Raw genomic sequence first — 288358 nt, 5'->3', positions numbered from 1 at the left:
TGATTCCAAATGACAGTTCTTTCTTGAGCTTTGCAAGGTGTTTCTTAACTCACTTATAGAACCTGGAGAACCTTGTAGGTTTCAGTAGAACTTTTCTAAGTGACAGAAGCTTAAGAACAAGAAAAAGCAGTAAAAAAGATTGACTTAAGCAAAGGTCATTTATATTCAAAGGGTAGGTTATTTTTCTTAAGTGAAAGAGAGTGAGAAGACAAGAAAACAGGCTACAATGGGCAGTTGCATACCAAAAAAATTCAAGATGAGCTAGAAAACATGCTCAGAGAAGTAGGGGCTCAGAAGTTCTTTTGTTGAGCACTCCTGGTCAGCAGACAAAGAAGGCAGAAGTGATTGACAGAAGATCATCTGGCGCAGTTTGCTCACTGAGAAGCATTCAGAGAAATGAACTGATGAGTTACTCTGCCTGAGCACTGCCGCTATCCTGATAGGATTGACCATGGCACGAATGATAAAGACTCTAAAAAACAGAACCTGTTAAGAAAGAAGAGACAAACATTGGCAGGACTGTGTGTCCAAGACTACTTCCATTGTTCATAAAGAACAAAATCAGGTAAAGCACACATAGAGGCATCATATTGTAAAATGATTTGAGTTGGAAGGGACTTCAGTTCCAACCACCAATGGATAAGGAATATTGCAGGTAGAAAATTGGGCATCAGGAAGAAAGTATATTGCAGTTATTGAGAGCAGTGCTTAGGCAGCACAGTCCAAAAAAAAGAGGACAGTATTTATCCCATAGAAGAAACAACTGAAGGTAGTATGTAGAGGTGTATATTATTGGGGCAGTTCTCCCCTCAGTTAGTAATTAATTTGTTATCTACTTTTAAAAATAATTTAAAATACTGAAATGCATTGAAGGTGAAGTACATTCCTACTTTAATAGTAATTCAATTCTATGATAATTTAAATGTTTCTTTACACTTTCCTACCTAACTGAAACTTCTGAGTGCTCGTACTCCAACAGCATGTCCTGTTACAGAAAGCTGTGTTTACTAAAGATCAGAATGGCTTTTCTCAACACTCAGGTTTTTAAAGAAGTGAAATTAATACACACATTAGTAACAAAACATCTGTGGAGCTCTGCAGGAATCCTATCAAGAAGGAAGCAAGCAGTATGAGTAGAAAGAACCAGCTGGTTAATCAGGAGAGAAGGCAGCTTGTTGAAGAAGCTGTCATCCTTGAATCTTCAATGGTGGGTCATTTTGTCCTCAGCAGGGACTCCTTGCCTGAAGTATCATTTTTACTCTCTCTGCTCAATCAGTATTACAGCTTTGGTTCTAAATGCAGTGAAAGACTTGGCTATGGTTTAAATTATTCCCGGATGGTTTATTTAAAAATATCAAATAAATGTAATAGCAATAAAATCTTGATGTAAATGATACAATCAATTTTAAACTCTGGATATAAAAACTTTATTCTTAAACTGTTGACATTATCTACATGTAGTCAATTTCTGCAGGTTCCAGCAGTTTTTTTCAGCACATTTGGTGGTGGTATTTTTTTCTGAGTAATTCTCAAGTAATAAGTTCCTTACTTAGAGCAATTCAAAGTGTGAAATACAAGATTTCGTCTCTTGTAGACAAACTGGTCTGTATGGTCATTGCATAGTTTGATGCATATTCAAGTGATATTTCCACTTACTCCCTGGAATTATGTTATAATCATACGGAATATTTTTATGAATCTGTTTATTTCACAGGTTGGTACTTTGGAAAGTCTAAGAAAATATTCTGTTTTTTTCATTGCTGTTTCCATCAGCAGTTTGCATGGGAGGGAAAAAAAGTGGGTTTTTTTCTAGTTAATAGGTATTATTTTTCTAGCTTGTGATAGTTTCCATATTGGAGCCAATATTAATTTATAAAACTGTGACCAAATAGTAGGAAAACATGTTTAACAGACCTGTATTTGGAAATCATCTCATTTTTCAGCATTTAAATTTATTATTTGTATTATAATACCCAAAGAAAGAGGTCGAGATTGAAATTCTCAGGTAGCGAAGACAGAAAAGGAAATTCTGAGCACCATGTTCTTAACATTTAATCCAAGGGAAAAGGCAGTAAAGCAGTTGTCTCTCACTTACGGTAGGCAGGCAACATATTACTCTGCAGATCTTTTGACATTGTTCAAGTCGCAAGGAGTAAGTTAAAACCAGGGCTAACAGGATTAGAGCCAAGTATTATTTACCTGTACTGGTTTGAAGCTCATTGCATTAAGGTGGATTGGGAGAACATTATAACAAGTGGCTCTGTAGAGCAAATGACTATGAAAGAAAAGAATGTCAGTAACAGGGTTAAAGAGAATTTGTATACAGTAGGCAAACATAATTTGGAAAATTTTATCACTGGGGCACATACAATGGATAATAAAGCTTCAATGGGAAAGATGGTTCCCTTGAAAATTGAATCCAGATTTTCTGACTGAGGCAGAGGAGGGATAGTGTCAGAAATAGTGGAGGAGCTGTAAAGAAAGGTCTCTGGATCATAAGGTAAGTTGCATTTCTTCAGTACTTCTGCTTCCTTAAACATACAATTAGATGAAAAAGGCAGTGGGGTTCTTAGGTACCTCCTCCTTACAAAATCACCGTGGGTTTCCTCTGTAGACTGGCTCCCTATGGTGCTCATATTTGACTTCAATAAATAATACAATGAAAAAAGGTTGTTTTAATAGAAAATGGGCTTTGGATTGTCACAGCCAGGTTGGAAGAGTGAAGGTAAGGCAGACATTGTTAGACCTGAGAGGCGCCAGGAACTTAAGCATAAAAGACCTATGCCCAGAAATACTCACAAAAGGACTCCAGGCCTGAATCATTCATCACACTGTTGCCTCTGGTGTGCAAGTAAGATACAGCATTTGAAATGTAGAAAATATTTAATGAGACAATAGATGAATTGTGAGAGTTGCAAGGCAGTACTGCTGAAAGGCTCACAGTACTTAAAAGTAGTTCAGATACAATCTAGCTTGGTAATTCAGGAAACTGCACTCCTTAGCACTTCTCTGAAATAATTTACAGAAAATCCACAGCTTCTCTTTACTCACAGTATACACCTAAATAATGAGGTAGCTGGGAACTTCATATATGGAGATCTTGGAGATTTATGAGAGAAATGTGTATGAATGCTTAAACTCATTTGTATGGCTCCAATAAATACATGAAAAAACACTGCACTTCTTGGTGTGTCCAAACAACAGAGAAATGTAAATTGCAGAGAAATTGTGATTTGAAGACCCAGCCTTGTGTGCCTGACATGCTTTTGTCTCTAATTCAGGAGGGTTAGTATATAATATTGTTAAGTCTTTCAGTCTGGAAGAAAAAATATGGGGAATTATGAAAATCACTCTAGTGCACAGACTATGACAGAAATAAGTTACTTATACACATGGTATATCTCATTGTATCCTCATCCTCTCTGAGAAAATGGTTGTTATATGGCAATACATAAAAGGCCATTTATTATGTCTCCACATGTAGGCATTTGGTAAATTGTTCCTGTATATGGAAACCTCACCTAATTGGAAACTAAAAGTTTTTGGAAACAAGTATTTAAAAGTCCTCAAATGGCTAATTTTGTTTATTTGTAAACAGAAAGTACTCTTTTTATATTTCAATACGGTAAACAATTGCTTATGTTTTGCTTATGTTAAGGTTAAGTTGATGCTTAACTGTAAAGTTAAGTTTTACCCAGACTTAACGTATAATAGAATAGTAGAATGATTAGGTTGGAAAAGACCTTTGAGATGATCAAGCCCAACCACACTTGTCTACTACTAAACCACATCCCCAAGCACCTCATCTGCCCACCTTTTAAATACCTTCACGAATGGTGACTCAATCCCTTCCCTGGGAAGCCTCTGCCAGTGCTTGATAACCCTTTCTGTGAAGTTTTTCCTAATGTCCAATCTAAACTTCCCCTGACACAATTTAAGGCATTTAAGGCCATTCCCACTTGTCCTATCACCTCTCGCCTGGGAGAAGAGACCAACATCCACCTCTCTGCAACTTCCTTTTAGGTAGTTGTAGAGAGCAACAAGGTTTCCCCTCAGCCTCCTCTTCTCCAGGCTAAACAACCCCAGTTCCCTCAGCCCCTCCTCATAAGACTTGTTCTCCAGCCCCTTCACCAGCTTCATGAATGCTTTTAAGTCCTATGTTAGACAACACATTATTTGGAAAGTCAAGAAGAGAAGGAACCTAGAAGTTCTCATTCTCAGTGGTATATCCCATATGTTAAATATGTCTTGCTGTATTTCATTTACTTGTTATATATGGTGTTTTCTCTTCACTAATCTCTACTTCTACCTGCATAAAATAGATTAAATGAAAATATCCTTCCCAGGAGTTAACTTGCGTTCTTCCAAAGTCAATGTGAGGACCATACATATTTAGTAGTAAAAATAATGATCTCTAAGAACGTTTACATAGTCAAAAAATCTAAGTTAGTTTTAAGCCACCTTCTTCATTTGCATGAAAAGCCATGGCATCAGAGATCTGAGCAGAGTTTAATTTATCCTGGCTCTGATTCAAATTTTGGGGCTTGTCCTCCTGAGCTAACCAGTTGAAAACCAACTAAATGGCAATCTCTGCTGGCTCTGCAGTGCATTCACTACTCCTCATTGTTTAAGAAATAGAAGTGATTGCTTAATACTCTGATTTACCACTTAGGACAGATACTGAATTATCTAGGGAAATATAGGGCAATTAAAATCTTTGATCTGTATTTTTGCATATTTTGGATAGATATGGTGGATTAATGAAAAGTTTAAATCAGATAGGTACGCTATATTCAAATTGTGAATCTATTTTAAGAGGTAGTGCTTATGTGAGAGTCTTCCTATACAAAAAGAAGAAATACTACAGCCAAATTTTGTATTTATTGGTTTTAGTGTTTTTATCGCAGGAACTACAAGATGTCACCATATGTAAATTGTTCTGGGGGTAGTTGGGGAAAAGCGTAAGTGACTGATTAAGATATACAGCTATTTATAAATTAAAAGGCTAGGCTGTATTTGCATGCAAATACTTTTCTGATAAGTGAATTAATAAACACGAAACTTCAAGAGAGAACTTATATTAAACATTAGTCCTTTAAAGTTATTCATTTACTCTACTCAGATTTACAGTTAAAATATTGCTGTCAGAGGTAAAGTACCATTTATCTCATCCAGTTTCCTATGAAAATACACTTAGGTGATTTGGGGAGTCTTCAATTACCTAATTGTGTAAGAGAATAATTTGTATCTCACAGTCAGTAACTTGTGATGCTGATTACTCAATTTTCAGTGAAAGATCAGACAATCTACCTGAGGCATTACATACTTTGAAATATCTATATATATTTTACTATGAATGTTAAATGAATAGTGACCTGTGAAATAAAGATCAATATGCTGTGACATTGTATTTTCATAATCACCGAGATGAATATATCATTTTCTTCAGCCAGATAAAAATGAAAATTTAAAAGCCATTCTTGCTTTCAGATTACTTTTGGCAAAGTTCCAAAAATCCATAACTTTTTAAAAAACAATAGCATTTCTTCAGATTGCAACAGCTAACTACTTACCAGTTTATTTGCTATTTATTTATCACCCAACATATCTTGCTAATCACTGCTGAAAGATTGCTCAGAAAGTGATTCTTGATTCAGGGTCATTCAGCAGTTTTCAGGGTGTTGAAAAAAACACCATATAAAGTTGAGGACCATTTTTCAAGAGTGGCTTCCAAACATGTACGTGTAGTGATTCAGAACATCAAAGATGTGATTTATGTCCATATCTCAGATATTTTGGGTGAAATCCTTGCCTCCTGAAAATTAATGGTGAAACTCCCATTAACTTCAACTTAGCCAGACTGTCTTCCTTAACCTCTAAAATGCTCATGAAGTGATCTTCCAGAATTAATTTCTGAAAATACATCATAATATTAAAAAAATGCTATTTGATTATTATACATTTTCTCAAATATTTCAACCTGTGCTTTTTGTTTTAATGAATGCATTTACATGCAAATAAAGCAAGTAAGTCATAATAATAATTGTTAAAAATGCTTTAATAATCAATCTCTAAAAGCAGATCCCTTTTATGTAACCTTTGATACATATAGTCACCAAGAAGGGTACTTAAATTATAAGGACTATCAAATGACTTGCAGGTTTGAAACAAATAAGAGGCGGTACTTAATCACAGAGCAGATGTTCATGGGCTTCACATGGGTTCAAAAAGCTGTAAGATGATCAAACAAAATAATATTATCACAGACTTGCTACCACAGTTGCTGATGGGCTTGGCCTTGGCCAGTGATGGGTCCGTCTTGGAGCCAGTTAATATTGGTTTTATCAGACATAGTGGGAGCTTCTAGCAGCTTCTGACAGATGCCATCCGTGTAGTCTCTTTCCCATAGGGGAAGTATAAGATATAATCTGTTGTTTTCTACAAAGCTATCTTCCTTTTTCTCTCTTATCCAGTATATGGGAGATGTTCTTGCCTGTTCTAACTTTATAGACATCCATCCAAACTGTGCTGTAGTGAGATAAACATTTCTTATTAAGTTTATTTTATCTGTTTTAATATTAATAGTAATAGATAATAGTGATTTCTTTATGGATACCATCTCAGATCATGTGGTCCACTCTATTGCTTCATTTCTGTTTACCAGCCACTTGTTAAGTGGTTTGGATTAGAGATTTCTTTTAAAACTGTTCAGAAGAAATCCCTTCCTCAAGTAAGCTTGATACTTAATATTGCTGTGAATAGACAACAAAGGACAACTAATAATGATCTGTAAGAGGGAGAGAGTATCACTAATAGTTTTGAGCCAAGAGAGTCTCCAATTTCTTCTGTTTTAGTGAGGCATTCCAGAACACAATTTACATGTGAAGTGTCTGTAAAGTGATGTCTATGTTTTCTGTTCCCATTACATATATGCACCTCTCTAGGCACACGTAAAGTGAAATCTTTCTCTTTTTTACTTCCAAGACAGCATATCAATAATGGGAGAAAGCTGGAGACACTGAATTTATCAGCAGATATATGTGATTCTCTATGTAAGAACTAGATATCCATTAGATTAAATGAGCTGTAACTCAAATAGTGTGGTTTATGTGCTAAGCAGTGGGAGAGAACCGATGTTACCTCTGAAAGGCAAGACATGCTAATAGATTGGGGGGGGTTGTCTTGGAAATGTCATTTCCCAACAGACGAATGTTTTCATAAAAGAATCATCACAGTGGATGTTAATTAGCAATATCATCACAGTCTCTTCCGAGATGTGGGAGACTGAATTATTATCCCATAGGAATAGTAACTACAGGTCTAGACACATTCATGAAAAAAAATGTATGTTGGCTTGCTGTGTTAATGTATTTTTTTGGTCAGTAGACTTCCTTTTTTATGATGCCCAGACTCTGTACCATTTCTAAACACTGATTCCACACAGTATAATTTTATTATGATCTATTTTTATTATTATTCATTATTTTACTACTAAAAAAAATAATTATTTAGTTCATAAGGAGCAGCTGATCCCAGAAGTTTCCAGCTGCTGGAATTCTTATTTCTAGTAGTAGCTTCATTTGGCAGTTAAAAAGCCTATGACCTCTTGTTTACAGTTCTAGCCTTGTTCTTTTGTCTAAATACCTTACCATATCAGTAGTTCACAGATGCTATAGTGTACAAGTACAGTTTTCTGTTAAATATTATAATGGTCAGAAAGTTCTTTGTATGCTTTTCATTTTAAGAAATATATGTGTCTTGTGCATATGGCAAGACACTCCAGGGAGGAAAGTGCTGTCTCCTTTATTTCTTTATGCTCTCAATCCTTATTTTCTCAAGGACTTGAAAAGTTTCTATTAATTTGAATTACTAAGTACATAAACTCTAGGAGAAGCCAATGAAATTATATTACCATGTTGGAATTTTATTTTTTTTTTAGCATAGCTCAGAACTGTATTAAAGGAACATAAGTGTTCACGTTTCTCCTCCCATGGGAACTCATAGAAAGGAACTGCAGATGACCACAGCTGACTGAAACTGAGTAGGCACTGGTGACACTCTTCCTACTGAATAGTTGAATAAAAATTAATTACTAGCTGGTGCTTATCTGGGTTTTGGCAGCAAGCTGCAGAAACACTTCAGCTATCACTACAAACTGATCAAATTAGGAATGACATTTATTAGGTGGATTAGGTGGTGGCCTTTTCTCAGTAATGGCTAAGGAAGCAATAAAAGAAATAGCTACCCAGCTACCGGATAAAAGAGCCCACATGCTCTTCATTGTCCTATGTTTTCTATTGCTGGTGTACAGCTCAACACGGAAGGTTAACGTGAAAGGATCAGCAGAGCTAAGCTATGATCAGACTTAGCTCTGCAAACTGCAACTATGACAACTTATGTCGACTCTAGAGTGACATATGATGGGACCACACACACATTAGCAGGTTACATTCTTATCTGCAACATTTCCAAGTGTGGAATGGCATCAATGATATCAGCCCAGCTAAGAAGGGTCATTTGTTTGATGGCTACCATCTTTAGCATAACTTTGGGAAATGAATTGTGGCTGAACCTCCAGCAGTGGAAAAAATGAGTAGAGGTAGCTAAAGTGCCATAGCTCTTTTTCATGTACCCTGCATTAGTCAGAACAGCACAGGCGTGGATCTTTAGGATTTATTGACCATATTGTTACACTATCTTTTCCAAGTTTCTGAGCACGTTTTCTTTCCTGTTGTGTAGACTTTTTGTTGTTTTCTGACACCTCAGTTACTTAACAAGTAAGTTTGCCTTGTTAGAAATATCCATTAAAAGAATATTTCCTTTTCTCAAGTTTTCAAATAAGGAACCATCTGTGTAAATTATTTGCAAATGGATCCTTTATACATGTAGCTTATTGCTGTCATTTTATAGCTAATAGATAGATTATATAACCATAAATACTGTCAAAATACATTTATTTTCTTCCCCTGGGGCTTCTGCAATTCACTATAACAGTTGAAACTAAGTAATCTATAATTTTCTTTTAAAGGATTTGGATGATTTAGACTTTGTACCAAGGCCTGTCTTCTATCTTTAATCAGTGGGGTGGGTGGTTGCTGACAAGTCAGACGCAGTAACTAGCTGACACACAAAATGTCAGTTCAAATAAAAATTTTGGCTTGACTCCCATTTACTATAACATACCAACTTTACACATCTGGCAATGAAATGCAGTCTTAAAATTAGTATGAATTACAACTGTATCTCTACCTTGATTCTTTGACACTGTTCTATGGGAAAGCCCCCCAAATGTAAGAGTCAGACTTGTTAATATAACTTTTTTGTGTAGAGATTGACAACAGTGATTTGGGAAAATACATTGCACCTTTTTCCATAAGAAATAGGAATAACAAGTGGGTTTTTAAATCATAGTTGTTTAAGGATCCATATCTCATCCCCTTATTTGCAAGAAATGAAAAACGACTGATGAATTTTAAAAGAGCCCAGGGGCTGCACATGGATTAACATTTAGGCTCAGAACATAGCATCGTTCTGAAGTGAGTCCCTGATCTTCCACTCTTTCTCTGTATTGGTTCAGCTTGCAGAGTCGTTATCGTGCATGAAGATTAATTTTGGACAAAAGTACCCTAGAAGACCACTCTGGGCACACACGAATCATGCATTAATACTTAATGGTACATGGCTTGTACCACCAATGAAATCCTTCAAGTCCTCCAGCTCATATTGAGCAATCCGGCTGGCCATCAGCCAGTCAGTCACAGTAGCAAGGCATCGCATTCTCCATGTCTGTTTTTTCATTTGGAAGAAAAGCCAGTGTCACTACTGTCGTAGTGCCCTCTCGGATTTGTTTCCGTGGCTCCAGTCCTTCATCAGTCCTTTCAACAGAATCTTTGGATATTGATCAAACCTGGAGTACTGGTAGTCTGGCAGCCTGCATCATAGTGTCAGCCAGAAATGGGTACGAACAGAAATAAAGCTACTTTTGAATTTGACACCATAAGAAGAAGGGGCAGTGACATACTACTGTCTTCTGCATGAGACAGACAAAAGGATAGCACAGAGTTTCCTGAGGCGGAGGGTGCTGCAGACAAGAAGGCATCAGTTCTGTCGCATAGCTTCTATTCAGACAACTTTGAACAAAATGTGCAGTGAGAACATTTCATCTGGTGAATAAGTACCGATTGCACTGTAATATAAACTACTGTGTTTGTACCAAAATATTTCTAATATAGTCAGGAAACACTTTGATACCTATGCTGTGGTGAAGATCTCAGCATTAGTCAGATGAAATCTCTCAGTGGCACCAGAGAGGAATACTTCTATGTTCACTCCAGTCAAGTTTGCATTTAGATAAGTAATTCTCTTGCAGTCGTTCTAATTTAAATAAATTTAATATATAAGGTGGATTTTTTTTCCTCACCATTGACATTACTAAATGCAAAAAAAAAAAAAAAAAAAGATGTTGAAGAATGTAGATAAAGATGGCTTACAATCTAGGTGTAAAAACCAAGACACCTACAATAGTACACCTTTGGATGAGCTGCTGCGTTAAAAGACCCAAGATGGTTCTACTAGCAGCTGAGAAACCCCTAGCAGCTGCGGAGTATTTATGTTAGAAAGGAAAGAACTTTGAAATACTTTATCTTTCTTGGAGAAGAAAGCTGTGATAGATGTTAAATAATTGTGAAATATTCAGTGACATATTGAGATGTAACAGATGCTATGGAGTCATGTTGTAGTCAAACATTGTACTGATTTTGTAAGTCTCGTATATTTGTTAGCATTCTTATTCCTGACTAAGGGCAATCTTGTAAGTTAGTAATATGAAATTCTAGTGATAAAAGAGTACAAATAAAATGTCATTTGAAGTTCTACTTACCCACTCTGTTGGGAAAGCAGCACACAGATACATTTAGAAGACAAACATGAAATTCTGACTTTTGACAGCATTGATTTGGAAGAGAGAAGCCCTATTCCAGAACCGATATACAGTGCCCAAAGAGAAGCCCTGAAGGACCCCAAGTATCCTAGATTTTCCAAGTCCTTATTTGGAAGATACGTCACCACCTGAAAAGCTAGCAAACATATTAACAACATGTTTTAAGCTTTCTTTTTTTCTGAGAGGTTCTTGATCTGAATTAATACATTTAATTAAATGTGTTTTAGGGGACTAGGTGTGTTTGTTTTCTTCATAGCTGGCTTTGTGAAAAGAAGTTTTTAATGGAGATTTTAATAATGTCCTGAAGTCAGATCTATAGGGACAATTGCAGAATAGTGCAGACGCTGGAGCCCAAAAGACCTTTATGGACAGAGACCACACAAAAGCAGAGTCCTGAAGCTGCAGCTAAATGCCATGAAATTGTAACTATTGTACAGGACAGATCTAAGATCCACCTCTTCCAATGTCCAGTCTCTGACAGCTGGCAGTACTGATGATGAACTGTATAGCAGCAGCGGTTAGGAGGGCCGTGCTTACCTAGCAAACTGTGTCCAGCAGCCAGAGATTTGTAACTTCCATTATCTCCCATACTACAGAAGTGATTCTGTCTTGAATCACACTTGCTTATTTCTCTGTGTTTTTTTCACAGTCTTCTGGAGATGATTAGAACTGTACTCACTACAGAAGCTGATGAAATAACTGGTTTTATATAGCAGCATAATAATGTTTCCCATTTTGTGTTTGATAGCTTTCGTAATAATAATTTGAGGATTCGGTAGTGAAATGGAAGTACAGTTACTTCAGAAATGATGTTAGGAAGCAGATCAATCCCCCTTTATTTTTGCCATGATCTTCATTCACACGTTATATAACTTTACTATCATAAATAAAAACGTATATATATGTTGTAAATAAGAAATAAAAATTAGAAGTCAGATTATTTGCAATATTTAAGCACTTAAATAAATAGGAATATGGCTCTTGTAATCTGCAGAGTGATTGAGGCAGCTAAATGCTAGCTTCTGCTGAAATCTAATGGTTCATAGATTAACTACACACGTACCTTCGAAAATCCTGAGAGAATTAGCCTGCATTTTTCTGTTTTAAAAATTAGATACATCATATGAATAATGATGACTGGTGACTGGAAATGGGCATCATGTATCAACAGAGGAGGAGCAGGCTGAGGTACTCAACAACTTTTTTGCACTTTTTTGCCTCAGTCTTCACCGATAACCACTCTCCTCATCCCTCCTGGGTCATGGGACAGCAAGATGGTGGCCAGGGGGATAAACCCACTCCCACAGTAGAGAAGGATCAGGTTTGTCATGACCTGAGGAGCCTGAACACATATCAGTCCATGGGACCTCATGAGATGCATCCCAGAGTCCTGAGGGAATTGGCAGATGTGGTTGCCAAGCCACTCTCCATGATATTTGAAAAGTCATGGCAGTGAGGAGAAGTCCCTGGTGACTGGAAGAAGGGTAACATTGTGCCCATTTTTAAAAAGGGTAGAAAAGACGACCATGAGAACTACCAACCTCTCAATCTCACCTCTATGCCTGGGAAGGTCATGGAACAGATCCTCCTAGAGGCTGTGCTAAAGCACATGAAGGACAGGGAGGTGACAGGGTGGAAGCCGCCACGACTTCACCAGGGGCAAATCCTGTATGGCCAACTTGGTGGCTTTCTATGATGGGGTAACCACAGCAGCAGACATGGGTAAACCGACGGATGTGATCTATCTGGACATCTGTAAAACCTTTGACACGGTCCCCCACAATATCCTTCTCTCTAAATTGCAGAGATATGGATTTGGTGGGTGGATGGTACAGTGGATAAAAAACTAGTTGGATGGTCGTATTCAAAGAGCAGAGGTCCGTGATGAGTGGTGTCCCTCAGGGGTCTGTACTGAGACCAGTGATGTTCAATATCTTTACCAATGACATTGACAGCGAGATCGAGTGCACCCTCAGCAAGTTTGAAGATGACACCAAGCTGAGTGTTGTAGTTGCCACACCGGAAGGACGGGATGTCACCCAGAGGAACCTGGACAGACTGGAAAAGTGAGCCTGTGTGAACCTTGTGAGGTTCAACAAGGCCAAGTGTAAGGTCCTACACCTGGGTCGGGGAACCCCGTTTTCAGTACCTGATAGGAGATGACATGATTGAGAGCAGCCCTGCAGAGAAGGACTTGGGGGTGCTGGTTGATGAGAAGCTTGACATGACCCAGCAATATGCGCTTGCAGCCCAGGAGGCCAAAAGTATCCTGGGCTGCATCAAAAGAAGCGTGGCCAGCAGGTAGAGGGAAGTGATTCTTCCCCTCTGTTCCTCTCCTGTGAGATCTCATCTGGAATACTGTGTCCAGTTCTGGAATCTTCAATGTAAGAAGGATATAGAGCTGTTGGAATGGGTCCAGAGGAGGGCTACAAAGATGATCCAAGGGCTGGAGCACCTTCCCTATGGGGACAGATTGAGAGAGTTGGGCTTGTTCAGCCTGGAGAAGAGAAGGCTCAGAGGAGATCTTATAGTGACTTTCCAGTACCTGAAGGGGCTACAGGAAAGCTGGAGAGGGGATGTTCACAAAGGCTTGTAGTGGTAGGACCTGGGGGAAATGGGTATAAACCGGAGAGGGGCAGATTTAGACCAGACATAAGGAAGAATTTCTTCAGAATGAGAGTGGTGAGGCACTGGCACAGGTTGCCCAGGGAAGCTGTGGCTGCCCCATCCCTGGAGGTGTTCAAGGCCAGGTTGGATGGGGCCTTGGGCAGCCTGGTCTAGTGGGATGTGTCCCTGCCCATGGGAGGGAGTTGGAATTGAATGATCTTTAAGGTCTCTTCCAACCCAAACTATTCTCTGATTCTCTGAGTTCTCAGACTGGTAGCTGACCACTGGTGCATTTGTACGACGCAGGGCAACATTTTGCAAAACGCTGCCTAGAAGCGAGGATTGGGTCCTGTGCTCTGCTATGCTGACACAGCTGTGCTGCTCTGAATGATGGAGCAGTCCTCCCAGCATCTGTCAAGAACCCCCTGCAATGCTCTGCCGTGCTTGATCTGCCTTATTAGGCAAGTAACGTTCAAATTTTTATGCAGTGCCACAACCTGGTTGTATTTGATCAGAGAACACTTCTTGGAGACATTTCTTTGTTCACAGCAATCTATCAGAACAGTTCAAGATCTCTGAACTTGGCAAATCACCTAAATTTACTGGAGCTTAAGAAAAGTGAATTATCCAGATTTATTAAAAAATCATTTAGTGTGAAATCTATCAGGTGCCTTTGGCAAAGACTGGTCAGAAGCAATGTCTGCATTGTTGCAATGGTTATAGTATTTTGCTCCTAATTGTTGAAATTGTCACAATCTACGAGTTGTTATGATGTATTAAAATTTAGATCAGCAAAACAGCAGTTCTTAGAAAAATTGAACTGAGGACTGTGAGTCAAGGGTGAGAAATCATGTTGGCTGTATAGCTGAGAGAAAGTCATGGCAAAAAGAACAGTAGGATCATAAAGAAAATAGTTGTAGCTTTCTGATTTGTACTTCTCCATTGCAGTAATTCATCACTGCAGCTCTCTGTTCTCGAACTGTAGTATGGAATAAAAAAAATATAGCAATATTGTACGTAGGCTAAGGGACAAAGAAGTTCAGGCACCTTTGTCCTACTGAAGTCATAAGAACTTAAGAAATGCACTAAAAGGTCAGGTCCACAGTCCATTTAGTTCAGTACCCAGTTCCCAGTCTCCATGGGAAACACAATGTAGAAAGACTACACAAGACTGGATGTTACCTGTGATTCAGTTCCCTCATATTCCTCCAGCATCCATTGTCACAGATTTAGATAGTTGGAAAGCACACTACTTGTCTTAAAGAATTAGGAAGGGGAAAAAACCCCCACATTTACCGGAACTGCTAAACACAGGCTAAGCTAAAACTGAAATGGCTTAAACCCTTCCAATCATCGTTGACAAAACCAGAACTTAGAATGTCACAAGAAAATGTAAACATTCAAAGGCTTCCAAAATATATTTATGATCTTTCATATGGATGTTTTTTCTGCTGTTCTGTTACATCATGCTCCTTTTCTTCTAAGAAGCATACAAATCGATACAAGATTTTTGACTGCAAATTAATAGTGTTCTGACAACAGAGGAAATGCTTCAGCAGCAGCTTTGCTCTCCCTTACACCTACTTCCTTTTAAATGACTTTTATAGTACTCTCAGCAATGCTATAGCTCTTAACAGGGATCTTGGTAGCAAAGATGGAAAGATTCAAAGATGGACTTGCACGTCAAAGATGATGCAAAATAATCCTTTAGTTACATTTTACTTCAAAGCCTCTATCTAGTTGGGCAGAAAAGAAGAACATTTTTATTCTTTTCTTAATGGTATATCCCCATATTTCACAAAGATACACACGGTGTGGTTTGTGTATCATCAAGTGTTAAAATGTGGTAAAAAATTACCTTCCCACTTCATTATTTCAAGTCTTCATTGACCTATAAACACAATTATTAAAGAGTAACATATTAATAAAGAAAGATCACAAAATGAATCTTCCAGAAAATAATTCAGAAAAGGTTCCTCATACACTCATAAATCAGAAGGGATTTGAACACCAAAATCACTTTAGAGTATGTTGTGTTGCTTTTATATGATAATTTGAAAATCGAAATGTTGTTTAGTCCTGAGACAAATGCCGCACAGAGACTGTCGTATCAGAACAACATTGATACATCAGACTTGTAATTTCATAGGAAAATCATATCAAGTTTATATAACAAGATCTGATTTTTGAAAATGTGCTGACAGATGTGAACACAGTACCATGCTGGGATTTCTTTATTGACTGAGTATTGTATTATCTACCTCAGGCGTTATCTGCAATTCTTATTTATATTTAAGCCTTTTAATGTCATTTTAGGCCTTTTAATGTCATTCTTGCACTGGGAAGGGATATTAGAATGGGTGTAGATGTAGTTCATACTCTTTCAAACATCCATTTATTTTCCTAAAATGGTATAAAATGAACAAATGAAGATCATAGGCATGGTTATTTTTCTGTAACTTTGTATGTGTTTGAAGTTGTCAGCTTCTCTAAGAGCTTGTACAGAGTATCTTAGATTGCAGGAAATATTACATCCTCCCAAGTGAATGGCAATAATTGAAGTACCTATCTTCCATCTCTCACTTTAGAGGTTTTCTTCACTCTTTCTGTTACACAATGCTTATGGACGTGATATCTTGTTATTACATGAAAAAGTGGAGATGTCCAGAAGATAAAATCTCAATTAATACAAGGACCCTTTAAGTGTATAACCTTGGGAATTCGACCTAAAAATTCTTGTGAAGGAGAATCTGAAGCCAAGACACACGTTAAACAGATTGTATTTTGGTGTTTTCCAGCAGTAGTCTGAATCTTCACACTCTGACATGCATGACTTAAAATTCCATTCTACTTTCTTTTCTAATTACTTTTCAACAGCAAAAATTTAGTTTACAGTTATTTAAATAAAATTTAGACTTCTATTGACAAAGTTAGACAGAAAGAGAAGGTTCCCACATATTACTGTCTTTAAACAGTCCTCTTGACTGTATAGAAGAAAGGCTGATAGAGACTTGCTAAGGACACTGTTTTGAAGAACAAAACTGAAAAGGGTCCAGAAACAACCTAGACGACACTTATCAGTGTTATATCAGGCTGACCAGAGCATCCCAGGAGAATTGAGAAAACCTTGAAAAATGACACTAGAAACACACTTAAAGTACTGAGAGGGATATACAAACAAATGAAAATGTTGTTTTCGTACAAAAACAATTACATTAATTTAAAACATTTTTTGTTTAATATATTTTTGTTCCATAGGAATGACTCTAATAGCAATATTAATTGTGTCTGCTGATTTGTAATCCATTTCACATGACCTAAATCCAACACCGTCAATACTACATAGACACAAGTGAAGGTGTCTATGAAAAAAGTGTCTTTCAAAAGTGTCTATGAAAATCAGTGACATACCTCATTGATGGTACGTACAATATGCTGCTGAATGCCTTAGAGCTTGACACAGGACAAAAAGATATGCATGAGCTAATATATGTCAATAAAAAGCAGCTGAAGCTAAGCTGCTTTCAATACTTGAGCTAGTTCACCTATTGCTAACAGTAGATGTCTCTATATTGTGCTCCACAGCGGAGAAATACCCCTGGACATTTTTCAATATTCCCTCCATAGTCAGTGGAATCAGAAGTGTCAGTGAAGACTTTATCTTTTCTGCACAACCTTGAATTCTGATGGTAGTGCATGAAAACCGTAGTCTAGGTAGATGTCAGTTCTGCTGGAAGTTTTGTTGACAGATTTGCACCTACATGAAACGTCTTTTTTTCTTTCAACTAATACTTTATTAAAAAATTATTGGTGTTCAGTAAATGAGAAACACCAAGACATCTTTTTATGGTCACTTTTCAGAGCATAGCAGTTAATCCAGCTCTGCAGTTGCACCTTTACTGTATATTACAAAATACCTGTGATGTTCGCTTTCCTGTACTATAGGAATAGGGTTATCTTACACTTTGTATTTTTTTTATTTTAAAGCCTCTGTGCTGGAGCTGCATTTAATCCAGTATAAAATCTTTTCTTTCCCTTAAATACTCTTGATCACTACTTCAGGAATATTCACTGCAGCAGCATCTGTCCTTGCACAGGATCCCAGTAGGCAAAATACTTCACAAATACTTCTAAAAGAGTCTGTGCCTCTAAGAACAGGGTACATACTCCGTCCATCTTTCTCCCTGCTGAGATAACCCCCTTATTCCACTGTTTTCTGACTGATTTTACTAATCTCCAACTATGAGAATAATGCATGTTTTTCATGTTTTGCGAAACCTGTTAATGTCCCTTTCTGAATCAATCAACAGAAAACCTAAATATTTCACCTTTGTGAAAAAATCTCCGGTATTATCATAAAAACCACATGGGCAGCAGTAGTTTGGCAAGCTATGTTTGATGTTTCTCCTTCCTGTGCCATCTAATATATGTGCATAATTGCTCAAGTGCCGTCTGGTTGCAACTTAAGATGTGTTGCTCATTGATGATGAAAGAGCAGATTTGGGCCCACACATGAACCAGAAGTGTGTTTAATGTAAGCCTGCATTATATTGTAGGAACTTGATATAAAAAAAAGAGCAAAGCCTTGTCAAAGCATTTTAAGAAATCTGCATTTAATAATAATTTTTCTAAATGGGATTAAAATACATTTGAAAGATACCTGATTGTTCTGGGCATGAAATATTTAATTTTTACTGTGATCATGATGTGGCAGTGTGAGGCCTTCAGGCCATTTTATCACATACTGCCAGGGCTTCCCTGGCACAGGGGAAACAGCAGGCAAGAGCAGAGTTCAAAGCTGCCAGGGGCTTCGGTCAGCTTCTCCGCAGTAAATAGCAAAACTCCCTTTGAATAAGTGTGTCCCCAACACAGAGGGTGGTGTCACAGCAATCGAGAAAAGTCCCTGGAAGAAATGAAAAAAAAATGAACAAGGGCTCGGTAACTTTATTCAAATGCACAAAAGACTTTCAGATGCAGAAAGAAAAAAAAAATAATCCTTTTCTTTATGCCTATTGATAATACAAAAAGTAATGTGATTAAACTGCAGCAAGTGAGATTTAATTTAAAGGTGGAAAAAAACTCTTTACTGATAGGGAGCAACGCACAGGGATCTATTGGCTGGAGCAGTAGTCAAACGCACATTAAGAGTGGGAGTCTAAGGATAGGCTGAACATACACCTGCCAAGAAAAGCTTAGGTATGGGGCAAGGAGATGACAGAACAACCTTTGAGATCCTTCCAGCCCTTGCTGTGCTCCTGTGTATTCTATGTGAAGGCTTCACATCTCCCATGCCTCTGTACCAATATTTGTGCATCGCTTGTCATTCAATGGAGCAATGCCCTTAGTGGTTCTTCCCTATAACCTGTATTTAAGACAAGAAAAAGGTGAAGCATTACATATCTGTTATTTAAAATCACATTTGAAATTTGCTTGTCTACCTGATAATGTCTATTTTAAACACAGATTATTGTTGTCTCAAATGTGTGCAAAAGTGATAAGGGAGGTGATAGAAGCTTATTATTAGTTTGCTGCTTTTATCTTTGGAAAATTAACATTCTGGCAGGGAATTTAATTGGGCTTTTTTTGTTAATTCTCACAGTGATGCCTTGGTTTTTCCTCTTGGGACTGAAGGGAAAAAAACAGCATCTGGTGTTTGAGGATGCTAGAGATTTACACCATATTATGTGTAAGATCTCTACTGTAAATAAACAAAATGAATAATTAACTGAATAATGAAGTGTCTTGAATGAAGACTTGTCTGACTGTATCTACGGAGTGTTTGTAATCTTGCCGTTTGTTCTCTGTTGGGCATCTTGGGCATCTCATTGCCCATAGGGATATTAGCTGTACCTTTCGTTGAACAGAAGCTAGAAATAATATTATTGAAGGTGAGCCCCTATCCCATGCTGTCTCAGCAGTTTGCAGGGTGGTCTCCTTTAAGTTCAAAAGAAACGGGAAGAGCTACTTTGTGGGTGTTGTATGGTCTGTCCTGATACAAAGCAGAGTCCTGACAATTCTTGGGGTATTTTTGTTTTCTTGCCATGGGGACAACCCCAAGGGTGTGTTCACATCCTGGCAGGAGACAGTCGCCCACATTAGGTCATCATGTGCAGTGCTGGGTGTTCACACAGTCCTGCTGTGCCGCCCAAAGCACCGCCAGTCCTCCTCCAGCGCAGAAAAATTCGTACTCCTACCTTCATGATGCTATTCCTTTGAATGTTTTATTAACGTACTTGTGATTATAGCAGTGCAAGCTGAGATCCAAATTTCTGCTTCCACGGTGAGGCCACAGGACACATCTCCCTCAGCCAGATTTCAAGTGAAGTTTCTGAAAGCTACAACAGGGGAAGAGCCACAAGAGAACATCCCCATCTCCTACCTGTTCTTCTTTAGGTGGATTACTGGGGACACCTGACACCAGGGCAGCATGAAGCTGTGTCCGGAATTCATATTATCTCGATTTCAGCTTTCCATCTTGACTATAGCTGTGTATAAGTAGAATGCAAAGTGATTTTTATGTATATGTGATATGATAATTAAACTTAGCACTATCTCAGTGCTTGTCATTTAGAACCCTAAAGGAAAGCTAAATGAATCGCTGAGGAGATACAGTGAAAATTAATGGCAGGGATGTGACTCAGAAGGGCTGTTGACATCGAGGCTCAGTGCTCTGTTGAACATCCTGTCTTTGGTTAAAATTTGTTAATATCACCTTAGATGAGTGTTCTCAACTTTTCCCTGACAGCTGCACTGGCTGCTAGTTATGCTTTAGTGCCTTTATTTCCAGCCCAGTACCAGAAATGCTCTTCTCTTCTTTTGGGAGAAGGCTGAGCTGAATTGGTAGGTGACTGCTGCAACTCTCCCTTCTCTTTGCCAGTGGTCAAAGTGCCTGTCACAAGTCTGCAGTCCCTTGGCTTCCTATTGGCTGCTTAGAAAGGATAAACTTCTACACCTGTGCTGGATAACATCCAAAGCTGTAATAAATAATGCCACATTCAGTGATGGAAAAAGAGTGGATAAATCTCGCTGCAAACCACAACTGTATGAAAACAAGCCAAAAACCACTGTTGCAGATTCGATGAAAAGATAGTTCATGAAAAAAAAAATAAGGTTATGTCTGCCTTACAACACAACCTTATATAACACCTCATATTCCCAGTAACGTGGCAAGAAACTCAGACATCACAGCTACACGGAATGTGGTTTGTCCGATGCTAAACCGCCAGCAAGGACAAACTATTTTTAGAGCTGTCATACGTTATTGCACCTGAGCTTTATTTGTCTTCTGATGAAAAGAGGTTTTCCTTCAGAGAAGTTCAGTTGAATTTTATACTCATTTACTGAGTCTTATGTTCCAATTCAATTTATTTTAAAGCAGATTCTTTGGGGAAAATTATAAAGCTAATTTGAATTGATTCTTTGGAGATTCAGGCTTAAATGAAGTGCCAGGCAGTCAAAGTGAAAAAATAGAATTGAATTTTATACTTGTATTACTCAATGGACACAGGCACCTTGCTCTTTGCTGCTGCTTAGGGTTTTGATGTAGTACATTTCAGACACACCTAAGCATTAAACTTCCCTGAAGTTTCTGTTACTAAGTAACCAGAGTTTTCCTTGTTCAAATGCATTTTATCAGATTATAAATTTATAACTGGAAGGTTCACAAAGTGACTAATTCTCTCCAGCTTTCCAAAACTAATTTTATCAACTCTTAGTGGTATTAATCCTAATTTGAGGTAAGTAAAATTAAGTCCTATATTTGCAGCACATCTAGAAGATGGTATTAAAGCATCTGGTTATGGATTTGTCAGCATAATGTTCCTCACAGGGAACTTCCCCTTTCTCCCTTTCCAAGTCCACTGGCTAACATTTGCATAAAACCGCTGCTCTGTTTTTGGCATCCAGCAGCTTGGTGGCAAAATTTTAAACATTTTGTAAAATACCTGAGGTTTGGGTATCAAAGCTATGGCTTTTTTTTTTTTTTTTTTAACCGATGTCTCTTTATAAGTTTTAGGTTTTCATAGTACAGGATATCTAAAGCCATTAACACTTCCAGACAATTTAGGTCACCATGGTATCTCATTATCAAATGAATAAACATTTGGTCTTAATGTCTTCTGTCAACAGGATTTTTTTCTCATAAAGCCTGTAGGCGTATCTAGAAAAATGAGACCTTAACAGAATTTATGTTTTTCTGTTACTGTTTGATGCATTCACAGCTTGAGAAATTCACAGAAATAATGGCCAAGGAGTTGGTTGTTCAATTTCCTGTCACATAATTTACTGGGTAGATGTTCATTACTGCATCCTGGCACCATGCTTCCAACCTAATCAGAAGCAGAAGTGAAGGTATGAAAAGATGCGCTGGAGAAAACTCCAGTTGAGTCCATTATTTGCTCTGCACATATGATCTTGTATTAGAAATGACTGTTATCTTATGTAAGTGAATGTATTAAGAATTTTTCTTTTGTTTTAAATACTGCTTTGTTCTGGTAATCGTTATGTGAAAACTGAAAAAGAAGGCCTTTGTTCCCAGGATTATTTTCTGATGTGTTCAGCTTTCCAAAAAGTATTAGTCAGGAGCAGACATGCTTATTTGCTTTGGCTCTCATTGTAAGTGTTGGACACCTGAAATTAGGCACTGAAGTTGATATTTAAATGCAGAAATTAAAACTCCCCAATCTTTTGCATATGCTAAGTTGCTACAACTTTCCGTGATCTCAGTGGGAGCCTGTGGCTGCTCTGCATCTGAAAATCTCACTGTTTAAAGTAAGGTGCTTAGTGAAGGAGATAGATGTCTGGCTGCCTTGATAGTGCTTGAATGCTCCCTGGAACCGGATGGAAGTGAGGGGGATGTGATGCTGCTTGTTTGCTGCTTTGCTGAGCTGATGGAAACCCACAGATTGCTCTCCCCTGTGGCCCTAGTTTTCAGAAAGCAGAGACTGGCACCTGTTACTCAGAAACCTTCTTCAGCCCCCTTTTTGCTTAAGACATTGAGCAGAATTTGCCACGATGCTGCCAGTTACAGGCATATCTAGCTGTTGGGCTTTGGGAAGTGGCAAGTGGTGTCTTATCACATTCACAGGGCAGAATTTTGATAGACTGAGCTGATCTCTGGATCCTTGGAAATCCTTTACCATCTGTCATGATTACAGAAGAATAACGCTTGCTATATAACACGTCAAAGACAGAGATCTGTCCTCAGTTTATATCAATGGCTGAGAATCTGAAATTTCTCTCTATGAAAAATGGAATTGCCACTGAAATAGTAACACAGTAAACCCAGGCCTGTTTATTAGCTGAGGCAACTAAGCTTTAGACAATGTAAGCTCAAACAACAAAAGAGCTTACATATCTATTGAGCCTCATGCAGTCCTATACTTTGCTACAACTTAAATAGATAAGTTTTCTGAGTGAGTTAAGCAACAGCAGATGCAATTCACATTCTTTTAGCCAGCACAAAAATTTCTCTAGAAAACCTTTCAGAAATGTTCTTTTTAAAGGTTCTGACTTTTTTGTTCTCTTTTAGCAGCAATGTGAAAGAAGGAAAGAAGGAAATTCAAGTACAGGAGGAGAAAAATGAAGGAACTCAGGAGAAACATAAAGGGAAATTGAAAAAACGTAACAAATCTTTTCATAGGAAGCTGAGCAAGTACACATTGTTTATTTCAGAACTACCTACAGAAATAGTAGCATCAATGAAAATATTTGCCATCATTGCATTCTGCCCCTAGGCAGTCTCGTTGTAATTATTTTACTCCATTTATAATGCTAAGGTATGACCCTATGGAGAAAAGTGCTTTAGAGATGCCAATAGATAGATCAGCTTTTGATACAAAATCACACAGTATTCAAGGTGAGAAAGAGTACAACAGGAAGGGAATTGCCTTTGTTTGAGAACTGGGAGCACATTTCCACAGAAGAGCTGAAGGCAAAGCAGGGCATGAGTTTCACAGCGCTACGCATCTTTGCAGTCCATGCTGTCCATGAGCAGAACAGAGCGCCTGGCTGGCATGCTGCTGGCGCCCAGCAGCTGGGGTGCCCCACACCTTTGCAAGTGTATCGACAACTCATATTCTGTGCAGACAGTGCACTTTTGCTCTCTGATGCTTTCCAGGTATAATTAGATTGGGACATCAATACCCAGTTCCAGCCACAGCTACCTTTGGACTTTTTTAATTATTGGGTGACCTTAGTGACTCAATTTATTTTATTATTTTGTCTAGCTATCTATCAGAAAAGAAAAAACTGACAAATACATCTGAAGAACCAGAAAATGTAGAAAAGAGACATCTTTACAAAAGCCATATTTCTGAAATGATTACAGATAACTATCTATAATCTGTTTACTAAACAAGACTTCAAAGCAAGGAAATTAATACTTAAAGACTGTAGAAGCCTCACAGTAAATCTTGTCAGTCGATATACATAACAAACATTAAAGCATTGTAATGTCAAGTAACAAATTCCTTTTTTCTCATCACATAGCAAGACCTCTGACTTGAGCTGCCCCCTAAAAAGGTCTGACTTGTTGTCTGCCTGTTGTCCGCATTACATCCAGCACATCTTTCTGCTCCACGTAGTTTTTACTTTCAGAATTAGTTTGACATTTTATTATTAGTGTCAGTAAGTAGAAAACATTATCAATGGACTTTGCGTTACCAGTTACTTACACTGTCCTACCTGACAATGAAGACATACATTTTTAATACCTATGTATAAGTGAATTCCAAGATGCAGAAATGTTTAGTTCCAGAAATCTGCTCCCTTTCTTAAGGCTAGTACAAGCAGCTGAACAAACTGATCTCCAAAGAAACCTGAGTCACTTCAATGGTTTTACAGTAAAGATAAGTCAAACCTTCTTCTAATCTGATACATCCTCTGAAAGGCTGAAGAGATGAAAGACATGATTCACAAGACTAAAGTAAGTGCTCCAAGGAATGTGAAACTCAAAAAACTTATACATTTCCATGACAAAATTCTAAGCCATCTTATTTGTCTTATTAGTAATAGTAGCATGATTATTAGCTCAATTTTACTAGATCTAAAACTAAAACAATAAAGAAATATCATCATGCTTAATATTAGTTCACAGAACTATGTGTTAGTGGTGTTTAAGCATGTTTGAAAACTTGCTCTGCCTCCCGTAATTATGACATATAAAGGATCCAGGGTGCCATCACTAACATAGGCGCCACCTTCCTTAAATTTCCTGGTCATTGCACCATGTAATTGAGGACAGAAACGAAGAAAAATCTGTCTGCTCGTATGTGTCAGCAAGGAATTATCCATAATGATCCTTCGCACATTTATCATTTGGTAGAAGATTTTGCATTACTTTCTCCAGCTCTCATGTGTGCCCACTCCACAGTCATATTTGCACTGTGTTTCATTGGCACGTGTTGAAAACAGTCATTAGCACATGCTGAAAACTATCAAACGGAAGGTTTGCAGCTGTCATTTTACTGGATTATCTTTTGCTGTTCCCTCCCATTCGGGCTAATTTTGTCTGTTGTCACCATGCAGTTGCAGGATTGTGTAACAGGGGCCAAACGCAAGACTGTCCTCATCAGACAGTACTTCGGAGTAGGAACCTGAGGGAAAGTAATGCAGAGGACATGAAAAGAGCAAGTAAGTATGGAGAAGGAATAACAGAGTTTTGTTCATAATTGAGTGATGTTTGGTAACACAAGCCTAATTTGGGTTTTTGATGAAGCTAATGCTTTATTCAATTCAATTTCATTTCGAATTATCCACAGATTCAAAATGATCATCTGATGACGTCCTCTGGTCTGACTCAGACATGGCAAGTATGGCTACAAGCCGCTCCACGTGGCTATGGCACTGCAGCCTGCAGCCTGAGGTGCTTCCTCAAATTCCTACAGAAGTGGCCACGAGTTTTCCCCGAATGAGAGAAGTGAATGGCCTGTGTTCACATTATATATGGGGATGTGCCAGGAGAAATCCTCTGTATCTGATGATCTGACAAAAACACAACCAACAGCATTTTGCAGCTGAGAGACAAAGGAATGCTGGATACCCCTCACCGAGTCCCCTTTCCTCACTTTTGTTGGTGATGGAAGTAAGTAAATAACCGGTTTGGAAGGAGTGTAGGATGTTAAACTTGCGGAGTAAAAACCTTCACAGGCACTTGATGCCTTGCTGCACTGAGAATTACTCCCAAGTGGCTGCTCCTAAAGTCCAGCCATATATGTTAGGAAAGCTAGGGTGACATTTTAATGAACAAGTAGATAGTAGACAGGCACATTAATATTTCATGGAGAACTTTTAGACTCAGTTAAATAGGCAAGAGGCTTTTATTCAGATCCAAATTTGCCTTTACTCAGGTATTGAGTTCTGTAGATGAAGGGTTCAATATTTGACGCTGAGTGTATGTATCCATATGAATTGATGCTTCTCGGTTAGATAGCGTGTGTTTCTTTAAAATAAGTCCTCAGTCTTATATAGCTTAAATGAAGTCAGTGGCTTCACACAGGGCGTACCGCAGGTAGGAGAGCGATAAGACAAGTATGGTTCTGCATAACATATGCATTTTTTATGCTGTACTCAGTTCAGCTCTTCAGATTTTGTCTGCAAGAGGAGTTTGGTGCAATCAGAACAGCTCTTACAGGAAAACAGAAATTCGTTGACACTAATAATCCTCCATAAGACAGGGCTTTGTACCACTTCTCCCCCATCTACCTCTCCTTGCCTGCCAACATGACAGTGAGCGTCAGTGCAGGTTCCTGCAGAGAGATGTTTTGGCTGGAGCCTGGCTGGCACAGATGGCTGACTAGCTGCAGCCCTTGGTCCTCTGTGCCTGAACAACCGCACCACATCATCTAATGGATCCTCAGGAGCTGGAAAGAGCACTGGTTTCCTTTGCACCAGCTTCCCTGGTTTCCTTGGGCTGACAAGAACAGGTACATTGCGGTTCCTTTCAGCCTCATGGCGGCTTTCTCCCTTCTTCCTGCACACAAAGCCATAAAAAAGTCTTTCCCGCTTGCAACTACCACTTAGCTTCCATGTGCTGACCGTCTCTGCAAAACATATATCATTAGGCTAAAGACCCAGGTGGGACTGAAGCCAGCTGAAGGTGGTGGCTGCTCTTAGGAAGCCTATGGTCAAAACTGGCAGGGGAGGCTCATTGCATGGTCAGTGTGAGTGCCCCAGGCATTGCAGATGCTCCCAGCCCATCAACATCTCACCTGTAACGCACCTGGTCAGGTGAGTGTGGCTGAAAAGGAAAAGCCATGAGAGAAGTGACAGCAAAGGGAAAGGCAGGGCTAGTGTAGAATTGCAGGGGATGAGGGGAATGTTTGCACTGTGGTGAGGCTCTGGATAGGGACAGCTGGCGACAGGCAGGGCACAATGTGGAAAAAAGGCAGCAAGGGTGGGGAGAAGAAAGTCTGTTCAGAGCAGGAGACATCTGAATGCAAGGAAGGCCCTCTGCTGCTGTCCCAACTACTATGCAACCCCACTGGGGTCCCAGAGCCAAGCTCACGGCCAGGATCCAGGTGGGCCCCTTTTGTGCCCTTCTTCCTGGTGCTACATCCCTGCTTTGGCTCTTCCTGCAGACAGTCCTTGAACCCCCTTTTGGACCAAGCTCTTTTCCTTTAATTCATTCATGAAATCCCACTTGTTATATGAACTGAGCCTGGTTTCCCCTCTAGTCCCCATTAAACGAGCAACACTGCATCCCTCTTTTTCTTCCAATGTCTGGTCCCCTCTAGACTGAGTACTTGTCTTCACTTATTTGGCTTCTGTGTGCTCTGATGCTAGGATGTTAGGTGGTCTGAGGGTAGACCTTTCAGTATGCAGTGTGGCTCCTTGAAAAATCATGACAACCTTGTGTACTCAAAGCAATCACATCTAGGCAGTGGTTAACACTGCAGTTGCTTAAGCTCCTTCATTGCATTTCTTTCTTTCCTTCTCTATAGTTTGTTCTTGATCTTTTCCCCCTCACCCTCTATTTTGTACTTCTGCCCCCACCATATCCAGCCCTGCAGTCTCCTTCCTCATGCTAGAAACAGGAGGAATCTGTGATAATATTGCAAGAGTGGCTTGTGACTATGACACAGTGGTAGATGGCTCTGACAGCACAATTATGTTGAAGACAGCGGAATTGAGCCTTTTTTATCCCACAGCTGAGAATCTGACTCCTATTTTCAAAAGATTAATTCTTTTCAGGTTTACTGAAGTCAGCCAATGTCTACTTCTTGCTGTTGCTTTTTCTTCTCAAAGCACTTTACATTTCTGTGCTTACAACAATCTTTTATTGCGAAAAGTGAAAGAGCTTTATAAGAATAATGGTCTTGTGTACGATGCTTAATCAATCTAATTTTCAAGCCTCTTCAAAGTTTGCTAAGCTCTATGGCTTAAAAATCCACACTTCAGCTCCTCACTGCAAGTGTGAGATGCTGCCTAAATTTCTGGGCAGCTGGAGCATTTGCTGTCCTCAGGCATCGTAAATTTGCCCATTACCACAATGAGCCCGAATTGCTCTCCCTGGCTTGATTCAGTTCCAGGGGCAAATGATAAGATTTAGGCACATCTGAGAAAATACAGGTGGGAATTTCAAATGTTCGTCTAGCACATACAAACTCAGCTCCCTTTAAAACTCCCTAGCACTTTTGCTCTAGGTCAGTTGGTAACAACATCTGCTCACATAACACTTTATTATACCTCTGCTAAGGTACGTTAGGAAAGCCCAGCAGGCATACTTCTTATTTTGGAATTGACTGCAAGCTAGTGAATAGATGTGATTCCCTACACTCTCCTGAAAAGCCATGCAGGGCAATTTCACCTGCAGACACGCAGATGAATATTTACTTGATGCAAGCAAATTACTGACATGTGCTACATTATTTCTCTCGGTTGTTTTTCTGACATTGTCAGGAAGGTCTCTAATTTCTTGGCCAAAACACCTCAAACAATAATTTTTCTGAGAAACTGAATACGGACAATGAACTCATTTGCGTGATCTGAGACCATCCCCCTCATCAGACTAATGAAAGTGCATGTTCCTGCCACATGGCCATTGCTCATGGTCATGCAGCTATGTATTCTTCAGAGGTACTATAATGTGGGCTTTGCATTTAAAAAGAAACAACGATATTTTGACATAAAACACATTAATAGAAACAATTCCTTAAAGTTTATGCAACAACAACAATAATAATAGTAATAATAATGGTACTAAACCAAAAAGAATAGCTAATATTTTCAAAAAGACAAAAATTGAGTTGCTACTGTGGAGCAGAAGGCTAGAGTACTGAATTCCAGCCTACTAAATTGTAAAATAGAGCCTTCTTTGTATTTCTGTGCTATGAGAAATGATCGTATCAGAAAACACATTTAAGAGCTTCCACTCCCTATTTCTTGTGACACTGCAGCTGAAAAAGCTGAGATCAGATCTTAATTCCCTTTTATTTAGCCGGTTTGTATACTTTCCACATTTTTGCACTGTCAATGTTACTTCTAGTCTTTGATGTATCAATACAATAATATTTCCATGTTCAATTAGAAAATACTGTCAGGATGTACGTATTTGTGTTTAAAAGCATTTCAGAGGAAAGAATTATAAAAGAAAGCCCTTAAAAACATGCCTGTTGATCTCTGATTATGTAAAACATCTTTTACCTCAATTATATGCCAGATTTGTCCCTTTAACATTGCTTTTACAAGAACTGGAACAAATACTACTCAAAATGCATTAAAGAATAGGGAAACAGACAGTATATTCTCTTATTATTCAAATGATGTCTCAAGCACAAAACAAAAGATGAAACGTGAGTGAATATCTTGAAAAGCACAGAAACACAGAATCTATCTTTTTATTTAAAATGGTCCCATGTGTTGAGTTGCAGTGTTAGTCCCAGATACTTTCCATTTGTGAACATCAGAGTAGATCAGTTTAACCTTAATACCTAGATGTAAATTTGGTACTTAAACACCTTTGACACCTCAGCGATACAGTTCAGACAGCACCCCAAAAGGTGCTGTAGGTGAGCAGCACTAATTAAGGCCTCGGTGTCTTGTGCCTTTGCTTTCCCTTATTCACGTGCCTGTCTTTGCCTTGGGGGCAAGACTGAGATTCGGTGCACTGAGTGCATGTCACCCCTTGGCCAGCAGCACCCACCATGGGTCACGTGCCAACATCTGCAGGTCCCTGCTCTGTGGATGGATAGGAAGTGAAGCTGGAGGTGACCATGTAGAGGTTGAGCTGCAGGACATGCCACATAACCCAGGACACCCAGGAAAGCTCCCCAACATCCCAGTACCCCAGGAAAGGGCTGGCTCCTTGCCCCAGAAGGGCTTGCCATGAGCTCCTTTTTCTAGTCCCACTTGTGGATGTGCACCACAGGAAAAAGTACAGGGAAGAGATACCCCAAGGTATGGCCTGACAGTGATGGCCGTGACACTGAGCATGTGGAGTGCAACCTGAATGCACAGCAGAAGCCGCACCTACACTTTTAAGGCTGAACAAACTGCAAGGCTGTGGAGCCCTGCTTTGCAGTCCCCATGCACTGGCCGTCGATTGGCAAAGCTCCACAACACTTCCCCTCTCTGGGCACTGTGCTACTTTCTGAAATGCTTCAAGCACAGTTGATTTTGTAAGGAGTGGGTTTTGAATGACCGTGGAACGTATCTCTTAAGGGACACAGATCGAGTTTTGCGTATCAAATACTAATGTATGCAACCGTGCATTGAGCTGTTTCTGTTCAATTCTTTATATAGCTTTGGAAATAGCCTAAATCAAGATGACAGTGTCTCACGTGCTCCGCGCTCCCAAGACTGGTCCATTCCAATGACCTTGTGAGCTCCACATCCAGGTACAAACTGCAGATCCAACACCTCCTCCTCCCTGACATATTTATTTCCATACAAGGAAAACTGGACTTGTAGGAGGCCAGAGAGGGTTGTAGAGAACACCCCACTAACCCAGGGACCAAGTGGCAGGGCTCACTGCAAAGTACTTGTGCCCACAGCATAGAGGCTGCCTTGGCACTAATGTATCCTTAAGAGCCAATATTTGGAAACAGAGGGTTTTGCTTCATTTCTGTATGAATAGTGAGCTGCTCAAACCATTCCTACACTTTGTGCAATGACAATTGCACCAAAGGAACTTAGAAATAACCCTCCTCTATGGGAGGAACTCTGGTCGTTCCCTTACTTGAAACACCCTCTAACCCTCTTTTTACTACCTTGAAACCTCATTACAATTTAATTTCTTTGTCAAAATTAGAGGAATTATTTGTTTGCAATGTTATTCTATGCTGTTACTTCAAGTACACGGCCTAGCTCTGGGAAGTTCAGTTGTGCCAGGCTGAACAGACTGCAGCTATGGCCTCAGCACATGGCCCAAATGCTTTGACTTTTTCATGAGACCAAGATACTCAGGTTTGGAAAATAACTGCTGAATGTGCAAAGTAGGTCATTCATACACTTTGTCTAAGGAGCGATGTGCATGTACTAACTGCAGTGAGAGACATGCAGGTTGGATGGGGCTCTGAGCAACCTGATCTAGTTGAAGATGTCCCTGTTCACTGCAGGACGGTTGGACTAGGTGACCTGTAATTTCTCTTCCCACCCAAACCATTCTATGATCTTCATACTCTGTTACCAAACCCAGCAGGAATTTATGGACCAAATGCTTTGTCTTAAAAGAAACTAAGCAGATGAGTGGTCTCTCTGGCTACCGTTACACTTTCTCATCAGCTTGGAGTTGAGTCTACCCTTTCCCGATCGCTCACTTGCATTTGCCATTTCTGAATGTTTGGTTGTTCATTGCAGTATGTTTGCAAGAAACTAAATCTGTGCTGATGTGGAGAAGCTGGCCACAAATCCCAGCCCTAGGAGTGATATAGGTGTCAGGAGCACTCAGCTCATTTGACTCAGCTCATCCACACCTTCCAAATCCATCTCCAGGGACAACTAGAAAGACTTACTCTGTTTCTGAGGTGTTGAATGTGTAGGGTTCCTGCTAATATACCACCTTAGTAGGGCACTAAGGACTGAACTCCAGTTAAGGGGGCTGCGAGCACCTCCGGTATGAGAAGCGGGCATCCTGGTACTCTGATCCTTTTCATGATGGTACTTGCAGTAATAGGTGCTGGCTTGTGGCAAAGTGGCCAGAAGGTACAGCCACACAATATCTTGGTTGTATTAGAGTATATGAAGTGTCCTGGGTGTTCTCCAGGCCCTTTGAACTAGGGTAAAGTGGTATATATTTTTATTTTTAGTATACACACAGCACTAGGGTCCTCTGGGAAGATTGCAGAAGGTCACTGGTACGTGCATGCTGCTGTTAAAGTACATTGTAAAGCCATATTAAGTAAAAGCCCTATGTGTTTGGCAATTGTAAACACTGGGTGGAATGGCATGTCCCAGCCTTTCAAATGCATCTTTTGATATTGTGATAGGCTTCTCCCTGTGCTGGATTTTGCCAAGGTGAGGGCAGCTGTATTGTCTGGGGCAATAGTAGGGTACAAACAAAAAGGAATGGCTTGTACTCTGAACCTTATTCAGGGAAAATTGCTCTGAGCTGATCTTTCATTTGGGCATCTCTGTGCAACAGGGTACCCACTTGCACGGAAAGGGCTACCTGTGCAGTGGGAGGCCAAAGTGAGCAGGACGCTTGTCAGAGGCCAAGCTGGAGATTGAGAGCATGACATATACCAGCTGCATGTCCTCAAAGGTCCCTACATGTAGAGACAAGAGATGGAGAGCCAGCCTGCCGAAATACTGCATGTACCAGCTGCCGGAGGCAGGGAGTGTGGCTGCGATGGGCTGGGGCCCCATGGCCCAGTGAACCTGAGTCTGAGCTTTGATGATTTTTATAGTCAGGACAGATGAAACCTGCAGTGTCTCCGGGCAGAGCCATTTGCAGATTAACCTTGGTAATCTTGGATTCTAATAATGCAGTAACTTTAAGGCTAACAGAGCAAATTTAAGCAGTGAAGATCTTTCAGGTGACACTTATATAATGATTCCACTTTAAAAATAAAGTAAGAATTAGAAAGAACATATTAGCTCAAACATTTTGCAGCTATTTGGGACTTGACATCATAATTCTCTTGAATTAATGAGGGTTGCCTGTACTATTCTGGCAAACCTTTCTTCCCTGTTCCTTGTTTCTCAGCTTTATTGTACCTTGTCATGTTTTTAGTCTGTGCTACGAGGCTAATCAAAAGCCAGATAAAATAGACTGAAAGATCTCTGCTGATTTCAGAGGTCTCTGGAGCAGACTGTAATACTATTAATCTCTTAGAATAGGGATCCAATTTTGAAGGCATTTATATTGATGGAAAAAACTGCTTGCTCCGGGAAGTTACTCTGCATTCCTGTCATTTAAATTTTTCACCTTTTATTCACCTATACCTCACTAGACAACACCACTGTGCTTTATAAATAAGAGCAAGTAACAGACAGTAATTGTATCCTCTTGCCCTCTTACAAGGACTTTATTTTCTATTAAGTTCTAAGCAGTTCTGCATGGGTGAAAGCTTTATGCTTCAGATTTACTTTTTACTTGTGCCACTTGATTTTTTCATCTATATAAAGTCATTGTCCCTCTCCATTCCTTCCCAATCCTCCCCTGCCCCTAGCTGTTCCTCAGCATTTTAGTCAATAGCAGCTTCATTGGTGCAAGCACATTAAGAATTAGCCCAAGAGCAAGTGTGTTATGAGAAAGGAAATAATAGGAAACAAAGAGAAGAAAAATGAAAAGGAGACAACTAAGTATACACTGAGCAAAACAAGGGCAACAGCCAAGTACAGGAGAGAGGAGGGAAGATCTGTTAAACTTGCATTCAACTCAGTGGAAAGAGAATGGGGCCAAGGCATGCAGTGTGTCTGTAATTAGCATATAGTTCTTTGGGACAGTGATTTCCAGTCTGCTATTTCCCATTTTGTTTCATTTTTAATTCAGATTGTGTGCTAAAAATAGGGAGCATTTTGGAGCTGAAAAGATGTGAGTGGCATAAGGAGAAAAAACAGAAACTGCAAGAAGAATGCTGCTGTAGCTGAAAGAGCCCTGCTGGGATTTCTAGCTTTGCGGCTCAGTCAGTTCTGCTCACAAAATGCAGATTTGCCTTATCTGGGCCATTTTGGCTGAGAAAGCACATAGTAGTCCCTTTGTGAAATAAACAATAAGCCAAAGTGAGCGGTCATCTGTCTCACTCTGTTTCTGTAGCTACTGCTATTTCTTTTTATATGTAGGAAGATGTTTGCATAACAAATTATTAGTAGCAGAAAGCTTTTAATTTTTTTGAAAGTTTTATAAAAAGTGCTAGACCCTCCAATTCTCAATTAGTGTCACTGCAGCATGGCTTATTTGTCCAAAACTAGCAGGTCAAGAGACTGTATCTGAATAAAATTATAAAATTATGAAACTTTATGCTTATGCATTACCTCCTCTCCAGAGGAGACTGGAGAGTTTTTTGCCTGAAGTCCCAGTCGAGCAACCGCTATGAACAGATCCCTTAAAAAGCAGAGATATCTCTTCTCTAGGCTAAGCAAGAAAATTCACTGAAAAATCAGAAAGCAGCCTCATCTCATTCCTCTGTGGTTGTGCTTCACAACCCTTGGAAGCCCTTGAGCATGAACGTGTGCACACGCAGCAGAGGAAACAGTCTTTCCAGCAGCCATCTGAGGTGATGCTGCCACCTCTGGACACACGATATGTTGAGACTAGCCAGCATTTTCAGCTTTTTATTTAAAAAAAAGTAGATTTGGTGTGATAAAGACACAAACCAGGAAACTGTCAGACCTTCAGGCTTTGTTTGAGGTCCAAGTTACACAACATCCTTCGAACTGTAATATTCGTAACATCATCTCACATGTTAGCCTAAATTTTTGGAGACTTCTGTTTGAATGATGAAATACAGTTGCCTGTGTTACATATTAATTCTTATACCCAAAGAGGTTGAAAAAGAATTCATTATCTTTAATTTTGCAAAGCCCCATCTGGTTTTTGAGAGGGTGGGAGCTGTAGAGCTTTTCTAAGGTTCTCCAACTGCGTCCAGCTGGAAGGACTGTTATACCCTAAAAACCAGCTTCTCCCTTATATACTGGCTCATCCAACTGTTTTGGAGTTACAAGCAACTGTAAGCATCGAGGGCTGAATGAGCATTAATTTACTTTTTAAGAGAAGGATTTCAGCTCAGAGGTGAGCTGGGTGAGATTCCAGCAGCAGAGAATTGTGTCCACCCCCAGTGTGACAGACTGACGGCATCTGAGCTGCAGCTTATGTGTTACAAGTATTTTTTGATTGTATGTGGCACTACAGATACCCTTACCTTCTCTGAAATTTGTATATGTCTTTACAGGTGAACTGGTTTCCAAACCTGACAGTCTCTCTTGTTTTCTGTCACTGTTTCTTCTACCACTAGAAGAGATACTAGGAAAAACTGAAAGCAAATTACTGGTGTATTGCATATGGCTCGAACTGAGCAGTCAGCCACAGACTGAGCTTCAAAGCTGTTCCAATTGCATCCTGATTCCCCAGAATAAGCTCCACGGAGGTGTATGTTTGGACCAATATAGCATGTTGTTGCTGCGGAAGAGGAAGGCAGAGCTAGGTGTGCTGCATCTGCTCTTCTTGGCATCTTGGCAGTGCGATTTCTCCTGCAGTAAAGTGTGTTGGAAAGCATAAATAAACCTTTCAGAAGCACGGTTCATGACAGAGTTTTGGGGCAGTGGGACCATGGCCTATCTAAGTGAAGGGAGTCTGGGATGAAAACAAGACTCTTGCAACTTCACTGAAATAATTCCCCAATCAAATTTTAAATTTAGCACAAGTGGGGAAAAAATAGCTTGCTGTGTAGAATCACCTGAAGTAACTGCACCTTGCAGAGCAGGAAGTAACTGCTTGATATCCCGATGACACATCAGAACAGCAATTCTTTAACACTTACAGAGTGTTTTTTATCTTCAAACCTTCACCAACATTATCTAATTAATCCTCACAAAGCCTGGGGGAGTTAGCTATGTATTGTCACAAGCTGTGGGCCAACAAAGGACTTCACAGTTGTCACTACGCCTCATGCTGTGACTACTGCTGGCATCAGCCAGGGCAGAAATTAAGATCTTCTTACTAAAAAAAGCACTCTCCTTTCCTCCCCCAGCAAGTGGCAGCTCAATGAGACTCTCAGCAGTGATGTAGTAACTGGGATTCAAAATGAAGCTGCACTACTTCTGTCCATCACAGTCTAATACAGCCTGTCATAGCTAGTGCCTTTTACCCAGTGGGCTGCAAGCTACAGCCCAGGGAACTGAGCTGTAGAACCTCCAGGGTTGTTGCACTGTCAAAAACCCAGCAAGCCATTGCCAGATCTTACACTGCTGGAGCCAGGCTACAGCCCTGGACTTTCATCTTCACGCCTCAGATAGATGCACAAGGAGATACACAGTAGAGATACACAGAGAAACTGAGCAGCATTGTGGTAGCTACACAAACTGCAGCTCTGTTCTGCCTCTCTTGCTGCTTCTTCCAGAGCCATGATACCAGGGGTGAAGCAGCAGCCTTGGAGCATCTTGCTGCTCTGATAGAAAATGCGCTCCTCCTTAGCATAGATAAGGGCCATCTGTGCATGGCTGAAGTGAGATAATGTTTAGGAGCCTCCCAGAATACTAAAGACTGCACTTTCTTCGACGTCTTGCGTTGTTCAAGCTCATGGCAACGCTCTCTTTGAACTTGCTATGTTTTGTAGTTCTCCCTGCTTGCATAAATTGAAGTAGAATGCAATGGTTTATACAAATATGGCTCAGTGAGGGCATGTGTAATACATGCTGATATAAGCCAGTTAATGCTTGGACGTCACAGGTCTCTGCACAGTGTATTAAGGAGGTTTGACATCTATGTTACATCATCTGTCAGTCAATAAACCCCATGCTCCCCACCTTTAGAGGGTGAGTTACATGTGACGAACTGTTTTCTCTGTAGTCACTAAGACTGAGACAGAGCACCAGGACTGTGGATATCTGTGTGGAAACTGCTGTGATAGACATGGTTTATAGAACAGGGACAGATGTGGCTTCAAGTTGTCAATTTTCTGCTTGATTGAAAGTCAGACTATGCGCTCTGAAGGATGTTTGGTTTAGCCTGTTATTAAAGACCTTCTTTAATGGTGATTCCACTGCCACCTCAGTGAATCTCTTCTACTGCATCTCCATTCTGTTTATGGTTTTCCTAATATCTAACCTAAATCTCTCAAAATGTCACTGTTGCAATTACAGTCTCATCTGTTACTTCTCCACAATTACTTCATGTCCGATACATCACAAGCATGGAAATTATTTCCTTTCTCTATGCAACAGCCTGGTTGTACTTAAAGGACACTGTTGTGTCCCAGCCCAGTATTCCCTTTGGTTTAAACAACCTCGATTCATTCAGCCTGTAATTGCAGACAGTGATTTCTAGACAGCTGATTGCTTTTGATTCTCCCTTCTGATATGTCACTGGTTGTTCCTTGGGACATACTGGAAATGGGACCTCATCAGTGTTGAACCAACAAACAAGAATTACCTCATATGTTTTTAAGGTCACCCAGTGAGAGACCTCTGCGTTTTGGGTGTGTCAGTGTTCACTGGAGGGCCAGGATGGGCACGGACCTATGTGTCAACAACAGGCAGCATTTCCCAGGATCCAGAAAACAATTCAATGATATGTTTGCCATCCTGTTTTTAGTTCTTCCCCTTTTCATTATATCAAGTGTAATAGTAAAGGAAACTTATGTCTTTTAATAAATCTCTTCTCTTGTATCTTCGTAATTTATGATTGCTAAAATGCAGCAGCACTAGTGATAATATCACAGCTGTACTAGAAAATTCATTCCAAAATTAACATACCCAAGACTCCACCAAGTGAAGCAAACTCATTGTAATGAGTGAGTCATTATAAGCTGTAGAGAAAGAGGAAGCTCAGGATATTTAGCAGAAAGACCAAAGGTCACATACGAGTCAGTATGAGAATAATTATATTATAGCATTTTAACTTTATATCCTTTAGTAAGTAAATAATTTAATTCTAACTGAAGGGGAAATGCAAGTATCATTTTGAAGAAAGACAAAACAAAAAGTGCGACACAAGTATACAGAACACCATTTGTAACTAATATCCTGAATCTAGCCAAGGGATGTTACACTGGTGAGTGGCTGCAACTTGACCAATATTGATTTCCAAGTGAAATCAAAGACACGTTTTGACTGAGAAATGTAAAAAGGGGAAAATAAACCTCTATGTAAAAGACAGGGGATGGTATTCCATCAAAAGCAAAGTGGTGTTTGGCAGCCAAAAAATATGGTACTTTGGAAAAAGCGAAGATCCTAACAACAGGGGATCCCCAGTGCTTCCATAAGAGGCCGATGAACACTCCTCCCTACATTTGACACTATGTGTTGCAGGAAGTGAACTTGACAAAAATAAGCCTAAGAATATCTGAAAAGGGAGAGTGATTTTATTTAAAAAAAATCTATTTCCAATCCTTCACGCTCATTCTCTCAGATTGCTCATGTACGCACACGTTTCTCATATGTTCACAGCCACTCAAGAGCTTTCTTCTGCCTGTGCCTTGAGCCCACATCTTGGCCTCTTATTTTCTGGCAAAGACAAACTCCTTTTTGTATAGTCCTTCTAAACTCTCTGGCAGCTGAGACATTATTGTGGTGTAACACATTGGCTACAAATCTTGCACAGTTCTTGCTCCAAGGATGTAAACCAAGGTTGCTCCCTTTTGTCTTAATTTCCCCATTTTAAGATTATAATCCTGTTTCCTTCTGAGACAAAAGGAGGGCAATAGCAAAAGAGTTGTTTTATATCCTTGCTTCCAACTTGCTGTTACCAAAGTATAAGACTTGTGCTAGTGAATCATCTCAGATGGGGCCTTATTGCAGAGTAGCCAACTAGTCTTCATGGGAACACATATCCCAGTATTTATAGCTTGATTTCAGCCAGTTGTATCCTTGGTAATCAACATGGGGTATCCTTTTAAAACTTACCTGTTTCTTATGGTGCTTTAATACACAGGCATTTCTATTCCTTTGTCAGCTAGATTAATCTCAATATATACGTCACAAATGTCCAATTAGTTGATAGCCTGTGGTCAGGACCTTGCAGCTGAAGAGATCTTTCTTCAGACTCCCGGAAGCTCCTAACATAGCAGAGGCTGCCAGAGGGAGAGAGCTGCCTGATATGATCCAAACACACCTCGGCCTAGTGAGAAGGGGATCATTGCTGCCACAGCACTCACTGTTGGTCTCATAACTAGATAAGACTGGATAAGAAAGGCATATGTTTGTTTTATTTAGGTAAAGCAAGGGCCAAAAAAGTAGACCAGCAACAGTGAAACCTGTTACTGAAGAAGAGAGATATAGGAGAGAAAAATGCAACTCTGCATTATCTGCATTAAGATCTTCCTAAGTTACTTCACCATTTCCTAGCCCAGGAAATTTGTCTCCTCACCATCCCACCCTAGTTGGGTGCACCCTGGGGCTTTCTCACGGCCACAGCTTTCCTTCCCTGCTGCTGAGGACACCTCACCCCAGGCAGACAGTTGAAGATCCATCCCTCTCTTCTCTTCCTGCAAGCCAGGCTATTGTGTGTGTTTGCCAGGCTTCTTGTGCTAAGAATATAGTGGTAAATCTTTATAAATTGCAGCCCTTGAAAAAAAGACATTTTACAATCACTTTATTAGAGTTGCACTATCCATTCTACATTGAGCTTTTCTTAAAGATCAGAAATTATGTGGCTGTTAGATTAAGCATCCATCTCTATATACCTACGCAGTTAATTTTAGGGTGATAGTCTTAGCCAGGTCATTCAGGAGGAAAAGGATAATACACTATTAAAGTTGTAATTACTGAGTAAGGTCCAAAATATAAACCCATACACCAGCTGTTATAACCTAGCTAAAGAAGGAGTAGGAATCTGACAAATTATTTTTGTGGAGTTTTATATAGCTACTCATAACAGTGAAATTAAATGAATGCATGTGTATGTGTGTACAGCTAAATTTATAGACTCTCCTTAAAATATAAGTATTTCATGTCCTGCTGAAGTAGTGCAGAAACAGAAGCCAGGATTGTTCCACCTGCATAGCTGGCTTCACCTCTTGTGTTTGGATATTCTTGGCAATACTAGAGGGAATCACCTAAGACCCACACAGTCATTTCTTGGGAAAGTTGTGAAAATGTAGGGATTTGAGCCTTCGAGCACCATGAAGTAGGAAGGAAACTAACGCTGCAAAAAGCATTTCCTTTGGCAAGTGCTACTCTGTTCCTTGCACCAGGATCCCTCAGTGAACCAGAGCCTCCAGGGCACCACTGCTAGCTACAACACAAAGCCCTGCTTAATGTCTGTAGGTTTTATTTTTGGCTAGATGTCTACCCAGGGCAAGCTAATGCAGCTTTGCTGGTTTGGAGTACCTGGGATGCAACCCTCAGTCAGTAGAAATGAAGTGCCTTACTCAGCTGCCAGTATGTTATCCAAGCTGCAGGACAGCGTATCCCTGCAAGTTTGCATGATAAGCAAAATAAATCTAAATATGCCAAACTTTATTATCTAGGATGGTGGAAAGGGAAGTTAGGAGTTTGGCCTGTGTTTAGGCTGGCCAGGGTCCACAGTGGGGCAGGTGCTGCAGAGGCATTTCCATCTCTTTGCAAGACTCTAACTCTGCAGCACTTGTGAGTTCTGGCTCAGGTACCACTGCTTCTGTGCCACCTCCCAGCATCATTTCATCTGCACTGACACCCTGCGCACCCACTCTGTGGGACACGAGGTCCGCGTCGGCTCAGTGAGGCCAGCAGCAGTGAGCCCTACTCTGCAGGACTTCTCCCCTGCTCCCAGATCCACAAGCTTGCTGAGTCTGGATGGCTTTGCTTCCAGCACTGCCCCATGCACGGCTGATTTGCTTTAATATAACAAGTTATTCTCACTCCTTTGTATTTCACTTCCTTACTGTGTTCACTCTTCGCAGCTTGTCTCTTTCTGAGTAGAGCAGCCCCAACTTCTCTGGACTCCCTGTGTGGGACAGGCAGATCTTCTGCCTGGTGGAAGTCCTTCCACACCTGCTCAGGTCTGAATTTCTTGTCATGTGTCACCCACTACATGTGTCACTGCTATGGAGATCCATAGGGAACACTCCTTAGTTGATGCAATGGCACAAATGCTTTTCTAAGGATGAGAAATAACATTTCTGAATTCACTTACTACAGTCTAGGAGTGTATACAATCATCTTTTAGAAGTACTCATGCTGCAGCCGAGTACCCTGTGATTTTATCTTGTTTAATTAATTTTCAGCTTCTGATATTACTGTGACAGTCTTGTTACCAGCCTTTGCTTTTCCAGAAAAATTCAGCCTATTTCTGTTTTTCAAAGTCATCTAGTTCTTTCTGCATGATATTCCGACCTTTTGCTGTGCTGGCAATACTTCCTAAAATTTATGACATTGGAACATTTCATTAATAGAAATACATATTTAAATATTATATATTGTTATAACTTCCTGTTTTGCAAATGCCTCTGATGAAGTTACTGTACAAAAGCAGTTTATGGGCGTTACTGTCAGTGCTTGCCTGCACAGAAGCCTCTCCCAGCACAGTCCTTCCTCCTTCAGTAAAGCCTGTGGTCCTGTTGCAGTGGCCAGATCACTGCCTGCTGTAGAGTTGTGCTGTGCATTGTACATAGCAATTTAAATGGTAATTTCTCACATAACTCTGTTACAAATGCTCTGCCAAATTCCATGTAGTTACATTTTTTTTTCTTTTCTTTCTCCAGAAGAAGCTCAGGTTACATTTTATCCCATTTGCTTTCATGTCCCCAACTTTTATTTTATTCAGAAATTGTCCTAACAAATTGCACAGAACGGATCTCAGGCAAAAGAACATGTAATTGTCCAGATTACTTTTCAGTTTCTTTCTGTAGGTGCTACCAGTGCTGTTATCGAGGGTGCCAGTGCCCCTTGACAGTGTCATTTATGTCCTAGTTATTGTGCTGCATTACTCAGAACAGGGGAGAGATATCACTTTCTCTCATTCCCTCCTTCCCCATCTGAACACACCACCTTACAATTCCAGGTAAGGATCTTCTTTCTTATTGCCTGTCCAGCTTTATGCCATTAAATTCAGTATTGCTGTCATTATAGAAAACCAAAGTACTCATTTAAATTTGGAAGCATTCTTGGATTACCTTTAATCTTCACATCATTCCCATTTCAGAGCAGTTCTCTTTTCTTCCTGTTCTCCTTTCATATACACACCTGAGGAGCCGTTTGTTATTTTAATTTCCTTTGCAATACTTCACTTTCAACAGTTTCCACTGTATTTCTACACTCTCTGACCTCTAAGTCAGTTTTCATTTCTGATCTGTCTCTTTTTCCATGTCTTGTAAGTGTTCTGATTACTTAGATTTCAACTTATTAACTTTGCTTAGTTTTAACAGGGACAGGGGATCTTGTGGCAAGAGGCATGTACTTTGTGTCGGGATGTGTGATCTGGTGAGAGGCTGATGTTGTCCCTCTCCGTCCATTGTGGTGGCACTGGGAACAGGATCATTCTCACTGCCTGGAAGACAGGAAAAACCCAGAGCTCAGTAGTGTCTCAGAGATTTTTGCCAGGGTATATATAGGACAACCTCTGCATTTCAGGATGGCTCGGGCAACCTGGGATGTCTGATCTCCCTATGACTAACAGACATTTTGAAGTGATTATTCATCCTGTTAGATCTGAAGCATCTCACTAGAAGTTGTCGCTTTCCTTTCCACAACTTGAAGGTTTCTTTTATCTAAATGTCAAGCCCTTCTGAAATTGAAGCCCTTGAGCTATTTGGCCAACTTATTTTCACTAGTTGTTTCCTGGTAGTTAGTTCAATAAATAGTAACAGGTCTATTTTTGTTCATTCTTTGACTCATTTTTAACTGAGCCAGCCCATGCCCACTCACTGCAAAATTCTTGTCTATAACTAGCTCTTGTGTGATGTATTCCCTGCTCACCAAAACCAGGTCTTAACTGCCAGTCTGCATATTTATTCAGTGTCTCTTTGATGAAGGAATCTGACTGTCAATCCACAAGTGATCAGGCCATAAACTGCTTGGCAGAGTTTGTCCTGCAGTTGAGGCATGAGATGTGCTCTTTCTGCGAGAATATTATGGGAAATGAGAACCTTTCCTGATGTGGTTCCTGGGGCCTGTTAGGCATGCAGTAAAAACCACTTCTGTTGTCCTTCTTCTGAATTATTTTAGTCTGAACAGATTGACCCCCACCTATGCTGCTTTCTCTCTTTCTTTTATGAACAACCACACCATGGCACTGCAACTTTAATCTACCATCACAATCTCTATTTCCATCTTCCCTGAACACCACGTACCTTCCAAGGATATGTGAAACACAAGCAAATTGAGCCATCTTTAGGATAGCATTTTCCTCAGACCTTTGATCTGCACTAGTAAAGACTCAGTAGCCCTTTCTCTAACTTTTCTCATCCTTGTTTTCTGTCTTAGACTGACCAGGAACAGAGGCACATACTTCCATCTGTGTGCTAAAACACATGGAGTTTCGGTTACACCCTTTCTTTTTCTTCTTGCACTGAAGTTTAAAGTGAGATTCCAACAAAAATAACAATACTAAACATATTTCTCTCTTTCTTATTCTCGTTCTCCTTTTAAAGCAGATTTTTATTATATTTTTTTTTTTTTAAAAGGCATTTAAATCTTTCCTTGGAAACCTGTTTGCCATGCATGAGGAACAGGCATTTCAGGGCCTTTATTGGGATTACCTGAGCTGTACAAATACTTTGCTAATGTTCATTGGCCCTCTGGAGGAAAGAAGTGCTCTTAGCAAGTTTACCACATGCCATCCCTGCCTAAGGCATGCCAGAGATACCAATCTCCTTGTTTTTATCTCATCCTTCATTATGTACTCCACTATCCATCTATTATGAATCTCTCATAAAACTAACTTAATCATGACAAATATGTGAAGAACTAATTTGCAGTTCATAAGATGAACTGAAGTGGATTGATTAACGAAGGCATTGATGCCACTAACTTGTTTTCATTTGTATATGTTTAGACACATTTTGAAGTCAACAGGGAAGTATATACAACTTGCTGAGCTCAAATATTTCCTGCTTATTATCTTGCCTTTTCCAATAATCAAATTCATTTACAACTAACCACAACCAAGAAACCCCATAACAAAAGATTTATACCATGTTGGCAGCTGAAACAGTCATTTGATACCCAGTGAGTGCCTATTGCCAGGTAGATCTTTAACAGATCTACCTATTTATGCAATCTTTATAATTTACCATGTCATGGAGAAGATTCCATTACAGTTTCTGCAAGTAAACTAGATGCTACATTAGATAACCAAGTTTCCTAGAGCTATTATCCATATAAAATTCCAGATAAATTGTTTCCCTCATGTTCTGAAGTCAAAGTAAACCTGCTAAAACAACAGCAGAATATCGATATCCTAACTTTGTTATTAAGTTCCATTTGCCTGCAGCTTCTCCAGCTGAAGGGAGACCAGGTTGAACAGCTCAAGGAAGTAGTGTTTCTAACAACCTGATGCAAAACTGTTCAGGGCCATGGCGTGAAAGCAGAGCTCATATGTCATAAAGAAAGTAAGGTTTTATTGAATCAAGAACTTGATGTCAGTCATGCTTTTCAGTTGCAGAAGCCATTTGTTTATTGCAGTTGCACGTTTTTGTCTAAGTTCCTTCCTAATTTATGATGATTCACATTGATAGACTTCTAGTCTGTGACACTGCTATCACAAATGAAAATTTATAACAGCTTCAGTTCTGCTCTTTCAGTGGTGGTTTTCAAGGACTAGAGCCAAGATCTATTAACCAGAAATAAATCTGGGAGGAAGTTCACTTACTATGAATATTAATTAATGTTTATATACTATGGTTTATTTTGTTAAGCAGTGATTTAATTTAGAACATTCAAAATGGTGTTGTGTGGGTGAAAAGAATCAGCAGCCATGTGCTCAATTCATTTCAGAGATAAACCTAGTTCCATTCATTTTCTTTTATGGTGAAACGTGAAAACAAGCTTTAGTAAACATGGCAGACAGGAGAGTGCACAAGCCAGTGACAAGTGGTGCTTCCCTGTAATTATGCAATAAAGAGAAGATGTTCAGCTTCACCTCCAAGTCCTTCTCCTGTGTTGCTCTTCCTATGCAATGGAGTGAACCTCTTCACTTTGCTATTTTCTTTTTATTCAGACTAATCATCTCCTTGCAGAGATACTAGTGGAAGTGATTGAGACTAAGGGGTATAGCATCATCTTGATGCTGAAGAGCATTCATGGAAGCTGAGTGCATGACATCCCAGCAGAATTAGAGAATACACAGCAGACCCTATTTTCCTTTTCCTGCCGGAAAAATAGGAACAGCCAAGTCATTACAGATCACTAGCATGCTTGTATTTTTCACGTTATTGCATATAAAAGTATAGTCTTCTTTTATATTTTGTTAATATAAAGCCTGCACTCTTTTTATGAACCTTGAAAAACTACTGGTTTATGAGGTTATGCTCTCAAAAGCACTTACATCCATTTGTGATATGAGTAACAACCCTATTTGTGCCATGGTAGCCCAAACAATTCTCCTTTCTGGCAGCAGCTCTTCCCTTCCTGAAAGTATAACCCAAAGGCCAGTACTCCTCTTTGAAGTGGGCTGAGTGTGAGTGGGTGATGCTACTACACCAGCTGCCCGTGCTGCCTTTGCAGCCAGGTTGCACTCCCCAAACAATATAGCTGGTGCTTTCCTAGGACTTGCTATGGAGTGGTGTGGCAGTCCTGCTCTATGGCCTCACCCTCTGCTCCTTATTCCTTGTGTAGCACCAAGTGTGACTGGCTCTCCTTCTCCTCAGGCTGCTCCACAGATCTCTCGTCTTACTGGGCCAGCACAAAAATTCTGTGCTTACACAACAGAGACAAGTTTTCAGTCTAGCCACTGTCCTCCTTCATAAGTCAACCCCAAGTGCAGCTGTTTGTCCAGCATCAGACAGGGGTTCCCAAGGCATTCTGGTCAGCAGAGTCTGTGGGCCCAAGTCTTCTTCATAACAGAGTGAAGCAGTTGCAGTCCCTGACAGCTGTGGACCACTGTGCTCAATGCCTCTCTTACCACCAGCCCTCATGCAGACCACATCCTCTCCTTGGACTTCCATACAGCCTCTTGCTTGCTGCTGCTCTGTGGAGCTGGTGTTGCTGGCTGCTCTCACCTAGCAGGCACAGCAGCCTAGGAAGTCCTTTCCTTGCAATTTCCATGCATGGTTTACATTAGATAAGTCTCAGATTGCACCTACTTCAGTATGTAGCTTGAAAGTGTAGCATATCACAGCAAGGAAGAGAATACCTTATTGCATTGAACTAGATGTTAGGCGTAATGTGAGCTCTATTCTCCCTTCATTACACCCAGATTTTCTCTCTAAAGTCAATTGGAGCTGGACCTTTAGGATTAAGAAAATAATTTGACCCAGTTAGGTGTCACAGAACAGACTTCAGTGGATTGCACAGACTGAAGAGTGAGCAGAATGTTGCCCATTGTATTTACTATCATGTTTGTTTTGGGAACTAAATTATTCCTTCTAATTCTGCTAGCAGTGTAATACACTCAGTAATGGAAAGCATTTGAAAGCAAGCAGATGGTGAAAGCAGAAAAAAACCCAGGCATGTCCTGATAATGTAGTAAGCAAGTTCATTTTTTTGGCATTAGGCTTTCATAACCAAGCCATGGTGATAACAAGTACAGACAGATTTTTAGAGCACAGTTCATCAAAAAATATACCCGGTTTCATTGCAGGGCAATGGAAGATTACTTTTTGAGACTTCTATATAGATAAAAGCTAGATGTGAACGTTGTTGAATTAAACTCATCATTTACTATTGCTATTAGCAGAGTGACAGTGCAGATACTGGCCAGAATGATTCCATCACAGCTTCTGCAACCTCTCATATTATTACAAATGTAGTCTTTCACATATTAATTTGCAAATATGCAGCCATCCTGCATTTCAGAAATACTGTGGACACTTCAATATAGGTTGTTATCACAGTGGATAGTACTGGAAATTAAAAATATTTTATTTTGCTTTCTAATTATGCAGCCTCCAATTTGAAATTTTATGAAGTTCAAGGTTGTTGCTCTTGGACACTTGTGCGTGTGCGCATATGTGTGTGTGTGTGTGTGTGTGTGCGCACGCGTGCGTATCTGCAGCACGTGATGCTCCTAGCCTGAATTCAGTGGCCCCTTGCTTCCAGGGTGGAAGGGAGAACAGTGTCAGTGGGAAACACTCCCATTTCTTTAGTGAGTCTGAGAAAACTGGGGCTACCTTGACTCGGTGGCTGAAAAAAAGGCCCTGAAATGTGGTTTCTGGGGAGGACACTATCCAACCTGATGACCTTCAAACTGTATTTTTAAATCTCTCACGACAAAACATGTACAGAAACAAGGCCAGATTTACTGTGTATCATTTTAAGATTCTTTAAAGAAGGGATAAATTAATCTCTGTAACAATTTTCAGTTGAAGCAATGAAGCCAAGGGTTCATTTAGCTGCAATATGGACATTCCTTCAGCTTCTCAGAGTTTTGGTTTCAGAGAAGCACAAAAGACACTGCTGCAATTGTGAAAGCAAATGTCAGTGTAAAATTGAGGGAATAAACCCAGATCTGAGCATGCCAATTTCTTCTGCAGGGAAAAGGGGTGAGGAGAGACTGCCTCATTTCTCATTAAAGCATATAATTGGTTACAATGCTCTTTTTTCACCCTGCAATTACACAGCATACTAAGTAATGTAAGGATTTGATTTTTTTCAAATATTTCATATGCATCTGGTTCATTCCTGACTTGAAGAAACAAAAGCAAAAGAGTCTGTTTGATTGTTTGATCCCTTTGAGGACCCTGTGCTTGCTGCTTCCTGAGGAAAGTTGTCTTCCTTTATCTTTTTTAGTAATGGCTTGCTGATTTAACCTCCCAGGAGATGATATTTTTTTCTTCCGGATTGCTTTTAGTATCTCTGGAAGGTAACAGGTAGCATTGCTCAGATTTCTTTGATGTTCTCGTGTCCTCTTCATTTCATCACCTGGGCAGAACTTGGACCAGAGAAGAAATGGGACTGACGTCGTGTCCTGGGTCCCAGCTGTTTGCCCACTTCTCTGCCTCTGCCACTACTTTTTCCCGGTGCTACCTTTTCTTGCTGGGTTTTGGAGACATGGTACAGCACCCAGGTGATCTGGTTAGACGGAGGTCAGCAAGCCTGTTCTCAAACCAAAGCCTTTCTCTCTGTGAGTAAATCTCCCTCTAAATCTTTGCTTGACAATCATGCAGCAAAAGGCTTTAGATGCAGTGCCTGTATGTAACTGCTCTTTTTGATGTGTTTCCCGTAATGAGCCATAGCATATGTGTTGTGTCTTTACACACCTCAGAACAATGCTATGCAAGCATTAGGAGATTTTTCTAGCAAGTAGGGAATGTGCCACTTTTCACAGCTCACTCGGGCACTCCTGACTGATAAGCCTGGCTGCTGGGGGATATTATCTGTATTTCTAGGATCAGAGGAAAATTAAAAAAAAAAAGGTGGGATGTGTGTCTAAATATTTTAAACAGCTCATTCTGATGGAAACAAGTCACACAGAAGACACTTCTCTGAAGTGGATGCCTAAGGAGGTGTGTTTGTGGAACTGTAACAGTGTCCAGAGGAGAAAGCTCAGTGAGAAATGCAGAGCCCCCAACCCTTTTACTTCTTCTTATCTATGTGCATCCTTGAGCAGTTTTTTCAGTTGCCCTGCTGGCAAGTGCAATGTCAGAATATCCATAGCAATAACCAGACATTTTAATTCATGGTAAGTGAATTAAATCAACAGCATCACAGCATGCACCTCACACCTCTGTATAACCCAGCGCAGGAGCAATATTTGCCCCAGTGATGTCCTGTCTTTGTTAGGGAAGCAGAGTGCAGTATGCACATGATGAAAACCCATTACTCACCATGGCACAAGCAGCTCCTCCAGAGCTGGGCAGCCAGGATGCTGTCCCAGAGTATGACTGCCCATACATTCCTAAACTACCCCTGCTAGAAATGACCTAGCCCTGGGGCTCAGAAAACATTTTTCTGAAGAATATGATGTTTGCTGAATTTCTGAGCTTTACCCAAAGCAACTCAGTGTGCTCCAGCTAACAGGCATTTTTCAGAAGGATCTTTAGACCAAGTCCCTCATATTTCAGTAACAGAGCTGCACTTTTATTCAATATATTGCATTTTCCAGAAACCGACAATTTCAGGAAAATACAGCTGGATGTTTTCCCAGAGGTGCTGCTTCTGTCTTTGGTTACAGTCATAAGCAAAGATCTTGCTGTAGTCCTGGCAAGGGTGAGCCCCCGAGACATGGTGTTACTGTGGGAAGAGCAAGAGGGGCAACAACGCCTGGCAGTGGAGGACTGGATGGCTGGACAGCACACTTGGTGTGCAAAATATTGTCTGCATCTTTGTTGAAAGGTCATTGAAGTCCAATTCTAGATTCAGCAGGCATACTACAGTCCCCCAATTCCCCCCCCAAGCTCCCGACCATGCTCGATGCTAGCACCAGCTTCATAGCCCTGCCCCACTCCCAGCTGGACCACATTACACCATGCAGAGATTTTTTTCTGCACCAAACTCAGGAAATTCCCAGTTATAGTTCCCACAGCAACCATAAAACCAAATATACAGAATGAATACTGTAAATTAAAACCCTGAAGTTAGGCCCACAAGTATTGCTCAGAGGGTGTGTGAGGCGTCCCACAGTCCAGCAGGTTGTCCCTGCAAAACCCAAGCACAGATAAAGAAGGAGTACAGGGGTAAAACTTTTCAGTGGGTGATGCCAGGCATCAGATTCAGATATTCCGGGGTAGCTGTGGAGTTTCTGGTGACCTGAGGCCACACTTCTGGTACTGGAGAAGGTGGTGACCCATGCCATATATCAGAGCCAGTCAGCAGCGGGTGTTTGCTGAACTCCACAGCAACACAGGCTAATCAGCATCCTCACATAACGCTGTATCTTCTGCTCTATTTAGCACACTTAAGTGGCCTTCATCGCTTCAGTAGCTGAAGGCTTCACACTTGTTAACATGTTTATCTGTGCAGTGTCTCTGTGAAACAGGGAAGAACTGTTATCCCCATTTCATCGGGAGGGACTGCAACAGCAAAAGGCCAAGCATTCACTCCAAGCTCTCAGAGAGTCTGCAGCAGAGTCTGGGCCTCCCAAGTCTGAGGATCATAACCCCATTTTCCAGTAGTGACAGAACAGGTTATAGAACCAAAATTTCATGGGTAAATAAATGCCAGCACCTGTTAGCTGGAATCCATAGGGTGTGACTTCCCACCTCTACCAGCATTGGTATTTCCTTCTGTTATTTCTGTTATTTCAAATGCTTTAGTATAGCACTATCTTGTCTAGTCTAAACAACAGTCCCACTTGCTCTTAAGAGTTGTACTCTGTGGGTAAAAACATTGACAAGTTTTATTATTCCCAGTGTTTGGGCCCAGACGCAGAGGAGTGGATGCACCAGCGTCAGGACCCCTACACCCCTCTGCCACCCCAGCCTGTGCCCTGCAAGCAGCCGTGCATCGTGAGAGCCACCACCAGTGATGCAATCCCTTCCTACCAGTGCTGTGGCTGTGCTCCTTCCCTTAGCACAGGGACACAGCTGTCTCTGTAGTGTGGAGGGCTGTGTGGCCTCAGTGGCATCACTCCAGATAACGTTAATGGAAGGGAAGAGAAAAAAATGGCCCCATATTCCAAGCTGAGCCACTGTGGAGAAAGATCCAAGCTGCACTTCTGGATATGCCATCACTTAAAGCAGGCAGCGGTTCAGATCTCCAGCTCTGTTTCAGTTCTGTGCCTTTAGAAAAAGCCAGGTGTTCCTGAAAGAACTGTCCATGTCTGCTTTGTCTTGTGAAGAATGCATCACTTGCCTCATTGCCTTAAAAACAATAAATCTCTCTTTATCTTGATGGTCACTTAGTAATGTAAACCAGTGGACATTGGTTATCTGAAAGAGGCTAAATGACAACTTGCTCCACTCTCTATAACAATCAGCCAGATAGCTTCAAAGCCCTTATCATTTCCACATGTCTGGATACGTTCACAGCAGCCAAAACAGGCCAGCATACAGTGTTTTGTCATTCTGGCACCTCCTACCCATCCTGCTGCCGGCCGAACAAGGACACACAGGGATTTCTGAATTTGTGATTAGTCTTAGCATCCTGTAACAAATAATGAACAACAGCAACCAGATTTAATCTTTCCTTAAAATTTGTAGATGTCTCACCCAGCTGTCTCAAAGCATTTCACAAGCCTGGTCCTTCTCTTGACACAGGTATTCATTGCAGTGGGTAAAACCCTTTCATAGGGATTTGCTTGTGTTTTCCGTTTTCCCCCTGTAAATTGGGAAGAATGCTATTCAGCCACCAGGGCTTTGGGAACACTGCAAGGAGAGTGCTATTTAGGTACCAGATATCTGTAGAAGTATGTTGCATTGAATTCAGCTGGGGAACGGCTGGCTCTGTTGTCACAGCACTCACTGGGGACACAGCTCCCAGATATATTAAGATTCCATGTGTGACCTAGTCTTCTTGTGCCTTCATGCCTCACCTATAAAACTGAGGCAATAATGTTTCTCTGATTGCATAAATGCTGAGAGGCAATACTTTAATGATACTGAGACAAGCACCATGCAAATACCTGCAATGGATAATTCTGCAATAGCTGCAGTCTTAACATGCATTTACACTTGCATTTAATGGACTATCAAAAGCACCAGAAGATTAACACCTTGATTCTAGGCGGAAATGCCTGGAGACTCAGACCAAACCCAGACATCCAGGTGTTGCTGAACATCATGGTGTGCAGTGTGCAAACCTGGGCTTGAATGTAGGTTGCACAGCTAATCTCCATTTAATTTATAGGAGACCAAATCTTATCATGAACTCCAACACTGACTTGATAGAAATCTAAATCTGGATTCAGCTGCCTCTTTGTAGCTTGGGTCTATGTCTCAAATTTACTCTGTTGTCTGCTCCAATATAGTCCAAAGCTGGAGATTTATTTCTACAAGAGGCAAGGAAACATATTATGTTGACAAACTACTTCCAGTCTCTTCCAGAATTACAAGTCAAGGGATGGTGAGTAGGTCTTGTGATTTCCACCCTACAATCTAAACCAGATGGGCTACCTTTGTGGCATAAACATTTAAGGAAGAGAAGCAAAAAAATGGCAGAAAAAGTTCTGTTTTCTGATTGACTGTGTTACTATGAGTTATGTTTTTTAATGAGATACACATAGATTATAAGATAAATTGAACACTGTCTTTGATTCATCCCAACAAAACATGGAGGCTTTGCTTTCTCAAGGACAAGTAGGTGACCGTAGAATAATACAGTGGTTGTGGTTATTAGAAACAGAAAGCTCTCAGCCTGCAGAAGGAAAGACTCTCTCTCGGTAAAGCTCACGTTAAATTAATCCAAATATATAAACACATAAACATGAGCCAGCAAAGCCACACTACTAATATCAGTCTAGGTGAGATTAATAGAACAGAGCACAAGCTTTGGCAAGTGAGAAAGATTATGAGGAAATCTCTGGCCAGCATTCTCACCTGTCTCAGGACAGAACAGACAAAAGGATCTTGTCCTCCCACCATACAATACTTCAGCTCTATGGCTTGTTTCAGGTATGAGGACTAATGCTTCTGAGGTTTCCTTGTTTATTTTCACTTCCTTTATTTTAATCCAGGTATAAGAGTTTTTTTAAAGGCCCAAGTAGTATTGAACATGTAGTTGGCATATTAGACTAATAGGATAGTAGTAAAAATCTCTCTCCTGTTCATTTACTCTTTACACACATGAAAGACAAGACAGTATCAGAAACAGAGAAAAAAAAAAGACTCAGTGAATCAGACGATATTGATCTCAGAACTTGAAAACCAATGAAGTAATGAAGATGCTGGAAAAAAACATCTGCCATGATTAAAATGTCTGATTGATGAGTGCCCTGCTGAAGGCTCATGTATAGTCTATCAAGAGCCTGGTTAAAAACAGTCCCAGAAGGAGCTAGGTCTACATAACTGGGAAATGCAAAGCCAGAGGAATTTACACAGGAATTTCAAAGCATGGGTTTGTAGGATGAACACTTAGTCTCAGTGGTGCACAGCAAGTTAGCATAACACCAGAACAGGTCCAAAGCTGCTCTTGCACAGCCCTGGAGCCACCACAGCTAAAATTGCCATCGTCTGCCCAAACTGACTCTCGGGAAGCTGCCAGGCACAGCCGTCACACCAGGGGCAGCCCAAGTTTTGACAAATCTCAAAGTAATGGAGTTTAATGGTCTATTTTCTCTCTTTATGTATGTGCCATTCTACCCAGATCTGAAGCACCATGGCAAACCAAAGCCTCTGTGGTGGATTAGGGGATGGAGCCGCTGGACCCACCGAGCTGACAAAGAGCTCTGGGAGATATGTTGGAGCAGCGGCAGAAGCCATTTGCAGCAATGTCATAGCACTTTCTGACTGCTCCTCAGCCACAGCAAACAGATGCTCTACATTTTTAATACACTTCTGTGCTAAATAACAGCCTGAGAAAGTGGTCTGGGCGAAGCTGGGTTACTGTTTGCAGAAGGGAGCCGGTGGTGTCATACAGGATGTTGTGGTGGCTCAGCAGTGTCACTCCCAAAGCAGAGCAGAACTATACGAGGGACCAAAATCCTGAAACCCCTGAAATGCGGGAAGTGTGTCTGCCTATGTTCGGCAGCGTGGCAGCAGGGCAGCATGGAGGGGCAGCCTGAGATGGATGGGAAGAAGTGGAAGAATGAGGAAGAGGGGGAAAACACCTGGGAAGCAGATGAATGAGGAGGCAGAGTAAGCATCCCTTTGCCTCAGGCTAGACTTGGAATAGCCAAAAAAACTGACTGAATCTTAGTGGCTGCAACCAAAGTAACACCTGTATCTACTGTGTAAACTCCAGGACAATTGATCAAAGAATTTAACAGAAAAGGAGCACTAGTTTTATGAAACATGGCAGACTACCGTGCCTCTTAGTGATACCTTCAGACAGATGGGTAAGACTAAGTTGGGCAGTACCAGTACAGCTTCATAAATGTTTTCTGTTAGATTTACTTTATTCTAAAATCTGCCTCTGAAGAGTCATCAGTCTTTTTTTCCACAGGCCATAAAGCATATGTCATCTTGGATCCTAGTTGCATGACATTAACAGATAACCTTCTTACTTTTTGCTTTCACTCTTTCAGCATTTCTGCCACTGAAGATCCTCTTCTATGGCTTGAAGTCGAAAAATCTTTGTGGCAGATTTGGCATTGCCTGTAATAATTTATGAATGTGATGTGTTGACATGTTTATTGTGTGCTTACATTGAGCTACTTCAATAGCTGGATTGTCAAAATGTGTACCCAAGAGAGAGAAGATGGATCCAGGCATACATTTTTGAGGGAACACTTAGGGAAAAAAAAGCAAGTGGCCTTCACTGGGATGTTTTGCCTAGGCCTCTGCTTGCCTCACTGGAGAGATTTTCCTGCGAGGAATGTGGGCACCTGGAAAGCAAGACATAAAAGACCCCAGTGAATTTACAGAGGGCCATTTAAACAGAGAGGTTTGAGAGCAAGATTCCAAAAGGGGTTGAAAGTGCTCTGTTCTGTAGATGTTTAAATTAGTAGACATTGGCAAGATTACAAGACAAAGGGGATGTGAAATATTTTTTAACTAACAGGCTTTATTTCAATGAAATAAGTTGTCTCTTCTGTTTTAAAAATGTCATTTGGGTCATGCACGAAGGCCGAAGGTCTCTGTTCTCACACACGTGTGAGTTTGGAGAATGCATGGAGTAGGCAGGCTGGAGCTTGCTATAAGTGTGTGAGAATCAGATTATCCTATCCACAGTAAGGTAAATGCTCAAGGCCTGACATAAGCAGAGGGTAAGTCAGCAAGACCACTGACAGCCAGAGATACAGCAGTAACCATAACAACACCATCATCTCTCTTATAAGTCCTCACACGTAATTCTACTAATGACTTTTATTAAACATTTAAGCTTTAGCATTCAAGTGATTCATATTTGTTAGAAAAAAATCATTCCATTAACACAAAGTACAAGCCGAAACAAAGTTAATGAGCCCTAATACTTGCAGGATAATTCAAAGTTTGAGGGTGATATTAAGAAAAATAAAAAAGGAAGAGTAGAAAAAAAACCCAGTTTCATTGTCCACCGGAGAACCCAGGTTTTATCCTTTTGGCTCGTAAAATCAATCCTATTGCTCAAGTGACTCTTACACTGTTATTAAAGTAGTACAAGAACACATATATGTGCATAATTAAGTACCCCTATGTGACCATAAAAGGTCTGCCTGGCTGTCCATGGGGAATGTGAGTGGGACTTGATTCATAAGCACCAAAGAGGGAATGTCACCACTATAATCCCCCTGTATTTCACTACTTTGTCTGGGGCTCAGCCCTAGATGGTGGAGCGATTGGGTGTACAGCACTGGAAACAGGACTGTTTCAGTTCAGGGTCTCAACTGTATGCCTTGTACATCTGAAAGGCAATAGTAAATTGACCTGGAACTGTAAAGGTCAGTATTTGTCCTATGAAAATCTTAAGTATAACTTGTCAGGCACGTGAAAATCTGAGGCACTAGGTATATTTGGTATATGTAAAAATTTAGATGAATATTTTTTTATTTGCCTTCCCGTTTGGCACTGTCAGATACAAATGGTAAATGAATAAGTGGAAAAAAATCACTGATATCTTCCTGCCCTTGAAAATGTGATCTGGCTTAAAGCACTGGCATTTTTATCTTTATGTTCAAATGAAGAGACTAAACATGTTCAAGAAACAAAAAAGGTAAAGAGCACAGCTCTAAAATGCCGTTTTGGAAGCAACAAGTGTGGAGTTGTATGATGACCAATTTCCTACCACAGTTATGCTCATTTTCATGTGGCTCCTATTACCCACAGCACACGGCCTTGGAGCTCCCCAGCCTTGATAAACAATTCTGGAAGTGAAAAAAAAGGGAATGAGTAATGTGATAAAACAAAGGAGCTGTGGAGCAGGGCATGCATGGGAGGGGAGCACTGTGCACATCTTCTCCAACTCCTCATAACTCTTCTCCTTGGTAAATACAGTCCTTGAAGAGAAGGAGGGGTTTTGTAGCAGGACCTACAGCTACTTTCTAGATACAGTCAAGGTCCTTTTGAGCTGCATCCCCTGTGGGACTGGAGCCATTCCCAAGAGGGATCCCTATGGCAAAGTACCTCTCATCTGCCTGTCCCCAGAGCAAGCACCGTGTTGTGTCAGCAGCAGCGGCAGGGGCAATTTTTCTTGAGGTAGGAGAAGCGTCACCTGTGTCCCAGGGCTGCTCTGCGTGCTGTAAGCTCTTGGGCAGAAAGGCCAGAAATAACCCATGAGCTGACAGCTGGAGAGCCCAGATTTACAGACTCTCCAACAAAACAAGGCTTAATAAAAAAACTTGAAGGAGAATTAGACAAAATGGACTGATGTGGACACGCAAAGCCATTCTACTGCATAAATCATAAATTCTTCCTGGTTTGGAGAGAGGTAAGAATTTAATCTCCATTAATTTTAGCTGGCTGATACAGATAATAAAGCAGCTTTCTACATGGGAGAGTTAACAGTGCTAAGATTGACATGGAGAGACAAGATGCACTTGGAGATATAGGGAAAATACATCTCTGAGAAAGTTTCCACTATTAATATGTTTCCCTTGCAAACGTGGGTCTTCTAAAACACTCTTTTCTTTAGGAAGGATCTAAATGAAGAGGCGGTGGGAAGTAGACCTACAAAGTATGTAAGAAAACCTCAAATACATGAGTGGGAGGAATGAGGAAGAAATGAAATAATAATGAAGCTTGCATCACGGGGAGCAAACAACAGAATAAGGGAAATGCATGTACTGGTGGCTAAATTTTGCAAAAACTTAGGCTGAGATTTAAAACTTCTGTGGTTAGCATAGACACAGGCACACAGTAATCCAGATGACCTGATCAAATGACAAAGAAAGACTGCTACTGATTTCATTAGGAAAATTATGTGGCTCAGAGTTAATGAGTAAGCACAGGGAAAATTATTTTCTTTATAGTGTCGATATGGAATAGCATTGCAAAGGGTAATTGGCACCTGCAGTGACTATAATGGTTGTATGATTTGGAGTTTCCTTGAATGGGGCAAAGATTTTGCCCTTCATGGAATCTCCTGTTGGCATTTGTGGGATTTCCTTATGTGGTGGTGTTGCAAACAGATATTCATATTTTTAAAAACAATTAACAGATGTCTTGTTATTAACATGGTGCCTGGGGTCCCTGGCTCTAGCCGCATCCCTAGCTGAGCCCAAATGCTCAGCTGCTCTTGGGGTGATTTCATTAAAATTAAATCAGGTATTTACACTTCCAGCAGCCACCATGTCAGTGGCTACCCATCTGAACTAGGAAACAAGCCTAGAAAAGGATGCTGGGGATGGGTTTATTCCATGCTTTCTGACTTTTTATCAGTGTTTTGCTGTAAGGGCACTGTCGGGTGTTCAGTGAGCAGGGCTGATCTCTCCTGCTGCTGCCTTAGACATATCGCGGAGCAGTCAGTAGAAAACTTCCAACTGCACAGAAAGAAGGACCTGTGTGTATTACACAGGAATCCTGTGAAATGGGAATACCTCTGTCTCCGTGTCACCAAAACTGCCTATAAAAGAAAAAAAAAAACAAAACATAACTCTGCTCAGAAATTCCCAGAGTTTTATACTCACTTTGGAATAAACCCAGCCCATCCATCCATTGAAGAGGCAAGTGTTAGGGAATCAACAGGAGGTTATGGCCATCTGCACAGACAAGCAGTGCCCAGGGACACAGCTAGGACCAAGGTGGGGGCAGGGAGAAGCTTCAGGCCAACAATTTTTACGAATGAAAGGACCGATGCTGGCTTTTCAAAATCCATCTTGAGACAGCAAGAAAAAAGGGCAGAGGAACAACATTTCCATTCTCTTCTACCAGAAAAACTGCATTTGATAAAGAAAAACATTCCTTTTTTTTTATTTTCAGATCTTATCATCAAAATTCAGAGTTGCCACTTTTTGTATATCGTTGACCTCCAAAGATTGCAATACACTGTTGCAGAATCTGGGTTTCTTTTTTGTCATTCCCAAACCAAAGGGCATGGAGTCTGGCCTTGGGAGCCCCATACAGTTGAGGAGTGGAGTTTGGGCAGGCAGGAAAAAGGGTCGGCAGGGCACCGCGCTTCTTCTGCTTTCTGCCCCGGCTCAGTGACAAGGAAAGGATGTATCCTTTGGGGACAAAAAAATCTCATCCTATCCCAAACCAGTCATTCCCACATTATTACAAAATAAATCGAAAGGGATAAAGGTATAATGACAACAGTAATCGCACATAAGTTAGAATCATAGAATAGTTTGGGTTGGAAGACACTGTAAAGATCATTTAGTTCTACCCCCCTGCCATGCGCAGGGACACATCCCACTAGATCAGGCTGCCCAAGGCCCCATCCAACCTGGCCTTGAACACCTCCAGGGATGGGGCATCCACAGCTTCCCTGGGCAACCTGTGCCAGTGCCTCACCACTCTCATTCTGAAGAAATTCTTCCTTATGTCCAGTCTAAATCTGCCCCTCTCCAGTTTGTACCCATTCCCCCCAGGTCCTATCACTGGAAGCCTTTGTGAACAGCCCCTCTCCAGCTTTCCTGTAGCCCCTTCAGGTACTGGAAGGTCGCTATAAGATCTCCTCAGAGCCTTCTCTTCTCCAGGCTGAACAACCCCAACTCTTTCAGCCTGTCCTCGTAGGGAAGGTGCTCCAGCCCTCTGATCATCTTTGTAGCCTCCTCTGGACCCGTTCCAACAGCTCCATATCCTTCTTATGTTGAGGATTCCAGAACTGGACACAATACTCCAGATGAGGTCTCACAGGAGAGGAAGAGAGGGGCAGAATCTCGCCCCGCTGCCCACACTGCTTTCGATTCAGCCCAGAGTTGTCACTTGGAGAAAGGTAAATTTACAATGAATAACGAAGCGCCCCGTAGAGCCTCGGCAGTTCCGGGCGCGGGGCAGTGCCCGCGGCACCAGCACCGCCCGGGGCTCACGGCGCCCCGAGCCCGGCCCGAGGCTGCCCCTCCCGGCTGTTCCCGGGCAGAGGACGGGCACGCTGCCCCCGCGGCGCCCTCCTGGCCCGCAGGGTTCTGCCTATTGCTTGGCCGTAAAGGACACGGTGTAACGCGGTGCCAGGGGACAGGGATAACACACATCCCGGCTCTGGATCCGCACGGCTCGGTTTGCAGCGCACGGGTCTGGCTCCGGCCACATGCAGGTGGCTGCGGCGCCCGGCGGGCGAGAGGAGGGCAGAGCTGTTCCCGCACCGGGCAGCGGGACGGCAGGCGATTCCCCTGCGGTAAAAGAGAAAGCAAGTCCCCGCCGGCGCCCCCCCCCGCCCCCGCGCGCCGTACACGAGTTTTCCAGCGGGAGGCGCGGCGGAGGCGGGGCGGGAGGCGGCGCGGGGCGGGCGGCGCTAGGACCCGGCGGGGCGCGGCGCCGGGGGCGGGGGCGGCGCGCGCGCTGCGGTGCCTCCCGCCGCGGGGCGCGGAGCGGGGCGGCCGCGGGGGGAGCGCCCGCCGGGAGAGCCCGCCCGGAGAGAGAGCCCGCCCCGCGGCGGAGGGGACGCGGACGCGGCACCAGGTAGCGGGAGCGGGGGGCGGGGGCGCGTATGGGTGTGTGCGCGGGTCTGCGTGTGTGTGCGGGTCTGGGTGTGTATGTGCTGATATGTGTGTGTGTGCGTGCTTGCGCGCGGGTGTGCGCGGTTATATGTGTGCGTGCGTGTGCGATTATATGTATGCGTGTGGGTGTATGTGCGGGTGTGAGTGCGGGTGCAGGTGTTTGTGCGTGCAGCTGAGTGCGCGGGTGTATGTGAGTGTGCATGCAAGTGTGCGGGTGCGTGTGCGGGTGTGTGCATGTGTATATATATGAGTGTGTGCGTGTGTATGTGAGTGTGCGGGTGTATGTGAGGGTATGTGTGCGGGTGCAGGTATTTGTGTGTGCGGCTGTATGTGAGTGTGTGTGCGGCTGTGCGGGGCTGTGTGTGCGGGTACGGGGGTGTGTGAGCGTGTGTGTATATGTGAGTGCATGGGTGTATATGTGAGTGCGTGCGGGCGCGGTGTGTCCCGTGCCGCCCGTCCCTCGCGGGCGCGGAGCCCCGGTCACACTCGGAGCCGGGGCCGCCCCCGGGCGTGCGGGGCGGGACGCGGGGCTGCCGCCCGCCTTTGTCCGCGCCGGTTCCATCCGCGCCCGGAGCCGCTCGGGGCTCGCCGGGCTCACCCTCCGCCGGGAAAGGGGTTTTCGTATTTCCACCCTGTGCCCGCCGTCCTTCGGCGTTAACTTATCCCGAGTTACCGGGAATTCATTTCTTCCCGGTCTGTGCGAGTGTCCCCGCGCCCTGCACACGGGTTTCCTCGCGAACCCGCCGGCTATTATTTATATCGTCGCAGACGTGTCTGGGCGAGGGCCGTTTGCTCGGACAGCCCCGCTCGCCCAAACTTTCTTGCCGCAGGCGATGGTTCGCCGTGGGGCCGTTCGCCTCAGCCCGTTACTCCGGTGGGATCACAGCCTATCTCGGTGTCTCATCATTTTTCACGCGGGGAGGGCTCGTGTGGTTTCCTGGGATGGATCGGAAACAAAAATGAGCTGTGAAAATGAGTTTGTGCAGTGTTAAAAATATCCTCGAGGTGGTCAGGTCTGCTGTGGGCACGGTAAGTCGGGGAGCGGCGCCGCGGTTTTCTTCGGTGGATCAGACGGTAAACGACACGAACTGTGATCGCTTTGCAGCCGAAAATATAAGGCCTTGCCGCCGTGGCTGCCTGAGCGTTACGTGTCATTAAAGTAGCTCTCTTGGAGGAGAGGGACTGTCCCAGGAGCTGTAAAATCTATAAACACTTTTCTGATTGGTTTAAAAATTTAGACACAGGAAGCGGATGGTATCTAATAACAGACAAGTGGAGACACTGTTGGCATGGAAACTGAGAAGACTACCCCCAACCCCCCTCAGTTATTTAAAAAAAAAAAAAAAAAGAAAGAAAGAAAAGGAATAAAGTCTGCATATCATCAGGAATGCCTGCAGACCGCCTTGGCTGCTGTTGCCTTTCCCACAGCATCTGTTGAAACCTGAGAACGTGCCCGTCAAATCAAGGTCATTTTACAATAAAACCCGGTGCCGCTGCCTCCCCTTCTTTCCTCTCTGGACGCTGCCCCGGACTTTCCTCCCAAGGAGGACTTGGGGAGATGCAGCTGCCTGCCCCGTGCCCACCAGGCTGCCCTCTGGATGGTGGCATCCTGCCCTGGCCAGTGGCTGAGGGAAAGCTGCTGCTGCGGGGCCAAGGAAGGACTCGGAGCAGGATGAACACAGGGGTTAAAAGCCAAAAGTACATAGGAATGACCTTATTTTTTAAACAAATGACCGGGCCACATTTATTTCTTTTTGTGGTTATCTATGGACCCAGAGAGAAGGCTGGGATTGATTAGATCTCTCTCTGTTCCTTCGCATTACGAAGTTATATTAAAATGTAATGATTTGGACTTGAATATTAAGGCTGTTTCACAACTCTGCCTTTGCCTGCAAATAAAGAAATGGGTGGCAAATGTCTGTGAGAGACCCTGTGCAATTGCTTTTAATAAAAAAGTCGCCATTCGGTTATAGCATGCTATTTGAGGACAAAAACAGAGATAGGAGAATAAAATATACTTCATTACTGATGAATGCAGCATGAGAAAATCAGACTATTATTGTGGTAAATTGAAGTTTTACTTTGCTGGACTATTGAAAGTTTATTGCGTGTGAAAGGAGAGAGCTGTTTTTCTTCCGGAGCTGGAGAGAAGTATTTCACAGCAAACTCACAAGAAAGGTTTTAATGTTTTTGCGTATTTTCTTGGACAGGAGCCGTTGATTTCAGATGTTTGTGATGGAGAGACATCTTTGAGTATTCACTGCATTTTCTCCGAAACACTTCATTTTGTTGCTCCCTTTAATCTTCATTTTGCAGTAACCAAGCCGAGAAAAAGCACTTGAGTGCTTCACCCACTGTATAAATCATCACTATGAAGCCTTAAATGACCAGTTTGACCTCTGTTGCCTTTTTACTTGCATATTTCGCTTTTCGCATTATTATTTGTTAAGAAAACCAGAGACTGGTGAGCAGGTCCTGCAGATCAGGAGGTAAATCCTGCAGGGGGTTGAGGCAAAGGTACTCATTGCCCTCGTTACCTACCCCCAGAGATCTTGCCATCCAGAAAAAGCCAAGGTCTGGCTTTAAAATCTGGTTGTGGGCAGAGCAGCCTAAAGGGATGGTAAAGCCGGAGAAAGCAGTGCCTGCTTCTGCTCGACGGGTCCCCAGTGGCTGCTGGGCTGGGATGGCACCCAGTTGTAGGAGCAGGGGCACCTTCCCTGTCTCGGGAGTCAGGCAGTTGCATGTTTAATCCAGCTCGTGTCTGAGTAGCCAGATGCTGCTTTTAATTTGGAATTCAACTGGAGAAAGTTTGGCTTGGTAGCGAAAGTGTGCTTGCTTCTAGAAGCGAATTTCCTGTTGTTGGGAGCACCCTTATCTGCAGGAAGGTTCACTGGCAGGAAGTGTGTCAGTTACTTGTTTTTATGCAGTGAAGGAAATGATCCGGATTAGGTACTTTCTAGATTTACCCTTCATCGTCCTCCGTGTATGTGCTTCTCTATTTATCTCTAATGGTCTTAAGTTTCTAAAAGTTTTATGATGTCAGTCTTTTCCTAAGGAAATACAAGAAGTTAAATGCTTGTGGTGTCCTGCCACTTTTTTTGCTGTTATAAAAAGCCACCCCACCAACTTCTCCAGGCCATGTCTTCAAAAGTATCCAATTTACAATTTATACCTTTTGAGCCTCACTAATGATACTTGGATAGGCATTTTCTTCCTTCCCTCGCCTTAGAATGAAAGATCAAAAAATGCACCGGTTATTTTACTAATAGGAGCAGTCCTTACACTTCTCAACTGCCTTTCATCATGGATCATAAATCGCTTTACAGAAATTCATTTTTTAAATATCTACAGAACTTACATGAGCATAGGAAGCTGGAACATAGCATTTCACGTGAACTGCCCAAAGATGCAAGGCAAATTAGGAGGAGAGCTCAGAATCAAATTAATTGCCCTTTTATTAGCAATTGCTAATGGATTAAAACTCTGAAAATGTGTCTGCCTGTCCCAGTTGTAGTCATGCTAATGCGCCAATGCAGTGCATGCATATTTGGGATGTGGGGTAAGAATATAAGCAGTGGTTTCAGAAAATGACAGCTATTTACTGGTTCCCGTCCAGCCTGGTATTGGAGGCTTGTAAGGTTAGACATGGCTTTAGATGAAGGTCCAGACTAAAGGTGAGGGCTGAGGTTTGGGTCTTTGTCTTCTAGTAATCAGGGAGGTTCAGGGAAATAGACATTGTTTCTCTGGTGTGGGTTCACAGTGAAGTGTTTATGGTATTAAGCTGAACTTTTGTAGAGGATTTTCAGAGGGAAACCTGGGGAAGTTACACAAACTTGTAAGAAGCTGCCTGGCGTGCTGAGCAGTTTCAAGTAGTGATTTTCGGCTTAGGAGTTGTCTTGGTGTTAGATGCTGTTCCTGGCAGAAGAGGCTGCCAGGGCTACCGTGAAGCCTAAAGTAGGCTGGAATGGGACTGTCCTGGCTAATGCTGGAATTTGCCAGTTCATGACTTCAGTTCATGACTCAGTGCAGCAGGACTTTGGCTACAATTTTGAAATATTTCTAATGAAACCACATTTGGCTTGTTACCTCCCAAGCCAAAGTAAAACTGTAACAAAATAATGGAAAACAAAATGCAAAAAAAAAAAAAAAAAAAAAAAAAAAAGCATTTCCTTTCAATGTAAAACTTAAGGTTGTGTTTTTTTCAGAAGCAGTCAGCTGATTCTGGGAAACCATCCTGGAGCTCTGGAAAGCAAGGCAGTTTTTGGGAAGCAACTCTCTCCTAGGCTTTGGAAATTCTACTCCATTTAAAGAGCCCGAAGTTGAGCTGCCAAGCATCAGGACAGCTCAAATGCTCTGTAACTTCACTGTAACACTTCAGGTTCCTTTATCAGTCAAGGACTTTGACTTCATCTGGTCTGAAGCTTGTTCTTTAGCCTAAAGCTTGGACCTTGGCTGCTTCCATAGTGCATGACGGAGTGAGGCTTCCTGCACTTCCGTTATCCCATTCGAGTGTGGGCACAAGGTGGTGAGATAGCCCCGCTTGGGAGGCAGCTGGTGAAGATGGATGTGGGGAATGGCTACAACTCTCCATGTCTGGATGCACAGCTTTCAGGTGGTTCATGAGGTGCAGGACCACCCTTGTCCACGTGCTGGTAGCTGCTTGCTTGTGGTGGGGTCAGTTTTTTCCCATCTCCCTCAGATGGGAACAGAAGCAACCTCTCTTTCAAAACTCTCCCTAAAGCTCATCTGTTCTGTAATGCCTGCAAAAATTGAATGGAGGCTAAGTCTGCTTGAGGTGTAACATCTGCCTATTATGCTGAATGGTATTTTGTTGCTCTTTCCTTTTGTTTCTTTGTCTTTAGTCTCTTTGCTGGAGATGGTCTTCCTCTGTGTGGACACTAACTGCAGGACAGACAGACTGTGACTTGTGTTCAGGGTTGGTAGGTGTCACCAAATAGAAATATCTGCCTAGCTATTTGACACTGTTTTTTTCCAACATTAGCAGGAATTTGCATCAATGCTAGCAGATACAGTGAAATTTCTGACTCTGGATGTTTGTACCTTTTACTGAAAATAGTTTAAAACCAAATAAAAATAGTAGTAGTATTTAAAGACCAGGATGGCTTTGGCCCACCCTCGCTTCTCCTTTGCCCACTTCCTATGTGCTGGGTTGTGGTGGGACCCTGTACGTGAAGTCTGATCAGGCAGAGTGCGAGGTTCCCCGGTGGGACCCCCACTGCAGACTGCGTACCTGCCCACTGTTCACTGATAGAACTCACTCGCGATGTGTGGGCACGCTTTCTTTTGTTGAAAAGAAAATCACCAGACTTCCTAGCAGACGGGGCTTTACGTACAAGGCAATCCAAGCTAGAATCTGGAAAGCATTTCACAGAGTGGCAGCTTTATTGGAAATTGCTTCTTAATATTGTACAGCAAAGCTGTTGCTCTTTTTAGAGAGGTTCTTTGCAAGACCTGTGCCCGCCCTGCTGAACCTAGCAGTGGCCTCGCGTCTCCTGTGACCCTGTCTCCTGGCTCAGCCTTGCCTGGCTCCTTCCTCCAGCCTCTGGCAGCTCCGAGTTTTGTTTTTTCTCTTGGGCTTTGTAGAGGGGCCAGCCTTTTCCCTGGATAAAGTCAACTTCCTGCACAGCAAGCAGATGCAAACTCCCCAGCCTTTCCCATCCTTGCAAAGTTGTGCTCTGTGTTACTCTTCTCAGTAAGATCTTCTTGTTGCCAGTTTAATTGCTAGCCAGGCTTGCTGTGGAAAGGAGTAGAGACATTAGAGGGGTTATGAGAGGTTATTAGAGATGGGAGGAAGCTGAAGGTCTGACCCATCCAGATTTAACGGGATTAAATCTCATTTTACCCCCAACTCCAACTTGTTTTGATCTGGGCTTTACAGTAGATCATTTGTGGAAGCTACCCAATTAATATGTTAATTTTAACACCAGATTTTGTAAAGCTTTTTTGTTGGAGGTGGAGAAGGGATCCAAATGTTTTGATCCTATTTTTATCATTTTCTTCTTGGAGTTTTTCTCACTCTCTGCTTTGCAGAGAGGAGTGAAATTTTAATAATTCACTAATATACTTTCACTTCATTAACATTTTATCATTCTGGCATTGTGCATATGGTGAACTCCTTGGTACTCTCATTAAGGGCCTGATCGTTCTCCTAGACTCTCACATCTCTCCAGGTGTGGAAAACAGTAAACGCAGGTGCTATTATGCTTTTTGGAAAGAGCTTTTCTCTTTTTCCAATAGATAGTAAATGGAACAAAACATGCAAGGGTTTTTTTTTTTGTTTTGTGTTTTTTTTGGGTTTTTTATTTCTTTTGACAAAATGGAAACATCTATACAAGGATAGCAGTGATGGTTAGGTTGAAGCCACTGAGCACCAAGCCTCCAGCCATTACAAGAGTTAATGCTGTGGTCTAGAGAGTGTGAAGACACAGCGTGCTGTTGTGGTATCGCTTCCATCATTTTACATTGCGGCATGTTTGGTTTAAGCAGAGATTTATACTGGTATTAAGATGGTTATGAAACTTTCAGGTGCCTTCGCTGGTATAGCACAGTGCTTGGTATTAGGATGGCACAAATTACACTTAATGTAATATTGGTGAGTAACTACAGGGTTTTGCAGGTGTGTGCTCACGTTGTGTTAAACAGGTGCTTTTTAATTTTGTCCTAATCTGACACTGGGTGTTGAACTTCCATGGCAATTCTCCTTCCTTTTCTTTCTTTTTAGCATGAAGTAAGCCTCTGAATTAGTGCCTGGTTTGTTACTGATAGTTAAATACAGTTAGCACACCAAATTGCTTCAGGTGTTTTCAGAAGACATAAGAAGCCAAGCATGGCAGAGGAGTGGACAGTGGGTTGGTACAGGAGGCTTGAGAGTGGAGGAGAAATTTCTGCATCCTAAGCAGTGGAGAACTAAGGTATAGGTAAGAATTTGAGGAGTTTACATATATTGAAAACTGTGAATATTGGGAGACCGTAGGACAAGAGATCACAGTAAAAAATACAGGAGATGTTGAGAGACCTAGGTGGAGGTTTTTACTTGTCAAATAGAATGTATTTGCTTTTAGAGGCACCAGGACAGAAACTCATCTCTTGTAAATTGGTATAATGCCATTGGAGTTAGTGGAATTACCCTGATTACACAAGTTGATGGTCTGTCTGGTGGTATTACAAGAACAGTGAAAATGGGGAAACTGGAAGAGGTTGTAGGCCCGAGCAACTGGGAGGGTGGAAGTTTATTCAGAAGTGATAGAGAGATTGGGCAAATGAAAGATGAAAAGATCCATTGCAGCTACATTGGGTTTGATTTGATGACAAGACACCCAGCCAAGAGATGTCAGCAAGGCAGGCTGAGAGAAGGGCTTGGCTGAAAGGTAAAAACGTACATTCTCATGTATTTTTGTCATTCAGAAGCCCAAGAAGAGATTCCGTTTCCACTTCTGTCTTGTTGAATGAAGTAATTCAACTCCACTGAAATCATAGATGGATAGCTGGGGAGAAGGCAGCTTCCTTTTTTATTAGAGAGCTTTAATGTAGCTTTGTTTTATTTCTGCACATTAAAGTTAATAACACAGCAAGTGTATTTTGAAGTCAAGTCTTTCTAGGATCTCTATATGTTAAATAACTGTGAACAATCTTTATAGTCACTCCATAGGCCCTTACGATATATCATTTTGAGCTGCCTTCTATCTATTACATTTTATCTGCCTGCAAAATCCATTCTAATTCTGGCCATATCTCCTTTGTGATCACTTGCCAGAAATCTATTCCCAGGATTCTCCTTATTTTAGTGAAATATCTCTGCTTCAGCACCTTTCCCAAGGTGGCTGATCTAATCACAGCACTATCAGTTATCACTTCTCATTTCCTTTGCTAGCTCTGTCAAATGCAATGCACAGCCTAACAAAGTGACATTCAAATACTCTCAGTGACCAGGGCTATTTCCCTCTCTTTTATTCCGCAAAACTGGAATTGTATGTGGCTTCTTAAACACAAGCCCCTCACTCCAGGAACGTGACTTGTAAAGCACATTGTTGGGAAAGTTAATATTAAGCAGATGGAATAGCTGCCTCTTTATTTGTCACAGATAGGTTCCATTTATGGTGACCATCTGGATATTAAACCCCACATCCATAGCCTCTTTTTTTAGGCAATGCTTCATTCATGCCAAGTGGCAAGAAAGCCCTACCTTGCAATCGAAGAAACAAAATTTGTCACTTCTGTGTTCCTAACCTCCTTTCTCGTTTGTTTATATATCTGTGTTTCCCTTTTACCTGTGAGTGTGACTGCATGGAAAGGTCAGCATATACCAAACAGGGTCCTTGTGTTTCTCGAGTAAGGAGTCACCTGTGTAGGTGGAGTCTCTGTTAAGTGTGGTTTCTATGGACACAGGTCCAGCAATAGCATCTTTTTTTGGCCTCTATTTTTTTTTCCCTGGGTGACAAACCTCTTAGTGTTATCTTAGATTGTTATCACAGACTAATACTTGTTTTAATAAGTGTGTGGCTCACTACTCCATCCGCTCTGGAAGATAAAGTTATCCATGTGCATTGTCGCAGCCCTTCCTGCTTTGCGCCATTTGACACATGCTGTCGTGAGCCCTGCTTTTCTGCGGTCTCATTTCTTTGTTGTTTTTTTTTCACTTGGGCTGAAGCCTAAATCTTGCTTTTTTGGAGAAAGGAAGGAGTAGGCTCTCACTAGTCAGGCTGGGAGTGTGGTGAGAGCCTTCGCCACACAGCCGTCCTGGCTCCAGAACACCACAAAGTGCAATGCTTGCATAGTGCTGGGAGTTCACTGTCAGCAGCACAGCTCTGGATTTCTCGTGAAATTATAAAGCCTGTTTTTTGGGTTGTTTTCTCCCCACTGTGTGAATCAAATAAACCTGTCTTGCTGTCTGCAGCAGATCAACGGACATATTTTCCTAGCAGCCTGTTACAGGTTGCAGAATTGAGTTTACTTGTTTCAGACAGCAAGGGGAAAAATTAGGAAAACAGGTTTTAAGCTGACAGTAAGAATGAGTCTGATTTGTTGGTTATGACCTAAGGTACAACACAAACCAGGTGCTCTGTGTGTCAGTTCTTCACCACATATTTTGATGAACCATGTCACAACCTGGCAAGCACCCAGGGCGAGGTGTTTGTGGTCCCTCCTCGCTGTCCCTCAGATGCTGTCCCTCTGGTTGGCGGCAAAGGTGCAAACTGGGGAGCATCTGGCCTTACAGGGGAAGGCAGAGCGAGCTTCTATTCATCCTTAAATGTTAATAACCAATACAGCTAAATAACAAAGATGGGGTCTAATGGCTTAGAAAGCTGCTCGTTGCTGCTTTTTTTTTTCCTAGCTATTTCTTCACTGTAGGAAGGTAGAAAAATCTGTGTTAAAATAATAATTAAATGCTGACATTACTGGATTTCCACCCAGCATGAGCTGGCAGCAGTTGCAAACCAAAACATTAGGTCATTAAAGAAAAAAAAATCTGATTAAATACCTCTGTATGTTTTTCTGATTAGCTATTCTTAAAAAGAACATGTGGCTGTAATAGAAGGGTGTACTTGACAGCAGCAATTGGTTTCTTTTGGGGAAAGGTAAAATACTCAAGTTCTAATGCATATATGTGTGTGTTTGAAAGGATTTCTTGCTGATCTCAGCTATGGAGATTTATATCTTACTAATCATCCATTTTTAAAACCCACCACAAAATCTATCTGCCAGGAAATATGTAAAATCTCCTCAATATTATATTTCTGGAAAGAACAGTTAACACTGACTAGTATGCTCGCGGTTTTGTTTTGGTCTCTTTCCTCTTCTCTGGTCAGACAGAGCTGTTTTCGCATTTGAGAGTCGAACAGCCATTGTGGACTTGCTGTAGCATTGGTGGTATTGAAGCACTGTGAGGCTCATGGGGTGGCTGCACTGCACATCCTGCAGACAAGGCGATAAAGGGGTTTCTGCCCCAAAGAGCTTGCTGCAGCGGGACAGCATGTAAAGTCGAGTGAGGATTCTAAAGGGAAGGAAGGGGTGGTGTTGGGAACAGAAACCCCTGTTTTTACCCCGTGCTCTCTCATGGCCAAAGGTCCGCTGCTCTCAGAGGCAGGCTGAAGCTGGCTCTCTTGACTATATTGTATTAAAGCACTATTGACTGAGGAAACTGCAAGGTTAAAATTGTCAAAAGGTGTATTTATAGGCTGCCACTTTTTACAACCTGTTTATTCCTTTGAGGTTCTCTACCATGTATTTGCTGTGGTCCACAGTGATGTTTTAGGGGATGATACCTACAGGGCATGTATGTCTGGAGCTCCTTCGAAGTCTTCTTTAAGGGTTGTTGCTTGAGCTACTGAGGGTAGAATCTGGTGCTGGTAGGGACTAAGACCACTGCAGGAGAATTGTAGCTGTCATTGGTCCTGTGAGAAGTTCTGGAGCGTAAGAGGGGTTGATGGGCTGCTGAGCATCCCCTCTCTGAGCGTTGTGAATATCACTGAAAGCTGAATGACCTCTGTGGCCAAAACATACTTCCCAAGCATGCACTGAGTGTGGAAGAATGTCCTGGCTGCTGTGGCTCCTGCTCCCATTCATGGTCTGTAGTGCATGTATTACAGTGCCAGCCCTCCAAGGCACTGCAGTGTCATCCTTACCTCTTCCCTTCTTCTGGCCTTTCCTTCCAGAGTTCCATTTCAAAAACCAACACTTCCATTTGAGAAACCAAAAAACAGAGGGGTTAAGAGAGAGGTTTTGTAAATTATTTCAAACTATTCCAGTTTTTGAAGACTTGATGTAGCATAATACGACCTTTTGTTGTATTATTATAGAATCATAGAATTGTTTAGATTGGAAAAGAACTTTAAGATCATCAGGTCCAGCCATTGGCTTAGCACTGCAAAGTCCATCACTAAGCCATATCCCCTGTCTGCCCCCAAAAGTTGTATATTAACAACAGTCTCACAAACATAATTTCTGCTACCTGAAAGATATAGTGAAAAGGTTTATCTGAAAGGTTTTCAAAGGGCGCTAAACATCATGTGCTTACAAATTTACTCAGCAGGTCTGCTGGACTTCTAAGGGCAACTGAGATATGCATTTTTTTCCCTGGGATCTGTGTAAGTTACATATATTTTTTTTCCTTCACTATGCATTCCAGAAAGCAGTTTCTCAGGAAGAGTGTCTTCAGTTTAATTTCTGGATTATCTGTTAATTCTTTTTCCCCCCAAGGTAAAGTGGCTTAACAACCAGTCACCTTAATTCAAATAGACCTGAGGAATATACGTGGCCATATATGTAGGCATCCAGATTTGAGGAGTACTGCTTTAGATTGCAGTGTTTCAGCTGTATATCCTGAGTGTGAAAATTAGCTGGAGGTGAGCACAGGTGCTCCAGCAAGCCCAGCAGCTGCTCAGGAGTTGGGTTCTGAGCCCTCTAGAAGCACCCTGGATTTCAAAAGCAGAGCAAAAAGCATATTTCTGCAAATGTTAGAGCAGTGATTTTTTTTACAGTTACATGCAGTGACCAAAAGAAAGAGAAAATTTTGGCCCATATTTGTCTCCTATATGGAGATGTGCCAAGCAAAGAACAGATGGGGTCAGGGGGCTGCCTGTGGTTGTCTGAGTCTTGGGCTGCCTCCATCCAGGCTGTGGCTGGAGGCAGTGACTGTTCTCACTTATATCTGCTGCTTTTACTGCTCTGAAGCTCCTGCCTCAGTCACAGTTCTGCAGGGTGGTGTGTGCGACACGCCATGGCTGGGGTGTTCTTCTGTGATGTGCGTTGAGGGAGCTAAAGTCCTTCTGCATGGGGACCCTTCCTCATGAGAAGCAGCCACCACCAAACCTTAGTGCCTGAAAGTGTCTCTGAGAGCCTGGCTCTCAGATCTTCAAGTTCATTGGGTCCTTGTAGTACTAGCACCAGCTTGAGGCAAACTGTTTCTCTGCTGGTGTTAATGTACTTGACCCCACCGAATGCAAGGTAGTCAAGCAGTCACAGGCCATTAATCTCCAATTGCTCTTATCAGGTATTATATTCATTAATCCAGGGCCAACCAGTGGTTCAGTTGTCAGTGTATACCATTACAAAATTTTTTTATCTCCTGATTACTGCCGAGATAGTATCTAGTAAGTGGTGTTTACAGCCATATAAACAGATGCCCTCGAATTTTGCTAGTTGCCACACCAAAGCTGCGGCTTGGTGTTGATTCATCCACTAAATGTGCTTTCAGAAACAGCTCTTTTTCCTTTCCCAAGGGTTACTCATCAGAACAATAATTGCTAAAAAATAATGATGCTGAGCACCAAGACTTATGGAGTGCTTTGATAATGCCGGGCTGCGATAATTGTCTATAGAGGGGCATCCTTTTGTAGCTTGAACTGCTACAAAAGGCTTCAATAGCCTTTCTCTGGCAAACGGCTGGTACCTTGTCCTGGTTTGAGCTAAAACAGAAACAAATCTCCTCTAACTCTCCAGTTAAACCTTTTCTAGGAGACAGTGTTTTCTGAAGAACATGTTTTTCCAATAGTGTCTGCCTCTTGAAATGATAACACTTAATATTCATAGGTATTACTTGTAAAGGGATGAATGGAATGCAGAAAGACCATTGCTTATACTTATTCCTTTAGAAACGAAGGCCATCCTAGAGTTGGAGTGCCGTAAGTCAGACGACAAAAAAAGGGTGGCATTTCAGGGAGGAGAGGACAGGACAAGTGACCCAAACTGAACCAATGGAGTATTCCATTCCATACACATCATACTCTGTATAAAGCTGAAGGATCACAAGGGTAAAGCTCTCTTCTTCTGTGGCTAGCATCCTGAAAGTACTCTGTTCTCCTGCCTTCAGTCCCAATCCGTGCATTCATGAATCCAATTCCTGAATCCAGCTCTCATCTGCTGCTGAGTCCAATCTGGGATTCTCCCCCTTCCTGCCCTGCAGCGTTAATGGTTATGCATAGTCTTCCGGGAGCATGATTTTGGTTTTGTAGATATTTTATTATTTTCACGTTAATATTATTTTATTTCTATTGTAATTGTTTAATTTAAGCTGTTTAGTTTTAGTTTCCAACCCACAAGTCTCTCTTCCCCCTTTCCCTGTGGTTGAGTGAACTGAGACTACAACTGTCCTGTATTTATGTGCTAACCAGGCTGAGCGGGAGGGCTGAACCTGGACATAATCCGGGTCAGGGGTTTGTCTGAGCAATTTGTACAAGCTCAGTGCCACTGTAGATGTATTGATCTGTGGCTGTTGCTGAGGTGAATGCTGTTCATACTTTAAAACATTAAGGTCTGCTTGCACCATTCTGCATGGATGTTGTATTTTGAAAGTGTAAGAAAAACAAGAAGGAAGAATGTTGAGATTTTTTAGCACAGCAGAAAACATTTTCTTCCTACACAGTGCCATTTCAGAGAGGGAACAGCTTCTCTTCCAGTTCTGTTTTGGTCTAGGTCTTTCTCTGCTGAGACTTAAACATATGCTTATATCATTTCCTCAGCTGGTGTGTATCTGTTGACATAGTGTATCTACTGACAATTTGTGCTTTCTGCGATTACACCTGATGTTTTTGCTGAGCTGCTTTAAACTCAGTATATTCCTCAGGATTTCAACCTGGTCCTTTGACAAAGCTGTAACATGGGACCTTTGGGGTTTTTTGTTTTGTTTTTGTAAGAAGAACATGGATGTAATGACGAACAGGAAAAGATTAGGATCCTACGTCTGTAGGATTTCTTGCATCCCTTTTTTCAGCAGATGGGGACCATGAAGCTCCAGGTGTCTGGATATCACCTAGCAGTCTGTGGCACATAGGGAGCAAAATCCAGGTGCGCTGGATATCTTGTGAAGTGGTTTCACTACAAGGCTTGCCCTTCTTACTGGAAGCTGCCCGTAGCTGGAGACAGGTTGGTGCTGGTGAGGCACACAGCATGCTCTGGCTTTGCAGCTGGTGCCACTTCAGATCGAGGGCAAAGTGGGGATTTCCAGAAGTGTATAGGTAAAGCTGGACCACAAATCCATTGAAGATCTGTGTGTGCGCAGATAAGTGGCTGAGATTGTTTGCAAACCATCACTTTCCTTGAGAGAAGTAGAAAGGAGCATGTTTGGGAACTGCTGGGGCTGCTGTGCCTGGCCATAGGAGGCTTTGCTTTCCAGTATTGTTTGTGTGATTCTGTCCGAGCTGAAATAGCGATTGAGGAGTAGCAACTTTGACCTCTGTTCAGGCTAGCTGAAGAAAAGATGTTAATTATCAGAGACTGGAATAAAATCCTGGTCATAATGAAGGGTCTCAATGACTTTTGAGGATCCTGAGATCGTCTGCGGTGGGGTCATCTCCTCACCTCTGTTACATACTCTGAAAGAGACTCTGGTGGGCCACAGGAATATAGTTCTCTAATTTTTGTTCTCAATTGCTCCTGTTGTCCTGGGTTTGTTTTTTGTTTTTCCCCAAATCTAGGCATTATTAAGTTTTCATTCTACATCCCACACATGCATTCTTCTGCTAATGAAGGAAAGGAAATTGTCATGCTCAGATTTCAGTCTTTAAAAAAACAAGAGCATCTTGATTTTGTTATGTTTTTGGACAGGCTACAGGGGATAAAGCTGAACGTGTCTGAGGATAGATCATTTGCTAAACTCTCCTACTACTATCTGCAAAGTGATTTAGAAATGCGTGGAGTTTTCCTGGGAAAATTAAAGGCACCAAAGAAGCTGAAGTGATTTTTGATGTGGTGCTTGGGATTTATTTTTCTTTTCAGTTCTGTGCCACAGATGAGCCAGGTTTTGACATTATGTTGAATGGAAATAAGGAGTTGCCTAAGTTTGTGGTTTGGGTGTAAGGCTTCAAGATAGTTCAGCTGTAACTAGCACCACTCTTGAATGGGTCCTCTAGGTTAGTAGGTGACTTCCTTCCGTAAATACTCTGCAGTTTCTATTTTATGTGGTTTGATTTCATCACAGAATTTCCACTCATTCATCTATCCTACTATGATTTCTTTGTGTATTGTTTAAAAGAACATCTTCGCAGGTTTTTTTTGCAGGCTGATACGATACCAACTTGGTGCTCAAGACCTGCCCTCATGCCACAGTTGTTCCCAGTGTTAGGCTCAGGCAATCTCAGAGGATTCCCATCCCAAACATGCGTCCTCTGCTACTGCAGCTTGGGGACTGCAGTCAAACAGGGTGATTTTCACCTGACTGGGTCCATGGGGTGCATTGACTTTGGTTATGGTACCGGAGACTGTGTAATCAGCTGTTGTGGTAATGAGAATGAGAGTTCTAGGTGTTTTGTCAAATCTGACCGTAAGTTGTCTGGTGCTGCCTTTTTCTTTGGCAATTCATTGTAAAGTCATAGCTACAAATTTTGCTTTCCATAAGGATATTCCCTTTTTTTTTTTCCCTCTTCTAGGCAAGCTAAGCAGAAATTGTTGGAACCTGCTGCTATCTGTGGCTCGTATCTGTCATTGTGCTGTAGACAGACATCCTTTCCTCTTCTGAAATATGGACGATTTCCAGTTAATTGTATGAAAATTAGGGAGATTTATTCCTGCATCTTTCTGTTACTCTCTTGTGGAGAGCTGCTCATTGTTTTGCATTAACAGTTCATATGTGAAGATTTCTGAAGGCTGATACTGTAAACCCTTAAAGAACAAGATTAGACAAGGTGGAACTGGCTTTGATTGCCTCTTTGGTCTGTCGTACTGTGCTCTTTTCAGTGCAGCACAGATGAAAGCATGTGTTTATTCGTAAAATAAATAATAATCTGATGTTCGCTTGAGTTTGGCTATTTACTTGGTGGAAAGAAAGTTTCCTTAGAAATGAGAAGCCTGTTCAAAAATCTGTGTTGGGTGTTTTAATTGCACCATGCAATGAATCCTTTGAAGTTTTATTACCTATTACAGACTTGGTTCAAAAGTTACCTTTTGCAATAGCTTAAGGTTTTTATTTGCCTGAGAGTATTAACATTTCTGTTTCAAGCTTTGAGAGAGCAAACTTTCTGAGCACGATTATGAACATTAGGTTAATGCATAATCCCCACTCAAAGGTTCTCCTAGATTTCCATGTGCTTGTTTAGAGGCTGTTCAAAGGTGCTTAGTTTTAATTGCCATTATGTGAGCACACAGAAATAAGGACCCAAAAGTCTTATCAATTATTCTGTTCACAAATTCATTTTTAGATTGCCTCGGAGCTTTGCTAAGGTTGCCATCTAAATGAGGGGAAGGTTCTGTTGTCTCCTGGTTATACATTTTTTTGGTCTTAATGTAATTTCTGAGGATTTGTCTTTTTTTCTGTGACATTGTCTTTTTGTAGGTATTTTACCTGCCTCGCATGTGCACGTACAAGCTTTTACCTGCCCACATAGAAATAATAATACAGGTCTGTTTAGAAATGGCATGGATGACTGAGTTGCTGTGGTTTTCAATGATCTATAAGATCGTAAATACTTGAGTCAGAATGGAAAATGAATCTTGCTTTTTAGCAGCCTTTGAAAATGTTACTTGGAGGACTAGAACTGAGCAACATAACTGAAAGGTGGCTGGACCTGCATCTTCCACCATCCAAGAGAAGCCTTTCTGTAATCATGATTCCCACTTCAGCATCTTATCTAAAGATTTGTGAAGTCCACAAGGGAATTTAGAATGAGCCATTGTGGAGTAAGAAACTGGAAATGTGTTTCTAGAACACAGGAAAGGACTGATGTGTAAGGAGGAGCTCTCTAGAGCAGCTTGCCCAATAACAGAAGGCCACAATAAGACTGAGAGAAAAAGATCAACTCTTTTGTGTGCTACAGTGCAAAACGAAGTAGAAAATATATTTTTACATAGTTGTATTGTAGAAACAAGAAATTTGCAGAAATACCCTGTACTTAATGTGCGTTACCCACATTATGAACAACTCTCTGGCACTGAAGACACTAGCACCAGTATTGACAGCACTAGAGTACAACAGGCTATTTTCTGTCACATTAGAAGAATTCCAGTTGTCTCTGGCTGTGCTTGTCCCACCCACCTGCATCAGCTGTGCATGGGGTACTCCAGAAGCTGTGCTTCTTGGATTTGTGGTCTCTTAGTTAACAAGAGCCAATAGCCTTCTTATATGTGTATTGAAATGCATAATGTAAAGAAAAACAGAAGCACTGTTTTGGGCCCTGCCACAGCCAGTTGTTGAGAGCACGAGAAATGCCCCAGTCAATTAGATTTAGTTTGCTGACCCTAGTGTGCTGCCACCAGCTGTGTGGTGGGAGATGCCACCCAGCATCCTGCAGCCTTGTCCCTTGTCCCAGCATCCCCACCTTGGCCCCAGCCCTGGTGGTGGATGTTCATGCTTCCCTCCCAGCCCAGTGTCCCTGCTGCTGCCTGGGGACACTGGCACTGCACCTGGTGCTGCTCCTGGAGAAATAAATAATACAGATGTGGTGTGGTTATCCTCATCAGCTTCGTTCACCAGTCTTGCAGGTCTGAGTTTCTTGTCCTTGAAGTTACCAAGTTCTGCCCAGCTCTTTATTTGTACCTGTCCTAAGCCTAATGCGTTACTGTCTGCTCAGCACAGCATTCACCCCTCTGGCATAGTCTGCCACCTTAGTCTCTGGTTCCCATTCTGCTTTGAGGTAATTTTCCATTTTGCCTTTTCATCTTTACTTTTAAAATACTAAAACATTTTATGGTTTAGTTGAAATTCATGCCCTTTCTGACTAAGCACACTGTGTGTGTTTGGTGGATGAAGGTCGGTCAATTACCCAATAAGAAATTTCAGTTAGAGTAGTACTATTCCTTTGCAAAAAGCTCGAAGTTCTGGGTTTTGGGTTGCAAACCCAGTACAGTTTTCCAGGATATAATGAAAACCAGTCACGACTGGATTTTCAGGTTTCTCTGGGAAAAGCAGTCATGAATCCCACTTAATTTATTCTCCATTCCATAAATGTTATCCCCTACCAGTCCAAAGGCTGTCATTACTCTGCTGCCATTAACCATCTGTTTAGCATGTAAAACTCCTCGGGGCAGGGATTGTATCTTTGCTTTGTACTGCATAAAGCTGAGCCTGTAGCTGACACTTGAGAAACAATTAATGATAATGCAACTCAGCAGGGTACTCAGATACCAAGCTAATAAGAGTGGTATAAATGCCTGGCTGGATGGAATTAGAGGGAACTTCTGTGTCCCAGTGGTGCATCTCCAGCAGGTGAAGAGAAATAGTCTTAAAACATTGTCTGACGAGGAACAGTAAAAAATAGATGACATTTCTGAAGGATGCGAAAGAGTCAAGGATACACAAGAACCACAATTGGAGTGTGTATTTGTTTTTTGCTTGATGATGATGATGATTATTATGAGACATCACGAAATCAGTATTTTTCTCTACCATAGAACAAGGGATCTCTTCATAGCATTGATCTCATTAGTGCCTGCATTTTCCTTTGCACGGTCTTCTGCACGCATTATAAGTCAACGCTTTATCATATTTTCCTTTGTATCTTAATGATCCCTGTGTGTTGGGGGATGGTGGGTGGGGGAGAGAGAGAAGCACAGTAGATTTTCATTTTATGTTAATCCATCAAAATCAAGTTAGTTGCGAGTGATGGAGGAGGCGCGTGTATGCGCGCAGACGTCAGTGCCCAGACGAAAGCTTGCCAGTTGCCCAGCAACCTTCCCGGAGGAAGACGGATGTCCTGCCACCCGCTCCGCTTTTTTAGCTGAGCCACAATATATTCCTGGTACCACATCCTCCATGCACACAGGGATGGGTGTGTGGGCTCAGCCGTTGGGGGATGTTGAGTCTCTCAATAGTTGGCTCATGTGCCAGAGCCAGATAAAATGCATTTCACGCTGTCCTCGACGAAACTGTTAATTCAGTTGACTACATCACATTGGTTTGAGAGCAGGTGCTGTAAGCTTGTTCACATTGTTGGCGTTGTTCTTCCCCTCCCTCGGGCTCTTAAAGCTATGTTGGCAGCATAAATTCTGCCTTCTTTTTAAAAAGGCCCCTATCTGTGATAAGAAATAAAACCACCGGCTGTAGGAGCTCACCGAATGTCATATATGTCACTGGCTTCTTGCTCGTTGATAGTTTCTTCAGTTCCTGAATCAGGCTCAGCTTGGTCAGGGCCCCAAGTCTGACATCCACTTTGGCTGTGCTTCCCCATCCCACGGTTGTCCAGCGTTAGGGCTTTCGGTCATGCACGCAGTGGGGCAGGCACTGTCAGGATGCAGCCTGAGAAGCTTCTGGAGAAATCAAGGAGCTCTTTCTGTTGGAGAGTTGTGGAATGCCAACATTCTGAAGCCAAATAGGACCCGACAGCTTCTCTTTAATTTTATGGAATATTTAATTATTGTAGGATGCATTTATTCACTGTTTGGATTTCTTTAGAAGATGTGCCAATCTCATGCTTTAGGATGAATTTAAAATTCTTGCACATTTACAACAATCGGAGCTAATTCATGCTGAATAACTCACACAAAATGCTGCCTGCGTAATTGCAGATATCTTTCGTGATCTGGCTCCAGTACCTTTATTTATGTTGACAAGCTCTTTACTTAGGGTTTGGTACAAGAAAGCAGTTATGAATGTACTTGCCTTTAAATCTTTTAATAGCCCCATCTAAGCTAATGAACCTCCTGGCAGGTTTGAGCTTGAATGTGTGGTTTGAGCTTGAATGTGTGCTTTGCTGGATCTGGACTTGGGTGAGTGGTGTCACTGAGCCAGCAGGACCTGGGAGCCCAGGGAAGGCAGTAAAGGCTACATTGGTTTTGGTGCCATCAGATCAGGTTCTTTGACCACTGCCAATGGGGGTGTAGAAACATGAAAGACATATTGGGGAAATCACCAAGTGTCCTAAGTGGGCAAAAAGTGTGCAGCCACATGATGCAGCCCCTGAAACTGAGATAAATCTGCCTCAACCTAAGAAACACTGCTCCAGTTTCATCTGTGTTCCTCCCTCTGTTGCTCCACCAGGAGCGGCTGCTTGTGGGCACACAGCTGCTTTGAGGCTCTTCCTTGCACCCTTGTCCTAGAACGGCTCCATTCATGTGCGTGTGACCCCAGTTGAGCAGAGACTGCCTCTCGGGGATGGCATTTATATTAGCGGGTGAGGAAAGCACACAGCAGGAGTGAGCTGCATGTGGAACTGTTCAGCATGGCTCTTGCTTACTCTATGCTTATATATGTGGCAATTATGTGCCATTTGGAATGCAGTTTCTGGTGACAAGCTATTTATCAACTGACTATTGAACTTGTTATTTCCTAAAACCTATGGTCTGTGGCTCCTGATTGAAAAGCTGCTGTTCTGTCTCCTTGTTCTTCTACCTTACACGGATTCTTTCCTATTTATTTTGTTTAAGTCCTTCAGCTCTAGATGGATAACTTCCTTCACCTGGGTAGTGGAGCTTTGTTCAATGACAGTGCTGTTGTTTTTGTCTGTGCTGTTTCTAAAATGGCTGTACACCAGGTGGCAGAGAGAAATACCTGGAAGCAGAGCATCAGATGCCTGAGATTCAAAAGGAGGAATGTGTTCAGAATGGTGGTGTGCTTATTTGTTGGGAAATGAAGAAGGACTATAAAAAATTAATATTATGCTTACCAGATAGGAGGATGGATAACAGCAAAAGGCTACATACTAAGGTTTTAATTGAATGAATCACGGGTTGTTGTTGCAAAACTTTTCTTACAATAGAAAGCATGATCAAGGAACAAGTGGTCTTGCTCCTGTCCCAGTCTGAGCACAACTCTCTCCATATTCACTCTTAATTATGAATCTGGTCCTCTCTTCAGCCAAGTCTAGTGGGGATGGGTCCCTTTCCTTTCGACAGTGTTCTTATTTCATCTCAGATAGAATCAGTTTTCTTCTCAGAAAGTTATGTTTCTAAGTAACTGCACTTTTCAGTAGCTAAAGCATTAAATTTAGTGTGGGAATAAAGGTAGTAAGGCATTCTGTTTTATAGTCAGCCGTGGAATACCGTTTCTATGGAACTCAAGGACTTTTCTCAGTTTCCCGTGTTTTACAAGTAAGCAGGTGTATAAAGCTGGGAAGAGTGGAGCCAGGACAGCTGACCCAAGCTGGCCAACAGAAATATTCCATACGATAAGCATTGCACTCCCTGTATAAGTGAGAAATTTTCTCCGGGTGGCCCTTTTTCCTAGTGACCACTGTCCCTGGAGAGTCCTGCTTGTTCTTCTGCTCTCGGTGCCCTGTTTCCCTCCTGCTATGACCGTTGCATTTTTATGAAACTAATGTGCTTGCTGTGTCCACAGTCTGGCAGTCATTGCTGGTAGCACGCAGTGCACAACTGCTATTTGAGTTGAGTATAGCTTTGTTTATTTTATTATAGTATTAGTCATCATAGTATTAATATTAGTTTTTATTGTTTTATTAAAACTGTTTCTGCTTCACCCCATGGGTCTTCCTTTCTTTTCCCAATTCCATTCTGGAATGGGGAGAGGTCAACAGGTGATTGCCTGTTGTATAGCCCTGGATATGGGCTAAACGTAGGCAAAGATAGTGGCTGGCTGATCATGGTTTCCCATTTCAGAGAAAGGTCAAAGAAGGACTGTTTTTCACAAGGTTAGATCAATTTTTTTCCCCCCTCAGTGGAGAGTGAGATGGGATTGTGCTGTAAGTCACATGCTGAAAAAAGCATCAGTTGGGGTCTGTGCAGGGGTGCCTGCTCACCCTTACCAGTGCTGGTCCTGATGTGTATGACATTGTAAAGACTCTTGATAAGCCTAGTTCTGGTCTGTTCTCTGGCTGTTACTTGGGGCTGCATAAACACAAACCAAAAAGAGCCATTTTCCGCTCTAAAGGGTCTGTATTATACGAAACTACCCTGCAGTATGCGCAGGTAGAAGTGTTAGATTAGCAACTTTACTACAGACGGAGGAAGTGTTTGAGCCTTGCTGTTTGTCCGGTGGGGTCGGACTCACCTGGCCAATGTGGTGTGGTGTTGTCCGGTGGGGCGGGACTCACCTGGCCAGTGTGGTGTGGTGTGGATGCCCTGTGTGCCACAGGCAGCTGGCACTCCTTTATAGTCTGCAGAGAGAAATGAGTGCTCAGGGGGCACATCGACTCAGCCCAAGGAGTGCTTCTGAGTAGGTGATTGCCTCCATCAATGCTGCTCTACCTCTCTCCTGGAGCCCAGGTGACCAGTGTAGCTGTAGGCAGAGGACAGCACTTTGTAGCATCCTAGATTACGATATACAGATCACAGATGTAATGCCAAAACAGGTCCACAGCATGATTTCACTTAATTGGGGTATGTTCCGAGCTAGATTCTGTCTAATGTTACGTGTTTGTACTTTCCCTTAGGATGAGGAGGAATTGAGGTCACTCTATGCCATCCAGGATGGTGTCCTAGAGAAGCCTGGAGAAAAAGTAGAGAAGCCAGGTAGTCGATCACAAAGAGCTACTAAAGCAGCAACAAGAATATCTTCTCTTATTTGAGACCATTTAATCTTTCTGAATGAGTCATATAATATTTATAATATTATAGTAGCTGTAATAACTTCCTTAAAAATTAAAAATAGTTAATGGGTGAAATGGAATAAGCATTTTTAATGCTTCTCACTGCACTGCTGCTGTACGTCCTGCTAGAAGAGTTTTATTTAAATGCATAATTTTCTCCCTTTCTAACAATGACTGGAGCAAACACCCTGGCTCTGTATCCCCTTCTGGATGCACATCAGGCTGATGGTATTTATAAAGCTCCCTGTCTGCTATGCACTACCTCCTACCATCAGATGAATTATCCCTAGGCAGAGGAGGGTGTTTCAATGCAATGCATTGATCTGTCAGGTCCCTTTTTGGGATGCAATACTAGGTCTTTTTTGGTAGGTGCATTTTGTGTATTATTAGATAAAATTCCCTTAATTCCTGAGAGGTTAGCCCCAGACTGAGCCCAGCTCCCAGGAAAGTGCTGTTTCCTTCACGGCTTTCCAATGCAGCGTAAAGCTCTGCTGTGCTTCAAGACTGAAACTGCTGACCACAGCCCTCAAGTGGGTATTGTTGGAGATACTGTAGACAACTTAGATCCGTTCTGCTGAGAACTTCTTGAACAGCAGAAGACACTGGTCTGGATTTGATATCATTAGGTGGTACAAAGCTTATAGGTCAGTCATGTCTGGTATTGCTGAAGAGGTGCACTGAAGCATTTTGTGCAAGTAGCAGCAGTTTCCATAGCACTAAAGGCTTCGTGCCTGGGTAGATAGAAAGTATTTTGTTGCTCACAAAGGTTGCTGTGGGATAATGTAGTCATGGGGTGAATGTATGCCTGGCTGTAGGCTAGGTTGACTGATGGGGATGTGGTAGGGAGCAAGGAAGAGCATTCCTTTAAGTAAAGGAACCTGCTCAGTGTCAGCAGACTCCTCAGAGTGCTGTCCTTTTCCCGCCAAACTCACCTTTGCCCTCTCAGATCATTGTCTGGTCAGTCTTTGTGAGTGGACTGGCCTCACTGCATATGGTGAAGGATGTAGAGCTGTGTTGTATTCACAGCACTGGTCAATCTGTCAGTATAATATAGTAAAGTGAGGTAGTGTTTAAACATTTTCTAATGATTTGGGCCAGATAACTCATAGTCAAAATCCTGAAGGAAGTTGATGCAGAAACTCATCACTCTGGTTTGCTTCTGTTGACTTCTTAAACTTCTTGGAAATTTGCAATAAGTGAATGTGTTCAGGAGGGACATCCTGGGTAACTGCAGGCAGCTTAGCCTGCTATCAATCCCAGGCAAAAGAACAGAGGAACTGATGGAAGATTTAGAGAATTAAAGACAGGGAATATAATTAATACCGTTCAACGTTCTTTTTTTTGGAGAATGTCTTGTCAAAGAAACCTGATTTATATGATGAGATTACAAGTTTTGGGGGATAAGATAACAGTGTAGGTATAATGTACTTAAACTTCTGTAAGGCGTTTGATTTTATTCCACATGACATTATGATTAAAATATTAGTACTGTATACTTTCATTGAAGCACATGTTAAATTTATTAAGAACCAGGTAACTGACAGATCTCAAAAAGTAGTTGTCAATAGGGAATCATCACTGAATAGGAACATTTTTAATGTAGCTCTTCAGGGATCAGTAAGATCCCCCATGCTGTTCATCATTTTTGGCAGCGATCTGGAAGTAAATATAAAATTATTTCTGATAAAATTTGTGGGTGGCATAAAGATGGATGAAGTGAGAATGAGGGCAGAGGGATACAGTGCTCTCAGTCTGTTGGTTAATTGTCCCTTTTGAAACAAAATTCAAAAATTCCTTTAAATCTAATCAAATAAGGTTTTTGAGCATCTGGAAAGGAGTGCAGCATAGAACTCTTGCCCAGCCTGGAAAGCAGAAGGTTTATGACAGCACTTTAAGCCTGCTAACCTCACTAGAGAAATGGGGCTTCCCTAGAGAAGAAGCTTCTTGCCTGCAGGATCCCTTGGCTTCCATATGACAGCAGTGGTCATCCATGGCTGGGCAGTGCTGCTCTTGGAGGACCCTCCTTGGTACGAGACAGTGTTCCATCTGCAGTGCTGTGAAAGGCCTAAGAAGAATTTCGATTTGGGACTCACTAATTCTCTGTGTTTGGTTGAGTATCTGTGGGATCACGAATGTGTTTTCTCATTAACCTTTGTCCATTGGAGGCATTAGAAAATGCCCCTATGCCTGGATCACAGAATCACAGGAACCAGATTTAGCAGTAGAGTTCAGCCAGAATATGGGGCAGGGTCCATCCTGGTGTGTCTGGCTTGTAAGTCTCTGATAGCACCTCCAAAATTAAACTAGGCTACAGACTCAGAGGACATACAGCAGTGGAATGAAAACACAGAGGTATCATGTACCCTTGTCATGGCTATATTACATCAATGGCTTAACATGTAACAGAGACTCTTCGAAAAGTTCCAGAGTTCCTTACATCTGCAGTTACTTGCGCAGTTGCACATATATGCACTCTATGGCATGCCAAGGCTTTTTCCTCCTGGTGAGACCAAGAGAGAAGTTGTGTTCTAATGTAGTACACTCCATTAGCAGTAGGGCTGTGAGGTACCGCATTGTAAGGAGGGCCGTATCAGTGCCAAGGGCCTTCAGCAGTGGCCATGAATATATGCACAGGAATAACGTGCATCTTCAGGATTCTTACGTAGAGATTTTGAAAAGGCAGAGGAGGTAACAACTCTTCTTCTGCTGCTTTTGGCTTTGAGACAGATATGTTTGTGCATGTAGTGCCAGGACCTTCCTTATTTTTGAAACTTGAGCATCTCATGGCATCACATTCTATTTTTTATTGTTTATGGTCCAGCTGGAACTTTCTACGTTCAGCATGTGTCTGTTGTCTCTTGTGCTATTCCTCCAAGGGAAATCGGGCTTAACCTCTGTACGCTTTCCCACAAAGTAGCTGTAAACAGTGAGATGTTCTCCGCAGAGCCTTGTCTTATGTAGGCTAAATAAGCCCTGCTCCCTCAGCCTCTCCATGTATGTCCTCTTGTGTAGCCACCTAACCTTCTTAGTGGCCCTCAGCAAGTCCTATTCCAGTACATTAGTGTGCTCTGAGGTTGTCTCACAGGTGCTGAGTAGAGGCGAATGGTTGTTTTGGTCAACCAGCTGTTACGCTTTAAGAGGGGAGAAATGAAAGAAGAAAATAGGCGTTATCGCTGTAAACCTTAGCGTTTCTCAGAAGGATCGCAGCACATGGCTGTTTTAATACCCATAGAGGGAAGGTGGGGTTCAGTCAGGCTAGAAGAGTGTGAACCCTGGGGCAAACAAACCAGCAGCAATGTGCCCCTGGAGTGGTCCACCCCAGAGCCAGCTGTGGCTCAGACAGTCCTGAGGTCCTCCACTGTGTGGCACCTTGCACGTGTTCGTGATGAGAGTGATGGGAACTTCACGCCCCATTGAAGTGCATCAGATGGTGGTTCTTCTTGCCCTATACTGCAACACTGCTTAATGATGCATGCCAACAGTTTCTCCATCACTGTTTGAAGGACCAGGACCCTTCGTAAATAGACCAACTTTTAGTGTAGCTTTCCAGCCACAAGTTTCCCTAAGCTAAAAGAAAACAGTGTATCTTACTAAATAAATGATTAGATGTCAATGATTTTCTGCCTTCCAGAGCAGAGTTATTTGGAAGCATGAAAGGAAATTGCTGCAGCAGTATAAAACCAGTGCCCTTTGCACTTGCATCTCTCCCACAGAGTAATCCTTCATTCATTGTTTACTTAATGAGAAAAGAAAGAGGTTAATTTATAAAACCAAATGAAAAACAGACAGAAGACTTTATTTGTAGAACAAAAAACTGAATCAAATGAACAGCCTATCCATTAATGCTGCTAATCATGCCATGTTCCACTGAGGAAAATACACAGGTCTGCTAGTATTTGGCTTCTGCTGGTGGAGTCTACAAACCCTCTCCAGTGAGACTTCAAGCTGGCACTCTGTCGCAGAAGTTTCCTAAAAACCTTTCTTGCTTGGTGAATTAATTTCAGCTCCAAGTCTGTGACGGGCTCAGCCTCTCAGGGTTTTCTTAAATTTAATAGATAGGTGTAGGAATAATTGGCAGAGCTGATCTTGCTGGTGAATGCTGCTGTCTGAATCATTTGCAAATTCTCATCAACATCTGCAGAGAGCTGGTGCTAGTAAGAGGAAGAGGGACTCCTTAATTCATTTTCCCTGCTCCAGAGAAGTCTGTCCTACCCACATAATAATTTAGCAGTTTCTAGGCTATTTCTGTTGACTAAAGGATATTGCAGAGGCCGGAATGAAACCCAGGTTGGAGGGTAGGTTTTGCATTTCACCCGAGTCTCCTGTGGTAACCGTTCATCTTTGCTAGTAAGTGCAAATCTGACGTCTCCACCATCTTGATCAGGTAGAGGAAGTTAACGTGGAGTAGCGCAGGGTAGATGTGCCATGATCTTGATGAGAGAAGGTTATATCTACGTGGCTGATGGCTGCTTCATGCTGAGGCCGGTTGGAGGTTAAAGGTGCTGTATCTCCCTATTTGTTGACTAAGCCTGCGTAGGAGCAAGGGGGCAGGAGAGACCGGGGCAGTCATAGGTCTGTCATGGCTTGGAAAGGGTAGCTAGTTCACAAAGACATTTAGCAGTAGTTCATGAAGACAGCTAGGAATTGCATTTGATTTCCTTCGGGAAGCTGAGGATTACTGTTAAGTGTAAATAAGGAAAAACATGTTTGGGGAAAAAAAATTAAAGTTGTTCTATTGGAATTCCCCATGACGGTTCAGGAGATTTTGTGTTGGAAAAAGCACTTTGCTCTGGACTGTGACTGAGACTAAAGTAAATACATAAAGAAGATCAATCAGCTACCCTGTGAATGTTGAGGCTTCATGGTCTGTCTTTACCTGATGGAGCATGAGGGGTTGTAAGTTCCAGCCTCCATTCTACTTAAAGGAGCTTGGGAGAGTTTGTTCCTCACTAACTTCTCATTGCCTTTGTCAGCCTGTCCTGAATCATTATTTCAGATTGTGACAGCAAGAGTGAAATGCCAATTGTGGGAACAATTAGTGAAAATTTAAACCAAACTGGTACCACAGAGCATGTGCAGATTTTAATGTGAAAGAAAAACCTAGAGCAGAAATGTTTTTCCCATTCTTACGCCAGGCAGATTCATAATTCTTTAACTTAATCTGCAATTTGTTTTATTCCTGACATGGTAAAATTGTACTTCTTAACTTTAAACAAGACTTGTTCCTATATGTTTATATTTTGCGTGTATATATGATATCTATAAAGTATATGTATTTATGATTAAAATTAATATATATGTTTTATGGGTATATATACATGAAAAAGTATCTAGTTGTTGCTCTGACATGGTTTACTGGTGCACAGTTATATGCAGTCCTTGGAAAGTGCATTTTTTGAAATGTAGCCATCTGTTAAGTACTCAAAGAACATTGTAATTGTTGCTGTGAATATCTTTTAAAAACTCAGTGGAAAAAGTTGCAAACATTTTCATTAGAACATGTATTTGTTTGTAACCTGTTCAATACATCACCTGTTTGCATGCCAGCTGGCTTCCTTCAAAAATGTACTATTGAGAAGAGATATATGTATACTTTTATTATTGTGATATATTTTTATGCTGTTGTCACACTTTAATGGTGTTCTGATCCTTCCATAATACCTTTCGGAAATACTTGGGAAACATAAGACTAAGCTTTTTCTGGATATATTGGCAAAATTGTTCTTGGCATCAGTTTGGGCATGCAAGTGATTTTTTTTTCCTCCCAGTTCAAAGTAATGTAGTTGAGCTTGCCAATGGTTACATCAACACGGTAGTGTTCATTTTGTCTGGAAGGTACGTAAACTGTAATATCTTCATGTCTGAAACTGTCTGGAACGGATTTGGGTCCTGGAGATGGACTACTGGGCAGGTGGAGTCTGTGGCTCACAGCTGTGGCTGACAGCGGCTCACAGAGTGAGCATCGAGTCGAGGAGGTGCACTTGCTAGTTTCTATGTCCTCCTGTGGAGTAAACTGTAGCTGTGGTTTCCTCATCTGATGGTGTAGCAAGCTGCTTGTGCCTCACTTGAGTTTTTGAACATTTAAGGACAGGTGTCATTTTCGATGTTTGTGTTTAAACACAGGGCTGCAAATAGGGAGGGAAGAGTAATTTTGCAATATAACCAACATCTGCATGTGCACACCATAGGAGGTTGAGGGTTGTGTTGGTAAAGCTGAATCTCTCCTGGTCAGTGGCAGCCTGGGCTCCTGCAAGCTGCCTTCCTACCAGCCCCTTTGTGGTGGGGCAGGGACCACCGTGTGGGGCAGCAGGATGAGACCTTCTGGTGAAGCCCAAATCAAAGTTAGAATCTGTAAGAAATCTCCACTGGTTCCTGAGTCTCTGGGCTCAGGCAGTCAGCGGCTTTGTCTACTCAGTTTTGGGGTTTGGCTTTTCCAGTTCATTTCTGAAAGAAAGGATGATACATTTTTTAGTGAAAGCTGAGATTCTCATCTGTATCATAGAATTATAGAATAGTTAGGGTTGGAAGGGACATTAAAGATCAACTAGTTCCAACCCCTCTGCAATGGGCAGGGATACCTCCCACTAGATCAGGCTGCCCAAGGCCCCATCCAACCTGGCCTTGAACACCTCAGGGATGGGGCATACGCAGCTTCCTTGGGCAACCTGTGCCAGTGTATCATCACTCTCATAGTGAAGAAATTCTTCCTAAAGTCTAGTCTAAATCTGTGCCTCTCCAGTTTATACCCGTTCCCCCTCGTCCTGTCACCACAAGCCTTTATGAATAGCTCCTCTCCAGCTTTCTTGAAGCCCCTTTCAGATACTGGAAGGTCGCTCTAAGATCTCCTCGGAGCTTTCTCTTCTCCAGGCTGAATAAGCCCAACTTTCTTAGCCTGTCTTCGTAGGGAAGGTGCTCCAGCCCTCTGACCATCCTTGTAGCCTTCCTCTGGACCCATTCCAACAGCTCTATATCCTTCTTACGTTGAGTATTCCAGAACTGGACGCAATACTCCAGGTGAGGTCTCACAGGAGAGGAATAGAGGGGCAGAATCCCCTCCTTCACCCTGCTGGCCACGCTTCTTTTGATGCAGCCCAGGATACAGTTGGCCTTCTGGACTGCGAGCGCACATTGCCAGCTCATGTCAAGCTTCTCATCAACCAGCATCCCCAAGTCCTTCTCTGCAGGGCAGCTCGCATTCACATCATCCCCCATCCTCTATTGAAACTGCAGATTGCCCCAACCCAAGTGTGGGACATTGCACTTGGCCTTGTAGAACCTCCTGAGGTTCACACAGCCCCAGTTCTCCAGTCTGTTCAGGTCCTTCTGGATGACATCTCGTCCTTCCAGTGTGACAACTGCACCACTCAGCTTGGTGTCATCTGCAGAAGTCCTCCAGGACTGGGGACTCTCCAGTACCAGAGGTCATTTTCCCTTTTTTCTGGTTTTCCCTGCTCACTTAAAAGATGAATCTGGCACTTCTTGGAAAACATCTTTTCCATTTTAAGAAGACACAATCGTGCTATCATGCTTGTGTCCTTCATGGTCCTTCAAAGCAACCTCTGAACGAAGAACCCACCTCTGCGGTTGGCTCATCCAAGCCCCTTCCCTTCTTAAGCCCCCCATGGGATTCTGTTGTGGTCCCGAGGGGGAGGCTGTGGTGTTTTATGGGTGCATTTAGAAGCAGCTCATTTTTTTTTAGACAATTCCACTTTAATCTGGGAGGAAAGCATAGCAGGTTGACATAGCTGAAATTGCCTGTCTGTAGTTAGCGTGGCAGGAGCTGTGGGCAGGATATCCTCGGCCTCCACCAGCGCAGGGCTGCGTCATCCTGCCGTCCTCGCAGCCAGAGTGAGAAGAGAAACCTGAGATGCACAACATGTAAATACTCCATAAATACTAGGAATTTGGCAAGGAGGCAGCAGCAGCTTCCTCTCTCCCTGAAGATAGTGCCATATGCCCAGAGATGAATCCGGTTATTTCAGCAGCGTTGGCAAAACTCGATTTACTCCCTGCTGCTCCATGACTGGCATGAGCACCAGCCCTGTCCTCTTAGTACAGAGGGGCTGCAGGGTGAGGGGAGATCAGAGGGAGCAGGGAAATGCCCTGCCCTGGAAATACCAGGACCCCTGGTAACGGCAGCCGGGCTGTGGGACAGACAAGGTGATGCAGAAAGCAGCTGGCTTAGGTGAAGGGTATCGCTCAGGCAGTGCATCCTCATGCACACCACCTCACTGACCAGGTTTTGGGGTGCACAGTTGAGGCTGATGCAGGGAGGGTGAGCATTGGCAACAGGACATGTGCCCAGGTACCTCCTGCTCTTGCCCTATGCCTCCTCCTTTGGGTTTTGAGATCTGATGGGATTGTGGCACAAGGTGGAATAGCTGCAGGCAAACCACTGTTATGACAGATATATTACTGCAATAAAATTATAAATTTATGGCAGTCAAAGATCCAGGCATGTGCCATAGCTTTTCCTCATTTCTGTGCATAGTCTCAGCCAGGTGGCATACAAGCTAAACTGAAACATAGAAAAAAGAGATTATATGGGGTTCTCTGCGCCCTCCTGCTTAGTGCCTTGGGCCCTGGCACTCTGCCCTGGTGCGTGGCACCGTGAGGGGCTGATGGAGCACCGAAGCACAACAGGACATTTTATGTGGGCAGTGGGACACAAGCTACTGGTGCAGCACCTCCTCTGACAGATGTTATTTATTGTCCTGTGGCAAACCTCAGGCTCAAGCTCTTCAATGGCACGCTTCTGTAGCTCCACATTTCTGCTGCAAATGAAAGGTGCAAGGTGGGGTTTGGATTTGTGGGTTTCTACTGTGGTGGGGTTTTGAAAATTTTTTTTTTTTTTTTTAAATTTTATGTTACCTTTAGTTTTTGCTCCACAAAGGGAGGAGTTGTCAGTGGGTGGAAATTTCATGGGAAAAAATTAAGCATTCACATCCAGCACCTGGCTCCGCTCTTCTATACATAGCCCTTCTCTCTCCACACCATCTGCCTGCTGAAATCAATGCTTTAATAACCTCTGCAGGTTAGCACTGCTATTTATTTATTCCAATGTTTAAGTTTCTTTTCAACTTTCAGGATTAAGCTGGAGCACCCCGTTGTCCTAGTGGACTGTGGAAATCCCCAAACTGGAGTGTCACAGGCTCTTGAAAAAGAGGAAAATGTGGGGAATGCTGTTTTCTCCTGCATTTTTCTTGGCTTGATTTCCTAGCTGCAGCAACCAGGGCAGGGGTACAGAGGCCGTAGTCCTTGTGGTGTGACCCAGAGCAGAGGCACATTTGGTGTGCGATGCCCAAGAGTCCTAATGGGTCCCACCTTGCTGCTCCTCTGATCCTGGCAGCCCTTCTGTGCCTGCTGCTCTCTGGAGTTCAAGCACATTCTCCTTGAAGTAAGCCTGGAGCTGTGAGTCTTCTGACTTACGTGTTTGGGTTTTTTCCTTCAGAGGTAACCAGAGCCTGCGACCACCCCTCAACACTACTTCTTTTAACAGAAGAAAAATAAGAAGTATTGGAACCCAAATAGCAATGAGCCCTGCATTTCTCATTGTGATCTGTCACTGGGAGGATCTCCTGGGTTGGGAGCCGGGTTGTCTGGGTCCTGCCTGCACCTGCAGTGTGTCACGGGAAACCTCTTCTTTTCTTCTGCCTGTTGTTTCTTTGTTGTATTCTGTCTGTGAGCTTGGGGGTGTTTGGGATTTTGACTTCACTTTAATGTGTGGCACAGCATTGCTGCACATTTTGTTCTGTCGCTGGTCGCTGCATCTCAGAAACCTCCTGGTGCTTCCAGCTGATACCACCAAAGTGTCCCACCCTAAATCTGTGGCTGTGGTCTTCCTACAAGCCACCACCCCCCCTTTGCCTGCCAAAGTCTTCCCCTCACCATGCCAGCACGTAGTCAGTGCCATGGTCATCTGGGGATGGGTGTGCTTATTAGCCAGTAACTATCACACTAATTGCTTTGTCATAACTACGTGGTATCAAGCAGGGTTCACACAGGCAGATTCCCCTTCCTATCCAACTGGTTTGTCTGCCCTGGCACCCCTTTCCTGGGGAGCTGACCTGTATACCTGGAGATGGTGCCTTCTTTCCCACATGTTCAGATCGAATATGTCCTTTTTATTTTGCATCCTGGAACCTTTAATTACTCTCAACAAATCCCTTTCACACTTTGGAAATCCTGTAGCTACTTCCATTTGAATTACTTTTTTGTGAGGTTTCTGTTTGGATGAGTGCACCTGCTCTGGGGTTCCAGTGGTAATTGGGCTGTAATAGTAATGATCCTTTAAATGCACTTAAGGTACCACAAGCTTTAAGTGTTGATAACGATGCAATCTGGCATCTCAGCACCAATTTTGTCTTGTCTCGGAGCTGAGCATTTTGGTTTTAATTGTGTTGTTTTGCTGTTTGTGAAGATTACAAATATTTGCATGTTGTAGAACTTGGATGTATTTAATTAAATGCTGCCCAGTGCTCATGTACGCATCCCACGGATCTGGGTCCTGGGCTGCTCCTCAGTTCCCGCTCTGCCAACCCCCTGCTGAGCTCAGTGGGAGTCTTGCCAGAACAAGGCCCTAAAAAAGAAGCACAGCTCATTTGAGGAGTTGTGCTCATTTGTGCACCAGCCCAGGCTCACATTAAAAGGATATTAAACAAAAAATACTAAAGAATCTACTTGTCTTGTCCTTGCCCAGAGCAAGTCTTTATCCTGGGACTGGTCCAGCAGATTTAAGATGGAGTTTCCTCTAGTTTGTGTGTTACCTAGGATTTTGTATTGTGGATACCATGAATAGATCAAAGCTTTTAAAGTTCTCTTCCCCTCTAAGGAGAGGGGCAAAAAAGAAGAGAGAAATGCATCTCTCTTGGGCATTTCTCAATACAGTAAAAAGAGGTGTGCAGCTTGTAGCCCACTGCTGCACTTTGAATATAAAATTTCCAAAATTACAAGTTGCGAGTGTGATAATAAACTGAAAGTAAATACGGTTCAGTTAGCTGTGAATCATTCTTCGGGGGTTTAATTTGGCTCAGATGAGCTGGCATTGTTGCAGTGCGAGAATAGAGTTGATTCAGAATTAGACACATGCTGTTGCTCGGCAGACCAGAGCTGCAGCATCTGAATGGCATTGGGAAACCTTGCCCTCAGAAAGGCTTCCCAGGATGAATCGAGGACGGTCTCTGAGCAAGGAAGGAGCTAGCAGCTCCCACAAGCCCCTGAGATCCAAGAATTCGTTTGGTGGTACCACACACCACCTTTACCGTTTGAATCACAGTTAGATGAACACTGAGTTAAAGTTCTGCTGTGATATGGAAGGCTTCCCTTTACCCTAACACTCCTTCAAGCTCTTCTGGGAGGGAAAAGGGGTCCTGAAATGATAGTGATGGGAACCACTGTAATGGGATGTTATAGCAAATGAAAGCAAGCATCTTGGGTTCTTCTTTCCAGCAGGAATTTAAGATTCCAAAGCAGAACCACCAATGGTTCAGACAAGTCATTGCATCCAGGCAAGGACAATACTTCCGTGAGGGAGGTGAGTGCCATTTGGTGCTCTGTTAGATGGAAAGCGGGGATCATGCCCTAACTTAGTGTTTGATGAGCATAGTACTGGGGGATGTACAGAGAACTTGAACATATAAACTGTCCTGTAATGGAGAGAGAGAGAAATTTAGTATTGCTCTTTTTAAAGCCACGATTGTGATTATGGGATGAGGTTCTTAACCTGGTGCAAGGAGATTTATATAAGCAATTCTCTTTAATGCCAGTAGGTATTACTTAGAGCTATCCAAGTGCATCACAAGAGAAATGTGCTTTGGCAGTTTACTGTTCATATCTGAAGATAGTACAAGCCAAGTCTCCTTCTCTGAATCAAGTGAGGAAACAACATAGGGCACAACAACCCTATGCAGTGCTACAGACTGGGGGAAGAGTGGCTGGAGAGCTGTTAAGAGGAGAAGGACCTGGGGGTAATGGTTGACAGCCGACTGAACATGAGCCAGCAGTGTGCCCAGGTGGCCAAGAAGGCCAATGGCATCTTGGCTTGTATCAGAAACGGTGTGACCAGTTCTGGGCCCCTCTCCACAAGAAGGATGTTGAGGCTCTGGAGCGTGTGAGCAACGAAGCTGGTGAGGGGGCTGGAGAACAAGTCTTATGAGGAGCAGCTGAGAGAGCTGAGGCTGTTTAGCCTGGAGAAGAGGAGGCTGAGGGGAGACCTTATTGCTCTCTACAGCTACCTGAAAGGAGGTTGTGGAGAGGAGGGAGCTGGCCTCTTCTCCCAAGTGACAGGGGACAGGACAAGGGAGAATGGCCTGAAGCTCCGCCAGGGGAGGTTCAGGTTGGATATCAGAAAAAAATTCTTCACAGAAAGAGTCATTGGGCACTGGAACAGGCTGCCCAGGGAGGTGGTCGAGTCACCTTCTCTGGAGGTGTTTAAGCAATGGGTTGATGAAATGCTTAGGTGCATGGTCTAAGGGAGTGTTGGGAATGGTTGGACTCGATGATCCTGTGGGTCCTTTCCAACCTGGTGATTCTATGATTCTATGAAAAAAAATCAGTGAGTTTTTGGGGGGACAAAAGTCTTTTATTTTAATCTTCTGTGGGGTTACAGGAAGGTGAACCATTCATACTTACAGGTCTTCAGAAATAAGGAATTTCTTAGATATGTAGCATGTTAACTGTTCCCATGATTAAAGCTGCATGTGCTTAGCCACTGTCTGCTAGTTACTGATGGGCAACAGCCCAGCTCTGTTTTCAGATGTTGCTGGCCATGTCAGCTGACCCACTCAGTCCCAGGGCTTCAATCCCATTTGTGGCTCACTGTGGGATGGGAAAGGTTGGTTCTATTCTGCTTGCAGTTACATCCTGTAATAAAACAGGACAGGGAGACTGCAGGCAGCAGAAGAAAGAAATACGCAAAATCAGAATTTGTGATTTTAGTCTAGTGAAATATCTCAAAGAGCGTGCTGCTTTTGAAGTGGCCATTGAAGTAGGTGGAAAGGACTGTGTATTTATGTGAGGTACAGAGAGAGGCAGGCATTGACCTCTGCTTGATGTTTCTGAGTTAGTCATTATTCCTCTGTTCGGTTTGTATCAGTAACAAGCTTTCAAGCTGGTTTCTTCAAATTTTGCCTTTCTTTTTTTTTTGGCTAAAGTTTGTGTGAAGTTTGAATCTTAAAGTCTGAGTTGCAGCAGCAGATGTTATTTCAGATACAAGTCCTGTCCTGTACGGTACCAAGTAGGGTCACTCAGCCTTTGCCTCTGATTCACCTTCCTCCCGTGGGTGGCAGGGCTCGGCTGCATCTGTTGGCAGTCTGTTGCTGCAGTGCTTTCCCGGTCCCCATAAGACCTATGCTTAATTGCTGCTGTGCTATTTGAACTAATTTTCTTTATTATTCTTAGCATCATTTGCATATTCTTTTATGGAAGCCTATTTCACTTACATGAGAGAAAGTAAAATTTACTATTACTGACACGTGTTGACAGCTGTGGAACAATGCAGGACATGGTGATGATGTCCCAGCAATGCCACAGGCTTGGAAGAAGCTTCTCCAAAACAAAAGAGTCTTGCCTCTTGCAGTGCTGATGATAAATGCCAAAGCTAACCTTTGTAACAGCACATTGCAGGTGACTGTCCACTCCAAATCCAAGTATTCCCCAGTGGGAAGGTCCATGGTCATAGCTAGACAAGTTGAATTTAATCAGTTTTCAGATTGTTAGCAAATAAACTGGTGAGGTAGAGTTTGGGGCTATGGATGACTCCTTGCAAACCTTCAGGATTATTTTGAGAAGTTGGCGGTTTTGGAGATTATCGGCTGCTAGATTAGTAACACTGAGGATGGCAGTATGTACTATCAGAGCATACTCCAAGTCATAAGCAGAGTGTGGAGCTAGAGGACAGCCACAGCAAAAGTGCATTTCACTTTTTCAGCTGAGTAGTGGCCAAATCCCGGCTTAGTGTGTTTACATCTTACCACCCCTGTATGGGGCAGGTACTCTGCTAGGAGGGATTGGCATTGCAATGATATGTGCTGTTTTAATATTTCAACAGAGATAACAGAATACCTTAATAATCCCTGTTTGATGCCTAGGTAAGGATTTCATCCTGCTACGTCTGTAGGTAGGCACTTGACAGAGTTTATAATTCACTGTCCAAGGATTTGGTCCTTTTTCTCACTTCCTTTTGCATTCCAGCTTACAGTATTTTAACTTCATAGAAATTACCATAAGGAAATAAAGAACATTGTCATATAGTAGTTGCATAGAATAAAGCCAGCAGATAATGCATTGGGAACCATGGACCTAGGAAAGTCTAGTTATTTGCTTAATACAAATATTGTATTGGATATTAAAAAGCAGAAATTCTTGAATGTTCACTGCTTTCCTGTTGTTGAAAAACAATCATCCAAACATGAGACCACGTGAGGGTACGTCTCCCCTGCCCTGCTACGTGGCAATGGTTACAGGGTGTTTTACAGAAAGTTCTCCAAGCATCCTACCACTGCTATCATTTCTGCCGCTTGACAACTGTTAGCAGCAGCTGAGCCCAGCTGGGAGCACTGGGCTCCTAAGACCAGACCTGCTTTCTAGTCTACCATGCTACTTAAACTGGCTGAAGCTGACCCTGGCTGTGGGATGGATAGGACCACGGGGAGCCTGACTGAAGTGTGGCTCCTTCTGGAGTGTAGGCGTGGGTTGGTAGTGGCAGCTGGGGACATCTGTGAGTGCCACAGAGGGAATCCAGGCGAGGCAACTGGGTTCTTTGAAAGAGAAAAATATATTTTTACTCCAGCAGCTAAAACCCTTTTGTATTTTGGTTTCTCTTAGCAGCTATTTATCCAAAACATTTGGGAGAAAAACTGTATCTTTATTAAATATTTAACACCCTTGCCTTCAGCTGTGGGTTGACAAAGCTCCCAATCCACATGTGAGTCACCAAGAACTCCTCCGACAAACCAGAGGAGTCCAGATTGGAGATCGCTACAGAAAAAAGAACCCATTTGCTGATTTGGAAAAAGCCCAGAATGGTTCACATCTCTCATATATCATAAAATGAGCACAGCAGATGCTCTGTCGTGTACGTGGATGAGGACTTATAGAGTCCCAGATTTTAAGTGGAGAAGATCTCTCTATACTAGATAGCATCGCACCCTGTTTAACACATACAAGTAGTGCACCAAATAACTGGTCTTTTATTAAACACTGTTTGGATTTGTGTACTGACATGTCAGAGGTGACAAGATGGAGATCACTGTTTCCTATAGCAGTTTGTTCCATTGGTAAATTATTGCTAATTTTAATCTTAGTCGACTTAGTTTTCACCTCCAGCCATCAGTTGATATGCTTCTCTCTGCAAAGCAAGGAGATCCGTGTTTGAAGGTGCCTCACGCTCTCAGGACAACAGCCTGGGACTTATTTTCAGGGAGTAGGAATGCAGTGTCCTGCAAAGAGAGCATATGGTAACAAATTATGTGAGTAGAGTGATGTGTGATGAAACAGATAACAAACAAGGTTACGGCTAAAGTTTAAGCTCTTTTAGCGCTGCTGGTGGTCAGCAGTATTGTGCACTGTGCTTGCAAGAGCCATGCATGGTGCTTGTAACTGACTCTGTTGTTTATTTCTATTGAAGTGATAGGAGCTGTATGAGTAAAATTAAGATGAGAATTCTTTGGCATGTTTCTCGCTTTTGCCAAATTATTTTTTTCAACATCCAAATGAATTATCCATTGCAGAGATAGGTGGCAATCTCTGTCCTTTAGCCAGTTACAGAGACATCTCCAGCAGGGGCTTTACACCTTTCCACGGTGCACCACTTAAAAGTGGCGAGGTGGGTTCTTTGAATAGCAAACATATACCAACTGGCAAGAGGTTCACTCAGCCTCATTACTATTTGCAGATATTTTAAATGTGGTTCACAATATTTTTGCTGGTAGAAAACCATCAGTCTGTGACACAGGTAGTTTCTGTGCACTCTGAGATCGCCTACAGGGAAGACATAGATGTGAAACACTTTTTTAGGCTATACGATCTGTCCACTTTTAAACAACTTATTGTAGCTGATGGACCTGATCCTGATTTCAAAGTAGAGCTTGTAAGGTTATTCCTGATTGAAGACTATGAAAGTAAGATCTTTCTTTTTCCAGATGTTGAGCTTAGAATATAAGCCTATACTCTCCTCTGCCTGCCCTGGCATGGTGCTTATTGGAAGGTGAGGAATCTGCACCAGCAGAGTCTGTTAATGACACATGACCACTTGAGCAGCACTAAGTGGCCGGTATATACTGGCATAAATCACTTGGCCCTTTGCTCCTTTGACTTTCCTGCCTTGTGCAGGTGGGACCGAGACAACTACCTTTTGTATAAGCCTGGCTTTTGGGTACCCAGGGATAATGGGTATGACTCTTTTACCCATAGTTGGCCTGTGCTGTCCCCCCTTGTCTGGGAGGTGAAAATGAGACTGCCAAAACTCAGTTTGAATATTAAAGTCTGAAAGCAATTGGATACCACTTTGACAGGTGCTCTGCAAATACCTGGAGACAAGATCATAGAATCATTAGGTTGGAAAAGACCTTAGAGGTCATCAGCTCCAACTGTACCTGTCTACCACTAAATCATGTCCTCAAGCACCTCATCTACCCACCTTTTAAATTCCAGGATTGTTGACCACCTCCCTGTGCAGCCTGTGCCAGTGCTTGATAACCCCTTCTGAAGGTCAGGACACAGTTTGTACCAGCATTGTGGAAAACATAAAATCCATTTTAAAACTCGATCAAATGTGCTGCAACATGTACCTGAATGTGTAAGGACTCCTCATGGGAAGGAGCTGGTGTGGCCATCCACCTGTGCCTGAGCTGGCTGATACAGCTGGCAACCTCATTCCTTACCTACTGCTCAAATTGCCTAATACTGCAATTGCAAGCCTCTGATGAAAGGCAGGCTCATGTATCAGACGGCTGAGCATTAGGGATAGGGGATTAGATTTGCAGTGTAATCTTCCAGTAACATTCCTCTTGATCTGGAGACCGTGCTTTATAAAAGAGCTTTTTTCTCTCTGACGTTGTGGCGGCCTGCTGAGGGACGACTATCTTCCACCTTCATTTGGAAATAGTAAGGCTGCTACTGACCTGATGTTCATGAAGGTCACAGCTGCACCAGGCAAAATTAGTTCTGTGCAGGACAGTTAAGTAGATTGGATTTTCTCAGTTGTAGCTTATTTGCTTTCATCTGGGTTCCTCTTGCAAAGCCATTTAAAGTCCATTCCCCTTTGCCCCCCATTGCTTGTCTATGGGAAGAGACTGAGTGGGGAAGATTTCTGCCTGGGCTCCAATGCTCCTTTCAGCCTTATTCTCATACCTTTCCAGGAACATGTCCAGACAGAGGCTGGGCTAGTCTTTGTAGTCTGGAGCCTCTGTCTGTCTTTCATCCAGTCGTGAATATTGTAGGGCCAGTAGGGGTGGTCTTCTCCTGTGCCAGTTGGATGTAGCTTTGCACTGTCTGCTTTGGATGCAGGACCCTGTGGGATCTCTTCTGCAGATTCCTGGCAATATCGCTGCACGTGAGGTAAGCCCCTTTCCAGTCCAGACTTTTTCTTCTTGTGGCTGAATGTGCAGGTTTTGGAGTCTTATGGAGCCAGTTAATTTGGGTCAAAAGGCAGGCAAAGCCTATGACTTCTAATCAGGAAACAAAACTTCTGCTGGAGTCACCTGAGTGCTAGATTTGGCCAGTTAAGTCCAGCCACTAGGAAGCATGTCAAGATCCCGTCTGTGCTGGCAAAATATGGCATATGGTTGTGAATGAGAAGCCCGTTCATTGTGAGCATGGTGAGACACAAGAGGGAGGGTCATTTGCAACTGGATGCATTTTACTTCAATGGCTTTGCCAGCAGGATATAGTTATGGTGGAGCTTTGCCTGCTGCCCTGGCTTGCGAAGCAACCAGTGGTGGAAAAGGCCTCTTGGTTTGCATCCTCCGGGTTTTACTCCCTTTCATTGTGTGTTATGGTGAAACCTGAGGTCTGCAGCAACTGCTGCCTGCTGGGTTTGGGGAGCGATAGTGGAGATTGTGGTAGCAAATAATGGAGGGAGGGCTATGTGATACTGGTGATAGACTGTGTGCTCCCTGTTCAGCTCCGCGGTGCAAATGGGGTAAATTCATAGGGAGACTTACTTGAAGGCCTGGGCAGGGGCGTGTAGCACGTGAAGGGGGTATTTCCTTCTTCACAAAGTCACCTTTAGCCTGTGTCAAAAATCCGTTCCACTTGGGACTAGATGGAGAAGGGGGGTATGGCTAGAACTGAAGTAGAAGAGAGCTGCTGTATGGTATGTTCCCTCCACCCCAAAACTGTAGCTGATGCAGAGTTAAGAGCAGATGAGCCTTAATTGCTCCCAGAGCTCCACGTCTCTCCTCTTGGGATAGCAGAGCTCCACTGGAGCAGCGCTAGCAGCACTGCTGGATCCTGTGCAGCAGGGTCTGTCACTCCCTGGGGAGCCAGGGTGGCTGCCGAGAGCAGGTCTGTCCCCTGGGCCCTTACGCATTGCGGTCCTCTCGTGCCAGGCAGGTCTTTGACTTGGTCACACTGGTCAGCTATATTAACACAAAGCCCGACTGACTCTGAAATCGTGGCATGCTGCAGACTGGCACTCCACTGATGCAGTGATGTCCTGGGGCAGAAACTGTTGCAAAGGAAAAGCATGGGATCAGCTGATGCTAAAGCAGCCAAATGAAGATTTTTGGATTCCATTTTCTTTTCTAAAAGCTCTGGTAACTGTCCTCTTCCTGTACTGCACTGAAAACATGAGATGACCCTGGTTTGTTTTGGCATTTTCTATTACTTTTTTTTTTTGCATCTCCCTTTATATTATGATAATACATCCTGTACTGGCTTGCAGGTACAAATATTGCCTCAGGGTTTAGACTTTTTAGTCAACTCACATTTGGGAAAGGTGCTAGTGACTGTCGAGGGGTCAGTGTGTAGCATGTGAATGTGCAGTTGTTGGAAACATCCCTTGCATCTGTGTTTCAGAACAGGTCTGAGGCATGAGGATTTCAGGTTTCCCATTCAGACTGTTACTATATTCAGGGTATAAAGTATTTGACAGTTCTTTTATATTTACTCTTTTAATGTCAAAATGTGTCACGTCTGGTATTAATTAGTAGAAAATTATGGCTCTAATTTACCAATTTGATTGTCTGGAAAAATTGAAAAGAGTATAACATAATAAATGAATACCTATTAATCTTTTAAATTTGTCTGTTTACCACCAACTACTATCTGCTAAAAGAACTTACTACATGGCGCCGTAAACAGCTTTTTGAAAGTACTGGCATTTGTGGAGAGAAATTACTACCTGGGAGGGCTGTGGCTGATGCGCTTTAGACTCACTAATGGGAGGATAGGGCCCAGAGAAGGCTTGGGGCCAGCAGTGGCTGAGACCAACCTGAGGCAGGGTCTCCTCCAGGCTGTCCTCTCCTCTGAGAGAGGAAGGAGGCTGTTATGTGGTGATAATCTTGCAGGGATGACAGCATGGGGCCCCTGTTCTCCTGTGTGTGCTGGTTCCGTCTCCCACTGTCCTGGTGTGGGGACAGAGGAGCAGCCTGGCTGGGACATAGTCTTTGCTCTCCTCCTTTCCTCCACCCAGGGCAGTCTTCTGCACTTGGGTTTCATAGTCCACAGCACAGGCTACCACTGTTGATGCCCAACACAAACAGGCGTATTTGTCCACTGTAATTGTTTTAATCATAATAATGAATATTAATTATTTCCAAACATAGCTCTCTAAAAGCCCTGATTTTCTCAGACTTGCTGACAGAGGAACATAGGCAAAAAGAGTCAGATTGTTCTTCCTGGGATTGCAAATGGAAGAGCTTGTCTCACAGGCAACATGTGGATCAAACCCAAACTGCCAGTGCAGCTCGGCAAGGCACTGTCACTCCTTCCTGACAACCCCAGCTCTAATGAGAAGGGTCGCCGCTGCCTTTCCAAATGACACGCAGGCGAAGTGAAGGAAACTGGTAGTATGTTGTTATTTGGGTAGAGTATGTGCATGGTGACAAGACCAGTACCTTTTCTATCAAAAGACACCCATGTGTTTGTGAAAATACATTTTTGGAGGATCAAATACCAGGTGCTTATTTTAGTAGCAGAAAGCCTTGAAACGTGCCAACTCTGGAGAAGCGGATTCTGAAAACTGACAGATTCTGTATGAGTATTCTAGTATATGCCATCTGTCAGTAGCATATCTAAATATTTATATATTTTGATTATTGTAACTGTTATGAGGGTACTGAAGCTCATAAATCATTTCATTTTCAGCAATCATTTTATTACTCTTCCATGGTTTAACAATGATGTTTTTCCTGTGCCTGTTCAGGCTCCGACACTGGAATCGGAGTCACAGCGTGGCTATGCAAGTGACACTCTTCCTGCAAAAAGCCTGTGGCCGAGGGATGCCTGAGCCCACATCCCCTCTGGGTCTGTGCCTGCTCTCACTCACTTCATCTCTTTGGGCTTCAGCCTGTGCTGTGCGTTCCTTCAGCTCCATCCCGCCTTGTCAAGTGACTGTGCTTAGATTGGCAAATGATATAATATGACTAATTATGTTTAATGCAGATAATGTCTTATAATCAAAATAAAGAGTGGATTGCAAACAGATCCTTAAAGGGCATGAGGCACTGAATTGACACAGTATTTATTACCAATAACATCACTGAAGTGCTAACAGCTGCTCAGCTCCAGCAAGTGCAGCCCCTTTGCAGAGTTTTCCAGAAGAAGGGCTAAGTGCATCGGAAGCACATTATTGCTGATAATAGTAATTAGTTCAATAGAGCTGAAAATGTTTTGTAAAATATTATTATCATCCCAATTTTGCAACTCGGCAAACCCCAGCACAGAGAAACAGCCTCTTTGGCTTGGAGGAGTCGCTGCTGGCTGTGGGGATGAACCACATTGCTTTCTCCAGATCACTCCAGAAGTGGAACGGATGTCCCGTCTGTATCTCTGCCTTCATTTTCACAAGCGTGAATGAAGAGACTTCAGTAGATGGAGATACGCACTGATGTGAAAGCACATTTGGGTGTTACATATTTGAAAAGCCATTGTTAAGCTAAAACAGGAAACTGCAAACTGTAAAGGTTGACAAACTCCTCTGCAAGGGGCTCTTATTTTGCTGTGTATATTTGTTTTCTCTTGCTTACTGAAAGGATAAAGAGCAATCTACGTTTCAGAGAGAAATGGCTGATTAATCTGTCTGCCAGGTACATATGGAAATAAATTAGCAAATGGGGCATCTGGGATTAAACTACTGCAGACATGATAAATTATTGCCATCTTCCATAGCTGTATTACTGACACTTCACTGGGTCCCCCGTACTCAAGTTACGTGCAATTCACATGGTATCAACATGGCTGTGGAATGGAAAGCCTCTACATTTGAAGCAGTTTTCTATGATGTGCTAGTTTGAGAACAGATCTGGCCGGACCTATAAGAATATGCAATATACTTAGATTAAGCATAAGTGAAGAGATTTGACTCAGTCCTTCTGCTCTACATGAAATTCTGCTGTTTTCTGAGGGCAGGAATGCTGGGGAAAAGTAAAGGCAAAAGCTTTTTCCACTCTCTGTGGTCACCCCCTGCCCTTTATCCCAAATAGCAGAGAGTTATCTCTGCTAGCACGAAGTTGTGAGGGCCTGGAAATGAGCATACTCTGGCTTGAACCTCTCCCACACCCATGGCTTGACCCAGATGTAGCTTCAGATTGCACAACTTCAGTTTATCTCCAAGATCAAGACTGAGATGAAACACCACAGGGGGAGGTGGAATTTACATTGAATCCTGATACAGGCTTCTCAACTGTGTCTCTACTTCTGCTGTGTTTTTCATGTCCATTTAAACTGAGGTGCAGGTGATGGACTGGCAGCTGAGACATAGTGGCGATGCCTACAACAGAACATGCAAGTGGAGGGAGTGTAACATTAGACATGTGATGTGTTGCCTTTCTGGAGGAAGAAAGAGGCATGCAGAAGTTCTCATCAAGGCTTCTGCATTATGATACTTTTCATGATTATGGCTGTGTCCTCAGTGCTTGTTGAGACTTCTCTGTGGAGCATCTGGACTATAATTTTCTTTCCTATCCACATACCTGGGTTTCATTTCCAAAGAAACTGGGACAACTGCAGAGATGGTAGAAAAAATGGCAGATGTACTTGCTAGGCCAGAAGGGGGTCCTTAGCTACACCAAAGTGATCTATGATAGCAGTGCAGAGTGACTGCCTGAGGTCCCTAGAACGAAGTTGAGGGAATGAAGCAACTCTGTGAAAGGTCACAAAGAAGATGAGGAGGGGGCAAATGGGAGCAGTGTTGGGCACAGAGATAAATCAAAGATCAAATTTTGCTTAACATGTCTTGTGTTTAAAAGCGTGTATTTTAGAGAGCATTCGGAAAGAGCAGCTGGCTATTCCTAGGGCAGGTCTGCAGCAGGTAACCACTGTTGCAGCACACCGGTGAGCTGTGGGAGTTGGGGCAGCATTGCTGGAAAAGCTGGAGCTAGGCAGCAGGGAGTCTGCAGGCTGGCACATAGAGGTGGTGTCTCCACATCAAGCTCGCTTGGCCTTGCTGGGGACTGCCAGTTCTCTCGAAATTGGTCCCTGTGCCAGGAGCTCTGCTAAGGGCAGATCCTGCAGGCTGGCATTGGGATGCTGAGTGGAGGTGTGCAGGATGGAATGCTTGCGGAGCTGGGAGCTGCCGGCACTGCTTGTCCTTCAGCTCCTGCTGGTGGCGCCGGCGAATGGATATGAGCCTGTCACGGGGCATGGACCGCCATGGGTTGGGTCTACCATGTCTTCAGGCTTGGCAAGGTGGAAGAGCAGGGCTCAAGAGACAGTTACTAGGTGACTAAGCCCTCTGGTTTTTCTCTCCCGGTCACGCTGTGGTCCATGAGTCAAGCACAGTAGGATGTATGAATTCATAATTGAATGATATTAACAAGAACAACATGTTTTGTTAGGAGATGCACGAGTGGATGCCAGGCTATAAATCTTAGCTAGGGAGGACTAGCTCTGTTCGATTAATCCAAACACAGAAATATTTACTAGAAATAGATTTATCTTCCAAGGACTTTATTTGCAAATTTTGGTGAACAACAGTTTGCTCATAATGTGATCATGTCAAGCAGCAAGTACTGTCGTTCTTGGCCTCTCCCATGAAGCGTTTGGAGCAGAATGCAGAGTGAGTCAAAGGAAGTACCGACTGATAGATGAACAGATTGCAGCACAGTCGTCTATTCTACTGCGCGCTTCCAGGGAAACCCCTGCAAATTAGATGTGTGGTTTTTAAATGTACAGAGAAAACCAAAGAAATTACATTATGAATGAAAAATTGGATGGAAACATCTATTCCTGTCTCATAAACAGTTCAGGAATAACTTCCTCTAAAATATTCTGCTTTAAGCATGCATTTAATTTGTCCTCTGGGAGCAAAATAAAGTTACTAAGATAAAACATTCTAATAATGATTTATGTAAATGTATTTGAACAAAGCAATGATGTAGTTGCCTATAGCAAATTGTTTGGAATGTGAAATGGTATTTATGAGCTGCTTCTCTCTATATGAATACAATAGATGATAGGAGATGCTACATAAAGGAAACATAATTGTACATTCAAAATGGAGTCTGATGCCATGTTTAGTAAGCAGGAAAGCCAGTTGAACAGATTGCTGAGTGTCTGATAAAATAATCTCCAGCTTGATTCTTCCTAGGCTATTTATAGCATGCGTTTAGTTTAAAATTTAGATATATGCTGCAGCTGACCGTAAGAATCATAACAGGGCCACGTATGATAATACAAATCGTTTGCCTCATGTTGCACGTGCACAAAAATCTCAAGTTGATTTGACAGCACAAAATCAGGCTCCATATCCTCAAAATATGGATGAAAAAAGGAAAACAATTGTAGTCCTCAGCTGCTATGGGTGTATGGGGCCAAATTTATCCTGTCTGTTGAAGGTTATGGAGTTCCGCCAGGGATAACTTTGATCCCATATGTCTAGCAAAGTGGAACCAATGTGTCAATAGAAGACATTCTGCTTCTTCTGTTGTGCTTCCAATAAAACTACATCATGCAAAGTCGCTTGAATTTCTCAAGTGCCCAAGTCAAGAACGTGATCAAGGGGGATATTTCAAAAGTGTTCTGGTTCTTGCTATGTTGATGTTAAAGCAGTGAACAACACATTGGCTCTTTCATCAATGAGAGCTTAAGCTTTGGAGATGCTGGTGTAAGCAAGCATGCATCAGCCCTAGGCACAGAAGACCAAGGGCCATTTGAAGCATTTTAACAAAACACTGCAGGACAGAGAGCTGCTGCAGGTAGCGCAAAGCGTGTTTCACTTGAAAAGCTTTTTCTCAAATCAGGAATGAGAATGCCATGTAGAAATAACAGAGTTATTTGCTATATTTGCCTTGGCGTACTAAGGCATCTCTAGATATGAGGTGATGGTCTGAGCCAGAAAATTTGCATTCAGCTCCAGCCATTTACATGTTTAAGAGACATCTGAATCCCTTACTTTGAAAAGGGCTGATTTCTTAGTTGCCAGCAGCTACTCTCTTGGAGACACAAGGCACTTGTAAAGTAAATTCAGGTGAGCACCATATGAACATCTGGCTACTGTACAAGAGCTGGGAAGTCTTATGTGTGTGAAATTGTGCTTGTGGGAATCCTAGAGGGATTCAAGTAAAGTAGTGCTCTGTCATCTGATCAGGGTTCAGGTGACATTTTTGCAGAGTTAAGTGCCTCCCAGTTTATTCTGGACTAGCACTAAGTGCCCAGAGTAGGAAAGTTACGGCTGCCGCTCAGGACTTCGCTGGTGGCAGCAGGATGTTCTCTCCTGCACCAGACTGGCATTTTAAAGGCAATGATGAACAGAAAGTAACCCCTCTCTGGTTTCATGCTTACAGGCTGCTCTTTTGGGCTTTTCATGCTTACCTGATCGAGGCTAGGAAAATCATATAAATGCTGGCATGACTGACGAACCTGCAAGTGAGAATCTCTGAGCAAGCTGGTGTTTATTTCTAGTGATGCTATATTACATTGGACTGTATGAAAGGGAGATTTTGATAAACACTGTTCCTTAGCATAGCTGACAAAATGTTACATAAAATTACCCTGGGAGATGATTGTAAAGGTTAAAATTTAACCACAGACATTTATAATAAAATTACTTTGTGCCCATGAGTGTCTATAAAGAGGATTTTCAATGGCTTGGAACTGAGCAACTCTAGTCTTTGTTTATAAAGTGTGTGTAGGGCTGTTAGCCCAGAGTGGAGAGTTACAAAGGTACAGTAGACTCACCACACAAGCTGCAACTGGAAGATCATCTATTTTGCTCTATTTATTCCTTTGTGACCGCTCTCTTCTGCCTGGGGCTTTCTCGCCTGCACACTCTGCATTACTTATGGACTGCCAGGCCAAATCTCTGAAGACATCTGAGAGAAAGCCTGACAGGTTCACTTTTGAATCTTGATCAATGCTGGTTTGCCCTCCAAATCAGAATTAGCTGCACAGACAGTAGCCCCTGGAAATCGGGGTGAAGCCATACGTGCCTTTGGTTTTGCTCTTTGGGAAGTCGTTCCTTTGCCACAGCAGATCAAAACCAGTGAGATCATGAAGTAATTTACTGAGACAGCTTCAGAATATCTTCCATCAGAAATATGCAGAACTTGGTTAATTTTAATAGCTCGCCTATTTAATGTGCTGGGTTATAGCTAACACTTTCTATTACGTGTAATGAACTAAACTGGGACATCTCTGTCACTTGAGGGTGCTCCATCTGCAAGGAGGGTTTCAGAAGAAGCTCTTGATCAGTCAGTGGCAACCATTGCTCAGGCATCTTCAGCTGAGATAAAAGCTTTGTTTGCTTAGCAGGATCGAATTTTCCTCAAAGAAGTAATTGAAACAATAGGAGAATCACCCAAACCTGTGCTGAGCATTAGCAGATGAGCTGTTTTGAAATCGATCCATTTGGAAAGGAAATAATGTGCAGATTGGTCAAGGTAATGATGGTATTGGATGATAAAGTAGATGCAGGCATGGAGAAAGCTTGTGAGGGATATAGTGTCACCTAAAAGCTTTGCAGAAGTGCTTTTATTACCCTGAATCAGCTTGGCTTTGCACTGACACTTAGCTGTTCATAAAAGCATTATACCTGCTTCTGAGATAAGTATATCTGACAGTGAACTTGGCCCCTCTTTTGCGGGCCCCTTCTGGGTAGTAGACATGTAGAATGAGATGCCTTCAATTTTTCTGAATGCAAAGGTAGACAAAATGGGGTGCAAATCTGTGGTACATAATTTTCTGGTGAGCTGAACGCTTCAGAAAGATTACAGTCATTATTGAATGTAATGAAACTTGACAAATTAGAGTTTCATAGGCCTACCTTGAGATTAGCGTGATCCATTAAACATCCTCTCTGACTGATAAATGGCATTGTCCCATTTCACCATAAGAACATGAGAAATCCTGAGGTAACTCTGGCTAACAGCTGATTGAAAGCACTCAATCAAGAGCTCTTTAAAGTAAGAGGAGAAATTATCCTGATTAACATTATTTCCAAGAACATACTCTCTGAGTAGGCTGTAAATTGTGTTAGAAGCATTTGGGTATCACAGAGAAGACCAGATTTGACACTGAAGTGGCCGCAAAGTAATGTACAAAGTGGAGTGATCATGGGAAGAACATTTTGTTGATTGTGGTGGGTAAATTGAATTACTCTCAGTTGCATATCTATTCAGAATATGTATGTTAAAGGGAACGATACTCAATTTAAAAGAAGAGCAAGCAAATAGGAAGAGCAGAAAAAGCTCCTTTTCCAAATCCTTCTTGCCTCATGATTATATCTTAAGAATGTTTTCACAGGAAATAATCTGGAATGCTGATCATTAATACCTTACCTGTTATGCTAAGACATCCCAGTGATGCAAACCAAATCAATACAGTACTGTTCCTTAAAATGGTAGCTTTTTCCGTGACTGATTGAACATTTAAAGCAACCTTTAAATGATGGCTATTAGCACCTGAGTCCTGATCACTGGCGGTGATTGAACTGATGTGAGATAAATTGCGAAGGGTCTGTATGATAGTTAGAGCTGGTAGAATACTTCTGACTTTTGCAAAAGAGCCTTCAAACTGGGAGTCGGTGAGAGAATATGTAAGTCACCAGTATGGGATAAAGGGTCTTTATCCTGTGGGAGAGGTAGCATATGGATGTACTTTGGCCACTAAGACCATCTTAGACAGCTTTTATAGGCATAGGTGAAGGAGAGAGTGCTGTGCCTGTAGGTGAGCATAGTAGCACTCCAGCAATAGATGAGCTTCACCCTCAGCAAACTGTCTATAAAAATCCAAATCCCACATCTAAAAGCACTAAATAGCATATGTGCACAGGAGTGATACAACTGCAATTTAGTTTTGTTTGTTCTGTCTCTTGGTCTCACCCATGGCCATTCCATGTCCCAGCTTGGGAGTCGCTGCATGCTGCTAAGCACAGTCTGCAACATCTTTCTGAAGCTTCCAGCGCAATGATGCATGGCACCGAAATGCAATAAAAATTAAAATCTGAAATAATGGCAGGCATTAATAGATATTTCTGTAGTTCTGCAGTGAAGATTTAAATAAAATCCTAAACGTCAAATTAAAAGAGCCACGTTGCTACAATTTAATGCTAGGAGTTGTCTAGTCTAGTAATATCATCTCATTTTGTGACATCTTCAATGACTGAAGCTGATCCAGAAGATTAATTTGTGGTATTTTTCCAGGATCATTTATTAAAACTGGCTCGATAAGTGGTGCTTTGGGTGGTCTTTCAGACAGAGCAATGGGCACTAGTGTAGTGGTAAAGTGCCGTCAAGGCATTATAAAGAAGAGTTGAAGCAACAAGCATTGAAAGGTTGGAAAGGAAAACAAACGCCTGAAATACAAATAAGATTCCCATAATCTTACCTCTGCCCAGAAGAAGGAGTCTGTCAGCATGGCTGATGTGGTGCAGAGCTGAACATGGTGAACATGAACACAATCCCAGATAAATTCAGTTTATTTACCCCCAATCTAACTGTTTATGAGCATTTATGGTGCCTGTCCCTGTAATATCTGCACTATAATTGACATTGTTGTTCAGGGCTGGCAACTCATGTCTCCTATCAAGAGTAGATCTTTAAGGAGGTTCTCTGTTGGCTATGATGTAGCTTATACATAAAAATATTTACGATGGCTGCTTACATCTATCCTCTTCAGAAAGATAAAGCAGTTGAGTGCACACTGAATGCCCCCTACCTTCTCATCTCCCCAACATTCATTATAAACTGAGAAGCAAGTTTTTTTTAAAGCTATTTAGATGTTTTGTGCTGTAACTTTCTCTAATAGATATATTCCTATTGATTGCAATGAAACACACAGAGTAGAACAGACAGATCAATTGAAAAGTAAAGTTAAGACAGTGAGTACACTTCTTTTCCACTTACCTTAATGGAAACAGTTACGGCTGGATCTATCCCAGGTGTAATGCTGCTGAAGTCAATGGAGTTGTACTGGCGATGAATTTGACTCCTTGTGTTTTGTTTTGACCTTTTCAGAAGGTTGCTCTGCAGGAGCAAAACTATTAGATACAGCCAGCGATACCTTTAGTTGAAATATAGAAAAGGCAAAGCTAGAGTGCATACCACTTTTTTCATTAAGGAAGAGGCCTGACTTTTATAGAGTGGGGGTGAAAGAATTGATTCCAGATAAGTGCTAAGCTGAGTTTCAGGTTTCCCTGGTGAATAACAATACCAAGTTGCCCTGAGACTTGGACATCTCTGCATTTATGCACAGCTGTCTGGAAGGAGCTACACGGTTTTGCTGTATGTCTGTGCATCAGGATGGGTTTGAGTTGGATGTCAGTTCCTGCAGATACGCTGTTCATCTGCTCACCAACGATCCGTGTAAACCACCTGAACATACTAACAATTCAAGTGTCCTGAAATTGCCTGGCAGTGCTCTGTGTGATGATATTTATTAGCAGGTATTTCAGTAGACAACACAGGTTCTTCATGCACTGCAGTTGTCTCATGAAGGCAGGGAATAGCGCCATGACTTTGGAGTATTTTCAGCTTCAAGCCATTCTGTTCTACACCTTTGGGTGTACTAACTCAGGCTAAGAGATAGCAGTGCGTTTTGTGGCAACTGACAGGCAGGAGTGCAACTAAGAATGGGCTCTCAATACTAGCACCATCTCTGCTGCAATGCCCTTTCATTCTGCACTGAAATATGCAGTGGTCTCCAAGAGCAGGAACAGTGATCCATGCACATTGGGAACAGGGTCTTTGCTAACAAGGAGGGAAACAGCCAGAAAAGCTCCATTTCCTCCTCAGACAGCTGGATTTGGAAGGAGGGCAGAAGCCCAAGGAGGTGTATCAGATGTGTGCCTCAGGAGGTCCCCTTGCCTGCAGGGGAGCTCAGGGCAGCAGGAACAAGCACTTGGCACTGCCACTGCCACAGCAGGAGCTGCAGGAGGGGGTGACCAGAGATGCCTCATGCTGCCACACCGCCTGGTCTGGAGGCGACGCTGAAAGGGCAGTCCTCGGGTGGATGGCTGTATGCTCCTACCCCACTTCTGACAGCTTCTTCCCTCTCTCTTTTTGCATGTTCATGCCTCCCCTGCCCTTTCCCTTCCCTCTTCCTGGCCTCCCCAGCAAAGCTCCTCCCCAGCTGTATTGAAGAAATTGTTGGCACCAACCTGACATTTGCAGACTGTCGGTCTGCTCGTGTGGGTGCTGCGGTCCTGAGCCCAAATGTGAGCAGTGGGCTTTTTGGGGGGCAATGTCTGATCCCACATTGCCTGGCGCAAGTAGACGAGGGCCTCTCCTTGCCGTTAGCTACTTGTATAGTAAATATACTGGTTTGCAACAGCTTCTGGTTTTCTGGCTGGAAGAGGGAGGAGGAGTAGGTCTAAAGATTTCTTGAGTCACACCCAGTTACCATCCTCTACACATAGGTCAGGTGAGAGTATTTTGACACTGACAACTCAGAATAAGACTCTTCATGCTAATGGAAAGCTTTATTTACAGTATTGTTCATTGGCTTCTTTCTTATTTTTTTTTCTTTCAAATACAACTTCAAATTCTTCCTTTGCCCTAATTCTTGCACCTCATAATTCCTTACTTAGTGAGGCTTGAGTCCCTGTCCCAGCAGAGGTCCTAGAGCAGGAGGCTATGGAGCAGTCTCCCACAGCAAGGGCTTTTGTAGAGTCTACGGAACTGTGTTTACTAGTTTATTCTGAAGTGTTATCATAAATAATTAAAGCTAAATTGTGCTTGTTAAAGAAATGAGGTATGAACATGTTTAGATGCATTATCTATGCTTTAATTGCTCTCATTCATTGAGGACCTCCTCCCGTAAGGAGGGAGGAACCTTCTGCCTGAACGGAGAGCTGTGGGGGCTGCAGGATTCAGGCTGAAGTACTAGGCCCTTGCTTGTTTGCCCAAGAATTTTTAAAACACATTTTTAGCACAGTGGTGAATGTCATCCATGGTGGTGAGATGTGTTCCTGGAGGCAGATGTCATCCTTTTGCTGTGGGCTTTAAAAATGTGGAGAAACTCTTTCATGGGATGAAACCTTTACAAAGGGAATTCCTTACATCCAGGCTGCCGTTCAGCATGGACAGGACAACCAAGTGAAGCCCAGCGTCTGTTGCATTTACAGCCATATTCATTTGTCTGAGTGCTTTACAGTGCATGATGCCCATGCGTGCCCCCATTAGCCTCCCCGGGGCTGGGCTGTGGGGCTCTCCAATGTGTTCCCTGTGCTGCCTCCTGCACATGGATCTCTAATTGTTTTCATTTCTCCTACAGTCTTCTCATATTCTTTTAGTCATACAATCATATAGAATCATTAAGGTTGGAAAAGACCGCTAAGTTCATCAAATCCAACCATTAGCGTAAGACCACCATGTATACTAAACCGTGTTCTGAAGTGCCATGTCTACGCACTTTTTGAACACCTCCAGGGATAGAGACTCTGCCACTTCCTTGGGCAGCTTGTTCCAATGCTTGACCACTCTTTCAGTAAAGAAATTTTTCCTAATATCCAATCTAAACCTCCCCTGGTGCAACTTGAGGCCATTTCCTCTGGTCCTATCATTTGTTACTTGGAAGAAGAGACCAACACACACTTCACGACAACTTCTTTTCTGGTAGTTGTAGAGAGCGATAAGCTCTCCTCTTAGTCTCCTCTCCTCCAGGTTAAACAACCCCTATTACCTTAGTTGCTCCTCATACGGCTTGTGCTCCAGACCCTTCATCAGCCCTGTGCTTGCATAACACATATATGCCAGTGCATACAGTGCTGCACATAACCCAGTAGGTCCCAGTAAGTTGCTGCTGTGCAGCTGTAGGCACGCAGGGCTCCTTGGGGTAAAACAATCTGCAGGCTGTAGCATCCCTTTCAGAAAGTGATACAACTTCATCTTAAAACTGGTTTTAAAACTAATTACTGCACGGAATCTCACAGCCATCCTGATTAGTGATTTAAAACTTCTGGACTAAGTAACTTTATCTTCATTAGGAAGCTCTGTTTTCATAATAATTGTCTCTAAAGAGGACCTGGGGGATTATTAAGAGGTGGCATTCATTATCAGTAAAAATACCATGGAGAAATTTCTTAGACAAATGTTGATGTTCTAGACGATGCTATTTTTTTCCACAAAGAGACAAAATTTTATTTAAAAAGCATAGTTACCTTAATAATTATCTTGAAATTAAATTGGATTTTGGGCTTAGTCTGTGATTTAATGCCTGGTCAGTGATTTTTAGGTGGTGGGCAGCTGCAGAGCTGAGCAGCTGGGAAAGGCTGGTTATTGGGGAGGGGGGCAGCGAGGAAAAGTCCAAACAAAACCAATAGAAAAAATGGTGAGGAGGAAGAGAAATAGTAGTGTCATTGGTAAGGAAAGGCTTTGGAAGCATCTGACATTTAGGAAGTAGGCTAAGTTGGAGAGAAGTGAACTCGGGCAGCAGAAACTAGCTTTGGAGCTTGAGGACTTGTAGTTTAACCCCAGCTGGCAGCTCAGCCCCACACAGCTGCTCACTCACTCCCTGCAGCGGGCGAGGGAGAGAATTGGAAGGGTAAAAGTGAGAAGACTCATAAGCTGAGATAAAGACAGCTTAATAGAGAAAGCAAAAGCTGGTTGAGATACAGGCAGTTTAATAAGGAAAACAAAAGCTGTGCACACAAATGAAGCAAAACAAGGAATTCCTTCACGGCAGGCAGGTGTTCAGCCACCTCCAGGACAGCAGGGCTCCATCGTGGCTAACAGTTCCTTGGGAAGACAAACACCATCACTCTGAACGTTCCCCCTTCCTTCTTCTTTCCCCGGCTTTATATGCTGAGCATATATGCCATGAGGTATGAGATATCTCTTTAGTCAGTTGGGGTCATCTATCCCTTCTGTGTCCCCTCCCAGTCTCTTGTGCACCCCCAGCTCACTGGCAGGACAGGATGAGAAGCAGAAATGGCCTTAAGTCTGTGTAAGCACTATTCAGCAATAACTAAAACGTTCCTTTGTTACCAACGCTGTTTCCAGCACTGAATATACAATTCAAAACATAGCCCCATAGTAGCTAACGTGAAGAACATTAACTGCCCCAGCCAAGACCAGCACAGGGCTCGATGTTGGAAGAATATGGCAGGTGGAAACGAGGAGGGTTACAATAGACGCAAGTAGCTAGAAGATCTGCTAGAAGTCCATGTGATGCCTCAGAAACTTGCAAGAGGACTTTCTGGTGGCAGGAGTGAGGCTGGTAGGTGGAGACACGAAAGGCTGCCTTGGCTTAGGGAGAGGTAGGCAGAGCAAGATACTGAGCAAAAGGAACCAGTAGCTGCTGAATTCCTGGAGCTTTTCTGACTTTACAGAAACCAGATTTTGTGCAGACCAAAATCCAGAACAGTGCACTTATACAAGGCAGCTGTAAGATCAGACTCGGATGTCCCTCTCTGTACTCACTGAAGGAACACCAAAAGTATTCCTAGATACTTCTCACAGCATCTAAAATGGGTTTTACTGGAAGACTTTTGTCTTTGTAGAGGATGTGATTATAGAGCAAAAGGGAATGAATAGATTTGCTTTTTTTTTCTGTACCTTGATTTTGCCTTCTTGATGTTTATTTTGGTTATTGTGACTTCTGAGGCTTTTTTAATTAGTGTTTATTTCTTAAACAGAGTGCCTGTAAATGGTCCAGAATCTCATGTCTGAGGCTGCAGAAATAATACTTTAGTGAAACAGAGTGGGAAAGTAAATTTTCTCTGAGGAGATAACTTTCTGAATGATTGTTTGTATCTGCGTCTAGAAGAAAGGAAATGAAAATTTCTTGTGGCAGCCGAGAGATGGTCATGAGGAAAAGGAAGCTATTATTAATTAATCATCAATTATTATTTTAATATTTATGTAGCACTGTGTGACTGGTGCCCCACAGGGAAAGAGGATCATCTCTGCTTGAGGAGTCTGTGTTCTAAATTTAACCATGGTGAGGGCTGCACATGGCAGATGATGTGTTTTCATCATTCCCTGCTCAGCCTCGGCTTTTCAGTTGAATCCCATTTTAATTCCCCATCCTCAACAGAGGGGAGCCTGTGCTAAGCAGGAATGGCGAGATCAGAGTTTAGAAGAGCGCAATCAATAAACAGAGAGGCAGGATTAGAGGTCTAATCTCAGTGTTATATCTTGCAATCCTTACCCAGAATTGCAATCATGTAAATAAACCTTTCCAAGAATAAAAAGTGCAGGATTTGGTGCCAGTTTGGAAAGACCTGCCCTTCTTGGGCCCTCAGACTGGTGTCCAAGTAAAGGGTAGTGTGTTTGGTTTTTTTCTCGAAGTCTTTAAATTGACACCCTGAATGATGAGACCTGGCCTGCATGGGACTGGTGGCAGCAATACTGGGCTGTTTCTCTTACTGATGTATGCCCTAACCGTGCCTGTTGCTGAAGTTCCATTCCTATTTCTGTACTTTGAAGCAGTTGTTTCTAGATGCTGTGCCTGTACCTGACGCTACGCTCAGCTGGCAGCAGTCAGCAGGATAATGAACTCAGATATATTCTGATCAAACCCACGTATTTTGTTCCTGGTAATTAGCTGTATATTGCAAGGAGGTGGTTCCGTGAAGTGTCAAACTGAACTCTTTGATTCAAAGAATACAAACATGGGACAGCCCACTTGAAGTGGAGTGGACTTAAAAGGGCATCTGAAAATATGTAATACTGAGAGAAACCAATGTTTATGCAAAGTACCTATCCTTGTCAAAGCGTGGTGTAGTGGCTAGAACAGAAAATGGGAGTCAAACAGTCTAGAGTCTATTTTTGGCTCTAGCATATCTGTGCTGAAGTCAAATTAATTGGAGCTAAATACAGAAGTCTCTCCTTATATAGGATTTTTGATCCACTTTCAGAACTCTGTAACAGGGATGTGCTGTTTTGTTTTTCTAGAGGATGATCTAAGAGCATGGAATTTAATATATTTTGTATTAATGTATGCAAGATTTTTCCATAAGCATCTGAGTTAGAATGAGACACATGACTATGGTGCTGTGAGGGATGAATCTGTAGAAATCTGTAGCTATTGCCAGATGCTAGTCTTGATCAGAAACCTGTTGGCTTTACTGAAATTGTGCATAGGTATTTTCCCCTGTCAGGTGACCTATTTAAATAGAAGAAATGCTGTATTACAGTTCTACAGAAGTTTCTGAGCGGAAGATCCCTCTTCTGCAGGGTAGAAGCCTGGGACAAAAAGAAAAGTTTTCATTTATTAGTACTTTTTCCTTTACTTAAATAAAAACTAGTATTTTGAATGTGACTTTTGGGTTTTAAAAACGATTCTTTAAAAAGCCAAACCAATGCACTCTGTTGTCTCCAGGGGCATGCCTGTGTAGTGCTCTGTGAAGGTACCCCAGTGAACTCCAGAGCTGCTCTCTGGAGGAAGTTTAGCCACCTGGACTGCGAGTTTATCTTTGTGCTGGTGTGGGGACACTGCTAAAAGGATGTGCTGTAGTTAGACTGTCCCTACACCATACTGCGCATCGGGTAGCAGATATAGCTGTAGAGGTTACCACATAAGAAGACATTGCAGTTCGTCTTTGTTTCAGCTTTCAAATCTTGAGGATTGCTCATACATGCTCCCAAGAGTGGAGGCTTGCTAGTAGTTTAGAGAAGAGACAATCTGAGCATACAGGAAATGGAGTCTGCAGAGACATGATTTGGACGTGGTTTCATCTTCTGGAATAACTTGTGCTTCCATTGCACTGAGTGGGCTCTCTCAGTCTGCGCAGAGCTGGGCATGTCCCTTTTGGGGATCAGAACCTCCTAGGAGTTGAAACGGTACTTGAAATGCACAATCCTGAAATAGTTCACAGAAGAAACTGTGTAACAGAGTGTGTTATTATCTCATCCATCTGAGTTAGAAATTAAAAGCAGAGCTGTCGGAGGAGTGGGGAGTACCGATTCGTGTGTCTGTGTTGCCGTTTGCCACTGGCCGCAGAGCAGGATGGGCACAGGACTAACAGCAGCCACAGATGTTTTGGCCACATACAGGTTTGCGTAAGGGCTGGGGGCCAAATATACCCAGGAACACACTCATTTCTGTGCAGGATGTTGCCCCTAGGAAAGACAAGCATCTTGTTAGATGAATATCTGGCTATAACTGCCCTCCTCTCTCACAGGCATGCTGTGTTGGTGGGGAGAGACAAGCAAACCTTTAGGAAGCGTTATAAGATGACACTTCTTCAAGTACCTGAAGGCTATTGCAATACTAACTTCACTGAAGGTCAATTAAAAGTCAGTGAGACTTGGGCTCTTAAATCTTTCCAGCACTTTTCTTGCCATTAGTACTTGAAAATCTAATCTATGGGTTATGCCTCCATTGCACCATACAACCGCAGATCTCTAATCACAGCTGTAAATATCTATAAATCTGTAATATCTTAAGAATTCTCTATATTGACTTGAGTTTTGGGATGTTTACTGTATGAGTATATTGATTTAGGTTAATAGGAAAAATAACCCTGTCAGTAATAAAAGCTGATGGTAAATCACTTTTCCGGGAGTATGGATTCGGGTGGGTGACAGGCAGTGCAAGGATGGAAGGTTCCTGCAGGCAAAGGCTGGAAGGTCAGCATAAGTGGCTTGTGTGGCCAGTCCTTCCTTCAGTGTGGCAAGAGAGAGTCCAAAGGAGACTTACTTAGGGGAGAGCAGGATCTCCTGGGCAGCCTGTGAATGAGTCAGATGTAGCCATGTTACTGTTGGGTGACACAAGATAGATGTGCCTGCTCTTCTTTATCTGGCTGTTAAGTAACAACTTGGCTGTATGGGTACCATTGTTATCGCTGTCACAAGCGTCTGACAGAAGTCTAGCAGAGTCCTTGCGGTTTGTTAGATAAACAGGGCTCATGCTCAGGGTGCTGCCTCTCAGGGCTGCCTCTCACGGTGGGAGCAGCTGCAGGATTGCGTCCTGGGAAAGAGGGAAGTGTGATGCCTCACACCCAAGGAAGGTGCAGTCGAAACAGCAGAGGTATCACTGACTGTAGCATGCTTCACCTATAGCCTGTGCTCACAGAGGAGAACATCCATAGGTTATCCCATCCAGCAGCTGGTATGGATCTGTACCATTTTGCCTGAAGCCATTATGTGGACTGCAGGGAAAAATATTGGGCATCTGCAGGAAAAGCCAGGCTGCCTGACATGGAGGTAACGCTAGGCTTAGCCACAAGACAGGGAGCAGTAGAATTTGTGACTGGAGTATGTTTTTTTCGGGTGAAGCTCCTTGGGTTATTAACTCACGTTGTTTCACCTTAGTCTCTTGTCCTTGGGGTTTGTAAAGCAAAAAAGCTTTTCTTGCAGTGTTAATTTCCTGAACCAAAGTGTATTGCTTTTTTGTTTTAAATAAAGCTCCTGCTCTATTTTTTAATAACATAATGAGTGAAAAATTACTTTATCCATCCTGGTGGCAGGACAGCAGTTTGTTACGCTGCCAGCTGGAGGACCTGGATCAGAAACAAATTTGGGTTCCCAGGCTCAGTGCCAGAAGAGCTGAGACATATTTTTGAGGTGATGTACTTGGACTCTAGGGGGAGATTGTTGACTGAACTGAGCTGCTTTCAAAAACATCCTGCCAGCTGAGCTGCGAAACACTACTGGTCTTTGCCTCAAAATGGACAGGTCTCAGGCCTCACTCTGTGCACAGCGGTTAGGAAATACTCCCAGGAGTTGGAAGTGCAGGCAAAGAATTCAGGATACTTTTGAGTGGGAATTAGGTCTCTGCATGTATATTCACCCTTATTTATCAGTTACTGTTATTACTGCAATGATCCAAGCTCAAGGAGGTCATGTATAACAATGAGTGCCAGTTATTGGAAGAGGGCTGCTCTTTTCACATGAGGCCAGAGCTGAAACTTGAGTAGAAGATGATGCAAGGCCATGGCTTCCTGTATCACCACCCCAGACTTGACCTAGCCCCGTGCCACTCTTTGAACACGTTCTCTCTCTGTCCCTTTCCCAGAGCCCTTCTCACAACACTCCGTGGTCCTTCCTTATTTCCCAGACCATTTCCACCTTTACAAGGCTCCTGCTGTCTTAGCCAGGTTCCAAGTGTAAGACAGAAGCTGTGACTTGAACTGAAGCACTCCCGAGAAGCTTGATAATGCTGAAGCTGCAGCTTTTTTAAAGGGTTGAACTTGCACAGGGCCTGATCCATTATAGCTTGTGCGGGTGAGGCAGCGTCTTCCAGCTGCTGTTCTCTCTATGGATAAAGATACCATCAGCTGGAATCATCTGCTTCCAAGTTTTGTATGGACATATTAGGTACTTGGAAAAGCTCCAGGTACTTTGAGTTAGACTGTAAAGGGAAAACTACAGAATGAAACTACAAGGGAAAGCATGTTAGGACCATTTTATTGAAAAAGAACACCCCTTTCTCCTATATGGGTAGACACAGTATTGCTAATTATGACTGTATGATTAGATAGTCATTGATAGGTATGCTTATGTATGATGTTCTACCATTTATGTATACCTATAGTTACTTCAATGAATGAAATACAGAATTAAGTGTATTAGTGGCACTGTCTGAGCAGTAAAAAGGCACCTCTGGGTAGTTGACAACTAAAACCCAAGTCTTGAAAAGACTTGAGCATATACTTGAGGTGGCATGCATGCACACACGCACCTTCCTGCACACTTGTGCTTACTCACTCACGGAGATTAGCTGCTTGACAGGGGCTGTTCTGCAAGTCTGGAAGGGTTTGCCGAGTCAGAGTGTATACATGTGTTAGGAGAGCCATCAAAAAAGATTCGGTAAAAGTACGCTGTCCTTCTTCAAATCCAGTGGAACACTTGTAAGCGACCAAATTTTCCTTATTGTCCTCCTGTTTCCCTGTTGTCTCTTGAACTTGGCTGGTGAGCATTTGAGGTGGGTTGACCCTGGCTGGACACTGGATGCCCACCAGGCTGCTCTATCACTCACCTCCTCAGCTGGACAGGGGAGAGAAAATATAGAAAAAAGCTCATGGGTTGAGATGAGGACAGGGAGAGATCACTCAGCAGTTACCATCATGGGCAAAACAGACTCAACTCAGGGAAATTAATTTCATTTAATATCAATCAAATCAGAGTAGGGTAATGAGAAATAAAACCCAAATCCTAAAACACCTTCCCCCCACCCCTCTCTTCTTCCCCTCTTCCCCCTCCTTCTTCACTGTCCTTGGTGTCTGCAGAGTTGTTTCTCACATATTCTCATTCCTCTTTCATGGCTGCTGTTCCCCAGCAGGTCCCCCTGTCCCCTCTCGCCCCCCCTAAGCTTCTTAAATATGTTATCACAGATATGCTGCTTTGGCCAGCAGCGGATCTGTCTTGGAGCCGGCTGGCATCAGCTCTGTCAGACATAGGGGAAGCTTCTAGCAGCTTCTCACAGAAGCCATCCCTGCAGCTCCCCTGCTACCAAAACCTTGCCACACAAGCCAAATACAGCATTTTTATGCAGACACAATTGCTCTGCTCTTGCTTGCTGAGTACCGTACGTCATAGACTCTTGGTCCATAGCTAGGGAGTCTGTGCCAGGATTGCTTTCCCAGAGCAGCTTTTGTGCCCAGGACCCCTCCAGACAGGATTTCTGTGGATACTCCAGGCAGAGACTGTCTTTAGGCCCAGTTGTTGTCTCACAGTTTACATGTGAGTGCAGAGTGTCTCTGGCTCTCTAAATCTGATGAGTTTGTGTGAGAATCCAGTCAACTACGGTTGTGTACAAGGGGTGTGCGAGACCAGTGCTGTGGCAGTAGAGCAAGTGAAGAGTTACTGATGGCAGTGCTTGTTCAAGCCCATCTGTTGTGCTTCTCCGTTACTGCAGTTTAGATTACCATCAAATTCAGGTGTTTGCAAAGTGAAAAAAAATCCTATATTCAACTCAAAGTAAAAACTGTGGCTTCTCTACTCGTCTACTATGATACACAGGTCCCAGTCCAAAGAACTTCACTAGACTTCACAAAGTGAGAAAGTCCATCAGGGCTGGCCAGTTAAGGCCAGAGAATAATACATATCTTACCCTCACTTTTACTTATTTCTATCTATTGTCACAACTACTGCAGTAATGGAGAATGGTGTCTCAAGACCTCCTAGGTGACCTCTTAGGTCATAGCCATCCATGGTACCCTCAACAAGAGTAGTGGCATTGACCAGTGAAGAGATTCTTGGGCAGCTGCAGCCAAGTGTTGGCTTTGTTCCACACAGTTAAAAGCTATGCTGTCAGTTTGTTTGTTCATCCTCCCCCAGATTTAGCATTCCTCTAATTTTGCAGCCAAGTGGAGGTTGTTTTTATTTGGACCAAATTGTGCCTTGGGGCAAAACTGACATCACTGCTGGGCCTCATTAGGAAAATGAGGAGCAGGGTGTGGGGAGCCAGCTGCAGGAAGCTTCTCCCGTTTCCCACCATTGAACTGGAAGGTGAACTCTGCTCGCCAGACAGGTTAGTAGGGTCTGGCATGAGATTTCAAAGCAGCCCTTTGCCAACAGCCTTCAGCTATGAGAGGCTCAGGAATCTTGTCAGGTGGAGAGCTTTTGATAAGTTAAGACTTGCATGCTATGTGGTGTAGGCTGCTCTGTTGCCATCTTGGTGTTCGTCAGGCGATTTGGGCTTTTTTTTAAATCATCATGTTAAAGAGCAGTACAACAGGAGGGCAACAGGGTTTCTGTGCGTCTCTGATAAATTCAGAATTGTGGATGTAGATGAATGAAGACTAATCACATTGTCGTTGTTAGGTGGTAAAGTCCTTTTCTTCACTAGTGCAGAAGTTCTTACTCTGCCTAGTTACAGCTTTTCCAGCTTGGAAGAAAGTAATTAGGGAAAATGGCAATGATTATTTCAGTTGCAAACTTCCTTTGCTAGCCTCTTTTTTTCCTTGTGTTTAGATATTACTATGTTGTTGCTTTATGTCTCCCACACTTTACCTTGTTTTATACCTTACACAGTGACTGGACTTTAGCTATGTAATTCCTGACTTTCCCTTTTATCTAGTTGTTTCTGACCTTTGGAGTTGGGTTGTGTAACCAGAGGTATAAGTACTGTTTTTCCACTGAAGCTCAGACACATGCCATGTAAGACAGTCTTAATCACTTTGTAGTTGCTAGTTCAACATGAAACCAGTTACTAAAGTTAACCTGTAAATATTGTGAGCAATTTATCTTCCAAAGCAAAGTACTGTTTGAAGAGAGCCAGTGCCTGTTCCGGCGCCCCCAGCAGCCAGCACCACTGCTCGTGTTGCTAATATTGAACTATAACCTGTCTCTTATTTCACACTAAGCAGGATAACAAAAGTATTCTTAGAAGTGGTTGTTTTCTAAACATATCAGAAGCTTGTTAGGTCCAGCACCTAAAAAAAAAGAAAGAGTGTTTTTTAAAGTCCTCTGTTTTCATTTTGGCACAAATCATAGATGTTCACAGAAGTATCAGTAAACACAGGATCTGGAGATGGGCTGCTTCTCATTAAACATGCGCATGTATTGTCTTCTTACTTCTTTAGACCTGGCCTTCATTTTAAGGTCAGACTTTAATTTCTGAAGAATGTAATTTAAAGCTATTTATAGCACTTCATGATTACCTGCAACTACTAATGAAAAAGACTTGGCAACAGAGAAATAAATACGTAGCAACTGCAGCTGCTTTAACTCTACTAGAGGTTGTAAAACGGAAGGCCTAAACATTTGAGGGCATTTAACAAGCAGGCAGAAGCAAGCAAAGTGTCTGTTTGATTGCAAAAAGTTTTACAGGCGGACACTGACAACACAAGAGGCTCTAAATCCCTGTATTTAAAGTTTACTTTGTCGTTTGTCTTGAGTGGGGTCAGTGTTTTAGTGAATAATTTATAGGCAGCATCAATGAGCTCATTAGTTACCTTTTCAGAGCTTAAATGAGGTTTGTGGTTGTCATTACACGGGCCTTCTGTTCAACTGCATGGCAAAAGGACAGCTCGGTGGCTGGCTGGCTTGTGGCAGGGCAGCCTGTCTCCTTCCAGCCTTGACTGGCCCTTGTCATCTGCTGAAACCCCCACACTGCTGTTCATTGCCAGTCCAGTAACCTGGAGGGGTTTCTCCGGTGATAGTTTTTTTATTGTTTTGGTTATATGTGACGTTTCATTTGATATTGTGTTGTTTTCATGTTGTATTTCTTGTTTCCATTGTAGGAAAAAATACTGAAGATTATGTGACAAGTAATATGGAATAAATAAACCTCTACTTGTGTACTAGCAATAAAAGTGACTTTTCTCCTCAAAAGTGCTTCAAAATTTTGTTATAGCCATAGCATTTTTTTTTGTTCTTGGAATGCTTATGGCAGTGATAAACTGTACTGGAATTATCTGAAACTTGGAAGAAGACATAACTATCAATGTTTATGGGACTGCAGATTTAAAGAAAAAAATCCCAAGGTTATTTCATAGTGTTTTGGCTACTGAGGCCTCTCCATCCTTGGGGCATCCTTGTGAGAAACCTGTGGAATGAGAAATTTGCCTGCAGAATATCTGTGAAGTGTCAGATGTGCCAGCCCTCCCACATGACTGCAGCTGTTAGCTGAGGTTACCTATCGCCAAAACCACTGGAGCAGTGCCAAAAGACCCAGCATAAACTAATGCCCTGGTAGATAAATCAGCCCATAATCATACCGAACCTTTGTCACCAAAAGCTACTCGTGGGGAAACCCACCTCACAGGACATGAATGTGGCAGCCGGGAGGTGGTTCTCAGCCACAGCTGGCAACAGAAGTTGCTGCTGGGATACAGGTATTTTAGTTGTGCTTTTTTTCTATGCCAGCTTCCTTCCTTTCTGAATCTCGCTCACCTGCTCTGCCTGGCAGCTGTTCTTTGATGCATTTGTGGAGCCTGTCTCGCCTGTGGCTGTGGAGGAGAGTACAGGACAGTGCAGAAAATTCTGAAGATGCTACTGACTCTTTCTAGTCCTTCCACTGCAATTTTTCATTGCTTTCCATTCCTTGCTCAGTGATGCATTTGGTAGGCTGGTATGTAGTACTAAAAACACAACAAGGATGCAAGTCTGCTTAATAGTTTTATAAGAATTTACTTGTCTCCCAAAACCTGTGTCCTCTCAGCATCCTTTTGCAGACAGAACTGTAGGTCAGCTGTGCTTCTGCTTCATCACTGCATCACCTCACACAGGCCCTCGTAGCAGTCTCTGTGTTGCCACAGTCTGGGAATCTGGACCCGCTCCTCACAGGATTTCCTCCAGGAACACTGTTCAAGGAATGTACAGGAAGAGTAGTGCTGAGTGGTGAGTAGAGGAAAGCACTCTGGGATATCCTGTGCTACAAAGAGCTGGAAATCAGGCTGGGACTCAGTACAATCATGGCTAGGAAATTAACCTGCTGCAAGCAAATGGTCAGAGAGAGATAATCACCTACTACCTTATAGCTCTAATGGCAGCACATTGTGTTTAGTATCACTTCCCAAGATCCTCAGTTGATGAGACGTGAATGCAAACTTCACTCTCTGTCCCCTTGCAACTTAATTTTGGGTTCACGGTTACACAAATAAAGGACAAACTCTTGAAGTCTTTGATGAAATTAACAGCTTATATTCATGAAAACTGAGGCAGGACTCTAGATATTGTCTAGAAATAATTCTGTCTTAGTCTTAGAAACTCAGTTTGGCAATATAGCCTGGGAACTTCATAAAAAGAACTTGGTTCTTCATTATAGTTTTCCCCAAAACTTGTGATCTTTACTTCTATGCAGTGTTGGCTGCTGCTTTTTTTCCACCTTTCTTTTAAGAACAAAAATACAGTTGATTTCTGGTTCTGCTGATTACTTTTAAGTTTGACTTCAGCTGCCAAATGGTGAATGCTAATGTTGAGATAACTCCAGACCACATTTTGTGGCATTATACCTGGTCAATAGATAGCAAAGCCCAGACACCAAACCCCAGAAAACATTTCTTTCTTTTTTCAGCCCCTTCAGACATTGCAGCAGTACCAGAAATACTGGGTCATATTGCAATTAATGTTCAGCTGTTTTAGGTTAGGTGTGATTTCAGACCGATATAGCCATCATAGCAGAAGACTCCAGTAAAGGTATGTTTATCCCAGCAACATTTTGCTTCCCACTGGCTGGGCTACTAAAATAAGCTGCACTGGCAGAAGCTTCCCTTTGCTAGTTTAAGCTAGGTTTGTGCTTGAGGTGCTAGTATGTTAGTGTAATTACACTGGGAAAGGATCTCTTATAGGGACCTGGTTTAATAAATGTATGTAGGACAAACTAGCACAATACTCTCCTCCCACTGCACTCATGTACAGAAACATATTTGCTGGTAGCTTGTCAGCTGTACGTAATTTTAGCACCAAGTATACTCATTTTCTTAAAAGCTGCAAGCGTTACTACAATAACGTCATAAATCACAGAATCATAGAATAGTTTTGGGTTCGAAGGGACCTTAAAGATCACCCAGTTCCAACCCCCTGCCATAGGCAGGGACACCTCCCACCACACCAGGCTGCCCAAGGCCCCATCCAACCTGACCTTGAACACCTCCAGGGATGGCGCAGCCACAGCTTCCCTGGGCAACCTGTGCCAGTGCCTCCCCACCCTCATGGTGAAGAAATTCTTACTTATATCTAGTCTAAATCTTCCCCTCTCCAGTTTATACCCATTGCTTCTAGTCCTATCGCTACAAGCATTTGTAAACAGTCCCTCTCCAGCCTTCTTAGAGCCCCTTCAGGTACTGGAAGGTCACTATATGGTCTCCTCAGAGCCTTCTCTTCTTCAGGCTGAACAAGCCCAACTCTCTCAGCCTGTCCTTGTATGGGAGTTGCTCTGGATTTCATTGTAAGAGACTGATTATATTTTAGTCTGTGAGACAGAAATGCTGTAGATACTTCTGTTTACTCACATTTCTGGCATAGCTTCCTATTGCTGCTCCTTTTCTCACTGATTCAGTTCTGTTTCTGTTGGGTTTTACGAGCTGGAGTAAGTGAGAACTTGAAGAATAATTTGGAATAGGTTGGAAAAATGCTTTGTAAATCTGATTCCATTGTCTCAAGTGAATAAACAAGACAGATCTCCTGTCAATAAGCTGGAGTAAGCTGGGCCTTCATCGCGTGTATCTTTCACTAGTGCTTGGGGTGGGAGAAGAAAGGGGACTGCATGCTTGTAAAAAGACATGGAGCAGGGACACAGGGTACAGCTGCATTCGGAGCAGCCGCAAGGCAAGAGCTGCTCTTTTGCATGGGAGCAAGGCACTGTTTGTGAGCCAGTTAGTTGTGTTACCTCTGTACAAGACAGAGACTCTGGCTATTCAGGTGGGAATTCACAGCTATGGCTGTTTTCTCTGCCCCAGACGTGGGCATAGTGCAAACAACAAAACCATGCTGTGGTTAAAAATAAAGTGTTGATACTGTGCATTCTGTATGAGGAACTGGAGAAGAGCACTGGGAAAAGGAGTTGTGAAAGAGGAAAGGAGCAAACCCGTATTGTAGTCATGATTTAGTTTTTAATAGTCCCCAATAGTGTTCAATGAGCTTCTGCTCCATACAAGATTAAATCCATTGCCTCAGAGAAAACAGAAATCTAGAAACGGCAAGACTGATGGGGGACACCAGTCATTCAGCATGAAGAAAGAACGGGAACAAAATGAGATGTCCAGTGTACAGTATCAGAGCCTGAGATGTGTTCCACTATGAGGGTCTAATGGATCACAAGGGGCAGCAGCCCTGTCTACCTCGGCCTTTGAATGGTACCATGCACATCAAGACTCTTTCAGAACTAGGAGAGTTTGGGGTACAGCTGCATGTCAAATTATAAATCCTAATGAGCAAGCTTACTTGGCAAACTTGCAGCAGACCTCAGGGAAGAAATTTGACTCTGATGTAGGAAGAATAAACATTAACAAAGGTGCCGGTCAATTGGAGATTAGGTTAGGAATGGGAGCTTAAAGGTAAGGATAGGAAGTGCAGGTCTCTTGAACGGTGAGATCAGTGAGGTAGAAAGTATAAATATTTAGCAAGGTCATGTGGCCATGGCATGGTCATAATACTAGCAAAGGAAGATGTTCCCAGCAGAGAAGGAGATGGAGGGGGGGAAATGAGTTCTGGAGGGTTGATCAAAAAGCCCATGACCTTTGCTGTGCTTGTTTTGCAACTATGGCTCATAGAAGGTTATCAGAGATTCCAATCTAGTTGAGGAGAAGAGATAAAGGAGTATTGGGAGATGGCTGGAAATCCTCATTAAATAAGATACTGCAACATCTGCAGTTGGTAGTCTGGAATCTTTGTGGAAAGATTAGACTGTTGTATATTAGCCCACAAGGCTAAAGTGCAGCTCTGCCCTATTGGTGCTTCTAATCGGCCTTTGGCATGGCAAATACTTTGATCTTGAAGTACAAACAGTTTTCATCTGTCGGCATTGCAAATCTTTTGCTAAACGAGTTAGTATTGTACCTGTCTCAGAAATGGGGAAATCAACACCCTAATAAATTCGTTGGCTTGCCTAACATTACAGTATGTTACTTGATGGCCATACGCTGGACTTTCTGATGCTGCTTTAGTCTTTAAGCCAGCAGTTAATGATCTTTCAGTGGTATCATGCGAGACTATTCTCCTTTTTAACATAAAGAAGTTGTATTAAGTGTTTCAGCAGAGAGTCAGAAGAAGCTGTGGGACAGTCTTCCCAAGAGGCAAGGTGTTTATTTACCTTGCTGGTGGTGGCGTACTGCCCTGCAAGTCAGCGGCTGAGCTTGCTGCTGAGCTCGGCTGAGTGGGAGCCAGCAAGAGGCGGGGAGCCCTGTGCCAGCCCTCTGCCTCGGCCTGCAGTCTGTCCCCCTGCTCTCCCAGGCTTCAGCATCACCTGCCGCTGGCCCCTGCACTGGATCACGCTGACTTTTCTGTCTGCACAGCAAATGTCTCGCAGTGGTCCCTCACTGTAATCCTGTGCACTCTGGGGAAATTCCTGCCTCTGAAACTTTGCTTATCCCACCAATCTCCATGGGGAATTTTGCCACTGATTTTGAATGGAACTGAGCTATGTACCTGAATAGGATTCAGTGTAATATTCTTTGCATACTCCACTGCATCTCACAAGGCTTCCCCATTCTCACTCCAGAAATACTTCTCATTAGCTGAATTGTTGTTGGTATTCTATTCTAAGACACTTGACTTTAACAAGTGATGATAAACGCGATAAATCTCCCTGCTTGCCAATAAAGAGACATGTTGATTCGCTCAGGAAAACATCTGAAGCTTTTGGAGTAAATTCAGGTGGGTGGAGTCCTTGGATTTGATAATTCAGTTTGGGTTTGAAACCAAATGGCCATGAGATAAGAACTGTGTAAACTAATGGTCTGCTGACTGTTGGAGTGTTAGGGCTGGTGGAGTCACAAGGCAGGGTTACCAGTGCGTAATGATCTCTGTCTGATGCCTGGTAGGTTTTCTTCCCATTCTTCAATCCAGCTGCTGGTATGTCTTCTTGAAAATATGCAAGAATGTGTAGTGGCACTTCACTGGGTAGGGGAGGGAAAGCTGTCGGCAAGAGAAGGTCTTAGCAAGTTATGACAGGAATTTCTAGTTTGAGAGAATCAACGAAGTGCTTTTCAGCCCTGCACTTGGAGAACAAGGTAGTTGCCACTCTCTTGTCTAAAAATGTGAATTTTGCAAGTGTCAGAGACTATGAAAGAGGTAACCCATGCCTTGGGAAGTGACTGAGTATGGATGCAAACATGCAAGGGGATACAGTGGTGATCTTGGCTAAGCAGGGCAATAGTGACAGCAGCACAGAATTCCTGCACGGTCTTGAGACAGCTGTCCTAACTTCTAAAGAAAATTACTAAAATGGTTTTTATCTGGGCTTAGGGATGATTTCTTTGTCCAGAGCTGCATTGAAAAGGATCTACCAATATACCTCTATTTCTAACTTCTCTTGTGTGGTTTATACATTTCTGCAACAGACCTTTTCTATACTGAAAGGAAAATAGATTTTGGACTATGCAAATCTGCAAGCCACGTTTACCCAGAGCAGAAAATTATTGATTCTTGTAGATCAGCTATGAACAGTACTTGTTTTGCAGGTGGACAGCTGTACCTTAATTCTGAGCTGTGAATCATGGAAGCTGCTTGAGGTCAAGCATGTTGCACATGGGAGGCTGTATGTTTAACTGCTGTCTAGACCTGGCAACTTCTTTTTTTGGTTTTAAATCAAGTTAGTTCACTCCGATTAACCTAAGGTGGGGTTTTTGGTTTTTTTTTTTTTGGTTATTTTTTTTTTGCTTGAGTTAGTAAATTAGTACTGGTTATGTCAGGGCATGGTAACAGGGGAGCAAATGCACCATTCTTACTAATTAAAGAAGGGCACCATACGAGGACAAGCTGAGAGTTGGGCTTGTTCAGCCTAGAGAAGAGAAGGCTTTGGGAGAGACCTTATAGCAGCCTTTCAGTACTTAAAGGGGGCCCGCAGGCAAGCTGGGGAGGGGCTCTTTATCAGGGAGTGCAGGGATAGGAGGAGAAGTGACAGTTTTAAGCTGAAAGAGAGGAGATTTAGATTAGATATTAGGAAAAAGAAATTATTATAAGGGTGGTGAGGCACTGGCACAGGTTGCCCAGGAGCTGTGGCTGCGCCATCCCTGGAGGTGTTCAAGGCCAGGTTGGATGGGGCCTTGGGCAGCCTGGTGTGGTGGGAGGTGTCCATGGCAGAGGGGTTGCAACTGGATGATCTTCCACGTCCCTTCCAATGCAAACCACTCTATGACTCTGTTCTATGAAATAGGGTCTTATTTGAAAGCCAATTTCCTCAGACTAAAGAAATAAACTTTTTTTCCCTGCCCGGCAGTGAGGGCAGGTTTTTGCACCCGGTTCTGCGCCCCGGGTCCCGCACAGCCCGTGGGGCCGGGACGCGGCTGGAAGCGGCTAGCGGAGCTCCCGCTGTGTGGAACTCCTCGCCTGCCGGGAGCCGCGCGGGACGGAGCCCGGTGCGGAACGAAGAGCGGGAAGGCAGAGCCGCGGCTCTGCCGCCCTTTGGACTCGCGGGGCCGCCGGCGCCCTCGGGAGCCACCGCGGGGTCCGGGGCGGCGGGGCCAGTTCTGCCCACAACGGAGACTTCTCCGGGGCGCCTCCCGCCGGCCTCCCGACACCGAGTCCGAGCGGGGAGCGCCGTGGGGCGCCGTGTCTAAGAGGGGGGGCGGCGGGGCCGGGGCCGAGCGGGGATGCTGGGATCCCGCAGCGCCCAGCTACGAGCGGGGGTCGCCGACGACAGCGGTGCCGGGTCCGAGCAGGGGATGCCGGGGGATGCCGTGTCCGAACAAGCGGTGCCGGTGCCGGGTCCGAGCAGCGATGGCGGGACCCTGCAGCGCCCGGGTCCGAGCGGGGAATGCCGGGTCCGAGCTGGGGGTGCCGGGACCCCACAACGCCCAGTGTCCGAGCGGGGGGCGCCGGGGACTGCGGTGCTTAGGGGTGCCGAGTCTGAGCGGGGGGTGTCGGGGGACGCCGGTGCCGGCTCCGAGTGGGTGATGCCGGGGGTGCCGGTGCCGGGTCCTCCCGGGCCGCGCTCCGGGCCACCGCCCTGCCCCTTCCCTCCCCCCCCGCTGTCCCTCCCTCCCTCCCTTCCGCGGCTTCTCCCGTCTCGGCTGGCCCAGCCCACGTTTTCCGTCTCTCCCCTCCCCTCCCTGGTCATGTGTCGCCTTTTTTTTTTTGTTTGCAGTGGAAACAATTTCAGGCTGCCGGGCGCTCGGGCCGCTGCGGGGAGCGCGGGGGGGCCCCGTGCCGGCGGCGGAGCGCCCTGCAGCCGCGACCCCCGCGCCATGCCCGGCGCCGCCACATCCAAAGTTGGCGCCGCGGCCGCGAGGGGCCGGCGGTGAGGGCGCCGCTCCCCTTGTCCCCCCCACTCCCCGCCGGGTGAGTCGCCGCGGGGGGGGGCGGGGGGGGAGGTCTGGGCGCGCGCTAGGGCAGGGGCTGCGGGGGGCGCGCGGGCCGGGGGAGGCGCCGCCGCTGACATCTGGCCGGCATTGGGGGGCCGCGCGCGCGCGCAGCCCCCGGGGTCGCCTGGCAACGCCATTGATTGGCCGCGGCTCCCGCCAATGGGCGCGCGCACCCCCCCACCCCCTCGGCGCGCGGCGAGGACGGAGGCGGCGGCGCCCGGAGCCGAGGGCGCGGGGAGAGAGGGGGCAGGGGCGCTGCCGGCCGTGGGGAACCGGCGGTGCTTTGTCTGGAGGCATCGTTAATCCCCCCCCCGCGGGAACCGGGCTCCGTGCCCCCCCTTCCCTGCCGCGGGGCAGCGCTGCCCGGAGAGGGCGAAGAGAGGGCGGGCGGGGGGGGGGATGGCGCGGCCCGGCCCATGGGGAGGATGCTGGCAAACAGGCAAATTAAACAGAAAGAGAGCAGCGTGTTGTCATAGCAACAGCGCAATTAAATTACTTTACTGTCAGCCATCATGTAATTTTCCTGTTTGGAAGCTCGTGGGACGTAACTTGCGTTCGGAGTCAAAGTTGAGTAGGTAAACGGTGCCGCTGCCCCGGTGCCTTTGGGCTGTGCTGGACGCTGGTTCGAGGGCTGCCGGTGGGACCCGCCTCAGCTTGGCCTCCCCGTGTTCGTACGTGTCCCGGTGTTTTTTCCTCTTCCCGTGTGAAACCACACGCTCCGCTTCTTGTGTGAAGGGATGTACTGATGGACTTCGGTGCATAAAAGTTCCACACATTTCATTTCTGGTAATGGCTGCTTTGGCGTAAAGTGTTAATAGAAGGAGCCAAAGAACTTTGCTTTCTCGGTTTTGCCCTTTTGTAGCAGTTAAAATAGAGTCTCCCCTATGCCTTCCCAGAACGGCCTCTGGCTTTTTTTTTTTCTTCACTGTAGGTGCATGGTTCATTCTGTTGTTACCTGTAATTTTTTTGCCTTCTGTTTACAGAACCGACTGTGTGACTGCATGACTTCAGGGAACTGCCAAGGATACGTTTTAGATACAGGGAATCTTTTTGCTTTTGTTCAACACATGTGCAGGAAACTTCGTCATTTTTAAATGTTATTAACTCTTCCCAGTTCTTGTTTCACTGCTGTTCACATCTCGAGACCTGAATCCTGGCAGTTTTACTGAATGGAGGAGCCAAGGGAGCCTGTGTCTCCTGGTTCTGAAGTAAATTGTTGGGCTCCTGTCTGCTTCTTTTGAATCGAGCAGGCACCCAACTTCACCCAGCTTTTGAAGGGCTCTGGTCCTTCTGAATGTTACTGCTCGCAAGTGCCCCCCCAGGGCCTGCTGGTGCAGTACCCGCCTGGTGGCAGCTCAGCCGCTGCCCCCCCCCCCCCCCCCGACTCCCCCAGGCCGCTGTTGAGCATCGCAGCGATCTTTCTGGTTTTTACTGTGTTTGAAATACAGTTCAGCTTATGTTAAAATCTCCTGTGTTTACATACATTTTTAAAGTGCTCTATTCCTCTGGCGCTTGTTTCCCCATGTCTTGGCCCTGGTCCCAAAACAACCGTGGGTTGCTTTCTGGGGTTTTGAAGTTCTGCTGTCATTTCTGAGTTCTGCTGTAACTGCGACTGGAGTCAGATTGGATGTTTGTCTGCCTCTAGCCAGGGTGACTTTAATCACGGTGCTGTTGTATTGTCCTCAAAAGTGAAACAGCTGAACTTAATCTGCAACAACTGGCCTTAAGCCCTGCTTCTTTTTTTTTTTTCATTTTTTTAGTTTACATGCTTATTAAAGTGATATGATCTGAGTATTCCCTGGTTTGATACACGTATTCATCACTAAAGCGACATGCCTCACACAGGAGATCCTAAGGACTTCATGTACATGCAGAACTGAGGTGTATTGGGATTATAGTCTTATTCAATTGACTGCAATTTCTTCCCTTGTCCTGACTTTAGAGTATTTTACTCGCCAGTTGTGGGTGAGTGTTTATGTGAGTCTGTTGTTCTTAATACAGGTGGCAAAAGACTAATGTCCTGGTTGCAGCTGTGATAGAGTTAATTTTGTTCCCAGTACCTGCTGTGTTTTGGATTTAGTGTGAGAATAAAGGTTATAACACACATTGTTTTAGTTGTTGCCAAGTAATGTTTATGCTCAGCTGGGACAGAGTTAATTTTCTTCCCAGTAGCTTCTGGTTTTTAGGTTTAGTATAAGAAGAGTGTTGATACTACACTGATGATTTTAGTTGTTGCTAAGAAATCAAGGACTTCTCCAGTTTCCCGTGTTTTGCAAGTGTACAGGTGCAGAAGAAGTTGGGAGGAGCATAGGCAGGCAGCTGACCCAGGCTGGCCAAAGAGATATTTCCTACTACATAATGTTATGCACAGCATATAAATGGGAAGTTGGCCCAGGGAACAGAGTTTGTGGATCCATGATTGCTGGTTAGAATGGGCTGTGTGATTGGTTATCAGCTGGTGAGGTATTGCACTGAATTCTGCATCACAAGTTTTTTATACTCCTTGTTATTGTTACGCTTATTCTGTCTTCCTTTGTTGTCATATTAAGCTGTCTTTATCTCAGCCCACGAGTTTTACTTTACTTCCCAATTCTCCTTCCCATCTGTTGTGATACTTAGCTGCCGTCTGGGGCTAAACAAAGACAGCTGAGAGACCAGCTGGGGAAAAGATGTCAAAATGTTATGCAGTATCTTTCAATGAGTTAACTTTTCTCTCTGTTTCTTTCTCCCTTTCCTCTGGATTTGCTCTCCCAGGAGTTGCTGCCTAAATGGGTCCAGTCATGCCTCCCAGTAAGAAGCCAGAGGGCTCAGGGATTAGTGTTCCCAGCGGATTGAGCCAGCGTTACCAAGACAGTGATTTATCAAAGGCACTTCACGATGATGAGGACCTAGATTTCTCTTTGCCTGCCATCAGATTAGATAAAGGGGCCATGGAAGATGAAGAACTGACTAATCTAAACTGGTTACACGAGAGCAAGAACTTGCTGAAAAGCTTTGGGGACTCGGTATTAAGGAGCGTTAGCCCCGTTCAGGACATCGGTGATGACACGCCGCCATCTCCTGCCCACTCTGACATGCCCTATGATGCCAAGCAGAACCCCAACTGCAAACCTCCTTATTCCTTTAGCTGCCTCATATTTATGGCCATCGAGGACTCACCAACCAAAAGACTGCCTGTAAAGGATATATACAACTGGATCTTGGAACACTTTCCGTATTTTGCAAACGCACCCACTGGATGGAAAAATTCTGTGAGACATAATCTATCCTTGAATAAGTGTTTTAAGAAAGTGGACAAAGACAGAAGTCAGGTAAGTTTGCAGCTAGGGAGGCCTGTCTGGCTCTGAAGATACCTGCTGATCACAGAACGTGTTTGTAACAATGAAATGCAGAATATCCAGTGCCGTCTCTGGTAACGTAGTTCATTAAATTCAGAGAGCCAACATTTCTTTCGCATGGCTCATTCGATTTTATTAAGTTCATTGTCTAGACATCTGTAGGAAAGTACTCGAGGAGTGTGTGTGTGTTTTTCCTTTTCCCCCCAGCTGGTGTCTTCATGCATAGTGGTTAAATATTGTTTTTAGTTATCATGCTGTGGTAATGGTTTCCAGCTATACTAGATGCATGTAATCATGTTATAAATAGGCTGCTTGCTGTTCTTGGCTTATACAAATGTATAGCGAAAGGGTACGCCTTATGTAAGAACCCATCGCGTTTTTCTCTGAACTGTGTTGTAATCTGAAAAAACTTTTATTTCTTTTAAACAAACAGAAGGAGTTCTGAATTTTGGTCATTCCACTTCAGGAAGGTTTTAGAGGAACTCCTCAAAGAGAGGAGATAGGTCTGGCATAAGAGGTGAAAGTTGCTAGTCACAGAAATTTTAGTTGCTTTCTCCCTGGGCTTGTGTAGCTTCTGTGACCGGTGTGGTGGCAGAAGCCTGGGGCCCAGAGCACGTTTCAAATCTCTGTTGTTGCCTGGTTTCATCGCTGAATCCTCAGCAGCATCTGCAGGAGGAGGCTGTGTGTGAGGAAATGGGAAGTGAGCCAAGCAATGAAGGCAGTCCTTTGCATAGCCTTCTACCGTATCAGTCTGCCTGGGAGCAGGTATCAGTCTGCTTGGGAGCAGGTAGCGGTTTCCAAAGGGGATAGTCTTCAGAAGCAGTGGTCTTGATGAATCTTTGGCAAAGAATGAGTATAATGATAAAAATATCACCTCGCAGAATAATTTCACAGGCCTTCTGACAGGTTAGTGAAATAAATAGCAGGTAAAATCACATCACTGACCATCTGTCTCTAAAATTGGCTAGAGATCAGAGAGTGGACACTTTCTCCTGGCAGAAACAATAGCTGCACTCAACTTTTGTATTTCAGTGGAGTAAATGCTGTGATTGTCTTGTAACTGCTTATCCTGAAACTAAACTTCTGTTGGTGGTGCTGTTCTCCCTATTTTGGGTGCAATTTAACTTTAAATGCTGTGGAATAGGAGCGCAAGTAACTCTAGACAAGGAGTTGTGCACTACCCTAAACTAAACTAGCAACTTTTCATTTTAGATCACTTAACTTTCTTTTCTCTGGAGCTTTCCTTCTTTAAACAATTGATTCTTTCATCCTTTTTCTGTCTTTTTTTTTTTTTTTTGGTGTCATTCCCTAGAATCCACTGTCCACATATTGGTGATCACACACTCTGTGTTGGTATTTTTATAAATTAGTTGCTGTGAAGGGTTGTGTGGGAGATTAAAAAACCTGTTCCTGAACTGAATCTTGTTTTGTGTAAAGCAGAGTCTGAAATTCTTGTTTGGAAATGAGACTATAATAACAAGTCCACACCAGACTTTTACTTACCAGACCATAAGTAACCTTAGCACAATACATTTAAAAAAAATCAAAATACTGTAACTGGCAAGGCATGCGTTTAACATTGCCATTTGTATTTTGTTTTATTCGTCTTCCTCTGTTTACAAGTTAACTATTTAGATTCCAGCTTCCTTTCTATGAGGAACCTGTCTTCATCTCTGTCTGTCAAATATCCGGCAGTCTGCTGAGCTGATACGAACAATACCATGACGTGCTGCTTCTCCACAGGGAAGTGGCAGAGCACAATGCATGACTAGTCACCTACGTCTCGAATTCTTGATTAGAGCCATGGTTACATAGCTAGACAACAAGGTGTGGTGGGAGGCCTTGCCTATCTGAATAATGAGGTGGGGTTTTATTAATTCTTGGAAAATCCCAGGAAACAAGAAAGAATTTAACCCATCCCCTGGAGATGCTAGTAAGTGCAGGTAGCCGGCATTAAGGTGAATGAGCTGAGAATCTCAAAAAAAATGTAGCAAGGCTGTTCGATTAAGTCCCTGTCTGGGTTTTTCTCATGTCCTGGCCAAGGGACATGGCAGACAGTGTTCTGAGAGTTCTCTGTCAGAGTTGCTGAATCAGGTGCTTGACAGCTAATTGTGGACTTGGAAATCAGTAAACATCAACTGCTGGCTTTGAAAATACCTTCGTGTGTGTGCACACGCACATTTGGGGTTGTTCTGAGTACCTCACAGCCAGCATGTCTGCTGTTCAGAAGGAAGGGGTCTATCTAAAGGGTTCTCTGGTTTTAGGCTGGAGCTTGGGGTAGGGGTAGGGGGAACGCTACTTCTTCTCCTTTGCAGCCATGTTCTTCAAATTGCAGGTTTGGAGTCTGCCTGTCTTACTGTTTTTATGTGGAAAAAGAAGCATTTAGCAAGTAGCATGTTATAAAAATGCTAACAAGATAGATAGGCTCTGGAACATGTTTGGTGTGGGAAGGAGTTAATCAGTGCTGGGAATTTGCGGGCATTTGCTGGTTGATGTACGTTGACACATTGTGAAAAGCTAGAAGCTTTTTCTCGCTGTTTTCCAGTGTTTGTTTGTGTAGCCTTTCAGTAATCGTTTTTCTAAAAAAAATTCTGCTGAACACATGATTCTTTTTTGAATTCCCTCTGCATAGTAGTTTTCTCAGTCTTGGGTTCCACTAATTTATATTTGTGGGGCTAAATATGTATTTAATAGTACACGGCTTTCTCTGCCTGCATCTTTTGACTTCACTTCCTGGTGTGAGGTCCCTGTCATAGAACAGAAGAAGAAACACAGGCTGCATCTTTTGACTTGCCCTGTTCTGGTGGTTTTAGGTCTGATGTGGAATGCCAGGAAAATACATTTTTCTCCTCGGATTTGTTTATGCACTTCAGCTGCAATGCCATCAGGCTTACCTGGCAGGCCGACAGTGTGACTATTCATGTAACTTTGCACTGAGGCTGATCTCCTGGATGGAGACAGAGAGCTGGGCTGAAGAAGGGAAAATGCTGAGCCCTTGATTGTAGTAACCTCTCTGCATTGAGCTCAGCAGTTTAATAATAGTTGGCTAGAGTGTGAAGTATCACATGATGAGGAGTAGACGAGGAGTTCCCTGGCTTTGTTTATACTGCGGGACCTGTGAATTCAGTCGTTCAGATTAATCCTATTGTGAATGTACAGATCTAAATGTCCTCTAGTGTGCGTCCCATTTAGTACCGCCCGTTAGCCCATGACTTCCCTGACTTCCCTACCATCTGGTCCTTGGCTATAGAGAGGAATTTTTCTTGTATATGTGTCTCCATAGCAACGAGTTTGCAGTTGATATGGAAAGTAAGCAGTTGCCCTAGCAACGGAGTTACTGATGTGGCAGCTTCTCTGCTTGCAGGGAAAGGGCTAAGCTAGTTCAGACGCATTATGTAGGTTTGCTGTAATTATAGCTGCACCCACTAGTGCTGCACTATCTAAGGATCCGTTGAAAAATTTTGTTACAAGCCCTATACCCCCCCCCCCCCGTATATTTGTTTTATTTGTCTAGTCATTTCTGCTTTGAACAAAGGCTGATGAGATTGCGTTTACAAGGCATACAATACATCTGTGCCTTTTATGAAGGCAAACTTTCTTGATTGTTATTATCAAATGAGTGGATGAGGGGAAAGGATGTTTGACCTCAATGGCTCCTGTGATTTTTTTTTTTTGTGTCTCAGTGAACAGCCCAGGGTTGTAGAAGCTGAGACTCATCCCGTGCTCCTTTTTGCTATTCTGCTGTCTTTTCCCTCGTCTGTTCTTTTTCGATAGCCATCCTATCAAAACAGTTCCTCTTTGTGTCTGCTCTATGTTGTCTGAGATAGGGAAACACACACCTACTGCTGACTGTGTGCACACTGAAGAAATTCAAGTCTCTTTAAGGTTTGTTAGGCACTCGTGCTGAGGGACGTCTTAATAGAAATGTAATGAGGATAAAGGGTATGTTTATAGGGATGGGAGAATAAAATTCTCCTCGCTTGATGTGAAAGTTATTCTTAGAAGTACACAGTCCATAACTGGGTCATGGAGATCCAGCCAGGCTCCTCCTTCGTCTGGAGCGGGCTCTGAGATCTGAGGACTCCCGAGTGGTCCTCGGGCTCTGCAAGAGCCAGCGTCCAACTTGTCTCATGCACTGACTCTCATAAGCACTCTGCCAGGGCACCTGACGAGAGCCGTGGGGGGCCCTTTTGGGCACAGGGGACTTTCCAGGAGTCCCTACTGCCAATATCTTTCCTCTGATGTGATAATGTCTGGACTTTTGACAGGTAAAACCCTGAAGAAAGATAAGCCTAGCTGGATTGAGAGGAAAAGGAGCCTACTTGTTCTTTGTTAGGATCTCCTAATCCAATCTGCATATACACAAAGGTGAGGGACCAGGGACCCTGTCCTCCCTCTCTTGATGTTATTATTCAAGAATATCTACTGTGAAAGCTCAAGTGACACTTCAGGGATAGAAATTATCTCTGTTTTTAGTATTATCACTTAGACTGACCCAAACGACACAGTGCAAGAATTTCACTGTGTTTATAACATCTGGTGGAACTCAAGTGTTCAAAAAACCCAAAGAAACAGCAAAGCAACCCCTGAGATTGATAAAAAGGACTTAGGTGATGTTGGCTCTATTAGTAAAATAGTGTTCTAATAAGCTGATTCAACTGTTATTCCCAAATTGTTACAAGGAGCTGTTGTGGTTTGAAGCTGGAATTTTTCTAGTTTAACTCAAAATCCATTTTCTCATACCCCAGTCTGTCAAACTAAAAAGCTGTCTAGCATCAGAAAAAAAATTCTCCTGAAATTGGTATTTAGAGAAATGAGGGTCATCTCATTCCAGAGCAATCATGGAAGTCTCTAGAACCATACTGTAATATGGGGTTTCCAGATATCAGACAATTTATGGAGAGCTTTTCTTGAACACCCTCAGTTTTGGTTTTGAAGTGCAAATCCAAGGAGTTGTGCAGAATATTGAAATAACAGACTTCCTAGAGCTGTATGTGGAAATAGCACTATTCCATTTCACTGGTTTCCAGCTGCTTGACTTTACATCAGAGCTTATCCTTTGCAGTGGAGTCTGCCTATATTGACTGGTTTAGAGTTGTACAAAGTATAATCAGTTCTTTATCGAGTAATGATGAAGAGCTGGCAATATCCAAAGAGTCTTCTGAACCTTGCATCTCGGGTATTTACGTTCTCTCACTCTTGGTTAAGATAGCCTGTGGGCAGGCGCCCTGCTGGGTAACTGGGGTGTTAGCTGCACATTGACAGGCTACCATTGACCAGCTGGAGTAGTTGGCTCGGTCTGTGCTCCTCATCTACAGCAAAGATGATATGAAGCATGTTAAGCAGCGCTGAAAGAGCCTTGACAGGAAAGCATAAGTGAGCTACTCTTCGCCCATTGGGCTTGTGCTGTTCTAGGCTTGAGTCCATTTTTCAGCCGTAGTCGCACCTCCCTTGCTCCAGGCTGTTTGCTTCAACACCTTCCTGGCGCATGAACTTTTGCATTCCTGTGGCAAATTGTGGAGCATGTCAGAGATCTGATCTGGCTGGACTTTTTAATCTTTCCTTCATTTTTTAATTCTTGAGTTGCTTTTTAGGTTCATTCCCTGATTCGGGTCACAGTGCAGTTCAACATATCGTGTTGGCACAACTCTGGAGGGAGTAGAGATGATGGGGAGGCAAGGGGATAACTAGTTGGGATTGCTGAGGAGGCAAGCCATTCCTGATGGAAGAAAGGCCTGCTAGGGGCTGGTGGCTGCAGGGAGAGTCAGTGTGTTGCTCCGTGATGGGGTAATGGATGTGGTCCGTACCACAAGGTAAAGGCTGTGTTGAAGTGAGAAAAGAATTTTAAACACAACAGGAGACGTTTTGCTGCTGGAGATACTTCTTTTGGTTTTCCCCCAGGAGCAGGACTGTGCTGTTTGTTGAAGTGGCCTGTGTTTAGTGGCTGTTTGTGGTGTTTTACAGCAGATTTAAAGTGATGAAAGTGTGGGCAGCCATCATCAGGCATGGTCCCTGCCCCACCTGGCCCCTGTTCCCTTTGCTGTGAGATTGAACCGGTCTGGGGCTGTATTTCCAGCCCTACTTAAGCTCATACTGGCATGTGTGTCACCACGCGATCAGCAGGCTGAAAACTATTTGTGTTTATTTTTGTTTGGGTTATTTTTCAGTGGGCAAATTTAGTTGGATTGATTTTCAGCTCCCTGCTTAGCTCATGGTCACTGTGGTCAGAGGAGCACCGCTGTCAGCACAGGCTGTGGGCTCAGCTCTGTTTAATCTGGCATGAAACTGTCCCTGCAGCTTGCAGCCAGCTCATAGCTGACCTCGTGGCAGTAGGAGAAGATGGGGAAGGGAATGAGAGGGGGATGCTCTTACCTTCAAGAGCACAGGCTGCACTTAAATCACTGGGGCTGCTTGTGTGTTCAGCCAGAGAGGTGCTTGGTGTGGGGTTGGGTCCAGACAATATGGATTAAATGGTCCAAAGAAAACTGTGCAAGGGTGTGTGTGCACATGAGCATGGATATTTTCTCAGTTTTGCAAGGTTGGTTTCTTTCTGTTGCCCAAAGATTTTAATATTGACAGTAGAGGTGTCTGGGAGTGGAGCTGTGCTGTGGATCCTCTCAAAAGCTGTTATGGAAGAGGGAAGGATGTTCGCAAAGTCAATTGTCAGACTTTTCTGTGCAGTTGTCTCATGTCCCCATCACTACCTTGGTTTCTTCCTAATTCTTGGGGAGCTAAAGGACTGTAGTTTGTCCCTGCCAGCAAATAAAGTGGAGATCCTGGGGCCGTGATCTGACTTGAGCACAGGAGACCTTGCTGATGATGGTGCTGGAGACCCTGTGCACAGGAGCGTGTCATGTGTCCATTAATGGATGCTGGCCCATGGGGGATCACCATGAAGCACCTGTGTAAAGATATGACCCTGAGCACTAGGCTGTACCTCTGGTTGTGGCCGAACATCAGAGTTGAACTGGACTTGCTGGTCTGGCTAAATCTGTGCTCTTCTGTCTCTCACTTCAGTTCTTCAACAAAGCATCGCAGAATCCATTTTAATGGCAAAATATGCGTCCCTTAGATTTCCTTCTTCCTTTCCTAAAAGGGAAGTGTTTTATGTTGGCTGAAAGAGCACAGTAAATTGTGCTGCATGGTTTCTTTTCCTGGGTGAAGACCTCATGAAAAAGCATTTAAAAGTCTCGATAGTAATTGAGCAGTTGAAAATAATTGAGGACTTGAAAATACTCTTCAGGCAGCCTGAAGTAGCCTTTGAGCTGCTGGAGAAGCTTCCTTTCCTTGCTCTGGTTTCAGGCAATTGCTGTGTCCCACTCACTGAGCCAGGCAGTTGAAAACTTGTCTCATTCCTGCAGTAGCTCTGCATTTCTGGTAAAGTCATTCAGATTACTGGCCCAATGGGATCTGAGAACTGGTCTCCAGGCTGCTAATACCTGCTGCTTCTGCATTATTTTCAGCTAATTGCTCTATCTTCATCATAAATCTAGTTATAACAAGTGAATGGTCCCCAGTAACACAAGCTGGAATCCTTATGAAAAGGGGATCCAGTGTGACTTTATCTTTACTTTCGCTTGTTGATATTTGTGTGTTGGTCAGTGGTGGCTTAGCATGTAGGAGTAATTGAGTTCTGTCATTTCAAGACTGGGCAGACCAATGTTAGATGAGGTCATGGTGCAGACAGCATATGTAGCTACAACGAAGTGGAATGTTATGATGCAGTTAGTCTTGTGAACACAGATTTGCTTAAAAAAAAACAACCCACATGGCTGCCTCTGTTTAAGTTTTGCTCACTAGACATCTAGAGAAAGACTTTGTTGATATGTATTTTTTAGGCTAATGAAGATTTCTTTCTCTAAGTATTTACTTTTGTCTTTCGATTTGTAATCTGGTACTCTGAAACAGTATAAGTCAAGTCTGCTCTTTTCTAGGTAAAGGGAGGAACTGAAGAAAGTTTGCCTTAATGAGACATGTATGAATCTTGCTGGCTTTCTGGTTTAAGCCAGTTAAGTAGTTTAAGAACAATGAGATTTTGCTTTATTAAGTAGCAGCAACTACCTTGTCATGATTCAGTATTTATATGAGAAGTTATAATTATTTATACGGTAAGTTTTAGTCTTGTGTAAGAAACTTTTAATTTTGCTTCGTATCATCTGTCATTCAATCTAATTCTGAGTTAGTTTCAATTGCTCTCCCAACCCTTCCCCACCTGCTCTGATGTCTCAGAGCTGGGCAGAAGCAGAGTAACCTACTCAGTTCCAGAACTAAGAAGTGATTACAGGTGGGCTCAGGGATGGAGGTCTCAACGTTGATTGCCAGTGCTGAATTGAGAAGCAGCAGAGAAACACAGGCAGTCCAGGTGCACTTATCAGTCCTGATCCTTGACATTTATGCTTGGACATATTTAGAGGTAAAATGGACCCTGTAGGTCTACTTGAGTCATAGAATCATAGAATAGTTAGGGTTGGAAGTGACCTTAAAGATCATCCAGTTCCACCCCCCCTGCCATGGGCAGGTACATCCCACTAAATCAGGCTGCCCAAGGCCCCGTCTAACCTGGCCTTGAACACCTTCAGGGATGGGGCATCCACAACCTCTCTGGGAAGCCTGTTCTAGTGTCTCATTACTCTCATAGGGAAGAAATTCTTCCTAATGTCTAGTCTAAATCTGCCCTTCTCCACGTTACACCCATTCTCCCTGGTCCTGTCACCACAAGACTTTATGAATAGCCCCTCTCCAGCTTTCCTGTAGGCTTCCTTAAGGTACTGGAAGATCACTATAAGATCTCCTCTGAGCCTTCTCTTCTCCAGGCTGAACAAGCCCAAGTCTCTCAGCCTGTCCCCATAGGGAAGGTGCTCCAGCCCTCCAGTCATCTTTGTAGCCCTCCTCTGGACCTTTTCCAACAGCTCTGTATCCTTCTTACACTGAAGATTCCAGAACTGGACCTAGTATTCCAAATGAGGTCTCTCAGGAGAGGAATAGAGGGATGGAATCACTTCCCTTGACCAGCTGGCCATGCTTCTTTTGATGCATCCCAGGACACGATTGACCTTCTGGGCTGTGAGCGCACATTGCCAGCTCATGTCTAGCTTCTCATCAACCAGCACCCCCAAGTCCTTCTCTGCAGGCAGCTCTCAATCACATCATCTCCCATTGTGTGGGATTGCCCCGACCCAGGTGTAGGACCTTACACTTGGCCTTGTAGAACCTCATGAGGTTCTCACAGGTCCACTTCTCCAGCCTGTCCAGATCCCTCTAGATGACTGGTGTGGCAACTACACCACTCAGCTTGGTGTCATTCACAAACTTGCTGAGGGTGCACTCAGTCTTACTGTCAATACCATTGATAAAGATATTGAATAGCACTGGTCCCAGTATGGACCACTGAGGGACATCACTCGTCACGGATCTCCATCTGGACTTTGAGCCATTGACCACTACTCTTTGAATACGACCATCCAAACAGTTTTTTATCCACCATACCGTCCACCTGTCAAATCCATATCTCTCCAGTTTAGAGAGAAGGATGTTGTGGGGGACCGTATCAAGGGCTTTACAGAAGTCTAGATGGATCACATCTGTCAGTTTACCCATGTCCACTGCTGCAGGTAACCCATCATAGAAAGCCACTAAATTGGTCATACAGGATTTGCCCCTGGTGAAGCCGTGCTGGCTGCCATTAATCAACTCCCTGTCCTCCATGTGCTTTAGCATAGCTTCTAGGAGGATCTTTTCCATGATCTTCCCAGGCACAGAGGTGAGGCTGACAGGTCTGTAGTTCTCATGGTCGTCTTTTCTACCCTTTTTAAAAATGGGCACAATGTTACCCTTCTTCCAGTCACCGGGGACTTCTGACTGTCATGACTTTTCAAATACCATGGAGAATGGCTTGGCAACCACATCTGTCAATTCCCTCAAGACTCTGGGTGCATCTCCTCAGGTCCCACGAACTTACATATGTTCAGGTTCCTCAGGTGTTCGCGAACTTGATCCTCCTCTATTGTGGGAGGGGATCTACCCCCCCTGGTCGCCATCTTGCTGTCCCATGACCCAGGAGGGATGAGGAGAGTGGTTATGGGTGAAGACTGAGGCAAAAAAGTTGTTGAATACCTCAGTCTTCTCCTCATCTGTTGTTATATGATCCCCATGTCCAACCGTCAGTGGGGGTAAGTTCTCTTTGATCTTCCTCTTTTGATTGATGTACCTGTCAAAGCCCTTCTTGTTGATCTTTACTTCCATTGCCAAGTTCAGCTCCAGCTGCACCTTGACCTTCCTGATTTCATCCTTATACAACTGGGCAGCGTCTCTATACGTGTCCCAGGTTCACTGTCCTTGCTTGCACTGCCTTGGCAGTTCCTTGCTGCTTTTTTAGTTTAACCAGCAGGTCTCGAGTCAGCCATGCCGGTCTCTTCCCTTTCCTGCCTGATTTTCTACATACAGGGACTGAGCGCTCTTGTGCCTTGTGGAAAGCTTCCTTAAGTATTCCCCAACTCTGTTCCTCTCCCTTGTTTCAGAGGACCATGTCCCAGGGGGTCCTACCGACTAATTCCTTGAAGAGCTGGAAGTCTGCTTTCCTGAAATTTAGTGTCCTGACTATACTCCTCACCTGTCCCATATCCCTCTGGACCTTGAACTCCACCAGTGCTTGATCACTGCAGCCCAGGCTGCCTCTGATCCTAATGTCGCTGATGAGTTTGCTTGTATTGGTGACCATAAGGTCTAGTATTGCATCTCCTCGGGTGGGGATCTCCATCAGCTGGACTAAGAAATTATCCTCAATGCACTCCAGGAATCTCCTGGATTGCCTACAGCTTGCCGTGCTACTTTTCCAGCATATGTCGGGGTGGTTGAAGTCCCCGAGTAGGATGAGAGCTTGTGAGTGTGAAGCCTCCAGTAGCTGGAGGAAGAAGTCTTTGTCAGTTGTCTCTCCTTGATCAGGTGGCCTGTAGTATACACCAACCACAAGGTTCCCATTGATTCTTCCATCTTTAATTTTTACCCACAGGCTTTCAACCTGTTTGTGGCTACTCTTTGATGACAGCTCTTCACATTCTATCCCTTTCCCGAGATACAGGGCAGTGCCTCCACCCCTCCTTCCCCATCTGTCTCTCCTGAACAGCCTGTAACCGTTGGTAGCCACATTCCAGTCATGGGACTTGTTCTACCATGTTTCCGTGATGGCAACCGAATCACAGCTTGTATCAGTCTTGTATCTTAGTTTTTCTGACTTAATTCCTGTGTCTGTTCTTTGTGGTTTGGAAGACTTCAGGCGCAGAGGTAATACTATATGGTTTCTTTAATTGGGGAGACGAAAGTGACTCTTCTGAAGGAGCAGAAATGTTTTTTCTGTTAAACAGTGGCTCTGTGGATGGCTGCTGGGACTCTTACTGTTCAGCAGAGTCTGGCTGGGCTGGGACTAACTGGCCTTGTAGATGATAGCAAGGAGGGCCTTCATTAGCTGTGCTGCTTTTAGCGAGAGCTTCCTGAGGTGTTATCCCTTTGAGGAAATTTAGTGTCCGGGACTGAAGTTCACAGCAATTCTCACCTTTAATTTTACAAGGGAGTGCAGAATGTCTTGGCTTTGCTGTGCTGTCGTGTCAGTGATTCCTCTTAGCCTGCCTTAGGATCTTACTGATCAAGTGGCTGGAGCTGCTGAGGTGTCCAGTAGTTGAGGTACTGCACCCCTGCCATGCTCATCATCACTGCTCTGTCTGGTCACCTAGTACAGATTGTTGCAATGGCAATAAAACTGATTATCTTTTCTGGAGAATAAGCACAGTTATGAATGTCTGGATGCTGACAAGATTTATCTACCTGCTGGCTTCCACAAAGTCCTGAATTTCTTGTAGCTGTAAGGTAGTGTCAGACTCATCGGTGATAGAGGTACATAAGATAGGCAAGGAAGGAAGAAAGGGAATGACCTTCCTCCTTTGGCATAAATATTTTTTTCCTTCTGCATTTTTGGTAGGTCACTATGAGCCCTTCTTATCCTGGAATGTTACTTGTTTTCTTCACTCTCCCACCAATTTGGACTCCCGATTTCAGAGGATCTGCTTTTGATTTACTCTTGAGTAAACAACAGCAGAATTGGGACTGAGGGCTGTGGAAAGTAGCAATTTGTGGCCATAAGTGATTCTCTGGATCTTACTCAGTTATCCATAATAGCAATTTTGGAGACAGTAAATTTTAATTCGTTAGTTATGTTCTTCAGATTCCATTCTGGGTGTTAGAGAAACTTTGTCCTAGGAACTGATGTAGGAATTTGTGTGAGGACTCACTCCAAGGATCATAAGTGTGGGTGGCTTTTTCATAGATACAGCAGAAAAGAAACCATATTGCTGCCTTCAGCCAGTGGCTTAAGATACCAAAACACTATCTACGATGTGTTGAATTGCTGTATTTCATTGCAGCTGTGAACGGTAGCAGTTTACCACTGAATGAGTACTATCAGGATTTTGTAACACCAGTGTGACTTGCTGAAAGATGACAGAGTAATGAATGGAGTTCTGGATGGGGAAGTCTCAATGGTATGGAAAAGTACCTATGGCAGTGCATAGAGCAGAAACTTACTGATGGGGTTTTGCGTAAGAGAATCTAGTTGAACGCTGAATTCACACTCTTTCAAGCTATGAGCAGAAAATTAGGCTGTGCTCCAGAGATATGAGATCCCATGGCTGCCTACTGTGTGAAGGTGCTCGCTGAGATGAGGCAACTCTTGTAACTCTTGTTCTGAGTTTTACAGCTGAAAAAACTGCTAGAGTGCGACTCCACGGGCTGCAGGGGTTGATGCAAGACTAATATTATGTACTGGATACCTTATCTCAAGCTTTCATTCACATATTTTTGTCTTTTCTTCACCCTTCAGGATGGAAAGTGGAAACACACCTCTCCTTATGTTGTGTGTTCCAGTAAAAACAAGGAAACTGTTCATGAAGTTCTCTGGTTTTACATTAGGAGAGGGGGAGTAAACATAATTGTTAAGTTTAAGTGATACAGAACATAATAAACATAGCATTTTTGCAATTAGATCTGTTTTCTTTAAATTGTCGAGGAGAACTAAACAGTTATTGCATGGTTCATCTTTAGGAATAAAGTCCTTGCTGTGCAGGAAAAGCTGTATTTGTAAGATTCTCCTCAGTACCACTGCCTTAAATTGGAAGCCTGCATGCAGCCTTCTCCAGCGTTCTCATAGAATAACACAGAAGCACGGTACTTCCAGAGATCCTCACTGCTCCTGGGGGCATTTCTGAGGCTTTTGGAGAGGAATGTTTGAGAGCTTTTGGAACTGCGTGCTGCCAGCTCAGGTGGAGCTCAATTACACTCAGGATCTCTCTACCATTTCCTCTCAAAGTCTGAGTCAAAAGGTATTTAGTTCTGCAGGAATCCCCTCCAAAGATTATATTTATTTATAAGTTTAACTGGAAACAATTTTGTGAGTCTCGCGTAACTCCACCCTTCCTGAAGTATTTTAGGACCAAAGACTTGCAGATGAATATTGTTAAGTAATTCACTGGTGTGCCTGCTTAGCTAAGGTAGGAAGAAATGCATAGTGTGCGGGAGAAATGCACATTTTCAGTCATTAGTTGGGAGAGATGGGAAGTTATAGAGTCAAGATGTGGCCGAGATGGCCAGGAATCAGACAAATGCTGGTGCTCCTAGCCTTGCATGTTTTGTTTTGAAGCCGTCAGATGAGCGTGTCCAAAATGCTTTTTCCTGTTTAGCCAATTAATGTAATGCATTTATTGTTACATAATTACCTCATTGCACCAATTTATTTGGGTTTTCTCTCTCTTACCACCCTTCTCTCCTGGTGAATGTTTTCCCCTTCAGTGCTCAGGGCTAAATATACAAACCTTGCTGCTGTAAAAGAGGGCAGATTTGTTTTTTACAATTTTATATGAAGTTCTAATACTTTCTAGACTTTTGGCTGCACAATGGCGAAGGAGGAAAGAAGCTGTCATAGAGACAAATTGCACAGGAGACTCGGTATGATGCTAGCTCTCAGCTACTGAGACAAATGGGATTTTATTGTTCAGGCTTTACCTCCTTTTCTGCTTAAATTCATTTGTTTTTTTACCTGTCTGTATATGTCAGTGTGTATATAAGAAATATTTTATATATAAAAAACATTAGATAGTCATATTGTTTTTTAGATCATCCAAACACCATTAAGGTAAAATAGAAGCAAAAAGTAGTATGGATTTGAGTTGTCAGACAACGCTTTTTATCTGCTTGCATCTGTGTGCTAGGAAAGCAAGAGGCTGTCAAAGTCATACATCTCTGCAAAATTTCCTTAGGACAGATGTGTTCTGTTGCCACAACTGGTTACCAATTAGTCTAAACAGATCACTCTAAATTAAGAGTTTAACTAACTTAAACTGATGCTCTTGCTTTTTCCAAAACAAACCAACACTTAAATCAGTAAAACACCTCAATTTTGATGATTTTTTTCGTTCTTTTGGGTTTTGCTAAAACACCTGTAAGACTTCACTGCCTTTTGGGCAGTGCTGCTTTTGTTCAGAGGAATAGTTCCTTGTTGTTGGCTTAGCATGTCCACTTTGTGTCATTTGCTGTTGCTTTTAGAGCTGAGTGATTCTGAATTTGGAAAAACAGAAATGTAATTATGAACCTCTCTATTAAGAGACAGGCTTTGCTGTCATTCTTGTTTCAGAAAAAAAAAATGCAAAATTTTCATTTAGAAGGCTTTGTTTTTAATTATAGTATTGAAATTGTAGGAAAGAGCTTGTTCCTCGTCCTGTTTTTCTGCCGACGTGAGAAAAAAAGGGAAAATGTCCTCCCCTCAGCTAAAATACTTGCATTATTTTAGTTTCAAAGTAAACATGCTTATGATTCAACCACTTTTGCTAATTGCCATCTGCTCCTTCAGCAGCACTTGAGTCCCACTCACCCTTTCAGTGTCTAGTGTGCCAAAAATGCATGTGCCTGGGCTTAGGCTGATGGGACAAGAGTCTGTGTCTTAATTATGATAGGATTATCCACTTCTGTGCCACAGCAACTTCGATATATTTCCCTCGCAATTTGTAAAACAGGATTCACAAACGAGCTGTTGGATTTGCACTCTGAATCTTTAATTTAGACATACATTACTGACGAAGCAAGTTCTTCCCCTTTTAAACTCTTGGATTTTTTTTTTCTGTTTTGACTGTTTATTGATTGCTGTTGTTTGGCAGTGCACTAAAGAATAAAATGGTTCCAGAGCTGGTTTAAACGTCGTTACAGTCCACACCATGTGGACGGCGAGGGAAACGAGCGGACAACTCAGTGTGAGTGATAAAGCAAGCTTCGACTTTATTCAAAATCAGCCCGGATTATATACCCTAACATTCAAAAGATGCTTTGTGCTTTATAATTTGTTACACCTTATACATGATTAGTTACTTAAAACTATTTGTTCTCTATTGATTCATTGTCCTTTGTTAATTCATTAATACTATGTTGCTACTTCGAGTCTCGTTTATCTACTTGCAGTTATATCACAGTTGCAGCTGGGCTTGGTGCTCCATCCTGTTCCCTTGGGAAAGACTCACTTGTCCTTCAGAAGTTTCTTCTTAGAGATTCCTCCTTGTATGCCTTCTTGTTCTTTCAGTCCATATCTTCACTCAAAATTTAACAAGGTTTCCACTTACACAATACGTGTCTCACAAAGCTTTTCTGTTAAATCATGTCCTTGTTCACTTAACCATTCCTCGATCCATTTTTCAACATTCTCATGCCCTTTTTCACTTAACCATTTCCCAACAACACCACGTGTAGCCTCAGCCTTCTCGCAACGTACAGAGATGTGCTTTTGTTTAGAAAGGGAGGTAATTCTGTAACTGCTGAAATACGTTCTATGTATTTGTGTGGTGTAGCTTTTAAGTTAGACCATCAGCATCTAGGGGGGTGCGTGTGTAATCATATGAATGGATATGAGAAGGAGAGGGGGAGCTATGTATGTAGAGATTCAGGCCTTAGAATTATACAAAATTGGCTTAAAACTCATATTGTCCTTTAAAATAATGGGAAGGAGGTGGGTCCCTTAGTTTAGACCCTTTAAGATCTTTAGCAAGTTCTTTTACAGAAGTGAAGACAACTGGAAGCATTTGGGTTTGCCCCCTCCTCCTCATGATTTTCTAATAGAAGCACCTAGAATCCAAGTGTGCTGACAGTGCTATGAACCAGCAATATTAAATCCATATTCTGGAGGTTATGATAAAGCTGTAATCTGTCAAGTTTCTCTCGAACTCTCTTGTCGGTGGTGTGTTCAGTGTTGCCCTGGAGAGTCTTTCGCAAGGAAAAAACAGCAATTACAATAATCCTTTTCTGCACAGTGCAGATTTTGTCAGTATTTGTGGTCACTGGGTGTGACTATGAGGAGAAGGAGGACCCTTTGGGGGATGCCAGCCCTCTTCCACATGCTGGCTTTATCTGGCTTCCTTTTGTGGGGCTAGCAATGGTGGATTTTCATATCACCAGCATGCTCCAAGGCTGGTTACTGTTTTTTGACAGGACTTGGTACATTATGCAGCTCTGACAGGTCATATTGCTGCTGTCAAAAGTTTTCCATCTTCAGTAGGAGAAATGGAGTCAATTACAGGGTGTCCCTTCATTCTTGCTCAGTCTTTGGGTAGGGCCTTCAGCACTTTGGTTCTCACTTTCTATCTATGCATTTTTCTCTGATGGGGAGTTTGTATGTTATTTTTGGTTGCTTTTTGTTCAGGTATTAATTTTCAATTGCTATTATGTTTTTTCCTCTCCTAGTTTTTAGTTCTCTCTTTTCTCACTTGCATCATCTAGAAATGGAGCCATTCATAAACATCTGTCTGAGAAACACGTGGCGGGGCAAATGCTTTAAATCATTGTTGCACTGTGCTGAAAGAAAATTTGCATTTTGGAAAAGAAAAAGAGTTGCAACCTTTTTTGAAGAAGGATTTTCCTTTGTAAACCCTCTCCTATTTTTGGTGTGTCAAATATGAAGACTTCCTGTGTGAAACTGATAGAGAAAAAGATCACAGGAGACCTGGAGCAGTGACATGGGTCGCAGCAGGCCTGTTTGCATGTTACCTGTGTTGTCAAAATAGCCTTGCTTTGACATCCATAAATGAGAATTTCTTTTCCTTTAGATGATAGACCTGTTCAAAGGCATATTTGATCATGAATAATCTGGAGGAAAACAATTTTCCATCCTTCTGAGAATATTATACATCATCTCCTCCTTGTTACTTCTGAACTCTTCACAACATCAAAATCTGATGCCGGGCGAGTTATCAATTTTCATTACTGTAGTATGCTCAGAAATTGTTTCTCCTCGTTTCCTTCCACTTCAGGCACGTTTAGTCAAATAAGTACATACACTGATGTTTAATCACTGAGCACTAATCACTGTTCTGCAATATTGATCAGCAGACTTTTTGCATACAATGATCAGAATGAGTAATAGCTTGCCAGTAAACACCAAGGACTGGGAGAGTGAAGAAGGTGAGTTAGCCCAATGTAGCAGCTGATACAGCTTTTCTAATTCCCAGAGGTTTCTAGACTCTATCAAACAGTGTTGTCTTCTCTTCTTCCCCTCCTCTGCTCCAAGCTCTGTTTTTCTTGTTCTCATGTTCAAGCCAAGCAGTAATCCTTCCTTTCTAACAATGTGTATTTCCACAGGTGCCTCAGTGTCTCTTTTCTCAGGGCTGCTGGGACTGCTGAGATTGTCCACATTCTCACTGACCTGAGGAGCCTCTCATTTCTGCACCTCCTCCTCCCAGTACACTCAGAGCTGGGGGCTGTCTGTGAATGTTGCACTTGAAAACGGCTGCTTGCAAGATAATTCAGTTAAAAAGAGACCAGGGAAAACCCAAGTAGGCAGGGCTGTGGTGTGTGGATTGAAAGAGTTTTTTCCCCCACCCCTTCCTCCCACTCTTTCCTTAGTGGGTAAAAGACCCGGTCTATGCCTGAACTTGCTATTCTGAATAACCTCTTGTCTGCACACAGCAACTGATGCTCACATCCTGTTTGCTACCAGCTTAGCCGAAAGTACACACTGAAGAGTGACATTTCTATTTCTGTTGTCTTTGTTTCAGAGAGTTTGCAGGCTGGCTCTCTTTTGCTGCCTCGGTCATGGGCTTTTTGATTCTCTTCTGTGAATTTGAGGAAACCCACTCTTCCTTTGCTTTTTGTACGAAATAACAAAATTACTGTGGGGTTTGGAATAGCATCTGGAAAAATGAAGTGGGCTTTAAACAGAGAAAGAATCTATATTGAGTCAGGATCCTTAAGTAGTTAGACTTTTATGCTCTGCTAATACAGTACAACTCTGCCTAGGAAATGACATGAATAAACCTATGATTCCTATTCTTGCCAAGTTGTAGGTTTTGATCAGGAAGTTGCTAGCTTCCTTGGAAAAAAATTAGACTTAAATATTCATTTTTTTGTTTTAAATCCACGCACCAGTGAGTGTACGTCTTATTTCTCTAATGTAATCACTTTGCCATGTTTAATAAACTATCTGCACACTTTCAAATCTGTTTTACTGGTGGAGGTGCTTAGGGAAGCTGAAATGCAGTATTAATTATCCACTCTAAAATATGCTTGATTGAGTGGCTCATGCTGGAGGAGTTCTTCATGCCAAGCTTTGTAGCATCTGCTGCTTTTAGTGTTTTCCTAGTTGCAACCCATGAACCTGTGCTTGTAAAAATACAGGCAACTAAAAAAACCAAGGCAACAAGAAAATAATTATAATTGTCAAATCTATTTTTGAGAAGCTGTGTGGAGGAAAAAAATAGAGGAAGTCTTCTTACAGTTTTAATGAATCTGACTGTGAATAAAACTTTGAAAGCTAAGCAGCTTCGTCTCTCCTTACTGTTTTTACAAGCCTGTGTTTCTACAGCAAACTTAAAATAAAAACAGGAGGAAATGTAAGCACATCCGAATTAATTGCTCTCACAATGAGAAGTTCCTGTATTGTTCCTTTTAACTTACTCCACCTTGAAGATGACTTGGATGAGACACAACGTAGCTTGGTTTCTTGCCCTGCCACTGCATCCTTCTGCTGGGGACAATTTCTCACCTGCTTCCCCCTCCCAACCTTTGCGGTTAGGGTGCTCTTCCCCCTCAGCTGGGTGCAGGCTGGTGACATAGCCTGTGGGGGAAGGAAGGGGACTGGGCTTGCTCCCTGTGTGACCAGGGTGGGAGGGCATGCTGTGCTTAACCCACGTGCAGTGGTGTCTTGTGCTTGTGGTAACACCATAGTCCTGGCTGTCCCCGGCTCTGGTGGGCTGGGGCATGTTGCCAGCTGCAGTGGGAAGAGCCTTTATGCTTTTCTGTGTAGGTGGACTGTAGGGCAGTTGCTGGAGGAGACAAAAGTTACACCTAGGATCAGGAGAGGGTGCTTTTTTGTGACCTGTGATGCAGTAGTAGGTAAGGGTAGGCAGGTGGCTTACAAGCCTGCTCCCTGTCTATGCCTGCGTATATAATTCCCTTGCAATCTTGAGGCTAGATGGTGTGCCAGAAGGCTTTAGTGCAATTGAGATGCCTTGGTGCTTTTCCCAGGAAGGCTTTTGTAGCCAGCTCTCCAGAAGATGTGGGAGGAGGGAAGATGTGGGAGGAGGTTGGTGCTGAAGGTGGTGTTGCTCTTCCTCCACAGGAAAGCCTGTCGGGGACTTGCTGTTCTCTCTCTCTGGCTGCGTGTGGGACTCAGTGATATGGCTCTCAGGCTGGGTTTCTTGTTTGTTTTATTATTGCAATAAAAACAAGATGCCAAATCCCATCAGGGGAGTGAAGCCCTCTCCCGCATGCACTGCAGTCTTAGTCCTGCCAGGCTGCCCAGTGTCTTAAGAGGAAGTGCACTAGCTCAAGTGGCTGCGTTTTGACCTCCCTGCGGGAGGCCTGTTTGCTGCTGGAGTTAAACTGGTCCTGCCCTGCTTATCCTTCGTTGCAGAGCCATTGCTTGGATCCCTTACTGATTAATTTAGGAAGCATTTCTCCAGAGCCTCATGGCAGTACGTGGCCTTCGGGAGAGAAAAGGATTGGCATGCATTGCTTGCAAAGGTACCAAGTCACTGTGAAGAGTTTTTTGAAGTCTGTGAGGTTTGGGCTTGTGACCTTGGCAATGGTGTTCCTGAAGCCAGGCCCTGCCCTGGCAAGTTTATGCTGGTTTGTGCTGTGTGAGTGAGGTAAAGGCTTCAAATATAGTCCAGAAGCTGCCTCATTTTGGAAGATGTTTGCAGTACAGGAGGGTGTTTAGTTTGCTTTTTGGGGTTTCGTTCAACCATAAGAAAGAGGAAAGGGAAAGAGAAAGCATAGTAAAATATAAATATATCTGAGCTTGTGTGCAGGAGGATGTTTTCTCTTCAATGTGTGCCTGTTGCAGGTGATGGGGACCTGCTGGGGCTGTGGAGCAGAGGCTTTGTTTCTCTAAAGAGTCTAGGGACACTTGGAAACCCCCCACACAGGCAGCCTTTCAAACAATTTATCAAAGTGCCTGCTTTTCCCCTGCAATCCATAGCTTAAACCAATATTAAATACTAAGTAAGGAAAACCCCTACATTAAATAAACAGTTATAGGGGAAAATAGTGCAAATCCATTAGCTTTTGTCAGGTTTTCCTTATTACTATTTTTATTTGTCACTGCTAATGGATTTAGTGCAACCTACTCCCTCCCACACTTCTCTACTAGCTGTTAACCCCTTCCCCTGGAAATTCACTCACTATCTCATTTTCATTACTACACTAGTAGGCAAAAAATGACCTGCAAACCTTTAGCAGATTTGTGTTGAATAATTTTTTTAATATCTGTGGAGTGAAAGGTTGTGTTTTAAAATTGTCACTAGATCTTCATATACGATGTAACTATATGTTTGTATGAAAAGGCAGTTTGTATTTTTTTCCAGTTTTATAATCTAGTTATCACAAAGAGTATCGGATCGCCAGTGAGTTTTTAATGAGTACCCCTCTGACATCAAATTAGCACATCCCTCTGAATGTGCTGCTGGTCTGGAGTCTCTGGGATTTTTTTCTTTGCCATTGACTTTTTAGATGACATTTTTTATTCTTTTGTTTCTTTGTCCCCTCAGTTTTCTTTTCATTAGAGTAGGGATTATAACATTTCCCATGTATACACAGGAATTCTATAGGCTGAAACAGCATTATTAATGCTGTTTGCTACCTGTCTCCCTTAAGTATGCTGTGTGACAGCCCATCACTCTGACAGGCTTGTCTTCTGGGCTCTCCTGCCTTCCCAGCCCAGTCTCCCTGCATCTGTTTGATCTTGCACTTTGTTCCTCCCTAGCAGTGTCACAGCCTGTCTTCTTCAGCCCTCGAACTTCATCTAGCCTGAGGAGGTTTCGGGGACGTCTCGGGTTGCTAGGCACTAGCATGAAACAACACGCTGCTACTTTATCTAAGAGCCAGGCATTGTTTAAGGGCAGTTAACAACACTGCTTTTTTCAGCTGCTTGTAGGATTTCCATATGGCAGCCTAACAGCTTTATAGGGTGGCTTGCTATAAACTCAACAAGGCGGTATTTAAGAGACTGAATGTGACTTGGAGTTTGGTGACATAATGCAACACCTCCTGAGCCTGTTGTAGGAGTCATTTTATGGTGAGAGCAGAGGGAAGCTAATGTGGTGCAGCAGATCCACTGCAGGCTGTAGGTAGTAGTATTGTGTGAGCTCACCTTTATAAATTGGCATACAGGTTAGCTGGAGGAGGAGGGGACCAGCTGTGCCCATGGTGTCATCTGGCAGTGGGTCACTGTGACTAAAATAATGACACAGAACCATTCCGGACCCAGTGCTGAAGTGTCCCTTGTGGAACCAGGATCTTGGACTGTGGGGGCATGCCTTGTGTTGGTAGTCTCTGGTGGCAACTTGGACTTGCTGGGTGTCTAGGTCATGCACTAGAAGATGTTTCTGACTTCCCTGTAGTTAAGAGGGACAGTGCCAAGGTAGAAAATTGCTTAAAAGCCCATGAATGCCTTCATTTGTGTAAAACCTGAGCTGTCTGTGTAGTCACTCCTCTGTTCTCTCTCAGCCATTGCCGTGAGGTGTTACCGGCTCCTTCTTTGCCCCACTTGTGGCAGGTAGACAAGTCCTGTGGCTGTACGTGTGGGACGCTTTTTTGGGATTTGAGTGGGAGCACCACCAAAGGGAGCAGGGCCCTCCTCACAAAGCGACCCTTCCCTCTGATGGCTCACAGAAGTCCAAAGGTACAAAGAAAACTTATATCTTGTGCTGGTGACACTTGAACTCCTTTAACATTGGAAGACCACTGGAACTGAAATAACTAGCATTTTTTCCACACCTGGTTTCCTGTTTGGTTTGGAGCTTTTGTTTTGTTTAATTTTGAGTCTAAGTAGTCCTTTTGCACTGTGATCATACTTCTCATTCTCGGTGGAGTTACTTATCCATGCACGTCTCTGGTTGGAAGGGCAGTGCCCATTCTGTAACCGAAAGGACACCTGAGATAGGAGTTGGCTAATGGCCCTCTGCACCTTGCAGCAGAATCAAGCCACTTCCCTAAAGGCAGGTCAGGGGGTTAAGAGGTTGATGGCTGTGTTAGTGTTCACCGTAGTTCATTGAGCAAATGGGCTAAAATATTGAGAGATAAAAACAGAGGCTTGGACTTAAATGATTTGAGCTAATGGATGTTTTCACTTGGAGCAAAATAAGATTAAAAAGCTCCCCAAGCTTTTGTTTTCTTGAGAAAAGCCAGTGTTTTCTTGATGCAAGTAGTTTACTTGAGGTTGAGTGCTATGCTCCAGCAAGCCTTTCCGTCAAACCTTTAATTTCATGCATTAAATAAGCATATATTTATGGTCATGTAATTGTGTTTTAGCTAGTCAAAACTCTTTTTGAGCTTTGTGCTTGAGCTGAGCTGTGACTGCTGGCTTACTGAGGAAGGAGCTGAAAACACAGAAGTGGGTGTGAGGGTTTTGTTACCTTGCATGCAAATACTACTTTAGTTTTCCCTTGATGTGAAGCTGTCATGTAATGTTGCCAAACTTTCCTTGGAAGGGAAGGGGAAGTTTCTAACTCTTCTAACTTCATAGGTAGGGGGTATTTTGAGTGAGGGATTCTGAAAATGAAACACTTACCATGCAGTTGTTCCTGTCATTAAAACTGCTGTTAAGGTCTATAGTGCAGTTCTTTAAAACTGGCCTTCTAGAATTGCAAGAGTCTGTGCTAGAAATGTTGGTAGAGGATGAAGAAAATCTACCCTTACAGTGCATTAAGAGTTATTTGTAATTTCTATGTGAGATTACAGTGGATCTAAGAAATGTGTTTTGTAATAATAGCAGTCATTGACCGTGGCCTTGTTTTTTTTCCTTTAAGAATTCCTTAGTAGTTGTATTTCTTCTTTTTTTTTAAACTAGCTGACTTGAGGTAATTCAAATGTTCTGTTTGTGTCTTCCTGCAAGTTACTTCATTTGTTTATAAAAAGGAAAACTAGAGAACCCAGCAGCCTCATCTGAAAGGTAGATAGCTGCTAAGGAGCAAAAAGGTTTACTATGACATGTGAGTTCTCATGAAAACTATTTAGAACTGGAGGACCAATGAAGCAGAGCAAGCACAGTATGTCTGTCTTGATAACCTGAAATACTGATAAGTAAAGGTAACCAACAGAGTTTTAAACAGACCAGCAGACCAACTTCAGCATCTTGATCTTAAGTCTTCCTGAGCATTTGCCAGCTAAAGTTTAAAACTTGTTATATAGTATCTTTCCGCAATTTTGATACTAGTATGCTAATTTTGCCCTATTTAAATGAAGGACTGCAAGTCTGAGTTGGTCCTGCTTTAGCAGTGATGCTGTTCATTTAGAGGAGGGCGATATTAACGTGAGGGGTGGATAGCTGAACTGAAAAAGTACAGCACATTCTTCTCGGCGTCACTGTCTGCGAGTGAATAGCATAGAGCTGGCCTTTGAGTCATGTTCCTGGTTGCACAAGTTCTCTTTGGATACGGAAAAGTCCCTCTGCCTGAATCAACATGGCATCTGTGGTCACAGTAGACTTGCATTCTCTAGTCTCAGGAAATTTTGTAATCCTGAGCCACTCATTTCCCACAGTGTCTGCACGTTTACAAACCTTCAGAAGTAGTGGTGTATTTGGTGAAGGATGTGTAATGTATGTTGTATTGTGGGATACTTTTTAAGTTACTTGGCAAGCATCTCTGTGTAGTGCAAGAAAGTTGTTTAATCAAGTCATTTTCCCCTGAGGGTGGATTTTGGAGTGATTATTGTGTTCCTCTTGAGGCATTTTAGAGCTAGACAGGGTGTCATGGGGTGCCACTCAGCAAGTATTTTACTTCCCTTCCTTCTGGCTCTCCGTCTTCTCGCAAAAATCCCTCATGTTTCCTATAAAATAGATTTTTTTTTTCATAAGTTGAGAAGAGGGGAATTTTGTTTAGAAGGAATATTTGATGTTAGCTTGCTGTCCTGGGAACCAACCAGAAACCTGTTTTAGTGAAGGTTTCAAAACTGCTCTGTTTTAGGTGACTGCAGTGTCCGTTGGTGAGTGAAATACTCTTCTCTACTCATGGGTAGAAGTTTCTATCGTGCTTGTTCTCTTGGGACGTTGTCCTTGCTGCCTAACAGCCCTGGCTGTGCCCTTGCCACCTTCGAAAGGTTTTGTACACAGTGGTCAGCAGTGGCTGTGAACAGAACTTTGTGCTTACGGATTAGATGTGATGGATACATAAAAGTTGAGAAGCATTGTTCTAGCTGATACTTTGTGCACAGAAATATATTCTGCTCTAAATTAGTTTTTCAGATTCTGGTGCTGGCTGTAGTTACTTAAGTGGTTGTTGTAAATTCTGTGTTGATGTCATGGATAGTTCTGTCATCCAGTTCTTTGAAATTTGCATTTCAGAAACTGATTCACTAAAGCTCGACCCTAGAGAAATACTCTGCGCTCCCGTGGCATACTTGTGGACGCCTATAGAAGCCGTACAGCACTCCCACGGATAAACTTGTGGACAAATCCCATGTGAAGGGTTTTCTTCAGGCCTGCTGTTGCAGGGTAACTGGGCGCAAGGAACTCAAAATAAATATTTCTTTGGAGTAGGAACCTTTGATACCCAGTAATCTCTCCACTATTACTTGCAAAGAGGTCATTTGCTGTAACAGTAGTGGGTTTCATCCGTGCTGAGAGCAAGCCCTTACAACAGTAATGGTGAATGCTGACACCAAAAGGTTCCTCATCACTGCAAAAAGTGTCATTAGTGTTATTTGCAGGTCCTGTGTTGTCTGCTGCAACAACTTACACTGAGCTTGGCAGGGATTAATAAGTTACAGTGGTATGATTTCAAGATTTAATAGCTTGGGACTGCAGATGCTAGTTGGAAATGCCTTTTTTTCGAGTAATAGGAAACTTTTACTCTTTTCTGCTTGTTTTTACAGTTCCTGAAGCACCCCTGTAACCAACCAGGCAGAGATCTCAAAGGCGGTGTGCATCTACAGCACTTCAGCCTCAGTAGCTGCTAAGCACCTGATTCATACTGCTGACAGTTTTTGTTCAGGGGAGTCTAGCCCTGGCCACTCATCCCCTCCTGCTTTGGTAGTGGAGAACAAAAAGGACAGGTCTACTCAGTGGGGAGTTGCTGGCTTGGATTTGGTTTTGTTTGCTCATTTAAAGTAGCAAGGTCCTTAACTCAAAGATTCCAGTTTTAATAATTCTCAGCTTGGTGGTGCAGCTTGAATGCCTGTGCAGAACTAAGGAGTTACCCACACGCTTGTGGGTCTCTCATTTCAGTTCCTCTCCTCCCAGCCTACCCAGCTTCCCCTGGCCCCCATTAATCCCTGCCCAGCATCTCTCTATCTCACTCTCCCATGTATGCCTGTTCTCTGTCACACCGGTTTTCCCAGTCCTTTTCTGAGCTGCTTTGTGTCTAGGCAGAGACACTGTTTTCCTTTCTCGGTGTGCAGTTCCAAGAGAGGCATTGGGGTGTCACCGTGGCTCTTGCTGCAGCGGGGGAGAGCTCCCATTCACCTCCCTAGCTTCCTACATCCACCTCTGGCTTTGCAGCAGCACTGGGTGCTCATCAGACCCTTCATGTGAGTCAGCTTAATGAGTTTAAATTACATAAAATTGTGCCAGCAAAATAGTTTTCTTCTAGGAAAATGACTGAAATGGGCTTGTGTAAGAAGGGCTGGGCACGTGCAGGGAGAACAGTGCAGCAAGGACCAGGGAAGCAGCAGTCAAGCAGCTTAGACCCCTCCATCTACTACATCACTTTTGGGGGATGTTCCCTCAGAGGTCTCTTCCCTTAGGGACCCTCTTGGTGGTGATGCTGCTATGAGAGATGTGGGTGCCTGGAGCAGCTCCTGCCTGGGTTCAGTGCAGTCCCCCGCAGATTCAAAGCAAATGTGTAACCAGAACTTCATAAGGCATGGTTTGCAATTGCCAGTGTCCCTCTGAGCACATGTTCTGTTTTTAACCCCAGCTGGCAACTAGGACCATGTGGCTGCTCTGCTCCTCCTCCCACTTTGGGATGGGGAGGAGAGTAGAGAGAAAAAGGAAAGCTTGTGGGTTGAGATAAAGACAGTTTAACAGGACAACAAAGGAAGGGAGAATGAGGATGATAATAATAATAGAGTATGCAAAACAAATAATGCGCAATAAATTGCTCACTGCCCAACGACTGATACCCAGCTAGTCCCAAGAAGTGATCACCGAGCAGTGAACTCTGTTCCCTGGCCAACTTTGCATCTATATACTGCTTATATAGTATATAGTATATATAGTTATATAGTACTGAATATCTCTTTGGCCAGCTTGGGTCAGCTGTGTGGCTGAAGCCTGGCTTCTCCTGGCTTCTCGTGCACCTGTACACTTGCAAAACATGGGAAACTGGAAAAGTCTTTCATTTCTTAGCAAGAATGAGAAACATCAGTGTAGTATCAACACTCTTCTTATACCAAATCTAAGACCTAGCAGCTGCTGGAAAGAAAATTAACTTTATCCAAGCTGAGCATAAACATCACCTGGCAACAACTAAAACAATATGTGTTACCAACTTTGTTCTCACACTAAATCCAAAACACAGCAGGTACTGGGAACAAAACGAACTCTGTCCCAGCTGAAACCAGGATAGCCCGTGTGTTTTGCAGATACTGTATCTGCTCTCGTCCTAGAGCTTTATTTTAGGCAGACTGTTAGTATGGCAATGAAAAGAATAACCCTGGAAAACAGTTGCATTCCTAACACATTTCAAGTCTGTGCTAAAATAACCAGGGAACAAAATTCCTCAACTAAACATTTCTTTTCCCAGCCATTGGTCTTCGAAAGAGCTCAGTGCACAAGTTTTTTAATTGAGCTTTGGGCAGGTGGTAGGTGAGATGTAAGGTCAGGCAGCAAGTTGTGAGCTATATGGAAGCAGAATCCTTACATTGAGGAGTTTTAGTAGTGGATGATGCTGTTATCCCAACAAACAACTGAAAGAGCTGGCAAACAGCATTTTAATTATTTTATTTTTTAAATGTGGAACTTTTTTCCAATTCTATTGAAAGATGGCCAAACTTTTCTGTCTGGATCTTAATAGGCTGTGTGAAGTAGGATTTTAAAGCTTTTATATGCAGTCCATTTGGAAAAAAAAGTAGCTGGACACTGAGCATATTGTCTACCTTTCCATGGCAATGCGCTGGTTTCAGTTGTTGGGAGGGAATCAGATTTGTGTATTTGAGATATGAGAAACAGCAAATGAATGAATATGTTGAGATTTAGTACACAATAAAGTTCAAGAAAAAGGCGTATGATCTTCTTAATAGAAAAGATAATTGGGAGGTTTTTTAGTTTTCAGTATAAAGTATTTGGTATTCAGTCGTAAACTTTAATGGAGTAACTCCTACACGTTGCTTTCTCTCTCTGTTAGTAGCTCTGAAATAGCTCACCTGCAACTGTAGTCTGCTCTTGACCAAGGTGAAGGTGACCTGTAGTAATGCTCCCCTTGCTTTTAATAACCTTAAACATGAACGCAGAAGCCTCTGATCAGCAGGAGGGAGGGAGGGAGGGAGGTGTCTGTGCCTGGTGCTGCGAGGAGGCACCTTGTCGGGAGGTCTGAAAGCACTCCAGTGCTGAGGTGATCAGGGGCTCTTATCCACTCCTCGCTCACTTGTTGCCTGGGAGACAAATGTAATCCAGGAATTTTTTTTTTCACTTTCTTGCTGGTTTTTGTTTGGAGCCACTGTTGACTTTTGGCTTGGAGGAGGTAGTGAAGCAGCACGTGTGCCAATTGTCATAAGATGGAAATTAATAACTAATCTATGGGTCTGAGTTCCAATGACTTCCTTTCCCGTGATTGGTCTGTATATGGGAACACTAGTGACACATCTAAACAGACAGTAAACAAAGCTCTTCACACCTCCACCAGTCAAGAAGGATTCTTAAACAGATGATACTTAAGTTTTCTTTTTATTTCTGCTCTCTTAACGTGATTGTGGAAAAAAACAAAAGTAACTACCTTAAAAAAAAAGAAGTTTGCATGGCTGGAGAGTTTTACCTTAAATTGTGTTTGTTTCTGCTGCTATATTATAAGTCAGTGCAGTTGCAGTGAAAGATATAGCACATCTGCCTTCCCAGTGTTTCTTTGAACAAGGAGTATAGTTCTTAATACTTTTTCTGCAAGTTTCTCTTTATCAGCTAGATTGGTTTTGGCTTTTGCAAGCATATGGGCAAGCCAAACAAATTTAGCTTAAGAGTAACAAAAGGTTTTGAAGTTACTCTTCAGTAATGACTTCATCCTGTAAAGCCTCAACTTGAACTAACTGTGATGGTTCTTGGGGGGTAATCTCTTCAGACAGATGAAAAGTCTGCCTTGGGAAGTAAATGAATAAATGGAGAATGTTGGAAACAATATGTTGTGTTCCAGCAAGTACAAATAAGGTAGATGGTATTTTAGTTTTCTTCTAAGCTTATCCCATGCTGTAAGGAGTGAGGAATCCAGCAAAGGTTTTTTTTTTTTCCTGAAAAACATTCTTAGTTTTGCACGTTGCTTGCTTAAAAGGAAATTTTATGTTCTTCTTGCTCTGGGTCTTGGATGGAGCATGGAAGTGGAATTTGAGAGGTTTGGATTCTAATTTTGACTCTGTCCTTTACCTAAAAAGTCACTTACTGGGCTTATCATGTCAAGTCTCTGGCTCGTTGTCCCATATTTAAGAGATCTAAACATAACAACCTCCTTTTTGCAAACTGCTTTGAGTATGTGGTGCACAGCTTCCACCATGGACACCAGCAGTGAATCTTGCAGTTAACCTGCTGCAATGCCTTACCAAGAGGAGAGCCGTGGAATGTTGCTTGCTTGCTCTCTCTATCCCCTCAGATCTTGTGCTTTTTGGTCATTCAAGAGCCCTGCTTCACCTTAGGAGCTGGAGGATGTGTCCGTTTGGACTGTTCCATGGCCTTCTGGTAGGGAAACAAGAGGAGAGATGGGATTGAACCCTGCTACCCAGTTCCACCAGAGCAGTGTGCAGAAGATGGTTGCTTCTTTGTCCCCTCCAGCAGATGTGCTTATTTCTGAAAGAAAGCTGTTGTGGCTCCTGCAGGCTGTGCCATCTCCTTTTCTTTCAAGCCAAGTCTCACGTGGTGAACTTGGTGGATGCTCCCACCCAGCCATCCTGTGACATTGGGGAAGACTTTTCTTTGTGTTATCCTGGGTTTTGGGGGGACAATTCAGTGCAGATTTGCTGTCTAAGCTGGAAGGAGGTCTGTAAGCTTTTTGTGTGTTGCAGTGTATACGAAAGAGCCGTCCGTGAGGCAGGGAGAATGCTTAGGAGATGGAAGGGCTCTACAAAGATGACAAATTTTTGAAAGGAAACAAGTGTCTGGGTTTGGTCACCCTTGTGGCTTTAGGAAACAATATCCCGTTTCTGGTGTGATTTGTGTATGTGTGTATTTGTTCTTCAGCACAAGAAACTGAGAGCCTTGCTCCACTGATGGAAGTTGGAGTTGAGAGGAGAAGTGGTCCTGGCTTGAAAAGTGGCTGGAGGCAGTATCACAGCCTCCCGGGCTGGTTCCAGAAAGTATTGACATGTACCGAATTCATATCGTAATGCCCTGAAAGCCTGCCAGTGGCATTCAGACAATAATTAGGATTGGTGTTTGTTTTTTTACGGATGCTCAAGCCAGATGAAGGCTGTTCCTGTGCTCTCATGCTTACACAGTGGAGCCAAGGGAAAGCTGTTGCTGTGTTTGAGAACTTGCATGAAGCAACTCAAAATATCTGCACCCTGACCTCTATTGAACTGAAATTGCACTGCTCGTAACTGATTTTTAGTGTAGTCATCGGACTGACTGCTTGAGTTGCTCCTTATGTCCAGGAAGGGTAATTACAGTAACTGTTGCTTTAACAGATCACAATTTCACAACACCCTTGAATGGTTTAAACTCTGATTATACTGTGGGCTTTTTTGTTGTTGTTTTGGGTGTTTTGAGTATTTTTTTCCTTTAGGGGAGAAAAGATGATTAATTTCCTCTTGTAGTATAATGGCACTGATTTCGTGTGGTTGAAGGATTAAGTCCTTTCATTTTTAAGACAGTTGCTAGGATGTTTAAACCCCTCCTCTTTAGCCTCGTTTCTTGTTAGTGTAACAGCAAAAGGAAAAGAAAATTGCTTTCAAAAAGAATTTACTTTTCTTCAAAGTTTTCATATAACAGTAACTGTAGCTTCTTACTTTTCCAGTATGGGGAAATCACTAGATATTATTAAATTATACTCACTACTAGCAAAGGGGGGAGGGGTGCAACCAAACATTAGTTCTTCCTTTTTCCCCGCAGAATTGTGATCTAAATCATACAGTCACAATGCTTTATTAATGGAACAATAATCTCTGGCAAGTAAACTGCGTTCACTTCTGTCAGACAAACCCCCAAACATGCTGTTTTTCCTGATGACTACTGTAAATACATAAGGCTGTGCCATTAGATCAAGTATGTGATTTTTTTTTACTTCTTTTTTCTTTGCAGAGTATTGGAAAGGGGTCTTTGTGGTGTATAGACCCAGAATATAGACAAAACCTCATTCAGGCTTTGAAAAAGACTCCCTATCACCCATACTCGCATGTGTTCAGTACACCTCCCACCTCTCCTCAGGCATATCAAAGGTAAGAACCAGATGCATTTTATAACTCTATATGTTTTCATCCAGTGTTACCTGTGAATCTTGGGTAAGACATGTAATGTAATTAAGCGATGCCGTTTGGAAGTGTGCTAATGAAGGACGCCTGGGAGTGCTGGCAGCAGCCTAGCCTTGCCCGGTGTGCATCCCCAATGCCTTACCTGCTGTCTCCTGTGTGGAGGCTGCCGGTCCCCTGAGCCAAGCCTGCAGTCCTGCTCCCACATGAGCCACCCAGCTTTTTGGCAAAAGAAGGCCTGGAGTTAAAATGCAAAGGGCTAGCTCCACAGTGCCTGCTCATCCCCTCTGCCATGGGTGAGAGTGCAGAACCCCTGCTCAGAGAGAACGGGCTGAGTTTTTCTCTGGAGAGCCACAGGCCTTGTGTTGCCTGCAGAACTATCAGGTCTGCCTGTGAGCCCTGCGCCTGGGTGACTGAAACAGCCTTTGTTGTAGTTACCTGTTCCCTTCGTTCCCTGCACCTGCCCTTGGCATTACCCCAGCAGGGTGCAGGTATAGCAAAGGCCAGGTTCCTGCCTTGCTCCCGTGGAACAGGCACTGGGTGTGTTTATTTAATTTATCCTGCCTTTGGTTTGGCCGTGGCTGAGGGAGAGAGGGATTCTCCCCTGGTGGGAGGTGTACACCAGGTTCGTCACTGCTGCTTTCTCAGTGCTGCTAATACAGGAATTGCTTTCTTCCCTTTCTGGAAATGTGGCAGCGTGTCATGGCTGGGCCAGAAATGCTGGTCATGGCCAGCACTGCGCTGTTCCTCAAGAAAAAAGAATCATAGAATGGTTTGGGTTGGAAGGGACCTTAAAGATCATCCAGTTCCAACCCCCCTGCCATGGGCAGGAACATCCCACTAGATCAGGCTGCCCAAGGCCCCATCCAGCCTGGCCATCGACACCTCCAGGGATGGGGCATCCACAGCTTCCCTGGGCAACCTGTGCCAGTGCCTCACCACTCTCACAGTGAAGAATTTCTTCCTAGAAATGTCTAGTTTGAATCTTCCCTTCTCCAATTTAAAGCCATTCCCCTTCATCCTGTTACTACAGGCCTTTGTAAAACACCTCTCCCCAGCTTTCTTGTAGCCCCTTCAGGCACTGGAAGGTCGCTATATGGTCTCCTCTGAGGCTTCTCTTCTCCAGGCTGAACAACCCCAACTCTCTCAGCCTGTCCCCATAGCAGAGGTGCTCCAGCCCTCGGATCATCTTTGTAGCCTCCCGTGGACCCGTTCCAATAGCTCCATGTTCTGTTTATGTTGGGGATTCCAGAACTGGACACGTTACGGCGCGGCGGAGTCGGCGGCATCGCCGGGGCTGAGAAGCAGAGGAGGGGGCTGGATGAGCTTTGCCCGGGGCCGGGATGCGAGGCCGGGCAGCGGCGCCGCCCGGTGAGCGTGATGGTCGCCACAGCAACGCGGGCGTCTCCCTGGCAACGCGCGGCCCGGGCAGGGGCCGTGGCGTCACGGGGATGAGGAGGGCGCCGTTGCCGTGGTAACGGCTCATCCCGCGCCGCAGCCACTCCACGACTTCTCGGTACGCCGGGATCCGGCAGCCGGGCTCGGCGGAATTGCAGGCGGTGGATTTGGGTTTTTTTCCCGCCCCAGTGTTTCCCGATTCCCCGCCCCCCCCTCCACCGTTTCGCTGTGAGCGCCTGCAGGAGTTGGGGATTCCCGAGGCAGCAGCTCCAGCCATTCCATCGAGTCTCTCATCTAGAGAAATATTATAGCCCTAGGGAAATATTTTCCCTGATGCTGTCTTTTGGAGGGATTTTTTTCACTTTTACTTGCTTCCAGCTCCCAGCAATCCCACCACTACTGTGTGCTGCAGGAGGTTGGATAACCATTTAAATAAAGACATTTATTTCATAATTTGTGTATTTGAACAAGGCTTGTTTGCAGAGCCTTGCTTTATCATCTCTGCTCCTATTTAAGAGTGTTTTAATTATGCCCCGACAGATCTGTTCAGAAGTTCTCATACGAAGTGAAACTGTAATGCCCATCTAATGTAGAAATGGAGGGATTTTGATCCCTTCTAATCCCTGCAAGCAAAAAGATCCAGCAAATACACGCAGTTGAAGGCAGGAGGATGTCCAATTGGTTTTTTTTTGTACTTGAAGTGAGTGTTTACTGAATGGGTCAGGTTTGCTGGAGCCCCTGTGCAGGTTGCGGGCAGGTGTTGCCTGCAGGAGCTTGTGGATAGATTTTCCAGGTTAGGCTGAAGGAAGCAATGCAGCAATGCTGGTGAAAGTGGTCCTGGCAGGGACAAGCCCTTAGATATGCCCCAGCTGCGTGCTAGGCATCAGGGACCCTGTCACAGAGTGGCTGCCCAGCATCCCTGCGCAGCTGTGTGCTTGTGGCTCTCCCATCCTCACTGCGTGTGGCAAAGGGCACCGGCAGAGCTACGGACTTTGGGCAAAAGTCATAAAATAGGATGGTTTGGGTTGGAAGGGACCTTAACGATCATCCAGTTCTAGCTCCTCTGCCATGGGTGCAAACACCTTCCACTGGATCAGATTGTTCAAAGCCACATCCAGTCCGTTGTTGAATACCTGCAGGGATGTGGCATCCATGACTTCTTGAGGCACTGGAACAGGTTGCCCAGCCACCCTCATTGTGAAGAATTTCTTCCTAAAATCTAATTGAAATCTACCCACTTTCAGTGTAAAACCATTTCCCTTTGTCCTATCCCTGCACTCTCTGATAAAGAGCTATTCCTCATCTTTCCCTTAGGCCCCCTTTAAGCACTGGACTGCTATAAGGTCTCCTCAGAGCTTTCTCTTTTCCAGGCTGAACAAGCCCCAGGTTGTGGTGCCCTCCTCTGTGGTGGGTGGCCAGAAGCTGGTAGCCTGTTTTCATGTGCAGTAGAGGTGTTCTGGCACGGGCCAAGCAGTGTAATGTCAAAGACGGCGTTTTAGAAGAGTGCCTGCTTCTGCCGGTGCCCAGGTGTCACTGGACAGATAGCAAAGCCATCTCCTGAGAGAGGAAGAATGTGAGTGCTAATGAAACACCGCAAATCCCAAAACTGAAAGAGAAACTTCCTTTCCTTGGAAACCTAGGGGTTGTCAGGGCTGCTGCCACACTGCCTGTGCTGCCAAGTGCTTTGAGTCCTCCTTGTAATGACTGCATCATCAAACCAAGAGCTTGTGTGGCGCAGGAGCAAATGAAGCCCAAAGGAGGCCTGGTTTTGTATGGAGAAATTGTGGTCTGGCTGCTATTTTAAGCTGGATATCTTTCATCAGTTCCACTGTCAATTAAAACTTAATCTTCCTATGGTTTTCTAAAATATTTATTTATTCATCAACTACTGACTGGCAAAACATCAACATGAGGCTGGTCTTGGGCCATCAGTGACTGCTGAATTAATTTAATTACACATCAGTAGTTATATGGCAAAATAATTTTTTCAAATCTGTTTCTGAGAGATTCACAAGTTGTTGAATGGTTCCTATGTGTTTGGAAAGACAGGAATCCCATGTGTACGTGATTGCTCTCTCGTGTGTATAAAGACTTTGGTAACGGGTAGAAAATGCAAATCCACTCCACCATCGTCAAATCCCCAGAGCAATACATCGTCATAGTAACAGTTCAAAGGAAATTTTTCTGATGGTAAAGTGTCTAGAAAAAACGCTTGGGTCACATAGGTTTTGCTGTCCATCTGTCTTATGTAACCGAAGCCCCCAACTAAGAGAAGCTGTGTCACGTGGTATTAATGAAATATGTCTGGAACTGGATAATTCACCAACGTTACTCCTGCCTTTAGGAATGGGATTAATGGGAAGAATTACAAGGTTTATAAGGATCAGTTGGTGTGATTCCACAGGGGCAAATTGACCTGTTGCTTGCCTTTATCAGATGTTTTAAAAGAATAGGGATATGCAAACGAATCACATGTTCTGTTTAGTATCTGCTTAAGCAGCTTAGGGGTGAATTGGGCACAGAGTGGAGGAACGTTTTGTAAAAATATCCCGGGCGAGATGGTCGCTGAACAGACAAATTCTCGTTTTCTGAGCAGAGTTAATTACATCAGATAATTTAGTTTTACAACTTCACTACAGCCTCCTGCATTAACGTAATAGGGAGTACATTTATGAAGGAGTCATGATGCAAACCCACACATTTGGATGTCTGAGGCAGTGTTATACCAGTATAATTTGATATTGGGTGTATGGTTAAAGCAGGAAGTTTGGATTGCATTAGACTCCATCTATAGAAGACCATAGTATTGAGGGCAAAAGCAGCCTTACAGTGTTTGTATGTAAAAAGGAACTTTAGACTACTTGCTACTGCAATTCAGGGTGAAGAAGATGATCTGTAAGCTTTAAGAAAAATAATATAGTAATGCAAATGATTTGTTCTTAATTGGATTAGATGTGTGTTCTTAAAGGAAAACAGAACTCATGCTAAACCAAAAAATAAAAGTAGATTTTCATCTAGTTTTTCTAATTGAAATACTTATTATGTCATTCATGTTGAATTTCAAGGGTAAATTAACACTGATACACAACTTTAAAAAAAAAGAAAAACTCGTTGGTATGAAAAAAGTGCTGCTTTGGTCTAATCTGTAGTTTTGGGGTTTTTTTTTTAATATTTCAGGTTATGTTGGCAATAGCAACCTTGAATTATATCTATAGACACAAACTTAGTTAAGTAACTATGCCCTGGTACTTCATCTATATATTGTATTTCCAGTTTTCTGACTCTAACTGAACTGTAGGTGGAATTTTCTCTTCTGGTGGTGCTTTGAGGAGATCCTGAAATGGATTTTCCTTTCTCTGAATATGTTGTATCGGGCTAGCTCTTAATTGTTTTTAGCAGTAGAAGGAGAAATACTATTGGGAAGCGTAATGTAAAATAATTATTAGTTTCACAAGTGGATAAGAAATTTTTTAAGATTTGGCTGACCTTCTGGGAGTGTTGGCTATCTCTCTTTACAGACTTATGGAGCATTTTTCCACTGCTTTTCAGTTTTCCAGTTTGTTTTATACTAGTTGTAGTTTGTTAAACTAGTGGCAAATGTTGACACATTTGTGCTAAGCTGGTGTATTGTTGAAATGTATGGTACAGGCAGAGGCCAGTGGATCACAGGGCCTGCAGGTAAGTGAGTGACAAAAAGTTTTATGAAACTCACCAGCCTGGGATTTGAAAAATGTGGAATGCCTCTTATCACAGTTTCCTTCTGCTGTTGCTCGTTTCCCTAAAAATGCTATGAGCTCCTTAAATTTTGATCACTTCTCCCGTGTCATATCCTTTGATTTATCCTGAGGTAGAGGTTAAGAAAAGGGGACTTAGTGGTTATGAACCCCTTTCTGACTTTTGAAATTTAGTGGTAGAGATGCAATTGAAAATCTGTGAAATGTGGTTTCCGGGAATAAATGCTTAGTGGACAGGACCTGCCATTGCTGCAAGCCCTGTGGTGAATGGTGGGAGAGCAGGTCTGGACATGCTTATGTTTGGATTTAAACTGAAAAAACGGTTGTGTTTGCCTGTTTTAAGACTGAAACTCCACAGCCTTGCCACTCTTAGTCCTGACTTCCTGCTTCCACCTTACCAGTGCAATACTCCCACCACGCAGCAAGAGGGGCGAGAGCTGGCTGTGCCACAGGAGCTTCCTGGGCAGTGCCTGCGCAGGGCTCTTGCTGTGCCCGCACCTCCTGATCTGCTGTCCCCCTATGCACAGCTGAGGCAAACACTCCTCATGCAGTGCCCGATGTGCGCTGTCAGTGCACAGTTTGCATGCAGCCTGCTCAGGATGGGGAGCTTTGAAGCAGTTACAGGGGTGCAAAAGAGACGGGTGTTCCCTGCCAAGAAGGGCTGTTGCAGTTTGCTACTTTGGAAACTGCTGCTATTGGAACTCCTTCAAATATTTGCAGATTTTGGCTTTGCTGTCATAAGCTTGACCCTTTCACAGTTATTTATTGAAGCTAAAGCTGCAGCACAGTAAATATATTGTAGATTATACATGTTTTGGACAATGTATAAGCACTCATTTTTCTGTACAGTTTATAAGTTGAGATCAGAAGTGATTTTCTGTGGTCATTTGGTGAAGCTGGTGGAAAAACCTTTTCTCATTCACTGAAACCTCTGAAGCAGTGAAAGATGCTGCGGGGCATCTCCCTGCGAGAAGGAACTTGGAAAAGAAATTAATTGGTTGTCCTTTGCAATTTGGAAACATGGATTTAATTCTGTATTATTGTTTTTGCTTTTGATAGAAAATGAAGCTGACCCACAGAGCAGTGTAATATTAATTTCTGTGCAAGTTACAAAACCTTTATCAAGATCGATCTAGATATTTTACTCTGGGTAGAGCCAGAATGAGTTTTTGTCTCTTGAGGTAGTATTAATGCAAAGTTTTTAGGGAACTTTGTTTTGCTGTGTTTGTACTTCGGAGATCACAGAGAACGTAAGTTCTTCCAAATTATGCCCTCTGACACCATAACAAATTGTGATTTGAAGAGCATCTATACTTTGGGATTATGCTGCTTTACTTCTGTTTTCTGGCAAGTTAGAGAATGCCAGTTCCACTTGATGCCAGGTGGGAATAGCAAAGAATAAAGAACTCTTACTTGAGTAGAAGTCTGTAGTGCTGTCAGTGCATAAAGGCTTGAGGATTTGCCAGACCAGGACTTGTATTCTCATATGTCCTTATCAGTTCTATAGCTGGTGACGTGGGAAGTATCTCATGGAGCATAGTTTCAAAAACAAAATAGATCAAGTCTTACTTTTTGAAGGGAATTTTCTTGTACAATACAGTATGAGGGAGATGGAGGGAAGAGAGGTATATTGAGAAAAGTGGCAGCAGATACTGCTGGGCAGAAAAAGAAGAGCAGAAAGTCCAAATCTGCCCTCTTTCACACAGAGATTTCATGCATTCTTTCTTCAGCACCCTTGTGCTTAGCAGGAATGGCTGGTAGAAACACAAATAATCCTTTAGTCATGTCTTCATTCCTCTCAAAATTAGGTAAATGCTTCTGAGCCTTCTCAGCTGAGATGTTTTCAATTCTTTCTCATCCATACCCCCAAAACAGTACTAATGTCTTGTTTCCCATTTGCCAAGTACTAAAGATTTGGTTGAGTCTTTGTTTTGGCTACGAGTTTGCAGACCTTTAGTGAGGAACTGGAAAGCAGCAACCTTAGCCTGTCATGTTTCTCTGGATGCTGGGCAAATGCCAGCTCCTTGCTTTGTGTTGTTATTATTCTTAGTCCCGTTTGTTGAACAGTATTCCCAGTTACTTAGCTTTTTAGGCTTTTTTTCTTACCCCCCTCTGTCCCTTCTGTAGGTAAATATAGCCCTATTCCAAAGATAGCTTGGAATGGTATCATAGATATTTCCACTTCATTTCATGGGAAAGGAAAGTCTAGGGATGTATTTTGAAAATTTTGTTAGTTTGTTTGTAAATCCCTTTCTAGCTGTGGTTATTTCCGTATGAATATTGTTATAGTACCCTCATTGTTGGAGCTATGAATTGTTGACTGCAGAAACTAGGAAGCATGTGGGTACTGTGCTTCTGAGATCATAGAATCTTAAGATGGTTTGGGTGGGAAGGGACCTTAAAGATCATCCAGTTACAGCCCCCCTGCCATGGTCAGGGATACCTTTCACTGTATCGGGTTGTTCAAAGCCTCATCCAGCCTGTCCGTGAACACTTGCAGGGATGGAGTATCCATGACTCCTCTGGGCAACCTGTCCCAGTGCCTCATAGTAAAAAGATTCTTCCTCATATCTAATCCAAATCTACCCTCTTTCAACTTAAAACCATTCCCCCTTATCCTATTCCTGCACTCCCTGATAATGAGCCCCTCTCCAGCTTTCCCGCAGGCCTTCTTTAAATACTCGAAGGCTGCTATAGGGTCTCCATGGAGTCTTGTCTTCTCCAGGCTGAATAAGCCCAACTCTCAGCCTGTCCTCATATGAGAGGTGCTCCAGCCCTCTGGTGATCTTCGTGGCCCTCCTCTGGATTTGCTCTAACAGATCCATGTCCTTCCTGTGCCAAGATGGTCTTCTGTGACTCCCCATCCCTATTTTTGCAGTCTCCATGGTGTGTTCATGTGTAATTTGGTCACGTGTTGTGCAATGCATGGGCCATGGGGTACAGCAGTCAGCAGAGAGCGTGCCCTTGGTTATTTGGCAGTGTTCAGTTCATCTCTCAACCTTGTTCCCATTGGTAGGGGGGAACAGCTCTTCGAGCTGTTCGAACTCTTTGAGCTGTAAGCAGTCGCGTGGATGGGAAGGCCTGTGCAATGTAATTCAACAGCAGTTCACTGACATTTTAGCAGCTGAAAATTAGGACTCGGGAACAAGTGTTTGTGTGATGAACAGTGACTTGCGTGAGCATCACGTTTGTTAATCGTACAATATTACAGCAGTGGAAGTCATCTGACTTCTGCATTTGAAAACGTAGGCTCATGAAGCTTGGGAAACCAGAAATAGTGTTGTGATGTCTCACGTCTTACTGCTGTTGGGTTCAGAAATAGGGTTTTTTTTCCAGAACTCAAGTTAAATTTTAAAATTTATTTTTAATATTTTATTTATTTTTTTTTCTTTCAGGTTTTCTTCACTTCTTTGTTAGTTATTTGACTTCTCTCCTTTGGTTCCTTTAGTAAGAAAGATTTACAGGGAAAGTCACTATATTTGTAGTACTGTTGTAAGACTGATATTCTTAGAAGTTTCTAATTTCACATTATTAGTAATAAACTTTCTATGAGGCTTTTTTGTGATGGTTGTTCTTACAATAGTGTTTCCAATATTTTATACATATAGTTAAAAATGCAGTTGCATTTCATACTTGTGTTAGGTGTCCACATAATCCCTGCCTGTGCATCTGGACACAGTATTCTCTAGTATCCATCATTTTTTTCTGCAAATGATTTTTAAAAAGCACAGATTTCTTAAAGCTGTAGAACTTTTCAGTATCATATTATGGTCCCAGTTGCCCTAAATCTTAAAGTGAAAGGCAGTTCTTGCCCTTGAAAGCTATTTCTTTAGTAAATACTTATTCCCAGATAAAAAGATCAAAACAAATTTCAATGGAATAATCTTTTTTGGTCTTTGTTAGATTACATGCTTTTTTTTGGGGATAAGTATGGTATCCTGGCATATAGATATGTGTCTATCCAGTACGCTGATAGTATAGTATCTGTATCAGGTGCTTTCTGGAGAAGGCAGGGAGGTTAATTTGTTTGAAGAAAGTAAGTTTGAGGTAATTTTGTTTGTTAATATTTGAATGCTTGAATTGTGATTTTTTTTTTTAATCATCGTTGCCAGCTATGACTTCGCTTCTGATGTCATAAAACCTCAGCTTGGGGCTGGAGCTACCATATGCAGGTTGTGATTAGTGACCCTGTTTTTTATATATATATTTTTATATAGGTAAGTATGTTTATATAATGTGGCTTTTATCGTTCTGTTGGTCTCCATGATACCTGGATTTCTGTTGTATCCAGTTTTTAATGTGTGTGAATCTGTCCCGTGATTGTATGATCCTACTGTGTAAAAGTTATGTTCTTCTTTTATTGTACGAATAGAACTATGTCACTGAAGCTGTTTCCTCTCACAGGAACTTCCCATGGCTGAGGAATAAAAGCTGATAGGGCTTGAATGGTATTAGAAAAGCAGAGTCTTTTTTCTGCTGGAAATTTACAGTTGGGTTTTGAATTTTGACTTGGAAAAATCAAGCTGGTTGTTTCATCAGAGTAAATTACCCAAATAGAAACTGGTTTTTTTTGGAGGAGACATGGGGTGTTTTGTAGAGAAACTTCCATCCTCAGCAAAGCCCGTTATGGCTGGGAAGAGATCATCTTCCCCACACGTTTCACCTGTTTGTCCCAAAGTAAAAAGACAGGGAGGTGAGAGCTGTGGCTCTTGATTTTCTGATGTGTTTTATGCTGCAGTGGCCTGATAAAATGTCCTTCCTCTTTCCCATTCTGAAACAGCAGTGCTCAGGACTTAATGGTTTCTTGGCTCTTTTTTTTCAGTAAAGCCACGATGAAACTCAAGAAGGCTGTATTTGGTTATTTGTACTTTATTTTTTCACAGATGTTTTGACTTAATTTGGGAACCCCACAGTTATTTTAAGAAAATCTCTCAAGCGATTTGGAACATTTAAACATAAATGAGAATTAGGAGGCTGTATTTCAGATAGATTCCAAGAAATGTTGGCATTCTTGCTTTTTGAGGTGGCCCTAGAAGACAGTGTGTATGTTGTGGATGCTCATGGCCGTGGTGATAGTTCTGCTTCTAAATTAAAAAACTGTTTGTAAAAATGTATCGTTTACCTCTTTTGCCACTGGTTTAAAAAAGGAAAAAGGAGTTCTTAGGACAGTGTGTAAGTTAGTTAATGGAACTTGCTACAACAGGAAAATGCTGAGGCTAAGGATTATGCAACAGTCTACCAAAAGGAAGGGTTCTGTCCAACCTGCCATGTCCGGAGCTAATGCAGATGTGGTCTGGAAGAGGATGCCAGACCTTGTAGGATTTTTTGTTTTAAATCAGTCTCTCCAATATTTGGAGTCCGCATGGGCTGTAGGAGCAAGCACAGATTTACCGTGCTGTGCTGCTCTTCCGCTTTCTTTTAAACTTCTGTCTCTGACATTGAGTCCTGGAAACCCTGGACCAAACAGGCTGTTGGTGCTGTCCAGTTTGGTGGGTATGGTGGTGTGATATTTTTGATAAGATTCCTTGGGTTAAGCCTGAGACTTTTTTTTCCCTATAACTCTATGTCATTGCAGTGATAAACATGCAGACCTCTGGGGGTTTCAGTGCACAGGTGTATGTATATAACAGTCTATGCTGTCAGAAGGCAGCTTTGCGGCCAGGGAAGCTGCTTACTTTCGTGCTTAGGAACAAAATGTGCTATTCTAATGCAGGTGACCTATTTCCATTATAAAAGAGTAAATTCTTCTAGCAACAGTGATAATAGAATTGTTTGAGACAGGGAATCTGAGGTGGGTTTGTGTAAGCAGTTCGACTAGCAAAGTTTATATTGCTGATGAATAACTTGCAGATACCAGAAGAGGAGCGTTGTGGGGTGCAGCCTGGCTCTGCTGCTCTGGGTGAAGTTGGTTTTGTTATCAGGTACACCGTGTACAAGGAAGTGTGGTTTTCACCTCCGTGTTTTAAGATTTTCTCCCTTGGGAAAGGGGAATGGTTGAAGAGATTGGCTATCTTGGATGCTAGTGTGGATCAAAGTTTTGTTAAAGATCTTTCTTTTCATCCTGACTCATTTCAGCTCTGTTGGCCATCTCCTCCAGTTAATTGCCAGAACTCGCTCTGTGGGCTCATGTGAATGCTTCAGTTATGTATGGTAATTTTTCATTGCTCTGCTCTTGAAGCATCCAAGATTGCACAGCCAATGGGTCTTGCTAATGCAAATGGAAATGTATTCTTTCTTGGCTTGCTGCAGCATGCATACACTTGTTAAATTTTCTTTTCATTAGCTTGTATGACATGTTTTTGGTATTAGAATCAGTACTACATGGACTTTATTTGTGAAAGTGCAATAACTGTAGTTTATGATTGTGCCCTTTTCAGAGGTAGTAGTTGCTGTCTGATTCATACAGCTGGTGTTTTCTTAGCATTTGTAGCTTATGGCCCTGTATACCTGACTGCTGTTGCCAGTTGTTCTGTGTACCGCAGTTTTTGACCTCACTGATGGGTTCTCTGTGTTGTTTGCCTGGATAATATAAATATTGCAGATCTCTACACATTCCACTGCTTTTTTTTTCTATAACTATTTTTATCAGGATTCCATTATATATCCTTCCAAAAGAAATTCTGTTCAAAATGTGGTTACAGGCTCAATAGAAAGCTTCCTAAGGTTAGTTCGGACACCGAGATGCCCAGCACAGACTCTTTTCTTGATGCTTCAGTGTTACAAAGTGTATATAATTCTGGGTTATAGTCTTGTATGAGCATGATGGTGTTTTTTAAGACAGAGTTTGTGGAATTTGGAAAAAATAATTGTATAGTAATGCAGATACTGAAGACTAAATTACTGAAAATATAGTGATGCTTTAATATGTCCAGGCAGCACTGAGAAATTGTAACTGATGACAGTGCAGGATGTAGGTTCCAGTAAAAGTATTTTAAAAAGAGATGTAAATTAGCAAATTCAGGGTTATTTGGGTGTCTTTAATCTTTATGTTTAATTCAGATTAGCAGATGGAGAAAAAAAAGTAAATAAAAAGGAATTGGGTTACTAATTATGTAACTTTCCTGAAAAGGTGTTTTTTGCAGGCACCTGTCTAATCAATGGCAAAACTCACAACAGCTCCCCAAGTATTTAAGATCTCGATTAATTGGAGTTCTTTCTGTGTATGAAAAATTGTTCTCTCATTAGCTGTTTTGCATATGAAAGATAGAGGCAACCATTTTTCTCATGAGATTAAAAAATAAAACAATTAATTAGAATGAAATAATTTTCTAAACTTAAGGGAATTAATAACAAACAAAGCTTCTGGAGTAGCCAGCTTTTATTTTGCTACTTGCAAGCATAACATAATGCAAACGGAAGACTTTATATAAATACATTTATTTCATGATAGTTTAAGAGCCGTAGTCAGCTATATTGGTAAACTGATGTAGATCTTTTGGTTGAGTATGTTTTACTGTTTTTACATTCAGATGTAGAAATAGACTCACTCAGATTTGGGGGGAAAAAAATGGAAATTTGTGCTGGGAGTGCTAAAACTGGTCTTTTTCTCTCTCCCTGGGGATGTTACAATCAAAATGTTGCTTTGAAAACAGGGGAAAGTTTTATTGATGAGCTCTGTATTTTGTGATTATACGGAACAAGTGCTTCAGCAGTTTGTTTTGTGTTGAGTAGCACTGAAAAAAAAAAAAAAGTTCTTTTTCCCCTATTTTCTGTGCCCCTTTGCCATCCTCTGTTCACTATGGTGGGTATGAGAAGCTCCCAAGAAGAGGGGCTTGCACTCCCTAAGGGGTGCTCTTGGGCGCTACAGTTAGAAACCCCACTAGCAGTTTCCCTCTGATTGGTTAAACACTCCCAGCCTAGCAGAGGAAACTTTTCTCAAGCTGTTTGGGTTTGCTCCTGAGTTTTGCCCTTTGGCTTGTCTAAGTCAACAAAAATGTGCTTGGGCTTTAACCGTACCACAGGAGAAAGTGGCATGCAGCCGTGTCTAGACTGGTTCTCAGCCAGCTGCCTGAGGGTCCTAGGAGCAAGCAGGATCTTCTAATTGCTCAGCAGAAGGTTGGTTTGGGGGAGTTAGTTTATTTTTGTGTTTCTTTTCCCTTATTTTCAAGTTTTCTTTGTTTTCCCTTTGCTAAGTCATTTTAAGATGCTCTTACTGCTCTAGTACAACAGCAGACTGTCCTCGTGGACGTGCTACTGAAGACATTTGTGTAACTGCACTGTAAATGGGATCCTAGAGATTTGTTTTATTTTGTTTAAGGGATTGGTACTTGTCAAGGAGGGATGAGGGCTTTCTTAAATCATTCCTACCATGGAAAATGTCATTGAACTGTAATCTTACTGAGGCTAGTTGGATGGCACAGTGCTATGCTAGTAAAATTGTGCTGTACCTGGTTCTCAAAGCACAGTTTCTGCACAGAAGAGCATGGAGGAATCATCATACTTAGTGCTGACTCAGGTGTATTCTGGCAGGTGCTAATAAACCTGCCATAAAGGTTTCCTGACTTGCAAACCTGTATTTTGAAGTCACTTATTTGCTATAGAATCATAGAATTGCTTGATTGGAAAAGACCTTTGAGATCATAGAATCCAACTGTACCTGTCCACTACTAAGCACTTCATCTACCCATCTTTTAAATATCTCCAGGGCTGGTGACTCAACCACCTCCTTGGGCAACCTGTGCCAGTGCCTAGTAGCTACTTCGGTTAAGAATTTTTTCCTGATGTCTAATCTGAACCTCCTCTGGCGCAACTTGAGTCCATTTCCTCTAGTCTTGTTGCCTATCACTTGGGAGAAGAGACCAACACCCATCTCACTATAACCTCCTTGGATAGATGTAGACAGTAATGAGGTCATTTTCCTCTAAGCCTCCTTTTCTCTAGGCTAAACAACCCCAGTTCTCTCAGCTGCTCCTCATAAGTCTTCTTCTGCAGCGCCTTCACCAGCTTTGTTATTCTTCTCTGGACACACTCCAGGACCTCAATGTCTTTCTGTAGTGAGGGGCCCCAAGCTAAACACACTATTTGAGGTGCAGCCTCACCAGTGCCAAGTACAGGGGCACAATCACTTCCTTGGTCCCGCTGGCCACTCTGTTTCTTATGCAGATGCTGTTGGCCTTCTTGGCCGCCTGGGCACTGCTGACTCATATTCAGACAGCTGTCAGCCAACACCCCCAGGTCCTTCACTGCCAGGCAGCTTTCCAGCCACTCTTCCTCAAGCCTATAGTACTGCTCGGGGTTGTTGTGTCCCAAGTGCAGGACTTGACAGTTCACCTTGTTGAACCTCATCCTGTTGGTCTCAGCCCATCAATCCAGCCTGTTCAGATCCCTTTGTGGAGCCTCCCTACCCTCAAACAGGTCAGCACTTCCTCCCAGCTTAGTGTCATCCGTGAATTTACTAAGGGTACATTCAATCCCTTCATCCAGATCATTGATAAAGATATTGAACAGAACTGGACCCAGCACTGAGCCCTGGGGAATACCGCTTGTGACCAGCTCCAACTGGATTTAACTATTTCCCACCACTCTTTGGGCCAACCCATCCAGCCAGTTTTTTACCCAGCAGAGGGTACGCCTGTCCAGGCTATTGGCAGCCAGTTTCCTAAGCAGAAAACTCTGAGAAACTGAATCAAAGGCTTTAAACAGGTAAAGCAACAGTTTGGGAAAGAGGTGCTGTACCTCAACTTTATGATTCCTTGATCATCACAAGGCTGCTGAGGTAATTTGCATGGCACACTAATGCACTCTGCTGCATCTCTCAGCCTGTGCTGTAATGCAATAGCAGTAGAGCAGCCTGGGCTGGCACAGGAGTTTGGACTGCACCAAAGCAAGCAAGCGGTACCTAAGGGCTGTGACCTGGGGGGAGGGGACTGGCAACAGGAACTGATCTTCACTTGCTGTCTTCTGATTTCCAGTTTGCAAACTGCAAGGTAGAAAAGGAAGGTCGCTTTGATGCTGTGAACAAGTTAGTACTATGAATGCGGGTGTTCGGTTTTCACAGGGATGTCTGGCTCTGTTGTATTGCTGTTGTGAACTGGCTTTGACACTATGATGGAAAACTTGCCATTTTAATTGCATGTGAGGAGGAAACAAGTACATAGACTCTGGCTTATCTTTCCTTGGTCACTGACCAGGCACAAATAACGAACTTATTAGACTGAATTAATCTCTTAGAGGAAATGGTCTGAAATCCATCTGGTAGAGTGCTGAAAAGCAGACTCAATAAAATCCTAGAAAATTGACTGTAGGAAGGAGTTTTCTGTTGGCAGAAAGCTGAATTGGATGACCTGACGAGAGTCCTCTGTCTGAAATTTCTGACGTAAAGGCAAACAGAAATAAGTGATGGATCCTGAGCACAAGGTTGGCAAACTGCATTTTCGAGAAATGGAGAATTTAAGTACACTTGTTCCAGCTGATGTTCTGTAACACGATTCCCTCAGTGAGGTGCCGTGCTATGGGGTGCTTTAGTGTGGTAGAGGGACCCTGACATTCAGAGGACAGTAACATGCGCAGTACTAAGCATACTCATTATGCATCTTAATTCAAGAGCCACCAAGGTAGCACCTGATCTCAAGCTATGGTGCAAATAAAAAAAAATTATCAGTAATTCCAGCCCTTTGTTCAAAATCGATTTCTGTGGCTGGGGGTAAATGGCAAGTTCTTCCTGTGTGGCCATTGTGTGCACACACCATTTCTAGAGGGTACTTGCAGCAACCAACAGTGCTTTTTTCTCCAGTGATAGGTGCTGGCTGAGCATGCCAGAGAGCGTGCCTTTCACACAGAAACCTGTGGCACTGCCCCTTCGTCCTAGCAGTAGATTCCCTAAATCCTGTTTTGTGAGACGTTTTGTGCTGGCTTCTGCAGGAGTCTGACAGCCCATCTCTTATTGACATTCCACAAGAAGAGTTATCTTCCAGGAGACTGAGGCGGGTTGTATCTTTTCCTTTCTTTAATGCTATCATGTTCTTCATAGCATACCTGCTTGCAGATGCCTAAAGTGATGAATGAGGGTGTGGATGTAGTCGCATTTGTGTTTAAACTCCAGAGCACTCCTTGAGGGTATGATGGAATCAATGTATGTCTCATCAGATGGAGTTCCTTTTGTTGTCCTTCAGCTTCAAGACAGTACAAGACACTGTACAGTATCTAATATGCATCAAAACTTTATGTGGACTCGTGGTGATGCAGTCCTACCAGCCTGAAAAACTTTTGAAGCTGTTTGTTTGTTTTTCCTGAATCAAATCTCAAGGTTAGCCTTAGGTTTACTGGAAATGCGCATCCAATGGAAATAGCTTTTTTGTGGTTTTGTTTTAATGTACTTGCTAGCTTGAAGTTTCCAATTGCAGAAAACCTAGTTTTGCTTCCAAGTCTGGCTGGGAAATGGTCAATACTGATACTCATTTGGTAAGAGAAGTCATTGTTTCTTTTTGGCACTACCTGCAAATGCATTCATTAGCTGAAAAGTAGCAGGCTTTCTTAAATCTCCTCTTTGCCCATAATTCTTCAGGGAACTATATTCTGGAATATTTCTTAAACCAAGCCTGTCCTTTCACCACATCAACTCGGACCTGTCACATGGACACATTCCTTGGTGGTGGCATTGCTGGAGTGCCAAAGGTGAGGTGTGAAGAGTGCTCCTTCACTCCCCTCCTTATTCCTGGTGTTGGCGGAGCTCTGGAAAATGCCAGCACTGCTTGTGCCGCCCTGCATGCCCGGCTGGGGAGGCTCAGCCCCAGCGTAGTGCCCTGCATGCCGCCTGGCCCTCTGCATGCCTGGCCTGCAGATCGCCTGCGAACTTGTGGAGCTCCTTGAGCAACAGTGAAGTAATTCTTTGGCTCAGGGAAGTCTTGCTGCTCATGCTGTGCAATTTGAAGACAAAATGTTTCCTGCTAATTATTAGCAGTTACTCTGTAGGAACGGGATCACTATAGGGGCTCTGAACCCTGGCCCACAGTCCTGTTCATCACCTAAACAATGCTAGAGGGAGGGGAAAGGAACAAGGAGAGAAACTGGAGTGCTGGCACCAATTAGTCCCAAGATTAGTCCTTAAAGAGGATTGTAATTTCAAGGCCAAAAAGAGTAGAGAGTGGGTAAAAGGATTTGAAATGAGATTATAGGACCTAAAAGCGCCTTTCTTTTGTTAGGGAAATAATTCAGCGGTTTTGCTCCAGCCAGTGAGACAATCCAGTTTAGTGGCTGAAGTAGGAGATCTGTGTCCTGTTGCTTTTTAAGGTTCTTTAACAAAGTTGATCCCTGGTTGGATTTGTTGGTGCTTCCTGCAAAATCAAAGTGTTTTCAACAAACAAACAAAAACACGGAGAAAAGCTATTGCCGCATCAAAAGGCTGGTTGTTTTTCAGGAAGCTTATTTGTATTTTTTAAAAGAGGAGCCAAGGAAGGGAGTTAGATTGAACTCCCTTTTTTGCTTTGGGGAAACTTTTTTCTTGGTGGTTACTATGAGACCAGAACCCTAGTCACCCATTCACCATCCATCCTACAGAGGAGTTTAAATGCCAGTTTTTGTTAGTTGGCCTGCTCAGAGATGCAAATCAGGTAGTTCCTGCTTCAGTTAAAAGCTGTCAGTGCCATAGTGGTGTAAGTCTTTCTCTTCCTCTGAGAGGCAAGAGGAGCATTGAGCCTTGCTGCCTTATTGAAGACACCACTATAGGCACTCGTGCTGTAAACGTGTCCGGGGCTGAAGACTGGAGCTCGCTTGGAGACAGCATAATGGGACACTTTCCTCTCCCTCCAGAAAGAGAATTTCAGAAGGGAGAATTACAGACATTGTGGATTTAGAAGAAAATGTTTTGGTTTAGTATGTGCATGACTGCAAGTCTGCATGAAGTGGTGACTCTCTTTCTGCTCTTCCCAAAAAGGAAGCTGTTTCTTTTGGAGTGGTTTAGACTCAAAAGGTGTGGAAGTATCACGAATGTACAGATTACCAGCTCCCTCCCTCCCCTGTTTCCTTATTTCCTTTACCTGCTTTCATAGGTAAATGCTTATAGTTGTGTTCCAGCATGGCACCGAGAGGTTAATGGGCATCATATTGTGGTTCAGGCTACTGTAGCACAAATATAGGCAAGATTGGACTGTATGGGTAATACGCTGTTTGGGAAAACCTCTGTTTTTTATAAAGGGGACCTTTTTTCCCTAGATGAAAACATTAAAATAGGACATTCTGAACTCTGTTCTTGGAGCTGCACTGTTCTCTTTGGACTTGTTTATAAACATGTTTTCATTCCCATCCAAAACACTTGTTAAATGCTTAATTTCTGTCTGTTTTGGTTTTTTTTTATTCCATTACACAGCTTCATAATCTAGTTAATCTGACCTGCTGCTTTGTAGCTTTCACAGTCTATTCTAGAGTCCCTCCAAGAAAAGAGGGAATGAGAGATCAAGAGATCAGCTTGTTAAAGCTTCTACACAAACAGAGAGAAGGGATATTGGTAAAGAAATGCAAGAACTTGTGCTGTCCATAGGACTTGTATAAGTAGCTTAGTAAGACTTCAGTTGTGATATTGTCTGGTGCTATGATGCTAAAGGCTCTACAAAATAGCCATAAACTTTCTGAAGTAGAATCATGGCAATAATAGAACCCAAAAGGGATTCAGCAAAGCAATAATGTGGAGGTTGGCAATAACAGCAGAATGGCAAATCCTGTTTGTAAGTCAGAAGAAATGGTTGGAAAAGGGTAAAGAGTGCACTGAGATGATAATTTCTGCTGATACCATCCAAGTTCTGCTTCGCTTCCAGTCATGTTTTCGTGTGATGTAAACCTTAGGCCCAGGGATTTCTAAAAATGTGATTGAGCATGTTTTGGTTGACCTGAGAGTTGCAGGTGGTATTTGCTCCACCTGGCAGAGGCAGCTGTCTGGATAGGTCAGCTGCTGCAAGTGTCTGGGCTTGCTGCTTTCCAGTTTATGAGTATTTACTTTCGGTCCTTTGCGTGTTGGCAGGAAAATTCGTTGTTGCACTGCATGTGACACTGAAAAAAGAGACTTGAGTGTCAGTGGAACCACTAACATGAGAATTAACTGGAATGGTTGGCAGGGTCGTTTGTTCCACTTCTCCCTCCCACGATGATTTGTCAGAAGTTACACGAACACGTGAAGAAAGTATTTCTGCTTTATTGGTTGTAGTAAACGGATGTGCTGTAAATTAATTGCCTCTTTAACGTTTAAAAGGTTACGTCCTGTTCATTTTATGACTGATTATAGTATCATTTCATTAGAATGAGCAAGCTTGAGGTCATCTGATGTTTGAAAAGCATAGTTTGTTGCTTTCTGTGATTTGCTGCTTTAGAGGGCACAGATGCTATCTGGAGATGTCAGGGTGTCAGTGTCTCTTTCTAAACACCAGTGAACCATAATTAATTGTTTCCTGTAATCTAACTCGTTGATTTTCTATATTTGAGGTGATCCAAGGAACAGCTCTACCCAAGGGATTAATTATGGAGAGAGAGTGAGAGTGCACATACACTCATGAACATATTTTTGCTAGTTAATACTAATGAGGAATTTTTGCAACCACATGGCAGATACTGATTCAACTGGAAGGAGAATTGCATAGTATATGGCAGATAACCATGCTCATCCTTACCAACTCCTTATAGTGGCCACATTGATTGTGCTCTTCATTAGTGAAAAACCTCTGGTTTTGGGGTTGCTCACCAGCAGATGGACCTCCCAGAATCTCTTGGTTCTTTGAGAGAGCTTGCAGTCTTCTCTCTGGCTGTTAAACCAGAGCTGTTTGGTGAGGAGCACTGAGCACTGCTGCATTGTCATATTTAGTTTTATTCTTTAACTTTCTTGAGCTTTATCAAGAGAGAATGGATGGTCTAGACTGCCTCTCTCTTCTGTGTCTTGGTGCGAGGCTGTTACTGAGCTGCTGTTTAGATATGCCACGTAGAAAATGGTAGACTAGGGTATTTGCAACTTTTTGTGACTTCTTCTTATTGATAATGATTTTTTTCAACCTTCCTCACATGAAATCACAGCAGATAAAGCAAAGATGTAGAAACTAGGATCTCATCACAGAAGCAATGAGAGCCTTTATGTCTACACTTGTGCTTTCTGCTGAGAATCCCAGGGTGAAGAGCAGTATTTAAGCCCTGTCTTACCGAACCACATCCGATTTCTGCACAAACAGCTGAGGAGAAGCAGCAAATAGAGGGAAACATAGACTGGGTCGCGGATTCCACTGAAGAAGCCAAGATTTGTTGAAATAACAAAGTTGAGACTTTTTGAGATGAAGATTTTTCTGGTATAAATAGAGAGTTCCTGTCATCTCCTGGCTGGATTGGGCTGCTAAGATAGAGTTTGGTTAAACTTTGCCATTTGCTTTAAATTTATGGTATGGTGGGGAGCATATTGTAAGTCTGCTTTTAGTTTCCTCTTCATCCAACCTGAAACATCTGAGAACCATTTAGGAGAAACGCTGAACACTTGTAGGTACAGCTAATATCAGTCAGTGATGAGGAGCCCTAATATAATAGAAGTGAGAGCTGTCAGCAGGGGCTGGGAGGGAGGATGTCTGGGTTCCGATTCGGGTCCTGGTTTGCCATGGTTTACTGGGTCTTTTGGAGGTACTTTATCTCTGTGTGTATGTTTTCCTTTCTGTGAATGGAAATGGTATCTCGGTAGCCTGCAGGTGAGAGGATTGATCTAGGTGATGTCTCTATAATGCTTCTAAATGCAAAAAATACTGTGTTCTCTTCCCTCTTTTACTACATCAGTAGACTCAGACAGGGAGGTGAAACAGCCTGGTATTAGGTGCTGTATTTTCATGTGTGTGTTGGCTTGTCCCTCCCCTATCCCTAAAATACAGCTCTGAGTGCTTCAAACTGAGTAATCGCAGGAATGTGAATGAGTGAAAACTGACAGGTTTTGAAACTAATTTTTTTATGCCTTAGCAATTTATTTCTAAAAATGTATCTCTACAGATTACTTGGTATTTATGCATTAAACTTCTGTATTGGTGTTGGGAGCACCCGCAAACTGTCTGTCACTCATCTGAGCACCTTGCACACTGTGTAGTGTGATCCTCAGGCACACATCTTGGGGATAAGAATGTGCCCACTGAGTGCAGGACTTGTGTAGCAGATACGCATGAAGAGGTAGAATTGAGATTATTTAAAAAACGTAATTGGGGCTTTCCAAATACATGAGTGCTTGACTTCTGTTTCGCTATTATCATTATGTTTTCTGCTTTTATGTAAATTTCTGGCATGTGCATCAAACACTGCGATGTATGGCCCAGTGACTGCAAATCTTTGCATGCTCCTCTGCAGCACTGCTGCGGAGCCTATAAGCACATTAAGCTTCCCAAGGAAAAATACCCTCAGCATCTGGGAGAGGTTAAATGTTCCAAGGGAGAGGTTAAACATTCGTTTTGTCCTCTGCTTCTGTAATTCCAGAGGCCAGATTAGTTCTGAATCATCTGAACCACATTCATTCAAGATTAATGAGAAAGGCCAAGTATGGAAAATTTCAGCTGGTAAGCGCCTTGGCTTTGAGCAAGCGGTGGAGGGGGAGTTGATACTGGCAGTGGCCTGTGGGTCATGCTTAGTTTTGAGTATCCCTAGGACTTAAATTGGTGAAATGGGGAATTGCACCATACCAGAAAAACAAGGATTTCCACAAGCAGCATGAAGCATTGGGGAAGGGGGGGGGAGGGGAGGGGGGGTGTCACTTAAAGGCCTCCCCTTCCTTTTTCCCATCTGGTTTTGTTTCATTGGCAATCAGATTTACCCTTTTGTGTATGTACATGTTTATAACTTTGTGCATGCTCAAGGTACGCTGGTGTCTTTAAAAGTGAAAAGTGGTGTAGTCTCACTAGTGGGCAACAAGCTGTTCTAGCAGAGGGGTGTGTATTTTAACCTCAAGTCCGACTGACTGACAGGCCATGGTTAAGCATGTAAGTAGGAGCCTCATCTAGAAATATTTATGAAATTTAGGCAGATCTACCAGCAAAGGTGTTTGAAATTCTGCAAAAATAATAAATGGAGAATTGAAGATTAGAATAGCAGCAGTCAATTGGATAACCTCGGGCTTTTTAAAAGTTTCATCAGCTTCAATTTGGAAGAAATGCTTCTTTTTGTAGAGCTTTACAGTGTTGTTCCTAGGTGGCAGCTCTGCAGTTCCACTGTTGTTTGGTTGTTCACGTGGTCAGGATGGAAGTTCTCTAGAGCCTTGTCTGTGCTGCAGCATTAACTGTCAGAGCAGACTCTTTACATCAAGTTTCAAACAGAGGGAAGGCTAGATACAGGCAATTGCTAGGACTTATTTATTCAATTGCTAGGACTTATTTATTTTCCAGAATCTGACACTAAAGATGTTTTTTCCTCCAGTGAATTTCTAATCAAGTAAAACCAAAACAGCAGTGAATCTCTTTCCCCCCCTCACTTGCTTTGCAGCAAACTAAGACTTTCTTCAGAAAACTGGAATGCTCCATTTCTGAGTTTGTAGAATAGAAGACAGGCAAACTTCTCCCCACTGACAAGGTCCATGTTTGATGCTGCTACAGTCCAAAAAAAGGCCATGGTCCTCTGTGGTCTCAGACACCGATAGCTGTCTGTAAAATATTCTATCTATTCAACTGGGATTCAGAGGACTGACATGTGCCCACATGAGCTGGCACAGGCATGCTTCGTAGCACATGAGAAAGTTTAGGTAACTCTGAAATTTCCCCAGCCTGACAACCACCAGTTTTTCATCCAGTGATAGATAGTCTAGGAACCATAAAATAATTGTGAAATAAGGAGAAAAATGACACTACAGCATGTGAAATAATCTGCAGTGGTTTTCCTTACTTCAAATCAGGAAAGCAGGAAAAAATAACAACTCATGCTTTAGAAATGAGCTCTGTTGTTCCTTCTTTAATTACATGCACTTCAAAAGACTATTCCCTTTCCTGTTGTGTTGTTATTTAACAATTCTTTATTCCTCCCAGAGATACATAGACTATATCAGTAAGAACTTACTCCTGTTTTTTAACACAAAAGAAGAAAAATAAAACTGAGACAGAAAGGATGAAATGGCTTGCCTGAAGTCATTGTGTGATTCAGCAGTAGAGGCAGAATTAGAATTGGAGGCTGATAACTGGCACCTCCCAATTCTCAGTGGAGACAAGTCTTTTTTAATTAAAAGTAATGTGGGACAGTTGTTGCACTATGAATTTTCAAATATATCTGGGCTTTTTCCTATTCCAGTATTCAGCCTAGAATTATAATGTGTTCACAATGAATGTATTAAAATATCTAAACACAGATTAGTGAGAAATTTGTATTTTGCAGCATGGTTGGCATACCTCAAATAGGCATCTCTGTTAAAACAACAGATCTCTAGAAGTTATGGGTGTTCTATTTATTTAAAGAACAAATCCTCTGTTGTTGTCTAGAGATGTATGTTCAGCTCTTAGCAAAGACCAAAATTCTGGCTGAAGGCTACAGACCCTCACCAAGAGGACAAAAAGGCTTCATGTATCATGTCAGCAGTCAGAGGGGTCTTTGAGCACCACAGCAGAGTCGTTGATGGGCTCTGAAAGACAGACGACCATGTTTTTCTTGAAATTGGGAATTAACTGTTTTTATTTCTAATTCTGGAGATATAAGATGGGTTTTTTATCCCAATTCTTTGTTTTCTTTCTCCTCCCCATGCCTCCTCCTGTTTTCGTGCTTCATTATTTACTTGAAGTGGAGACAGTGGCAAGAGAATGGCTTTGGCTATTTAGAGATCATAAAGATTTGGCCAACTTTCCACTTCATCCTTCAAAAACTAACATTAAATTTTATTTTGAGGCATTTCGTTCGTGAATAGCTTTCCTGAGCAACTTGTTTTTCGTCTTCCATAAAAATTTAGTTGTAATCCCTCTGGCAGTCATGTCATATAGAAAACTCATTTAGAGTGTGCAAGAGATCAAAATTTTATTATTCGCTCAAAAATGTGTTAGAGACCCTAGAGAAGAAACCAGGAGAGACTCCATCTATGAGCTTCAAGTCTCAATCCCACTTGTCGCTGTAAGTGAGAGATACCGAGAGACAATAAAAGAGGGAATTGCAGAGGAAAGAGAAGCATTACCAGAATATTAGATCAGCCTTCATAAATTAAAAATTAGTATTGTGAATTCATAAGTCTCTTTAAGAATAATGTTTTGTCAGTTATGGCAAATTCAAGAACATGGAGGAATGGATTTGTATATTTAAAATCTCTAAAGTAATCAGTTTTCATTATAATCAGAAAGTACCTTAACATGTACCTTCCAGATATTTTTATGTGTTGTAATTAGCCCGGGTTAGCAGAGGTTTTTCCCCTTCAATTGGAGAGAGGAAAAACCTCTACTTACCTGCTGCTGGGTGATCACTAATTGTGGTGTTAACTGCCAGCAGGATGCTGGCATGGGTTATACAATTTCTTCATTGTTAACAAAACACGTTAGAGGTGTGGCGGTGTCTAAATGCTTCTGTATTGCTCAGAATTTATAATGGGAGTGATAAACTCTTTAATACAGCTATTGTTATGTACCTGGGTGCAGAGCATTAACTTCTGGAGTGCAGTAGTCTTGTTAGCCCCCATCCAGTAATGGCATTAAATTTGAGTGTAGAAAACAGAGCTGGTCTGGTAATAAAAGGATCTGAGCTCTCCAGTGCAAGCAGCAAAGAACTGACTCCTCTGGTTGAGGAGGCCTCAACCAGAAGGAGATGCCTTTTGTCCTGTGTTCAGTCCACAAGCTTGTGGCAGTGTGGTTTGGACCAAGTGACCTCTTGTGCCATCCGACAGCCGCTCTACTGAGTGTGTTTGTGCAGCGTGGGAGCCAAGAGGGCTGCTTGTTGTCATAGTCATGGATATTTCTCATGCCTTACACAGGGTGACTGCTGTGTGTGAAGCACTATTCATCTTCCAGCATTGAGGGATGCTGCGTTACCATGAAAGTATATTCAGACTTTTTTCTGTTAGCAGTCCATGCTAAATTTACTTCTCAAAGAATGGTAAAAATTACAGTCTTCCAGCTTACTTGGATATCCATTTATATGTCTTATGGCAGCACTCGAGCTCACCTTGCACTGTGAGTTGAATGTACTTGTGTACAGGGTTCCATGGGCTGCAGCCAGAGAAAAGGCACCTATAACTATTGTCTCAGCAACTTGAACGTGAGAAAAACTGGTTTACTGGCTTTTCAGAAACTTTCTGAGGTAGATTTCTGTACTTGCAAGATGCTCTACTGGTTACTCTTTGACAAAATAGTTTGTTGTTTCTAGGTTTGGTGTCCTTGGCATTTCCTTCAATTCACTGCTTGTCAGAGGTGTAGGTGAGACTTGCAGTGAAATGTTTTACACTCTGGGTGGTTGGTAATGGAGTACTTCCAGCGCAGGTACAGCATGCCTTCGTTCCCTGTGTCTGGCAGTTGCAGCTTCTGCACCCGGGAATTTTCAGTTACCTTACTGTCCTGATAACTGCTGGAGCAAAGGACTGTGATGGCAGTGAATTGGGTGCTCTCCCATCCACTTGTTCTGCTTTAGTGGGAACTTCCTGTACTTGCTTGTCAGGAGAGGAAGAGTTGTATTTCTTCCTGCTGCACCTGCAAAATCCGTGGGCTGAGCTGGATGTAGAGGAGCTTCAGTCAACCATCTTTCCTTGTGCCCATTATTTTTCCTGCTGGTAAGGGCTGGAGAGGGGATCTTCTGTGTCACTACAGCCCGTTTATGGTCTAGCAGCTGTTTTCTTACTGCAGGCTCTGTATTGGGTATATTGTGTGCAACAACCTGTTAGCTTGCAGCTGACACCATTCATCTTTCTGCCTTGTACCAACCTGTCCTGCCCTGTCCTGCAAGCTTTCCTGAGAGCCAGGGTGTGCTTTGACACCAGCTATGCTCCGACAGCTGAGCCCACCATCTCTTGGCCATGGTGCGCTGAGGTGTGTATGGAACATCTTCCCTGCATCCCCATGAGGCTTCCTTCTTGCTAACAGCTCCCTGCTTTCAAGTGTGTGTTCAGGGGGCTTGCTAGCCTGTTCATTTCTTTTTTCCCCTTTTACCATTACCCTCTGGACATATTTGGTAGCACAGTTATTGGCCTATATTTATTGCCTTTCTTCTGTGTTTTCATCAACCCTTAATTGTGGCATGTAGCGCCACACAATTAAATTTGTTTTGAATTTTTAGTTGTTTGGGTTTTTTAAATCTATTAATCACGCTTCTCTGACAGAGAGGCCTGTGACAGTTTTTGGCGTAGTTGTGAAATAGTGCAACTGTGAGAGAGAATTCATACCTGGACTTTTTTTTAGCCCTTGGCTTTAAGAACCGCAGTCTCCTTGCTGTAATGTGAATTCCGGAAGACAAAGGCTTTGTATTTCCTTTGTTAAGTCTCTCAAAGCCTGTGCTCTTTTTAAAGGTTGTTATAAATGTGTGGCATACATTTTGGTAGAAATAATTAGCCAGGGGGACTCACCGGTGTTATTGCTTCTGTATGCCCTGGGAGCTCCTGGTTGGGCTGGCTGGTTGCCATGAGCCCTCTCTGGCCGGCCAACCAGCCTTCACGTCTGTCTGGTTTCCAGCACAAGCGGTGTCCAAATCAACACATTCCTATGGAATGTTTTAGATTTCAACAAAGCAACATTTTCCTATGGAAAAGTCTCCCCTCAGAAAAATCCCCACTAGCCCTTGGTTGGGCAGCTTCTTGTGCTCAGGGCCCTGCGACATGATGAAGTTTCCTGCTGGTTGTGTCATCAGAGGAAAAACAGTTCACCCCTTGCCTTGAGCGGAAATGGCCTCCCACTTGTAGTTAAAAATCAATAGCAAATATATGGGAAAGGCTGGATTTGATCAGGGATGGCTCCTGCATCCTGGTATCTCATTTCTCCTGAACAGATAGGTACAGAGTGAACAGTGTTAGTTGTTGGTTCTCTCAGTTGCTGGCTTTAAGGAAACCTGTGAATGCTTCATTTGCTCCCTGTGGTGATGCACGGATGCTGCAGTGACAATGACTGTTTCAGAGAGAGGTAGATCCTGCGTTGGACAGATGTGAACTTGCACCCCTGGATGCTGTTTCATGCATTTGCTACAAATACTGTCGCAGCCTGGCTATCCCTTTGGCTGGGGACGTGCTTGAACCGATAGTGCATTCTGCAAACCAAACCAACGGTCCTCGACAGGGACCTGTTGGTGTGTTACCTGTTGTCTTAGACATAAATCACACTAATTCATGTTCTTTTGAGATGTTCGTTTAAAATATCAGCTCTTTATGAGTGATCCAAATCTTTCCCCCCGACACTGCTCGCAAGGGCCCTTTGCTCATATCCCACTGGGTGTTTTGTCAGTCCAAACCTGTGCGTGACAAAAATGGATTAAGCCACAAGTTTCTTCACTGATAGAAGAGTTCAAGCTAGTTACTGCTTTTCTTCTAGTAGCTGTGTGGAGATTTATTAGAAATTAAGTATTTGATCAGTGTGTTTAGTTGATATGTTTGGGGAAAAACTCTGCAATCAATAATGCTAATTGCATAAGCATTAATCTTACAGCATGTATTGATTACAAATGAAAATTCTAAACCCAAATTTTGCGTGTTTATTTTGCCTAAAACCAGAATATGCTGCTACTTCTGTAGAACCAGCCGCTCTTCTCCAGTACCTCACACACTAAACTGAAGAAACTATTCATTTGTAAAGATGCGTGGGATGAACCAAATGCTTTTTTATTATAGATGGTCTTTAGAAGAATGAACTTCTTAATCTGGAGCAAGGAGGAAGCAGCTTTTGAACACTTTAAAGTGAGAGATAGTTTTACTCTGTCATTTCTCAACTTGAAATATGTTTTAATAATTAATACCATCTGAGACTTCAAGTGTAAAAGTTTGAGAACAGAAAGAGAATTTATCCAATACAGACCAGGCTTAGCTAAACTTCAGCAGAGCCCTGTGAACACAGAAGATTGTTGTTTGAAAGGCTTGACCGCTTACCGTGGTACATTATTTACATGCTTGAATTCTTTAGCTTCCTTCCCTGGGAAGGCACAGTTAATTTTCTCAGTTTGTGTGGGTTTGCGCTGAATCAGATGGAGTTTTTTATGAGAGCCTTGGGCCTTTTTTCAAGTTGGAAAATAAGATAAATCACTATGGCTTTGTTTCTGTAGTGGAGACATTTTGTCTATTCTAATATATATGCTTTTCCGTCTCCTTTCTTTAACCCTTTTCCCCCTATGTACAGGCATACAGAAGCCTGAGAATAATTTTTTTTCTGTGGCTTCATTTTAGAATTTTACCCTTCTTTTTTCTGGGACTTTAGAGAGGGATATAGTTGCTAAAATGGGATCTCTGATATCTGTGGCAAATTTTTACAGTATGACGATTACACAACAGCTTCCCACTTGTAGGTTGATGAATCCTTTCCCCGAGGTTATTCTGGACTGTGATGCACTGTAGAACTGTGAGTCTGTCCTAAAGGAGTGTGAATGCCCTCAACAGCTCTTGACCTTCATGTGAGTTGAGGAGCTACACTTAAAGAGCTGGCACTTACTATAAGGAATGTGAACAATTGGTTACATTAAGCTTTGTGAAGTGAGCATGTATATTCAAACAAGTGCATGCCCCAGCACACTCCAGCACTTAGGAACGTAGACCTACTTAACTTCTTTTTGGTCGTCTTGGTCTTTCTCACTCAGCTCCTCTTTTTGTTCGGGAGTATTGAAGGCTTTTATTACTCATGTAATTGCTTTGGATCCTTTTGCAGTCTGTATTTTAACACAGCGAAGTTCTTAAATGTTAGCAGAAGAGTCTCTACAAAATAATTGTGAAAGCAGTGTGGTTTTTTTATATACGGCATTTTATCAGAACTTTGCTAATGCTGTCAATGTAATAGACATCTGTTTTCTGTTCCATTGCATTTTGTGTAGTGGTAGTCAGTTCAAGAGCAGACAAAAGTAACTTTGAAACAAAGTGACATGTGGGGCTTGGTTCTCCTTTTGTGTGGGAAGAAGAAGGTAGGTTACTTCAAAAAGGCAGGATGACTTACAGTAATCTTACTGAAGGATATTTAGCCCCTTGCTTTTAATTTGTGCCTGAATTTGGGCACAGAACAATTATTTATATATTGATAGCATAGTTTCATGGTACTAATTTCAATAACAACTTAGTGTATTAAAATACCTATGATTGCCTTCAAGCTTTAGAGGACTGTTTCATGTCTACAGGAACAACTTCCTAGCAATCTTGTCTCTTCCACCTGCCTTGACAACACTGCAACCAGTCTTCTCCATACCTTCAGTTATTTCCCCTAGGTACTGTGCTTTTAAAATACTTGTGTGCCTGAGCCCTAGGATGTGATCAGTGGACTCCTACAGGTCAAGGACTCCCCACCCAGCAAGAGCAGCAGGAGCACCCACACTCTGGGCAGCACTGCCTGTGGATTTCCCTGGGCGGGGCAAGCTGTGCCATAGTGGAAGGAGAGATGCACCTGGCCAACAGTCATCTGCGCTGTTAAGAAAAGAGCAAGGTTACCTTCTGTGCCTGGGAAGTTTGGTCCTTCTGCCAAAAGATGCGGCTGAGTGTGCCTGCCACAGGAAGGAGAGCTTTTCTGGTGTGGTGGGATTGGTGCAGGTGTGCTCTGGTGCCTTTGCAGGAGGAGAGGGGCACGGGCAGCCATCTAATGCTTCCTTACAGCCTTCCCTCTTCTCCAGCTCACCAGCATCACAGGTTGCTGGAGTGGGTGCTCCACAGTCCTATTGCCTGCAGTACTGTGAGGCTGCTCTGGGACAACAAAGGAAGGAAGGTTTAGAGGAGGGTGATCCCTTGTCTTCCTTCTCTTCCTTTTCCTGCATCTCATGGTTTGACCCCAGCTAGCAGATCAGTCCCACTCGCTCACTCTCCCATGGTGGGATAGTGGTAAAAGTGAGAAAAGTTGTGAGTTGAGATAAAGACAGCTTATTAGGGAGAACAAAAGCTGCACATACAGGCAAAGGAAAACAATTTACTGCTTCCCATTGGCAGGCACGTGTTCAGCCGTCTCCAGGGCAGCAGGGCTCCACTGCACATAACGTGTTTTTTTGGGAACATAAATGCCATCGTTCCAAACATTGCCCCTTCTTCCTCCTTCCCTCAGCTTTATATGCTGAGCATGATGCCATTTGGTATGGAATATCCCTCTGGTCAGTTAGGGTTATCTGTCCCAGATGTGTCCCCTCCCAACTTCTTGTGCACCCCCAGCTCGCTGATGAGGCATTGTGAGAGGCAGACAAGACCTTAACGCTTGCAAGCACTGCTCAGCGATAACTAAAACAGCCCTGTGTGATCAATGCTGCTTCCGTCACAAATCCAAAACATATACCTGTACTAGCCACTGTGAAGAGCGTTAGCTCTATGCCAGCTGAAACTGGCACACCGTCTTTGAATCTGTTCTTCGCCTTCCGCTGTGCTTGTCAAGGAGGAGAGGCCTCTCAGAGGCCATTACCTTGGAAAGGCAGCCTCTGCATGAGTGAGAGGCGAAATGGAAGAGGGACCTGGCGGTGGCCCAAGTTCAGGGAAGGGGTTTGGGGCAGGCAGGTGCTCACACGTGGCAGAAGCCCAAGGGACCGCTGCGACTACCATCCTGTCAGGGGTCTTGTGGGAACCATCATGGTCACCAGGCATGCGTGCACAGCAATGGCCAAGCTTCGTTACTGCTGGTGCTTGTGGGTGGCTCATTGAACTGTGTCTTTTCTGATGGGCGACGTGCATGCGAGGGGGTTTGGTGGGAGAAGTACTCTCAGTCTGGTATCTGGCCAAGGCTTTTCTGGGTTGATGTGTTAGCTGGGGTAACATGTTTTTATGGCTGAGTAAAAGCCTTGAAGCATTTGGGGGTTTTAGCAGATGGCTTTGGGAAAAGGCATGTATTTTGCTCTACTGAGAACTCAGTAAATATTTTTTACATTGATTTGTGGATATATTTTTAATTATTTATTCCAAATGCTTTTTTCCCTTCTTCCTCTGAGAGAGTGTGGGCATGTGCTTTGCTGAGGAGGTTGTGAAAAGAGCGTATCTTGAATTAAATTAACCTATTTTTAATGTGAAATTTTAGACCCTTCCTTGAAGGCAAAAATGCCATAATGTTACATTAGATTTAAAAGCAAAATGGAAATGTGTGAATAGTGACTTATAATTGTTTAATGTAAATGAGATTTTCTTTACACTTATTTCTTATTACCTTTAGCACATCAGGTCCACCCATTTGGCCAGGAAGCACCTTTTTCAAGAGAAATGGAGCCCTTCTGCAAGGTAGGTGATGGATGCTACATCTTGGAGTAACTGTTCTACTTAACAAAGAACTCTTGCAAATCACACTGCTTTTGTAATATTTAATGGGCAAGAAGTAACCTGCTGTTTTTTGTTTCCTTTAACCTGTCTCCTTTGTTGAGCATCTGGTGCCTTGAAAATGATGATTTACTACATACATTGAGTGTAGTCTGTGAAAATTGCTGTTTTTTTTCTTCCTTCAGATTATTAATTTGCTTATTGTAAAATCTGGCAAAGGGTCGCTTTTTTTTTTTTTCGTTTGTGTGGATAAAGAGTGCCCAGGAACACCACTTGTAGCTCTGCAGATGAAGCAAGGTTGTTCTTTGAGAGAGATCCTGTATTTTCCCTCCTAACTGTGCTAATAGTAAGTTGTGTAGGTAGGTAGCAATGCTGTAGTAGGGGAAAACAGAGTGGCAGAGTATTTGTCTTAAGAAGCTACTGTGTTTACGAGTGCTTGTATCCATAGAGGAGTTTATTTCCATTGAATGGACAATATCAACAGAAGCTATGTGACTGCATTTTTCATTCTTATCAGACTTCTAAAAATCATTATTCACTGCTAAGTGTGTTAATATTTCTGCAGTTGAGTACATAGAACTACCGTCGCTCTTAATGGACGTGTCTTGGGAACGCAGAAAGCTGTTTCCCCAGAGTGCATGGGTTTGTGTGCAGAAGTAACTTACACCGTTTAGGATGATTTTATAGTTTTGCAAATATTTGTCTATAAAGTGTCTCAGTTTTGTGTTCATTCTCATAGTGCCAAGAGTTTTCTGAGTTTCCAGCATCTGTAGTTTACATGAGTATGTTTTTCAGCTGATTCCTTGCACATATTTCAGAATTTGCTTCATTCTATTTTCTAATATCTATGCTGAGATTTGTTCAAATACATTAAGGCGTTCAGATTAATTCTTAACACTAGGAGATGGTATATGTTGTAGAGTTTGGTAGCTTTTGGCTTTAGTTTTGATAGGATAGATCTGCAACCTTTGCAGTCCTTCCTAATGAAAAGAAGTAGATTTTTAAGGGTTTTTTTTTGTTTTGTTTTTTTTTTTTTTAAGGAGAAAAAGAAACTATTGTGAGTGGATGTGCTTGATTTGTTTTCAGTTTTTCAACAATTCTGGTTTTAGATATGTACCTGCACATATACAGTCTTTGTAATTTGAGTTAAACATAAACTACTCCATCAAATCTGTACAGCACAAATGTTCTACCTCTTGTTATGATGTAAGATATTCAGGAATTAAGAACGATTTTGTAGTCCTTCCTATCTCAGTTGTTGCCTAATGCCTTCTCCAGTAGAGTATACTGTTCTCCACCCTCTTCTCCTCTGCCCTCCTCTGCCTTCCAAATTGTGGAAGGAAACCTAAAAGCCCAAAACATTTCAGTCTATTAAAGAAATAGAGAAAAGAGAGAGGTGGCTGCCTTTTCATGCAGCCAATAAAGCCTAACAGACCTTTAACTGAAATGGCATTCTGTGTTGCCATTTCAAGTGGAAAACCCAGGCAGTTTGAACTCTAATATGCCTGATACAACTGAGGTTGGAAGGATGGGAGAGTATAAAGAAAAACCTCATTAAATAAACACTTCTGGGATTAATTTTAAAACAAAAAAACAAGCTTTTCTCTTTTTTAATTTGGTTTTTTTTACTTTCTTTCTGTCTGTCTTTCTTTTGGTTTTTTTCCCTACGATGAACTTTTTTTTAATGTATAGGGTTCAGCAGGTTGCATGGAAGTGGTGCATCCACCCCATTGCTGCTTCTTGCTGTCTTTTTCTGGATGGTCTGTGTGGATGAATGGTAGCGGCTACAGGGAGTTGTGAGATGAGAGGATGGAGAGGTTTGCTGAGTCCTGCCTTACATGACCACCAAATCTCTTTTTCCAGTGCTTAGATCCAGCTTAATGTAAACAGGAGAAGGAAAATTAACTCAATTATCAATTTTGAGTTATAGTAGTGCCATTTGATTAGCACAGGTTTAGGTAACAGAGGGTTTATGATTATTTTTACTTGATAAATATTTGCTACATTTGAAAATAAAAGTTAGGGCATATTATAGACCATAATACAGAATAATTCTGAAATTTCAGTAAATGTGACATTCATGTGCACTTGTCACACCTTATTTCTTCTCAGTTGTTAAGGAAAATGCTCTTTTTCTGGTCTAGGGAATGAAGAAGAAAAAAATTCCACAATGACAGTAGTATAGTTTTTTAGCCAAGAAAGACTTGTAGATGTTCCTGGTTTCCATTCATTTTATACCCGAACTATTTGGCAAAGTGATCTTAGCCACTGTAAAGCATTTAACATATCTCTCCAGAGAAAGTGACTAAGAAACCAGTTATCCGTGTACCTCAAAATAACAAAAGAAGAGGAGAAGCTAAAACTCACTGTAGTCACTCTGTGTCCGTAATGTCTTTGAAGTCAGCAGAATTAGTTCTCTGTTCCTTTCTGGCTGTCTTTGCTTGTAATTTGTTCAAGTTTTTTGAACTATATATATAGATATGCCATTTTCTTTCATCTTTTATTACAAAAGAGATGGCTACCTCATTTGCTTTTTTGAGGATCATGGTACTGTTGTTCCTGTCATTAACTCTCTCATTTCAACAGAAAATTCTCTCATTTCAACAGAAATGAACAATAAATTTACTTTTTGTGTTGAGTAAGTCACCTGCTCAGGTGCTTTCTGAAATGTCGAGTTCCTTCTACTAGGTGATGATTGCTCCTTTTATCCTTGTGTTCTTTGGTCTTCTCATGGAGTCCCAAGTAGAGCTTAATGTAGGTAAGACCTTCATGTAGGTAAGACCTTCAAACTTACCAGATTCTAATTTAATCTTCTCTCAAAACTTACTTGTACGTCTGTGAAGATTGCTGCATTCTAGTCTTCAGGACTCCCAGATAAACCAGGTTTTTGCTCTTACTGCTTTACTTTCTTTCTATTGGTTTGTGCAACTTGTGATTGTACATCTTGTGTTTTTGTTTCAAACTATGAGTTAGTTTTTTTTAAACATCTGTATGGAAAGCCATTGTTCCCACTGATTTCTCTGCTGTCAGCTGTCGTAACATGTCCATTTTCATTTATAAAGTTTGTGACAGGAAAAAGTCTTTATGTTGGAAAATATTTAGATGTATTCTAAACTCTTCAGGAACTTGTGCTCAGTGAGAGAAGTGGGAATATATTCACATTAACTTCAAGAGCTTGAAACTGAGGCATCATGTTCAGATAAGGTCCGTTTTGTGGCCTCTGCTCTGCTCTTAGATATTGAGCTCATGTTATAGACTTTAGGATGCAATTCCTCACACATCAATGGTAAGACTAAAACTATTTTCCTCTCAGTATATTTTAACATTATCCCCCAATAAATTAAAAATACACCTTCAAATTAACTTTTACCAGCAGTCATGTAAATTCCAGCTACTTGGTGCCGCCTGTAAGACAAAACCTATTTGGTTTTGTTTCTCAAATACAACTTTCTTTTGAGGAAAAAAAATAGGAAACTTGACACTCTTATTTTTTTTTTCCCCCTTACTTGCCCTCACACTTTAATAAGCGCAGAATATTATTATGTCTTCTTGCACTGAATTGGTTCTGTCCTGAGTTCCAAGGAAGTGTAAGTAGAAGGTGCTTGTGGGTGTCATTACAGCTGACATGGAAATAGAGCGCTGTACAGTGAAAACAACAATCTGCATCTGCTGTTGTTGCTGCAGTGGGGATTGGAACAAGTGCAAGAACTACAGAAGTAGTTCTTGCAGAAGATGCAAGAGCCCCGTGACTGGGCAGCGGCTGACATAAATCTATGACTCTCCTTTGGTTTACAGCAAGGATGCAGCTGCCAAGCTTAATACCATACTTGGATAACCTTTGTGAGTTCCTAAGCAAAGACTGGCAGAAGCAGGCCCTCGCAGTAGCATGATTCTTCTTCATCCAGGGAAAGAAAGTGGATCTGAGTCGTCCAGTCTCTATTGCTGATGGAGCTGAAAAAAAGATGGTCCCCATCACTGTGACTAGATGGTCCACCTTGAATTTCTGCTTACAGCAGTTCCTCAGCAACTGAAGGTACAGCCGCAATCCCTGCTGTGCTGTCTGCTTTCTTGTGTGAGTGAAGTCCTCTGCTTCGTCTTCTGATGATCAGTATGGTTTAAATCTGCTGCCTGTGGATGTTAAATCAAAGATATGAGCTCTTGCTCGTGATCTTACAGACTTGTACTCAGACCTGTGAACAGCATTGCAGCGGTCAGTGAGCTGAATTCAGACTGCTTGGCTTTTCTTTGAAGCCAAGATTCTCTTTTAATTAAGGTGGAAAAAAAAATTGGCAAAAATTCCTTCCCATTCACAGAACACAGGAGGGAAGGTGTGAGGAGTCACGTGTGGCTGCCAGTCTCCCTTGGCTGAGGGAGCCTGAGAAAGGAGGAATTGTCTTCCTCAGACCTCACAGGCTGCTTTCACACTCTCTCTAACATCAGCTGTAGCGAACGGGCATCCTCATGCTCCGGGACAGGGGAACTGCTAGAACACTTATATGGGGATGGCTTGGCCTCTTCTTTGGGAAAGCACTGTATGAGACACTTCCATCTCTAACTGATGCTTCCAGCAGCCCATTCATGATCTGCCTTGGCCCATCTGCCATGGCTGTAGCTGGCATCACCTGCAGGAAAGACTTGGAAGGCACTGTCTTCACAGGGTCAGATATCACCAAAACCAGTGTGAGACAGTGACTCTGGAGTTCATTGCAGGGTAAAAATGGAAACTCTGGGCACTGCCACTGCAAGCAAAACATTGACACTTGGTGCTCTTGCTGTTGGTGGCTTTCTTGTTTTAGCATATTGGTATCTGACCATAATGTCAGACTTTAAGGAATTTACCAAAGCATGTGGATCACTTTATTCTTGGATGAGAATGGTGATTTATTTGAGAGAGCTACAAAATTGCATCCCAGATTCTGAAAGTCTATTTTATAGGAATCTGGACAGACTAGACCTGAGAAGTCCTGCTGTAAAAGATGGGGAAACAGCTTGTTTGTGAATACATGGACACATTTGTAGAGAGATGTTTTTCATCTCTTAATAAGCATGAGAATTCTTGAAATGACCATACAGTTTGTTAAAGCCATTGTCCATTGAGTAATTGTAAGAAATGAGAGAGCAGATTAAAACTTCATGTTTCAGAGTGTTAGCTATTACTAGAAGCACTTGCTGAGGTGGAAATAAGCCAGCAGGGAGGAGGCAGAAATGGTGCGACTGCTGCTGGTTTCCCTTGTGAAGGCTAAATTAGAATCATCCCCTCTTATAAATGAAGACATTCAGCCTGTGTTTTTATCGTAATAGTGACATCAGGATAAAAATATAACAAAAGTAGGGGCTGGTTTCTTTGGACAGAGGTACTGCCCATACCAGCTAAACATTAGGGTTTTTTGCTTTGGAGTTAGAAAACCTTGGGTTTCTGCTCTGTGGAATGAGGATAACAGTCGTACCTTTAGAATATACAAAATATCGTCTCTGTATCATGTTCCAATGCTCCACTAGTGGATGAACCTTGAACAGGAGGAACCTAAATGTCCCCTTGAAGTTTCAGTTAAGCTCCTTAATCTTAAAGGTGCACATACGAATTGACTCTTTAACTCCATAAAGGACTGGTTTGTGTGAAGATCTGGGGATTTGAGTGTCCAGTTTAGTTCCATTTGCTTATTTTCATCAGAAGAGCACCAAAACTTTTGACTTCACTATGTTTTCTCTTCAAATTTTACTTCTCCAGCCTCCTGTTCCACCTTCTTTGAAACTGTGGTGACAGTCATGCTCTGTGTTTGCTCATGACTTGGCTTTGGTCAACGTATTGAATTAACAGCAAAGCTGCTATCTCCTTGTTACAATAAATCACTTTTCGTTCACACTGCATTATTATTATATAAATGGGCTTTGTTTGTTTGTTTGTTTTTGACAGTCTCTTCAGGATTTTCTTTTCAGGAAGATGATTTGCATGGTGCTTCTCTAGAGACTGAATATTTGAATAATTTATTTATTATTAGCATTCAGTGTGTTTGCAGTGTTGTTATTGAAGAAGTAAAATTAAGTCAAAGGGGTTGTGCAGTGTGTCACTGAGGGAGTAATTTGAACAGCAGAGCTCCCCTTTGCTCAGGAAACTGGGTAAAACCCTAGTGGGACTGTTGAGGTCCCAAAGGTGCTTGTAAGAGCTCTTGTTTGTGAGAAGTTTTTAGAATGGCCTTATCAGTGTGCATTCAGTAAGAAATCCCAGTGAGAGACAGCATTTTGCAATAATTCATACAGAAATGGTCACTTTGGTGTGGCATTTAGTTATGTGTTCTGTGTAGGACATTCGTATGCGGATGCTATGTATCAGCTGTGCAGTAGGTATATAGTCTTTTTATTCCTTTTTTTTCTAGTTGAGTGTGTAAGACAATGACAAAAGCTGTGATTTTTTTGAGTGTCTGAATTGTAGTCCTGTTAACATTTATACAGAGCTATTAGTAAGGAAATGTGACCACTGGCTCGGCATATTCCTTGTGACCAAAACATCTGAGCTAGCTTTGGCCTCTAAAATTGAGAAGAAAGAAAACCCAACTGCAGCAGATAGGTCTTGCTAGTGGTAGATCGTGTTGCAGAGTACATGAAGATAAGTTAAATTCCTGCCATATTTAAACTCAATGACTTATGGTTTGTATCTTCATAGGTGTCTTTGCTATCTTTGAAGATAACTTTACTTATTTTGAAACAGTCCCACATAGTGACTTTGAAATTATTACTTCTGAGTGACTCAAGATGAAGTTTACTAGCTTTGTTTACTTTCCTTGGCAACTGGAGGGGTGTGGGCGAGTTCTCTACAGTGCTGGCCTGAGTGCCTCTGTAACTAGTGTAGTGTAGGGAAGAAAGCGTGGAGGAAGTGAGGAGAGAATAGTCCTTGGCTAGACAGAGTTCAGTGCCCAGGTAGCCTTCAGGTAGCATTGCTTCAGGGATGCTGCTAAATGGCTTCAGATATAAGGAAGGATTTATTTACCATGAGAGCGGTGAGGCACTGGCAGCGGTTGCCCAAGGAAGTTGTGGATGCCCCCTCCCTGGAGGTGTCGATGGCTAAGTTGGATGGGGCCTTGGGCAGCCTGGTCTAGTGGGATGTCCCTGCCCATGGCAGGGGGATTGGAACTAGGTGATCTTTAAGGTCCCTTCCAACCCAAACTTTTCTCTGATTCTGTGTTCTTAGCGTTTGTTCAGATTGGTCCCGCAACTGATCTGCTTGTGACTTTGCAATCTGAGTGATGGAATCCAGCTGTTGTAAATAACCGGTAGCAGGTCTCAGTGTTTTTAGGAGGAGAACTCTCTGTGACTGGCCCATCTTAAGGCATCAGTAGAGGTGCTTTTGTCCAGAGGCATGTCTGTCAGTCCATCTCCACCCAAAATATGCACATGGGACTGACTTACATAAGGAAAACTTACTGCACTGCCTTTGGAGTTCAGTTGGGTGAAGGAGGATGTAGGCTAGATACAGCAAGAGGGGTGGCAAGTTCTGTTCAGTGGCTTTCTCATTTACTGGTACCACCATATATCCAGGATTCTCCTATGTTTTCCTTTCCCTACCAGGAGCTAGAGTCTGCTCAGAGTGTGGGGATTGTTTGCCTGTGCCCAGGATTTACAGGTGCCTGGCAGCATAGCGAGCGCATTCCTAAGGGGCTGTCAGGTAGCTGGGAAGTCCTGGACGTGAGCGCTGCAGATACAGAGCCAAGTCTGGCAGCAATTCTTGTCAGATGTTTTCTGTTGATGGAATCTGGGTCCAGGTCACCTCTGGCTAGTCTTTTGAGTAGAAAAATTCAGTAGTCTATGATGGGGATGTAGCATACCACCAGATAGATCTCATTTTACAATAGCAGTTCTCTGAACAAATCAGTTTTAGAAACCAGAAAAATTTGTACAGTAACTTGGAAAATAGTAGAGTATGTAAAGATTTCCTTTCCATAACTGTGAAATTATTGTGATTATTGCCATCAAAATCTCTGGGCTGATGAGCTGGAACATATGCTCCATGCTGAGAGCCTGTGACTGTTTGGCATTCCTAAAATGTGAAGGTGGCTGATATTAGAAGTAATCTTGGCTTTCATAATTGTAGAGTCTGTTTAAGAGCACAGCTATGAGAGACGCGCAAGCCTGTGCTTTACATGGAAATTGCTAAAATAAGAATAATATTGCAGTTGTGTTGCTATGAGAAGTTTTGGTGATGTGCAAATTGCTATGAGCAAGGAAAAGCTATTGTCAGTTGGGCTGTTCTTGACTGCATGTCAGTTTTCTTGAGACAGATCTGTATTGAGAGAATTGAAACAGAAGCTCTGGGTATTTTTAAGATGCTCTCTTGCTACGACCTGCTTGTATGATGGGCAGTTACATGTTTTTGGATACCTGGGGAAATCAAAACTTCATAACTAGTAAACAGAAGAAGACTATGAAAAAAAACAGTGGTGGTGATCAAGTCCAAGCTATGTTCACGTTTTGTGGGTTTTGTGTGCTGTCTGTGTTGATGTCGTTCATGCTTAACATTGGCAACACTTTTTCCTCTCTAACATGCTATAAGAATTTCTCCCCACTGGTCAGAGCAGAACCCTGTGCTGCTGGTTAAAGACTGGTAAGTTTTTGGTTCTGTAAAAAGCATTTCTTCAACATCAGAAGAAATGGCAAATTAATGGAAATGGCATATTACTAAGAGAGCTTATTTTTGTTTGAACTGTTGAGAAAAGTAGAGGCTGTCTCAAATTGGAAGGGTGATCAGTGGTGTGCACATTGCACTGGTGAGTGTTACTTAACCTAACTGTGAAAAGAGTGTTTATTTCAGATATTGAAGTAAATCTTAACCACTAGGAGTTTCTCAGTTTTACGCTTGAGAGTGTGCAGAGCTGTGGGATGGCCAACTTTGTTCTTAGAGTTGCACATGCATCATTTGACTTTCTTGCAATTTGTAACTGACTTGAAGCTGGGTTGGGACTTAAAGAGGGAAGGAAGCAGGACTTTTTCCTTTATCAATAGAAGTACAGTGTGTTCAGAAACCCCAAACCCAAAGCTGGGACTCCTTTGGGGATAAGCAGTGCTTTATGCTACTGGTTTCAAACTACTTGAAGTACCCCTCCCAAGACAGTATATTGTGAACGTGGACCTGCTGTATACAACATTTAGTAAAGGGAAGGTAAGTTGCATCTGGATTCTGAAGGATGAACCTTTACAGAACAGTCCTCTTTAATCAGCAGAATGGGATAAACTCTCATTTTCTTACAAAGGTAATCTTTGGGAAGAGTTTGTAAGACTTCCAGTCTGGTTAAAGAATTTATCCTCTCTTCAAAGCCTTTAATACCAATGACAGATTAGCAAAGAAAACATGACTTTTCTTTCAGGTACCTTGGGACAACCTGCATCAATTTGGAAATACCATTATAGGATACTTGGCTTCATCTTACATGTTATTTCTCTTAGTTTCCTTTCTCTTTATAGGTCAAAGTCTTACAGTGGTTGCAATTGCATACAATAAAGGTAATCAATTCTCTTTCTCTCTGACAATATTTATTTCTGTGTCTAGCCCATCATACTGCTCTCTACTGCATGAAAAGGATCAGGTGAAATTGAAACTGAAATTGTTCACAGAGTGGTGGGAAATTCCAGTTCTGATTTTTATGTATATGCACAATTTCAATGAAGATACTAAGGGCACTTCATGAGCATCTTTTGTTTTCCTGTTTCTATGATACATCCTTCCTTTGAGCTTTTAAACATAGTTTATTCGTTTTGTGTTAATACAGATGATGTTTTTCTTCATAATAAAATAAGAAATGCAGCTTTGTGAACCACATGTTGGGTTTCAGCACTCGATTTTCTGATACTAATATATGGAGTTGTTTCTTCTGAGAAACAAGAGCTATTAACTGTTTCTCCTGGAGATGAAACAATAAAATAGCTGAGGCCAGACCACCTGATCAGTTGTGTGTATACAAATATGTCTGTGCCTGTGTATATCTTGAAATAGATGCATTTAAATATAATTAAGTGTGGTTGTCTAATAGATTGAACATGTATAAAGAAATACAGTTAGGTAGAAAAATATCTCTTTTTGTATTAGAGGTTTGGTGCATCTGTCCTGTTCTCTTAAACTCTGAAACCCATCCGTGGAGGAAAAATTACCCGTAAATGTGTTCTGATGTTTTTCTAGGAAACCCAGCTATTTCCATTCTTGTTTGGAACTGTTTCCTGTGTCATCCAAATGCTAGGCTCAAGATGTCAATGCAGCAAAATAGGAAGTTTTACAATTTTTTGTGGTGACAAATATTACCCTTCCCACCACCATATGTTGTTTCTCTCCCTTTTTCCCCAGTGTTTTCTCTATAAACATTTTCTTCTCTCTAGTGTTTTATGTGTCTGTCAGTCCTCCCTTTTGGTTCTTTGGAGCAAATCTGAGGTTCCCTTAATGGCATTCCCTACCTTCTCCTCTTCAAGCTTTTGCAGTTTGGATCACTGCAGCTGACATTGTTAATGCTTAAGGCAATTTGGAGTTAAAATGTTGGGTATATTGTAAAATTGTTGTGTTTTGTTTTGTTTTAAATTTTCAGTCCTACACTACCATGAATTCGTGTTGACCTCTCCACCCAAGCTCCCCTTGATGCCACAACTTAGAGTTACCAAAGAAAGACAGGTTTCTGTATGTGTCTTAGGCACAAGCCACCTTATTTACTGTGTGATGTCTAGAGGAGTCAGGGCATGCTTCTGGCTCTGTCTCCTGCAAATTTTGCTATAGTGGCTGGTGAGAGAGGTGTGCTTTTTGAGAGGTGTGTGATCAATTAAGAAATTAGAGAATTTTAGTTAATTAGTTTATTAAGTTGTAATCAGTCTCTGAAGTGTTCTGTATATTTGGGTTTACTTTTTGGCTTTTTCTAGTTAGCTCTTTTTACTGTGTCTGTAACTTAGCTGCTTCCGTAAATGAGTTACACTATCTTGCACAAATACAACGGTTTCTACCCTTCCTGTGCAAATGAAGCTGGCTTAGTATTTGTAAGAAGATGAAGTCTGAAACGTGAGCTGGTGTCTGAGTAAAGGTTTGACAGGACTGGTACCAGCTCCAGCACAAATGCGTGCTCTTAGTGGTTTGGACAGTATTAATCACTGCGTGTGACATGAGTGCTCAGTGCAATTTCAACCAGAAAGGCAAGAGAAGCAGCTTGGTACAGCCTGCTCAAATTGATACCCAAAATACCCAGCAAACCCTTAATTTCTCTCTACCATCTGTTGAAGAGCTTAATCCTCAGAGGCAGAAATGAGACAGGGCAGAACTGGATGGGGGACAGAACCCAGCAAGCACATGGTACTGCAAGGTCATGACTCCCTGGCTTTTCTGTTCAGTCACGATGGAGCTAGCGGAGCTCCAATTACTTCTGAAGAACAGGATCCAAATTTACTGGAAGATTTCTGAAATGAATCCTTCTGAAATTTTGTTCCTAGGATCAGCAGATATACTCTCTTGCCAGGCTTGTGAATGCATATAGGTCACTGGTGTCATGATTTATTTTGTAAACATTTCATGATTTGACTGCTATCTTTAGAGATGCTCCCTCTGTCTGTGGGTAGATGTTTTTCTGGAAGAGTGACACACATTAAACTCCTCTAAGTAGCCCTTAGTTTCCATTCTTGGGAAGACAGTGAGCAAAGATATAAAACAGACATTGCTGAGTTTTTTACTGCTATTTTACTTTTTCTGTGATTACTGCAGTAACAAGTCTTAAATATTCATTTTGCAAAAGGAGGAAAATGAAATTCAGAGGTCCAGAATGAGCTTTGCCAGTACACCAGACCACTGAACAGCTGTTTAGCAATCCACAGGTTGAGTAAAATAGGTTAAGATGATGGTAGTGAACTACCAGTCTAACTAAAAGGCGTCTCACTTTTTTTGAGTTTATGTGAACAAATAGTGGCAGTACTTCTTCACTGAAGATTCATTTAAAAAAATAATAAGGAAAAAATGTACTTTAGAACAGATCTGTTATGTGAAAACAAATCTTGAAGTATGCAATTCCTCTAGATGTTTTATTCAGCTAGTAAACCTGTTTTATAAGCTGAAATTCTTTTCCAGATAATATCCTAGAGGAGTGTGCTCTGCAGGCCTGACAGAAGGAAGAATAGCTTTATAGACCTGAGACAATACGCAAAGAATCTGAAAACTGCTTCTTGGAACAGCCTGTAACCTGCAATTTGGGGCACACCCAAGCGTTGCAGTAGCTGGCCAAGGGTCCTGAGAGAGGAGAGGAGCTGTGAGCTGCTGCCCTGGAAAACTCTTTTAAAAATGACTACTTATGGTTTCAGTTTGGACTCTAAACTCACATTCAGCAGCCATGTCTGTAAATGTGTTACCCGTCCGCCATGCTTTGCACACACTTCAGGTTATTTTATGCATATTATTTCACAAATAATGTTACGAAAATTGGAATATTCTTATCAAAAGATGTGAATTTTATGAATCGGTGCATGATATCTGTAATTAGCATTGTGAGCCTCTGCTTGTATGTATGTACTACCTGCACTGCTCTTTGGGAATGCCTGTCGTGTGTAGCTCCCAATGCATTTGAGGTGTTGTCTTATTAGAGGTATCTTTTTCAACACCTCAGCTCTCCTGGATTATTCTTTCCAATATTTATTAACCAAAACTCAGGAAGCAAAATACTGTTGAATTTATGTAGGAAGTCAACAAGCTGAAGCCTGTACAAGTTCTTCCCTGCGGGCATGACATTTGGTCATTCAGAAGCAAAAAAAAGCCTGTGTGATACATAGCTCCAGGTGTGCAAACTGCATGGAAAATAATAAATGAGGGTTTCCTGTTGTCCTCACTGGCTGGAAAGCAGTGGTTGCCTTTGGCCAGAGACTGGCCACTTAAAGTTACACAGTGGGGAGCTGCGGTCAGCCCTCATTGGGAAAGGTGGTGGTGGTCCTCAGTTGCCCAGTGCCAGGACACCCCTGCAAAGGGCAGAGCAAGGTGTTCTCTGAAATCTCTCAGTTTGATCCCTGTGTGAGCAGCTACCATTGTGAAATGAGGCAATTTGAAAAGCAGCATTCAGACCCGTGGAAAGGGAAAAGTCATGAGGACTAATTGGGGTAAGCAATGGTTGTTATTAAAAATGTGCCCCATTGCGTCCAACTCACCCACTTGAGAATCTGTGTGTACACCTGGATGTACGTTTTTCTCTGCTTGGATTCCTTGAGCTGGCAAGGAACAGTTTTGCAACGAGTAGCAAGTTTCCTAAATGATTCACTATTATGCTAATTCTTATGAGTTCAAGACAAATGCTGAAGTTTGGGAAGATTTTGACATGCTGTTCTTGTTATACCAAGACAAAGATTCATCCCAGCTTTCACTGCACTGCTTTGTGGTGGTGGTTTTGCAAGTTGTATTTCTTCTACGTTTGCTGAACCCCGTCAGGCTGCTCTTCTGCCTTAATGTATTCTACTGACAAAGCTGTCAGTCAGTTACTTTAATTAGCTATTGGTAGTGATTTGTCTACTACAAGTAGAGTATAGGCTGGGAGAAAAAAAAGCTTATCTCTTTCCATGCAGTTTTAATTCAGCTCTCCTGTTATGTGTACTTTAGGATACAGATCCTCTTATTATGTAATTGCTTTTTTTTTTTTTCCCCCCATTAGTCTCCTGCTTTATTCAGTACATTAACTGTGGAAACTGAGATTTGAGGGTTACTGCAAATCTACTGAAACGTAGCATTTCCTAGATTTTAAGTGCTTCACAATTTGGTGGGTGGAGATTGGTTTGTGGGTTGTTTTTTTTTTGTTGTTCTGCCACCTTCATGACTTTCGTTTAGGGTAGGTATTTGTATATGTAAGAAAATCTAGACTACCAGTTCTGCCATGCTTTTGCATGCTGCATGCCAGTTCTGTGTGCGATGGAATGAGTTTGGTTATTGTATTATCTGCAGGGCTCAAAAAGTTTTAAAAAAGGAACTCTTGAGCACCCATTATAAAAATATTAATCTACTGAGATAGAGACCGAGGTATCCATTTAACCAAAAAAATGATTCTGTTAATTGTTTAGTCAGGGCTTTGTTCCCCTTGCCTCTGCCCATTACGTGTGCTGGTGTCCTTCTTTATTATTTCCTTCACTGAAATTGAAACTCAGGGACAGTTTCTTTTCTTAAGGAAAACCATTTGTATTTTTTAGGACTTCATAATCTGGTTGCTCTTATGGAAGTATAGTATGTGATACCTAAGTTTATTCAGGCATGGCACCTTGCAGAAAATGAGAATGATAGACCTTTGCCCTGCGATACCAGTGTCTAACTGTAACATGTCTAAGGTAGGACCCCTTAGTTCTCAAAAATTATTAAATACTTTTAAGAATGATAAATTACTTTGATTGTGATAATAACTGAATAGTTGCCGCATACAGCACTTGACAACTTCAAAGTAATTTCAATGCATTAGCTAGTTAAATTAGACAGACCCCTTTTAGTGTGTTTGGATGAGCACCAGTATGCCTGTGTGAAATGGAGAGTTAAAGGAACTTCTTCAGGGCAAGCCTGTGTCCATAAGGTGTGGCAGGAGCCACAGGATCCCTGATCCCTCCTTGACTCCTGCATCCTTATTTAAAATCCACCTTAAGAGAGACTCACAGAATCACAGAGTCACAGAATCACAAGATTGGAAAGGACCCATTGGATCATCGAGTCCAACCATTCCTAACACTCCCTAAACCATGTCCCTCAGCACTTCATCCACCCATTCCTTAAACACCTCCAGGGAAGGCGACTCAACCACCTCCCTGGGCAGCCTGTTCCAGTCCAGAAACATGGCCCAGAATTGTTAAGTATCTGCCTGTGCGTTTCGTACAAAGAGTTCTGGAGGCCAGAATGAATAATTACATGGTCTCTCAGTTTGGTAGAAAGTTTGCCATAGGTTTTCTTTGTCAGTGATGGACATTTACTGTGAGATTGCTTTGTGGGAGACCAGGAATACACAGGTAGTAAAGGGGATAAAAGACCTTCTGTACTTGGCCAAGTGAGAAAGTGCACATCGTGACTAAGGAGTGGGGAAAGGAACAAGGGAATAACAGATTATCTGTGTGAAGTGGTTGTAAATCCCATTAGTGCTTCCATGACCAGAGACAGTATCTTTTTATCTCCGATAATCTGTATGACTCTTAACTGCAGGCATGGCTGCTGTGTGAGCTCTAGGCTAGTTTCCATGTGACAATCCCAATGACAGCTTCTGCTGGGGGTTCCTGAACTGTCACATGTGAACCATTGGAAGACTAAGGATTTCTCAGGTGTCATTGTTCCTGTGTCTGAACTGACAGCTGGGGATGCTCATACGTGTGCAGCTCACTGTCCATACATCTGTGGGAGTAGTCACGTAAGCAGTCATGAGGTCTGTCATTTCCTGCAGTATTTTCTCTACTTAAAGTACTTGAATCACAGAGAACAAATTAAGGAGTTCATATACTTTGGAATTTAGGAGACTGCCTTGGAGAAACTCTCCAACTGCAGCTGAATTAATGCTAACAAGGGCCTAAGATTGCTAGAAATATGAGTGGGTTAGGGGCTGAGAAACCTGACAGAGCTTCAGAATGCAAGGGTGGAGTGGCTAGGGAGCATTATCTTATCTAAATGGTAATTTCTATTCTCCACGTTAATTAAAACACATTGTACACAAACTAACATTTAGGAAATCTTTTTGCAGCGTCTTTTCCCAAGGGGATGTTTTGGAAGTAAATTGGGAGTTGTACATGCCTGCTCAGTGCAGCTTCTAAGAACTGTACTAGGACTGTCGTAGTTTAACACCAGCCAGCACCTAAGCACCAGGCAACTGCTCACTCATCTCCCCTCCTGCTCCCATTCCTTGGCAGTGGGATGGGGAGGAGGATGGGGAAAAAAGATAGTAGTAGTAATAATGATGATAAAACTAGAGTATACAAAAGAAGTGATGCACGATACAATTGCTGCAGCACTATGACCAATTCCCAGCCTTCCCTGAGCAGCAATTGCTCCCTCCAGCCAACTCCCCAGTTTATATCATGAGCATGACATTATATGGTACAGAATATGCCCTTGGCCAGCCTGGGTCAGATGTCCAGGCTGTTGCTCCCGCCTTGCTTCTTGTGCACCTCTTTGCTGGCAGAGAATGGGAAGCTGAAAAATCATTGACATAGTATAAACAATACTGAGCAACAACTGAAAACATCAGTGTGCTATGTTATTCTCATACTAAATCCAAGATGCAGTGCTATACCAGCTACTAGAAAGAAAATTAACTCTGTCCCAGATGACAACAGCCCAAATTATATGCCCCCTTTAAGCAGTGGGATTTTATATGTGTTGATAGTTCTGAGGAGCTGTTTTTATTTTGTTCTTAATAATATATTTTGGATATCCTCATTCTCTTAGGGCAGGAACAGAACCACGTTTGTCAAATCAGTAGAGATTAACAGTGTGAGATGGAGGAATCTGGTTCAAGAGTACACAAAAGAGTCATCGTTTTTAAAAGAAAATTTTCTATAGCATTTAAGAAGTTTTACTTATTTCTTAATGATTCTTCATGAAGACTACTTGGACAAATTTATCCAGGAACGAGTTTGGATGAGTTATAGGCGGGTCTGATTGTGTATTTATTATAAAAGTAGAAACAAGTTTCTCATTTAGCAATCAGAAAATGTTTGTATGTTTTTCATTATGTTGTCAATTTTCTTTGCTGTCTGCTGGGCATTCATAACTGATTTGTATGCATCCTTGCTTCTGGGTAACATCCCATATTTGGTGTCTCAGGTGGAATGATCTCATGCACTGGCAGACATGGGTACTGCTGATATTTTATTTGCCTCTGCCTTTTTATGGAACACAGGCACATACTTGTGTCAAAAAAAAGGACACACCATCCGCCCACAAAAATGTTTCTCACTTGAAAAACTCTAGAATTTCTTGGCTTTTTAGTAATTGCAATGACTTCAGGTGTATTAAGTGAATAACAGTGAAAGCCAAATAACAATCTTCTGCTGTGCTTAGAGACGGATTTTTTTGTTTAATATAAACTTTTGCAGAAGGACAAATATTTCCTGTCTTAGGAAAAGGAGTTACAAATGCCTGTACAGAATTAAAAGGGATTTAGAAATGAAATGCAACCCTGTGCCCTAAATATGAAATTGCATGTGGTTTGCCTGGACATTTCAGGAAAATCCACTGTCCTAATCTAATCCAAATAATTAGATTTTGGATTAAGGTAGGCTATGGTCATCAAAACTGGAACAGGTAGAGATAATTTTTGTCCAGTCTGGACCCTCTCTTATTATGCCTAGAGTATTTTTTTCTATTTGTAAACCTCTGTATCTTTCCCTTCAGTGATTAATCTACAGGCAGAGTGCATAAGTTATTAAGGCTAGAAACAGACAAAAAGATAAATGCTGACCTTTCTAATTGGCTCTTGAAACCTGAAATATTTACCACTTGGAGGATTAATAATGTTTGTGGAAGCATTTGTCATCCAAACTAAGTATTTTTTGCTTCTTCATGAAGCCATGCTAACCTCAGATAAATAAATATCTGCTGGTGCCTCCACATAATGGATTTTTCAACATCATCATAGAAAGAAATCTTACTTCCAAGTGATTCACAGTAAACTTCAGCGTACTTTGCTGTTGGTTCCCTTGCTTGCTTTGCTGAGTGCTATCATGGCTGGAAATGAATGGTTTACTTTATCTGAAGTCTTTGGCACCAGGAATCAAGACTTAATCATTCCCTGCATTGATGGGTAGCAGAGCATAACGGCTCCCTCAAAGCTGACAGGGTGGTATTTTGTTCTTTGCTCGTGTTCTCCTGAATTAGTGGAAGGGGCTGTAAAAGCTGTGATTCTTTGTTCCACTGTGGATTAAGAGTTTTCAAGCATAACTTGGAGATTTTTTTCCCTGTGTTAGTACTGAAGCTGACATGTCTGGTAGTACCCTAGAAAGCATAATGATGTCACCAACGAGAACGTGCTAGTTTTTTACTGTGTCCTGCAAACTATCTAGGATTAACTATTTGCATTGTACTGTATTACAGCAAGTTTTATTAGCAGAGGGTAATAACTTCACCATTTCACTGACAAATCTATAGTCTTTGCTCACAATAAGGATTCAGTAAATGTGATGAAAGTGATTGTCCTTGTTGGAGTGCTGGTCCATTAAAAGCGACTGTGAAAAGAAAAGAATGCCAGAAAGTACTATACTTTCACAAAGGGAGGGGGAAATGGCAAACGTAAAAAAAACAACAAAACCAGGAACATAAAAAGACTTTTTCTGTGGCTTTGTTGCTGTGATAAATGCAGTAAGTTCTAGGGACTTCTGAAAACGAGCCTTTAAAACTGGCCTGTCAGACGAAAGTGCAAACACTGAGCTGATCTTGAAGAGCAAGTAAAATCACATTATATTTGACTTTAAAAGGAATGGTAAACTATCCCGCTGGGCCCCTGATGGATAAATGAACATTGATGTTTCAGAATCAAAGTAGCCTGTGTAAGTTCAGTGTTATGTGTTATGTAACAGCTGAGGATTTTAGAATTATGGCGTAAATGGCTGATGCTTATTTAATAAAATGGTAATTAATTACAGTTCAACAATTTACTTCTAGAGTGAAATGAAGAGTAGCTTTGCGGCTCTTCTCATTTTAATTGCAGCATCTGTTGTAAGCGTACGTTTCCCTTCCCTGACAGTACTTTTCTGCATTGATGGTGTGTGTGTATTACTGGCAGTGTTTTAGGACAGCTTGGTTGTTTAATTTGGGAGGGTGATCTCTGCCCACTCTGTGAGACACTGACCGGTTTGCTCAGGACTAACAGCCAGAGCAAATTGTTGATCCTCTCTAACTGGTTTTGATCATGATTTCCTAGCTGTGCTTTTCTTCACGCCTCCTCCCCTCCTGCCTCCCGTCTACCACTTTGAATTAAATCATGTAATTGTAGAGGAAGGCACATGTTATTGTACCAGCATTGTAAAAAGATTATTTTGTAGATCATTTATTGTATTTATGATTAAATTTGGCCAGAAGCTCTGCTGTGGCTGGTGGAGGGGTGCATCAGTAGCTACCAAGATCTCCAATCAAAAGCTTCAGGTATGATGCCACTTACTTACTGAGTGGGACCAGCTGTCAATTGCACATCTGAATGTGCAAACTTTGAAGTAGTTGCTCTGAAGTGAGAAGTAAGCTCACAGTCTCAAAATGTTTGAACTTTTGAATTGCTTCCATTTCTGCAGCAGCCACTGAATCAAGAAAGAAGAACAGGCTTTTCAATGTACGCTTTCCAAGTCATGGTTGTTCTGCCCTAGGAGGGATAGTATGGAAACAGATGCAAGTGCTATAGAGAAGGAAGAGTTAGTACCTGAACTACTAGATAAAAGTACAAAAAAATCAGCTTTGACCCAAAGTTCTACACGGGAAATCAGTAAAAAAGGAACGAAAGTAAGTATTATCCTGTAGAACTAAAACCAGAGCAACTTCCAACTTTTCTTCCTGAAAATCTTTATTTTCCAAGAATAATTAACCCCAGTGAAGAACTGAGCTTCTTGTTGTCCAGAGGTATGAATAAAAATTTACGTTCTCTGAGAGGGTAAGCAAATTCAACATAATGATGCTTCAGGCTCCATGATAATTCCTGCAATCATTTTGTCGTATGGCTGTTAGCGGAATAGATGCAAACAGGTTCCACTTACTTGAGCCAGTGAGGTAAGGCAGGGTTCACATAAAGCAAGCAATGCTGAGTGTTGGGGGGAGTAGCCTTGGGAAAATTTTTACCATTTCTTTTTAAGTGGAAAGTCTGGTATTTCCGCCATCTCCAGCAGCCTTTTGACGTTATTGGTTTGCTTAGTTTCTGGGGAAGTCCTGATTTCACACTGACATGTTGATAAAGAAAAAATCTTCACACAGGATTTGCACTATTCATATTTACTAGTATTGATGAAGAGAGCAGTGGTCCAGTGTTGCTTTGTCTAAAATCAGGTTTTAAGTGTTTTCCTTCTTTTAGGGACCTTCAGGGAGCAGTATATCAGCTGATACAGCAGCATAGAAGCTTTCATGTACACACTTTATGAGTACTAGTACTAAAGCCACTATTTGGTGCCCATGTGTGGAGTCCTGGTACCAACCTGGGTGTCTGGCATATAGAGGTCACTGTGATAGCTGGGGCGATAATCTATAGGTAAGAGAAACCTCAGTTGTGTCACATGAAGAACCAGGTGTTCTGCCCCTGGAAGTCTGTTACGTTAAAGGAGTTTTCACCAAAGGATTTCAGACTGTGCATGTTCTCAGTGAAAGAAATATAAAGAAAACTTTCCCATTGAGGCTGAGTTTGCTGTGGGAGTTAGTGCTGACAAGTCTGTGATTCTTTAAGTCCCTTTCATGTAGCTGTAGCCTGAGCAGGCAAAAAAGAGCTTGTTACAAAACATTAGCATGAGTTTGGGGCTTAAAGCTTACTTAGGGCATGTATGTTTTAAAATTAATTGAAGGGGGTGAATTTTCCACCTTATTTTTAATTATATTTGTACAACTATTTATACAGTAATTATGTGTTTTACTCTGAACATCCAGTTTTATTGGGAAGTAAATGGTATAGGCTGAGTCTGAATTTTAAGTGTGAGTAATGTTTAAAAAGCAGTTAAAGCAAAGAAGTGTACTGAGTGACAAATGGGAGAGGAGGCAAGCCATTAGAAGTGAAATGATCTTGCTGTAACGGTTTAATGTTCAAGAGATGGGGTAGGGGAGCGACTCATGCATGGCCTGAATTTCTCCTGGGCTTTTGCACAAGACAAATCTCGTGGCAGCACAATATTTGTATGCAAGGCTTCAGTTGGCAGCTTTGACTTTCCTAGTGGCTTTCCTTTGCACACAGTATTGATGAATGTTTAATTACTTAAACATCAGTTACTGAATATAACTTAACTTTAATTGTAAAACGTTTAGGTTTTATTGTGGTTTCCGAAGACGTGAGAGAAGCGAGGTTTCTACCCATTCAACTTTTCCTCCCAGTGACTCATGGACCTGTATGCAGCAATCTGGTAGCATTACAATTTACAGCTGGGGCACATGTTCTAAAGTAAACAGACTGGAACTCTGAAAAGGTTGTAACAGTACTATCTATGTTATCTAAAGGCCCTTTTGACTACTAATCAATTTAAAATATTTCCTTTGTGTGCAGCTCTCTCGTCAGTGCAGGTGTGTCTGGCTGCCAGTCACGTTCCAGGGAGTGACATGTGTATAGCACAACAGCCCCCTGTGGCTTTCAGTCGGTTGGATCTTTCAAGCAAGCATTTCCCTTCCTTACAGAAACAACAGACAGAACCTGCAGTAATAGAATTTGTGAAGTAAATGTAAGGAGATGCAATGGATGATGAGTGATTTCTTCAGTTTGGTTTCTGAATTTTGAAATGTTTATTTTGTCTGTGACCTAAAACTCTTCCCAAATGTTGGGCCTGTTTTAGTCCTTTCTTGTATTCAGGGAAAAGAATGATTTACCAAAGTTAGGGAGAATAAGTTATGATATGGATTTCAAAATAAATAAAGAAAATTAAGTTTCTGTACTGTTTTGAAAACTCATTTCTTTAAATGCCTGCCAGATCTTTAAGCTTCTAATTCTTGCAAGTGCAGTAGAAATTATTTAATATGCAAAGCAGTAGTATTTTGAAATATGAGTAACTTTTTTAAGTGTCACTGCAATTACTATGTTTAAATGTACTTATTTGTAAATAACTCAGAGCACTTTTTCTTACTTGATGGGTTGTGGTATGTTTTGTTCTACAAGAAATAAAGAACTGAAGCTGTACCTCCTGAGCACTAGGCTCAGGCGAGTTTTATGTTGGCTATTTCTCAGTGTGGCTTTATAGATAAATTCTCCTCATAAGAAGACAGTGTACCACCAAAAAAACATTTTTGCAGGCACAGTTCCATTTACAACTAGAGTGTGTAGAAGCATCACCAAATACAAACTGGCACTCAGTGACACTCTGTGTTTACACTGAAGCAGGACTCCCTCACCAAACTTGAGTACCTGCTGAGAAACAGCTGTGATCTGGTTTCTTAGGAGTGCGAGATGGTGCACACTAGGATGGAGCCCTCACCCTGCTGCACTCTGCTTGCCCCTGGTTTCATGCAAAGGTGATATGGACATGTCCCTGGCCAGCAGCAGGGTATGATCCTGCTGCACGGTGATGCGTGGCAGCAGGTGAGTACTGCCTCAGGGGAACCCCACCAGTATATACTGACTGTACCTGAGCAAGAAGTTGGAATTGGCGAGTGTGTTAGTGTTATTTATACTTACGAAAACTGGAAAATTTCTTAGTGTTGTTACTGCTGAACAGCTTCATGGTTGCACAGGTGGGGAAGAATTGCCACTACTATAGCATTTGAGAGCACAGTGATAATATATCAGCGCCAAGCAAAATTCTGTAGCTATAGGTTAGATCACATCTGTGATGGAAAGATTTTACCGGGAGGAACTGTTTATTCTGGAACACTGCTACACACCTTGCACGTGTTCGTGTGGTTTATTGGCTCTTTGCTGTCTCTCAACAAAAGCTGTTCCAGAGCACTGTTTCTATTGCTGAAAATGGAGCACAAGTTTGAAACGAAAATGCTTTCTGGATTTCAAGTCCCAGCAGTCACCAAGGAGGGAAAAAAAATCAATGCCAGCAGTGGCAAAGTACCAAACAAGCAAGGGGAATAAATCTGAACCTAAGGCTCAGAAAAGGATACAAGGATTTTCAATGTTATGATGGTGTTATTTAGGAACAAAGGCTCCATATACATCTGTAACCAGTTGCTTATACTATAGGTCACTTCTCTTTTCAGAAATATTCAAATACATTGTAAGCTGGAACTTCTTTGCTAGAATTAGTTTAAAATATAGGCATAAAGGAATAGGGTTTGAGGTGGATTTTTCAAGTCTTTGTTTCTTAAAAAATTGCTTATATCAAGTATGTTTAAAAATATTTTGTTCTATATTGCCAGTTTGAAGTGCAGATCAAGTCAGCACTGCAGCAGCCACTGTGTGTAGATGTACGAAGAACGTCTTTTTGTAAATATCAGTCGACAGATCTCTTGAGTGTTTTATGGAATGTAACATAAAAGGCACATTCCTTGCCAAAACTTCCTTTGTGCTGGGCTTCTCTCTAATGTAATTTCCATCAGTTAAAGAATAAAGAGAGCATGGTTTGGGGCTCATTTTGCTTAGCAGTGCACAAAGGAAAAGAAGGCTAGGGGGTGGGGGTTGAGAGTATTATTTCTCAGCTACTTCGCACAAAGAAATACTGTACTGCTTTCAGAAGTCTCTTAATACAAATGCCTCCTGTCACAGGCAATCAGTGTTACACCATTTTGACACAGCTGTATGGGATACTGCAGTGTGTTATAAAATCATCCTGGACTCAATACAGGAGGGCTGGAACTGCGCAAGAGCCTAAGTCTGATTTTCCATACTCACGTGGGTGCCAATTGTAGAACGAGAATTGTTTCAGTGAGTACTCTTCTGAAACAACATTGTCTAACGCAGATCACTTAAAGGATGAGGCTCAGCTAGAACTGCTTGGGATGAGCCTGGCTCGGCAGGGATGAGAGTGTCTCTGTTGACCCCTCTTTAGGTCAGTGCAGTCACGCGTGCTGCTGTACAGGAAGAAGTATGAGATCCTCTGTCGCTGGCAGGGCACTTACATTGACTTGGCCTTCTGTTAGCATGTCTTTATCGTGATGCTTATCGTTTAAAATCTGATTGGTAGTTCTTCCCTAATCTGAACATAAACACATCAGCTGGGTTGAGTACTCTATCTTAAAGGGGATCCAAACGATGTGGAATGGCTGGATGTTTTGAGGACTTTGTATTTCAAGTATTCATGTCCTTAGCTGTAGTTGTCCTACCTGTGTATTATCCCATCCTGAAATGTTTGACCATAGAACACAGAGAGCACGGCTGCATCTTTTGCTGGTAGAAATGTTTTCTGCCAGTTCTGCGTACAGGGAGACAAAGTTTGACTGGGAAAATGAGCTGAACTCTCCCTTCAGAAGGGAGGGAAGAAGCCAGAGAGCTGCAAACTCTGCCTGGAGTAGCCAGAGCTCCTGCTGGAGAGGGAATGGCCCTGGCAGCCAGCAGTGAACCTGGTTCAGCGGCTGCCTAAAGACCTCAGGAGGAGGGACTGTGCTGTGTGCTTGGCATGCGCTGGAGTTGTTTTGCTGCCATAGCCCCGCACAGGGAAAAGGCAGAAGATAAAGAGCTGAAGTTCTCCATGGTTGTTAGCACTAACACATGCACACAGATGTGCTTCATGCCTGTTAAACTTACATCCCTGTTGCCCTCTTTCAAATGATCTGTGTAATACTGAAAGTGAGATAACAGTATATAAAATGTTCAGCCTACTTTGCAACTGTCAATAAACAAATGTTTCTGCTTTATGTTATATGCACGCATTTGGTTATCAGATGTTTCCTGCCATCCTGCTGCTCGATGTTCTGTTGTATGTGCCTCCTTTTGGGACTAGCATATGAATCTTCTCTCCTAATTACAACCTTGTTTTGCTTAAACTGGTTTAGTAATGATGAGAGTGGCCATTACTTCATTAACGTGTAAGAAGAAAGTAAGATTCAATTCCCTTGACTTCTGCTGGTCACAAATACTTTGAAGGTAGGTGACTTTATTCCCACGCTTAAAATTTGAATATACGATATTTTTTTATGCACGAAACCTCAGACTTCCTCGTCAGTAGACACTTACTGTGAGAACATCCTCTAGTTCAGGCTCTTTGACTTAAAACAGAAACAGAAACTTTTATTGGACTTACTTGTGTTATACAAAATTCCATCAGATTTTCTTGGTGTCCTTATACATTTCAGTTTTCATGAAAGTGCTTTGTTTTAAATTCAGTTTTAAGAGATGTTTTCTTGACATTGGTTCAGTATTGCATCCTGTTCTATTTATAGTGTGTCTCCAGTACATGGGGAGGGGATGTTGGGAGATCTGAAAGGAGGGAAAGGCCTGTCTCTACTTTTTCATGTTTGTTTGTCCTTTTTTGTTCAGTTCTAATTCATTGCTTTTTAATAAGTGTGAACCATTCGACTTGCAGCACTAGAGGGTTTTTTTCTGATCTTGAAGTCGAGGAAACACAATATTTGTGATTCTAATGTGTTTTGAAACAAAATTGGCATATTTCTTTGCTAGTATATTCTAGCAAAAATACATGATGAAAACAACAAATTTTGCCTCTGGGTATCCATTTTATTCACAGTGAGGGGGGAATCCTGATGTGCAAATGAAGGGCTCTCTGTGTAAACTGTTTTCTTTTTTGGTCTTTCAGTCTGGTGTTTCCCCACTGTTTTGTTTATTGCTGACATTTATACATGGCCAGTTTAACAGTTTCCTTCAATAGATTCTGAGGTTTTCCAGGTTCTTGTGGGTGCTTACTCTTGTATTTTGCTTTAAAGGAATCTGTCCCTCTATACATAATTTTGCCGCTTTGCCTAAACTGCAAGGTCAGAAGTTCTGTACCTTCAAGGAGACTGTGTGTAGCTTTGTGTTTAGCATGGGTCGAGTTTTAGTGTCGTTTGCCTTTAAACATGGTTTCATGCTTTACTTTCACAGTAAAGGCACGCTGGCTGTTTCAGTGCCAGTACACGGTGTTCCTTTATATTTGCTGTTGGTGTGGATGTAGGCTACTACTAACACAGTAGAAAGGTTTTTATCGATATTTATATAAGGTGTGTGGTTTATTTTTCCCTATTGGATGTGTTGTTAAATACTAACTGCTGTAGCTCAGTGTTATTCCTAAGTGAGTTTATAAAAGTACACACATCACTTGAAAGACTGAGGTTTTTTTCCCCTTAAACTGTTGCATGGAGAGTACTGTTCGGTAGAAAACGTGTTGGACTGCAGCAGTGAAAAATGTGTTCTCTGAGTGGAGAGAGACATATGACATGCTGGTGACATGTATAATTAGTCCTGGGGAAGCGAAAGAGAATTACGGTTTGTGGTCATTCGTGTATTAGAATAGATGTGTGTTATTTTCTTAAATAGATGTAGAAAGCTGTAACCAAACTGAAGCATTCTTGTTCATGCATTTTGCCCTGGCTTGGGTAGAGCAGCCTGCACTCTGAAGGCAGAAGGGGACGGGTGTGAGCTACCTTCTCAGAGCACAAGAAAAAATTGTTTCCTTCTGCATATCATCTGGCCTTGTCTTTTGTCTGTCTCATACTTAGCCGAGGTGTGAGGGACTTGGGGCGGGGCGGGGGCTTCTGCTTTCTGAGACGGGTGGCTCCTCTGCACAGACTGGATCTGGTTTTGCCACCATATGGAAGCTCTGTGAGGAGGAGAGACGCATATTTCCAAGTTGGTTGGCAACTGCTTAAAAGGCAAGGTAAAAGCTGAAAAAACAAAGGCTGCGTCCTGTCTGACTGACCGAAATGAGGCCAGCTGGGTATTCCAAACAACACCTCCCTCAGAGTGATGCCGAGTATGCAGGGCAAGGGAGAAGTTTGTGATGAGGAGATTATTTCACCCAGTATCCACAAGTGTCAGGGTTCCTCACTCTTTTCTGCATTGTTTTGTCTTTTTAAGGAAGGTGGCTTTAAAGTATGGCATGGCGTTTCCTGTCCTACCAGGGTGATGCGATTCGGTCCTCTGCCGGTTGCCATGACAATGGAAAACCTCCCTAGCTGAGGACTGAAACGCTCCAATGCGGTGTCTGTCTTCACTGGGAAATGGCTACAGCTGCCTTTGAGTATCTCATCAGTGACTGAATTGTACTGACCCTACCTGATGCAATTGTGGATCACAGGATGAGGGTGTTTATTTTTCTGACTGAAAGGCCATCATAGCATATTGAAATACATCTCTGATCTTGTGTGGAAAAACAGACATTTCTGGTGTACTGTGTTCCTTCTGCCTAGCAGGGATGCTTTCCCCTCACCTGCTCCCACGTGAGAGCACAAGTACCATGTCTTGCTCCCTTATATAGATCGATCAAATCCTGTGTTTAGTCACCTTTCTCTTGCTTGTTAAGTTACATTTCAGTACAACATGAGCATGTATAAAGATGATTCTTATATAAGCCATTTAAATTGAGTTTGTTGACTTTAATATCCCATTCTGATCTCATTTGCTGCTCTTCAACTTTACTGACTTCAGCAGAGCAATTTCTGGTGTGTAGAATAAGAGAGGCTCACATCTGAAATGCCCCAAGTGCTGCAGTGAGGAAAGGCAGCTGGCGGTGCTCCCTTGCATGTTGCTTTTTCATGATATGGTCTTTCCATCAGAATAATCCCGGTCCTCACATGCTGCAGATATCCATTGGTTTGAAGGGAAACTGATAGCTTTTTGTATCTGTAGACAAAACACGTCCCAAGTTTCAAAGCTGTTGTATTCTCTCACTTTCTCAGCACACATAAGAATTTCATACAATTAAGTTTGTAGACCATGCCCTGTATTTTAGTAACTTTTTTTTTTTAACCTCATCTTGCCTGCTGTGGGTGCTGCCACAATATTAAAAGCAAGCAATGAAGGGGATCTTCAGTAGGATGTGTTTGAAAAGCTTTTGTAATAGTTTATTTTAAATACTTGACTCTGTGTGGGTAAAATGTAATTAAACCCAGAGCTTCATTGCAAATGATGTTAATTCTGAAAATTCATTAAGTATATATCATCAAAGTTTTTACTTCTGAAAGCTTTAATTTTGTAAAAATATTGGAAAGCAATGGAAAAAGAAGCCTGGTTGCACTGTAAATAGTGCAAAAGCATTTAGTAACTGTGGTACTAGTGAGCAGAACATTTTTTTTTTCCCCTTTATTTTTTTTAAACAGCATTAGTATTCCAAACAGCAAAATCCCTGGCTGGAGAATTGTAGAAATGATGATTGCTCATTAGCAAATAGAATACAGATGTTCTGTTCATTTTGCCTGAGTGTTTCACATAAACACCTTGGGGAGTGACTGGCACAGAGTACAAAACTTGATAGTGTAACAGTGTGCTAAACACTTCAGGGCTGGCAGCAGAAGCAGAAGCATGCCATGTAATTTTGTAGAACTTCATGTAATTTTTAATCATTTGTAGTGTTTGTATAATGTGAGAACCTTCATGTGGGAAGTGCTGGGGGGGCTGTCTCTGCAGGGCTGTAATCAACATCAGAAACGAGAGTTGAGTCAAATTTGTGGAGGTCTGTTCACATCTTTTTGGTTGACATACTTACAGTGAACTTCCATCCCCCTCCACGTCCATGAATCTTGTCTCAATTGTACGTTTCTGTGTTTGCCTGATCAGTTGCCTGGAATTTCTTGGGCCTCTGAGGTGGCTTCTTTTGATTCTTTTCTCATACATCTTTGGATGGTGTTACCAGGTAAGAAATCTGTTGTTCGTCCTCTCCCCCCATTCCATTCCTCACCCCCACCCATCCCACAGAAATCCCAATTACTTTTCTTCCTTAAATTTTTAACCTTATAAGTGCCATGACTGGTTTTGAGAACATAAGGCACCGTTAGGGACTTCCAGATTGTTGCATGTTAATGGCCATGGGGGTTTTACAGCCCAGCATAGTGTTGCTGAATCCACAGTTCACTGTTCTTATGCAGTTCAGTGCTTATGCAGTAGCTGAAAGGGGAGATGCCCCCACTCCTCTGGAGGAGCCAAGTGAGTAAAGACTCTCTGTGTTCCTTGCTCTTGGTCTCTGCTCTTCAGGGAATTTTGTAAGAGTACCCTTTCAATGAAGGTACAGGAATTATTTTGGTTTTTTAAGACCCGCGTAAGAAATGCTGACTCTCATTCCTGCAGTTGGGTGGACTTGAAAAGAAAGGGGATTCCTTACTTCGGCCTCTGGCCATGATGTGTGTTGTAGTTGTTTAGTTGCCAAGGCCAGGCAAAGAGGAAGCTGAATGAACTTTGAAAGTTTGAAAGCGCATTTCTTTAATAAAAGAATATGTTGATTCCAGTGGGTTCTTTTTTGTTTTTGTTTCATTACTGTTTTTTTTTTACATCAGGTAAGAAGTATTGAAGTTACTGCCATAGAGTCATGGAGCAGTAAAGTTGGGCTTCAAAGCAGTACCTGTTTCAAACTGCAGCTGAACTACCATATGCCAGACCTGATTGCCTGCTAACGCTACTCTGCAAAATTATTATGCAGCAGTATGTCCTTGGCAAGTAATTATTGAAAAATGCTTTTGTGGGGTTTTTTTAGACCTTCTAAAGTAGCTTTTTTTCTTCACTTTAGTACTAAAGTCTTAAAAGAATTCCCAGTGCTGACGCTGTTTAATTGGTCAGGTGATACAAATCAGAAGGTGGCATTGGGCAGCCAGAGAGCTGGTTACAGCCTCGGGGTTTGTTGGTTGTGAGCTCCCACACCCGTTTTAAGCAAACACTGAAAACTCAGTGGAACTTATTAACATTAGTTTGTCCTGCTGAGTTGAAAACAATCTGTCAAAATCTAAAAAAAAAAAACATAGTAGGTATCAAAGTTAAACCACTTCTAGATGAGAGTCAAATTAAAGTGAATTAAAGCAAGTTGGATCAGCATGAAGTGACTCTGTTTGTAGAGCGTACTTTGCATTTCTGTACCTCTTCAGAGCCGTAATTGAGAGAAGAATATTTGTAACTTCACTCACAAAGCTGCTGTTTGCTTCCTCCTTTTGCCCCAAAGCAAACAAAATAGGCAGGCTCCCAATTTGGAATCTATTGAATGGACTCAAATCACTTATTTGCTGTTAGTTGTCCTGGCAGCAAGGCAAATAGATGTGAAAAGATTAGCCAAACAAAAAGGCAAAAACCTTGGCCTTGTTGTAAGGATTTGAAAACCCAGTTAGCAGTTCATCAATTGTTGAGGCAGCAGAATAAAGGCATGTAGGAAAAAGCAAACTGGAAGTAAAATGCCTTGTCTGTGAGATCTGTGGGGGGGGGGAATTTTGGGATAAAGTTTTAAGTTTTGTAGTCATCCTTTTCTTCCTGTTTCTTTTTCATTGCAGCTTCAATATGTATTGAAAATCACATTAAAAATAGCAAGGGTGTGAAAGAAAGCATGTTGAAGAAGAAAATCATTGATTACGTTACCTTGACTGAGACATTGCCCTGTTTTGCAAATGTACACCTGAGAAAGCTGTTAGTGATGAGGACATTAGATTTTTTTATTCATTCATATTAAAGAAATCTGAGAAATCGTAGACTTAAAGACAAGTACAGCAATTATTATCAACTGAGACACAGGTAGGGAGAGACAGTCTTTGCCTCAAAAGTGTATATGCCTCAGAAAGCTTGCAGGGGGATTGCAGAAAGCAAGCAGCCCGTGCAAACAAGAAAAATTAAAACTTTCACCCTTTCAGAAAGGAGGACAAAACCCATTAACTGAAACCAAGGTGTCTGCATGAAAGTAGGGTGTGAATTTGATGCTGTGCTACTCCCAAGGTTTTGCTGGCATGGATTTGTTGGACATAGGTGTCCAGCAAAGAGGGATCATTCCCATCTCGTACTCTAGAGACAGCCTTGAATATAGGCCCAGGGCTTAACAGAGAGTGTCCAGATGGGCTAAGCCTTCGTCTCCCGTCACTGCCTGGAGGTCTGATGTACTGTACTTTGAAATTGATAAATGGAGTGGTAGAGAATTGTTGCTGTGATATGAATTATTCCCACTGTTATTAAATAATAAACATGACCACGGCGACCTACTTACTCTCTAGACTGGATTCCTCCTGCAGCTTAATCTCAGTAATGGCTTCGTATTTGAACCGCATAATATCACGGGTGAGCTGTGGGCCGCCAAAGAAAGGGGCAGCAGAAGGGGGTTGATGGATTGATACCATATCATGTGTATCATAAAGTAAGGTAGTAAAAAGCCTCAGGAAATTATATTTCTTAAGTAATGCAATCAGAACTGCACTTAGACAGAGGGGATTGCTTTGTATTTACTAGCTGTGTTTACTGCTTTTTCTGATGTGCCTAAATAGAAAAAACAGGTATTTGGAAACTTCAGGGAGTGGAAAATGGTGTTCTAGACCCAAATCTGTACAGTTACTTTTGGGAATAACACAGCAAAATGAGTGAGCTTGCTGCTGCACAGCAGATGCCAGGATTATATGATGTGGAAGGAATTTTTTACTTTTAAACCCTTTCAGTGTGATGAAATGCAGGGGAGAGGAAGGAGGGGCTGACTTAAGTGCCCTCATTTTTTTTAACCTCTTCTGTGCTCTGAATGGAGAGATACCAGTTGATTCATGCAAGCACAGCCTGTCTGCGTAGGTGGATTCTACCAAAACAGTAATTAAATTTAGTGTGTGTTTCTGGACTAGAGCTAAAATGGAATGGAAAATAATACTATTTGTTCTGTGGTTTAAAGCTGTGCTGCTGTAAACAGAACATGCAACAAACAGAACTGAGTTTGCATGAAAATTGATGAAGAGTAGAGTGAGACTTTTTTTTTTATTTATGCATTATTTAGAACAAGTTTAGCACGCTATAAAGCTTTTGATTATAGTCAGCTTGTAAGTGTGTTCTGCTACACTGTGCAGTATCTCAAAATAAAATGGACCAGTGGTTGTTTACAAAAGCTAATGGCTTTCAAGACCCACTGGTGGGAGGAGCAGATGTTATTCGGGCATTGTGTTGTCATCCTGCAGTCCACGCAATGCGATGTTGGGCTGATTCATGGAGATCCATTTGCAGAGACATCGTAGCGAGCTACTTCATTGAGAGGAGAGGAAATGTTTGAATGAACTTTCTTGCCTTTTGCACTATATTTAGTAAACGCCATTGACTGCTGTTATATTTAAAGAAAATGACAAGAGTATATCAGAGTCTTTATTAAAATAAACTACTGTCCCCTGTAAGCAATCATCCTTCTGTTCACTAGAGCTTTCTGTATCGTCTGTGACAAAGTGAAGAAGCCATGCGGGTTAGCTTCAGCCCTAAGATGGACAGTGATGACACCCTAGGTGACAAGATGCTGCAGTGATTCCCTTTTAGGCAGTAATAAAGCTTGGGGTGACTTCATATTCAAAACCTGTTGAACCTGTTGGCAGAGCCCTAGCTACTCATTGCAGTTTGTTTGTTGCTACCAACTGCATTTCAATTGCCTAGTGATAGTGTTTGTTTTCTTGGAATTTGCTTTCTAGTGCAAGGTTTCGGAGCCCTGCAAAGGCAAAGTGCTATGGGCCAAGGTGTAGCACAGCTGCTGGGAGGGCAGCAGCAGTGGAGGAGTGTTGTGGCTGAACGTGGGAAATGTGGGAAAACTGCAGTCTCTGTATTCCCTGTGGCAGGCACAGTTGGCATTAAACCCATTACTTTTATAGGAACAAGCTGACCTATTTATTTATGCATGGTATTTCAGCATTCAGCTATGGCTGTCTGCTCCAGAGATGTTGTGCTTCTGACCTTTTGAAATCTCAGGGCCTCAGCCCTGTCCCAGCCTTGGTGGAGGTCTTGGGCAAAGTCATGTTTTGGTTCTGTCCTTCAGCAGAGTGTGAGCGATGTCTGTCTATTGGTGAGGAGCTCTGGTACCATGGTGATGGGCACCAAGTGCTTATCTACCTGGAAAAAGCCTTTTCCAAAGAGTGACAGGAAAACAGGAAGGAAAATTGGAGGGGAGTTATATTTATAAGTATTATGAAAGGTTTTGACCAGAAATGGATTTTCAGTTGTATTCTGTGGTGTATGGGGAGGACAGTCAATAAGGCAGTAGTTGTGAGTACGTTATAATATCGGGAAGGATAACTGGTTTTCCAGCTTGAGAAATTCAGAGGTGGTCGTAGTCAGCTGCTTTTCCCTGGTTGCATTCGCAAAGCGAGGTAAGGGTTGGTTTGATAAGAACACGTGCAAACAAGCAAATTTGGAGAAGACCAAACATCTGTGTGGGTTCAGTGAGGAGCTTCCTTTAGATTTGGTCAGTTGGTGGCACTGTGGTGGTATCAGATTGTGTATCTCATGTTGTGGAGATGACGGCATCAGCTGACATGGAAGGCAAACCTGCAGCTCTTTCTAACCAGTGCTGTGGTCTGTTCTAGCAAATCCAGATTTCTGTAAGGGAATGACATAAGTGTGGTGGTGGAGAACATGGCACAGCACAAGGCAGTTTCCTTTCTGTGGTGTACTGCTGCTTCTGCCCGCGATTCTAGGGGCCTTTCAGTTGTTCAGAGCTTTTGGATGCCCATTTTGCTAGGCCAGCAAGAAGCATCTGCTCCACTCCTCTGTACATACCAGTAAAAATGGATTTGCTGCACCAACAGAACTCTTCAGCTGATTACAATTAAAAAAAAAAAAATACTAGGAATGTATCTGCTTGGTTTCCAGCCTGGAAAGCCAAAACACAGTTGACCAAATAGTTAGAGTTTTCCAAGCGATTTCCTGCAGTTTTTCTCCCTGAAAAGCTGAGACCTCCTTTGGTGATTACATTCCAACATAGCCTTAGCTTTGAGGACTGTGAAAGGTGAGGTTCACGTAGGATACATGCTCAACCAGGGTATTATCACAGGGTTTGCTGCAAAACTTAGCCTTCTACCTTTTGCACTCTTTCTCCAGTACCTTGTAGACACATATATTGTTTGGTTTTGGTTTTTTTTTTTTTTTATGTACACACATACACCTAGTCAAATTACCTTCTCTTAAAGTTTGGAAAGAAAAGACAATTTCTGCCTTTAAACTTTTGAGAGACACTCTTCTATCGTAACAGTAGAGCTGTAAGGTTACCCAGAGATATCAAATGACAGACATCATAGCTAATACTCATCAGCGTCCTTTTTAGCAATCTCAAAGCAGTCCCATCACTAAAAAGCCTAAACAAGCTGTACTTGCAATATCATGATTGAGGGCTGGATCAGATTTGATGTTGTTGGCTAACATGAGAGAACAGAAAAGGAAGTTTTCCCACTCTAAAACTAACTTCATAAATAAGCTTTTTCTAACACTGCAAATACGTCCTCACACTTCTGTTAAAATACTCAGTAATGACATGAAAAACAGCTTCAAAGGTGTTTCCAGGTACTTTGCCTTGAAACTAGAAGGAAAAGAGCAACTTACATTCATCCGATAGAGGCAGATCTCACTCAGTGCATTCCCAGCATTAAGAATTTGGAGGTTTATATATTCCAAGCCCTTCCAAGCCAAAATCAAGTCCAGCAATGCTGATTTTTCATCAGGCATAATTACCACTATTAATCTCTGCTGAACCGAATGAGTGATACAACTTATCTGCAGCCATTTTAAGGCTTTACACTGTTTTCTGTAACTGCGTTACCATTGTACAGTCTAACACTTGGTTTCCTGCACTAAGGAGTCCTGTAACTCCCAGGTCTGTTACTTTACAGGATTTTCACTGACAATTTTGCATAAAATAGAGGTGTTTCCTTTGGCATGTTCCCAATGGAGGAGTATTTGTGGCTTTTATTACGAAGGCTCTTTAAAGACCATAATACCTGCCATTAGGATTATTAGTTGTACCGGCTGAAATATTGCGCCAGATTTATGAATAATTATTTCTAAATTAGAACATCAGGTGTGTGCTAGGGGAGGGGAGAGGAAAGGATCCCTATAAGGTTTTCAGTCTGTTCCTGACTATATGCTAGACAGCTGTTTGCCTATAAATTATGGTCTTAAAATAAAAAAAATAAATAGGAGCTTTATTCTTTTTGCATTTGCTTTTTTTGGATGTCCGCCACCCTTATACTTTGGGATTTTTCTACCCCCTGCTGGAGAGAGGAAGAAGAGAAGCCAGGAGGTTCATAGTGGAGACGGAAATCTTGACCAGACACTGGGGTGCTCAGAAACTCTTCACCTTCTGGCGGTGAGGGATGGTGAGATGTGCCTGTGCGGTGGTGGCTGGCTGTCCGCTCAGCTCGCCCATGGGAGGGCGGGTGGTCATTACAGATCAGTGTGCAGACAGGCAGAGATGAGGAGGCGGCAAGAGGAATGTGTTCTCTTGGTTTGTTTTGCTGTAATCAATGTGATTACCAAACATTATTAAGATTTGTTTCCCCAGACAGACGGTGCTTTGCTCTCACAGACACACAGATCTGACGCACAGATCATGCTAGTAATTGAATTTGAGCTGGCAGAGTTAGTATGAACCATGTGCTGTACGTGCATGAAGCAGAACTATAAAAGGCCACAGAGGTGCCCGTGTGCTGCACAGACAGGGATTACCGAACCTCGTGCTTCATATCGACAAACCATCTCTCTCTTGAGTCTGTTGAAATTTTGGAGTACGAAAAGAAATGGGCATTTTTACTGTTTGATTAGAAACACAAAATTGATGAGATGTCTTCATACTTATTTAAAAAGTGAGCCCTCTCGTTCTTCCTGACAGCTTTTGTCACACCACCCGTTTGACTGAAGTGCAGCCATTTCTCCCCAGAAGGAGCACGGCTTCCTGGGACTGGGAGCTATGCTGGGGAGCTGCAGGAGCAACAAGATTTAGCACCATTTAAATGGCAGTTTCCTCTCTGGCCTTGCCCGTGTGCGAATGGCACGTAACCATGCTTGTGGTTCTTGTTAATGAAAGCACTAATTTTTTACAAAACTGTCCTGAGCTACAGTTAAGCTGCACAGCTGTTCCAGTCTGGGACTGAGCCCTGCAGTATGCTGGTGCTCTGATCCTCTTCTATGGGCACTGCTCCTTCTACATCTTGTATACACATATAAGCGCTTCCCTGGATTACAGCCACAGCTCTCGCTACTGTATGGATAAAGTTTCTTTTTTTTTTAAATGTCCAGCAATTTCATATAGGCACAGCCTGTGCACCTTGTCAGTTTTGGGTACTGGATCACCACATAAAGTAAATGGAACAGGAGAAGTAAATAGATTTTACAGCTTTCAGGATCTGAAAGAGTTTGCAAAAGCTTTCCAGTTGTATTCTGCCCATTCCTTACCCCTCCAATAACCTCACCTGTCAGCTAGTGGTGATTCATAGTCCGAGGAGTTTGAACAGGATCATTTATAGCAAATCAGAGGTTGGCAGAAGTGAAATCCTATGTCTCCTTTTCCTTGTTCTTGATTTAAAAAGAACATATAATAGTAAGTAAAAGGTTGTTTCAACCCTTTTGGATAGAAACTAGCTACGTGATAGCAGTTCCACACATCAGAAGCATCCAAGGGACCTGTAAACGCTGCTTAGCTGCAAAGTCTTACCTTAGTGCTCGCTCTCTAGAGACTTGTGTATATTATTCTCTCGCCACATTTTGGTATACAGTATTTCATATTTATTTTGGTTTTGAAATGTTTAAATTAAAAATGCCATCAAATCCAGTATTTAAAACTTTGTTACTATACAGTGCAGATGGTACTGAGTCTTTGCATTAACAAAGTGCTCACTGGAAGATCTGAGATGAATTCAAGAAAAGTGTAAGCGAAAGCAAGTTTGATAGGTTTTTCAGGTTTGCAACATATCTTCTACGAAATCTCTTCTGTGAAGTATTGAAGTAAGAAACAAAACTCCCTTGATAACTAGAATGTAATGTTTAGTCTAAACAAATTGTGTTGCAGTTGTTTTAAATAGAACCTGTTATTACATATGCTATTTAAACTAAGTTAAAGCCCTAATCTAACACTGACTAATTTCACTCTTAAAAGTCTCTTCAGCTTATAGTCACTGTGTTGCTTTCAGCGGAGCTTTCACTAAAAAAGGTCAGTATAGTCTCATAATACTGATTGTTGTAATTAGAGAGTAATTCTGCTACTCCATGGGTTATTTTGTAGATGTCTGCAGTGGGAATGTGAAGGTCTTCAAAGGCTATCTTTCTTTGATATGTCTTTATAACAATTCTTCAAAAACAATATAAGTTCCTGAGCTGTCTTACCATTGGCCTGTCTCATCCCTCAGCCCACTTGGAAGGCTCTCCAGAAAAATCGTCAAAAGGCCTTAAGCACTAGGTTGCTGTTCTTGTGTCAATTCCTTTATTTGAAAATTAAAGCAGCTTAGAGGGACTATTGAAGGAAGAGTGGAACTGGTTTTGTCAGGTGATTGCAATGTTGCTGGGGCTGTCTTCCCTCCTCCATTGATTTACTTCTGAGAAGCAGAAAAGCAGCGTGTTGCAGCCTTGTTGAACATCACTCCCTGTGGAGAGTGCTTAGCCCTCATCCACAGACCTGGGCGAGTCTTTAGCGTCTCCATGTAGACGCTGGGGCTGGCTCACAGCAATGCAGAATAACGATTGTCAAGTGCTCTGATGGAAAACAGGCTTTTGTCTGCTTCCCTTTGCTTAGGTAAGTTTCTGTCTACTCCTTGTTGGCCTTTAATGGGGATAGGCTTTCAAAAGATTGGGAAACTGTACTGGGACAATTGTTTCTTCCTTGCCTATGTGGTTAATAATAGGTTTTCAAAACTAGTAATTTGATTTATTTGTTTATTGATTGATTCATACTAGTGCCTGTTAGCTGCTCTCTGTCTTGGGAAGAGAGGAAGTAAATAGCACAAGCTTTGATTTTTCTTTATTTATAATATGCCTGCCTGTCTTGGATGTAATTCTACAAATAGAAAGTCGTCTGTTTTCTCAGGTGTGGCTGTACTCAAGAATTAACACTAACAGACTTCCATTTATGCACTTTTGCTCTCGGGGAAAAAGTGCCTGGTCTGGATCTGGAGGGCAGGCTTGGGCTGGCTGCCACGGCTGCGTGGAGTTCAGCCCCAGAAGACTGCATGCTTGCCTGCTGCTGTACCTGCTCGTTCATCATGCTTATACTTTTTTGGGGGTTTTTTTTACATACTTCTGGTGGTAATTCTAACATTCACACCTTGAAACCCAGGATTGCACAATGTACACCAGAGTGGGAACTGCTGGGCTTGCAGCCAATTTTCCCAGCCTTTCTTAGGTTCACGAAGAAGCCCCTGTGGGTCGCTATCCTTCCCCTCTGGTTCTCCCTGACACATGAGGTTCTGCCTACTGGCACCTCTTTGCATCTTCCTGCCTGGACCTGCTCTGCTGTCCTGCAGAGGAGAGCAGAAGAGAGAAGGCAAGAGCCTGAACAGAAGTTTATACGCAGATGTGGGAGTGTAGTGGGAGAGGTGAGACCACTTGCAAGCAAAGTCTCAAGTGCCATGTTGGAGGTACTACTGAAGTAGCCTCTGGCCAACTCCTCTGTATTATACCATCAGTCTCGCTTAGGTACATAAGCTGTGGCCACAGAGCTCATGCCAGCTGAATGTGACAGCTGTGGGGTTGCACCACCACTCTGCACTGTGTTGACTGTCAGATGTGATGCTGCAGCTCTCCTCCAAGTGCAGATAGCCACTGTGCTTCAGGCATGCCACCCTAGTTCAGCAGCTCAGGGCATATCACAGGCTGGAAGCTGAGAGGCATGGGTCCTGTGAGTCCATAGCACTGCCCTTAAATTTTTTGCAGAAAGCTTTGTCATGGAGTGGTGCGAGATCTGGTCCTGGAGTGGCAGACACCATAGTGGTGCTTCTGCAGGTTTATGTAGATGAGCCTCTGTGCAAATAGCCTTCTGCTGGCATAGTTTCCTCTTTATTGTATTACCTGCCCTAGAGAAGCACAGTTTGGAACACAGCTTCTGGAGACTTCCTTTACCTTGGTCATATTGTGAGCACCAACACTGTGTAAATACTTCAGAAAACTCATATGCAAACTTTTTACTTTGTTCCAGCTCTTGTTAGAAGAGTTTACCTCAAATACTATTGCTTTGTTGTCTAGAAATGTTCTGGTGTCCGGTCTGACTTCAGCCAATGTTACTTTACTGAAACTGTCTTTAAACTTAATGTTTTGTCCTTGCTTTCCCGCCCTGCATCCCATGGTCACCTCATTGTATTGATAGTCTTACTTTTCTGCCTTTGTTTTACTGACCTGAGCAAGCCAAGCTCTCCGTTTTCTTTCCTGAAATAGGTTTCTGTGTCAATTGTGTTGTCCAGCTTGGTTTTTTTAGCTCTTTTGTTCTTTTTTTCAAAGAATGAATCTTTCCTACTTTTCTCAGGGTACGTGTTGGAGCGAGCGCTTTGTGCAGTGACTTGCAGAAACTGCAGCCTCCCCCAGGCTGAGATCTAGAGTTCCTCAGCCCAGGCTGTTTCCCAGAGGCTCCAGAGAAACCATTTAGTTCATCAGAACTTGCTCTTTGCAAGTCTAGATCTTGAACAAAATTAGCCTTACTCTTATCCTTCTTACTTAATCTAAACTGAATCACTTCATGTTCCCTTGTTCATTCAGCAACATGGATAAAGAAACTTGTCAGCTGTCATATTCAGGAATAACTGGCCTACCCGTAGTTAATAGTGTTTGTTCTCTAATCTGTGCTGTGAAGTTAGTCATTGACATAATTCCCATTTCTTTAATGATGCAGAGCTCTGTCCAGATTCAAATCTGATGTGAGAAGTCAAGAGCAGACCCACTGTCTCTTAGAAGTCATCTTTGATGATCTTTCCACAGCATTTCCAAACATTTTCGTCTATTTCCAGAGTCTGCTGTTTCATTATTGCATGATAGTATCCTACCATGTAAAACCCGTATTTCTCTTCCTTGAGAAGCACAGACCTTTTGACACCCGTTTCAATAATAATTGCTGTTCCACCCTGTTTGTGAATTTTCCTGCAATGATACTAGTGCCTCGAGTTCCTCTTTTATTATGTCAGTCTGCCCGCATTATTAGCACACAGCTATTTTGACTGCTGTTTTTTTCATTCACCTTTTCTACTCTGGTTTTAGACTGCAATTGATTCCCTAGTTAGACTATATACAACCCTTTCACTGCTAGTGTCACATGCCTGAACCATTTATTCATCATTAGTAGCATTTTTTTCCTTCAAATCCCTGAAATGCCTTTGTGACTGTTGTACTGTTGTTTTCATATTTATCTGATGTTTTCCCCCTTTGCTTTCTGGATCCTGAAATCAGTGTGGAATTTTTGTTTGCCTTCCCTTGCTGTGTTGATGCTGTGGGTTGTGCCATGGTGGTTGCAGTAGTCGGGATGTTTGACTGGAGCCCTCCTGAAGACTGATTGTCACAGTTTAGCCCTGACCTGGGTAATTTTGGCTGCTAAAACTGTGCAGTTGGCTCCCAGATCCCTACTCCCTGACCCCCAGGGAAAGGGGAAAGGAAAATGAGAGGAAAAAGGCTTGGGGGGTGGAAACTAAAACTGCAGTTTTAATGAGAAGATAATAATGATGATGATGATGAAGAAAATAATTAGAAAGTAATAAAATAAATATATGAGATTGCACCCCCACCCTTTGGCGACTATAGGTCACCACAAATACTGTAAAGCAGACACAAGGCAATGGGTCTGCAACTAGGAGGGAGCTTATGTCTGCCATTGCAGGAGAGGCAGAGACCCTTGCGTTCTCTCATTTTATGCTGGGTATGATGTACATGGGACGGAATACTCTGTTGATCAGTCCTGTAATAGATCCCACCTGTCCTGTTGCCTCTCCTTGCAGGTGCAGCCCTTTTCCTGCCAGCTTGAGGATGGCCTTGGTTGCTATAGGAACAGGCATAAGCGTTGGCCCTTTTGCGTACCAGTGTCCTGTACTATCACTTCTAGAGAGGAACACTGAAAAAAACATGCAGTTAGCTTTCAGAGAATGGACTTACTTAGAGCAGCTGAGTTAGTTGCAAAACTGACTATTATTTAGCACAAACTACAACACTTATCTTGCAATAAAGTACACAAATCCCTTTTCCTGCAGAACCGGTGGCTGAGAGAGGAGAGGGGTGTAAACATTTCCCCGAGGGTCAGTCAGGCTACGCAAGATGCATTGGTTCTTTTTAAGTCAGCATGTCTTGTGCTTTCCGGACTGAAAGACACACTGGCTTCTCCAGGTCTGGTAGACACAACTGTGTTTTGAAATAGCGTGAAAAGGAAATGAGTGCTTACAATGAACACTTCCGTGGGACGATAAGGTATGGTTTATGCGGTCTTAACTGGTCAGAGTTTTGTAGATGGCTTCCTCCTGCCAGCCATCCTCCTACTTTGCTGGAAGGAAAACCTGTTAGCAGCAGGGACATCATGAGAGCTTGAGCAATGATGACCTTTATGTCCTAGTTAGAGATAGCACACATCTGCATAACTGGGGACAAGGAGTGTTTGTGTTTGTGTGCATCTGTGTTTTTTGGTCAAAAAACATACGTGTGCAACCTGTAAGACTGCAAGCAGTTACAACCTCCATAATCCCATCTTCCACTATAGAAGCTGAGGCTGCAGCAATCAGTTAAGAAGATGGTTGAAATTCCTCATCACAAATTAGGGTAAGTACATGAGGGAACAGCAAATTGTTTCTCTCTTCTTCTGTGCTGGGCTCACTGCCTAGTGCTTTCTCCAGCTGATATTTTCTGTTCAGTACTACAAGCTGCACAGACTGCATGGAGTTAAAATATACTTTACTGTTGCCTCTATGATGGGTAAATTTTATTTTCACATCCATTAGGACAGAAAATTAAGCTTGCTAGTAATGTTCAGCAAAAGGAAAAATTATTTTAAAATTAAAGGAATAAAACCAAAGCAAACACCTCCACCCTGTTTTTAAGCAAAGAATGTATTATAATATGCCATTTTTTTATATAAGACATATTATCTCATCTCTCTTTAGTCAGGTGTCTCTTAAAAGATTTTTTATCTTGCACTGGTAAAATACGTATCAGCGTTGTGAGTCTTTCTTTTAACAGTTAATTGATCTTAATTTTTACTACTTAGGTGAAAAGTTAGGATGGTATGTTTTGGTTTCATACAGCTGTCCAAATGATGATGGGCCTCTGAGTTTGGGCACGTATAAGCTCTTTCTCCTACCTTTCTTTTAATTAAACCTATTTTTTTTAAGAAAAATATATATTGCAACTGTTTGTTTATACAGTTTTGCGGCGGATAAAATGGTATTGTTAGAGAATGGAAATTGTATTTGTAGCTTCATGACTACAAATTTAACAAAATAGAGGAGCAGGAAGAAGGTTTCTATTACAGATGTTTGGTATTTTTTAAAATTAGACCTCTCAGAATAATTTGTGCCGTAGCTTACTTGGCAGTGCTGGAAATTAATTTAAAAAACAGGAACAATCATTAGTTTGTTTAGACCCGTACCTTTCTTCCTCTGTGTCTCGTACCAGAGCCTTTCAAAGGAGTGGGAGAACCACTGTGACTGCCAGACCAGTTCTGTATTGCTAGTGAAGTTGCTTCCTCCTGGCCTCTATTATATAGCTTCCTGAATTCTCATTCTTGGTCTTTCACACACTGTTGTTGATATATGAATATAATTTCTTGTTTCTTCCCAAGATCTTGGTTCTAAATCCTGTTGGCTTACTATACACTTCCACAAGTATTCTGTGTATTTTAAGAGCTCTACTCAACCTTATTTAAATATTTCAGAAGTGGACTCAGTGGCATCCTACAACGAGGAGTTTGACAGACTTACAGTACTTACAGTTCGCTTCAGGTATTTCTTTTCTATCTTGCACATTGCAGTTTTATTTTAACAGCTATGTTCTTACTCTGTCGTCAGGCAAAATAAGTAAAAAATACAGGGTGGGTAGGGGGGGAACAATGGAAAAAGTTTTCACTCCATTAGTTATTCTTTATGTCTTCGACCAAACCTGACTCATACCACGGTTAACCATCAAGATGTGGGAAGGGAAAAGGCACATCTTTTAACAGACAACTTAAATAGGGGCAAGCTGCTATTTGCTCTGTTGCAGTGTAATAAGCCTGAAGGTAAAAGGTGGAAGACAGTGTATTGCTTTTGCAACATCTGCTGAAAATTGAAAATATCAAACAATCAAATCAGAAAAAATGCGTAGGAATGGGCTCTGTTAGGCATTGGGGGAGAGAGTAAAAAGAGGGATGTTGTAGAAAAGGAATAAACTGGACTTTTGTGGCATTAAGTTTTATGCATTCCAGCTAGAGTAGAGCATTCGAATGGAAAACAGTAGTGGAGGATGCTGAGGCAGAAGTAGAAGGTGCTGAAAACTAGCATGCCAAATGGTGAAGTGAAATTCTTTATAAAAATAGTTCTACTTCAAATGTAGTAATTTAAATTAAAGTCTTATAAATTCCTTCCTGTTGAGATAAAATGGCAGTGGTTGTAGTGCAGATGGTGCATTTTATTTACTAACTATATTTTTTTGCATCAGAGCAGTAACATTTTAATAGTACCTAAATATGCATCTTAAGTGCCTCTCTCTTCGCATCTGTACTGGAAAATTCAGGCCATGGTTGCTTTGAACTGCTTCAACTGCTGTTTTCTTTAAAACCTTATAGTATGGCTGTAAAAATAAATACCCTCTAGCTAAATCAAGGGGGATGTGTTATCCCAACTTTTATTACTATTTAGTTGGAAGGGGAGGACTTGGAGCATTCAGTGAAATGAGATCAAAGTTTGAAATAAAAGTATCAAAATAATATGAACTATTATAAAACACTTCTTCTCTCATGAAATTAACTTGGGTCAGAGATCACAATGTAATAGAAGGAGAACTGTCATATCTGGCTTTCTCAGGTACCTGTTTGTTTTTAATTATTTTTTTGTCAATTTTAGAATAAACTGTTTCCTATGTGAGGGTTATCCTCTGTGTTGCAGAGTGTATGTAATCTCATGCCAAAATATTTCATGCCTACTGTTTCACTGCTTCACATGTCTGTGCAGGATGAATTCTGAACTGTACAGGTCACATGCAGAGTGAAGTTTGTCTCAAAACGTCTTGACAGTATGCAGTTGTGTGTAATTCCACAGTGTGATAAATTGTAGGTTAGTTCCTCAGTGAAAGAACTAGATGTTGTTTACAGATCTGGTGTTCACTTTTGAACACTTTGCTGAATAGTGGCTTGAATCTGAAATGCAGTGAACGGACCTGCCATGAGGTTTGTGACTTACCTTTCCTTGATATCGTCTTTGTCAAAATAAGTTTTCTTTTTGAAAGCAATGCTGGCAAAAATAACAGTAGTTTCCCACTACAAGGGGTCGCACCACAGCTGTGATGGAGTTCATGCCCCTTGTTGGGTTTGAACCATATCAGGATGTATGCTTCCATGCTGTATGAGTTTGTGTAAGTGCTTAAGTTTTCTTACAGTTCCTTTCTGAGACCCTGTGAAGGACACTTGATGGATGAGGGACCAAGCACTGAAACTTTAGATTGTAGTGTGAAGCACTGGGTCTATAGGCAGTAGTCATCTGTTAGAGCTTTAGCTGCTGGCAATTTTTGTCACTATTATTTTGTCACCCTCCAGTGATGCCTGCTTGAGCCTTGGATGTACTTTTCCTTCTTCGTACAACACCCTTCCTCTTTTTGTTGTTCTCTACTTTTCTCTTTCACTAGGGAAGTTGGGGATCTTCTATTTTCCACTTGAAACAAATCAACATACAGTTTGTGTATGCTGTCAATTAGCCACTTCCTTTAATTAGCAAAAAGAAACCAGTATGCATTAATTTAAATACTTAATTTTCTAAATTCTGAAACTTTGTATGTAGTTATTTTTAATCTGGTTTCCTAGGGAAAGATGTTCCTGCAATCATTTTTCACTAACCACCCACTGTTAATAACTTCAGGAGTCTTTGTGTTGATCACAGACTTCAGGTAGAGCAGAGATCTCAGTTATGAAATCCACCACTCCACAAACGCAGGCAGGCAGGTAGAAGAGAGAGGATCCAGTTACTGAGCTGGTTGGGCTGCCATGCGAGGTCAGCCCTTATTGCTGTCTATGAGAAGACCCGCGTGGAAGATGCTGCAAGAAAATACCAATGTTGGGGAAATGCCATCAACACAGGGGCATCGATGAGTATCAAGAGCCTGAGCAGGAAATGCCAGGCCAAGCAAAGGCACTCTTCATTCATCTGCTTTCTGTGCTGCTTCTCATGTGTACTTCTTGGCTCTTCTTCTTGACATCCTTCTCAGGAAAACATTTCCAAATTGCAAGTGTGAATGCTGCACAAGAAAAAACTGTGCTCAGGTGTTGCTTCTGCACCTCTTTGTGTGGTCTCTGAGTGATGGTGCCCCGCCTTTGACTTCCTTCTGCAGCCAGTGCCTCCTTCCTTTCTTCTCTGCAGAAGGACAACCTAAAGTACATTGTCCTTCCTACTGACACCACCCAGGCTGCATGTCTCCAAGTCCTCTTACCTTTCCCAAGGCATTATGGAATAGCTGTCTGGTTTCTTCAAGAATATACCAATAGACACACATCTAGACACCATAGCAGGTGCGGGTGGGCTTGAATTATAGTTGTGCTTTGGAAAACAGCTACTGTGGATGCAATTGTGTGTTGTAAGCAGCTTGGGTTAGTCCCGTGAAGTCATTAAAGAAACCTATTGGTACCATTAGTGGTCTGAAGGCTCAGGGTGCAGCTTTCAAGACAAACTGGTTGATTCAGTTTTATGTCAAAGCACAGAATTTGTTACACAAACAAAACCCAAAGTCATCAGGAAATGTGGTTTTTCTGGTTGTGTCCTTTTATTCCTTGAACTGCAAAATTAACATTATGCTATAATGTTAACCAGTGGTGGGGCTGTGTTTAAAGTGAAACAAGAAAACAAAAGTTAGGAACAGGCAATAAGGAAATGTTGAAGTTGGCTGTACGCATCGTGATACAGTAAATTCAATCTTCTGATTTTATGGTATGAAAGATGGAAGAATTCTGGTTTGTTTGAGCTTTATTTCTCAGGCTTCTTTGCTTTTTGTCTTGCTTTTTAGTGTTAGGTAGATTATCCTCCTTCGGTTTCATTGAAGGGAATCTCTTGCTGTGTGGGCAGTCCTGCAATGCGAACGCAGTCCTGCAGTGTGGCACATGTTTGGGAGTGAAGCTGTTTGGAAGTGGCACTTTCAGCAGAGGAGCTTGCACCGGGGATACTGCTTTTGATATATCTTCAGACTTGAAGATGAACGTAACTTGGTTAAGCTGCTTGTCTGAGGAGTCTACTGGTGACTTTTGGAAAACGATACGTTGACCTGTCCAGGATGCAGACAATCATCTGCTTTCCATTATGTAGGGACCTTTTGGACTAATTTAGTCTGCTGCTGCTTCAGCTTTAGGTTTACACTCACTCCACTGTTGCTCTGATTACTTTTTCAGCAATTAAATAATAGAGTAGCCATTAGAAATGTCTTTGCAGCTATTCTCCGATAAGTAGTACATACTTAACCTAGTAACAAATCCCCTATTTTTCTTAACCAGTTAAGTGAATTTCTGTTTTGCTTAAGCAAATTCTCAAATCCTCTCTCTGTCATTTGTATTGTTAATAAATTGCAGGGCTTTATACCACCTCTCATTACTGGAAATAGATTTGAAATATATAAAGGTACAATGTACATGTATTTTTAACAATGAAAAGTAATTTTCTGACATAATAACCAAAATAAAGTGCCATGAAGCTATTAGTAGTAAATTGAATCTTTTGGTGTGTAATTTAGTATAAATACTGACAGGCTGGAAAAAAACCCCAAACAACAAACACATACTCATTAGTCATTCAGTTTAGCAGCACAGAGGCAGCAGTCATCCAGGGTGTGCATTTTTTTGTCTGTTTCAATTGCACACTTCATTTATTTGGACATGGCATAGGCGGCTTTCTCTGTCACACGGCATCACTGCACGATTAGCAAGTTGCGCCCCAGGGCAGCTGGGACGCTTTGCGGGGCAGATGTTCTTTTCAGCTTATTCAGTGGCCGTTGTGGGGTTGTTTACTGTTGTCATAGCTACATACATTTCCATAGCAGCCGAGCTGCTGTGTGTGAAGCAAGTGAATATAGTTATAAAAGGATCATATTTTGTTCTGTCTCTATAACTTACCATCTGTCAACTGACTGTTCATGATGGATTCCGAAACCAATTTAAGAATAACAGCAGCCAGCCAATGATTTTTGCTTGTATTAGAGTAACAATGGATGAGGATGCAAATAAGTCGGTACTTAATGAAATGCTAGTTTCTCTCCTTTTTTCCTCTTAATTGTAGTAGTTTGGCTTCCAACACTTTCTCAAACATCACTGAAATCCTTCTTGACAAAATGACCGAGTGTTACCTCCTATACTTGCTCAGGTGGAGGTGTTCCTTATGCTTGCCCGCTCTACTGTCAGCTCATCCCTATGTGTTGCTTCCACATTGTAATGTTGCACCTGCTTCCACAGATCCTTTGTAATGAAATCTAAACACTCTCCACAGATCTAAACAGCTAATTCACAAGGCTAACAGTGAAGCTCTCGTGGACACATGAGTTTGGTTTGGTGACATTCATCACTGTGTCATTCTTAATAGCAGCAATGGGATCACGTTCACGTTTGGGAGTAAATTCAATGTGTGATCAATGAGCCCTCTGAATAATGAACTCTTACATATTTTCACTGCAGAGATTTGGTTGAACCTATAGTTTAGCAACGGGGGCAAGAAGATTAGCCCAGTTGTAAATAATGTATTTATTGGTTCATTTTTCCAGATCCTGACATTGATGCTGCCACTGCCATGATGCTTTTGAATTCTCCCCCTGAGATACAAGCAGGTTGTGAGTAGATATTTCTATAGCATATAGCAACATAGACATGTAAAGTTAATATTCTCTTTTATAAATATACAGCATACCAGATAAAAAGGATTTAATGAAGAAATATAACTTCCCTTGTAGACCCTTACACTTCCTTGACCCTTACATGAGTATAATTTTGTGGTTCATATTACATTCTTTGTTACATGAATAATAGTAATCCACAATCTCTAATGTAAAAGAGGGGTTATTGTTATTCATGACATACACATAATTGAGTAACATACTATTATCCGTAATGATAGAAAGACCTATGGCAAAGCCAGGAGAAAGGCAGAGAGAGAAAGAGAGCAAAAGAGTGAAGGGTACATGGCATATGGTTTTGTTTTCATTTTGTTTTGATTTGACTCCTATCGTGTGAGTTAACCACAGCCATCTGGATACTTTCCATTCACTTGGGCACTGTTTCAGCTCCTTCCTTGCACACATCCTGCCCATTTTGCGTTTTTGCTCTGTGTGATGCAAGGCAGTAGGCAGGCTCCAGGGAGCAAAGAAAGGTCTCATTTCCTGCCAATACTGTCCTCCTTGCTCTGTGACCAGACTGGAGGTTTTGATGCTGTGATTAACCAAATACTGGAGGGGCCTTGGCCCCCACTGTACTGGGCTGTGTAAATAGAGCAGGAATTGTCTTGCGCCACACAGGTTGCAGTGACAGTATTAGGGGAATCTGTAGAGGAATACAGCTGCACAGAAGCAGGGAATACAAGAAAACAAGCATATCTCTGGTCAGCAAGCATGGTAGTAATGACAAATGACAGGCAGCTCTAAAAAATCAAGGCAGAAGTCAAAATAGAAGCCTGTCTTGCATCACCGCTATTGTTCTAGCTCACACAACCAAATCCAAATTCCAGGGGAAGCCTTGGTTTGCACTTTGATACTTTGCCTGGGGAAGAGAGTCAGCTACCATCAAAGCATTTCCTTCCTGTACAGCCTAGGAAAGCTATTGTCAGCCTGCTTTGTAACCCTGCAAGAGAAATGCCTCTCAAGAAACTCCTCTCTGGGGAGGGCACCAAGTACCAAGAAACTATGTGTACTGGAAAGAGAGAAGAGTGGGCCTCGTCTTCCTCTCCTAAACAGCCTTCAGGGACTGCTATGTGTAGGTAGGAGAAAGGAAAGATTTTGTGGGAGAGAGGAGGTCATTGTTGGGCTTGCTTGGTGGGGAGAGATCTTCAACAGATTAGAAACTTAAAGAAGCCAGATTTGTGGGGCAGAGAAAGGAAATTTGGGTAGGATAAGAGTGCAGGGGTAAAAGGATATGTGAGAGAGGGAAGGAGAAATAAAGCAGTGTGTGCACAGAGGAGGATGGGGAAAACAGAATAATCTGAACTCCTGGAGGAGCTGGAGAGCAGGAGAAGTTTGCAGACAAGATGGGGAGGGGAACAATAGTAAGCTACATGTTCTAAGTACACTGCAGATTTGTATAACACATACGTTTGCCAGCATTGCAGGTGTTAGCATGGAAGTGACTCGAAGACTTGGACACTGTCATTTCATAGAGATCATAGTTTACAGGTTGGCAAGTGGCTTACTGCTATTTTAGTTTGGAGAGGTGGCTCTGAGGAAGGAAATTCTAGCCTTCTACAAGTTTGGCATATCTCTTCTCCAGTGTCACCTTCACAGTTGTTTGTTGTGTCAGGACATCAAACGTGAGAGGGAGATGAAAGCAGAAAGATGGCTTCTCATTCACATTGCTCCCTCCTTAATGTCCAGAAGTTACAAGGCCTTCCTCTGTGCCTTTTAAGCTGAAATGCAGGGTGTACTCTAAAGTTCATGAATCCTTCCAAACGCTGGGCAGAATTGGCTGCTGCCAGAAGGAAAGGGCAGAAGTATTTATCTTAACCTCAGAGGTCCTCTAAATTGCAAAGGAGAAATACTTTTGTGTGTGTCTGAATGGATACGTGAGGAAGTAAATCAGCCGGTCTTTGAATTGCAGTTGGGTTTCACTTATCTACTGTGTTAGGAAAGTCTTAGACAACATAAAGCAATTTAACTACTGCTGCACATCAAGAAACAATTGCGTGAAAAATCACATTTAAAATTAGTTTTCAAATAAAAGCCAATGGGCTATAAAATGCATTGCAATGCTGAGGATCATCCAGAATTCTCTGCTCTGTCGGTGACTGCAGTGGTCTGTAAATCAAGCTATGAATGATAAGGGCAGTAAGTGTGCTGCTATTGTTTGATCCCTTGAAAATTTAGAGTTCTGTTTGTCGTACCAGACCACGGTGTCAAGCATATGCTCAAGCCACCAGGGCTGCAAAGTGCCTCGTCTTCTGAAAACAAGATGGAAGTGATGTGAAGAGAGAGAGAGATGTAGTTTACAGTTTGGTCAAAGTTGTTAATACTTGACTGAAAACACTCTTTCAGTCTGAGAGTCCAAGTCCAAGTGAGCCAGTTACTCCCACAACAAAGATGATCAGATGGAGGCAGAACCAGGGTGTCATTTCACAGTATAATAATTTGGCAGGTCAGAAATGTTAAAACTCTGATCCATTAAGGCCTTTGCCTGTCCCACAAATATTTAACCATTGTTGTGAAACATGATACCTCCAAAGCAGTTGTGACAGAGTCTGGATTCATGTTTAAATTAATGGATGTATTCTCCTTTCCATGAAGATGAAAATCCCTGCTCATTTAGGCAATGTGGGTGGTAAAAGCATCTTTAGGAAGAAATTAGCTACAACTATCATTCAAAGTCCTATTAAAATTTATTCTTTTAATATAGTATGTCAGAAAGGAATCTCATCTCAGCAGCATTAGAAAATCCAGAATGAACTATTCCTGCTTTGTAACAGATTAACTAATTAGCTTTATGGTTTTAAATGACTATTTAAAATTCTATACCCAAATATGAAACAATGCTAACAACCACACCTGAATTTTAAAATCACCTTTTGCTCTTGTATGAAATCTTGAGATGATGTCTGAGCTGGCACAAACATTGTTTACCATTTACCCCAATCACACCATGCTTTAGTTTTCATTAAAAAAAAAAAAAAAAAAGGTAGAATGAGAGTAAAACACCGTTATGAGGATTATTATGTGTTTGTGGGAGTTCTACCTTATAGACTTGTGAAATTGATTATTTGTTTGTCACTAAAGTTTGGAAATAATGCAATTATAGTTGGGGTATTGACATCAGAAATCAATTTCTAAGATATTAACACTTTACAGTGTTTTGACAGACCAAATATTTCTAGATTGTAGCTAAAGGCAGTTCAAATTAGCCCGCTCTGTGCAAGACTCCACTGAAACATACGATCCAGCTGGCACCAGGAATAAAGCATGAAAGATACTGTGATATGCTAAGAAAGGGCATGTAGGGACATAGTTCTAATACGTTTTTTGCTTTGTTTTATGCAAGTCCTTGTTTTTCATCTTGTTTTGTGTGGTTTCATTATGTTTAAAAAGAAACTGCAGCTGAAACACCTACTTTCTTCAGCAGAAGCTGTCACAAGTTACAAATACTTCAGATTTTATTAGTAGCCAGTACATGAATATTTATTCCAAAATACAAGACTTACATTGGAAACTGTATTTTGACCTGCGGGGAACTGGGTAGTGGCCGGACCATCCTGGGCAAATGGAATCAAATTTCTGGGCCTGTCTTCCCTCATGGGAATCTTAACTCGCAGAGAAGACAGAGGAAAAAGAACAAATGGTAAAGCTCAATTTAGAAGTCATGGTTACTAACTCAATTAAATCCATGGGACTTCCTGAGGTTCAAGTCACTGTAAGCTTTTTAAGTAGCAAAAACTTCTTAATTCATGAGATCATTCTCAACTTGGGATCATTTGCTTTGAGGGAATGACCAGCAAGAAGGAAATGTATGTAGTGCGTCTCTGCTACTGCTATTGAAACAGCACTGTAGTCAGAGGGATTATACTGGAAATCTTAATTTAATTCTAGAAGCTCTTGATTTAGCAGTATTATACATAGCTTCAAATTCATGAGTAGTTCTGTGCCCATTGCTGTATAATTTGGGAATTACACACAAATATAACTACATTGCTCAAGCTGAAGTTTAATACTGCAAACAGCTATAAACTGCTTGCAGAAAGGGTTGGGTAGGAACAAGGAAACCGAGTCCTCTCAGCTCTGAATATTCATCTTCCGTTTTTGATACTGCTCACTACTACTCACCCAGATTAGCTGGGAGGTGGTGGCCTTCAGGAAACTTTGCTATACTGGTTTTGTGGGTTGGTTCTTTGTAGGAGACTGAAGTGCCGTCACAGCAGAGTGTAGAGTTTTGCTGAGTGCTTCTTAAAAAGCAGGCTTTCTGAGGGTGAGATCAACATCTCTCTGGCTTGGCAATCTTTGTCTCAGAGCACATAAAACACAGAATAGATAACATATATTTTAAATTTGCTGGGAGAAGTAATTCCCTAGAGAGATCTACTAATACTGTACCTCTATACTTCTAAAAATGTACCCTGATGAAATTTGTTTTTTAAGCTAATGCGCGTGGATTGTATATGTGAAAGATATCTTTACGGGAATCAAGACAAAAATTTGATATAAAATTGGCTTAATAACAGACAGAAATCCTCCAAATATGATCAAATAGAACATGCTGTTTTCTTGGGACGTTTTTATTGTATATGAAACTTGATAACTGTAATGTTCTGTTTGTACTGCCTGTGGACAAGTCACCTATTATAACTTATTAGACAGCTTGCAGCCTAAATTTTTGTATCAGAAAATGATAAATCATTGACTGTAAAATATTTCATAAAGCTTTTTTTGGTGGCAATTCTCTGTCAAAGTGAAAACTGGGAAAAGACATTTTCATAGGATTGAAAATTTCCCTTCTAGTTGCTGTGATATTTGGGGGAATGACAGCCTCAATTTCTATTAGAGGGTGTCTTCTTTTCACTTCAGTGTTTCAGTATTAAGTCAATAAAGTAAGGGAATAGAATTGGAAAGAAAACTTACCTTTATGACATACTTTGTATTTATTTCTCCCTAATCCTCATATTTTGACTTACCAGCATGGTTTAGTTTGTTGTTGACCAGTTCCAGCATGACCAAAATGAAGAACTGCTAGCTTTCGTTTAGTACTTACACAAAAAAGAACTCAGAAGATTGAATTCCTTTTATTAAATGCCCTTATACAAGGTATGTGTATGGTAGGAGTATTAGGATACACGTCCTCTACCCGTGCTTCTACCCCCTGAATTTTTTTTTAGAGTAAATGGCTTGTTGGATGTATCCTTGGTTTGCAGTTTGTTAGGACTACAGACTGTAGAATTTAGGAGCTGTAAAATTGTCCTGGAGCAGTAAAATAGAAGAAGTTAAGCAGATGGCATCAAATTTATGCCTGGGATAAAAGAGTTGAAGTGAATAAAGTTACGCATTTGACAGATAACATTTGCTTTTGGCAACTTCTGATGCCCTATTAATTATACATCATTAACAATTTCCTATTTTCAGTTCTTGTAGCCTGAGATAAAGTATTCTGCTAAACACTGTCCTGGAAGAGAGATTGGCAGAAAGAAACTGAAGCTGACAGATACTAGCACAAACTCAGTATCTCTTGTCTGTCATGATTTCCTCTGTACTACAAGAGACGAGTTAGGGAGGAGAGCCCTGAGACAAATGCATGTGCCATATGATGACAGAAGAGGCAGAGAACTGGTCTGTCCCTACAGGATACCTTTATACTCAAATATTCCACTATTTTAAAGTTCATTTTCAGTATTGTTCAGTCTTTCTCACTAGTCTAAATGATGGCTGCCTTGAACTAGACAGTTTAATGAAGTGTATGCTTGTTTACTAGATGACATAAAGAACGTGTTTGTTACCCCTTTCTTTTTAATTTTCTTGATTTACACCTGATGACTCTTAGCACTGATACCTCATTTAACTTCCATGTGCCAACATTTAACCAGGGAGTTGGTTTCCTTACGTAGTGAGCTGTTGTGGTGTCAGTGTGTCTGATTACTCTGTCCATTCAGTATTTCTTCCTTTTCTGTTTCAATTTTGCCACGTTGCTATGTTGTGTGTTAGACAATCAAATCTTCAGGGAAGGGCCCTATCTAACATGGGTCTGATCGTTGCGAAGGTCTTGGATGAGATTGTTAGCTCAGCTGGATAGGGAGGATCCCTTTACCCACATACAGGCTTGCAAGTAAGAGATTATGGATGCAATCTGTTGAGGGTTGTGATAAAAGAAGCCTATTGTTTGAGATGTTCTACTCAGCTAACGTGCACGCAGACCATGCTCTGCATTAAGAGTCCTGCACTGGCTTTGGAATGATCATGTGACATACTTATTTTCCACCTTCAGAGGGTGAGTATGGGCTACAAAACGACACTGGATCTTTGAGGGCTTCCACTGGATCTTTTTAACGCTGTCTGAATATAGTATTTCGATGGATTCAGGTTATGGTACGTCCTCCTACATAGCATTCAGTTTATTGTCTGTTAAACTGTAATGTGGAAGTTTTCTACAAAAGACATTATTTTTCGCCCTGGAGAATTTCACAGATGCAGTATTGATTTTTGATGTTGGATGCCTTGCTTCTCTCCACAGTTAGCTGGTGGGGACTTGAAATGCTGGCAGTTCCTACTTAGATTGTGGAATTCCACCAGAGCAGCGTAAGATGCAAAAGTCATTTGCCCATTCATGCAGCTGATTAGGGGTAGATTCTCTATACACTGTTGAACTTTATTCTGGTGTAAGTATTTTCTGGATTTAAGCTTCCTGAGAGCAGAATGATATCCAGTGCCTCTTCAAGAATGTAGTGGTGATGAAAGCTGAAAGGTGCATAATGATTTTGTTGTTTCAGTCTCTTCATGTGTCACTAGGAGCATTTTGGAAAGAGGAAACCTTTATCAAAGAGATGCACAGATCTTTCTGCATTGTTTTCTCGAGTTGAGTTTCTCATACATAAACATCTCTCCACACTTGCACAGAAAAAGTGTAAATTACATTTTACACTTCTGCCTACGAATTGGGAGCCACATAACCTGCCTGTACTGTTGGTTAAAGAAGCATTAGAAGAGAGAAGTCTGGACTGTAAGGCATTAGTCTAGACTGGCAGTGATTGATGATATGGCTTCAAGTAAATTATCTTAGCTCCACACCTTGAATCTTCAATATAAAGTATAAATACCTCACCTTAAAGTATGATTTTGAAACGTAATTAAAGTTTGTAAGGCATAAACGTATCTTTAGAATAGCACCACATATTTTCTAGTAAATAATCTACAGCGCTTCATAAGTACCAACATGTGAAAATAGTTCCTTGGATAATAAGGAGCCATCTTCATACAGCCTGCACAAAGGCATGGGAGGTGTCTGGATACCAGAGACATGTTTTAACAGTTTATCTACTTAGATTTCTCTTAAAGTATTTACTGTCATTTTAGGAAGGATGCAGATGAGCATTGATGCTTTAAATGCTGTAAGTGGAGATATGCAGGCAGGCAGTCATAGAGTGGCATGTTGGCTATGTGGATAACTCTATACCTTTTGGAGATATTTTTAGAGGGCAGCAAACTTCTACTTTTTGGTTTTTATTAAAGCAATTGTTAATTCCTGAAGGGAAGATGGGGGTGGGGTGTTGAGGTGGGGATATTTTTAGATGTGAAGCTTTTGAAGAGAGAGTGCTCTTGAATAGCACACTGTGACTTACAAACCTGCAGAGGGTCCGCAAAGGTGGAGAGTGGGTATGAGTGGGAATGTCAAGAGGTAGGAGTTCTAAGCTATGAGACTTGTCAATGTACTTAACATATACAAGAGTGCAGGAAAAAAAGGAAACTCCGAGAAGGTAAGGAAGAAAATACATGAGACAATATTGTTATAGCAGTGATGGGGAGGTAAACAGACTTCTTAAAGAAGAAATGTGAGTTGTCAATAAGGCAGAAGGAGAAGGTAAGAGAGGTGAAAGGATAAGATAAGCATCAGGTAACTGCAAACAGACCAGGATAATTAAGTAACCATGGAGAGAAGAGGTTGGGCATTAAGGAGCCTATTACTCTCTTTTTGCGGTAGACCCTGCAGTGTGTTTGCTTTGAAGTTTTACTTATATATATGTATATATGTATGTTTAGGGAACATCCATAGCCAGCTGACATGTGTCTCTCTGTATATGCATAAATTCATCTCAGTATAAAACTCTCTGGTTTGTATCAGTAAAGTAAGAATTCCCAGATCTCTCTTGGTCAAAACTCCTCGTTAATTTCTTTTAATAGGACTTAGTAAATGTGGACAAAATGTACTGTGTAGTGCAGTACAAAATGTGTCCCTTTTGAAAGCCTGTTGGAAAAATCATGCCCATTGAAAATTATGTCTTTTTATTGATCCTTTGGTATTAAGCAGGTTTATCTGTTGCTTTGAATTTACCTGTTACCTGTGCATTTTAGATTAGTCGTATCATTGAGCAGTCAGCTTTTCTTTCATGACATCGATATTTTTTCCATCTTAAGGTCATGCTGTTGAAACAAATACAGTAAGAAATTCAGATTTTGGAGGTTTTGGCAGTATAATATTGCCCTACAGTATCTACAAACCCAGACATTGGGATGTTGAAAGCCTGATAGTGTTCCCTGAGTGAAGCAGATTTGATTCAATTTCTCATAATCTAGAGCTGGAGGAAAAAGTGCACAAAGTAGTGAAGTATAAATAGCAAAATACAATTTTTGGTCGTTGAAAGCTAACCCTATTTTTTATAAAGTAGATTCTGTAATTTTAGCCATTTGAGGCTGTACTTAAACACCTAAATATAAATGACCTTTTCTTTAGAGGTACTCAAAAGCAAGGGTGGGTGTAATGCAGTGACAGGATTTGATTTGGGGGGTTATGTGCTCTCACCAGAGGAGAAAAAGGTTATTTTCCCGGAACTATATCTGTGTGGTCTTGAGTGAAGCAAGGTCAGCATCAGGATAGGAGGAAAGGAGGTGTGGATCTGCCTTGGTGTTGATAGGAAGTTGAAATTTACCTCAGCAGCTTAGAAATAATGTACTTCTGAGCCTATGTTTCTCTGCCTCAGAATATACTACTATTTTCAAGTGTGAATGTTTGAAGTTGGGCATGTAAAGTGTATCTGTTGATTTGTAGGGTGGATGATTTTTCTCGTCTCCCTGTGATTCAGTTAAAAATAAAATTCTGTTGATCCACATAAAGTGATATGGTTTACATTTATCTTTTATGTATTTATATAATACCTGTATGTTTAAAAATAATACATCCAGAGTAATGATCATCATTCTATTTTTGGACATTCCCCATCAGGGGAAGTTACGGCAAGAATGATGACTTATAGTGAAGAAAAAGTGAGCAAACTGGCTAGCAGTGGATATTAAAGAAGCAAGTTCAGGTTGAGGCTGTTGGAGGTTACTATTCCAACCCGAAGGGACATAACTGAAGGGCTGTGCAAAGGAATGGCACAGCTGCTCAGTGTCCCTGGTAAGTGCCTGGAATAAGAACTGTGTTCAGTAGTCCTGCATCTCCATAAGCGGAGAAGGAAATTACTGAGGACCTGCTAAGGATGGACTCTTCCTTTGGTGGTGCTTCCTTTGTTATTCCTGCAGCTGGGGTGCTGGCTGCTCTAGCAGCGCACAGAAACATGCCTCCGTGGAAACCACTCGGTTTTAGGTTAAAATATTGTTGGCCAGAGCTACAGTGTTTGCTATCTAGCCAGCTTAAAAGGCCCCAGTATAATCTTTCATCTGCAGAGGCCAGTACGTGTGTTGTTCGGTGTCAGTGGCGCCCATGCTCCGCATTGGTTGCGGGTGGGGGTCTCGGCTGTGACCTGGCTGAATGCTGGAGGCAGGCGCACGGCTGCTGTCAGCCTGGGTGACAGAGGTCATCAGTGGTAAGAGAGAGGGGCCCATTAGCGGTATGGAGCTAATGCCTTTTTAGCCTCTTCTCTTTTCCCTCCTGGTAAATCCACGTTTGTAGTTAATATTTTATTTTGCAGGAGACAGAGGCCAAAAGATCAGAAAGCAAGCTGGGATGATAAAAAGCTATGACCTATGTTGTTGCAGTGAAGTGCTTATATTCTGTTTATCTGTAAAGGGTCATTGTGTCTTATTGTTGATGAAATAGTTAAATCTATGCTCGTAGCTGGTTTTAACTCTAAGCACATGCATTCACAGCAGAGTGGTGATTACAAAAGTGATTCAATTGTACAAGGAATGATCTGCAGCAACTAGGTCAGGCAGTGACTTCCACAAGCCATGTTATCGTTGATTGCTGTTAATTTTTTTGCCATGAAAATAGCATTGGAAATATTATGGCATCCACAGGAGTTGAGGCTGAGACGTGCAAGGTAAGCAGTGTACTACACAATCCTCTCTGATGTTGCCTCAGATCACCAAAAAGCTTAAGTTCCACATTTTGCTCCTACATTTTTCTAACTTTTTCTTTAAAAGAAAAAATGTTCTTTTTTCTTTCTTTCTTTTTTTTCTCTAGTTCCTTCAGGAGTGATACAAAATGGAGCTCGAGTTCTGAGTAGAGGAATATTTCCTGGAGCCAGGCCATTGCCAATCAACCCTATAGGAAGCATGGCTGTTGCAGTAAGGTAAGAGTGGCTTATTGTGGGACCTTCACAAAATAAATTTTGCAGAGATTGTAAAAGTATATGTAAGCTCTGGTCAACAGCTACTCTGCTGCTTGCTAATACTTCTGCGATTCTAAATGAAATAACTCTGCCACCTAAAATTCTTGGGTTGTCATGTTTTGCAAGATATTCATGGCACATCTGTCTGTTGCACACTGGTTTTTAAAAAGCAGTTTTATTTTCACTAGCAAATTGCAGGTGATTTATGGTGAGAACTTCCTACAGTGACCTATTTTTCTAAGTGCAAATGCTTTTTCCTGCTCCTCCCTCCCTTTTCCTAAAGACCTTTTCCTGAATTAAATACCAGTGAAAAGTATATCAATAATATTAAAGCCAATTCTGAAAGATCTCTAAACATATAGTTGTTGTTTTGTTGTTAACTTAGGTCTTTGTGAGGCAGTTTCTTTCACTACAGTTTCTGTTTCAAGGTTATACTGAAACATTCAAGGGTAAAATGTTGTTTGAAGATATTCAACTCGGTCAGAAAGCAGGGCAGTAAGAGACACCTAGTGATGGCAGTAAGAACTGTGGCTCAGTGATTTGCTTTACTTAAAACATTGACAGTTTATTGGTGGAAGAACAACGTGCCTCAGGTGTAGCTCCATTTTCAGTCAGTCACAACAGAGATTAATTTGGTCAAGTGAGCTGCCAGTGCCCTTCTCTTTCAGAACTCTCAGTATCTGCAAAAGCTATTTCAGCTCAAGCAGTTGGGTATTCTGGGTGGGGTTTCATAATTAGCACTGACCCTGCTTTGCTGGTCTGTTCCAATTACACCCTCTGATCTCAGTAAATGGCTGCAAGGCAGTAAAATAAAGTATCTTGATAGTTACTTATTCCATTAGTATTTACCTAGAATTTTTTTCCCATTTGCTCTTTATTTTTTTGTCCCTTTTCAGGATCAGTATCTAGCCCTTTGGGTGCAGTATTGCCATCCAATACCTTGAGAGGGAGAATCCATGACATTTGTATGCTCTTGATGCCTAAAATGCATAGAGGGGAAGACAGTAATTGCAATAAAATCCATGTTTTTTGATGAGAAGCTGATTTTCACTTTTGCTGTGCTGAAGGGATGTAACCCTGAGGGTCGTCCTCCAGAAGTATGCAGAGTTCTCTCCATCTTGCTTTACCACAGTCTGGCCTCACTAGCAGTGGAGGTCAGCCATCTTTAGAAGCTTTGCTGCTGACTACCCAGAACTCTAATTCTGCTCCAGCAGGGATTGCAGAGCTGTGGGACTGCTGGGTCATGAATTATGTATAATTTTTATGAGGTGTCCAAGCTAAATGGAGGACATAGAGGTCTGAATATTCTCTCTTGAGTTTCTCTGCATTTCCTGCTTTTAGACTCTGTTTCATAATCAGGGTTGATTCAAGGAGGAGATAAAGCTGGTTTTCCTTCCAGCCTCCTTGAAAACTTCCTTTTGTGTACACATCCTCAGATTCCTCTGTTCTGGGACTGTATATAGTTAAATTTTATGCCTTTTATGAGGACTACTTCTTATGTTTTTTTCCCTGCAGATAGAACAGGGTCTTTACCAGCTACCTGCTGATGTAGACTGGGAAATTAGGGGGTTTACCCTTCTCTTGCTTATGTCCGTTTTGCTCTGTCTCAGAGGAAAGCATTTATAATTAGTTAATGCAGACATTTCTAATTCTTCTTGTTCTCTTCTCCAGCCTTAAGCAGTATTAGAAATAGCTTGCTCTGAATATATTCCTGGTTTGCATGATGTCTGCTCATGTTTAAGGGCTCTTGTAATATCCCCTCTTCTGATTCTTGAAAAAGGGGGTTGGAGAAGAGGCTTTGAAAGCTTTTAAGAAGCTAGAGAACACTCTGACAGAGCAAGTTCAGTAGGCAGTTTTGTCTTGTTTCTCTTGGGGATAATAACATGCAGAATTTCTCTAGGAAGAAGGTCAGTCTGGACGCACAAAGCTTCTTAGAACATCGTCATCTCATCCTCTCAAATCAGTTACTATATAAATGACACCCTGTTTCTTTGTGCTTACCCCTCTCCTCAGATACACAGGGCTAAATAGGACCTGTCGTGTCGAGCTTTCATGGCATCTCATGAGAATGACTTGTGCTTATCATGTGCAGCAGGGGGAATGTACCACAGCATCCATCAGCCGCCGCCTTTTGCAGTTAAGAGCAGGAGTACTGCTCACACAGAGCTGTCATTCCTGCATAGAAGGAAATGCTCCATTCAGGCTGGCAGGGGTTGTTTTTAGACTTGTTCAAGTGCAGGAAGGTTGATTTCCCCTTCCACCTTTCACCAGGAGGGAGGTATGCTGGGCAGCTGCAGGGACATGGTGCAGTCTCCTGTTACAGTTATCTGCAGAGGTTATGTGCCCTTGCCTACAAAATGAGAAGCCACACAGCTTCTTTCCGATAATTTTTTACTCAAATACATATTTTCTTGAGAAGAGTTCCTTTGGTGCTCTAAATGAAATGCCTGAAAAACACCCAAACAAAAGGTGCTTTTCATCATTCTTGTAGGGGACCTCTAGTATTGTCTTGATAGTGGAACCTCACATAATAAATTAAACCTCTTAAATTTTCTTTAGTTACTGTACATAGGAGTTACAGGTTCTTCCGTAAGGTGCTGGTCTTCTCTTGGCAACTCTGTACTGTCTGTGCTCTTCATTTGTTTTTACGATTATTTCCTCAATATCTTAATGGTCTTTGGTTTTGCTGTCCATTAAACTGCACACAAATAACTTGCACTGTGTTGTTCTGTTGTGCAGTTTGCCATTTGTGTCTAAACAGTTTGGTCTTGGGTTAAATTTGCAGTAGTAATTAGGTGGAGTGTTTTGACTAATCTGTTATTCAGAAAGGAGGCCAAAACCATAGCATTGGACTCCAATGCTGAAATCTGTGCTTTCGGGTGTGTTAACTCCCATCAATTGGAAAGTTTACTATTCTTTTAAGCAGTGTGACTGGATGTATTAGTGTATTTTGTTCCTGATCAAGGTATCAGTGTGTTTCTGTTCCCAGGTAATTACTTTATTTTTTTATATATAAAATAAAGTATGATTGAATTAAGTAGTTTGGATTTAAAAATCCTACTGAAGAGTGCTTAACAAACACAACAAATCCACCACTTTCCATGAATAAAGAATAGCAATTGAGGAGAGCGTCATTATGTTGTAGTGCATTTGGCTTAAATTGCACAAATAGGCCTTTCATTCCAAACTAATCTACAAATGGAAAAGGCATCCCACACTATTTTTGCTTTGAAAATCATCCTCTGGTGTTAAATCTCCACAGCAGAGCATAATTGGATGTGTTTTGACAGTAGCTTTTTATTTACTTTATTCACACCACTTTTAGCTTATTTACTCATCCACATTTTCCATGTTGTGGCTGACAAGTCTAAGACCCGCCCGAAGACAGCAGGAGAAAATAACGCTTCAAAGCCGCACAGTGTGTAGCATGTCTCTAACATGAAATCCGTCATACATATTTTTGGCAGACTATATCCCCATACAGTTCCCTGAGAGAATCTAAAAGCAAATGATAGTCTGTATATGTACAAAGAGAATACTGACTTAAAAAGGTATTGAATGAAAGCCAGTACTGCCTTACATGCAGCAAGGACTTCGTTGTGGTTTGAAGGTGAACTCCTGCTCTTGCTATGTACGTCCATTGGAAAATACCTTTTAAATGTTTACTTAGGAGGACTTCTGTGTCCACTTTAGTAGGTCTAATCTCTATCAAAGTGGCCAGTGCATCTTGGCATGGTGTAAGAAGCTCTGTCATGTATAATCACCTTCCACATGAGTAAGGTGTTACCAGTTACACAAGCCATTTGAAGAGCACAAGCCTGGAAGCTGATATAATATTAGAGCTGTTTGAACTATGGTTTCAGTGTGTTCAGCAGACGGCCGCCACCATGATGTTTGTAAATTTCTTCAGTTATCCATAGTACGAGTGCTTTGTGCTTGTGTCTACGTCCTGTCTCTGTGCAGTAGACGTACTGAGCCTGAGCCTCATCTGCGTGATGTGGGCAGACCCACTAGGGTGAGTTTCACTCCACAGAGAATCTCACCAGCTGTGTGGCATAGGCCTTGTAATTTGGTCCAGGTTATTCTGCAAAAGATGTTTTACAAAACATCTTTGGTAATTTTTCTGTTTTGGGCCTTTTTTCTTTTCCTCTGCCCAAACGATCTATGCTACAGAGGCCACTGAACAGCATTCAAATGGGCTCCTGGGGAATCCAGCGTCTATGAAGCACCGGTTTTCAGTACTTTTTGTATTGTAAGCCTTACTGCCCCTTTTTTTTTTTTGGCCGGATCAAGGTGCTGTTAGTCCTGACTTGTGGGGCTTAATGGCCTATTGAGTGATCTGTTTTGATGGGAGGGCCAAGTATAACCCCATCCTATTACACTAGCCAGAATAAGCATGTGAGAGGTGAAAAAGAGGGAGGAAGAGTTCACTTTCACATTGATGGGAAACTGAGGATTTGGGAAGAGCTAAGCAGAGCCAATCCAGTAAAGATGGTTTGGCTGGATTAACCATTCGCTGTGTTTGTCGATGCATCAAAAATGTCAGGATGGAGCATATTGTAGACTCCATTACTGAACTCCCTTTCTTAGCTTATATTTCCCTAGAATGAATCCAAGCTATTGTTTCAGGCTAGTTGAAAACCTAGGCAGATCTTCCTTATATGCCACTTCTGTCTATGTAATAGGTTAAGTTACTTTTGGTAGTGTTTGTTAGGAATACTTCGATTTTTTAAATTATTGCTGGTTAAAAAAAAATTAATTGGAAATTACTTGGGGCTTTTCCCTAGTTTTTCAATTCTCCTTTCTTGCCCAACATTTATATCTTCTCAAGGAATTTCACAATTATCTGCAAACTGCAAAACACGAATTTCCCTAAGTAATAGAAGTTTCTATTTAAGTTTCCAAGACAAAAACTCTCTCTTCCTAGGGAAAGCAACATCTACACTGGCAGAGCTACTGTTTTTCCTTTATTAGAAAAAAAATTAAAACAACAACCAAAACCCAACAAAACACCAAAAAACATGACGCTTAACAAATCCTGCCTACTTCATCACTAGATTTTAAAATATCTGTTCTTCTTCTGCTCTTAATGCCACAATTCCTTGTGCAGCTCCCGATCATTCAGCTGTGACAAGAATGAGTTCTGTGCTTAACTTTATTTGAAGATGGAAGGTTGCTGTTTGTGGTGATTTTCACTTTAAATTTATAGAGTAATTACTAGATTATTCTGCAGACATTCAAGCAGTGATTAAATAAATCAAATATGAGTTCCAGGTGCAGTGTAGATGCCAAAGTATAAGTAAAATTAGATACTTACATTATCGGTGAATTATTATTTTTGCTTAGGTAAAGGAACTGGTAGGTGCTTCCTTTCATAAAGTTTTAATTGTATATTCTTAATGTTCTTGCTTATTACTGACACGATCAGCTTAACAAATTCCAAAATAATCCTTCTTGCATTGCCTTCCCCTTCCCACCTGTAACAGGCAGAATGAGTTATCCTTGGGAGCTGAAGGAATCCTTTAGTTGCTAAAGGGCAAAAATACTGGCTGAATTGATTATTCTTTTTTGCAAAATGCATAGGGCCCCATTTGTCTTAACTTCAGATCTGCTATTCATACCGACAAAATGCTCTTTCTGCTGGCAGTTCATCACTCGCATTTACTGTGATCCTTTGCATATGATTATGCTGTGAAGTACCTTTGTGTGAGAGCTTCTATCAATAGCGTGACCAACTTGTTGATGACTTTATCTCAATAAGCCCTGACAGAATCTCATCATACAGCAAGTGAGCATCACTTACTTTTCATATGCTTGCTCTTCCTCCTGGTATGTCATTCAACTGCCCATAGCTAAAAGTTCTGACTGTCCTGAATTACCCTTTGAAAATATGCTACCTATACAGTAAAAAAGAGTATAGTTTTTTGTTTGTTGTTTTGGGGTTTTTTTAGCAAACCTGGAACCTGTCAAATTCCATGAACCCAACTTACCTTTACTGCTTTCTTTATTCTTTTAACTGAGTGTTTCCAATTCCATGCCAAAACCGTCACCTATGGGTGTGCAATATTTGTCATCCAGAAGGATTAGAGATAGAGAAGGTGATGTTTAACCTCTGTATAGGTTTGCTTTGTTCATCAAAGGAATATACCTGTTGCTGGTGTGGAGTACAGTAAGTATTTTGCAGTAGAACATTTGCCATTTTGCATACGGAATGTGATTACGTATCTTTTTTTAAAGCTAGTAGAGAAAATTAAGGAAGATCTATCTGCCCTCAGTAAAATGTCTGAGACTTCGTCTTATCCTGAAAAAGACCCCTTTGAAAAGCAGAGGCACTAACACTATGCAAAGGATTTTATATCCTTACTGATTTGAGATCCAGCTGCTGTGAGTCCCATCTGGCTCCTAATAGCATTAGTAACAGAACTCCTGTCCATTAACAGTGGGAATGGAGTCGGGCTTTCAAAACTCCAGACTTTCCTCAGCGCTTTAAGGTTGCACCGCTGTGCTACCACCAAATTTAAGTATTTTAAGAAGAATCTGTGCATGGTATTTGTATAACTATGATTAAGATCCCTCAAGCAAATAAAATAGTCCATGTCAGTAGGACACAAAGGCCCAGAAAGTGTCCCATCAGCTTTCCTGAAAGGGCAAGCCACTGCTTTAAAACATGTGAAAATACATCCATTTCTGGAAATTCTGAAATAAAATTCTGAAGAAAAAAATTGAGGGGGGGGAAGCTATTACTTGAAATAAATTTCTGGGAGCACAGAATTCTTAAATACCCTTTCTTCCCCTCTGTCATTTCAAAATAGTCCAAATATCAGAGCAAGCGCTTGTTTTAAAAATCTATTATTGGTCCAGTAAGAAATTTAGAGTTACAACTAGAACTGTGAACAAAAATAGATTAAGCTTGCCAAAATCTGTACCCTGAAACCCAGGGGTGTTCTGTCCACTGATGATCTAGATTGAGCTAAGTAGATCACAGATTCATTTTTTCATAAGTATGTGACTATAAGAGCAATATAAAGCTTTAAAATGTGACAGAAGCACATGTGGAATATGAATGTTTTAGGTATTAGTTTATTCAACTCTTACAACCTACTAATTTCAATTACAGGTAACTATATTAGATGTTTGACCTATTGCATATCAAGATACAAACCGGATTAATTTCAGTGTACATGACTTTTGATCTTGTGAACATCCTAAAATACTCTGCCTGTATAACTCTTTTTCATTTCTGTGGATATCCTCTGCTAATTCTCTCCTTGACCTGCTTTCTCTTCCTGTTTTATTTCCCCAAGCAGAACTAGTTGGAAATCTTTCAAAATGTAAGTGAAAACCAAAGATTGGTTTTTGAGATGCAAATGCTACCCATTTCCTGACAAGTTCCACCATAGCTGCCTCCCTTCTGAAGTGTATTGGTATTTCTTTTCCTCCCATTTGTTAAGTGATCCTTTTTTTCACCTTTCTGTTGTCTTCTGTTTTTCTTTTTCATCATCCCTCTTTGCAGTCACTTCCTGTGGGACACTAACCCCATACTACACCTTCCCTCAGGACATTTATTCTGTAATCCCCAGGCCTTTCATTCTATTTTTGTGCTTTTTTTTTTTTTTTTTTTTTTTTTTTAAGGATTGGGATCTGGAATGAGTCCCATGGGCAGAGCTTTTGAATCCAAATTATAGCCCCTTTATGTAGAAGCAAACACTAGAGACTCAAGAGGAGGCAAATCAAGGATGTCTTTTTGGCACGTGTTTGCTCTGCTCCATGGAACTGTAGCTTTCCTTTTATCGTCTCTCGGTATAAACTAACAAACAGGAGTAGATCTAATAACATGAAAATGGGCGTCTTGATTTAAATTAGAGTTGTTAGAAGCCTTGTTCACTAATAACCTAGTCAGTAAGAGTAGTTCTCACCTCTTCTGTCCCGTGTTTGTTTCCTTAGTGCAAGAACTTAGTGCTATTTTTTAATGGCACATTAGTAGCACGTGATTTTTATTGAACTACATTGCTCTGACTGTTAGTTGCCTAGTAAAATCAAATGACTAATTTTATGCTGTTATGATAATTTGTAACATCTTTAAATGTAAATTTACCCTAAAAATTAAGGATCTGTCACTTAAAATGCATCACATGCTTCCTCGTAATGACTGATCTTAAGGACTTGGTTATGAATTCACCTTTCAACTAGTTTAGTATGGATAATTTCTTCTTTTAAGGATTTGGCATCTTCTAATGACAACCCCCGCAGTGGCAAACCATCACAGGGTAAATGCAGCTGGCTTGCTGCACAACTGTGAATGACATTGCATTTAGTTATTAATAATTGAAGGAGCTTTGTGTATTCCTTCTGGGTTCTGTATATAATTTATGGATCATAAAGCTACTCGAAAACCTAGGGGAAAAAAATTTTGTTGAGCAAAAGAGGTTGGCAAGAGGCTTTCTTTGCTAATAACTGGACCTTCTATTATATACATTTCTTTGAAAATACTGTAAATAAGATCATTTGGAATGACTGAATAATTTGCTACCTTCTATCATTGTCCTGTCACTTGTTCACAGGAGCCTGTTTCTTATTTCACCAGGCTCTAGAGACAAGGGCATTTAGATGAACAGGAACTGTGGAATTACATAGCACTGTCCTATTTTCCACGTTTCAGCCTTACCTTTCAGAAATGGATAATACTGTGCTGTTTCTCCTGTAAAGAAAGCAGACATGAGGTCCATTCCCTGAAACCTAAAGCACTTTCCCATTTTTTAAGTAGAAGAGCAGTAGTAGTCTGGATGTCCTACTGTGCCATTCCTCTTAACAAACACTTGTCTTCAGTGTGCCTTTCAGAAAGTGTTTTAATCCAGCACTGCCACAAGTGTGCAGAAGCACTGTAGACAGCATGGAGATGGCAAGACTAGATCTTAAAGCCATTTATCATGTGATAGTTTAAACAGTCTTGCTTGTTAGGTTTCTTTTTAACTGATAGAGGGGTTCGAGGGTGGCGCTGTTGATGCCTTTACCCAATCATAAGCATCCTCTCCTTTTTTCAGCGGGAGTTAAGCACCACACAGGATCAGTCGCTTCTTTAACAGACTTGCAAGTGTTGTATTCTGTACTGTAAAGTCAGTGGCAATGCTGTAATATTTTCCAGTGGCAAAGAGAAAACTGATAGTTTTTATATATATCATGTTGCAGTAGTTGCTCCCTCTGTCAGAAAGAGTCCTGGCTGGAAAAGAGTCTTTGAGAGGAGGCAAAGACAATACCCCTGAAAGCTAGTATCTCTTTTCCACATTTTTGGTAGCATCATTTTACGTGAAAAAAGGGAGAGGATATTTATGCAACTGATCAGAGTTTGATTAATTTCCCATTGGTAAAATAATGGGGATTTTTTCTGTTTAACTTTTTGTGGAATGTAAACTATTGAAATGTAAATCAGGACTGAGCAGACATCACTTACCTGTGACCATCCCCTACTTGCTCCTGCTTCTTATATGTCTTTTGGCTTGTTTCATATGTGGAGTCCAATCCAGAAGCCTTCTGAGTCAGCCCTTGAAACTGGTTTGCATGGACATTACTTTGATAGTCATACTTCTAGATTATCTGTCAATTGACTTGACTTTATCGTCTTTTGCACTGAAGCAGGATCACGTCTCCATGGCTTCTAAGACTGCTTCAATTTGTTTTTACAGGAATGGAATAACAAACTGCCGTATGCGGACAGAAAGTGAACAGTCCTGTGGCTCTCCAGTTGTCAGCGGTGACCCGAAGGAGGATCACAACTACAGCAGTGCCAAATCTTCCAGTCACAGGAGCACATCACCTGCTAGTGACTCCATTTCCTCTTCCTCTGCTGATGACCAGTATGAATTTGCAACTAAAGGTAGCCAAGACAGCAGTGAAGGGAGTGAAGTTAGCTTCCAGAGCCACGAGAGCCATAGTGAAACAGAAGAGGAGGACAAAAAGCAAAATCGGAAGGAGACCAAGGATTCTTTAGCTGACAGTGGGTATGCATCCCAGCACAAGAAAAGGCAACATTTAATGAAGGCGAAAAAAGTACCGAGTGACACACTGCCTCTTAAAAAGAGACGTACAGAAAAGCCCCCTGAGAGTGACGATGAGGAGATGAAAGAAGCAGCAGGATCGCTCCTGCATTTAGCAGGAATTCGATCCTGTTTGAACAACATCACCAATCGGACGGCAAAGGGGCAGAAAGAGCAAAAAGAAACCACAAAAAATTAGAACAAATAAGTGATTTGTTTGAACTTACAAAGTTTTGTTTCAGCACGTCAGGTGAATTCTAATGATTTGTGGCAATATCAGCAACTTTTTCCTTTTTTGTTTATATTTGTTTTGTTTCTTTCCCTTTTTTTTTTTTTTTTGGACCCTTAAGATTTTTATTTTAAAGGAGATTGAAGCCATAGAACTCATACTGACACTCAGCTAATTTACAAAAGCTTTTCATTACCTGAAGACAAAAAGTTAATTAAAAAAAAACGCCAAAATCGCCATTGCTTTCTCCGGCTTGTCAAAAATGCATGGTTGAATACTCAGTGACATCAACATTAATGTGATGGGAGTAAAATTGGGCACTTGGAAATCCCTCTTCTACTAGAAGAGTTGTGCATAATTTAGTAATCATTCAGGCCTGGCCCCTAAGAATTTTTTTCTAATGGCCTTATGATTGAGTTAGAAGTGAATGTGAATAAAGAGATTTGAGAGAAAGAGGAGGCACGTACTTCTCGACACCAAACCAAGAACCATCTGGTGGCACTTGGATACATTGTGCCATAGAAGTCTTTGGACAGCCACTGGTGGCAACTGCGCAAGCCGTAATGCACTTTTAGTGCTTCACGTACTATATGTGGCTTATAATGTGAAGACTGATATCTTTAAGGTTGGGGAAATCTGAACTATGTATGCAATGGGTTTCAGTGAAATAATGAGAAGAAATGGGGTTGGGCACTGTTAGTAGCATTGTTAATCATTGAATTCTGTCTTCTATATTAAATTAAAAGAATGTTCAAAAAGCCATAAGCCTGAAGATTGGCACTGTGTGCAAAAAAATGATAGCTATTTCTCCTAAACTGCGTGAGTGAAAAGCAATCAAGTCTAAGAAATTACAGTAGATATTAAGGAAAGAGATACATCAGAATCTTTTTCTGTGGATCAAATCCTTGATCTAACTGGGGAAACAAAGCTACAAAACCTGCCATTAGTAGTATTCTGTATTTAAAAGTCAAAGGAAAGCATATTGGTGAACAGTAAAATTCAGAAGATCAACAAAAGAGCTCCTACACTGCCCTCAGAAATGAGTGTGCAGTTGCCGTCAGTCAGGATTCATCTGTGCAAAAATGACAACAGATTTCCAGATTCAACCAGCATAGCCAGCAGAAGAAATTTGATCCACATTGCATGAATTCATTTTGGGAGGGGGGAATACAAAAAGCAAACAATTTTTTTAATTCAAAGATGACAAAGTTCTTGTAAGGTAAATAATGTATTTAGCATGAAGCATGAATTATTTTCATATAAATATAGAAAATAGAGAAAAAGGCTATGCCTCTAATTTTTAAGCCCTTAGGCTTAGAGTTTGGTTTTTTTGGGTTTTATTTTTTTGTTTGTTTTGTTTGTTTTGGTTTTGGTTCTTTTCTGTTGTTGGGGTTTTTTTGAAGCAGGTGTTTTAAGGTTTAACCTTCTTCAGGGACAAACACTGACTGTTTGGGAACTTACTCTGCAATATTAAAAAATAAAATCTTCATGCTCTGGTAGGGCTTGGATGGTTGAATTATACTGCCTTGTCTGCACATTCAGCCCCCCTCTCCCTACTCCTCTTTAAAAAAAAAAGAAAAAAAAAGAAAAAAAAAGTAAAAGTGTGTCCTTTCTTCGTCTGTACATGTGTAACATGACGCAATAATCTGAGGGCATATTTAGTAGTGAGTGTGTATGACAGAATGTTCAAGAGAATAATGGGAGGTTAATTGAGGAAAACTGTTATGATTTGATTCAGGAATAAGTAGACAAGAAAATAGCTTTGCTAATTTGCCATGAGAAAATGAAGTTAGTAAAGAGCCTTACTGAGGTGTCCAGAGGAAAAACAGTGTTACAGAGAGTGTGATTCAAGTATAGTGCTACTCTCCTGGCAATGACAGCTGTTAGATTGGAGATCCCTACAGCAGAGGGAAGCTGTGAAGTAAATTAGACAGTTTCTCTCACCTGGATTGATGGATTTGGCATGAAAAATTCTACACTTAGAATATCCTAGAGGCAAGAAAACAATCCCAGGAACCAACCACTTAACAGAACAAAATGGCCTTTTTCTTAATTTTGCAGCAATTGTGCCAAGATGGACCTAGTTTGTGAAGAGTGACTTAGAGAAGGGTTTGACTTCCCATTTAGTGGAGTGAACTGAAAATGGCATTTGGAGATGCCCATGGTATGCGTTCAGTGAGGAAGTGGAAGGACTGAAGGACAGGCTGGTCTGGACCTGTTCCTGTGCTCCACAAGCATTTTGTCAGATAAAAAGCAGGGCAATGCTGAGGGCAGTACAGCAAAACAGCAGCTCTCCTCTCACCTCACCTAGCATGTCTGGGATCCAGGAGTGGCCTGATAGCTGCTGGATCCCAGCAGAACTGCCAGCTATGCAGGTAAGGAAGGAGACAGGCAAGGATAATGCAGGGAACAGCTCTGCGCTCCCGTCAGTTTGCTGAGGCAGATGTGTGCAGGGTTGATTCCCTGCATTGGTTAAGCAAGGACTTTATGGGTACTATTGTTGGCTGCCTGCAGGCCTTAAGATGAGGAACATGGGAAGGAGCGGTCCCTTGGCCAGGCAGCACAGAGTTGAATGAGCTGTAGCTTTTCCCTTGTGTGATTGGACTGGGATAATTGGCTTCTTTCCAGATCCGTGCTCCCTACAGCCAGAGTCCGCAGGCATTGAAGCACACAAGCCCTGCACAGAAAAATTTGGTCATTCATCTTATTACAGACTTCGGAGAGAGTCATTTGGAATATAAAATATTACAGTATCATTTTGCTGCCATCTTTGCTCATTAATGCTTAGTTGTACCAGCTAGAGAGTGGTTTAATATTTATCAAAAAGCTAAAATGATAAGTTAAATTTAGTGGTAGAAAATAGACTCAAAAGCATGGCTCAGCCATCTCTGTCCTCCAGAGAAAGTGATGTGGTTGTGTGCTGGTGGCCAGATTCTGTCCACAGTAACAACACTAACTCCAGAGCAACTTCACCAGTTGTGGTGTTCCACTGCAAATGAGTACCATTCATTAATGTGGACTCTTGGTGGCTAAATGTAAAATAGCCACTAGTATTATTCACCTTAGGAACAGTCATTTTGCATAAATATCTAATTAGTCAGGTTATCTATCTATATATATATATAATCTATCTAAGACTTCAACAACTCCTCTATATACTTGCTGGTATACCTAAAATGTTGACAAGTATCTATTTTCATGTAAAATTTGTTGCTCCTAGCGTGATCTGCTAGGGAGATATCATTCAGTAAGAGTTTGCAAAGATGGCGTTCAGGAACCAGCAGTTTGGCTGAGGGCTAATGCTATCAACAGATTATTTCTGGAGTTTAAAAACAACCTGTCCATACAGATCCTGAATCTGACTATTGATAAGAAGTACTGAATTGGTTTATATAAAATATCTAGGAGTCACCTCTTAAAATAATTTTGTGCCTGGCTGACAGTGACAGCTTTGTCAGAACTGGTTCTACTCCGTCAGAAAACTCTTTTTCATAGGAACGGAGACCAGTTCGTTTTCTGGAAAAAAATACAATGTCAGCTTTTCAATCCAGTTGTCTCTACGTTGACTGAATCATGCCAAAACGGAGTGGTAATCGCACTGTATTACGAACTCTCTCACTTGCCAGACATGACGTGGTTTGGTTCTGCTTGTTTGCTTTCCTTACTAAGCCATTTTGGGGTGAGAAGTCATCAGATTTCTAACTTTCCATTTTCCTCACTCTATCAGTTTTGCCAAATTAGCATTTCTCCAAGACAGGTGGGGGCTAGGGGAATCCCTGTAGGTCAGCGAGGGTTCAGTGGCAATTTTCACGTAGGCGGCAATTGTAAGTGTCGCTCAGACTTCACGGCAGGTTCCTTTGGAATATGCCTTTTGCAGTAAGAAGCTCATGCAGGCTAGAGCTAATGCCACAAGCAGATCTCACTGACGTCTGCAGGGAGGTGAAATCTGCCAGTCGTGCTTGCATTCAGCGAGCAATTCGATGTCCTACTGCATTTTAATGCAGATTTTGCCTGCGTTTAAAAATTCAGCCATGGGTCTTGAACAGCTTTAATGTATCGCTCCGTGGCCGTTTCTGAGAGCGGTCTGATTCTGGTCTTCTCCTGGCAAAACCATCAGTAGTTATACTCGATCACAGGGTTTTACAGCTGAGAAGCCTGATGTGGGAGTGAGGCAGTGTGCTGTGTAGGACTAGAGAACTGTCCTGTGACTGTTTTGTCTTCTCACCGGCAATTCAGCTGAGGTCCTTGTGCTGGTTCCTCGCTTACCATAACGGGAGAAGGGAATCCCAAAGGAGATGGGTTGGTTCCAAGTGCTTCAATTACTGTTTACCTTTGGAAAAGATACAGAGAAACTATGGGGGTTGCATTCTTCACTGATGTGAGGTAGGGTTTCATCAACGGTACTTCAGCAGAGAATGAAATCCTGAATTTTACACCGAATGGCACCAAGGATAAAATTACCAGAACAACACTTTGTCCCATTTTCTTGGTAGCCACAATTGATTTTCGTTGAGATCTTGGCTCCCAAATCATCTAAAGAAGTAGATGGGCACAATTTGAGATTTTTCTTCGATCTGAAGGTGTCTGACTTTTGCAGTCAGCAGAGCTACAGACACCCAAGTGCTCCTTGAAATCTTACCCTTTCACTATTATGACCATTTTTCCTTGAATTTGGCCCTAGGCACTTTTTAAAACGTTGCTCTGCCATGCTCCAGGATCAGAATACAACTGTGCAGAGAATGCGTTTCCAATGTCAGATGCAATCCAATTTACTTCACTTCATGGAGAATGCAAACGCAGCTCCTTCAGGTTTGTCTCTACTGCCTGAGCAGCTCATTGGCATATTTTATAGGAGATAACTTTGAAACATTTTCTTGACTTTGCCACCAAAAGAGCATTTGAACCATGCATCCTCTTGATTGTAACAGAGTATCAGTGTTGACTGTCTGACCAGTTAAGTTTTACTAGTGTTCTTCACAGCCCTCCAGTAATATATCAAACACTGTTATGCACATAATGCAGCACTGTGATCTAATTTAAATAATACTTTTTTTATTATTTATACTACTCTGTAATATACATCAACACTTTGCTATATAACCTAAGTGATAACCCTCTTCTTAGTTATCTGCCAAACTTTGAATTTCTGTTTGGTTTATATTGCAGTTAGCACAGTTACCAAGTTGTAATGATGTCTCTTTTCCTTTGAAACGGAATGTGTAAGTCCAACTATACATTTTGTGTGTTTCTGTTTTGAGCTGGAGTTCGTAAGGATTTACACACAACATTCGGTGTTCTGTATAAATCTGCATACATTTGTGAATTCATCTGTTAATCCCCTTTTATTTAGAAAGTATTAATTGATGGTGGTTTATTAGGGGTTTTTATTTTTGCATTTTTAATTTTAGTACTGGTCATTCTTGAATTAAGCAGAGACTTGTCGGCTGGGTTGCTTTATCTTTGATCATGTACATGACCTTATAATTCTTCCACAGTTCAGCAAACAAGTACTAGCTTCACCGACCAAAAAAAAAGGTCTCAACCTAACGTGTCTATGGTGCTGTATTTTGCTGGTGAACATTTAAAACCAGAAATGTTTTAAAGGTCGCTTCAGTTGTTCTAAGAAGTAGCCTTTCCTGGTTTGGGGAGTTTGGGTTTTGTTTTGTTTTAGCATTGAAACAAGGTATATTTATCTGAAGCTATATAATGGGTTTTCTACTGTATCGCATTTCCTTTTGCAATGAGAGGGAGATCAACCTGATAAAACACCCTTTCACAGCCAGTGGGAGGGAGTTCTGTTTCACTTTTTTTATTTTCAGTTGATTTCATTGGGCTTTGGATCAGGTCAGCAGTTCTGGAAGCTCATCATCTGAGGGTTTAAGGGATAAATGACAACTTGTGCTGGCCCTCACTACCAGAGGGGATTTTACTGGATGCTAAAATTACATGCTGGAATCTGGGATGGCTGATGAAATGGGAGTCTTTTTCATTTGTTTACTCTGGCCTGAAATACCAAGACTTTCTTTTTTTGTTCAGATGACATTCTACTTGAGTACATTTTTAAGTTGCTAAAGCGTTGTACATTTCCTGAGTATGTGTGTGGGACAACAACTGAAATCACACCTGTATTTGATAACCAGTTCCATGCCTGTATCATTCACACTCACTACTTAAAACTGCCATGTTGTAAAATGTTGGGGGGAATGATTTGTGTGTGTATGAAAAGCATTATGGACTTGTACATTTTTTTTATACTCTGATCTGTAATTTCTGAATTATTTTGTTTTACAGAAAAAAGTGATAAAGCAATCAAAAGACCAAGAGATTTAGTATCAATGCTTAAGGGTCACAGGACCTTAACTGGCCAATAAGTTAATTTAGTACAGTGATAAGCCAATTTTTTTTCCTGTACTTGGCATCCAAAACTGCCAATTTCATCAATATTAAAGTATGAACTGTGATGGGGAATGAACAGTGATGTTAAGTTGTATTTGTGTTTACCTAAACGAGCAGTCCGAAGGCAAGTGCAATCAGCTGATCTTTAGGAAGTATGAAAATGTTGATTTAGAGGCATACTTGCATTTTACATTTTCTTGATGTGTAATCATATTGCCAAAGACAAACTATTTCATCAATTATTATTGTAAATAACACTTTCCCAAAACCTACCATAAAGTTTCTGTGATGTATTGTCTTCCAGTTGCAATAAAAATTACTGAGTTGCATCAATTGAACAACTGTAGTTGTGTGAATGTTGGCTTCAAAATATGCCCAGATATAGGGAAGGATCAACAATGATTTTTTTTTTAAAAAAAAACTAATTCCATCATTATTAAACAGTTCTAACCCCTGTGGGATGTTACCTCTATCTTTGCTGCACTAGATATCTGCTTATGTTCATTTGCTGTCACATGGAAACTGGCAGACAGACTCCATTGCTGTTAAGTTAGGGGCTGATCTTCCTTTCTCATCAGTCTCACAGCCTGGAAACAAAGCTGATTTCACTCACAATTGTATCTTAATTTTAATTAGCAACAATAAGACAAGATTCAGTACTAAGGCGTGTCTAATGGTATCACATCCTCAAAACCAGTGCTTTCTAATCCTTGCACCAACCCTCCCCACGCTTTGTTCTGGTTTCTGCAGCACCAGAACTCTAAATTCTTTTGCCATGTTCCTCCTTCACTTTGTGGCAGGAGGGGCTTATTTGCAGGAAGAAACCCATAGAGCCAAGAAAGTTGGCTTCAAAGCTAATTGCCTAAATGGACTCAGTCTGTAACCACCTAAGAGGCATCCTGAGCTTCCCGTACTTGGAGCCTCCCTGAGTCACCTTGGGCTGCTGCAGGAATCAGTAATGCCCTTTGTTCACTGGTGCTAAAAACAAGCTTGTTCAGTGCTTCTCGCTATAGATCCAGCAGCACAACGGAAGTCTAGAGTCAGAATCGAAGTCATCTCTTCGGGGAGTGAATCATAGGGGGCATAAAAAAATTGTAGGTGCCTCAGCTTTCTCCAATTAAAATGAAACTGAATAGTAAAATATTATGAAGAAAGTAATTCCCCCAACACTGGTTTGAAAGTATGTGTGTGTATGCATTGATATAGATATATAAAGATCTAAATATAGAGAAAGGATTGAGTAGGAAAAAAAGCCCCCTTCTTCTGTCCAAGTAAAACCTTTTCCTCGCTGGCTGGAGGTGCTGCTGGGGCAGGGGACGGTGGTTTCTTGGCTGTGAGAGTGTATGGCTGCCGGAGCTGGAACTACAGCAGTGTCCCCTCAGTTTTCTCAGGATTGGAGACCACCACACGAGGAATCTGAGAGACAGGATGGATGTGAACAGGTACTGAGGGCAGCGAGACAGAAGAAACAAATGTGCTGCCACCCCCTCTGCCAAAATCTGGTCCCTCCCGGCCACTGCATCCCCACGGTCCCTCGGCACCACAGCTGCCGTGCCCTGGCCCTGAGAAGCTTGTGGCCGGCACCGGAGCTGTGCTCGGGTGTGGTGCCACACGGGACAGGGAGAGCATCTCGGGACTGAGGTGCCCACCTTGCCAGCAGGCATCTGCCCCTGCTCCGAGCCCCTGCCCATCTCCCCTTTTGCAGTCCCCTGGTAAATTGGAATGGTGGGGCTCCTGCCCCTCCTAACCATGTGGGAATAGATGTCGTTGTGTAGGTAAGTGTGGGATGCACGGCACTCACAGGATGGTGAGTTTTTACATTGCCATTTGTGGCTACGGAAGCTCAAAACAGCCCAGGGAGCACAGACAGGTGCTTCCCACCGGGAGAGCAGAGCCCCTGTGCCCCACGGGATGCCCAGACAGGCTGCGCGCTGACACTGAGCTGCACATGGCCAGAGGTACGAGGCTTCTGGGGCGTGAGTAAGAGCAAGAAAAGCAGACCTCACCTTGTCAGGGCACTCAGGGGAAACCACAAGTCTCCAGGCTCACCTGGTTTATTTGTAGGAGCTAAGTACCTCAGGGGTGTCTTGCACTAAACGGGTACGCACAGAATGCCTGGGTCTGTATGGCCTCCATGGTTAATTCCTTTCTCTACACAACATCTGTTACTGCCAACTGCCTTTTAAAGAGGCTGCGTTTGACCCTTCTGCTTGTGTAAGCACACTCCTGAGCTGTCCAGAGAGAAAGAAGAGAATGTAAATAACGACAAAAGGCTTTGTTCTATGTACTCTAGAACCTGCATTATGCCAGGAAATCAAATAACAATGGTTTCTGTGATGTCTACTTGTTAAAGAAGTATTAGAAAGGAATAAATCTTCAGCTTTAACCGAGTGTGATGCTCTGACTGGGCACGTTCAATCCACATAAGATAATTGAGTTTTAAAACTTCATCATAAAATGCCAATTATTAACAATGGTGAAAATCTTCATGGAGAACACTCTATGGCAAACATCTGCCAGAATTAATAACAAACATACACTCTGCTTTTAATCTTATGCTGTTTGACGTAATTTTGATTGCCTATAAATCTCCAGGTTTAGTTTATATTTCTAGTTGCATTAGGATTGGTTGCCAGTTTATATTTGATCAGCAGCGCTGCTATTCACCATGGTGTAAGAAATCAAATAATGATTGTGTATATACAGCAATCTAAGCATTACAGTGCAGGAGACTGTAAACACAAAAATTTTAAATCTCTGCTTATCATCATAAACGATGTTCTCTCCAGGTCTTTAATGACAAGCAGTTTCTAGAGGCTTTTCCCAAATAAATGTCCTTGAAAACAACAGCATCTTTTTTCTTAGCTAGGTCCTGAAATGCAGTTGTCTTCCTGCTGCTGAGGTGTAACTTCTTCTCTGTCTGTTTTCAGTCAGTTAAACAATATAAAAAGATAGTACTGACATTTTTCTTCTCCCACGTTTTCATGTGAATGTTAGTGCTCCAACAAATCAGAGGAAAACACTTTTGCTAGATGCACCTTAGGAGTCAGAAGCAGTGCATTAGGGACACTCAGTAACTCGGCTGCATATTGTGGGATGACACAGCACGTTCCTCCTGAGCCGACATTTCTACGTGTACACACCCAGTCTTAAAAAACAAATGGCCTATTGGCAAAATATGAAAGAAAAAGTAGGATGAGTCAGAATGACAATGAAAATGTTGATGGCACAGCTGCTCTGCCCTTAGTTAGGATAGCTAAACAGAGAGAGCCTTTTAAAATAAGTCTCCTCTCATTCCTTTGCAGCTTTGTTTTCAGATCTGTAACACAGGATCAGTCTGCGATGCAGGGACCTGATTTTAATCATCATCTTACATAATCTCTGCGCTCATAGTAAAGAGCAGCGCTGTTCAATGATTTTAAAAATAGCTTTATTTTGCTATCAGCATACTAATTAATACACTTGCTTTTTCCCAGTCTAGTTCTTCAATGTCTCAGTTACAACAGTCACGCTACCTGGGGTATAATCAAATATAATTGGCTTTGTGTAATTCAGCGTTGTAAGAAGCAGATCGTCAATAAAGGGAAGAGACCCAACTTCGATGCCCGGTGCCTGCTATCTCCTCCTGGCACGCCAGGGGAGGAGCTGTGCCCGCAGCGAGGTCTAGCTGGTGATGCACCATGAAAAAGATGGATTTGAGGAATTTTGTCTGAAAGGCTGCAAACAGCATTCCATCAACCATTTTGACTCTCTGAGCTTTGCAAGGAAGGTAGGGGGGAAGGGAAGAAAAAGTTCCCACTGGCTACCAAGGAGGAAAAGGGGATCTATCATGTGAGTTTCCTGGTGCTGCCCGAGGCATCAGGAGCCAAGGGGAAAAGACTGAGTGAGAAGCCCTGTCAGAAGTTAGTGCTTGGTATCTGATGTAGGAAACCCACATGGCTTTGTTGCTGCCAGCCCTTCCGTTTCTGAGGGACTTCTCCCTCATCAATTTTTAAAGCATTTTGTTCCTGTAAAGCATCGTAAGCTCGTGTTCTCCACCACTGCTGCCACTGTCCTGGCACTGCAGCTGCTCCTGGCCACCTGCGACCCAGTTATCTTCTATGACTTCTTCACCCAGGTACCAAGCTGAACAATATTAACTTAAGGCCCTGAGGGCTTTCCTAAACCTCCATTAACCTAAACACTTTGTGCCTTCAGTGGGCTGGATGGACCTTACCCCACTTGTTAAATGACTTGCAAGACGATTCTCAACATATTCCTGGGCACTGTGTCAGGATACATTTCTGCTCCTGAGAAGTAACATCTAGGTCCTCCTTTCTTCTTCCTACTATCCTGCTTGGCTTCATTCTGGGCAACCAAACCACGTCCTAGGTGCCAGCAAGCTGGCTGCCTCAAACACAAAATCTGGGCACGAAGAACCTTATGCCATTTTCATTCTTACCTCTGCTTTTACAGCTCTTTGCATACACTCCTCTGGCTTAACCTGGTGTCTGACCTCTTAGACGGACCTCACCTTACACAGCCCTTCAGTACGCTCTAGCAGAAATAAATGTGATAACAGAGGACTTCTTGAATTCCACCTATGAGGAGCCTAATTGCTTGGGCATTTAGTGCTCCCATGCAGGCGGTAGTTGTTTGCTTGCCCTGCTGCTTTACCACTCCCTTCAAATGAAGCTGCAGTGAAATTAATAGTCTGTGACTATGTATCTAACTGGAAGCAAATCAGTCACCTTCATCACCCTGGCAATATCATCTCCATCGACTGCAACGTTTGCAGCGCCTGGAGGTATTACACGGGGACCTTGGTCTGTAGGACAAGTCAGTGCTGAAGATGTAAGAACTGGGCATGGCCAAGTGGCCATGAGTAGCCGGGCTTCAAAGACTTTAGTGTTAAGTAGCAGTGGCAAAAAATGGATTCATTATTTCCAGAAGTTGGGAGATTTCTTTTTTTTTTTTTTAAGCAATTTGTCTCAAAACAGCCAAGTAATAACTTGTGCCTGCCTGTGTTTGCAAGGTAGAATTATAATCATTTCTGGTTCAGGGTTCAGGGGCAGAAGAAAAGATTATTTGCTCAAAGCAGGCAAAGCTAACATCCCTTCAAGTGCCTCCAGATGTTTATTCATGCAGACTGTAAACACCGCTAAAAAACATGAGAGCTCACTAGGAGGACAAGTCTAGTGCGTATAAAAATAAGAAGACAAACATAATTAATTCTAGAAAGAAGACATATTACTATAAAATACAGGTTTTTCAGACAAAATGAGAAGCTTGAATGTGGCTGCCACAGGAAGGGGTGGGATTCATCACTTAGAAGTTTTTCACTGGGGTGTGGCCAGGGTTTCTCAGATGAAAATTAGCCCACTCTTAAGGTTAAGAGGTTATGAGGAAGGAAAAGCCTGGAGCCCTGATATGAGTCAGGCTGCAAAGGGGCTGCCAAAGGGAAGGGATAAGGCATGAAGACAGAAATTTTTTACAGAAGCCACGGCTGGAATTCTGGGGCAAAGGCTCAGCCGGTGCCTAGGCAGGGAGATGGACAGAACCTAGAGCTGCAGTGTGGGCAGGATGCAAAGGGGTCCCAAGGGAATAGATGACAATCAGCTGAGATGGCCTTGCCCTGACAAATTTTTCATCCAGGTGAGGGTATTTTATTTGCATCTCCTTACCAGTATGTCTTACCAAATTGCTTGCATCTGCCTATCAGTGAGTCTGGTCAGATTGCTGTGTTTCATCTCCCCAGGCTTCTGTTCTGCTGTATGAACTCATGGAAAAGACCCCAATCCCAATATTATCCAAGACACCTCTCTGCCTGTCTGTCTGGGGGTTTGAATTTTCAGACTGCAAATTTTTCGTATTCATCTCTAGCTGTCACGGAGGCAAATACTGTGTGGAATTATTGCATTTAAATACACACCACATCCTGACTGGGTTTTAGTCACCCCTGGCAATAGAGACTTGTACTCTCTCTTGTACTGTGGCTCACACTTACCCAGAGTCTGAATGTGGAAGTTGGATACACAGAGGGGTGTGTGGGGATATGGTGCAACATGCAAACCGTTTTCCAGTGTTAACTGGTGAGGAAAATCTGCAGCCTGCCAGAGCTAACCCCACTCAAGCTGCTGGGGCGATAGGTTGGTGGGACCCACAGGTGTGGGTACACAAGGCAGTTGTTGCTGGATGAACTGCCCAGGGCGACAGGTCAGTACATATCATGCTCACAGCAGCAGAGCTTGGTTACTTTGAGAAGAGTACAGAAGCAAGTTTGAGGAGCAGCCCTGACACCTCTGCATGGCATTGCTGTGTATACATCAGCAGGACTGTGTACTTGGAGTATTTGTCATCTTGGATTGACCATAGGGACAATCAGTGTCTGTAAAACACTTAAGCGTATTCTAAGATGTTTCTAAGATGCCCTTTTGCACTTCATTCTCCATGGGAACGTTTCCTGCAGTGCCAGTGGGTCAGTTGGCCAGACAGCATCTTCACTAGTCAAGGGAGTGCTGTGTAAATGGTCAGAAATGCTTTCTGCAGGGATCCTTAACACGTCAAAGGAAGGCTGCCCTGCCTTGTGTTGCCTTCTAAGCAAACATCTGCATTTCCCTAAGACAGCCCACCCTGTTCTATGCTTACAGTTTTCAGTGCAGGCATGGATGCTCCAGAGCAAAATCAGTTTCAGACATAAAAATATCCTAGCATGCTCATCTCGTTCTCTTCGTGAGCTTTTCCTGCACATTTACTGTCATGACATGATCAAACACCAAACTGAGGTTCTTGCTGAAATAAAAAAGCAAACGTTTGTCTTACACAATCAGGTTTAATGTCAAGGCACTAATAGATCTTAATGGTCCTGACCAGCCTCATCTGCAGTCTCCACCTACACACTTGCTGCCCCATTCAGCTCAGCTCTGGGTTGTCAGTCTTTGCCAAAGCTATTCTGCAGGAGCACCAGTCTCCAGCACAGCCACAGCCATGCCTGCGGCTGGCCATGAGCATTGTTGATCCGGGCCCTGACCAGAAGACTGACTTCCCAGCTTGACCCCAGACCTGTCACTGTGGACCTGCCCAGCAACCTCTGGGCTGTATCCAGCCCCAGTTACCATCACTGAACCTAACTCAGAAAAGCGGATTTACCTCCCAGCTTGATTTCAGAGCTGCCTCATTAAGCAGAAAGTTGCCTGATGAGACCTGGATTCTTGGTATCATCTCTTGCAAGTATCTCCAGGTCTGCCCGATCCCCTTGCTCAGGTACTGCGGGGCCAAGCCTTGGCTGGAGAGGTCCCTGCCTGTTTGGGAGCAGCTCACCTTCACGGCTCACTGGCACTGAGGTGGAGAGTCAGGCCTCATGATGCTCCATAAAGTGCTGCAGGACTTCAGGCACTGCAGATGGGATGCGCTGTGCCATGAAGCTGGCACATGATTTGCTCATCTGATCTATTCAGAAGGCTGGAAAATATAACTAATTCATTTAAATTGCTGCTGAAAAAAAAGTTGTCTAAACGTCTAATCAAGTCCAATTAGAAATTTAAACAGATTATGTTTTCCACTGGGACACAAACAACAGCCTTGTTTCTACTCACTGGTGCTGGTATTGAAGTCGCAGTTTTGCATTCCCCACAGCCCTGAAGGTGTATCCCGTGTGTGGGTGGCCTCTTTCCTACCAGAGCAGCTCATTGCTGGAGGTCACCTCCTGTCTGCTCAGTGCAGAGCTGCTGTGCAGCTAAGAGTGGCCAAGCTCCGTGTCTGCTGGATGGATCTAGGGCCTCAAGCACTTCTTGCACTTTTTTGTAGCCCTTCAGCAGCCCTTAACCAGGGGCCCGCCTACAGCTCTGCAGTGGCACCACTAACTTCATCTGTACTCTACTGACACAAAACAATTGTTCCTTTTTTGGGAAAAAAGCGAAACACTTTTGTGAGTGTTCTTGGATTTAGCTCGACCCCCTCCTTCGCCCTGCCCTGATCCTCGCTTGAAGAAAAATTTCTATGTGAATCACCAAACAGATGTAGCTAAGTCTGAAAGTAAAGTGAGGAAGCAAGAGAAGCAACATGAAACCTTTGCTCTCCCCCATTACCTGTGGTACTTGTTGCATATTTATATTCTCAGGTGACAAAAAAAACCATGACATTATTTTATTTTTTAGCATTTCTTATCTCTGATCCAACAGTCAGACTTTTCTTAATTTTAGTACAAAGAATTTCCTTTTTTGCCAATATTGGCCCACAGGTATTATGCTGGTTATCTTTTCAGAGATGCCGCCATCCACATAATCGAACCATCAGTCCTGGTTATTCTAAAGTTGGTGGCAAAATTTAACTTGGCCAAAGAGCAGGGCTTTCCTTTTAATAAAGCCCGTCTGTAGGCACCTTTAGTCACATTTGGTCATTATTTACAATTTTAGACTAATAGAAGATTCAGTTGCTTCTTTTCCAAGTCTGTAATTTTCCTGTCATTCCCTTGCTCCCTTTTCCTTTTTACAGGCTATTCAGTACAACTGCTGCAAGTAACCTCTGCATGCATGCACGAAAACATGGCAATGATTTTGCCCCTCTCCCTCCCATGCACGTTATCTCATGCTACTCTAAAGGACCGTCTTCTGGGTGGGGTACTACAGATCCAATTAAATATGCTTCTGTATCGACACTGCTCCTAAGCAAAATGTATTGATTGTTGAAGCTTTGGACCTACTTTAATCAAGTAATCTAAACAGGGCTTAAGCTTCAAAAGCCTGGTGATGCTCCTAGCTTCAAAGCTTTTACTTACACTGAATTAATTTATCCTGGATGTTCTAATGCTTCCAGCAACCCTATGGATTATAATGTTAGAGGTTATAATCATGGCTCTGATAATATTCCCTAAGCTTGGACCGTATTGATCATAACGTAAAGGCAGAAAGGAGAGTGGGAAACACAAGGAGAACACAAAAAGCTTTGATTTGAAGTGGGGGCGAATCTGTTCACCTCTGTAGCGGGCTGCTGAGAAAGAACACTGGAAAGTGTTAATGATTGGGTTTTTTTCTCAACTAAAGATTTATTCCAGTATGGACTGAGTGTCAAACAAGTCATTTCCAGACTCCTCCTTGCATAATATTGTAAGTATATCATGTCATATATATAATTTTTTGGCAAAAGAAAGGCTGGTTTGGATTTCACATGCAGTAGCTAGTACGGCACTGTTGAATATCAGTACAAGTTACAATATCATTCTCAGCTCCACTCTGGAAAATGGAAATAACATTTCCCCCGGTCCAAGCGAGAGCTAGAAGCCAGCGCGTGTAGCCACTTCATGCTAAATTACGTGCACTAATCACACAGCTGATGCCAGGCCTGGAAGCGCTAGGTTAACGGCTGGACTCCATCATCTTAAGGGTCTTGTCCAACCTAAATGAATCTGTGATTTTATGATTCTGAGAAATTCTCATCTTTACAAATTAATATGTTTATTTGTAAGCACCAGCAGGGCTGTTCCATACACCCTAGTTGATGTATGGAACATCTGTGGCATTTTTATCAACACCACTCAGAACTGGCATCCTTTTTTCCTGTTCCTCTCGGCAGAGACCCAGGATAGTCTATTTGGATCACTCCATCCTGGCAGAGTACCAGCTGGTGCAGTCTGCAGAAGGACAAGGCAGGAGGCAGAGTAACTCCACCAGTGAAGAGTGGCAGAGATCCCTCTCCAGGTAACTCCCAGAATTTGTTCAGTGGCTTTGCCTTGGCCCTGGCTGTCTTCCAGAGATCATAATGAGAATAGCATATTGGTGAATGAATTAAAAGATGATTTAAAGCAAAGTTAACTTCCATGTTGTTATTAGGTGGACAGGTAAAGGCTCACACTATTTTCAGTACAGACTATCACTTGTTTTATGAAACTCAAAGTCTATGAAGCGATTTCACACAGAGAGCTCTGATTACTACAGCAATAATTTCTTCTAACAGCTTTTCAAACAGTTATTAATAGAAAAACATATCAGTTCAAACTGCCATCCCATCACGCAGAAAATATCAGTGTTCACAGTGTGAACTTTAATATCACATCTGCTTATCTAATGCTAACAATTATTAGTGTACTGTCAATTTAGATTTCTATTGTCCTCTGTTGATCTCAGACTCCATGCACTGTATGAAGCAAATCACTTAAAATGTAACTTTCCTATGCTGGTTGTCTAGGGATGTTTTTCTGTACTGCTGTCAACTGGTAGTGAGTAAAACAGGAAACTTCATTTTCTTGTGATGGGCTCCCACCTCACCTCTTTCCACCAGTAGAACAGCATATTTAAGGATACAGACACTGGCTTCAAGGGAGCAGGGAAGCGAGAGCAAGAAGAGAGCCACTTGGTTTTGTTTCTTATATTCTTATATTCTTATATTCTTATTTCATAAACCTTTGAGCACACACAGATGGCAGCTCTTCTGTTTTCATCATGGCAAAGATGACTGGTACCTCCCCTGAGAAAAGACACAAAAAGAAGCTAAAAGGTCAGTCATGGTCTAGGTAAGATACTGACAATTCCGCACCTGGTGTTTGCAAGACATCAGGGCTTCTAAACTGTTGCTTTCTTCTAGTCTTCTAGTATCAGGAATAATATTCCTCCAAGGAGTAAGGTAAGACAGCATCTGGCATATTGGCATTCCTTCTCTCAGCCCTAATTAAGACAGAATACTAGTTATAATACTATTTAAAACCTGATTGACTATATTGTGGCCAACTTAAGCTTGGCCCTTTTTGCATTTAGTTTGCATTATTAGGTTGAATTATTATTCAGTGGCCACTTACAACTGAGGCGGGGTTAATACGGACCATAGATGCCAAACCCATGAATGAGGGGATCACACTAGCCCCCATTTCCCATTTCTATACTCTGAGATCTCTTCAGAGACACCAAGACATTTAGACAGCTGCATCCCAGTCAAAGAAAGGGATTGACTTTTAGCTCTGCAAAATCTGCCCTTCAGGTTCACAGTTGCTGGAGAAGCCTGAGAAAACTCAGTCCACCTGATTATTTGTGCTTAAGGTCATGTAACATGACCTCAGTCCTGAATAAATGTGGACTTCTTGCATAATGTCTGATTTTGTGGCACAGTATGGCGGTGTTTCTGGTTTTTATTTACAAAGCCCTAGTAAACTCTATATAGAGAGTAGACATTTGAACTACTAATTTCTCCCGTGCTGTTCCTGCCTCTCTCCTCCCCTACAGTAGTAATCCCTTTTTGTGTTGCCTCCAGGAGAAAATGGGTCCACTTGTACCTCCTGCACGCTGCTGCCAGGCCAGTTTACATAAGCACCCTTTTCTGTTCTCCATTGCAGGACAGCACATCCTGTTGGAGCTGATTGTTGTCTTTAATCTCTGAATATCAACAGTCAGATTACATCCCACTCAGTCACCAGTGTTCCAGTGGATAATGGACATGCTGTCATAACTGTGCTGCTTTCCCTGGGCTGTGCTGATCACTCCCCTACTGAGCACATGGCACCAGGTCATTTGCCACCAATAATATAGAGGCCAGGATAAGCCTTTTCTGCCCCCTTCCCTAAGCTTTGAAACATCAGACTGCTCCAGTCAGCCCTTTACAGAAGCTTTAGCTTCGGTCTCCTATTGCTTCAGGGATAGGAGGACACCATAATAAGTAGTCCGGGCTCTTTACAGCTGTGGTTATATTTGGGGCCCTCCCTTCTCCCCTTAGAATTTTCCAGTGTTTGACCTTCACGGCAGCTTCTCCAGAGTTGGCAGAGGTTGGAGGAGAGGTTTGGATTGAAATCCAGCTGTTACTAAAGTCTGGGCTGATTGCTCCAAACAGCTTAATGACAATGCAACCAAAAAGACAGAAATGTTTGTCTCGGACAATATCCCACCCCCAGCCTTGAAGCCCTCCACGGGTGGAACTGCTTTTAGGACAGGAAATGGGATTCTGCAGTTTGAGATTAGTCAACAGCTGGACTCTGTGATGTCTTCACTGCTAAGGGTAAATGTCAGAGGCATAGGTGAGCATCAACATGAGAATAGGTGGAGGAATAGAAGCTACAACCTGCTGTGTTGTTGCAGGCTCCACTTCCCAGTAGATACCACAGTTTAGCTGCAAAGTTAGTGAGATGGGGTTACAGCCAAGATCTCAATATGGGTTAAGTCCAATTAGTGTGTTGGCAGCAGAGGTGACTGGTTAGGATGCATGGCCATATCAGACATGTGTGTGACTCCTCACCGATGGAAAGCTGCAAGCAACATGATTTTTTTAAATGCACATTGTATGCTTCCACCCAAAGCCTGAGACTTACAGCCCTTGCCGTGTTTGGCTATACCATGACTGAAAAGGCTCACATCTTTAGCAATCATTGAAACCCTTCATGCAGGTTTCTGTAATGGATGAGGAGCTGCCTACACAGTGCCTAAGAGCCCATTTTACTTGTTTTGCATTGTGGCATACTGTAAGCGCTTGAGAGAAGTACCAAAGCAGATCAACCACCCTTACACTGAAGAGAGAATGGAAGTCTTCTCAGAGGCTGCTAAGCTTTCTGAGTACTTCATCGCTCATTTTGTATTTTGTATCAGCTCATACGCTGCTTTCAAGCAGTCAGCGGCAAGAGCGGGGGGTAAACACCATGGTTCATTCAGTCATTAATTTAATAAACATAGGGAAGTAGTAGACAAAATTGGCTGTTCCCTTTGCTTAATGTTTTATCGTTTGACCTTTATCGATGTCAGAGGTAAGAATGGCAATATTGCCTGTCAGCTGTGCTGACAGTTCTGAACAAAATTCCCATGCCACCGTTCGCTCTGGGAATGTAGGGGGCTCAGATTCAGGACTTTGTGCCTCTTTTCAAGCTCAGGCTGAGGCATGGGCAATCAAAACTATGCTGTGAGGAACAGGTCCACAAGTGGGACTTGATGCCCAGCTTTCCCTCACATCAGGCTTGTATGAGTCTGAAAAATTCATTGACTTTCTGCATGGATGGGAACCATCAGACTGCTTTACTCAATGCCAACAGAAAGCCCTAACATAGACTGACTTGCACTGGTTTGAACACACAAAGTTGAGAAAGTTGAAATAAAGGATGGCTTACAACTGGTTAACTGCATTTATTATTCAGGTTTCTACTAGATCACCGATCTACATTGGTTGCACCAGAGAAAATTTCCTAATATAACCAAACCCGGAGTGACAGAGAAGACTACATCACAGGCTGTGTACTAAACTACTGTTTGCTTTCTTTCCAAGTCTTTGTCTTTTTCTCATTTTCTCTCTCTCTTTTCTTTTTTACTTTCTTCGTGCAGAGAAGTGAAATGATTGCTAATGAACTGCAAGCATGGGGTATGCGAAGATCAGTTAATATGGTCCAAATATTCAGTAATACAAATACATTAAAGTGATCAAGCAATGAATGAAAATTGACCCAAAGAGGAGGTTCCACTGAGAAAACATGTGAGAATGTAAATTAATGTGACTTGATGAAACTTGAAATGTCATAGCACAGCAGGGCACACAACACATCAGAGGAAATGTGAAAATTATACTTTCCCCTGAAATCATAGTTTTCAGAAATAAGTGGCTTTTAAATTGTAGTAAAAAAATAATAAAGAAATTACTGTCAAGAAAAAGGTTATTGTTTATCAGACTGCAAGCTCAGTCGATGGTGGCTTTTCTTGTAGTCCTCAGACTATACAGCAGGAAAGGGAGAAGAAAAATCCTGAAGTCTTTCTACTTGTCTGGATCCCTCATCATCTTAACTTTGCACAAGGGAATTTTTAAAGTTGTTTGGAGGGTAAATGGCATGCTAATCTAACACTTTTTCCCTTTTGGCCATCTGCTTTCATCCAAAAGTTCTGATGCTTAGAAACAAGTAAATAAAACAAGAGGAAAGGTCACTTGAAATTAGTCTGTCTTCTAATAAAACTTACTTAAAAGGGAGGGATAAAAGCATTGGAGTCAGAATTAAACAGTTATGCTGGCTAGTGTCCAAACATGAACAGAAAATGTAACCTGTTCTCCCCTATCTCGTGTGCCTGTGTTTAGAGATGGGCATGACTGGCCCATGTGTTGGGAAAGCCTTTCCTCCCTTTCTGTCATGAGATATGTCAGATTTTTCTGCTGTTCTCCATGCTGGAATATGATCCACACAGGAGCATAAAACATTTCTGAGAGGGAAAGAATTGCTTACCTATTCCACACCACACAGCCAGCAGGTAGTATGAGAATAGGTCTCTTTTCACCTGCTGCAGAGTGAATTTCTCTAGGAAGAACACTGAGCGTGCCGGTCTGCAGAGTGAAAGGAGACATTCACACATGCCACAAAATTGTTAGTCTGGTCCTCTGACTGCAGTGGCCATGCAGGAAAAGAGAAAAGCGAACCTCAGACTTTTTCTGCAGCACTGAGTGCTCCACGGGAAGACTGCATGCTGGATTCTGGCTGAAGATGGCTATCCTCCGTGGAGTATGTCCTAATTATCCCTGTGCTAGCCACCACCCCTCTGCACTGCTTCAGCTCAAATGCTTTCCTCAAAGTACTCAAGTTTTTATTTCCCCATCTTCCTAACCTCCTTTCAACTGAGTCACTATGTCTATAGGAAGGATTAACCAAAGCCTATGTACAGGTAGGGAAATGAAAACACTTTTATTCCATAGAAGAGAGTGTCTAGTAAGCAGAACAGTCCGAGTTACTAGGGGACACCTGGGCACAAGATATTCTTGATGCAACTCAGCCCCATCTCTTTTCCTGTAGAATTGCCTGAAGAGGTGATAGTAATGGCCAGAGAGAAAGTTGGCAGGCTCCTTTGTAATGAAGCCTCTTAATACATGAAAGAAATCGAAAGCAAAAATAGAGGAAAAAAATAGAGAAAAATAGAGACAAAAAATCATGCCAGTTTCAAACACAAAAAAACAGACTGCAAAGAAGAACTATAGCAGGTCAATAAAGCTATTAGATGGCTAATTAAATAGCCCATCCATAATGTCATCTTCTTATTCTTGTCTGGTAGATAATATTAGTTTCATGAAAAGTCACGTCAATGACCAGAAACATAAATCCTGTTTTGTTTTGATTTTAAACGAATGCAGGAAGCTGGCTGTTAAAGAGAAAGGGAAAAAACAGGTTAAAGGATATTTTATCATTTACAGTGTGCTCAGAAAATATGCTGATACAACTTGCGTAGCCTGGCATTGGTGCAAATAGCAGAATATGAAGCCAGTTGTTCCATTTTCATCAGTCATCGAGTGCAGTAGAAATAATAAGTGAAAACGCGTTGCAAATCTTCAGTTTCTTTACCCAAGGAATTGGGGCTTTTTTTCATATTTGAATTTATATTCTGAAGCATGAGGCCACTGTATAGCAACTGACCAAGAAAACAATAGTTTTGCCATCCTGAACAAAGATGCAGTCTTTCAGAAAAAAAGTCAGCACTTCAACTAAAGGAAAAGATATTACAGGTTTCAGGTTTTTTTTTTTAATGTGACTAAGCAAATGATAAATGAGAAAATATTCAATAGCTATTTTTCCTGAACATTTTCTTAGCATGGCCTATGTGTTACTTCTCCAGTTGGGTTACAGTGTAAATTAAAGTTATTTTTCTTCCTAAGGTTTATTACAGATTTATAATATATCTACTATTCAGGCAGAAAGTGGAGTCTGAGGAACAACATCCAGAATAGTCCCATGCCTTCTGTTAATTATTGGCTAAAGCATACAGTGGAGCCTTCCACTCAGAAATAAGTCTTGAGCATCAATGAAAAATATGATTGTTTAGTGTTGTCTAGTTAGGATTCAATTATGGATGGTGTATTTATTTTAAACACATAAGTTGCACACTGGAGATCTCCAGGAATGAAAATGAGCTGAAACTAGCTGAGCACTGAATGGAAAAAATAATGATCTCTGTAACATATCTTGTGTACTGGAGACAACAGATGAAGGATTACAAAATTAAGGCCATGGCTATTTACACTACACCACACAGATTGCTCACAGAATTAGAGCACTGGCATCCAGTAGATAGCCCACTTTATCTGTGATTTAGGTACACTTCTGCAACACAAAAGGATGGCGCAAGGTATCAGTATAAAGTGGTAGTTGTTATATCAAAACCAACTGTCAACTTTGTCCCTCAAATGGAACTCCTACATGTTTCAAAGTGGCCGTGCTCCCTGCCAGCCCTGGTGTGCTGCTGAGGGATGGGCAGCTCCTCTCAACAGTCAGTGCTCGTGAGAGCTGGAATCCCGCAGGTAGAGGTGGAGACCGCCCGCAGAGAGTGTATCATTCACACAAATACAGACACACAGCTACGGAGTGGCCACAAAACTTTTTCTCTGCCATCTCAAGTGACAAACACGGCTTCCCAGGGTTACCAACATGAGGAAAAGCCTGGTAGTTGCTTGCGATCAGGCACACAAGGGCATCTTTTCTCAAACGGTATTGTGTCATAGCAGGTTAATGTAGGGAGTTTTTTGTGCCTGGGCGTGCAGAAGCTGCAGCTGGGAGGAAAGGAGAATTTTCCAGAGGAGATGATTTTTTAAGAGGGTTTCTAGTTCCATAGGAATTGCTAACAGAATATGAAACAAACCCATTGAAGTAGAGCCCCATCCACTTACTTGTCAGAGAAAGCTAAAGAAACCAGTTTGCTTTTGCAGTTCTCAGCATGTGTGATCTCTCCAGGATCCCTTTTATTTACTTATTT

The 288358-nt window shown here is 42.3% G+C and overlaps 2 protein-coding genes across 11 annotated transcripts; one reads left to right on the top strand and one right to left on the bottom strand.

Moving 5' to 3' along the window:
• Positions 1 to 59160: 59160 nt before the first annotated feature.
• FOXN3 (forkhead box N3) lies at positions 59161 to 272027 on the top strand. 10 transcript variants are annotated; one of them, XM_054066957.1, is made up of 8 exons: positions 59161 to 59292; positions 133962 to 134518; positions 165495 to 165631; positions 196962 to 197026; positions 244375 to 244440; positions 254900 to 255008; positions 262355 to 262378; positions 264728 to 272027. In XM_054066957.1, exons 2-8 carry the CDS (start codon positions 133976 to 133978, stop codon positions 265275 to 265277), a joined length of 1494 nt encoding a protein of 497 aa, XP_053922932.1. In that variant the 5' UTR covers positions 59161 to 59292; positions 133962 to 133975; the 3' UTR covers positions 265278 to 272027. The 10 variants fall into 10 exon arrangements, with proteins under 10 accessions (XP_053922932.1, XP_053922935.1, XP_053922936.1 ...); XM_054066960.1 differs by lacking the exon at positions 59161 to 59292 and adding an exon at positions 59575 to 60359; XM_054066961.1 differs by lacking the exon at positions 59161 to 59292 and adding an exon at positions 130996 to 131184 and having other exon boundaries at positions 244375 to 244437.
• On the bottom strand, positions 130460 to 131344 carry LOC128852242 (uncharacterized). Its single transcript, XM_054067117.1, has one exon. The coding sequence runs from the start codon at positions 131342 to 131344 to the stop codon at positions 130460 to 130462; it is 885 nt and encodes a 294-aa protein (XP_053923092.1).
• Positions 272028 to 288358: the final 16331 nt, after the last annotated feature.

This window comes from Cuculus canorus, chromosome 5, assembly GCF_017976375.1.
Source record: "Cuculus canorus isolate bCucCan1 chromosome 5, bCucCan1.pri, whole genome shotgun sequence".
Classification (NCBI taxonomy): Eukaryota; Metazoa; Chordata; class Aves; order Cuculiformes; family Cuculidae; genus Cuculus; species Cuculus canorus.
Note: the sequence above shows the minus strand (reverse complement) of the source record. Positions and strands in the feature narration are given on the sequence as shown.

Coding starts and splice junctions, on each gene's coding strand:
- LOC128852242 (XM_054067117.1), bottom strand. CDS start 131,344: ATGGCGTTGCCAGGCGACCCCGGGGGCTGCGCGCGCGCGCGGCCCCCC.
- FOXN3 (XM_054066957.1), top strand. CDS start 133,976: ATGGGTCCAGTCATGCCTCCCAGTAAGAAGCCAGAGGGCTCAGGGATT. Junction 255,009..262,354: donor AGCATGGCTGTTGCAGTAAG/GTAAGAGTGGCT, acceptor TTCCCCAAGCAG/AACTAGTTGGAAATCTTTCA. Junction 262,379..264,727: donor AGTTGGAAATCTTTCAAAAT/GTAAGTGAAAAC, acceptor TTGTTTTTACAG/GAATGGAATAACAAACTGCC.